This window comes from Glandiceps talaboti, chromosome 12, assembly GCF_964340395.1.
Source record: "Glandiceps talaboti chromosome 12, keGlaTala1.1, whole genome shotgun sequence".
In the NCBI taxonomy this organism is placed as follows: Eukaryota; Metazoa; Hemichordata; class Enteropneusta; family Spengelidae; genus Glandiceps; species Glandiceps talaboti.
The window spans coordinates 10,799,829-11,045,097 of record NC_135560.1 but is presented as its reverse complement, the minus strand read 5'-3'; the positions used below and the strand labels follow the sequence as shown (position 1 = coordinate 11,045,097).

Sequence of the window (245,269 nt, the reverse complement as noted above, 5' to 3'; positions counted from 1 at the left end):
ACATATCTTGGCCTACCTGAACTAACTTTCGTCAGGCAGAGCAAAACGTCGTGTTTGTAGTTGTGGCTGCGTATGTGCAACGTTTGAGCTTCTCGTCTCTTGTCACACACAAGCTATTCTTTAGTCCTAGCTCCTACTGGAATTTTAGGGTAGACAAGCTTATCTACCAATTAGCTAGGTTCCCTCTCCGTTGAGGGCGCCCTAATGGATTGCCCCATTAACTATATAGGGACGGTTTTCAGTGGAGCTGGAGGGCAGAAAATTCACTCCCAAACGCTAGATGGGCGCACTCCCGATATTGTTGGGACCGAATTCAACATCTCCAAAATATTATCTCTAATATCTTCCCCAACTATTCCAGTTTTACTCCAGTAAGAACTACTGTGACTTCTCTCCTCACATCACACCTGGCAAATAATTAACTATACTGTTGTTGACATAATCTGATATTACGGTACCTAGCCCTAACCCTAACCCTATCCCTAACCGATGTGGCAGCAGTGGGATGCTAAATTCCCCCAAATGCAAAATTAGACAATATAATGAGTCAAACTGTCGTTTTCTAATGGCCCTCCCCTGAGAACTGATTTGTAAAAAGTGAGCCCCCTCTAATGCCCCACCCCCTGTAATTACTGAAGGCTCCCTAAAAATACACCCCACACTAAAAGCTTTAAAGGGAAATCCCTGTGATCTCCCTATATCGATCACCCCCTGGTTGATTGGCAATTCAACCAACACTTGATAAACATTAAAGATAAGTAATTGTGTATTAACAAAGTAATGTTAGTATGAATATGTGACAAATAGCTTCTATATTTTTAATACTAAACGGTTTGGGTTTTGCACGTGTCAAACACTATGTCAACATCTTGACAGATTCAGGGTGGATTTCTACGGTTGATTTTTTTTTCGACAGTACAACATGTTTGCTTCCTCCTCCTACAAGTAAACAAACCAAGGTGACCTGACCTCTAAAAGTCAACATGTTGACACCCAGGACAGCACTAACAATTCCTCGTAGATATCTCCCCCCCCCCCCCCAACTACTTTATTTCTTTGTGAGTAATGGATTAAAGAGGTTATATCAATTTTTGACCCAGAAGGTCAAGGTCAAGTTTAATTACAATGATATACCTGATAATATGCTCGCAAAGTTCAGAAAAAATGTGGTAAGTGTACCAAAAGGAATTTGTGTTCTTTGAAAGAGCTAATGAGTCATTATAAGTAGGCAATATCTTTAGAGTGCAAGCTTCAAATTTGAAGGTTCAAACATCGATCATTGATGGTGACACAAAAGCAATCGTGTTATAAATCTTATTATAAATGTTCCTTTTATTTCAATGAGTCTTTTGCATACTCAATCATTTTATGTAATTAGGATATATAGTAAGAATGCATGCTTCAAATTTCATATAAATGGGTAAGTACATTTATTGAATGAAATCGTTTAATTAATCAATACTTATATTGGTGATAACAAAACGCACATGTCCTATGAAGTTGGTTGTTGCAATGATTAATTCTAATGAATCATTTGCATCATTGATGATTTTAGTGAGCAATATCTTACAAATACAATCTTCACATTTCATATACATTTCATATGTGTGCATTGATGATACATGTCCTGCAAGGATAGTTAATCAGAATGGTAAGAGAAACAACAGAAAACGTCATTGGAGAAATATATACCAGCAACTGACGTGATATAGGTTACCAATGGAGTCAAGTACAAAAAAAACTGATTAAAATCTGATATGGTGAATACGGTCTATTTCTTTATGTATTCGATTAGTGTTGATTGTTTTCGATTTTATCGCTATGGGAATGACCGCCTTCTTCCCACAAAATCGAAAACAAATGATAATAAACAAATGAAGCTGCTGAGATAAATAAAGACATAGAGCCGCATCCGATTTTAATCAGATTGGTACAGAACTTGACTTTGGTATACTTCTCATAGACAAGTACACATTTCACCCATAATTAACTTCACTTCATATATTCTAACTTTAGTCAGTACGGGTTTTTTTGTAGCTAGTCCTCAGCCCATACTAGACCAACACAGAAATGATAACATACTTAGATTGATTTAATGAATTTCAAACTGCAGTGGAAAGTCTGCGAAGCTGTACTATTTAGATGCAGGGACCGTAGCTGTTGTAAGCACTACACACGTTTTGTTATTGGAATCTGTGTTCAGTTTTTCACCTTCAATTGATCCTCAGTAATAACATTTGATCACGTGTCTGTAGGGGTTTTCCTGAAGTCGATGTGCACCGATCCTTCGTTTTCTTGATATTGAGTTCAGATAATCATATCCTTACCTTAACTTTACAGAAATACTGTAAGCGATATTATTATACAAATCTGCGATTGCCTAATCATCAGAACATTTGACTAGTGAAGTTATGTCAGTGCTTGACCCTTAGTCTCAGACGTTTTGGGCGCTCTTGATCTTATCACATTTTCCTCAACCGAAAGGGATGATGGACGCCCCCCCCCCCTTCCCGGCGACGTATTTTACAGTCTCGAACCATGATTATCTGAACGACATACAAGACAGCCCCTCCCTGGATTTGCGTTTTTAAAAATGCAGGGAAAACAAACAAATATTGAAATGATTCCTCACCTGAAGATGGAAAAAATAGAAAGAGACACTATAAAGAATCGAAATTTGAGGTTAGCTGACAACTCCAAAAATATCTCGAATAATGAATAGGTGCATTATAGAGCTCAGTTGTATTATCTGCTCAGATAAACACTGTTTTCAGTTGATAAGACTAAGTTCTTGAAAATATCTTGGTAAAACACCCCGTTTAGATTATGAACCACGTGCACTAGCTGACTGTTACCTAGTTCGTTAGTCGTTCAGCCCATGCATGTTGATGCTCTAGTTAAAATGCAAGAGTTCCAGTAGTTATATAATTATGTAATTTTCCATTTGGGACGAATGGCTGTGAAACCTGTATACGAGAAACTCATATTTGGAAGTACAATGCAATACCCATTCCTTCCACAATTGCGATATTATCCATCTTCATAACTTAGATACAGGTACACGTAATTTGACAAATATCAAAGAGCCTTCTGTATAAAGAATGCTCCCATCTGCACTTTTCAGTCTGCTGCTCAATTTCACTTTCCTTTCTCCATCTTCCTCAATTTCTGCCTCCATCAATATAGCTGTCTGTAGAGGAATCGCCCTGCAAAACAATATCAATATGCATAATTACAGATTTGATAATATCGTGAATGCCTCTAATAATAAGGTATATATGTACATGTGTATATACCATTATAACACAAGAGTTGAAATTCAAGTAGTCTTCATTGTGATGCTACTGAAAGATGATTTTGTTTAAATTCTGATGTCACTTGGAATATTATTGTTTTAGGATAGTCTGGTTGTCAATCATTGTTCTATGTGGTAAAGGCACGTGTGAATCATGTGCGTATTTTTCGATATAGAAATGTGTGTGTGTGTGTGTGTGTGTGTGTGTGTGTGTGTGTGTGTGTAAGTGTGTCATACGTGGTATTAATCTGATTGGAAATAGGAACATGGCACTCACTCACAGAACAAAATTATATATATATATATATATATATATATATATATATATATATATATATATATAGTTTTGGTAGTACTGGAACTCTTTCTTGGGTGTAACTCGGAGTTTCACGCATATTGCGATCATCAGACACTCTGATGATCGCAATATGCGTGAAACTCCGAGTTACACCCAAGAAAGAGTTCCAGTACTACCAAAACTATTACGCTCTGCCACTGCGGTATAGAGCACTGTCTTAGCAGATTGATACTCACCGAGTTATATATATATATATATATATATATATATATATATATATATATATATATATATATATATATATCGGGTATATGAGTTACTCAACACCCCTGCTATGGAAATCGAGTGGTCCAAAGAAACACTTTTTTTCTTCTTTTTTTTCGGCCCACGATCCGATGTTAATTATATCCGAAAAATTTCTAAAAAACATTTTTTTAATTTAAAACAATATTTTGACTTTCAATTATAAATAATCCTTTTTAAAACAATTTTGGTTTGACGAAAAATAAATCAAAATAAAGCCTGTAAAACAACAATAATCTCAAATGAATGAAAACTTGTTTGAACTAAATAATGTTAACATGGTGTGGATGCCATCGAAACACTGGTTAAAATTAGTCCGTAATTGCGAAAAATACAAAATACTACTGCTAGAATAAGAATATTACCTTAAACCATACAAAACAGGCTGGTAAACCCAAAAATGTCTGTTATCCTTTTGAAAGGAACAGGAGCAAGCTTTCACGTGGTAAAATTTGGAGGTATTTTAAAGAACCTCGATTTTAGTCATCGAGGGTCATTATATTCTAAAGCACAGAAGCGAACAAATTTATAGTGAAGACAAGTAAATAATGATGAGCTATATCTCCACAGTAGTACTGGTGGTAATATCAATTTCAGCAAAACAAGAAAATGAATAGGTTTAGTAGTTTTAAACTTTATTCACTTGAGAATTTTTATTTATTTTATTATTATTTATTAGACTTTATTTAATCTCGATAGACTGTTGAGCCAGTGGCTCTTCTCACACAGTGGTTAGAAACGATCATATTAATACATGCTGACCCTGAACTTGAATTTTGAACTTTCATTTACCATACCTTTTGTAGTAAACATTCATGACTGCTGTGACTACCAATCCTTCAGAAACATAAAGTACCAAATTTCCTGCCAAATAATCTATCATTGTAGCAATAGCTCCCCCATGCGCATGTCTGTGTGAAAAGTGAGGGTTTGAACAAAGTACATATAGTATTAATCCATTTGTTGAAAGGAGCCGGTAACATTATTGAGACCTCAGACCACGTGTGGGCTGAGACCTATTCAAACTGTCACTCCTCATGTAGTGACTGGTAGTGACAAAGCCCCTTAGGTCCGACTCGTGTTTTCCTCTGCTGGACGTAGAAAATATTGGGGAATACTGCTAAAATAATATATATACCTCGCGCAAGCAATGATATTTCGACTTGTACTGACAATTCAATAACGTCATGACAAAGATGACTAAGCCGCTTATTTTCATTTGTAACACATCTGGATAGTAAATTTTGACTTGTGGCAATCACTGAATTTTTCTCCAAATGTATAACTATGTACTCTCAGGTATTCTGACCAAAAAGGGCATATTTTGCTGTTAATTATGCATCAAAATATAATACATAAACACTATAAGGATGTGATAGAGAGAAACCCAAGTTACCATGTTATCATGAAACTAAACTGTTACCATGTTTTATATCTTTAAAGGGGAATGTAAATCATTCTTGGAGCAATTGTATTGATTGAAAGTAGTATTGAGTGCTTCCTGCAAATACCTTGAGTCGTACCTTAGACCACTCAATATAGAAAACAGATATGCAACGCAGCTCTTTCTATTGTACCTCAGACCACTATATATAGTAGAAAATTTTATAGTGGTCTGATGTTCAATAGAAATCTCTGTGCTGCGTGGTCTGAGGCTATACTTACCCGGGAGGTCCCTGTGCCAGCGGTCCAAACTGGCAAACTCCAACCGCTTTGCATTCTTTCTTATTGCCAAAACATGCTGATTCCAGGATTTGTCCCGGTCTTCCAATGCTTGGTGATTTAGAGAATATATTTGACTTGATTGGAAGTTTCTCCCATTGGCCTGAGTCAGTTAGCTTACTCAAATCTTCATATAACTGTAAGCTGTCTGGTAGCCATCCTTCATTGAGAACGTTCATGACGTCAGGGTCTTGGATTGCTCGTTCACTTTTCTGATTGACAAAATAAGGCATCATATCATTTTGAAATACAAACAAACACACACACACACACACACACACACACACACACACACACACACACACGTACGTACGTACATACGTACGTACACACACATACATACATACTGTCTACATACATACATACATACATACATACACACACACACACACACACACACACACATACATACATACATACATACATACATACATACATACATACATACATACATATATACATACATATATATATATATATATACTATGTATGTATGTATGTATGTATGTATGTATGTATGTATGTCCTCATCAGATTTCTATTATACACTAGGTATGACCCAATCTGATTAAAATCCGATGTGGTGAAAGCGTCTAAATGCTGTATTTACCTCTATTTCCATCTTTTTGTGTCGTTTGTTTTCGTACCGAGTGATCGCAAAGTGAAGGCGGCGATCACTCGGAACAAAACAAATGTCACAACGCGATGGAAATAGAGGTAAATAAAGACATCTAGTCGCTTTCACCACATCGGATTTTAATCTGATTGGGTATGACCATGAAGTTCTCTAACATATCAATGACTTATACTATACATGCATTATTAATGCCCCTATACCAATGTTACAGACCCATGTTTATGTGACATGGGAAACTCGTTTAAAACTTACATTTACGTTAGCTTTACAAAGCTTGGAAATATTACTTCAAAGACTATGAATAACCTAAACAAATTGACACAAAGAGGATACAACAAACGTTATGAGAATAGGGAGACATCTCCAAAATTGGACACCAACTCAAGGTATTCCTCTTAGTCTTTTAAAACAACATACATAGTCCCAACAGCAAAGCGTCTACGCATTAAGAAAACATTGGGAACTGCTAGAAAATAATGTAACCTTGAACTAACTCTACCTGACCAAACCAATCATAGCACAGAAAAGAACGAAACAAAAATCTCAAAGACATACTTGTCACAACTAAACTGAAGTCCTCTGCCTCTAAAAAGCCAGGCTGAAAATAGCCTTGCTGATCATAATGTGATTGAAATACTAGCATCTCTGCTTGATAAACAATATTTAATTTTAAGCCAAACAAATGACGTTATACATGTTAGACATAACTGCGACTGATGAAGGACCCCATCAGCCGGTCCGAAACGTCTTAAAAGAAGGTTCAACTTCACTAGGTATCGACCAGGGGACGTATCGCCAATGTCTTCCCTGAACCTACCCTAATACCAGGGTCAATAACCTTGACAAACCGGTCACTTGTCTAACTGACCTTTAAATCAATTTATTATAATACCAATTTAACAAAATAATCAAGTTTGAACCAGCTTTGGCAAATGCTTCTACTTATTAACAAACTTGAATTAACAACCCTATGTATGGTTATATGGTAAACGCAATGCCATACACTTATTTAATATTGATGATGTTCGGAGTCCCCTTCCCTTTATTACCGCCCAAATTTAGGTGATTTCAGCACATCACGACAATTTTTTTTTTACTTTCTGACTGTTTGAACAATTTTTTGTTTCTCAAGCTATTATGGGATCAAATTATTGTTTTCCTCCTTCACCTGCCGACATTTTTTTTTCTCAAATCCCCCCCCCCCCCAATCAAATGGTTCTCCGCTTATAGTGAGACAAGAATCAAGGGTGGCTCCAAGGCTCTTTGCCTGACACTGGGCAGAAATCAACGTACGCATCACCAATACAAAATTGATTGTGCGCCATTGTAAACAGGGTCATAATTCCCAGACAAAAATAACAAATTCTGTTTTATCGTAAAGGAAATTTGAAGACGTCCAAGCTCTGACATCGGAAATACATTATTCAAGATTTCTAACCATATCATCCATCGTAATTTGCACTAGGAAAGACATGTACAAATTGGAGTCATCGGCGTAGACATTGTATTTACAACCATGACTAGCAACTTAATCGCCCAAAGGAGATCTAGATGTATGAACATGTACATGAACAAAATCGGGCCAAGGACCAAGCCTTGAGGTACACCATCAAGCGGATGAGTTTATGAGTCCTGTGAGACTCACCGTGACTTCTCTCCTTACATCACACCTGACAATTACAATTACATTAGCTCTAATATCTTACCCAACTGTCCCCGTTTTACTCCTGTAAGACTCACTGTGACTTCTCTTCTCTCCTATTAACATCACACCTGACAAATAATTAACTACACAGTTGTTGACAAAGTCTGATATGAGGTACCTAACCTTAACTCTAACCTTAACCCTAACCATATCCCTAACCTTTGTAGCAGCAGTGGGATGCCAAATTCCCCCAAAATGCAAAATTAGGCATATATAATGAGTCAAAGTGTCATTTTCTAATGGCTCTCCCCTGAGAACTGGTTTGTAAAAAGTGAACTCCCTCTAATTCCCCAACCCCTGTAATTACTGAAGGCTCCCTAAAAATACACCCCACCCTAAAGGCTTTAAAGGGAAATCGCTGCGATCTCCCTATATAAACCACCCCCTGGTTGATTGGCAATTCAACCAACACTTGATAAACATTAAAGATAAGTAATTGTGTATTAACAAAGTAATGTTAGCATGAATATGTGACAAATAGCTTCTATATTTTTAATAGTAAACGGTTTTGCACATGTCAAACACTGTGTCAACATCTTGACAGATTCAGGGTGTATTTTTATGGTGTGATTTTTTTGGACAGTATAACATGTTTGCTTCCTCCTCCTAAGTAAACAACCCAAGGTGACCTAATCACTAAAAGTCAACAGGTTGACACCCAGGATAGCACTAACAATTCCTCGTAGAAATCCCCCTCTTCCCCCCCCCCCAACTACTTTATTTCTTTGTGGGTAATGGATTAAAGAGGTTCTATCAATTTTGGACCCAGGTCAAGGTCAAGTTTAATTATTATGCTATCAAAAGTGTTGTACCTGATAAAGGCATTTTCATAAACGTTGGGTTTTGTCATGATATACAGGTTCCCCACCACTGTCTGAGGTTCATTATTTTACATCATCTACATTATGCATGATTTCAGCGAAACATTAATTTGAACTTCAGCCTTATGTCGGGATTTTCACTGTGGACCTCAAAGGAGTCACTAGTAATGCATATGCAATAGGTGGACAGTGAATATTCATAGCGTTTTCCGGGAAGATAATAAGCAGTCTCCGCATTTTGCCATATGAAAGCTTGTTTCTACTTCTTTTGAAGTAAAAGAAGTTTGGGGGTTCACTGGACTTGCTCAAGTCTCTGGGATTTTTTAATTCTTTATTTGGATATTTTTGTAAACCACACAAGTGAAGTCTTTTATGTGAAATGATAACCTGTACTGATGGAGTGATTTGCGAAACAGTTGGGAGAACATGAATAGCCATGAGACTACTAGTAAATAGTAGTAACTGGGATTTTTTTGGACATTTGGACTTACAAAACTAAAAATGAACAACTCAAAACATTTGAAGATAATGAGACCAAAAGAAATCTCCCAAGGGACATGTGCAAGAAAAGAACATCTTTTCAAGGAAATCAACAATCATTTATTTCATCAAAATATAGGTGGCCCTATTGGAATTGCATATGTATGGTGTGGTAAACTTGCTTGCATTGGTTGCTTTAAAAAGGGGCTGTTTGGTTCTTAACATCACACATGAGTTTTGCAAAACAGCACTTCAACTGGCAATCATTTTGGTAGTTACCAAATGCGGTAGATTCTGATATACTGGTAGATGAAAAGAATCACATGACATCTTAAAAAGTTTGGGCTTATTCTTATTAATCTCAATTCTGTCTTCACAATATACACTCACATCACAGAAGAGCATCCAAAGCAATATTGTTACTGGTACTTTTATTTGTTATTTTATGTATTTATTCATTCACTGAAACATTAAATATTATGAAGCATTAAATAATATGTACATACATATGCACAAAACGAAAATTCTTGGTTTAAAACTGAAAAATTCACAATTTCTTTTTTTTATATGTTTAATTTTGACATTGAGGAAGGGTTCTTTGAAATATGTTTAAAATATTTAGAATAATACAAACACTTGCACTCAGTGTCCTCCTGAGAAAGTCATTAGATGTGGTAATTTGGGAAATATCAAAGGAATAATGTAAGGTAGAACAGATTCTACTGTTGCTATGATGTCATCAAGTCAGACCATGACATCATCAAGTCGGATCATGACATCATCAAGTCGGATCATGACTTCATCTAGTTGGATCATGACTTCATCAAGTTGGACCATGACATCATAAAGTCAGGCCTAACATCATCAAGTCAGACCATGACATCAAGTCAGAGTCAGACCATGACATCATCAAGTCAGACCATGACATCATCAAGGCAGAGTCAGACCATGACATCATCATGTCAGAGTCAGACCATGACATCATCAAGTCAGACCATGACATCATCAAGGCAGAGTCAGACCATGACATCATCAAGTCAGAGTCAGACCATGATATCAAGTCAGAGTCAGACCATAACATCATCAAGTCAGAGTCAGACCATGATATCAAGTCAGAGTTAGACCATGGCATCATCAAGTCAGACCATGACATCATCAAGTCAGACCATGACATCATCAAGGCAGAGTCAGACCATGACATCATCAAGTCAGACCATGACATCATCAAGTCAGAGTCAGACCATGACATCATCAAGGCAGAGTCAGACCACGATGTCATCAAGTTGCACTATATACTCTGTATAACCTTGCAACATGAGGGACCCCAAATTTACCTCAGTCTACTCAAAGCAATTGTTGACTTGACATATGATATCAAAGACTATCAACATTGAATTCGCATCAAAATTTTAAAACATATTGCTGGCAATTTGAGCCAAAATATTTTGTATATAGTTTCTATTGTATAGTATGTCAATGCAGTTAATTGCTCCTTAACATACCTGAAATGGAATCAAAGCAGATTTCTTGCAAAATTCATAATTGGTAATAATAGCACACTCCAAACCTTGTCTAAATTTGCATTGCAATTACTTAATTTTATATGAAAATAATACAAATTAATCAACAGCTGATACCAAAGAAAATCTCTATTTTTTATACTTAGAGGCATCAATTTCAATAAATAGTAGAGAGCCTTCTGCATGAAGCATTTCACCATCTGCACTTTTTATCTTGCTTTTCAGTCTTGCTTTCCTTCCTTCTACATCTTCAACTTCTGCCTCTATCAATAATGCTGTCTGTAGGGGTGTTGGACTGAAACAAAAAGGATAGTAACATGAATTAAACCCTTATATTAAGCAGATCAAAATCTAATTTATTAAGTTATGTAAAACTTTACTTAGGAATTACATTATCAAGTCAACCATGACATCAAGGTGGACCATGACATTAAGTCAGACCATGACATTAAGTCAGACCATGATGCCATGTTAGTTCAATTTTGTCCAAAGCTAGCCTGGAATCCATGCAAATAGGGGCTTTGAATTTGTTATTGCCCAGGTGGGGAAATCAAAATTGAAATCCCCAATCACCTGGCTACTAGGCTAGTTCAGAGCTAACTAGTTTAGAAGACTCATTGTTTCGGTGGTGCTCGGAGTTTAAACTTGTAACAAGTTTAAACTCCTAGCACCACCAAAATTGAAGTTGTAATCACTATTTATTCATTGATTGATTGCAAATTATCTATGTTGTCATATTTTTGTTCTATATGATATGTACATTTTGTTTTGCTTTGACTTCTGGCAAATAAATTTAGTAGTAGTAGTAGTAGTAGTAGTAGTAGTAGTAGTAGTAGTAGTAGGTAGTGGTGGTGGTGGTAGTAGTAGTATCATCATCATTAGGTTATTGTTTATATCACGACCTATACAATCCTTGAATATGAATTACCCTTTGCATTGCATCTTGACTTTTTTTAATCTATCTTCACCACTACTCAAGGACTTTAGAAATATAAACAGTCTCTGTTATTTGTACAAAATAACTTGACTTAAAAGCCTACATTATGATTATTGACTGGTACATGAAAAAGAATATGGTGCCATTTAGATTAGGATTAAAATATGTGAGTGTGTGAAAAACTGTTGTCAGACAAACCTTTCAAATTTTTTTTTTTGCCAATCACAGATACTTCGTTGTATTTATGAAAAAGTTGGTCTTGAACAAATAATGATCCAAGTTAATCCATTTGGCTCTGAGTATGATAGTAGTAATCCTAAACCATGGATTCAAACATTGGGGTAACGGGTTTTAAACAGTTCTTATGTTGCGTTTCCCATAATTTATTACCTTCTCATACTTTAATGCCTTCAGTGTACTTGTAGGTTGATCTAACATGTTATGTAAGAAATGTTTAGCTTAGTGCACATTCCCTAATTTTGAAGTGTAAGTCACCTTTCATCTTTCTACATGTTTATGATTGTCTCTGAGTTATAAGTGTCAAGCTTACGGAGTCTATTTGTGAAAAACATATCTTACAGTAAGTTAAAGAAGTAGTTAGATTTCAAATTTCAAGGCAGCTTAACATGCTGAAGCTTTGCATGCTACGATCAAAAATGAGTATGATGCTCTGCATGCCTACACATATGAACTCAAGGGATGTTATTATCTCTGGATACCTTATCCATCAACTGTACTGTAGAAAAGCATTTCATATAATGTAATTATAAGAGATAATTGGTAAAAACAGTCCCTAAAGTCAATATCTAAAACAGACATTTTCAGCAATTGACTCTATTTCAATGTATGCATGATCACTGTGAAACGCTTAGAGGAATAGAACATCAACAATTCAATTCCTCTATTGATATTGTAGATTATTGTAATATATAGCAACAGAATGGAGAAGTGTATATACCAATTACCATACCTTCTGTAATTAATATTCATGTTTGCAGTAACTCTTATCCCCTCAACTGCGTAATGTAACAAAACACCTGCTGAAGCATCTATCAAAGTGGCAATGGCTCCACCATGTGCAAGTCTGTGAATCAATAGTGAAAATTAGAACAAATTAAATTCATGTAACTTGTGTTTATGGTAGTAGGTAGCATACATATACACTTATCAATGTTCTTTGGTGCAACCTCAACTAAAAGACCATATGTCTAATTTAAATAAGGACATTGTTATTGAAAAGCAAGTCTTTTTTGTTCAAAGATATAGCCCCCAAAACTAACATATGGTGTCTAAAATATGGTTCTACAATTTATTGGCAACCTCAACATCATACACATTGCAATGTCTACTTGTAACTTTAAGTGATGATTGGCTCAAGCAATGCAGGAAGCATTGGTTCCCATGACTTTTCTGGGTCATCTAAGCATTGAGAAATACAGCAAAGAAAAAAATCAGCCCCACATTTTTACCTCCACCCCCAGGGGCTTAGACCACACATATCACTCACAATCAAACAGTATGACACTTAAAAAAGAAGGTTGATGTGGGGCGAGTTGAACATGGGTCAAGTTGATGTGGGATGAGTTGAAATTGGGGCAAAGTGATTGTATTAATCAACATTCATTCTCATATTTGTGCAACGTTTGAATGAAACTTGTTTGTACATATCAGAGAAATGACTGCTCCCCCACCTCCAATGACAAAATTGCTAGGGTTGTACTTACCCTGGAGGTCCTTCTGCCATTGGTCCAAACTGGCAAACTCCAACCAATTTACATTCCTTCTTATTGGCAAAAAATGAATATTCCAGGATTTGACCTGGTCTTCCAACACTTGGTGTTCTAGAGAACAAAGCCTTACTTATTCTCCCTTGTGAATAGCTTGGAAGTCTTTTCCAGTCACCTGATTCAGTTAGCTTACTGAGTTTTTCAAATAACTGTACACTTTCTGGTAGCCATCCTTTATTGGGAAGTCCCATGTCTTCTTGCTCTTTGGCTGCAGTTTCATTTTTCTGTAGGATGATTAAGCAAATGATTAAGCAAATATAATCTTGTAGGATGATTAAGCAAATATGATCTTGAGACTTAATTCTGTATCATGGCTCAATTTGTGCATATTTATTGAAAATTCATACCATTACTGGTACTTCTATACAAATGATATACAAGCATGGTTAGCTTTCTGTGAAATTGGGGTTGGGGTTGGGGAATGGGAGGGAGTGAAAATTAATTCTATTTTAATAGGTCTCCTTATATTCAATTCTTCAGTTTGCAGGTTCTTTCTTCACCCTTTTTAAAGATACATGTATCTCTAGGGCCATAGATTAGATGCTTCCAGGCCTCATTACTGGTATATCAGTATCTGACCTGAATTGCTTTGACCAGAGTTCTCTAAATCCAAATGTGTATCACTTATATTAAAGCTGCCTTCAATTTCATCTGTATATATGCATTGTTTGCTTCACAAGAACATCACAATGGCATTGTAATTAAACACATCAATCCGTGTTCTTGCATCATTATATGTAACAAATAAGAATGATACACGTATGTGATGTGTTACAACTATTTTCATATGACTAAGCGATATCACAGTATCAGGATTTCGATTGGACTGTTGTACCACAGTCAAAGGTACAACCCGGTGGCCTACCATTCAGTCACTCAATATAACATAACACACTTTATAGAGGGATGTGTAATACAATATCGCGTCTAGCGTCTATGGTTTGTATGGAGAACTAAAATATATTACTGATACATAGCATAGTAGCTATGTAAATGGGTCGGTACAAAACACAGGTACAGGCCAGGTATCGACTGAATATATTTCTTGGGGATTCACATTCAGATCCAAACATGTGTGAATCCGAGATTTTTGTATTAGTTGTCAGGTTATTTTTTTCCGCAATTCACCATCAGTTATCTTTGTTTTCACAATCACCACGCAATTAGTGTCTTCTGTTTTAGGAATTACATCTGCAAAGATAAATAACGATCTAGCAGGTGACTCTGTTTCACGACTGGAAATCTGTCACCCTAACTCAGAGGGTAAATCTTTGGCAGTTTGCAAAAATTGATAGAAACACTGTGAAAATCAATTGCCTCCATACATCTTAATATTTTGTTGAAATGTCATGTTTATATAAACGCGTTGAATATGAAACAAGTCAAAAGTTATTCAGTGGGCAATATATGTATAGCAATTGTCATAAGAATTTTAACAAGTGAAACATTGTGTAATAATAGGAATGTTTCAGAGTTAGCCTTGTATTAAATCTGTTTTATATGAATGTTCAAAATTACACTTTTAATATAATATTATATTGATACATATATGTAGTGTTGGTTACCCAGACTCTTGCCACTGAGGGCTCCATCCCCAGCAGGTAAGAGTCTGGGTATAGCCGAGACTAACATATATGTTGCATCAAAGGTCAATGAAAGTTGGCACAAAAAATCAGGTTGGGTGATGGGTACATTCTATGCTTTGTAATTGTGGGTTTCTATCATTGTGCGCATCTACTATTTATATTTACTTCTTTTGTATGCAATGTAACAAATAGGCTTTGATTTCTACTTGTCTACTACTGTGATGTGAGATGTTGGATCATGTCAAGCACACATGGGTAAACCATGAGTCTGGAATTTGTGTATAATTATGTGTAAATACTGTAATATTTTTAGGTGGGTGTTGTCACTTGTATAGTAAGTGTAGGTTCCATCCAAGCAGCTAGGCTTAGTGAAGGTACTCAGTGTATTTGGTGTGCTCTTTCCCGCTGGAGACCCACTCACATCAGCCCATAAGATACCCTGAGAGTCTCTCAGTTCACAACTACCACACATCTAAACATACATGCTCCATGTGAGCAGTAATTAAAAAATTTATTTACCGCTAAAATTTGGTAATTAATGGTTGTCAAGAGAGATATAGTTTGGGGGGGGGGGGGTTCAGAATATTGATCATAGCTGCTTACGACAGAATGTAAACATATTCGAGTACTTACATTGTTAAATTAGCCTTTATAAAAGATTCGTTAGTGGTCTGAGTAAAAGAGAAGGTGAAATTATATATTGCAAATAAAAACAGATGACGGTTCTTTGGATCCGAATGTGAATGTGAATCCCCCCCCCCCCAAAAAAAAATATGCAGGCTTTACCTGACCTGACCTGACCTGTACCTGTGTTTTGTACCGACCGTATGTAAATAGAGTACCTCTGCCATTCCAGGTAGGTGTGTGGACTGGTGATTCACAGGAGTTTGAAGTATGTCTTTGCTGCCGCTGTGTCTCCCCGACCCCAGGAAAGCCGGTGTACTATTACGCAAGAAATGTGCGGTTTTAAATGTCGAGCTATGTCGACTTCGAAAGGTGCAGTTCTCTATCAGTAGTATACTTCGAAAACTACGCAATATAAACATTATCGGCATGAAACAGATGCTTTATCTTGTCCCTGCATGTCAAACACTTATAGTACATTGACACAACAGTAGTCAGTTAGTTTCGGTTCCCCGTTCGATGAAACGACCCCGACCACCGAGCATGTATGCCCATGACCAGTCCACTACAATGAAGGGATGTCTTTTTTTTCGAAAATACCTCTAGTGTAACTATTTATATCCATGTATTATGACTGTCTTCAGAAGATCACTTAAATTCGTGAAAAAGGAGTTTTTCACCGTAAAAGTGATTGAATCTGTATAACAGAGACGTTCAAATTAACTGTGTGGTTAGTGCATTCCCCTTCTAAAAATAACCCTCCAATTTTAACCCCTTCTACATCCGGTAAATGTCGCTGCGAGGTCATAAGATGCTCAGTCACCTGTTTCCTTTCGACTTCGATTGAACGCAAGCACAGCTCGCTGGCAAACAGAACATATTTTGATCCCATCATCAGTCATCATTTTGTGTTCTCCGTTTTAGAGAACAAACAGTCAGTATGCAGGTTGTAATCACCAAAGTGTTGGCATTATGTGCAATGTTGGTTTTGAACTTGTTGTTCGGTTTATTGCCATTTAAATTTGTAACCCTTGGCAGGAATTCGGAAAACAGGGAACGACTGATGAAACGAGTGCTGAGTTTTCTCAGCTGTTATGCTGGCGGTGTGTTCCTTGCAACGTGCCTACTGGATCTTTTACCGACAGTTCGAGACAACTTGAGTTTAGTGTTCGATCAGCTGCAAGTTTACACAGCGTTTCCGATCACCGAGTTTATTATGGCAGTCGGTTTATTTTTTATAGTTATTGTTGAACAGACAGTTCTCACTTGTCAAGAACGTGGTACGAATCACGAAGAAGGTGTCACAAAACCGTTACTAGAAGGGAGTTATGGAAGCGGTAGAAGTCATGGTTCTATTAACAATAGAGGAAATGATGACCAGTTCGGAGACCAAAGGGACCATTATATACATGAGCCCGAAGGACACACAGGTCATGGCCATGCCCATGGTCACAGCCATGGCCAACCAGAAACTCATTCACACGATGACCCACATGCTCACTCAAGACTTAGATCATATATCCTTCTGATGGCACTTTCGATACACTCTGTCTTTGAAGGACTGGCTGTAGGACTACAAGGTGATAACGAAGACGTGATAGAAATCTTCACAGCTCTTATTATACACAAATGTCTTCTAGCTTTTAGCTTGGGAACGAATCTCGTTCAGAGTAGACTCACCAAAGGAGCAGTTTTCCGCAGCATCCTTTGCTTTGCTGTTGCAGCACCTATTGGCATTGGTATGGGAATCGCAGTGATGGCGACTGCCTCAGATTTCACCAGCAGTCTAGTGAACGGTGTTTTGCAGGGACTGGCAACGGGTACTTTCTTGTATGTAACATTCTTTGAAGTACTGCCACATGAAATGAACACACCAAGTGATAGACTTCTTAAAGTGCTATGTATTATTTTAGGATTCTCAACCATCTGTGGACTTTTGTTTCTGCATAGTAATGTTATTAGACCAACATGTTACAGATCAGCTGAACCTGTGTAAAGAATTTGTATCCCAGAATATAAACAAATATATTACCTACTCAGACAATCGTATTATAAAATAACATCATACTACCTTTTGTAGTAGTAACATTTCAGATGCAGAAGCTATTGTGACTTTATGCATGTATTCAAGTCCATCATCTAGCATTACTGTTCTGCATATTTTAATTACTCTATTTATCATAAACATGTATTTTATGAATTGGTAAGGAAATTTTTGTCATGTTACATTTGTTCAAAGTATCCATGTTATAAAGCCATAACTGCAAGATATTATATGTAGTCATTACCAAGCCCATAGTATATAAAATATTTTGCATATATGTGGTTTGTTTTGCCATGGTTATGGTTATCACTTGTCTACAAACACTGATGTACTTTATAGTATAAAAGTCAAAATATTGCCAAAACATCAAATTCATTATTTCTGGTATTAGTCGGATGTAGTAAGGCTGTTAATATTACTGGAACATTATTACTATAAGTTATGGCAATAAGCAGAAGTAATAGCACTTTTACAAAAAATATTCATATTAAGTCAGCCCAACCTCATTATAAAAATGAGCAAGTCTAGTTTAGAAGAGGCCTTCTGTATATGTACACTAGGATGAAAAACTATAGTTACTGAATACATGGGAAGTACTTCCATGCTGAATACTAGTATATATCATATAAATAACCTGTTTTATTATGCAAATACCTTTTCCTTTGTTTTCCTATATTTCAGTCCTGGAGAGGTCACTACTGAAAATTAATTTATAAAGTGAAACTTTATGAGATAATAAACCTGTTTCATAAAGCCATACACAGTGTGCCCTCAAACAGAAAACAAAATTATTGATATGGTCAAAATGGTCTCTGATCTACTCCATACTTTACAATACCAAGCACATAAAAAGCATTAAAGCAGGTAAATCTACCTGAGTTCTCCAGATATTTTAGCAGCATTCCCAAATAAACATATTATATAAGGTATAGGAACCACAAAGTTTACCTGAACAAAAAAACTGTGTACAATAGAACTCTGGTTTTATGTAACATCAGTAGTTTTGTTAATAACCTTACAAGTACCATGTACTTTAAACTGTAGCCATTGTATGCACAGTTACACCTTTGAGGCTGGTTAAATCTGTTTGGTTTTTTTAATATTGTATTTTATGGGTTATGTTTTTCTTTGCATTTACATATGTTCATAGTTGTGTGTTGAACAAATTACTTACTTTATATAAGATTTAGTACATACATGTACATGTATGTGTATTTCACAAATATTTACATGTAAAAAAGTATGTAACTGCTGTCAGCAGTACAGTGTTTCCATTATGATATTATAGAAAATTTAATAGTTTAAATAGAAACCATAAAATTATGTAAATGTTGTCCAATTTAAGTCACAGTAAATAGAATTAATGACTTCAGAGAACTCCCATGGAGACTATTTATTGTATTTCTAAATACAGTAATTTTCCTATCTAGAAGTGTCTGATTTTTATCAAAATTATCAGTAATAAGCTGAAAATGCAACTAAATGTGGGTCACCATGGTAACATACATATTATGGTACATAACATTGAATCAGAGCTAAACAGATAAGAGTACATCTCAAAGTTCTGACAAAACCATAAGCTGATTTTGAGAGGAAAATGAAATTGGTTTTCAAGTATGGTACTTTTAAAATACATTTTCTACCAATACTTGGCAATACTAGCACTGAGGTCATGCCCATGCAACAACTAGTTATGACTTAGTCTGGAATCTTAGACTTCGAAATATGTAAGTGTAATTTCTGTTCAAATCGCTCTCACTAACCACCCTCAAGAATGAATCTTTAAAGTCTGCTTAGAATACAAGCAGCCTTGTTTTTTACAATTTGGATGAGTTGACATGAAAAATTATACAATACAGTATAAATGCCAGGCTAGTACAATAACACCAGACTATACTAATATAGTACTAGTAATAGTGAGTCATTGCAGCATGAGGGACAATGCACAAAATTATTGAGAAACATGACATTGATAAACAAAAACATAAATGCCAGTCATAAACAATATAAAGGGGCGTTGAACAGAACAATAGAATAGGGTACCAGTGTACTTAATGATAAGGTCTATAGTATAACACAAGTAGTATGGAGTTTACAATGAACTTTCACCCCTAGTAATCAAATACATGTACACTGCTAGTCTGAAAGATTCACCATTAAGAATACTCACTGTTACTCACTTACTAACACACAATCACTTAAATGAGTGACAAATGACAAATTTGTATGTCTATGAGTAAATCAAAACACAATTTTTAAGTTATTTTGATGTCTAGTTTTCTGAACAACAAAGTTATGGAGGTAGTTACAGGCTATATGATATATGTCATTCAATGGCCAGTGATTCAGGAAATATTTATTTTATTCAGTGTGACTTTATGTGATTGGGTTTACTCATATCATTTTAAAATTTAAATATATTGAAATGGAAATAATTTCAGTTTTTTGAAAGTTATATTTATTTATTATGATCATCATTATGATGGAAATATGTAACAACTTGAACATTAGTCTGTAAGATATGATGTGTTGTGCCACCATGTATCAGGCTACTACTTCAGAGAATGATTTGGGTTAAACGATACAATTACAACAATATCTTGCATCTACTTTGATAGCTTGGTTCTTGGTCATTTGACTTTCTGACATTGCATTGGGAATCAAACTGCTATTACTGAAGTTCTAAGTTCTAAATTAATTATTTTCTTTTCACATTCTACTACATTGATAAAGCAGTATGAAAGGCTATCTTTTCCAATGCACATACAGCTAAAATGATGTTGGTTTGGTGTTTCACTCATGGGACATTACATTTTACAACTCTAGACTAACAATAACAGAGACACAACACACACAACAGGATCCTTTACCCAATCACATTGAACAATTGTTTATTTTCTAACAGATAATCAACATAGATGGCATTAGAAGTGTCTGAGTGTATTTAAAAAAATGTCATGTTACATTGCTATTCTTTTACAATGCAGTAAATACTAGATTGACAGATCAGCCATTGTGGAAGCAGTCTGCTCACCCTTTCCCCAAATATTAGGGCAGGCTGATAAGCCTGGACCGATGAGTCATTACGGTCTAAGTAAAAGAGGTTTCTAAGGAAAACATTACACATTGACTTGATGTTTGGTTGCAACTGTTTATTTTCTAACTGATAATCAACATAGATGGCATTAGAAGTGTCTGAGTGTATTTAAAAAAATGTCATGTTACATAAGTGAAACACCAAACCAAATCATTTTAGCTGTAATTTAGACTGCCTAAAACGTTTGGCTCCAATGCACATGTATAGTGTTTGCAGTCCCTTCATCAACTGGTGAATGGAAAGCTGATACACAGTCCCTCTGATACAAAATCAGAGCCCATGCCTACCAACAGACCACGATAAGCTTTTAAATCAACTGAATTACTGTACATTTTATATCGTCAATTTATTCACTTCAGGGTCAGGGGTCATCTTGCTCATTGAAAGTTGTGAATTTCAAACCACTCCAGGAAAATCATTGAAAATGTAGCTCATGACAAGAACAAATTTCAATGATCTGCCAAGCTGGAACTGAACATTTTTAGTCCATCTGTCCGTCCGTCCGTCCGTGCATCCGTGCGTCCGTCCGTCCGTCCACAGCTGTTTCTTGGAGATGCCTGGACCAATTTTTTTCAAACTTGGTACAGGGGCAACATACTATGCCGTACATATGCACGTCAATTTGTTTTATGATACGATCCAATATGGCCGCCTAGCAACCATTTTGTTTGCGAATTTTCCCTGTCTAGAGCCCTAACTCAGACATGCTTTAACAGATCTCATTCAAAGTTGGTATTAGGACAGTGTTATATGACATACATGTTCATATTCATTGTTGTCATGATACGATCCAATATGGCCGCCTAGCAGCCATTTTGTTTGTGAATTTTCATGTCCAAAGCCATAACTCAGACATGCTTGAACAGATCTCATTCAAAGTTGGTATTAGGACAGTGTTCTATGACATACATGTGCATATCCATTTTCATTGTGATACGATCCAATATGGCTGCCTGGTAGCCATTTTGTTTGGGAATTTTCATGTCCAAAGCCATAACTCAGACATGCTTGAACAGATCTCATTCAAAGTTGGTATTAGGACAGTGTTCTATGACATACATGTGTATATCCATTTCGTCGTGATACGATCCAATATGGCTGCCTGGCAGCCATTTTGTTTGTGAATTTTCCATGTCCAAAGCCATAACTCAGACATGCTTAAACAGATCTCATTCAAAGTTGGTATTAGGACAGTGTTCTATGACATACATGTGCATATCCATTTTCGTTGTGATACGATCCAATATGGCTGCCTGGCAGCCATTTTGTTTGCAAATTTTCATGTCCAAAGCCATAACTCAGACATGCTTGAACAGATCTCATTTAAAGTTGGTATTAGGACAGTGTTCTATGACATACATGTGCATATCCATTTTCGTCGTGATACGATCCAATATGGCTGCCTGGCAGCCATTTTGTTTGTGAATTTTCCATGTCCAAAGCCATAACTCAGACTTCATTTTCATCGTGATATGATCCCCCATACCCAACCAATCCTTTATTGTTGGAGGCATATTCCATGTCCAACAAGCACACACAACATATCTAAGTCTGTTTGTTTTAGGTTCACAAATGTTGCGTGATCAGAGTAGTGATAATTCCTTAAAACCCAATTATAGCGGGGACTATGTCATTCTCAATGACTTGTTACTTACTACATGATATATTAACTATTTGTCATAGTATTGAATGTAATTTTTGTTTCAAGCACAACTTAAAAAATTTTACCTAAAATTTACAATGACACACTTCAGTCTTTGTCAACAGATTGACCCACTATTCAGTACACATGACCTTGGTGGATATGTGAGCCTAATAAGGGGTCAACACAGATGGATTTCCATTTGAACTCTTTGTCATTATGAGTTATATGGTAGGTAAGATGCGTTAAAAAGATAGTCTCAGTGACATTAGTTGATCCTTGAGTTCCTCAAAAAAATCTGAAATTTAAGTTCGATATATGAACCCATGGCAAAAGTGATGGAATTCTGTTAAAGAGTTGAGGGTGGGTGGATTTGCTAAGATTGAAAGTTTTCTCGTCTCAAAATTTAGGTCGTAAACTGAGATAACAAGTGTGGTCACCTCTGTCAATGTAGCACAGTTCAAAGCAAAAAAAAAACATTGAGAGTGGTGAAGTTACTCCTCAAATGTGACAATAGTAAGTTGTCACATGGTTTGCCTTACAGTCGGAGTATTGCATTGTTCTGTCAACTTTTACGACTTTCAATACATATGATATAGCTTGTTATTTACGATGATTTGTAGCAACTTAGACCTTTTTGCCATTACTGGTGTATGATTTCTATTGATGTACAGACTTCTTTGAGATGTTTGCAATGGTGTATTCAGAGTGTCAATGGCAATTTTACTCTTGTTAGTCTGTGCTAAGACTTAAAATAATTGTGTGGTTCCAGTTACGCTCAATTTTAGAATAGCTAATATGTGGGGTAGGTAGATGGGGGGGGGGGGGGGGGGGTGTTCTTTTGGATTTTTTTTCTTTTGTGAGTGTCTTGTTCAGCTAGTAGTATTATGTTTTCCATTGTTTTCCATATGGTCTCTGTGTTATTGGTTTCTTCTCATCAGATGTACAGCCATTACAGATTGCAAGAACAGTTTTACATTGTCTTTTTTAAGCTGATGTCAGCTTCTACATCCACTATTTCTTGCCAGACTTCACAATTTTTGCATATTTAGTTTACTTTTTCTCAAATACTTGAAAAAAAGTTTAGGGTCAGCAGTGAAAAACTAGGTGGGGGTCAGATACCTGGAACCAAACAATTTTTTTAAAGGCCTAACAGCAAGTGAAATGTTTCGTACTCGGCTATGAATTTTTTATAGAAAATGGTGCTTCAAATTCACAAACCATTCATATCAGTAATATTTTAAACAAATGTTTATTATGATATAGTGATTACATCGCATATAAATCTTCTGTATTTTGTTATTTGCTGGTAAATGAGGATTTAAATTTCAAGTCTTCTGCACTTAAAAGTATATTGTATATATGTTGCATCTACATAAATATATAGCTTTCTCTCTCTAGCCGTGAATAGAACCTATCCTTTCATCAGTGCAGTTCAAGAGTTAATAAAAGGTTTTACATTATTAAAAATTGTGTTTGTGTGAGAGTTAATCACATATTTAACCTTTTTTTCAGGATGCTATGCTTCAGGTAAGGATTGTAACACTAACTTGAAGGTATTTGAAAAATATTAAGCAATTGACACTTCTCCTAAATGTAATATTTGTATATGTAAATTTAACTATTTATTTTTAGTGTTCTTTTATATAATCAACAAGAGCTTAGGCTATTTGTTGACAAATACAAGTAATCTGGCACTTTATTCACATCATCTACCCACAGACACAGTGTAAACACAACCATCAATGACAAGTAAACATAATTCAGAAAGGAAAATTTTAAGGAAAAGTAGTGAAAATTTACAGCTATTTGGGATGTTTTAATAAGGTTCTCTGCAGATCAAAATTATAGGAAGGTGGTAAAATATGATGGCTAAATAGGCAGGGCAAGTAGTGTTTGGAACTACAAGACCTTCAACATGGGTGACGACGCATACACATCAAACCAAGTCTTTCTGATTTGCTGTCCTTGTATGTTATTTTCAAAACCCACATATAAATACTCCTCATCAATGATAAGACAATACTAACCTTGAATAACATGTGATTTGAAATTCTCTCATTAACATATTAATAAACAAATGCATTGTTTATTCAATTTTTACAAGTTCTCTATAAATAATCAACTACGCATGAAAAATGATTACCTTATTAATTCAGAACAGTGAGAAATAAATTTATCTGGGAGATACATGCTATTGTTTGGGATGAATATGAAAAAAATATATATATCACTATATTTGAATAATATACTAAATTACCATGTCATCAGTTTTCAATTTTGTTCTTTATTGTGTGAAAATTATAATTGTATTGTTATAATTATAAGTGGTGTAGATTTCAATAGTCCTGATATTGCCAGGGTATTTTTTCACTCATTTATCTTTTAATAATCTTTATTACGAAACTGACAATTCAGATAACAATGTATAATCATGTGATGTTTGTCTAAGTGTTAATTAAAATATGTAAATATTAGTTTATTTTCATAATTGCTTTCTCATTAATTCATTATCCTACTTTTTTAATTAAAAAAATGTTTTTAATTATAATTTCATTCACTGTGTAGAATTCTCATTGCCTCGCCCAAAGATGAGGATGGCTGTCAGTCATCCAAATATATTAGAAGTATCTGATATGTTAATGCGCTGTTTGTTGATGAAATTAAATTTCATCAGAAAAAAAATGAATTTGAAATTTAATATTTTTCATCGATATCATATTTCTATTATCAGATTTATAACACCTTTATTATACTGTACCTTCAGCGGATAAAGTATGGTAAACAACAAGAAGAATACTAACAACAACAAATGTACCATTACAACAGTAACAATACAAGAAATTCTCTAAAAAAAAAAAATTAAACAAATTATAACTTTTCAACAATTTACATACAGCATGATGATTCCTCATAACGTTAATAAAAGAAAAGAAAATATATATCAAGATGTATTCAATACATAATTGTTTTCCATTAGTAGGACTGAATTTCTATGGAGGACTGAATATATATGATAATGTGTTAATTATTAATAAACAATGGTTACTATATCTCATTACATATTTATCCTGCTATGCAATGTAATATTCATCTGTCAGACCGAGGAAAAATAAGAATTATTTTCATGACTATACTTTACATTTACATGTATGTAGGAATTATAGCTCACAGATTCCAATCGTGTATTTTCATCATTACGTTTACTTAGTTTTGAATTCTATGTTGTCGTTCTTCACAATACATGTCAGACAATATAATGTTCTTGTGAATACTAAGTAGGATAATCCAATGAGATAATTACTAGGACAGCCAAGATGATACAGTATTTACATATACTGGCATAACGCATATACAGCCTCTTGTCAGCAATGCTAGCTGACACTTTCCCGGCATTTTCATTTCATTGTACACTCACAGGATAGAAGTTTCTTTAACCCATTTGAATATAATTATTACAAGTAATTGAATAATTTGAGATGGAAGTTACATTGGTTGGCCTGAATTTTGTGTATTTGGAAACTGTACATATATTTCCTGAAGTTCTGATTGATTTTGCTTTAGCCTAGAATATAGTTGTGTGGTGATTTTCGACTCTTGCCATTCCTGTAACGGTATTTCTGTACCATGGAAAAGGTAAGGAAAAGGTGAGAAAATGTTGCTGTGTTCAAGCTACATGATATGCCATAGTCTACTACGACCCATCTGATTTAAAATTCAGTTTTACATTAGTATAGTAGGTATATGGGTATATGAACATCAGATGGTTTCATGTTATGAGAACATTTATGAAGTCAGATATTGCTCAATTAAAATACACCAAGCTGGCAGAACAATATTTTCCACATATTAATTAAATACCCCCCCCCCCCCCATTTCAATTTGAATGTTTGATTAACATATGAGTTTGTATGCATTGTGTGTTTAATGGTAGCAAATTACTTGACCCATTTACTGTTTTAATCATTTTTTTTTTATTTCTGTTCAATATCTAAATATTGCAGTATCCAGTTCTAGAAATAAGAAGCAGAAACTCACACATATGAAGTAATATCAGATAATTTTAATCACAAAATGAGTCACTGTATGCTTATCACAGGCTGTAAATACTGACGTCATAAAAAGTAAGCTATAAAAGTGATCTTTGACCTTAGAATAACCTTCGATTGTTTGCGACAGAAATGGAATCAAAATATGCATTTGTTTCATGATTTACATCACACATATACTAGTAATCTAAGACAATCTATACATGACACGTCAACTATCAAGGAATATCTCAAAACTACATACATTTGTTTTTAGACTACTATGTACATAGGATACTTTTTCCTGTACAGTCACAGAAAATATGTGTGTGACATAAGGGCCTCGTAACTGGGTTAAAGGACAGGTAATGACAAATTTCTTATACGACAAGTATTTTCTGGCTGAATTATGAAAAATTTAGGGCATAATATATCTGCTCAGGGTTACTGTATAATTGAGGAAAACAATGGCAACCTTGAACATTTTGACTAGTATTTTCAGCAACAAAGAACAACTGACGTAAAAGCATCTTGACATGACATATAGACTGTTAACAGTCATTCATGCCTTTTTTGCTACGTTTCATCTAAATTGTAGCCTCGCTTCGTAGCACTGAATACTAATGCGTACTGATAGGGACTGCGATTGCCGAAGGCACGAACTGTGAGTGCCACAGTACGCGGTTATAGCATTGCTCCGGATCGGAGCGAGGCAACGACTTTAGTTTTAGATAAAACGTAGCAAAAAGACACAAACAACTGTCGACAGTCTATTAACATATAGAGTGTTTCCTATTTGAATGTTTACAGCTTAGTCTATGTATGGTATAATGGCTCATAAATATTCATTTTAGTATTGCTTTTGCCCTCTCGTGTTTGCTCAATGTAAGGTTTCTATTGGCAAGATCATTCGTTAAAAGTCTCAGGTTGTGTCTTAAAATGTCCTGACGAGCGCGACTTCATATCTTCATGGTATACATAATAAGGTCCTGGTTGATTAATAAATATCTTGCCATCACCAATTCATCACATATCTTGGATTCAATTCACTACTTTCTAGCACCACTTTATTTGTGTTAATCGTTCTTTTTGTCCCCAACTGGCTCAGCTGTATTTACCCCTCCATTCGCATCGCCATTAGCTGAAATTTTTTCCTGTAAAATAAGTAGATGAATAAGCTTTGATATTATGATATGATAGATGATAAAAATTAAAGAGTGCCTAGTATCCAGTACAAAAATGGCGATAGGCGATAGGCATGAAAATGTCCTGAGAATCGAATATTTCCAACATGTGAAACTGACAAAAAAATATGCGAAATTGAGCCAACATGCAAAATGTATTACTGCAATCTATGTTCACCCCTGCACACTATACAAACCAGATATATGCTGGAGTCGCACTTTATTCCTAACTCTAACCAAACATGAACTTCTCACTTTGAATTCATTATTTGCGTTATTCTTTCATATTTTTTATTACCTAACAGAGAAGCATATGGCTCATGTGTATTATAAATGTCAACACTTTTATGATGCCGTATGCCATGACATGATGCCACTTCTGGAGTTCTATTGTCTCATTCTCTTGATTTCCAACAGCTTTGTCCTTATGTACAAGGCCATAAAGATGAACTCATGGTGAAGTGTCTAGAACTAGATATGGTTCCAGACTAAGCATATTCACTTGTTACCAGATCAAAAACACTGCATATCGTCTAAATGCTGTGTTTTTTTAGTGACGAATATTGTCGTTGGTGGCGCCATGCCCAACTTCTACCTACAATACAATAGCACACTACACAACATTGATTTCTTTATGCCCGAACTGTAACTGTACTAACGAGCCAAAATTTTAAGCACGAAAGCGAACACAGTTTGACTACCTGTACATTTCCTAACCGAAATGGTGGCTGAAACGATAACGTAACATTATTACGTTAAATAATGCATATCACGATGACGCACGTACCTTTTCCAAAATTTCTGAATCTGTTGTTTTCGTTGTTGCCGTCCCAGGATCTTTGCCTTCATTCACAGCTTTGTTTGGTTTCCACCATTTATCTATGTGTCGTTGGAAATATTTGTGCCATACCCATATAAAGAACGGCACAACCGCGTAGAGGATACATGGGATACAAACCATGGTTTGCTGTTGATACAGGATACAGGCAGGACAGTCTGTCTACTCTTCGATTGTTATCCCAAGATTACCCAAGGTTGTTGGAGTGAATCATATTCAGATTCTGTTGTATTTGGATTCGTTATCTGTGTGCTAATTCTCCCTCCACTCTCTCCTTTGGAAGTACAGCGGCCAATAATATTCTCAAAGTTAGCTAGATGTGCTTTGATATGGCGAAAATATACTGTGCATTCGTCTCATATTTGTTTTCCCATGTACGAATTTTTGTGAGTCACCTGTAAACAGATTTTCATCAGAAAACAGCTGAATAAGAATATGAATACGTCGACAACTTCAGCTGCAGCTTGACATGTAGTCGTTTCTGATTGGTTAATATTATTGAAATCCAAAATGGCGCTGTGGCAAGTGCAGTCTGTAGCTTTCTTTGCAACTTTTTGCATGTTAACTTACCACATAGTGGCACAAAATGCTGACGAGCTCTTAGAAGAACACTTTGACGTCAAGCCAGGTGGTCAGGTGATAACAGTGCAGCAGAAAATGGTAACTATATGCTTCAGTAATTGAACTCAACATCGTACCTACTATATTCATAACTGGTGCAAGTTTAAAACAGAATCAAAACACAATAATAAATGTACGAGGAAAGTACTACTACTCTGAGCAGTCCCCTCCCCAGGGGGGCCGGGGAGGGGGAGAGAAAGTTTTCCTTACACGACAGTGAACAAAACAAATACTTGAAAATACCAAATTACTCAACATTACAGCAATAGATTTTGTAACATATTGATATGCGACTGACAAGGGAGTTTGTATTGCAATGTTTTCGAATGTTTTCCAACCTTATGTCTCATGTGACTAGATTAGAAATTCTAATACAACAAAAATGAGATGAAAATATTTTTGGGGAAAAAGACATTCTTAAAGTGGCCATATGGATGAAGATTGGGTATTTATTTTGGATTTTTCATTTATAAAACAATGTTATGGCTTCCTACTTGAAAAATCAATGTGAAACAACATTGTCTAAGTCTGTGTTTGTCAAAAAGCCAAAAAATCTGTTTAAAAAATGTTTGTTATTGTAAGTACAATAACAAACATTTTACACATTTATTATGCTTTTGCAATTCATTGAACTACAAGGACTTGGCATATGTTGTTTCACATTGATTTTTCAAGTAGGAAGCCATGATAAAATTGTTTCATAAATTAAAAATCCAAAATAATAACCCCAATCCTCATCCATATGGCCACTTTAAAGTTTCAATAAAATTGACCAAAAAGAACTTTAGATTTATCCTCTTGAAAGTTAATAAAACATTTTACACAGCACACAGCTAAAAAAAAACGCCTAATTACTTGGTATAACTAAGTATTGATATTTATGTAGGCTTTAAAATGTTGACCTAAAATCCATTGTGTATCTAACTAAGTATATCATTTTTTAGCTCCAAATATAAATTAAAAGTGTTGATAATGGCCTCATTTGATTTTTAAATTATATTTTTAGAAGTACTCTATCTATGCCTGTTGATATGTACAAATTCATGTACATTTCATTACTTGAAAAACAAAAACAAATGAATACAACTTTTATGAGGTAAAAACACCATCTGTCTCTGTACTATACCTTCATAGACATCAGATAAGGTTGAGAATAGATTCACTGCCATGAATTATTCAGTGACATTGATAAAATATACACTACCCCTACCCTTAAACATGTATTAGTTATACTGGTATATGTATATTTGATTCTTGGATTATAATTTATATTACATAGATAGGCACAAAGCTACAAGTGTAGTGTTGTCATGTGTGTAACTAACAAACAATTTGTTGATGATAGATAAATGGTGCCTGTTTCTGTTTCCAACTTTCATCAGTTTTAATGTTAGTTGGTTATTTCAGCATTGTAGTTCAAGTAATTATCATATAATAATTATAAATTACATCAAACTTCAAACTCATATTTTGTTTGACATAGTGTTGAGTAACCACCCGAGGACCAGCTGTAAACATCTTGAGAAAACTTAAAACCTTACTTGCTAGGTGTGGCATCACATTGTGTAGCAACGTTTACACCAAGATATTTGTAGTCTAAACTATGCTTCTAATGTCATTGTTTTGTGTCAACAACATTTAACTGCTACCATTGAATGTGAGAACTTATTTATTTCTTGAAATGAATTTTTTTTAAAACAAAGTAACTCACATTTTGTTGAAACATTTTTTTATTTCACCCACAGGACTCATTTTCATGTATATTTACATATGCAGCCCAGGGAGGAACACATGAGGTAAAATACATCAAATATAATATTTCATTTTTGATTTCCGTGTGTCATCTCCGGGGGTGAGGGTGGGGGGGATGTCGTCTAACCCCTATCCCGAGGTAGGAACAACCTTGAACCGTGGTTTTAGAGTGTTACTTACCCATTCTATTTCTAACATTGATTGTACCAATAGAGTAGAATGTCTCACATTTTGATATTTTTGCCATCAATATTTTGTCATAGGTTTCACATCTTGATGTAAAGGGAAAGAGGATTTGTGTATTTTAAATCTACCAAAGTTAATCAACCCAATATATATTACTATTATGTCAGTCAGTTATACATTTTGTTATTTTATACAGAGCCATTATTGATGTTAACAATTTCTTTCTCATTATGGATTAATTCATAAGATTTTCAGGTCATGAATGAAATTCTGCCCTCATGTCATATGTGTTTCTGATGTTACCGTAATCTAGTAATCATGGGTAATTATTTCTGTCGTGTCACATGTATAAACCGGTTCACTTGTAGGAATGGGTAATGACGATATCAGGCAGTCCAGATAAAAGTTCCTATTCATGTACAGTAGAGAGGCCAGGTGGCAGGTCATACCTCTTCTTTCAACAATTCAAATTGAAAATCAAAGGAGCAAAATTAGAAGAAGCTGCAGCATTTGTAAGTACAGGTTGTTGTTTATATAAATATAGACATCACATCAGAAAAATTGACTGCTGTACTCAATGTTCAAAAGCAGAATTGAGATTTGTCCCATCAGGTTATTGCCATCAGTTGATTTAATTTTTTTTGTATTAATACTTTATAACAACCAAGTAATGCTTTGTTTGGATTAAATGTCTGTCTTTTCACTAAGTGACAAGCACTTGTCATGTTGCCTTTTAATATTTACTGTATGTATAATTGGCCTATTATAAAGTAATGTACTTTTTTGACAAAAGTTAGAATTTCACTATTTATTGTTTTTACATAGGGTGATGCTGACACACCTCTTAGGCCAGAAGAGTTTTCGATAGTTAAAAATACAGGTGAGTTGGTTTTATATACTGAAACATATCAACTAAGAAACAGTCAAAATTGAACAAATGGAAGATATCATTTCACTTGTTTGGGATACTAGACAATAGGCTTTTCCACCATTTGCTATGGTGGTGCTGTACATCCTGTATGTGTGTGTGTTACTCAGTTAATCATAGAGCACTGCTGCTTTCCTTGATGTCTGAACAATACGTAAATTATCCCTGATATACACTTCTACAGAATACCAAGGGACAAACCTCTTAAGAAACAGTACTATGAGGTGATGATACCCCAATTTCAGCAAGGGTGCTGTATTCTCAATTTCCTGTTAGTCATCTGGAATGGTCTATTCGTGGTACCTAAAATGCCATTTTACCTCATGCTAGAGGGTTAAAATAAGAAAGTCAACTTATTCTCACAAGCACCTATAGTAATACATGGAACAACCAAAAATATCAAAATGATTGTTATTTCTATGACTGTCCTTTAATATGTAACTAACTGTGATCACGATTTCATTGGCAGCATATGGTTTGTCCATATGGACAGTAAATGAATGTGTAACTTAATGATTCGTTTTCCTTTGTTTACAGTGAAGTATAATGAAGAAAAGTTCAGATCACAACTCACCAAGATAATGGTATTTGGCTTGACATCCAAAAAGACAGAACTTTAGCTAAATATGAACTTTACTATCTGAGAATAGTCTATAAGGTATGCCATGACGTGGCGCCCTCACACATCGGTCAACCCCGTCCATGACACGACATATCTTACAGTCTATAAAGAGAATTATTCAAATAATTATATCAGTTATGAAGAAATTATTTTTTATGCTCATACAAACAAAAATTTATTTATTCATACTGTTTATGTATTATCTTGGATAACCTTTTTATTTTCTAAAAAATAATGAGTGAATAAATCTGTTTGAAATTTGTATGGGTATAACAAAACCAGTGCCTGTAAATGTATCACATTTGTTAATTTAGTGAGACCATAATACAGTACTTCATGATATTTTTATTGGTCTGTATTTTGTTTTAGTCATGTGGTCTGGTATGTTTAAACTTCAGAGGCTATTTGTTGTAATGGTTTATCTGGGTATTGCAATATTGTTTATGGCCAAGATCTCATCCAGTCAGGAGATCCTTCAAATTGAATTGAATTGAATTTTTATTCAACCATATTTAACATTTCTGAAGGATGAGACTCTGAGGCTAAAAAATAGTTACACATTAAATAGTTCAGTCTAACCACATACATTTCACAATGCTAATAACATGGTAAAAATACAACAGAAACATGGAATAGTTACCAAAAAACTATGCATACGCCATAGATTTTATGTTCCCCAAGAACAATTCAAATAGATAAAAACAGGCTTCCCACGGACCACTCATTACAAATATAAACAACACCACACCCCTGCCGACAAGCAGGCTCTGTATGTACACACGTGTCACCACAGGCAACTAGACACACAGACTCAAATTCTCGCTAATTTATAGTATATACACGCAATTGTCAAAATCTGAGCATGCACAGTGATGATATTCGATAGCTTCTTTGACGTGTTTGTGCCTGTGTATCAATCAGTTGGGGGGTTGGGTGCTAATCATTCATTGTAAATGTGTGGTCTGTTGAAGTGTGGTTCATATTTATCAAAACCATCTATGGAAACATAAATTGTGTATCATATGCACAGTCTTTCAGCGATCATCCCATGTTTCTGCTGTATGTGACTGCTACAGGGTCTTGATGGCATAAAGGTCCAACATGATGAAAAGAATCACAGTCATACTGTATAGAAATAGAATAGACAAAAATTACAATTACTGGGGATATGGTTCATTGGTGCTATATTTTTTTAGTGACCATGATGATGAGTCATGGAAGACATTATACTACACATGAACATTTGCATGTTATAAACTTCAAGGACTATGGTTTAATCCAAGTCATTAATGTTATCTTATCAATGGGGCACCATAAGGAGTACATTAGATCATTCTTTTGTTCAGGACCAACCTTTTTTATAGCTCTACCAGACAATTGCTTTTCACATCTAAATTTCAATTCTCATCCAAAGTGGACCTTTTTAAGCAATAAAATTAGGATTGATCACATCAGTAGGTACAAAACTGACCATATACCTGGTCTATCATTTACCTGGTGTCAATGAAATATATACAGGACTGGCAAGTATGGTATTTGACCTGCAGATGTAGACAAAAATTTAAGAAAGAAACTATATATACCCAAAATAGGCAGTTACCCATGACATAATAAACTCGGTAGGATGCTTTCTACAATTATTTTTTATTTGGTAATTGTGGTTTCTTTGTTTTATGTAGACATAATATTTGTATATGTATACAGAGCAAACACCACACTTTCATATCCTTGCCAGCCCTGTATATACGTATCTGTAACAGCTTCAGTAATACTAATAGCCATATTTGTATATTGCTGAGGAGTCCGTATTTAGACTCCCTAACTTGTAAGTATCTCAGTTGACTGACTGATAACTTGAAATGTTCGACGAATAAAATCAATTAAGCTTGTTGTCAAACTTCTATTTACTACATAGCAACGAGTGGGTAGTCTTTCTTTCTACTTGTTAAGTCCTTACCATCCACATATCATATGTCATAAAAGTATTTGTCATATCAACTCTTGGGGGGAACTAGTTTTATCATCAGTAAATGTTTGTGTTGATTTCAACACTTGTGAAATTGCTTGACCAAAATCCTTAGCCTGAAATTTCCTTCCCTTTGTTCAGTTTTTATCAACACCTGCAATGCCTGATCATGTATACTATAAGGTATCCAAATATGTCGAGAGGGTTGTAATCAGTCTGTGTGTGTGTGTGTGTGTGTTTGTATCTGTGAGAGTATGAGAGATCAAGTCGATATCTAATGCCCATATTTATTGTTTCGTTTACAACAAGAGTACTCAAAATGTTGCTTAAAGTTAAACCTGGTGAAACACAAACCTCGGCCTTCTATCGTGCACGTGACCTGACGTTTAAAATTACACCACCAACGTTAGTAAATTTTGATACTTTCGTTATGAGATGTGCCCAGCAGCTAGAGTGTTTGACGATTCTCGAGAGCGAGATATGACTGATGAGACAGCACAATATGCTGTATTGTATTCGTTAACATAAATCTGAGTTGACACGCTGTACTTTATTTGGTTAAATATGCACAAAGGGGTTTTGAAACTGCACATTGTGTCGATAGAATCGAACTTGAATTTATTGGTGAACATTCCTGAGTGTCACAATGAATTACATTTACATCATGTACACATAACAGTTGTACCATTTGTTAGACATGATTTAGTGTTGTTTGGTCCTTGGGATGGAATTTATTTCAATCTAAAAGTACACCTGCCAAATACCATAAAGTTACAGACTGATGTTACGCACTTTAATAGATCAGACTTCTAATAAATAAATGGATGGAAACAAGAAGGCAATCTGTGATTTATTCTATAGCAGTACTAGTAGTACCACTAATACAAATTCCTGTTCATTTGTAGACGTTTACAGACGAGGGCGATTTCAGAAAAAGCCGATCTGATTGCTTTTATTGCTGAGATCGTACTCTTCTGCGCACAGACTGATTCATTTGCGAGGTTAGATTAAAACGTCTTCAGTCCAAAAGAAGCCACTTACAATAAAAAATGACGTTTCAGCATTGATCCTTTAATCAGAGCTAAGTATGTAGCAAAAGCATATCATGAATTAGAGGTTTGTTCGAGGAAGCCAGTATAAAAGATACTTTTTAGTGACGTACTCTGGTACTGGCGAGATATATTGCTTGTGTTGCAAAGGTAACACACTTATATGTTGTAAACACGTTACAATGTAAATGAGTAATGAGATTTGAGGATGAAGCCAATCTAATCTGAATGCATGGCTTAGCACATTTACGTGATGTGGAACGGAATTCATCCATCAATCCCCAGGGTTGTAGGTAAGACTAGTAGATATACATATCACGCTACAGTTAGACAGCGATCGTGCGCATCAAATTGAGAATACTGCTCTTAGATTATCAGCTGCATGCAGTGAATATGTACCGTGATAAAGCGATCTTGTCACGTTATAAAAACTGATGCTTGCTGTGTTACAAGTAGTTCACGCAACAATTGCAAGTCTATATTGATAAACGATACTTGCATACAAAAAGGGGATCATGCAATCAAGAATTATGAATTGGATGACAATCTTTGGAATCTTTCGATCTTTTTAAAACGATTTATTCTGTAAGCGAAACGATATTTTTAGCATATACCTTAAATTCTTATTTTTGGTGCACGAGGCATACATGTATGATCCGTTGTGGTCAACCATATCAACATTTGTATATAAAATAGTCGAAAATTGTAGCTATTGTGACTTTGAGGTAGACATATAGATAGTCTATCACAAAGACTTGTTTTGCAGTCTATCTGCAGTATAACCATTGCCTGGCGTCATAACTCTATATAACATCCCTAATATAGCGTGATAAGTAAACTCAATTTCTTTTCAAATAACTCTGATGGGTGTTACCCTCACAGTAATTTGCATCGGAAAAGCAAACTTTGAGGAAATGTGTATCAATTGAAATCAGAATAACTTGTTTTCCCCCATACAGTGATCTGCTAGGGAGAGGAATATTACAATGTAAGAATGTACTTGACGTATAAAGTTGTCCCTGACTTCTAACGAACTTGAACCACGTGTACGTATTTGAGCTTGAACTAGTGTGCGCATATAGAGGAAGTTGATAGAGATATTAACGTTTGTCCTGAAAAGGGATAATCAGAAAATTCAATTTACAATATCCCAAATTACAATATGGGTTTTTCTGTATAAATATACTTTAAACGTAAAAATGAAATACACACATTTTATATTCGTAGTATATTCGGTGTATGTAATTGTCCCCTGCCTTAGGCCAACGTATACTGAACCACAGACAATTAAGAAGGCTATACTTGTCTGTGACTGAACAATATACTAGTAAGTGAGCAAGTCACACGAGTCTAGTGTGTGTGTATATGCATGACGAACATCTACCACGGTAATAGTGCAGAGAGAGTTCAGAACACCACATTATGTCTAGATCTTCTAGCATATTGTGCCTTAGACCAAGGTCGTAAATAGTGATCTGAGCATACATACAATAATAGGGAACGCTAGTTTCATAGTGATTTACAATAATAGTCTTTCTACGAAAGCCTTGTAGGGAAGTGTGAACCGTGAAGTGTGAAGTGTGAAGTGTGAAGTATCACAGACAAGTAAGATATACTTGTAATTGTGTGTGGAAGTATGAAGTGTGAAGTGTGAAGTATCACAGACAAGATTTACTTATCAGTGGAAGTATGAAGTATGAAGTGTGAAGTCCTCAATTGTCTTTCGTTTCTTTCTGTTTTGTAACAGTGCATTTTTGGGGGATGAAAGTGATATCAGATACTGAAAGTTACACAAACTATTCGCTTTCCGCATTCTCGCAACCCAGAGCTCGAGTACAAATTTTCTGCTGACGCAACCACAGACAAAGAAGATATTAAAGAGGTTGGGGTTTACGATGATGGCTTTGCGTAGAATCAGAGTTTTCCGTTTCATTTATATTATCGATTATATCCCCAGATTGAACAAAATAAATCCTCATATTGCAAGCATTGCATCGAAAACTATGTTCTTTACTGTTTAAAGAAAGTATCTAGTCAAACTTATTATGTTTTAAACAAAAGGATGTGCTAATGAAACGCCAAAAATTATAAGCATGTAAGCAAAGAAATCGTTCATACCAGATATCAAATGAAGCATCAATTAACAAGCACATGGAACGTGCTTGTCTCAGGCTATCAACAGCAAAACAGTCGGTAGTCGGTCAAAACAGTCGGTCATTTTAAAAAGAAAATGTGCGCATCTCATAAGTTTATATGCAAGCAACATTTTCGCTTTAATTCCCCCCCTCCGATTCACTCTGGGATCGATTCAGAACGGCTATAGTATAGCAACGCGAGGCTATAAATCTATCAGTGTCCATGTCCTTCGTTTCAGGCCAAGCATGTAGACGTAAAATTCAGAGACACACTATATAGTGTAGTGTTTATATGGAATCTAAAGGTTAAGATGTTGACTGAGTGTTCTTTATACGAAATTACCATGTCAGATTCACAAAGGTCTGTGTTTTATCATCTCATCATCGAGTAAGCCCGTTTGTCAACGATGAGAATATGGCAATTACATATGCGTAGGATGAGTGCTGACTGATAGCGTGGTACGAATGTCTGTATCTCATAAGCTAGTAGGAGAGCAACATGTAATTGTTGTTCTGGGTGTTTACTAATAACGATCGATCCATTAGAATTACGCAAAAATCATTGAAACTCAAGTATAAAGACTTGGTATTTTACTTAATATGTCCATTCCGGTGAACAAAGTACGAGAGCAGGTGAAAGCATACTAAGACTTGCGATAATCGACCCCATTTACGTGTCTGTTTTTGTTTGTGCACCTGTCATTGTCACTTATCCTTAAAAATCTAGGACGATGGACAAATGAACACAAGACATACACTACAAGTTACAATATCCCCCTTCTCCCCCACACTGTACTCTCTCTCTCTCTCTCTCTCTCTCTCTCTCTCTCTCTCTCTCTCTCTCTCTCTCTCTCTCTCTCTCTCTCTCCCTCTCTCTCCCCCCCTCTCTCTCTCTCCCTCTCTCTCCCCCCTCTCTCTCTCCCCCCTCTCTCTCCCTCCTCTCTCTCTCTCTCTCTCTCTCTCTCTCTCTCTCTCTCTCTCTCTCTCTCTCTCTCTCTCTCTCTCTCTCTCTCTCTCTCTCTCTCTCTCTCTCTCTCACAATAATGATAAACTCTGTTCTCACAATAATTGTAATTGTAAGCTCTGTTCTACCAGTAGGATAGATGATAATGTCATAATATATAGTCTGTATTTATTGATTATCATTACGGTTGATAATTAGGCGTCATTATGTTAAGTTTTCTGTTGACATTGGGCTTTATGTCCTTGATCAATATTTCTCTTTCGTATTTGAGTATCCATTCTTTAGAATGTATTTGATGTCATAAGATTATGTTTTCCATAATTTAAATGGCGTCTTTTGAAATTACTGCATGTATGAACTATTTTTCGTTCAATATTTGCAACACATATCCGAGATTCTTTTGCAGTTGTTGAATGTTTCTATTCCTCGTGTTTATATATATAGAAAATATGAAAGAAATTAGAAATTTAGAAGAAAATTCATGTCTAGATGATAGCTCAATTTGCTTGAAACACGCAGGTTTGAAAGTTGATATAATTTACTATAATTATATATGATGTAGGGATGGAGCCATATTGAAAAAAAATGCCACTGTTAGAAATGGCTGCCGCAACCGAGACTGTATTTGAGCCATGGGTCAACGATCTCATTAGGGAACTCGATAAAAATATGTTATACGAGATTCTAACCGCCCTATAGAATTATTGAACATATAGCTTAACCTTCATCTTAAGTGGCCGTGTGCCACGCCCTCTTTCTTGCTCCGAGAGTATAGTGTGTATATATATTTGCATAGCACACGACAAAATGGCGACTTCCACATCAAATTTTGTGTCGTTGTGAAAAAAACAACTAAATTCGACTAATATGGTCGTTCATCTCAGATCTCTGGACTATTTGTCGCTAATCTGAAGTGGTTCATCACCATGGAAAACACATCTCAGACAGATTTTGATGACGAAAACGGCGAAGAAATAGTGAACCTGAACAGACCGCTAAGTATGCTAATTCGCACCCATTGATTCACATGCAAATAATTCGTCTAGGAATTTTTTGTTTATACCTGTATTTATAATAGAATAGTCCTGCGGAATAGCTATTTCTGACAGTTCGAGGCACCTAGCTTTTCAACAGATGAATATTACATATTTTTAGCTGCGAGCCGAACCGAACAGCTAGGGAGTGAGTACGAGTGTGGTGATCGGAGTGGTAACGTACAAGTTGGTATTTACAAACAACACACATGTCGTGAAGGTTGAAGTGAAAAAGTGCATCGGTGTCGATTTGAATTCGATGGAAGTATTGAAGACCGTGGATGAAAACGTTGCTGTTCATTTAACGGGTATCGATTTGCGTTGTGTGTGCTATTAGATAAACTGTGCAACTGTGTGCATCGTTGATAACCGTACGTCCGTCCTCATCCAGTGTCATCCCAAATATCACCTGCTGCACCACTCTTCATCCTCGTTGATACTAACATCCCAAACCATTCCATCCCTAACCCGTGCTTGCCTTGATGTAGATATTTTGTTACCATTAGTCTTATTTTCTGTTAACCATGGAAAGCATTGTGTTTGGTAAGCCAATATGCATTTTTTTCAATTTTTTATTTTTTATTAATTATGATTATTACCATAATCATATTTTTTTCATGAGCAATTCTGTACCTGTTTGGAATGAACCATATTAACCCCATAATAACTCCAAAGTAATGATATATGCGTAGTAACTGCTTATATACATGTATAGTATTTATACATGTAACATATTGGTATAACTGGTCACAGACTGCAATCTGCTACCCTTTATAGTTCAGTTCAGTTATTATTATTTATATCAGTTTTTTGTTTTTGCTCTATCCAGGGCATCTGCTTACCACCCAGTATTTAGACCTTTAACCCACTTGCTGCAACTTTTAATACATGTGATTGTTGGTCAAAATATTTATTTGCTCCATCAGATGAAATAGCATAACTATAAAATGTTTAGCACTGCTTTGCAAAACTGCAGTATCAATTTCATTGACATGTACACATGCTAGTAACTTAATCTTAGAATGTCAATTTAAAGTATCAAATTAGGTGGCTCAGATTGCACTGAAGAAAGAGAGAGTTTGAGAGAGTTTATTGTCACCGTAATGTTACAGTGACACTTACACAATTCAATTATTTACTTCCCAATATATGTCTTCATTCAGCTGAGGAAAACACAAGTGACTTAAGGGGCCTTGTAACTCAACGTCAAAGATGCATATTGGCAAACCTTTGTAAACTAAAAGTCAGAGATGAGTACTGGAAACAGTCCTATCTCATGGGTATGTTCCAGCTGAAAGAAGAAAAATATTGGGGAGAATAAAAGATGTACTCATGCACCTTCTTAAAAAATGTGAAATGGGGATAGTATGAGAATTTGGAACATTTTGATTCATATTTCAAGTACCGTGTATTCAATGATGTTAATGTGAGCCGTCATGACGTAGAATGACAGTTTTATATATAGTTATTGTCCTTTTCAAATGTGGCTTGCATGGGTTTTGATAAGCCTGAAATAGATAGGTTACACTACAGATGTAATCTCTTTTATAAATGAACTTTGATATATACATATGTATATTTAACTGAAATAAGCTACATTATTTTGAGTCTGTCTGTGAAATTGTGAGGTATATGTATCACTTATACCTCAAGTATTAAATATCACAAACTGATTGAAAGCAGTATGTGATAATAGAGTGATTTTCAAATTCGTATTTGTGATATTTAAAAAAAAAATTAATTCCATATTTCATAGTCTAGTCAAAAACAAATCGATACAGTAGAATTGTAATATTTGAATCATTGAAGACTTTATGAAATTATTTGAGTAGTTCTTATATAATCGTACATTTTCTTAGTATGGAATAATGAATTTTTAGTTAATAATCATAATGGGCGGTTTTAATATTCATAAATTTATCATTTTTAATAATAACAACGTTTGAAATATACATGCCTTGGTTAAGTGAATTCAATACTCCCATTCTGTAGTTCACAAACAATTGACATAATAGATTTTCAATATTTGATTCAAATTTATAAATATGTTTTCAAAAACGAATTATGATTATCATATGTTTCTTTGGTTAGACTAAGCAGTAATAGCAGACAGGCAAATTTTGAAATTCATATTTTTATTCATAGATTTTTGTCATACTGTCCTTGGTTAGCAAAATTTAGTAATGTGAGATTAAATATCAAATTATCAAAGTATAAGGGACTAGAATAACAACAGTAATTTTTTGAATACTTTGCAAACATTATCAGAGAATAACTCATGTCGTTATTATGCCCCCTTTTTTTAGCATTACCCCTTCTCTTCTGCTGCTGATGAAGATAGTATTTTCTTTGTGTAGAAACAGTTCAAAGTGCATGATAATGAAATGATTGTGATTGGTAGGGTGTGGTGTGCGGAGAAGAATGTATTCTATCGAGCTGCTGCTGGTTACAACCTGACACCCTTTGAATACTACATAGATCTAATTGAGGCCATCAATGCCAGCTGACTTGTTACATATCTATTCTTGCATTCATACAGCTAAGATTACTGGTAGTTATATGTAATACTATTTCATTAGGACTGTACTTCACAAGGACATTTACACAGTGACAGACCCCCAAATAATGTGAATAGATGATGAGATAGTCATGACTTATGACAGTCAGGAAATAGAAGGGTAGATGGTTGGATGGATGGATGGATGGATGGATGGATGGCGGCTGGATGGATGGATGGATGGATGGATGGATGGATGGATGGATGGATGGATGGATGGATGGATGGATGGATGGATGGATGGATGGATGGATGGCTGGCTGGCAGCTGGATGGATGGATGGATGGATGGATGGATGGATGGATGGATGGATGGATGGATGGATGGGTGGATGGATGGGTGGATGGATGGAGGGATGAATGGATGGATGGATGGCTGGTTGGCGGAATGAATGGATGGATGGATGGATGGATGGATGGATGGATGGATGGATGGTTGGCTGGCTGGCTGGTTGGCAGCTGGGTGGGTGGGTGGATGGGTGAATGGATGGATGGATGGATGGAGGGATAGATGGATAGTCTAGATAGATAGATAATAGATAGATATATAGCTAGATAATATATATAGATAGATAGACAGATAGATGGATATAGAGACATGTATAGACAGATAGATATATAGACATGTATAGATAGAGAGAGAAAGAGTATTCTTAAAGAGACAGACACACACAGGCCGATAAACACTATCAGGTAAATAGATGAATAAACAATTAGACACAGTTGGAAATATAGATAGCTGATATAGATTGACAGATAGATAACCATATAGATATATTGATAGATAAATGAATAAACAGGTGGGTGGATGGATGAAGGGACGGGAAGATTTGTATATTGATGAATGGATGAAGAAAATACAGTAGAATTAATAACATAACATGTAAAAATACACACAGACATTTTATCTAAGACTACACCTTTATTAATCCAATAAACAGGTCCATTAGTTTACTGACTGACACAAATATAGTGAATAGCTTCAACACATATATTTGCATAGTTAATGATATGCATTATGCAAATGTCATGAAAGAGCGTAGAAATGATATCTATAGTATAACTATAAGGTCATTTTATTGAGGGTGTTAATCCTGACCCTCTCCTCAAAAATGGATAAACAATATGTAACATGTCAGTCATAATACTGCAATGTATAATTCATAGGTATGAAATTACACATTTTAGAAGATGACCTTTAGTCTCATGAAGAACGAAAAGAGAGAATAAAATAAACATGTTTTGGAATGGGCATCACATATTGCAGCTGTCGAGGGAGGTGTTCCAGGGATAGTTACTGGCTTTGAAGTGGTATATTTAGAACTAGCTACATGCACTACATGTAAAACAGCTGTTACTTGTCCTAGCTGATATCTCATCAACATTATCAAGTTACAGAGTGATTGTGACAATTATCAATTGTGTTCATGCATAGTAATTCAAATTAATATGCAAAATATTTAGCTTAAGACATGATACAGCTTATAGTTAATTGAAAACATTGTTGAATTTACCAAAGGTTACATTTCTGAGACTACCCTTATATTTTATGAATGCATGATAAATATAGTCAGAATACATCCCCAACGTATGCTCTTTCATTTTAATTCTAATATTTCGTTTAATACAATTTTCACCTTCTTTGGTTCTTTGGTTTTTACCAGCGTGCTCGTTATTTGAGTACAGGGTTATTTGCTGAGAGTTAACTAGACAGATTCACAGCACATAAAGATTCATGCATAACAGATAAGATAAATTATGTATGTTTCAGTATAAAATGATTAATATTGGGTTCTGATATCATATACTATCTATATGATGAATAAAATATGTAATATGATACATGGTAGGGAATCAGGCCAATTTCATTTCATTATTATTTCATATTCTTTCGTAAGTTCATTGATTATGGTTAATGGCAATACACGTGAAAATTGAAGAATAGTACTAATAACAGTTGTCATTATTAGTGCAGTTTATTCATTTTTTGTTCATCGTTGAATTGTCATTCCACCATTACATTATGCTGATAGGGATATATTTCGTAAGTGTGCATCATTTTCTACATGGTGACATTTTATTCAATGAGACACAGTTCAAGTTATGTGATACATAATTTTTGCATAGTGATGAGTGATTTGCATATTTGTGAGTTATATTTAGGAAATAGGAGATACTAGTTGCATGTCACTAAAGGAGGTCAAAGGTTATACATGTAATAAATGTACCAGAAAGCAGAACTCTTAAGTGACATATATGTGATTAGTATGTGCTAGAAGTTAACTGAGAAGTCAAAGGCTGAAGTATGTGCATATATCAAAATTTGTGCATAGATGCAGGGCTGGACTGGTGGCCATTCATAGGTCTGAATGACCACCATCTTATAAAGTTGGTAGTGTAGATATAATATTTAGTAAGCAATTCTATGTGTCCTGGACAACTGCAAGCCCTGAGATTTACAGCCAATAATGGCAACATACAGTAACAGAGTGTCCTCATTGTCTTGACAATAGTGACAAAGTGACTCAGTTGTCATGACAACAGTGTCAAAGTGAAATGCAAATCATGCAAATGGGATAATTGCTCTCAAAGTGCTTTTGCTATAAATAACATATAATTATTATAAAAGGGATTTTTTGAATTCTGTTATAATTTTTATTTGATGATAGTATACATGCAGTTAAAATAATAATATATTTTGCTTGTAATTTTTGCACAAACTTAAATATCTAAAAAAAAGTCCTTGATAGTGAATAAACCTATCTATCAATATTTAGATTCCAAATGACCCCTCAACTGTGTCGTATTTCCACATTCCAAAAGACTCTTCAACTTTGTCCTAATTTTGTTCAATTTCAAATGAATCATTTCTCATGTCAGAAGATAACCAATATTTGTTTTTCGCGATCATCAACTCTTTGCTTTCATTCTGACCGTGACTCATTCTTATCTAAATTATACTTGATTATTTTTTGTTTTTTAGCAAAAATATTTGGTAAAAAGTTTGCTAAAGCAAGTAAAGCTGTAGCTAGTAAAATATGGCAGGAGACGGCACCAACCAAAGACTGCGACTTGGTGATGACATTCCCAGGAAAGACAGATGACGAGACATTGATGTGGGTATTGGCAAGACTTAGAGCTAGATCACCAGAAATCAGTGCTCATGTACGACACCATACCAATGCGGGCGTTTATGGATTTTATCTTACCGCCAGTTTTGAAAAGTAAGTTGTTATACAACTGTTTTTACATAACAAGTTCATTACCATAGCAATGTGGATGTGTTTGGCTTTTATCTTATCCCAGTAATAATACGTTCTTGTAAGTTTTACCACGACCAAGGGTTCGTAATACTTACGAGTAACGTTTTGTCAAGCAGTAAAGCCAGCAAACTGACAGTTTGTCAAAGCCTGTCGACCTGAACAGGTAAAACGTTACTCGTAAATAATAAGAACCCTTGGTCACAGTATGAGAATGTATTATTACTATGTTTTACCATAGACAGTCGAGAAGAAACACTTTCAGTCTATGGTTTTACCGACCTGATGAACATGTTTATATAAAGGATATCTTACCCCAGTTTTGGAAAGTAAGTTATTTTACAACAGCCCTTGTCTCAGTGATGACTACAAAATTATGTGTTGATTTATCTTACCATCAGTTTTGAAAAATAAGTTTATGCAACCATGGCAACCATTCCTACATAACTAGTTCATGGATTGTACTGTTGAGTTTGCTGGTCAGCCATCAGAATTTCACATACAATCATGACAATATCTTACATGACTGTCAAATAACAATCAATTATTCATCTTCATCGTGAAAACTTTGTTACAAAAGAGGTAGGAAAATTTTTTAAATTGTACAATTTGTAACAAGTGTTGACATAAAAGGAGCAATTGACTGGTAGCGCATTAAAAATCATGGAACGTTATAAGAGTTTTGACATCTCGTTTTAGCTGTATTAGTATGATATTTAGTTTCAGTGTATACCTTCAATGGCATTACATATAAAAACATCTTCTGGCAGTAGCACAGTTGATATGACAACAATACTATCTTTGACATTTGAATATACCTGTAAGCGTATATTTGTTTCCGTCTGTTGCAAGTGATGTTTATGTATGCTTCAGTAAGTAGAATTGTATGGCTTCCTTTTATATGCATCAATAATTAACCACCAAAACCTTACAAACTCAGCAAATGTCCTTTTAAAATGTGTCTCGATATGACCAGGGCTGGCAAAAAACAACTGGCTACTCCACAATTTCTTGCTGGCTACTTTTACCCTAATTTGTGTTTTAAAATTCTTTGTTTAACTACTAGATATCCAATGTTGGGCAGATTCGTTGGCCTAGGAAGTACTGCCTACTTTTCCAATTTTATCTGCTACTTGTAAAATTTAGATACATCTCTTTTTCAGCTTACTCAAAGGTGCTGAGGAACTTGACATCAGGAAGAAGGTGAAAGAGGAGTATGGCGGAGGTTTAAAAGAATTTAGTTGTGAGGAAGAAAGTATCTATGAAGACATAGAAAACCCTGCAGTCTTCTTTACTTCAGAGGTAAGGCAGTACAAGAGTAAAACTGAACTCAGCCATTTCTTAACATAGTGATTACTAGTGTATGTTTTTGTCTTGATCGTGTTTGGGCAGCAATCAAGCCAAAAATGTAAACATGTATAAGGATGTATCAAGAAAAAGTGAAGGTACACGTACTGAGATTGAATTTATCAAATAACTGATATTATACAATCAAAATCAGAAAACTAGAAATAAACTGTCGTCTGGCTCCACAAAAATTAACATTCCTACATGTTATTATATTGTAATACAAAGATTGAAGTAAATGATCAAAAATGTACTTCAGCTTGGTAGATCAAATGACTTACAAAGGTTATAACACACAAGAAATTCAAAGTTTTTAGCACTGGGCTTTCGATCTGTAGTAGTGGTGAAATGTTGAGAAACCCCAGAGTTCTTCAATGTGTATTGACTTTGAAGTCTATACTTTCTTCTTATATGATGTGCATGTAACATAATTGTATCCCCAATGAACCTTGAACTTGATTCCCTGTGGACTACACAAATTAATAAATACAACCTCCGAAACACACCTGCTCATCGGGCATGACGATCCAATTCACTTGATGAGTGATCAGAACCAATTAGCTTAATTGTAAATATCCCATTAATTTGACCCTAAATCCAGTGACAGCTAGATTGGACAGCAATTTAATGAGTCAAACTCGTTATTTTTGTTTCAAATAAAGATGTCGTAGATATCAGTATTTTACACAATCAGAACTTACTATTTTATTATCGCTACCAGGAAACTTGTGATTATTTGAACTGATGTATGAATAGCTACAGTAGATTTCATCTTAGCTTGCAAATGCTATTAAATGATGTATCAAGATCAGTCAGACTGATCACAAGGTTTCATGTTGGAGATAGACACAATAAAGATTTCACAGAAACAAACATATTCTCAATGGTAGACACTCAAGAGTTGTGAAACAAATTATCATTGTCAGTAACTGCGTGACATTACATGTAAAAACTGTAAACTTCAAAACTCTGTCCTGTCAATGCGTTTGTGTATCAGAACTGAATGGAATGATCTGAAGAGTGACTTAGTTACAGAAGTATGTGGCTAGACATTGCTTAAATGAGACTGTGTAATTGTATGCTGTGTAAGCAGACATTCAATTACTGCATAAACATGTACATGTACTTATAATAATATTGAGACTGTGTCTGTGACTGCATTAAAACAGACTAAGTGTTCCCACAGGGGCTTATTTGTACTGCACTAGTTGCACAGTGACTACTAATTCTACTGCATATATATTATTGTAACTGTAAAATTTCCATCTGAGGCCCGAGATATCAAGTAAATTCCCCTCACGTTTGAAATTGCCTAAGATTTAGAAAATGCCTTAAAGGTAAATAGAGAACAAGGATAGAAAAAGATTTATTCATTTTTTGTCTTCCTTGGTTAAAATTAACTTATAAAATTCCAATTTTTCATTCGTGCACCTTCATTTTTTTTCAGCTCTGTCCCTAAGGATTGCATTGCTAACAAACTGCCACACAACAACCATTTGTTCATTTATGCAACCTTACACTCATAGAGGGTATATACTAGTCAAAGCTGTATACCTCATACATTTAGAGATATCACAAGATTGTCAAATTTTTACAAAATTAAATTATACTTTATTTTTGTCACGTCACAGGAACGCCAAGAGATTGTCTTGTTCATGTTGAATAATCTACGAGCTGAAGAAGGGGACACATTAGGCAAAGTGAAATTTGTTGAAGGCCAGCCAATAAGTGAGTTAGGAACTAATGATCACAGTGTATTTGTTAAGGTTTGGGAACCATGGTAACTGAAGAGAAATCTGGTAAAACTTGCATAGATTTTGATAAACCGTGAATAATTTTGATGGGGAACCCCTTTGTAGATTTTACCTACTACGTACAGACTGTCGTGATGTGTATGACATTATCTTTCCATAACTATGCCCAATTGTATGATATTTCCTGTTTCTTGTTGCCATGGTTTCCAAACCTTAGCAAAAACACTTCTTTTTACAAAGATTTTTAACTGGTGTTGGTACTTTGCAAGTTGCAGAAAAAATGAACTTGCAGTATAATGTTTTTCAGTATTCCAGCTATCTGTTCAACCAATGCAGTGCATATGTTTACTAAACTATTCATTAGAAGGCCAGTACAGATACCATCGTACAAAAATGCATACTGCATCTAAAAGATAGTTTGAAAAAAAGGTCAACAACATCTGTGGATACAATATACCATTGTATACCCACCAATAACTGCTGCAAGTATTTAACCCTACCAGTTGCAAGATAGTATTACCTTCATACATACGAATTCAATATATGCAATCAGGGCTTGAAATTAACAGTAGTCCCATGGCCACAGACCGCAGGCTACCAATTCTTGTCATGGGACTAACATAATTTGCAGCCGATAACCCACTCAGGCTACCATTGATTATGCAATGATTTAAAGGAATGAAAATTTATGGACATGAAAGTATTTTAATATCACACATATTACCAATAGAGAAACCATGTTTTCAGTTCAGGAATATAGGACTATCGGTCACTATCCTTGGGCTACCATTTTCTGAAATTGGTAGCCCGCTAAGACTACCAAAGAAAAAAGTTAATTTCAAGCCCTGATTATGTAATAGAAAACACTACTTGAGTTGTATTATATGACCAGAAAGACAACAACAACAAATGTATAACTGAACGACATGTAGATCAATATTGGGCATACAGTTGATATTTATAGTATTACCCACAATGCAATGTAACCTAGTAGTACCTGTATTTTGCAACATTCTAAAATTAAATGATGAATACCGACATATAAATATTTATCTTGCCATTTTATAGTTATATATTATTCCCTAATATTTTTCCCTTCATTCAGCTGAGTAAATTCTGAATGACATAAGGGGTCTTGTTTGACTCGTAGCAACAAAGTCTGTATTTATTTTACGGTTGAATGATGAAACATATTTGAGGAAATTAATAGAATTAGACCTGTACAAGCTTAGGTAATGAAATATAAAGAAAAATAATGGTGATATTAAACATTTGGGCAAATATTCAATCATCTCCAAACCAATGACAGACATGTGCTGTGATGTAGAACAATATAACATAAATCCTGTATTATGTGCTTGAATGCATACAACTTCGCTTGTGTGTAGTGTCAATTTTAAAGTATTACATAAATAACTATTAATCATATGATATGTTACCTGAGTGATTTCAGACGTACTCTCCAGTTATGTCAAAATGATAATCTTTGGTGTTATTTTTGTCATATTGTTCAGTTCCTAAGCTTGTATCAAAGGGAGTCATTCAGCATGTGTTTCCATTACACGAAAATGATAAACTAGCAAGTCTCAGAAAAACCTGGGTGAAAGCAGTTTTGAAAAAACAACCTATAGGTAAGTATAATATACACATATTTATTGGATAATTATCTATAGATATATTATGCATTGGTGAATAATGTCTCTAGATGAAGCAACTATAGATAAATCTGCTATAATAGTAATGATAATAATAGAAATTTATATAGCGGCTAATATCCACAGAGACAGTGATCAGAGCCGCTTATAGATACAAGATATCAAAATACATTATTAAATTGAGAAATTAAAACGATGTCTGGTATTCCCTTACATCAAATACAAATGAAATACAGTATGCAGAAAAGTAAGATAGTAAAAAATGTTGTACATGCAGGCTTATGTTCTAAAGACAAATAACAGTCTACATATTAAACACCTGAATGAAAACAATTAAAAGATACACTGGTATAAATGACTATAAAAAGGTGACATTGTGAATCTGATAAACAGTTGAAAACTCTGGAAACTAAATAGCAAGCGATTATATTGACATGATATAAGTGACTATTTTGGTGTAAAGATAGTCATATATTGTGCAGGGTTAGGTCATTGTACAGTTGCCCCAGTTTTATCTGAAATAAATTAATGAAATATATTAATATAAATTGGTTTATTTATTTATTTATTTATTTATTATTTACTTACTTACTTACTTATTTATTTATTTATTTATTTATTTATTGCATCCCTTTTGGATCCAGGGGCTCACTAAGTAATATGTTAGGAGTAGCACTGGTAGTAAAATTGAATACATACATTACTAAAAATTAGAAAAAAATATGACTTTTAAATCAGGTACAGAAACGAAAAAAAGACCTCCAAAAAACCCCAGGTATAAACTGGGAAAGAGAACAAAAAACAAACAATCAATTCTTCAAATGTTAGTATTCAAAACCTCTCATCAGTGTCCCTTCTAAGTCAATTTGACGTACCACTGACGCACACAATTTCTAGTGACGCACCAAAATTTCGTGTTCCCATATCTCTTCCTATGTGGTGACCATTGTGCCTTCGAAGCCAATTTCTAGTGATGCACCAAAATTTGGTGTTCCTCTATCTCTTACTGTGTGATGACTCACAAGAAATCCCAGTTTTTCTCATTTTGACTCACAACAGCAAAATTTTGGCTATCATTAAAGCGAACACTGCCTCTGATGTGAATAAGCCTCAGGTCTTGCATTGGACTGAGATACTGCTAACTGAGTGTGTCTTTGTCAGATATACAAATTGTAAATTTAATCTGTTGTCATTTGATTTATATCAAGCATAATTGATCATTAGTGTTTAATTTATAAATTGATAATTAGAGTATAAATTGATTAGATATCCTAGTTGTCATTACACTCGTGAATATTATATTAATGGCAAATTAATTTCAAATTAAATTGCGTTTTCATGACTTAGAAATTTGTCCTTCACATAATAGAATGTAATAATGTTTATGTAATAGAAGAAGGAAGATAAATCCGGGGAATTAAATGTTACTGATAAAATTGAAAACTGAATCAGAATGTAGCATCTGTCACAGTGAATTATATTATTAAAAATTATGTGTAAATACTGATGGTAGAAAAAAACACTGTCATCAGTGTATGTATTTTGTTGCCAAACTTATTTGAGTTTATTTTGCTGAAATAATGTATGCACCAATATAAATCTGTATGAGAATCGAATTACTGTAACCGTCAATTAAAACCATAGATAGCAATGACAGATATTTTTTCAAATCAAGAAATATACTCCTAAAGGTTGTACAGCTATAGGTACACTGGAGTCAAAAATTGTTTTATTTCCAAAACAAAATACAGCTGTGATGTAAAAAACTGTCTTTCTGCAAAAAATGTTTGGATGCCAAAATAAATAAGTTTACTGCAGTGTAACTATATTGAATGTGAAAACACTACTGAGAGAAATTATCAGCACCAGAACAGATATGAGAATCACATTTCTTATTTCTTGAAACATTTTAAAAAATGTTTCTGTGTTTTCTTTTCAGATGACATTTGTGACTACTTTGGTGTAAAGATAGCTATGTACTTTGCATGGCTTGGTCACTATACAGTTGCCTTAGTCCTACCAGCATTTTTTGGTCTCTTTTTGTGGTTTTTCACTGAAGATGACGATGTGAGTTTTAAGTCAAATGTCATTATAGTACTTTATTGCATTGGAGAAAACCATTGATTATGTAAAATTGAAAATTAATCAAAAAATTAATGTTACCTGAACTTTTTGACTGCACACTTCATTCTTTGTCAGTAGATTGACATTAGTGATTTAAAGACACAAACACATGTTGGTAGTGACCCTGAGATGATAGTGCACAGCTTTGTGGCTGCAGCTCCGTGTAAATTAACTGAAAACTTGAAACGCATATTTCTGTTTGCACTGGACATGAGTGACATAAAAGTATAAAATCACTCTCTAAGAATCACATATCGTGAAGTGACTTTGATGTTGCCTGTAAATAATTATGACACTTGTATACATGTACATGCAAAAAAGTATAGCCTGTACCATAAGTAGAGGGAAAGATTTGCAGTCACTGTGCATCAATGTAAGCAGCAAGGTGGTGCAAAGACTTAAACGTGCAGTCGAAAATTTCAGGTAACATCGAATGTTTGTCTTTTGTGCATCTTCAATCTTGTATGGGCTACTCTGTACCTTGAGGCATAACATAAAAGTACACCGTAGGCACTCCACATTGGTGTAAGCAATAGCAATGCGGTGCTTCCACAACTGAAAACCTTTCAGTTATAGCATCGAAAGCCAGGGTCAAGAAATTTTTAACATTTAAAAAAAAAAATCATTATTCAAAATTTCAAACAGCCTTGGTATGCATATTAACTACACCTATGTTTTGAATATTACAAACTCTCTAGAAATATCTGATTGTATTTTATTTTGTAGGTTAGCCAAGATCGAATGTTTGTCATCTTTGCACTGTTCAATGTTGTATGGGCCACTCTCTACCTTGAAGCCTGGAAACGTAAAAGTGCAGAGTTGGCCTACAAGTGGGGAACTTTAGATACCAAAGATGAATTAATAGATGAACCAAGACCATTATTCACTGTAAGGGACTATCTCTTGTCTTCTTATCGATGTTAACATTCATTGTAGGATATTTATGCTGATGATGAAAATTGAAAAAAAAATGATCTCAGTATAAGGCCAAAGAAAAAAATTGTGTGGTTCTGATAACGCCCAATTTCAAAACAGGGTGGGTAGGTAGGGAATTTTTTATTTTTTTTATTTATTTTATTTTATTTTTTTTCTTTATTTATTTTTTTCGGTCTGGTTCAGGTTGTTATGTAGAGGTCAACAGAGATTTTTCATTGCTGTGTTCACACTTTCCATGTGATTTGCAGGAGCTACACTGTATTTTGCCATGTTGTTTTGTTCACAAGCCAAATCTCTCTGTCATTAAATCTCACTATTTTTCTCATGACTTTGCAAAATTTAAAAAAATTTCATTATTTTTGTCAGATTACCTTTTAAAAAAAGTTAGGTTCGGTATTGAAAAATATGTTGGGTCAGGTTATCAGAACCAAACAATTATTTATTTATTTTTGCCTAAGGGTAGTTTATACTGTAGATCAGTGCATGTACATATAGTGATAATGGATGTCATTGTGTTATATGCATGTATGTATCTGTATAGAAGGTATTATATTTTGTATTTGTTTAAAGGTTATAAATGTAAATATCACCCACATTTTCTATTGTTATTGTAGCACACATGTTCAAATCAAACTAAGGGTAATCACTAATGGCACTAACTGATGTCAGCAGAATGCTAGAGTCAGTGAGACAGTCCTTGGATGTGTTAGAATTTCTCAAGTCAGTGGGCATCGTTACAATATTTACATAGTATGCACACCTCAGAAATGAAAATCTGTTACAGTAACATTGTTCAAGAAAACTTACACCCATGGGTCAGCATACAAGAATTTTGAAACAGAAGTGAAAATCATCTCAGAATTTAGCCATTGTAGAATCCAATATGGCCACCAAATACCTTGTTAATGCTAGTATGGGATAATAAAGATTGTTGATTTCTTTGAAAACAAGATGGTGGACCCCCAAATTGGAAATCAGTCCCTGAGGCATATTCTGCCCTTAAAAATTACTCTAAGCATGCACATTTTGGAAAGTCATGTGTATTTACTGTCATTCCTTTGATATGCCATGAACCATAAAGATAAGTGAATTTTTCAAATATGATAAATTAGAAACATATTAGTTGTCAGAAATAATTTTATTTTGAATTTTGATATGCCAAGTGACTTTATAAGGTGTACTAAAACTCAGATAGCTGCCCTCTACAACGTCACTGGGTTTGGTCAACTTCATCTTGTGATTTCAATTGACAGGGACCACTTCGTATAAGTGACATAACAGGTCGACCTGAGCCATACTTTCCTCCCTGGAAACGTAACATGTATCGATATTGTGTTACTTTACCTGTGATGTTGTTATGTGTTGGTGTTGTCATCTGCTCTATGTTAGCCTGCTTTGAGTTGCAAGAATACATCAATAAGTTGGTAGCATCTGGGGATCTACCAGGGTATGTACAGATTTTTTTTTTCATTTCTAAATTTAAGTTTTTTGCAAACTTGAAACTAGAACATCAGTAATGCTGATTATACCATTATTACCATTATAGGTAATATTTGATCAGATGCACTGTAAATGAAGATGAAAGCTAGTCAGTGTTTTCATAGTTTTATGGACCATCCTTAACTTTTTATTTTCATGAATAAGTAGTGAAGATGTCATAAAGTGGTTCTGTGGGTGAGAAGTTTTATTTATTTTCGATTTTTAATTGATATTTAAAAACAACTTTTAATTTACTATATTTTTCAACTTTAAACAATAATTTGTAACAACTTAGATAAAGTCTGTGTTTATGTAAACACAGTAAATTCCAGAAAACTAAAAAAGTATGAAATCAAAAATCTGTTATTGTACCTTAGACCAGGTACATAGTGTCTATGATTGTATGTACTACCCAAAGTGATTTTCAAACAAATTGATTGAAACACAAGCACTCGCTTGTAAAAGTAAACTCAAGTAATCAAACTATTTGATATGCATTGTGATGTTTCAATACACAGGGAAGCATGTCCAGACTGGACTCATCTGATGAAGTGTAAAAAAAAACCCAGATGGATGCTTACCAAAAAACAAGATGTAACTTTCCATAAAAAGTGACCACCAGTCATTACCACAGACAAAATAGGCATCTATGCATGTCTGCTGTGAGAAATGTTTACTAAAAGAAACTGTATTTGTGTAGTTAGTTGAAATGTTAGTGGTAATGAGATTTGTCACAATTTAACACCTACTGGCGCCTCAAAAGGTTGTTAACCTTTGATAGATATTATATTTAGGATGGACTTTCCAATTAAAATATTATTATATATTAAGCTATAACCTTATTTTTATTGGCGTTCAGTTAGAATATTTTCGACCAAAAATTCAACATTTGTGTTCAATTTTTAGGGCATCATTTATATAGATTGTTATTGTAATAACAGATATTGCAACAATATTTGAATGCTGAAGTTATTGAGTATTATTTCAAAACATAAGTCAGATTCAGATATCTATTAGGGATGTACATAGAACTGTTTCTCTGTTTTGAAGTTCATTTGATCTTATCTTTGTTATGGATTCATATTATTTTGTATCACTTCTGAATGATCTGATTATTTTGACATGTCTCAGTCTGTATTTCTTTGTGTAATGTTTTATATCATTATCTTTACGTTCTTTTTTTATCTTTTCTACAGGTCTTCTTTTATTCCGCTATTTTCTCTGTTTGCATGGTATGATTCGCGGTTTATTTCTCTTCTTATTTAATCTATCATTTCTGAAACATGAAGTCTTCCTCCGTATCATATCTTGTATTGAGTTTAGAGTACTTTTTTAGTGAACAGGTTACGTACAGTGGTTCTCTCGGCAATATGACGGGGGCATGACTAGATGATTGTTTCGCTAACAAAGATAGTTGGTGAATTTGCTGCCTTTTTTTGCTGGTAAGCTGCATGTCAAGTAGGTATATGGTATTGAAGGAACATAGTACAAAGACGTTAGACCGTTTATTTAATGTTCGTTCAATGACATGTGCTTGCTGGATGGCTTCTCTGCTTGTTTGTGTGGTGGTGTGCTTTGAAAGGGGTAACCTATACAATAACAGGGTTTAAGGTAGACAGACCAGATAGACTTAGATTTCGCAAATTTTACAACAAACCGTCTCAAATTAAAAAACCCTGAGTGCTGGTAGATGACACCTTAATCAACTGTAATTTCACATAATCTTTGCAATGTACCAATTTCTTGAAATAGATAATAAAACTTGAGAAAAAATTCTTTCGATGAAATATTTGTATGTCATTGGTTGATGTTCCAATTTACCAGGTGGATGAAACAGTTACCAAAGATATTGTTGGCTGTTATAGTTGGTATCCTGGATGACGTATATAAGAAGGTTGCCTATTGGTTGAATGACTTGGAGAACTATAGAACCGAAGAAACTTATGAAAACCATCTTATTATCAAACTCAGTGTGGTGAGTGTGTCTAGAATTGTCAGTGATACGGTTCCATGGAGCCTGGCACCCATTCAACTTTTTACGAGGACGCATTAGTCCTAAATATTTTTCTACCAAGGAAAATACGAGTGATCTAATTGTTTTTTGTCACTACAAGTCACTAGTCGAGTAGTGACAAAACCCTCAGATCACGAGTATTTTCCAGATGAATGAAAAAATATATTGGAGAATAACATAATTATACCAGTGCCAGTAATATCATAGAAAAATCACAGGAAGTTATGGCAATTTTGAATGTTTTGATGTCCATTTCAAACACAGCAGAACCAATGATGTAGACATGCGTTGTTGTGACATAGATGCGCGTTGTCGTGATGTAGAACAACCAGGATATAAATTCCATATTTTTTTTGTTCAACTTGGCTTGTGCATGGTATAATGATCATTGTGTGGTGGAAAAGTAAAAATGTTTTAAAACTATTTTTTTTTTTGCAGGGTCAATTCATGAATTCATTTATGGCACTCTTCTACATTGCATTTTATTTGCAAGATATGATGCGCTTAAGACAGGTAATGTTACATGCTATGTTTCTTATAATACAGTGGTCAGAACAAAGCCTCAAGTCATTGTACAACCACAGGGAAAATGACGAATAATCAATTTTGTTTTCGTGATTTTCCAGATTTCTAATATTATTTTCTCTATATTTCAAATTTCAAAAGTTTTAAATATTGTTTCCTCTCACTCTATTTTTCTAATTTCCTACTTTATCACTGTCTTCTCAGAGTTTACCAACTTTACATTAATTAGTAGATTACTAATCCTAGAACAAACTCACAGGCTATTGATTATGCGTCCTTTTCCCTGTGGTACAACTTACCTTGGATGAATGAAACTTATTACAAACAGGGAAAGTAAACAAGTGAATTGGATAATAACACTTGGCACAGCATTTTGGAAGTACAGAGACTTTTACTGCAAACCATGGTTTGATATTAACAGTGTTGTGTGTACATGAAATGCCAGGGGAACTTCAAATTTGTTTATGAATGTGAACTATTATGTAAAGTGGCCATAAAACTGTTTATTATCAAATGATGGAATGTAATACAAGTGTCTGTACTTCCAACATGCTGTGCCAAATGTTATAAATCCAATTCAGTTGTTTACTTTCCCTGTTTGTAACAGGTTCCGTTTGTCCACGGTCTGTTGTTGGCAGTTGTAGTATTTCTCTGTCAACATCAAAATGCATTTTTCAAATAAAACTTTCAACTCAAAGAGTCAAGAGAAATTTTTAAAGCAACTCCTAACTTTTTTGCTTCATTAACGTCATCAGGGCAACTATCAAAATGTATGTTTGACTCCATTTTATGGGGTCTTTATGCTATTTTTTGTTGAGTCTTGTTTGTGTTGAAAATGTGCTACACTTCTACTGGAAATTTTGCAATCCTCCTAATTAGCTGAATTACCTGACTTCTACTTTTAATACCATTTAATCTCAAGTCAACAAATTGTAAATTTCTGGTATGTTTTATCACTCGGATACTAGTATCATGCATGTGTCAGCAATTACAGCAACGTACGAAAGTCAAAACTACAAAAGTAAATTGTCGTGTTCTTGGGATTTTAATAACAGATTTTATTTTCAATTTTAGCAATTAGCCGCTCTACTGATAACACGTCAAGTGGTTGGAAATTTCAAAGAATCTTTACTGCCTTATTTGTTGGAAAGGTACAAAACTATCAAGATGACGTACAAACTAGCTGCTGAAGAAATCCCTGATGACGACAATGGAGATAAAGATGCTGCTGCAAAGGATGATGGTAAGTTTGAAGTTGTATGAATGAGGTAGCTTAATGCTGCAAAGGATGGTGGTAAGTTTGAAGCTGTCTGAATGAGGTAGTTTAATGCTGCAAAGGATGATGGTAAGTTTGAAGTGATATGAATGGGGTAGCTGAAGGTGTGAAGGATGATGGTATGTAGGGGTGGACATTATTTGTAGTAGATTAATGCTGCCCAGTCTTAATTTCAAATGAAGTTAAAACTTGAACAGAAATGCAATCACAACCAGAATATCAAATTCTTCTGTTCCAAGTACATGTACTTGTGTCAAATATAGAATTATCATTATGTTAATTAGACTGTGTTGCTCCACCCTCAGTGGTCTTGATCTTTCCAACCGACTGAAGGCGCCCTGACACAGTGTACCTACAGATAATATGTAAATGTGATATTTTGAGGCAGCCCACATACCAAGTCAAAGACTTACCATGACATACATGAAGCAGTTTACACTATATGAAACTTGTAACTTTATAGGTGAATTATTTGTATAATTTTAAACAGGAAAATCATCAACGCTACAAGAAGCTAAAGACAAGAAGGATGGGACTGGTTCTCAGCAATTAACACAGGCTGAAGTTGAAGGTGCAATGAAGAAGTATGAAGTAAGTAATACAACTCTCTTTCTTCTCATGTGTAAGAGGACATGCTTGTAACATTTTGTAAAGGGGAACACCACTCCAGGAAATAAAGTCATTTTCTTTAAAACTTTATTTTCTCTTGAGTCATTTAGCTACTTTTTATCACTTACATTACATGCGATTACCAAGAAAAAAACAAGTTAAAACTTGTGTCTCATTCATCGTTCATTGTATTTCCTTTCCATGGACACACATTGTCTCACGGGAGTCACAGACATGCATATATATACAATACCACACATAAACATTCATGATTGTCTTATTTGAAGGTACATATGGTAGATGTAAGCACTTAGGATTTATGAATATTCATGTTCTGCTATCGTACATGCATGTCTATTGACACATCGAATAATGAATGAAGAACAAGTTTCCATTTGGTAAACATCAGCAATAGCGCATAACACAATATTTCCCATAGTTGTAGTTATACTATACACTATTTGAACATAAATATCAGATGTGATACGAATGTTAATAAATAAATAAATTTATGGTATGATTTTATCAAAATGTCATTCCTACAATTGTCATAGATGTCAAAAATATGACAAACGTTTGAGTTTCGGAAATTATCAGTTGCCATGGTGATGTATGTATTACCATTGGTAATTATACAATATGCTAATGTCAACTGCCTTTGACAAATTCTTTTGTCTCTTTGACATGGAAAATCTGGATGATAAGTTGTTGAGTCACGTAACTCTTGCATTGGTCTTTGCTCTGTGTTCTTAGACTAGGAGACTGATTTTACAGACTTATCTAGTAACCTTTCTAGCTGTTACAAATTGTAACATCTTTTATCAGTGAATTGAGTGTGGTATTACCGGTATGTAAGGTTAATATATTTCAGTGATCACTGTACACCATATGGCACACATCATAGATGAATTGTGCATGGTTTATTCATAAACAGACTCAAATCAGGTTGCTACCCTCACATTGCTGATTGCATCACCATAGCAACTGATACTGATTGACTGAGATCCTTATACGAAATTTGAACACTTGTACTGGTTTCATCTTCTACTTCTAAGTTCTTGAATTTTAAAACACTCGTTGAAAGACATTGAAAAATACAATTTTCCCCTACACAAGGGAATTTCTGGAAAAAGGAATTTTATTCTCTAATTGTGTCGCCATAGATAAAATGTTGAAGATTTCCATCATGGGGAAAAAGGACATTCAGCCATGGCAATGTCTGTATTGCATTAACTGACTAGACTACAGTAGTTCCTGACAAATGAGATGAAAACTCATGACTATTTGTGCCTTGTTCACCCAGACATACAGACAAAGGGTCTTTGCTCAAATGCATATTACTACAAGACAGATTGAAATGAATTATCTCTTCCATATAATCATATTTAATTGGTACCTGATAGGATCGACAAGATTACTTTTTTGTCATATGCAATTTGTATGCTAGGATTGTTAGAAAGTATAGGTTGCACCTATCTAATTAAAATACAATGTAGTGTACTCGGTGCTATTTCTTTTTGGCTGTTACATTTACTGTCATTTGGGTTTTTGTGAGTGCCCGTTACCTACATTTGGCACAACAATATAGGTTTTCTTGAACCCAATTTTGTACTTACGAGTAGCCAACCAGAATCCGTCTTACAATATAACACTCAACATTCGAAATTGAAAGAAAGAGATCAAACCATTAAAAAATAATGATAACATTGCTGTCTGTGCTCTATACTCGAGCTCTTTTTCGAACAGAACGCTCTGAAGTACTGTACCCATATGTTTTGGCACATTACGTGTTTTCATTCATTGAGTAAATTCACTCAGTGTTCTCATGTGACTCAGCAAAACCTATGGTATTGTTTCAGATGTAGGTAACAGCCATTCACGAAAGAACAAACGACATTAAACGTAAGAGCTAAAAAGAAATCGTGCCAAGTACACTACATGAGATTTTAATCAGATTGAGGTTGCACCAATATAGGTGTGCTAGGGGGTACTGATAATAATTGTAACACTTGTTTGAGCACTTGTTGCAAGAGAGTGCTATCAAAGAACAATTATGCAGTGTTCAATTTATCTTTGTCATTGTAGGGTACCTTTGAAGACTATCTGGAGATGTTGATACAGTTTGGTTATGTTGTTCTCTTCTCATCTGCATTTCCTATGGCTGGCATATGTGCCTTGGCTAACAACGTTGTGGAGATCCGTAGTGATGCATTCAAGCTATGCTGGGGAATGCAGCGTCCATTTGGTCAGAGAGTTGAAGACATTGGGAGATGGCAGGTAAGACTTAGTATACAAATAAAGTTACTAGATTCTCATTAAGTTACATATATTGATAGAGTCTATGTAAAACAGATTTATTGCAGGTCATAATCATTCTTTTAATAAAAATAGTTTTCTATTTTGATGATTTTACCAGAAAAATAGTTTAATATTTTGATTATTTTACCAGATAGACATCCTAATTACACATGTTACAGTAATTTTTAAGTTATATTCCTCCTCATATAGATGTCCAGGAGGTATGTAATAAAACATGATAGCCTCCAATATGGGTGTCCTTGCCTTAGAATAAGGAGGTTATCTGCTCCCCTTATGTTAGGTGGAATAACAATCTGATTAAAATCTGATGTGGTGAAAGCAGCTAAATGCTTTATTTACCTCTATTTCCATCGTTTTGTGTCGTTTGTTTTTGTTGCGAGTGATTGCCACCTTCATGATCACTCGGAACAAAAACAAACGACACAAAACGATGGAAATAGAAAAGCATTCACCACATCAGATTTTAATCAGATTGGTGGAATAACCATATGAACCTCAACTGCAAACACCTATATTAGTAAAGTAATAAGATTGTTTTCCCCTGACCAATCAAAAAATTAATAATTTTGTCATGGCATTTTGTATATTCCAAACAAAATGTGCCAAAGTCAACAAAAAAGGAAGTCATATTGAATATATTTTACTTCAAAATGGCTGCCAGTTAAACCTGCACTAGCTGCAACTGGGATAATTTTTCATGTAGTAACCAAATATATATTCACTAAAAATTGGTCACTTACTTATAAAAAGACATTGTGTCTGTTAATTAGTGGTCAATATTATCTGTAGGTAGTGTAGTGACAAGTTTCAATCTTGAGTGAAAGCTTGGTTTTGAATTTATCACAATGTCAAAACTGTACTAGTTGTAACTGTAGTTACTGCATCTGTTTTCGATCGGACAACCGCAATATATTCACTGAAAAGTGTTAAAATACCAATAATTAGACATTGTACATGTTGATCAGTGGTTGATCTTATCCATTAGTATTGCAATAACAGGTTTAAAACAAGATCGCCGTTGAGGGCACGGATTTTTGAGTGCGGACCCAAAATTCAATTTAATTTGATTCATCATGTCTACAGCTACAAAAAATATGTTCACTCAATTTGAGAATATTTTGCAATGTCAAGTCTATTGGAATCTTGTTATTACTTTCTCCCTGTAGGATTGTATGGAATTAATGGGTGTGATTGCTGTCGTTGTGAACTGTTCCCTATTGGGTGTCTTTGGCCATGTTCAGCGATGGTTTCCAGATATCACTGTTGCTGGCGTTGTGTTGTTTGTTGTTGGTGTGGAGGTAAGCAAATACATGAATTTACAGATAAAGGGGAAAAAAATGCAAAATTTCCTAGTCGGGCAAAGTGTGAAAGTTTCATTAGGAATGTCATAGGTCTTCAAATCATTCAACAATTTGAATGGCATAGTTTGAACAGAGAGGGCGCTCACCTTATTAATGAAGCATTGCTCTTTGTAAAAACTTAATATGCACGGAACGAGACAGTAACTTAGCATCCCTAAGTCATAGTCTATTCTTACCAGAAACATGAAGTTATTATATGCTTTCAGAAATAAAATGAAACTCTCTTCTTTTTAGTCAGAAAATTGGGCAAAATTCATAATCTTTTTAGCTCCGCTGTCAGCGAAAGCTGAAAGCGTAGCTTTAGGTATAGGTGGGTATTGAGGTATAGAGAGTAGAGTGAATCATAGGTGTCCGTCAAACTTTTATATTTTTACTATCTACTCCGGAAGTGACAGTCGGAATTCTTCGATATTTGGTGTGCATGTTCCCTGGGGGGAGGCTATTCAGATTTGTTCATGCCAAGTTGATCTGTGCCATTTTCAATTTTTTATGATTTTTTTTCATAAAATGTCATTTTCATCAACTCCTTGAAAACCTCTTATTAGATTGCTTTGATATCTGGCGTGTTGATGCACAGGGGGTAGCTTACTCAGATTTGTTAATTTCAAGTCAGCACATCCTCATTTTTATTTTTTATGATTTTTTTTTTGTAATTTGAAAAAAAAATGAATATGTTAATGAGCATAATGACCGACGCCATATTGGAAATCAGTCGACGAGACTTTAAGTAAACTGCCACTTTTCAAAAGACACTATTGACGTCAAACAAGCAATGTAATATGTGCTATAGTCATAATTCTACGCATTGGGTGCCCAAATGACAAGCGTTTGTTCGAAACAGGGTTGTAATCTTCAAATCCAATTCTGCACCCTTCTACATAATCAGCCAGTCTGCAACATCCTCATTTGCATACTCTATCCTGATTCGACCAGAAGCTGAAGGTGACCTCATTTGACCGAGCGATTTTCCACAGCAAGTATCTTGAGTATCAACACAGGACGTTCTTGGTACTCACTAAAATCACACTTCAGACCCACTATAAAAGTGTGATGTTTTCAGATAACATGTAACTTGTGGTTAATTCTATATTGTCGTGCAATTTGGAATGACAGTGAACCAGAATTCAGACAACTTGCGTAAGGAAGGGCATGCCAGGCATGCGGTTGAAGTTATTTATGGCCGACAGTTCACATGTAAAGTTAAACGACATGAACGTGTCTTGCCTTTCCAAAATGCAAATATTTGGCAAGTAAAAATAATTAAAATAATTACAACTTTAATTTGGCTTCAGACTTTGCATTATGTTTTGCGTATCTTTCCCCGTTTTACATGTAAATCCGAAAAGGTTCTCTCTCATCATGTCGTCAGTGTCAGTGATCATACCGCGCGGGGCTGCTTTGAGTACGAGCGAAGTGAGGCATGTTGAGGTATTTTGTTGAGAATTATAAATATTGCGAAATGTCAAGTACAAGGTTTAAATACAATGGAATGATGAAAAAAATGGCAGAGTCTGCTGACAGGTGCCGGTCACAAGAAACACTGTGAATTAAAATATCAGACGATGTATGTATTAATCGCCGACAATCCACCCGTATGCACGAGGGACTAACCCGGAAGCAAGTCGTTGTCAGCCATACGTTACAGTGGTAACATCGTCCGAGAAATCGCTGCGTTCAGAGTGTCATTATTCACAGAATTGTTGTTTTCGAGTGAAAACCCGTCTTGAATTGTATAACTCTAACAAATGAAGACATGTCAAGTTATATTTTGAAAGTTGTATCGCTAGTTTGAGACGATTTTCTCACGTACTATAGTACTATCGAGGCTTACTTGGAAGTAGTAGGACCTTACTCCAGTTCATCGGGAAGTTTAGCCAGTCTGATAATTCTTTCTGGTTTAGTTTACAACACTTTTGATCACGCAGATTTTGTTGTTGTGATGAAAAGAAATTTAAAAAAAGATCATTTCAACCATTTCGTTGTGTTTTCTTTGTGAAAGGTAACCGAACATGAACGAGTGTTACCACTGTAACGTATGGCTGAGAATGACTCTCTTCCGGGTACTTGAGATTGTCGCCGTACGGAAACTAAGATGGCGATTAATACATTTCTTCCCTATATATATCTACCACAACTAGTACAAGTTGAATGTTGTTGACTTTGTAAATTTGTTAGAAAATTGAAATTCAAATTGCCTCAAAATTATTTTAGATCCCTAGTTTATTTCATTCATCATTAAAATTTTCCAGGGTTACAGCTGTAAGACACTGGAATTATTTATAGCCAACCTCAAAATCCTCTTTTTTTCTTTTTCTTGTGTGCATTTCCCAGTCATTTTTTTCTGAGATTTCGTGCAATTTTTCATAACAGTAGATTTTTGTCATAAAATGGTGACTATGGTATAAAAGTACAATACATTACCAACTTTTGTGTAAAATGTGTTTTATAGTGAGACATCATATGAAACCACTAACCACTTTATTGCATCGCTAAAACAAAACTGCATAGTGAAGAGCTGAAGACCTGAACCACTTCTACATGTCACCAAAATAAAAAATTAAATTAAAAAAAAAACAGCGGAGCTATTCTGACCGATAGGTCGCTTGTTTAATTTCATATTTATTAAACTTTCAGTTCACATATATTTGAAATTACTTTGAAATAACATCTAGTGTTTTGATTGTTGATTGATTTCTGTATATCTCTTTTTTTTCAGCATGGTATTTTGGCATTGAAATTTGCCATTGCCTATGCAATCCCAGACGTACCACACTGGGTATCAGTTGAAATGGCTAAGTTAGAGTTTACACGAAGAGCTACTCTCAGAGTAAGTCTATGCATACACTACTGATAAGGTGTAAACCTTTCTTTGTAACTGCACAATAGGCTTTGACACCAAAAATTGCTGTGTCCACCATGGGAGGAAACAGAAGTTTTTGCTACTATCTATGAAGTGTGGACACTGTCAAGTACCAATCCTAAAAATATTCAATGAAAGGAATTGATGGCGGGGGTTCATAAAAAAAATTGTGGTGTGAATATGGGGGGGGGGGGGGGGGGGGGCTTGAAACGGTACATATAAAATCTGTGTAACTGGGGGGGGGGGGGTGTCGAGCTAGGAAAGTTTTGGGGTTCATTTCAGGGAGGGCGGGAGCCATGAAATTATTTGAGATCATGAGGGGGAGGGCCTGTGGAAAATTCTTTGACAAAAATAATTTTTCTCCACAGCAGCCCCCCCCCCCCCCCCCATCATATCAGTCAACCAAGTTGAGTTTCTGAATTCCACAGAAGAAAACATTGCAAGCAGATTTTGCCAATCTGAGCAGGGAGGTATTATCTGTCTAAAATTACCCAATACTTCATTTTTGGTTTAGTGAGTTAATTTGGAAAGAAAAGAAACATTCAAACGAATAAAAAAAGGTTAAACTCTAATATGATTAATTTTGATTGCAGAAATTGGAAAAAGGCTCGGCTAAGAGTAGCAAAGGAGATCAAGGCAAGAAAGATGACATCTCACCAACTTCCAAAACATGGGACACCAAGGACATATTGATGAAGTCGGCTGAAGCCAAGAAGACAGAGTAGATAGCATTACTGATCAGTTTATTTGGACGTAAAATACTGGAATATTTCAAATTATTACTTTTCAATCATATTTGGTAATCAGTTATATGTATAGAATATACTCAAACTATCAACGTTACTAATTTTTACTCATGGGTTTAAAATGTGCAATATGATGTTAATTAAATAAATATTCAAGATTTTAATTAGACTATTAGCTATCATTTAATGATAATTGAATTGTAAATTAAAAAGCGGAGAAGATGAGTTGTTTTTAGTGATTATGTTGGATGGTTGAAGGGATATTGATCATAGTTTGCAAAAAAGACTTTAACTGACAATTTGTACTTCTATTGGTGCTGCAACTTATTCTAGTTCATGTTTCATCAGAGACTTCTTTCTACTATGTAGTGTAAAAAATGTAGGGGTACAAATTCTAGTTTTTTCAATCAAAACTTTACAATTACCAATGACGATGGCTCTTACATGTATATGTATGATTAGCCAATGATAGCGGCTCTAACATGTGTATGTAAGTTTAGCCAGTGATAGTGGCTATTACATGTATATGTCAGATTAGCCAATGATAGTGGCTGTTACATGTATATGTAAGATTAGCCAATGATAATGGCTCTTACATGTGTATGTAAGATTAGCCAATGATAGTGGCTATTACATGTATATGTAAGATTAGCCAATGATAGTGGCTATTACATTGATATGTAAGCTTGCAGCCAATGGTAGTTGCTCTTACAGCTTTCTTTATGGATAAGATGATCCAATGACAGTTCCTCTTACAAGCAATATTTATGGGTAAAATTAGCCAATTATAGTGGCTCTTGTAGGAATATTTTAGGGTAAGCTTTAACAATGAGCCAATGATCATAACTCTTACAGTAATATTCAGTGGTAAAATTAACCAATGATAACATCTCTTACAGCAATATTAATTGGTAAAATAAGCCAATGATAATGGTTCTTACTGCTACATTATGGGTAATATCTCAAACCACTATAAGGATGGTCATATTATGTTATGGGTAATATTAGCCAATTATTATGGCTTTTTCAGCAATATTTCTTGGAATTATTTACAACATAATATTTGGGGCAATATCTTCCTGCAAGGTGATTTTGTACTTTTACAAGCTTTTTTCAGATTATAACTTTTTTGAAATTTCAACTGGTTTGAAGATTTCAGAAATGTACAATTTGAGTATTGAAATTGACACAAGTCATAGTTAAGTCATGAAATCTCTGACAAGTATTGACCATCGTACATGTAGTTTGCCAGAGAGACAAATTACGGTTTGATGTATTTAGAGTATAGTTGCTCATATTTATGTCTTTTATACAAATATTTATCTGTATTTATTGTTGCCAATATCGCTACCTGCAAATGGCATTATTAGGTTATGAAAATCACAATTCTTTCAAATGTGAAATGGAGTAATAATTGGTAATTTTAAATGTTAATATTTCACTTGTCATGTGGCTGCTTTTTTTTTACATTTCTTGGTGTACATTTCAGGGATAATTTATTAACATTGGCAACTTTTCCATATCTATTACATATTGTATCATAATCAAGTTGACCATCTTTTAATGTTGTTATGATGGCGAAGGGGAATATATAAGAATTTTGATGTAATTTTTTTGGTGACATGATGTTTAAATTTCAGTCATTTTCTGGTAACTATGGTGATTACTCTTTCAAGAAGCTATGTTCTTTTTAAACTTCTTGTAGGCTGAATGTGTAAGAATTCACTAAATATTCTTTGATAATTGTAAACATAGTTTTCTGTTATCTACATCAAATCAGAATAATTCAATAATAAATCATGATTTCAAGAAAACTCGAGAGAAATTATGAAATTATCAGTTTTAAACAAACACTGTGTTTTAGATTGTATTGTTCTTCTTTTTACAAATTGTGTCAAATTTGTGATTCAGTTGACTAAGTCAAATCCAATTCAGTGACATCATAGAGTATAAAAATAAGTTTATTGTGATCATGTGTGCTGCAGTGCCATTGGTGTTTTTTTTTAATATGGAGTTTTAACGTGTACAAAGAACTCTGTGTAAAACTGTTCGTTGTAAAGAAAATTATCATGGCGTATATGGAGGTACCTATGAAGATCTCACTTTTCTGGTTTTATTCTTCAGAACTCACTGATTTGAACCACACACTGACAAAATGGCTACATTCCTGTTGAAATAAAAAGATTCAGTGCCTATTCTGTTAAAAAATACTTGTATGCTAACATTCTGGCAAACACACTGACTACATAGTTCATAGATAAACAGACCACTGCATTTATCAAATTGACGCTATTGTTTGCTGGGTTTCATCGTTACTATTCAAGTTATCATTCCATTGTTTTATATCAGCATATTATGGGGAATAAAGGAATAGATTCATTTCCAGTTGTACATTTGTATGTCTTTGGTTTATCTGTGGTGTCAGTGTGTGTTTGTCTGTGCCATTGGTTTATCTGTGGTGTCAGTGTGTGTTTGTCTGTGTCATGGTTTATCTGGGGTGTCAGTCTGTGCCATTGGTTTATCTGTTAGTGTGTTTAATTGTGTGTCATTGGTTTATCTGTGGTGTCAGTGTGTGTTTGTCTGTGCCATTGGTTTATCTGTGGTGTCAGTGTGTGTTTGTCTGTGTCATTAGTTTATCTGTGGTGCCAGTGTGTGTTTGTCTGTACCATTGGTTTATCTGTGGTGTCAGTGTGTGTTTGTCTGTGTCACTGGTTTATCTGTGGTGCCAATGTGTGTTTGTCTGTGTCATTGGTTTATCTGTGGTGTCAGTGTGTGTTTGTCTGTGCCATTGGTTTATCTATGGTGTCAGTGTGTGTTTGTCTGTGTCATTGGTTTATCTGTGGTGCCAATGTGTGTTTGTCTGTGCCATTGGTTTATCTATGGTGTCAGTGTGTGTTTGTCTGTGCCATTGGTTTATCCGTGGTGTCAGTGTGTGTTTGTCTGTGCCATTGGTTTATCCGTGGTGTCAGTGTGTGTTTGTCTGTGTCATTGGTTTATCTGTGGTGTCAGTATGTGTTTGTATGTATGTGTCATTGGTTTATCTGTGGTCAGTGTGTGTTTGTCTGTACCATTGGTTTATCTGTGGTGTCAGTGTGTGTTTGTCTGTTCCATTGGTTTATCTGTGGTGTCAGTGTATGGTTGTCTGTACCATTGGTTTATCTGTGGTGTCAGTGTATGGTTGTCTGTACCATTGGTTTATCTGTGGTGTCAGTGTGTGTTTGTCTGTGTCATTGGTTTATCTGTGGTGTCAGTGTGTGTTTGTCTGTGACATTGGTTTATCTGTGGTGTCAGTGTCAGTGTGTGTTTGTCTGTGTCATTGGTTTATCTGTGGTCAGTGTGTGTCTATACCATTGGTTTATCTGTGGTGTCAGTGTATGGTTGTCTGTGTCATTGGTTTATCTGTGGTGTCAGTGTGTGCCTGTACCATTTGTTTATCTGTGGTCAGTGTGTGTCTATACCATTTGTTTATCTGTGGTGTTCATGTAGGGTCTATGGTTTATCTGTGGTGTCAGTGTGTGTTTGTCATTGCTTTATCTACAGTGTTAGTGTGTGTCATTGGTTTATCAGTGATGTCAGCATGTGTTTGACCATAGACCCTACTACATGAGTGCCATTGGTTTATCTGTAGTATCAGTGTGTGTATATTTGTGTCATTGGTTTATCTATGGTGTAAGTGGTTTATCTGGTGTCTGTGCTTGTATTTTTGTCATCGCCTTATCTATGGTGTCTGTGTCATTAGTTTATCTATGGTGTCAGGGAGTGTATGTTTGACTGTGCCATTGGTTTATCTATGTGTCAGTGTGTGTAACCACAGTCCCCTGATCACATAAAGGGACTGTGGTGTAACAGTCTAGTTCTGCATGGTACTATTTGCATTCAAACTTTGTACAAAGATAAATCATGGTGTGTATGTGGGTGTAGGTGTTGACAGGATCTGAGTGTGTCTGTCTGAAAATATGCAAACATAGGTTTAAGAAATGAGTTCCACTTGGCTATATAAACCATTCAAACTTTGCAGAAAGGTGAGTCATGTTTACATGCAAGTGATGTTTTCCATTATTTTATTGTACAACTTTACAGTGCGTCTGAGAAATCAATATTTGCAACAAGTCCATTTTCAAGTGTCTAGCACATGTACATAAATATAATTCTCAATTGCCTGTTTAGGACATGCCAAGCCAAAAGTTCAAGAGGTAAAACATCTGCGATGGAACAATGTGAAGTATAGCAAATGTAATGGACAAAGATCAGGAAAAGCAGACCTCAATTTGTATGACTTGTATTCTCTAGAAAATCACAGCAACACCTAAACTCACAGGAACATCATGCTTGTGTATCTTCAATCAGGGACTTCATAAAATACATATGTTCTCTATCAGTGTTTTCATTTTTCAGTCTAGACACATTGCTATTACTACATAGCCAAGTCCAAGTAGCTTCACTTGAACTAAAAGGACCTTTGCTGATCTTAACTTTGTCCCCCTACCTCTCAACTTGGGCTTTTAGCAAACTGACTTCAGTATTTTTAAGTTAATGAAGAATCAGCTAGAAAACAGTCACAAATTTTTATTGTATTTAGATCTATTGTTTTGACTGTCAGATGAAAGTCAGTAGCTTCCCCATGTGATGTGAACCATAATGAATCAGCACTGATAGACTGGATCAGCCAATCATGAAGGGAAACTTTTACTGATTGATGCAGTCATAATCACAAGTAGTATCTAAGTAGATTGGGTGGTTGCTAAGTGAAATAATAATCTACATTAACATTTGAAGTACAATGTGCCTTTGGGATGAATTTCACTGAAAATCACATTTCTTAAAATCCCTCCAAACTTTGCCATGTGGAAGCTTACTTTATATGGTCCTTTTGAAAGATTAAAATAAATTTGGGGTCCACCATCTTGTTTTCATGGAAATCGACAATCTTTTATTTTCTAATAAAGTGGTTACACAGTATTTGGCGGCCATATTGGAATATAAAATTTTGATAACATTTTGACCTTGATTTCAAAGATTTGTATGGTGACCACTGGTTTTTTTTTCTTGATTTTAACTGAGAATGGCTTGAAAATTTCTTGAACAAAGTAACAGCAAAAGTTGAATTCTGAGGTGCACTTCACATCAAATACTGAACCATTGAATGTTTTTTGAAGTGTATGTAGGACAGTCAAGATCTGCAGCATAGCAAAGCTTACATAGAGCTACATTACATCAGACAATGAGAAAGTTACCTGCACATATGTATACATATACTCCAAAGTTTTGTTGCAATATACAGACAAAGACCCAACAAATGTGGTAGACTCAAGTTTAAGTTTAAGTTTAATATCTAGAGACAATGACTAAAATACTTGGTGCTTTTCTAATTCTTAAAATATTTCTTAAAATAAGTTGCATTTATTTTGTTATTTACAAAGAGTGATTACTTGCACGTGAACATTTACAGGTTTATCAAGTTAAAATGTTGAGTAATTCCTATCATCAACTATATATGGACGCAATCTTTTAGCACACGGTATGGTTATCTTGAAAATGATGAAGTCTGACCTTTAAACATAATCTGAACATGTACCCACGTAGTCTATCTCGCATACGACAAGCATATTGACAGGTTTGTATGCATGTACACCTTTCCTTTTCCAGTTATTGAGAGTTACACTGAATTCTTATTTCCCATAAATACAGTACAAATAGCAATAGATAATGTTAAAATAGTCTAAAAGATACAGAAAGTTCTACATAACAAATGACTAAGAAGTTAATTTTAAAAATCTTGAAATTTTCATGGAAACAGATAATAATCAAATATATCTTCAAGTTCAACGTTTTAATTTTTTCATATGACATCTTTCATGTGCTAAGAGTTGATCTCTGCGATAGAATGTGAATCCACACATACTGCAATGATGTTGTCGTTTTCCGTCATGGCACAGCGTATGCCGTTTGAGATTGTACGGATTGGTGAAATAAATACCGCACATGTTACACTTGTATGGCGTTTCTTTCTGGTGAGTGTATCTGTGTCCCTTTAGATGTGAACTCCTGGAGAATGTTCTATTACAGATATCACATCTGAACGGTTTCAGACCGGAATGTACTTTCTGATGTTGTTTTAGATTTCCAATCTTCCTAAACGACTCTCCACATTCAGGGCAAATATGTGGTCTATTACTGTTATCTTGGTGGTTTGTTTCTTCATGCCTGTCAAGTTGCTGTTTTGAGTCAAACACTTTGTTACAGTACACACACTGATACACAATACCCGGTGTGATTACCTCAATGGGCTGAGCTGTTATATACTCAGAGTCTTCACTAACTTGTGCCCTGGGGTCTGTCAAACTAGGATCACTGACTTGTGTCCTGGGGTCTGTCATATTAGGATCATTGACTTGTGTCGTGGGGTCTGTCAAACTAGGATCACTGACTTGTGTCCTTGGGTCTGGCATACCAGGGTCACCAATTTGTATTCTGGGGTCTGTCATTCTGTCCCCACTATTCACTTGTGCTAAGTGGTTAGACAGTTTATCAGCGTAGTCATCGCTATCAATAGGTATCCTTTGGTCTATACCTCTCTCTATCGCTGATTCCTGTTCTTGATCACTAAGACCACGACTATTGTCATTTACAATGTTTTGATACTGGGAAGGTTTACGATCTTCCATCAAGAAAGAATCATTCGTGTTCTCATAGTTGTCACTGTTGCTTCTCTGATATTGACATGCCATATATTGGACTTCATGTTTGACATTAAAACCGATATCAGTGCCAATCTCACATTCATTGAGGGTAGCTTCACCTTCCTTTCCGAAAGCATCTTTCAGGGATTGACTTTGATCTACAAACGCATTGTTTGGAGAATGGCTTCGATCTCCAAAGGCATCCTTTGAGGAATGATTTTGACCTCCACAAGTATCCTTACGAGAGTGGTTTTGAATTCCAAAGACATCTTTCATGAGAGTATCTGCATCCTGAAAAGTCTCAGGACCTTCAGCAGGTCTGTTCATATCATCATCATGTTGTGTATGGCTATTCACCTCATATGTATTCCTATTTCTTTGTGTCACCACATTGTTAACATTGTCATTTGCCGGGTTTACGTTGACTGCAACAGAGTTGGAATGTATTGCGTTGTGTTGTTGAGTTGAAATAATATGTAAAGGGCATCCACTTTCACCATCGACACGTGCTGAGCGTTTCCAAGCAAAGTTGACACTTTGATATTCTTGAATAAGTTCTGGACTTCCGTAATACTGAGACTTGTAGGCTTCTCCATTTGGATCATCAATTCGTATAAAAATCTTGCAACCAGTCATCAAAGTAAAGGCATGGCTCTGCAAATTAAAAGATTGGAAGAGTTATTATTAGTGATCACAGTTTGGGTGGTTTGGAGGTAGAGGGGTTAGTCCTTGAGGGTAGTGGGCTTTCTCACCCCTTTGTCTGCAGGCAAAACATCTGAATAGGTATGTGCCAATGTAATGATGTCCATGGTTCTTAGATGCACTAAATACAATGTATGTAGTACATATGCAATTATGGTGTACAGGATGGGATAAGGATGCAGCCAGAGTAAGGCTTGTGGAATTTGATTTGCCCTTTCCATGTATATATTATTCTTGATCTGTTTATTTGGATTTTAATGATTGATTGTCAAAATATAGGTTTTTGATACAATGATAGTTGTGTTGCCTATCTCACGCGCAATGCACCTTGGAACCGACAAATCAACCATGCCATCCCATGGTTCATTTACTATGCTCAGACTGATCGACTGATGAATTTTGACTCGAGTCAATGACTATATTTGGTATTGTTCGCTGAAAACGGAATTCTTCATGTGTTTTAACTCTACATACATACTCTGTAGTACAGGAATACTATCTTTGTTGATACACCGTTAAAATAAATACATATAAATCAGAACTACCGTACACTACATGAAAAAAAATTAATGTTGGCAATATATACACGTACCTGTTGGAATAGAGCTTTCTTCATCAAATCCTTAGCAAGAACCATGACCTGTCTTTGTGAATTGAAACAATGCAGCAATATGCAAATAAATACTTGTTTGTCTTTTCAGTTGTCCACTTTTAAGTTTTAGCTCATCATATCACGCATAGCAACTTCGGAATACCAAAAATTAGGCAAAATATGAGCGAGTTGTTACGATTCAGAACAGTAGACGGCTTTGTAAATAGCGCCCGCTGTGTTCGTAAAAAGTAAAGAATAGCGACCTAAGGTCATTGCGCATGCCTTTTACGCTTTGATTGGCGTTTGTGGTTTCACGTGTCTTGGCAATAAGTATTTTGTTTCGTTCATACGTTTCGTCAATATTGTCCAGTTTGATACTGGAAACGTTACCTTAAAACCATGGTAAGTATTTGTCATTATTGTATGTACCTTTTTTACGTTTCAGATCACCAGATTTCAAGTAGTGTATGTAGAAAATTGCACGACGAATCACAACCACAGCTTTGAATGATGACACTTTAAAAATGGATTGGTAGTCAAATGTAAAATTGCACAATACTACAATAGTCAATCTATTATAGTTCATCTATGTATTCTCAAGAGTCAAAGAGTACACAATGTTTTGGATACTTTGCTAAATTATGATGAGTTCTGTTTGAACCAGTGGATGGCATACATATGCTAAAAACTGCAGTATTAAATTGTATTTTAGCAAACGTTCATCTTAAACTTAAACTTTAAAGTATTGAACATTTGATGTGATATGGTCTCGAGTGTCATGTCCCTGGCCCCCTGAGTGTCCAATGCTTGTTAATGGCTCTCTCTCTCTCTCTCTGTCATGTGAGTTTGGTAATACAGTGTACCCAATGTCATAGATGTACAGACTCTGGAGATACTGAGTCTCAATATTTAACAAAATCCACTGTGCTTGTTATTTCACAGCCACAAAATGAACATATTGAGTTACATAGGAAGAGACATGGCTATCGATTGGATTACCATGAAAGAAAGTAGGTCATATGATGTATTGAATTCGTGGTTCTCTGTTACAAATGCAGGTTTCAAGTTTATAGTTTGATTTATCATTTCTTGTGATGTTTACATAGTTCATGATGTGATACGGAAATCATAAAATATTTGTTGGTTTTGCATGTTGAAAATTAAATTTCTTGATTCAATAATACACAATTATTAGACTACAATGCCCTGTGTCCAGTTATATACAAGCCAATATATTCAATTATACACCACAGTGTCCTGTGACCAGTTTTGATGACATTTCATAATTGATGATTGATATTCATGTTCATGTGTGGGCAGAAAATGTCAACAACAGTGATGGAAACACAGAAAGCGATCGAGGAGACAAGAAATGTGTTTGTGACATGCAAACAGACAGTGGTCAGCAACCGCTCAGAAATGGTCGAGTCCCAATAAAAAGTCCTTGGTAAAAATCTCAAGAGATATTAGAGACTCTATGTAGTACAACATTGTCATTTTACATCTACAAACTATGTCATCTTTTTCATGAAAATATGTGACATCATCATTCACCAATCTTGATTTTGTTTGTTTCTTCTAGGAGGAAAAAGGAAAGCAGAGAGCCACATGAAAGGGCTAAAAAGGCCAAAATGCTAACGGGTATAAAGTAAGTTTTTATTACTTTCTTTTACACGATCACATCCATCAGTCAGCTGTTAGCAAGCTGTGGAGAAGAAACTGTCTATGTTACAACTGCATATAACATGGTTTCTGATTATTGGTGATGCCAAAGGGTTGAGGGAGGTCATTCTGATCAAGAAAGTACAATTATTGATTTTGATGAGATTGACTGTCATTTTCTCCAAATAAAATTTAGTAATCAGTGGATTTTGTAATTCTTTTACAGGGCTAAGCTGTACAACAAGAAACGTCATGCAGAGAAAGTACAGATGAAGAAAACGTAAGTGGAAACATTCGTGCTCTGAACAATGCCGAAATTTGATATCTGAAGTGACTTTTAAACAAAAGGTCACATTGAAACTTTATAGAGTGAAGTTTGTGTACACTTTGCAATAGGTGTGCACCTAGTGCAATGTGGTGAAGTGGTTGAAAGGTATTGGAACACAACTTAAATGATTGATTATGCCAAAATAAATCTATGTGAACACGAACTTACTTTCGCTGATAAATCTGAATAACCTTAAGTAAGCTAATGAAGGTAAGTTTACAGCATACATTTACTCACAGAAGTGATGTAGCTCTTAAGTACACTGAAATGTTTTCATCCCAAAAAATGACACCCACCCTACCTCAACACCTGCCATCTTGATTTTGCAGAATAAAAATGCATGAAGAAAGAAAGAGTAAAAAGAGAAAGAATGATGAAGTACCAGAAGGTGCAGTCCCGGCCTATTTATTAGACAGAGAAGGACAGTCCAGGGCTAAAGTACTCTCAAATATGATCAAACAGAAAAGGAAAGAGAAAGCTGGCAAATGGGAAGTACCGTTACCAAAAGTCAGAGCTCAGGCTGATGCTGAAGTTTTCAAAGTTGTGAAAACAGGCAAATCAAGGCGTAAGTAACACACTGAGTGCTTTAAATTTTGATGCCATTTACCACTCTTGTTATTTCTTGAGGGGGACTGTTTTATATCTCACATAATGTAATAATGGCCATACGCATAGAAAGGAAGACATGCTTGTATTTCAACAGCAGTGTCATGGTACATTTGATGTATATCATGGTGTACAGACTTTCTGATTGATGATGATATGATTTTAGAGGCTGTTTAAAATAGCCCAGTATCAAAATGTATGTATATTATACCTATATATGGTTTGCATTTGAATCTGCATACAGTATGGAGTATATATAACAATTTTTTAACACAATGATGTGAGAGGCTTCCCTCTGAGGGCTTATGACTCTAAGTCAGAATCCCACCTGGTGTGCAACGACTCGACTGCACTGCTCTTGAGAGAGACAGAGGGGAGGCAGTATAGAGGGCGTTTTCATGTGTAATTTTATACAAGTGCAAAGATTAAACTGTAAGGCCAGTGTCAGATTAAGAATAAAATTTTGATGAAAACTGTTGTCTAGTAGAGCTATAGAAAGAGTTAGTCATGAACGGAAGAAAAGAATGACCTCATCTATGGTTGATGACTTTAGTGATATGATAGTACTGAGCCAAGACAGTCTATAAGATCCAGGCATTGTTTCACCTTATATAATATGCTAGTGAGTGGTTACATAAACAGATCAACGGCTGGACCTTTCTGACTATGAACCAAGACTGGGGGATTCAAACAATGGCACGTAAGGTCTGGACAGCTTCCCATAATTTGGTTACCATGAGTTTTACAGCTTACATATTTTGATTTGTTTATCAGTTTTGCATCTATGGTAGGCCACCAGTCAGTATGTTAAAAAAAAACATTTTATAATAAAAATTCATCATACCTGTAAAGTTGCTAACAACACATTTTCTTCCCTCATTGCTATTCACCAGGGAAAGCATGGAAGAGAATGGTTACCAAGGTTACATACGTTGGAGAAGGATTCACAAGAAAACCACCAAAATATGAAAGATTCATCAGACCAATGGTAAATATGGATAGTGTATTAGCTAAGTTGTGTTTAAAGGTTCAATTTTGTTAATTGAAACAGGGGAAGTAATATCCATCATTCCATCAGCCTCAGCTGGGCTTCACTTCCAGAGATCCTGCAAATATCTAAAGTACCCAAAACACTGGATCATGGGGAAACATATTATTGCTTAGGTTGTTGTTTTCCTAACGAACGCATCACATGAATCCTGCTACTACAAATGTAGCAATATATGCTTTATACTAGAAGATAACCAAAGGGTGGTCACGGAACCAGAAATTCGGTAGTAAATCCACTGTATGCAAATTAACATTTTCACCTGCGTGAGGTATTTAAACTAGAGGTCATAGCCATTGTCATTCCCCCCCCCCCCCTCCCCTTCTTAGCCAATCAACATACTGCTATCGATGGCTACATCACCAGGTTTCACGTAATCATATTTGCATATAGAGTGGTTTGCTATATCTAGTCCATAGACAAGGAAAACAACAATCTAAGAAATACTTCATGCCCCTATGCATTGGATCATTAATAATGAAGTGTACAGATACAGACAGGATAGTAATGGTAATCTTGTTTGGTATAATATAGCCATTCCTGTAAAAATTAAAACTTATGAGAGTGAAGTGTCTGATGACTGATATGTATGTTCCATTGTTTATTATATAGGGTCTTAGATTCAAGAAGGCACATGTCACACATCCTGAACTAAAAGCTACGTTTTATTTACCAATTATTGGAGTAAAGAAAAACCCAAATTCCCCTTTATATACATCACTTGGAGTTATAACTAAAGGAACAATTATTGAGGTAAGAAAACACGAACATTCAATTCTTAGAAAACAATATTTTTTGACAGATATAGGTAGTTGAATGGCTTCAGATTGCAGATACGAATATGAGTATGAGTATGAGTATGAATATGAATATGAATACTAATACTAATATGAGATATGTGATACAGGTTTGCCAGAAAGCTATTTAGAAATTCACAATGTGTGCTACACAGAATGAAGAGACAGCAACAACACCCTATTGTACCACATACTCAACTCTAAATCAGCTAGAAAACAAAACAGACAAGTGGGTATTACTGCTCCACTCCTTGCAGACATTTGATTCTTGATAGATTGTGAAAAAAACGAAATCGGGTTGATGTCCCTGACTGTCTTTGCTAGCTATACAAGTTTGTTTCTAATCAAGTACAGTAAAGCTATTCTAATAAACCTTGTTTACTTCTCATTCCTCTCAAGGTCAACGTCAGTGAACTTGGTCTTGTTACCCAGGGTGGCAAGGTCATATGGGGTAAGTGTACTACATACATATTCACGCAAACATACTGTCAAAGACTTGATTCTCATTTTCAATGAAGTTTCATCAATTTCACCTTTGTGTCTTTCCAGGCACAATGAAATCATATCTTTCTAATATTCTTCACAACTTCAAAATTGTGGAATAAAGAAAGGTTGATCCTGGCATGTCAGCTCTTTATCAACATCTTTGGATGGAGGACATTTTATCTTGTTTAGTTTTCACTTTCATTGGATTTTTGCCATTACAAATGAAAATAATTTTCAGGAAAACAATCAGCTACTTTTCCTTTTGAAAAGAATTTCAAATTACATCATGGAGTAAAAAGTAATGTTCTTCCGAGACACGTATGACAAATAGCCCATTGTAGTACAACCCCTGGTGATGCTGACGAGATGTCAGCAAACGTTTGGGATTTGCTTCCAAGAAGTTTTTTGACTCTGTGAGTAGAAGTATTCATTGTAAATGTTGCTCAAGCATTTACGGTCAGACTTACAACTTGAAGCCAGTACTGTAGTTTTAATTTGTCGTCCTGTTTTTTCTCTCCGTAGGAAAATATGCACAAGTAACAAATCACCCAGAAAATGACGGTTGTATAAATTCTATATTACTGGTGTAAAGTGTCGGCTGAATTGTATCCACCATCCTGTAAACTTTCATCAAGAGAATTTGACATTACATAAACTATGAGTACTGGATTTCAATCATCAAAGAGATTGTACTCATTCAGAAGAAAGTATGCAATGTCACTCTGAAATAGAAAAAAACTGTTTTTATTGACAAAAAAAATATATTTATCTTTGAAATTTGCAGAATATGAAATCTGATTACATACATGTGTAGCCTTTTACATTCATGAAATGTCTTGTTTTACTTTAATGTACCGGTACTCAGACAAAGTTCTGGCAATGCACCCCATTTGAGAGGCTGCATTTGAGCCAGGTTTGAGTAAATATGGCCTGTGCATGTCTGAGATATTGCTGGACACACATGCTGCACGTATAAATGAACAGATGAATGGAACCTTTCCCTATAGCTACTCTGAGCAGTGCCTCTCAGGAAAAATCAAAGTGAGATTTGATAGCCAGTTTAAAACTTTCAGCTCTCTTGTGCTACCGTTACAGAAATTTCACTTTCACGAAATGTGTGTCACTTTGTAAACATTTTCAAATCTTGTCACGATGTATTCATCTACATATTGTAAAGACAGGAAAGTGGGCCAGCCAGGTCCGAAATAAATAAAAAATCCATGAAAACAACACATGATGTAGTGGGTTTTGTTTTGCATGAGGTGCAGAATGTGCATGTTGCTTGAAACAAAAGTAAACTATGCATTAAGAATATATTGATGCCGACAGCAATGTGTCGTTCTGTGACACTAATAACAATGTCCAGTATGATGGCATTTTTAGTAGTAGATCCAAAGAGATTCATTACCATGGTTTCATGATATAAATACAGGTTGTTTTATCAGTAGGTTAGCAAATCTTCACATATATACTTCCTGCTGCCTATCGTATGATGTAGATCTGTACTGTCAATCGCTGACAATATTGTAGCTTTAACAATTTCTAGCTTACCCTAAAACTCGAAGTATTTTTGTGGCTAGTGTGATCCAGAGTTTCCAGTTAGTCCAGACTTACTTGTACCTAAGGTAAGATTTGTCTTGAACATACAGGAAATGCAACTATTGCTTTTCAACAAGTTATGTCTGATTTGCCACAAACGTTTCTCACAATTCAGTTTCAAAAAACAACAACCTGGAATCAAGTTTGAAATATAACTTTATTTCCTCTGCAAGTAAAAAATGAACTTTACAAAATAAATATAAAGGTACCTTGAATGTTGATATCCTTACTGAACATAGGTCTTCAAAGAATGTCAAATTGACAAAGGACACAAAGTGCTGTCAGTAAGGGATGGATGTGAATAGTTTTATTGTATGTTTGTGTCATTCCAGGCTGAATGAAGTGTTTGGGAATATGACAATTGTACATTGTATAAACTAATTGTGATAAGATGTAAAAACATGGAATTTGTGAATGTATACTTTCTAGTGCAACAAAATTGTTGACATGTACACGTTATTATAGTGGCCGTATGGATGAGAAAGAGGTATTTATTTTCATTGACAAAATAAGCTTTACTGTTTTTTCTATTTGAAACTTTTCTTTCCAGTACTACAAAATTGATGACATGTACACATGTTGTTATGATTCATGGCTACATTTTAGTACTACAAAACATGTGCATGTGATGACTTCTTTCTAGTAATACAAAATTGATGACATGTACACGTGTTGTTATAATTGATGGCTACATTCCAGTGCTACAAAACATGTCCATGTGATGGTACTACAAAACCGATGACATGTACACATGTTGTCTTGTTGGCTTCTTTCAAGTACTACAAAACTGTGACATGTAAACATTTTGTTATGATGGCTTAAATCCAGCACCACAAAACTGTTACACTTTTTAAATGTTGATGGATTCAAAGTGCAAATGACCTTCCACCCACTAACATGTGGGTTATATGATTCTTCCTGGATTCAAGTGATAACATCAGCTACAGAGAATGCATTTTATTCTCACATTTGTCTGCACAAAAATTGTTAACCAGTTTCTCAATTAGTGCTTGTTCCACATACATGTACCAGGCCAACAAAATAAAGGCCAACTATAGAGTTATTCAGCAATAAATATTTGTTCATTTTACATCTTTGATATTAGACGGGCAAAACCTCCATTTGTTGGCCACTACATGTGGTACACTAAATCTTCAGGGTGAACAGCTTGAGTAAAAAGTGGTCAACAAGGGATTGTTCTCAACAATCATCAATATCAATGTCTTTTAGTGTATAATTAGACTGTAAAATGCTGTCACTTGGTGGCGCTCTACATGTTCAGCTTACAAAGTGAGGTAGTGAAATATGTGGAGTGTCACCAAGTCACTGTATTTTGCAGTCTGGTGTTTTATTTGCTGTGTTTAATTTACAAAATCTGAGGCAATCTTTTGCAATGATATGACCATAATACTGTTACCTCAGTTCCCTACCTGCAGTGCAATGCTTTGCAACCTTTGTACTTTTAGACTCAAGTACCCGAAGCTGCCTGTCACATTTGCAATAATCTGAAATGACAAGTCAGATTGGTCTGGACACAGAACTTTATCTGTAACCAATCAGTAACTGGCTTTCATATGAGATACATGACTCTCAAATGTCTCTGGATGTTATGAAATGGTAGAGGTCAGAGGTCATCACCATTGTTTCTAATTGGTAGATTTTTAATCTACTCCTTCAGTGACAGATTTAAAACCGACTGGTTATATTGTCCAACGTATACTGATGATCAAGATTGTTAATGTTAGCATTACTAACAAGTAATTGGGAGATTTTCTACGCTCCACAAAGTCCAAGAAATCAGCATATGAAAGCACTGTTACTAGTAAATAATAACAAACTAGTCTTATGATCAGCGCAATTGAAAAGTATCATGTTGAAGTTTTCATGTGCCGTGATACTCTTATTTAGCTGATCAATTTCAACCTTTGACCTTCTTTGATCATCCAGTGCAGTTCATTCAACGATGACTTCTCAGAGACAGGAATGATGAACTCAATGACACTTAGTCATTTTTTCAAAAGATGTAGAGAGAACCATCTGCCGGTGTGATGTAACCCACTCCAACTAGAATGGCATCTACTATTGTCCATACACCAAGTCCACCAAAACTAAAAAGTTTTCCAAGTCCTTCTCTCCAGTATCCAAGATAAAACCTATCCACACCAAAACCTCCAAGGGTGATACTGTTAGAATGAAACAAAACAAACAATCCAATTATAGCAATGTCAGAAGGGCATTTTCTGTCCTTAGCACCAATTGGGGGTTATATGATTGATCCATGTCTGTTTGTGCAAACTTTAGAGAGCTTTATGTCTGACAACTACATTTCAATTTCAATCAAACCTGGCACAAATATGTATATGCATTCATTATAATATTCAAAATTAAAGTTTTGATTTTACTGTATGCCTAGAACCCATTATTATAAGTGACATGTCAATGTAGTCAATACTGGTATGCTTATATAAAAGGTGGCAGTGGTAAAGCCAGACACATGATGACAATATAGTGAACACATATTGCCTGGCCTATATTCGGGCTATAGCACCCGTTTATTACACCCGAGGGACTGTGAGTTACCAGAATCACATGCTATTTCCCGAGGGCTTCGGCCTTCGGCCTCAGGAAATAGCATGTGATCTGGTAACTCACAGTCCCTCAGGTATAATAAACGGGTGCCATAGCCCGAATATAGGCCAGGCAATATGTGTTTTATAATATACCTCATGCTGTGAACTCGCGGTGGCAGACGACATGATCAGAAGCTGCCATTTTGGCCTGCTGTGAACTCGCGGTGGTCACGTGACCATGTAATAGTTGATGGAACTATTTCCCTAGGGAAATAGTCATTCTATTTTCCTATCACGTGACTGATTCTAGCGAATCATGGCACAGCATTATCACTAGGTATATTATAATGTAAACTATTACATGTCAACAGTTACAAACTTGTACGTTATTTGATGGTATTCTTGGTCTTACCTTAAAATAAGAGCTGTTGTGTATCTGTACCCAGATGTCCAATTACAATAGGTAGTTTTGAAGAACGTTCTCCTCCCTGTAAATTATAAAACAAATATTTTGTTGATCTCAAACTGTCTACCTTATCATCATTCTTGAGTAATCTATCTGCTTCTTCCTCTCGTCCTTCCAACAATACAAATCCCACTACAAACCCAACATATCCTTTCTAAACATGTGAACTTTCAAGACTTGTAATTGCTGATTTTTTGTCAAAATTGACTTTGATATTTTGTTGATCAATAAATATGCAAGTATAAGTTCATACAGGTACATAATTTTACTACCCAATAGTGACTATAGTGTTTACTTTACAGTCAGAAGTACAAAAATACAATTGCTGCATTGCAATGAGTCATTGATACCTATGGGTACAAGCCACATAGTTGTTACTATTATATATTGGTCGTTACCATAGAAACCATCATATTTGTAAACTCATTGGATATTTACCTAAACATAATATTTCTTCATTGATTGTACAGTTCACCTTTACAGTTTGTCTTGGACTTGCATTCACTTTACAATTTGATGAAGGAGTACATCTATGCTCCCAGGATGCACTTTGATAGCAGTATCTACATTTGAAATGATTCTCAAACGTCCTCTCTCCCTGCAGCACAAAAATAAATAACTGGATGAATGGGTGAATATAGATGGATGGATGGATGGATGGATGGATGGAGGGATGGAGGGGTGAATGGATGGATGGATGGATGGATGGATGGATGGAGGGATGGATGGAGGGATGGATGGATGGATGGATGGATGGATGGATGGATAGATGGATGGATGGAAGGAAGGAGGGAGGGAGGGATGGATGGATTGAGAGCAAGAGATATAGATATAGAGATAGATATACAGAAGACAGACAGACATACAGACAGACAGGCAGACAGACAGACAGACAGACAGACAGACAGACAGACAGACAGACAAAATGTCATAAAACTAAAATTACTAGAATATCAATCACAAATTCAATGTGACTACTGTCAATTAGCATTTGATATTTGCATTATACACAGGGTCACTGAGACAGATATTGCTCTCTTTGTATGCTTGGGTCCAATTTATCTTACTATTCTACTTATGCGAGTGTCCCATTTCATTACGATGTCAGCAACAGTTAGTCTTGTAGTAAGTGTTGCAACCTCAGATCTGTACTCAGAAGGTTAGAAGACAAAAACTGAAGGATGGTAATACCAAGCCCATGGCATATCACCTTTGGTGCTGTGTCTAGTAGATAGACTAAGGTTAACTTTGAGTTCTACGGTCCTGTATTTATTCTATGTTCATTTCAATAATCAAATGATAAATCACACAGATGCAAGTTATAATTGCTGATGTATGTAACAACATGGCCTGCAGTAAGGGTATGAGCTTGGAAATCCAACAAGTCACTTTTGATAGTACTACTTACAGTGCAATTAATATTTTCTTTAGCTGTACACATCACTTTAGTCATTTCACCATACACACATGATGTATTAAAATCACATTGTATACAGCTGCCACCTAATGCTGAGCATTCAGTTAAACTTGGACACATTTCAAGATAATCGTCAGATTCTTGATGTGATTTTTGTTTCTCTGATGGGTTGTTATTGCTATTGTGGAGAGTGTCATCCTCTGGTTGCTGTCTCAGCTTTGGTACACCAACATCCCCTTCATGGTTTGCTGAACAATAAAAAGAATAATGTTAAAGGCTCATGATTCAGTCCACAGTTCTTGCATAAGTACTATCCTATCACAAATGAGTCCATTTCTAATAAATTATACATGTGCCGGTATAATTATATTACGCCCACTATGTTTCTTCATTCAGCCGGAAAATACCCGCGACCGTAGAGGATTTTGTCACTTCTCGTTTTCGACTCGAAATGACAAGGACCCTTAGGTCACTCGAATTTTCCTTGGCTGAACGAAGAAAAATATTGGCTAATAATATCTATTTTAGTAAGTGTATATTGTGCAAGACGTATGGTGTACGCCTCAAGGCATCAAACAGTTATGTGCACGTACTATGTTGGAAATTTGTGACTCGCGTCAACTCAATAGTTTCGCTCATCTCCAGTTTATAAAATGAAGTTCGATCACCTGGATCGTGTTGTTGTTGTTTGACAGTGTTCAGAAATCCCCAAGTTTACGAAGACGTATGAGTAAGACTATACTTACTATTGGCTACACAGAATGTTTCTTTACTGCACGTTGAAATTAAATAAAGTATACATGAAAGAACAATTTCTATTTTCCATAATCCAGCCCACGGACTTCGACGAAGTTCCATAGCTAGCTAGCTAGTTGTCGTATCGTCGTCTCTGCAAACCCGGAAGTTATTTACGCAGATTTCATCAGCTATATATTCGTATTTGTAGGTAAGATTCAATATTGGATTCGACTCTGTCTAGCGACACTCTCTACAAGGAACGCCGTGAAGATTATTAGCTACAATATGTAAACTTAAATACAGATAAACAGCTATAGCTCACAGCACTGATATCTCTAATTTGAGCGTTTACATATATATATTAACATCCAGTAATACTTCATCCGTAATAACGCGAATACATATGAATGTGAATCGGATGCTTAGGTCTACACGAAAGTCATTCTGCAACATACTGCAACAACATGGCGTCATCCAGAAAGAAGAAAGGTGATCGGGACAACTTGCTGAAAGAAGAGGATGTTTTGCAGGCAGTAGTCTTAGCCGACAGCTTCAATGTTAGATTTGCACCCATAACACTGGAACGACCTAGGGTAAATTGAAAAATACTCTGTTTTCTTGAATATGAATATAACGATCTATGATGAAATACATGTGGCAAGGAGCCGTGTACGTGTGAATATCGACAATGATAAATGAAAAGTCTGATGACAGAGGTACTAAAAATAAACGGAGTGTCTGGTGACAAGCGCTTGTCAGCAGCATATTGTTCTCGTGACAAGCGCCGAGCGTACATGTGTACTACAGCCTGGTCGACGTCAACATGTGCGCTAGTACTGACCCGTACCTTTGACACAATTAAGGCCCGGAATGGAGTTATACCGTCACCGTGTCGTTTTCCTGTAGTAGTTTCAAGTTTCCCACCCCAGCTTTAATAGTACTTGAGATTTAATGTTTATTTCACGATTCGGCGTTTAACTTGCGCGGCCGGTGAGCTGTCGTCAGCTGTATGTCATTACTTTGAGGCCATCACTGCACATGGGATAAAACAAGTAAAAAAGACCACGCAACACCACAAAAACTATGCGCATTTTACCTGTCCTTCACAATAATGAATGTTATTGATGCAACAAACTTTAGTTGTTTTAGATTAATTACCTTTACTGTTTACACGTTGCACGTAGTACTACATCACATACGCGGCCATGGCCATGGAGCATATAGGCGGTGAAGTGTACATGTAATGTGTGTACGCGGCGGACTTCGCGGTTGTTGGAAAAAACAGGAGCTATCACACGTAAATTAACAGTTTTAAGAACTGATGGTGTTTGATAAAGTGCAATCAATTTCAAGGGTAATAAGAACGTTTTACACTTGACGCCAAAACACATCATAATGGGTGTCAAAGGTCACGCTTGTCAGCAGCATATTGTTCTAGTGACAAGCGCTTGTCAGCAGACTCGGCCAAAAATAAAAATAGGACAATTGGTGAAAAGGGGATAATATTTTAGTTTAGATGGAAACTATAAGTAAGTTATCACACCATAATACCGACAGTATGGTACAGTGTGTAACAGTCAAACCAAACAACAACAAATGCTACAAGTACAACCATAAACCCCAGAGACTAGAGACGTAGAGTGAACTCCAGGGTGTGTGAACTAAGTAAAGAAACCTGAAGTATCAAAAAGATGAAACTTAAAAAAGAAGAAGAAAAAAAATGAAAAAAAAAGTGGAGGGTTATAGGTATGAAATATATTTGAAGAGGTCAATGATACCATTAAGGTAAACTGTTATTTTTTTGTAGGCATTGCTACCATTGGTGAATTGTTCCTTACTGGATTACACACTAGAGTTTTTGACAGCTGCTGGTGTCCAAGAAATCTTTGTCTATTGTACAGCCCATGCTGACCAGATTAAAAACCATCTGAAGTAAGTAATGCAATGTTTTTCTGGCTTGCTAGATGTATAAAATGTATTGAAATTAAATGCTCTGAAATATTACATCACCTTGAGCGAAACTTCCCCAAAGTATGCAGCTGTGTTACAACACCATTGGCAATATTAGTGGAAAAGTTTTGGGCTGCAGAAATGCAAAAGAACAGTTTTTTTTCAAGATATTTGTAATAGTGCCACATTTGGTTTGTAAACATCCTCAAGGCATTTCTGACAGAGACAGCTGTACAGTATAATTCCCCTTTGGTCAATTTATTTCAGCACAAATTCAATTCTTATGACACCAAAATGCCGAAACGCTCTGTAAAAGATAATATGAATCATATGATGAGATTGCATTTGGGATTCTGACTCTTATTTCTGTTTCTTCTAGGAATTCCAAGTGGCAATGTGAACAAAGTCCTTATAAAGTTGTGACAATTGTTTCTGAAGATTGTCGTACTCTTGGAGATGCCCTAAGAGACATTGACAACAAATCTCTACTCAGATCAGATTTTGTTCTTGTTAACGGTGATATTGTATCTAATATGCATTTGCAGAAAGTTGTTGCTGAACACAAGTAAGTACAAACAAGGCAGCAAAGTTTCTGAAATTTCCAGATAACATACACGTTTTGCCACTTAGGGTAGTGAAAAGTTCTTGTAAGATACACATGATGCAATCCTGTAAGATACTTTTTGCCACTAAGTTCAGTGTAAATTTCTTGTAGGATACACTTTTTGCCACCTAGGGTAGTGTAAATTCCCTGTAGCTGTAAGATATACTTTCTGCAGCCTAAGTTAGCGACTGTGAGATATACTTTCACCTCTTAGGTTAGTGAAAATGAATGAGATACAGGATGCATGATAGTTTAATAATGTCACACAGTTTAGAAAAGAAAACTTGGAAAAAATGATTTGATTTTATAGCTTGCATTCTTTCAGGATAAACAAACACTGGAATGATATAAGATGTGAAAGTGTGAGAATTACAGGAAAGTGGTAGATTTATATGAGATTGACTTGTTTCAGTACCACTATTAAGATATGGGAAGGAAGAAAGTGTGAATATATGTAGGGAGAGGACACCAGTGTGAACAGAGTTGAGAGTGCTTTTATAGACTTCATAGACAGCGTGAACACTTTCACTTTTATCAAAACTATATCAAACAGGGCCAGGAGACAAAAAGACAAAAATTCATCTGTAATGACTCTTGTATTGAAAGAAGCATCACCAGGACATAGGACAAGATGTCCAGAAGACGAATTCATGGTTGCCATGGATACAACTACAAAGCGAGTGTTCCATTGCCAGAAAGTGAACAATGCTAGGAAAGTTTCATTATCAACGGTGAGTTGGTTGGCGGATTTAATATTGATGTTGGCAGAGTTCATAGGTTGATTCAGTGTTGTTTTTATAGAGTGTTGATTCTATGTATTGTGTTTAGTGTGCTTACATATATTTGATTTTTACCTCCCATAAGGGGAGGTTATGTTATACTTGTGTGTGTGTGTCTGTCTGTCTGTCTGTCTGTCTGTCTGTCTGTCTGTCTGTCTGACTGACTGTCTGTCTGTCTACCTGTGGACATGATATCTGAAAAACTACTACATCGATTCTAATGAAATCTGTTAAGCATGTCCTGTTCTGAAAGTGTTTCTTAAACTCAATTTTAAAGGGTGTCTCTATTAGAATTCTAGGTTGTTGTTTTTCGATAGTGCCTTTGCAGGCTCATATTTTTTTGACAATGACAATAACTTGTGTTCATGATTTCATCTACAAATATGGTTTGTTTCAAAACAAATGATAACATACGGATGATGTTTCATTTCCGTCTTTCACAGAGTTTGTTTCAGGACAATGATAATTTGATAACATACAACTTATGTTTCATTTCTGTCTTTCACAGAGTTTGTTTCAGGACAATGACAACATACAACTTCGCTATGATCTCCTGGACTGTCACATCAGTATCTGTTCAACACAAGTACCACAATTATTCACAGACAACTTTGACTACCAGACAAAACATGACTTTGTACATGGTATCCTTGTCAATGAAGAGGTAGGTGTTGTCATGGTGATGAGTCAAATGTAAATAACAAAGTGTACCATTTATAGTAAATATTTAATCTTCAAAACTGTTGTAATGTAGCTGTAACTTTTTTCAGTTTATTTTGTTCATTTTGTCCAATTACAGTCCCTCCAATAAAAAATGAAACCAAACCCCTACTTGAAATGGTACAATCCTTCTAATACACTATGTTCTGGTTGCCCACCTTACAACCATTCTCAAAAGAAGTTTTACAAGAGGGTATACCAGTCAAGGAAATATGAATGCTAAATCACATGGCTGTAAATGAAGCAGTGAACAAAATGTGACTAAAATAGCTGAGTTCTCTACAATTAATATGTTATCTGGAAGAAAGTTAGCAGAATGTTTTGCAGATTAAAATATTCCAGCAACTTTTGACATTAAACATTGAGAACTTATGATTTTTTTCAAGGTTAGACTACTCAACTATCATGGCCTTTTTTGGTTTAAAGCCTTCTTCTACTCCTGAACAGCACTCCTAGTGGCGACACTATGCAATCTTTTGTCTTTCTGACAACCAGAAAATTGCATAGTACTCTATATATAGAAATAAATCAAAATTAAAAACTACAGGTACAACAGAAACAAGCGTTTGCTATTGTATCAATAACTGGTCACCATGTGTTTAGAGGTAACTCAAGACACATGGTTGGCAAAGTGATATTTGATTGACAGATTTTTGGCATTCTTCTTAGTAATATTTCACAAATGTACTGTCGGTCGTTTTGAAACTTATTTATTTTATTTGAATATTTCATTATCTCTGTAGATCATGGGAAATCAAATACACATGTACGTCTTAGATGATGAATATGCAGCTAGGGTTTCTAATCTTTATATGTATCATGCAGTAAGGTATGTAAATAATTCTACCCAGAGCAGTGTGCCCTCTGCCAATTTGACGTGCCACTGACGCACACACTTTCTAGTGACGCACCAAAATTTGGTGTTCCCCTCTCTCTTACTTACATGGTGACTCACAAGAAATGCCAGTTTTTCTCATTTTGACTCGCAACAACAAAATTTATGTGCAGATGTGTGTAAAATTTATGTGTGAAAAAAGTTGTCATACAGACCTATAGAAAAAGTTGGTCCAGAACAAAAGAATAATCCTATGTAATCCTTATGGCTTCACGGATAAGATAACACTCAAAAACCTGAAACTGAATCGTGGGCCTTTCAGTGCTTTGAATTGCTTATCATGTCTTTGCCAACTTCAACTGAGGATTAAAATTTTGTTGTGTGAAACAGTTGTTTGGCTGAGCTGTACAAAATCTTGGTCTCGAACAAAAGAATGATCCTATGTAATCCTTATGTGCTCCAACGATTAGCTCACACATACACTAATATGATGACCCAGGATTGAAACATAGCCTTTCAAGTAACTGGTCTGTGATATTGTATATTTCAGTAAAGATATTATACATCGATGGAGTTACCCTCTAGTTCCTGATAATATAGTTAGTATGACTGATAGCAGTAGTTTTACATTACTTCGTCACAACACCTATCTATCTAAGGATATCACCTTAGCCAGGTAAGTCTTTTGCTTCTTGTTTTAGCAGAAAGTTACTCTTTACCATAAAATTCCTTTAAAAAAAGTCTGTTTGTAAATCTCTTTTCAATTCAACCTCGATGGACTAAAAAAACCTGTGAAATTTTTATGCACACTTTCCCAAACTCTAGGTGTAGCTTTTATTGTGGAATTTTATGGTAAGATTTTACATCAGGGAATCGTGCATTTTAATCCAATGGTGTTGTTGGGGATGTGAATTAAAACTTTTTTGATCTTTAAATTTTACCAAAACTTTGAGATAACATTGTTTTGTGATGGATAAGTCGAATAATCATGTCACATGTATCATGTCTTCATTTAAATTACAGTAAGTGATGTATCTTTCTGTTTCCATACAGGGGTTGTATTTTGAAGGAGGATGTAGTAGTTGGCCAGGGAACATGTATAGGTACTAATACAGTTATTAGTAAATCAGTGATTGGCAGGAACTGTCAGATAGGTAAGTTCTTGTATGTTTTGTTTAAGTCAAATAAAAAATCAGATCATCTCATTTTTTTCCATTTTTTTTTTTTTTTTTTTGAGGGGGGGAGGGATGGTGATTGGAGGGAGGGAGTGTTTCAGTGTAGTTGGTTGCATTTTAATGATGTCTTATGTTTCATTATTGCAGGTGAAAATGTCAAATTAGAGAATGCGTATATATGGGATAACGTAACCATAGAGTCAGGATCAGTTCTACAGATGTGTATAGTGTGTGACAGAGCTATTATAAAGTCTAATGTAATAGTACAACCAAACTGTATCATCTCTTATGATGTAAGTGTATTTGAACTCTCTTTCTACCTCTCTGTCTGTGTCTCCCTTTTCTTTGCCAATCCTTATTTCCTCTATTGTTTCACATTGTCTCTCTGTCTGTGTCTGTGTGTCTCTCTGTTTGTTTGTTTGTTTGTCTGTCTGTCTGTCTGTCTGTCTCTGTCCATCTGTGTATGTCTGTCTGTCTGTCTGTCTGTCTGTCTGTCTGTCTGGTTGTATCTGTTTGTCTGTCTATCTGTCTGTCTATCTAGTTGCTATCTCACTGTCTCTCTTCCAGTGCTTGGTCTGCCATTTTGTCTGTTTGTCTTGCTGGCACCTGTGTCTGTCTGTTTGTCTTCTTATTTGAGTTTCTCTCTTGTTGTAAAAGTTTAAACCATTTGTTGGTTTTCTACTATGACAGAACCCCATGACACATTAGAGCCAGTGTAGTATACTCAGTGCATTTGCATAAGTGCTTGCAGTGCAGTGTCCTTTTTACCAGTATTCCAATATATAAACACTCTAGAAGTTCTTCTGGACAATGTGAACATGTGTTAAATAGAGAATTCTTCTCCTTCAGAAAATAGTCTCCATTGACTAAATGAGGACACTGTTCATTTGAAAGAATCCCTGTATAATCTATGCAAATTAGGTATCCTGAAATCAGCCTTTTATAGACATAATGTCATTCTGTTTCTTACTCTGTAACTAGGTGGTTGTAGGTCCTGACATTACTCTCTCACCATCTACAATGTTGACCAATCAAATACAAAAGACATCAAGTAAAATTGATGAATTTGCAGAGGATGATGGGAAAGATGATGACACACAGGAAATGGATGTCCCCCAGGGTGAGTGTATTTATTGCCACGGTAACCAGGAATGGAGACCGTATGATGGTGACATTTGTTACCATAATGGACGGCTGGCATCAACTTGACTGATGATATTTCGATGTTACTCTCCAATATGTTTATTCAACTGTCAAAAATACAAGTGACATATTGAAGGGGTGTTGTTTGACTTATAGTGAATTATGCCTATAATGTAAAAGTGAAGGAAAATTTGGGGAGTGCTGTAATTATACCTGTGTAAGCTTGATTCAAGGAAAAAATGGCAAAATGGCAATTCTGAACAATTTGACTCATATAGCACCACAGAACCAATGACATGTTGTGTGTTGTGGTAATGTAGAACAACCAGGGTACACAAAACAACACAATGTCTCTAACTGTCTAAGCATTACTCTTGCCCAAAAAGTGACAGATTTTTGTCTTTTCCTTTCGTACATAGCCTATGACACTGACACAGTTGGGAAAGAGGGCAAAGGTTATATTTGGAACCCCCAAGATGATGAAGATGAAGAAGAAGAAGAAGATCTGATCAAAGAGTTATGGAGTAAGTATAGTATATTATCATTGAAGTTTTTGGTCCTAAATCATAATGTGTAATTTTGACATTCTCAGTAAATAACATAATCAGGAATACTCAACAGGCAGCTATGACTATATATATGCAATCATTAAAAAAAATGATGTAGGGAAATAGATGTATGTGTGGAAATTTAATTTGTAATGTTCTGGAGTATATAGTTGAAACATGATTTATGTAGTGGTAAGAATACCTTGTCATGTTTGGTATTTCATATCAAAATATGATTGTGATCTGTCATTGGAGATTAGATTCCTTCTTTTGACTTACTAGTCTTGTATGATGTGTAAGATCTTCCAGATTTGAAATAGACTCATTTCATATATGGAATCATGATGGGTTTAAGTGGCCGTCTCAAAATGTGTCAGTTGCAGGTCCGAACCCCATAACTGTCATTTGTTTCTGAATGGCTAAAGTCCTTGATCAAGTTTTGAACCACGAATTCAGTCAACTCAGCTGTATAATTAGGGACCTGGTAGGATATAGGTTGCAATGTGAATGATTTAATCCTATGCGCTTATAGAGGCTGCAATGGATTGTATGCTTCCCAGGGAGTTGAGGAAGTATAAAGGGCCGTTGTGCCACTATAGATCCATGCCAGGGGTAATAATTGTAAAGTGATTTGAGCACAGAGTGGGAAAGTGCTATATAAAAACTAACATTATTATCATTATTATTATTATTATTATTATATGAAAATGACTATTTCCCACAGCAGTGTTCCCCTATAATGAGAAAGTATAATATTTGATGAATGAAATTGTTGATGTCTAGGTCTAACACTTGACACAAAGAACAATGAAGACATAGAAGACAGTAGCAGTGATGAATCCCTTGCATCTGACCTTTCACCTTCTTCGTCACCCCCACCAGATGATACAAAAAGTAAGTCTTAGTACACCTTTACATGATCTTCGTTAAAGTGTTGGTAGATATAAAGCCAGCAAACAGACAGCTTGACAAAATGTATTGGCCTTAACAGGTGAGACGTTACTAGTAAGTAATCAAAATCCTTGATCTTAGAACTACAGTATATGTTTTACCGACCTGAGAAGCGTTTTCAAGGACAGTTCAGTGCCAGTTTCCTAACAATAAATTTGATATTTTTATTTTGAAGTGTTTTACAACGAAGTGTTGGACAGTCTACAGAGAGGTATAGAGGAGAATATCAAGTGTGATAACTTAATACTAGAAGTAAATTCATCAAAATATGCATACAATATATCAATGAAAGAACTGAATATACTTCTGCTCAAGGCTATACTAGAGATACCAGCCTTAAAGTCTAGAACTGTTCTACAACCTACACAGTATCTTGCCAGTCTCAAACCGGTAAGTACAATTCTAGTTTATTCACCCTAAAATGATTGATTTTTGCTAATTTTACAGCTTTTGTACTTTTGTGGGAATGGAAATTAGTCATTCATGCAATGTTCCATCTAAAAAACAACAATGCATCATAAAACGGGAGATGGGGTTTATTGGCTAGGCAGGGAATTCATTGGGAGTTTGGTGATTCATGGGAGAGAGAGGAGGGATTCGTGGGAAGGAGGTAGATTCATATGGGAGATGGGAGTTCTTAGGGATGGAGATAGGAGATTTACGGGGCAGGTGAGGTTTTTGTGGGAAGGAGGTGGATTTATAGGGGATATAGGGAATTCAAAGGGTGGGGGTGGGGGGTTCACGATGTGTTTCCCTAATATATCATAATTACTGGGAATATTTGAGTCATTTAATTTTTATAGACGTACATATTGCACATTTCTAAAGTAAATAGTTCTTCAAATGTAATTGAGTTTATATCAACATACATGTCAAATAACAATATAATAAGATTTTGATAATGAGCTGCATATTCGTTAAATTTCTATAGTGATGTCATTTCTTTGTCCATCCCTCTAGATTTATATGCTTCATATTGACTTGAATCAATAAAATGCTTCTTTTCATAATGGTAAATGTAATGTTCAGAAATAACTCTGGAAATAACATATTCATTTTTATAATCTGTAGTTGCTGGTTAGACTGGCTGCAGTCTTACAAAATTACATGAAGAGTGCTGAATCACAGTTAGACTGTCTAACAGCATTGGAGGTAAGTAATATCAAACAGTCATATCTAGACTGACAACATTTGAGATAGAAAATGTTTAAAAAATCATGGATAGTACATGTGTTGAATTCTTGTGTGTGTGTGTGTGTTTGCATTTCTCTAATATAATATATTACAAATTACAGTTTTGATAACTTATTGTGAGATGATTTATCAATAGATTATTACAAGTAGCTGTTTTCTATACTTTGACTACAGGAGTACAGTGCAAATCATGGCAATTTTGCACCCATTCTAATGAAAGTAATGCATTTGATGTACGATGAGTTAGAGGTACTGTCAGAAGCAGTCATTATGAAATGGTATAAAAGTGGTGGATTATCTGATGATGCTAACACTAGGAGAAAACATCAAGAAACAAGGGCACAGGTAAAACACAACATTTGATGACAAAATCAAAAGCCATGCGCTGGATGTAATTATAAGCCTCCCCTCTCCTTGTGGGCACAGCCTGAATGTGGGGCAGGGGCTGCTATTGCAATGAATTCTGTCAACCTATCTGTCCATGCATGTGTCCATCCATGTTTGGATGGATGTAGTTTTGTGAATGAGTTTAGTAAATATGAATTTGTGTTCTGTCAGTAGTACCATTTCTGTTCTATTTTAGTGGTATGTGTTCTTCCCAAATCCATATAATTACAACATAGTTACATCTATGTTAAAATTGTACCGGAACTGTAATTCTATGAAAATTATATATTCACATAGCAATCATTCTTTGTAGTATTCTGATTGTATCAACATACTAAGCATTGCCTTGGTAGAGAACTGACTTTGAGCTCCTAAACCTGTCTAAAAATAAGATGAAGTCTCTAAGGTAATCAAGACTACATTTACTTTGTTTTGTCAATAGGTGGCGCCCTTCATCAAATGGCTTGAGGAAGCAGAAGAGGAGAGTGAAGATGAAAGTGATTAACATTGTGTATTTCAATAGAGATAGAGTTATACTCTCGGGAGCACAAATCATGCACACACCAAGCTCTAAATCTGATCAGTCAGTTACTATTGACTGTTTTCAATCATGGCTGAGAAAACCATGCCAAAAAGTTCACTTCAATACCATATAGTTCTAAAGATCTCACAGCCTCGTTATGGTTTTCCTTGATGCCATCAACTCAGCTCATCTGTGGATGTCCTCTCCTTTTCCCTTCAACCATTCTTCCATTACCTTTTCCAGACTGCTTACTACCCTGGTCACATTTCTCCGTTTCACTACCAACCCCTCGAGACACCAGACAGGTTTTATTGTATTCAAAATGTCAATACTTCATCTTCTGGCAGTCCATTGCACTTGCACTTGCACCAGCACCACAGTTGATATGAATCGAGCAGTTTACAAATTACAATGATACCATGTCATTCCAGTTTTCACTTATCTAAAAGCTGATGACCCCTAAATATGGTATTTATTGCAAATCTGTTACATATCAGTTGCTTAGGGTAACTTCCAGTCAATGTTTAGTAGTAGAAAAGGGGCTTCCATGCTGCAAGACTGTTCAGTTTAATATACATGTACACTGTTGGTGCTGACTTAAGTTACAGTCAAATAAATATATTAATATCTGACAACATATGACATGTTTCTGCATAGTTTATGTATATATGTGTGTATGCATGTTTGTGTCAATAAACCTCAATATAGAATCTAAGCCAGAGATATCAGTCTGTGAAAATAGTATGAACAGTGTGTTGTTTGAAGTGCACACTCAGTGATTGGCCTGAACAGTCATTCACTTTGCTAACCATGTAATTTACCGTTCTCACAAGCCAGAGTACATTTTTCCACTGACACAGCGAAATATGAAGTGCCATAAAGAGGCTAGTGGAATACAATGATGGTAATTGACATGAAACAGGGTTGAATTCTAGTATATTCAGTTCATCAAATTGAGTCTCAAAATTGTTAAATGAAATTAAAATTCTTTTACTATGGATGTGATAAAAACTTATTTAAAGAGGAACACCACTGCAGTTAAGAAAGCCGCATTTTCATAAACCTTTGGTTCTGATGAGTCATTTCATGTGAGAAATACATTGAAACTTGTTCCTCATTCATTGTTCAGTGGAAGTGCCTGTCATAGATAGGCATCATCTCATGTGAATCAGCAGACGTGTGTAATAGCAGAACATAAATATTCATTCCTAAGTGCTTATTACCTTCAAATAAAACAAACCGTAACATTCAGAACGAGATAATTATTCATCTCACACCTACTCATCCTTATAACTTATCAGCATTCACACACGTTCACACTAAATAACAATAAATGATTTCTTTCATGTATACATGTCAGTGGATATTTATTTATTTTCATCAATATATGTTATAGAGACACAATTATGTATATAATATAAGTACAATAGTTGGTCAATGTTTTCATGGAATAAATCAAGAATTAAAAAAAAGTCCTCTCACTTCAGACATCTAATATAGAGTTGGTGGGTTGAACTCAATCTGATTAGAATATGATGTAGTAATATGGTGAAGTTGCTTTTATTTACTTCGTTTATTGTTGGTTGTGTCAGAAGTACAGGTGAATAAAGCAATCGAGCTAGCCACCATATTGCTACATATGTTAATCAGATTGGTTTGAACTGTAACAAATTAAGAATAATGCATTGGAATACGTTTTATGTCAATCACTACACATTTCAGCACACTCACTAAACATGGTTAGATATATGTCAGATCCTCAGATTCCTGTCACATGTTTCTACACATGTCAGTACACACTCTAAACAGTCAGATCTGTTCATCAGATCCTGTCAGACATTACTACACATTTCAGTACATTCCCAACAATACAATGCATCAGATCCCATAAACTTTAACTGCATGCATCAGATCCCATGAACTGTTACTACATGCATCAGATCCCATAAACTGTTACTACATACATCAGATCCGCATTTCTTCACAGATTAGATCCCTTTATACACAAGAAATTTGAAGTGGTTGACATGGCAACACCTGAAAATACTTCTAGCTACTTACATTGACAATTAAAGATACACAAGAACATTACACAAACAACTAAAATACAACATTAACAAGTCGTATATATATATCCAAATATTGTAATAATTCCTACACTAATATTAAAATACAATACCAAAAATAAGATTAGTTAAAAAGACTTTAGATAGTAAATCTAGACGACGTTATTGCAAGGAAGGAAGGTTAACTATGATTTACATGTAAAATATACCCCTAGAGATAATGTAGTTGTATAATAATGGTAGTTTGAGTTGAAAGTGTAATAAAACCTGGCGTTTCATACTGATGAAGCAAAGGTAGGCACACACCCTACAACAATCAACACGATGACAAATGCAGAGATGGTATTTCATCTAAGAATTCTCATACAGTACTTTGAAATTAAGTCTAATTTGATCTCGTGTTTTAGTATTTGGCACTAACTTTAACGGCAGATGCTACTGCTCATGAAGTGTTTTGGTTTCAGAAATACATGATTGTTTACACTATGTGTTTACACTTACTTGTCAACATTAGTATTCTCTCATAATTTTTTTTTGAAATCAAGCGCACTATATAAAGGAAATTGGTGAATTGCCATTACAGAGACTGTCTTGATTATAATATCAGCCGATATCCAATTTAAATGTAGTCTGATAGGGCTGCAGCACATCATTTCTTATCTCTTTGTGTTTGTCAAATATGGTCTTCTCTACTTTAATAATGCTGTAGTTGGAAGTCAAATAAATTGTATGTAAATGTACTCTCGGTTACCCAGAATCTCTAACCCCAGCATGAGTGTCTGTGGCATTACAACGCCACGGATTGGAACAAGATGACTGTGCAGAGAGGCTGATCCACGACATGACCTGTGTAGTGAAATCACACAGTAGCAACTCTTACTAAGAGTATTACAGGTAATCTTCTACCAAACATGATTTTCAAAAAGTTTATATCATTTTGTTAAACATATACAAATGAAAATTCAGAATTATTTTCATCCAATCGGGGGGCTGTCACAGACCTCAACAGCTGCCATGTTCCTTGACCTCTGTAATGGTGCGAGTCATCAGTGGTCAAAGTGCAGGGTAACCGAGACTAATTTAAATGCAGCAGCCTTCAAGTACTTCACTGACTTATAAACTAGGCCTTCATTGCAAGCACTCTCTCCACTCACAACCTGCAAACTCAGTATTTAAATACCAGTACAAAATGTATCAATTTCACCTGTTGACATTTGAAGGTATATGTACATTTCTGTATACAGCCAACTAAGTCATCTGATCTGGGTAACTTAACACTATCAATATAATGTAGATATCATGTGACTTAATTAATTAACATAATATACATCATGTGACCTAATCAACATAATACAGACATCATGTGACTATGTATGGTATCCATGATGAATACTAACTTTGAATTACTGAATTCACAGGCCAAGTGGCAAGAAATGTTTGCCAGGTTGACCGACTGACTAACCAGCCATCCTATGAAGACCACACCAAAGTACTTATACATGACAAACTATACTAACTGCTGCATTATAAATTCAAAGTGTACAACTCTTGATTCGTTGCTATTGTCTCCGGAATACAAAAAACATGAACTCTACATATTCATCATAAGGTGAAATGTGACCATTGAAACGGAGACCAATTTCATCTCAGACAAGGGAGGTGCCGTGTACAATAACTACACAATAAATAAATAAATACAAAAATACAGTAATACCTATTAAAAATATCGCTTGTAACAATGAACGTTAACTGAATCCATTCCTGTGACGAGTTTGTAATAATTGACCAAGAACAATAAATGATAACACTTAAAGAGAAATTCTGGAAAACACTAACTGGCCGAGGTCAGATTTGGATAAATATTTAGGTGTGAAAGTCTGGCAGACTTATCGGAAAAGTTGGTCCAGAACAAAAGAATGATCCTATGTAATCGTTGTGGCTCCACTGATAAGATAACACTAATATGAGAGCCTGGGATTGAAACACTGGCCTTTAAAAAGTAACAGTGTGCATATACAACACTGGGGTGTCTGATACTAGCAAATTTCAAAAACATGATGCCAAAAGTATTTTTCATCAAATGAATATTATCCCGGTCAAATACCTGTGACAAAGGAATAGCTATGTTGTCTATCTGTCTGTTGTCGTTTACTTAAAATAGCCAGTACAGTTGTGTCAAAGGTCAAGCTAATTTGCATATTACACAAATTCGGATTCGTTGGGATTAAAAGCACACAATAATAATCTGTTATGATTTAAAATGATAAAAAGAATAAAATCTCTGACCCACATGTAAATTGGCTGGGGTTCTACTATCTATATCAAATTATGAAATGTGTACACATCTACGACAGGTATCAGTGTAATGTCCTGAGATTACGATGACAAAGGAAGTGGAATAGATAATAAAATTTGACAAATAATAATATAATTTTGGAAGATTTGATAAAATGTTAAAAATGTATATTACTTTTTTTAAGTACTTTATTTATAATAAAGTCAAAACATTATGTTTAACCCCCCCCCCCATCTCCTCCTCCTCCTCCCTAAATACAGGATAAAAGCATTAAGTTATTTTCCAATAGTATGTGAGTATATTCTACCAATAAATGTAAAATTTGATAGCAGTTCCAACCAGTTTTGAGCAAAGATTAAAGAATATAATATGTGATAACACTGACACCAAATTTTGATGACATATTCAAGAAATGTGGAATTTGTATCATTGTCTCTGACTGGAAACTACACCTGGTGTTTACACTGAGGAAGGTGAGGTAAGAATTACCAACGTTCATAGTCTCTCACGGTTGTATTCGTAGTTCTCAAGGTCGTGTATTTTAATGGTAGTATTTTAAAGCTGCACTGGCTGCAACCGGAATGCTTTTTAAAAAAAAAAAAATTTTTGTTAGGTACAGTAACTTACTCTTAATATTGCATACCCTGGGCAGTATCGTATCACCTGTGCATAAATGTATTTTTGTAGCTGTATACATGATTAATCAGATCAAATTGATTTTCAGGTTCGCACCCAAAAATCAGCGACCTCAATGGCAATCATGATTTTGACCTGTTTCTGTACTATTTATGGTTAATATCTACCACTGATTAACATGTACAATATCTAATCATTGGTATTTTGACAATTTTCAATGAATTGTATTGTGGTTGTCTGATCAAAAAATGATACTACAGTTACAACCAGTACAGTTTTAACATGGCAACAGATTCAAAACCGAGCTTTTGTTCAAGATTTAAACTTGCCACTACACCACCTACGGATAATATTGACCACTAATTAACTGATACAATGTCTTTTTTTAAGTTATTGACTACTTTTTAGTGTATATGTTTTTGGATACTTGATGGAAAAAAAAAGTGTCCCAGTTGCAGCTAGTGCAGGTCTAAGTAAGACACACTTGTTTTTTTACATGGCTGAAGAACAATAGCCCACTGAATGTCACAAACAAAAGGCAGGAGACAAGTGACATTTTGGGTGAGAGATGTTAAGAGTATCGACCATGGCAAAACTGAAGGGCACTGGATACAATGTATGTGTTGTTGTGTACGTCAGCCTCTTTTGTAACCCAAACAAACTGAAGAAGACGACCGACATTCGGGTTAGGGATGTTATTATGCTGACATCCTTATTATAGCCTTTTAATTGAATTTCTTGTTATGTGGAAAGGTGTATCCAGTGTTCTTCAGGTTTAGCATTCATTTCCTGTAGGCACTGTCCATTACTTGTCTGGAGGTGGAGATATAGGTACTTTATTATTGCCTGCGATAGTCCTTCCTATAACTTGTACATTGAACCCAATCTGTACCAGTTGTTCTGCATCCAGGATTCCTCTGCCATCAAAAGCAAAGGCTGGTTTCAGCATGTTGTCATAGATTCTCCTGTAGTCATAGCCCTGATAAATCAAACATAAACAACATGTGTTACTGTATTTACAATGACAGATCTAATACAACCTAATTTGCATAGAGAGAGGTCAAAGTTGAATTCATTCTATGGCCAATCACTGTACAGAGATCAAAGTTGACTCCATCAATGACCAATTTCTTGTGATGTCACAATTTATTCATGATGTACCATTATAGACAGTCATGTATTGCATGTACACTCTGCTATTCCACCCACAACTATGTAACATGCCCCTAACAGGTCTCCATAGGGTAGCGAGTTTGATCCCGGTGTATGATTTCTTGAAAATAAAACACTCAGATTTGCAATTCACAGACCCTGTAGTTCATACCGTGGTCTATGAATATTACAATGTATATGTGGAGTGTGTACCTAAGCCTGTTTTTTAACCAAAAGAAACTGAAGAACACAACTACAATTTGGATTAGGGATGTTACAATACAGGCTATGCTGACTATTATTTGTATTACTACATAAATGTGAAAAGCTAAAAGAGTGTTGTAGATGGGACAAACTGCAAGTTAAAAACTCACCTTGAATTCCTCCCATTCTGTGCATATCACCAATGCATGTGCAGCATAGAGGGCTTCATATGGATCACTGGCAATGGTTACAAGACGTTCAACTACAGATACACACAATAAAAAGTTAAACAACACCAAAATCAGTGATGAAATGATAGAAGCATTTTCTGAACAAATACTTCGCAAATTTTGGAGTTTTGAAAAATTCTCAAAGTTTTTTAACATGAACAAGTCTACTACCTGCACAAGATGCAGCTGTATTTTTAAAGTCACAGGATACCAAATTCTTTGCAAAACTTTGCGGTATGCTACATAATCTGTTGTGTAGTGTGAGTTCTGTTATACTATAAACTCAGTTTGTACAACTCCATATTAATTTACCTCGTTCAGGATCTTCTGATATTGTGGGATGTGTGAGATCACTGATTATCTGCTCACGACTGACTTGTGGGTCATATATAACAAGCTGTGCACCTTCATCCATCAAATATTTACTAACATAGATACTGGAAGACTCTCTATAAAATAAAAAAATTACAAGATGAATATATTGTTAGATGCTGAATTTAGCAAGCTGTAACTATCAACGTCATAGTATCTACTTACCTATGCACTGACATAGTCCACACTGATATGACATCAAAGAAATTAACTTGTGTAAAATTTAGTACAGTAGAAATTTGGTTAGTTGCTTGCTAGTAGTTTCAGCAAGTAGTGGGCCCTCTAGTGGCCATTGTTATGTAATCTTTGTTTAAGGTCATGACCTTTGCTCCCATGATGCTTTGTTCTCTTCTACCCAGTCAAGCTATGATCCCTTTCCTCGACCACAAGTTTCAGCCTATCCAATTCATTCACTATTTCTACACTTAATGTCAAATCACAGCCATCGAAAAAATTATTATGAATATACTCTGAATTATTGCTTTAAAACATTAATTAGGCTAGTTGCTCAGATTTGTACAGATTGCAAAATTGAAGTAAGTGTATATGCTCAGTATGGAATGCTACCTTTTGTGTCAAGTTTGTATGAAATTGACTGTGCATGTTAGAAATACAGATGCAAACAGATGGTTGAACAAAATGGAAGGAGAACCCCGTTTTGGTTTTGCCGACTGGAGCTAAAAGCATCTTAGAGATAATAGCAGCATAGACAGGAGGGTGCACATGTGCACATATTAGTTGCTGCCTGGTCTGGAAATACCAGTCCAATGTATTTGTAACATTGAATGCTGCGGCTGCTTTTTTATCATCTTTAAAAATGAACTATAATACTAGTGAGATATGGTCGAGTATTACCTGGTGTCGGCTGTATTTTTCTTGAATGAAAATCCGAGAATACCAATTCTTTTGTCTGTCACTGTGTTGAATAGACAACTGATAATCCTTGTTGCAAACCTTCTTCTCTGGAAATCATTCATATCAATCACCTGTTTTTAACACAAACAGCATTGATAATTATACATTACATGCTCAGAATATATGGCCACACTAGAAACAAAGAAACACCTCTCTCTCTTCCTCTTTGTCTGTCTGTCTGTCTGTCTGTCTGTCTGTCTGTCTGTCTGTCTCTCTCTCTCTCTCTCTCTCTCTCTCTCTCTCTCTCTCTCTCTCATAACCTTAAAATAAAACAATCATAAATATTGATGTTCTGCTATTGCATGTCTGTTGACTCCCATGAGAATACATAACATGCCCATGACAAGGGTGTACACTGAACAATGGATGAGGAAGATGTTTTAGGCAATTGGTGTAATGTAAAGGACTCTCCAGAATCCAATTTTATGAAAACGTCTTTATTTTCTGGTAGAGTATTCCCCTTAATACCAACCTGCTGCCAATACATTGCCACTTCTGGTAAATTGAGTGCTTCACATAAGTAAACCAAATTGAGGACATCTTTCTGAAAACAGCTACCTCCAAATCCTGTGACAACATAAACAAATGGAACAGTGAATTTATTTCACATTTTGTAATGATTTGCATAAATATGGCATCTACTTATTAGAACCTGTGTCAATAATTACTTTGTTATATTGGCTGTAACACTACCATATTGAAGGTAGCAGGCAATAAACAAAGTCATACTGTAGATTATTAATTACATTTATGTAAATGTGGGTCAAAGGTGAAATAACATGCTGTAGCTCAAGGAAGAAATTACAAAAGATACTAAATTCTCTACTTGATGAATGTTGTCAAGTTGTGAAATATGATGAATTAGGTCTTGATAATGTGACACTGTTTAATATGGATGGTAGGTTGGTGGCCAAACTCTCTGGCAACCATGAAAAGACACAAGTGTGTGGAAATTGTGTTCTTGAATTGGACTATGGTCCCATGGAAGACTCTCACTCGAGTGTCTTGAAGTGGAGCATAGTTTAAGAAAAGACCTGTAAGTGTCTTGAACTGACATATGATCCCAGAAAAGACCTACATGTCTTGAATCGGACAATGGTCCCAGAAAAAATTATCTTCAAATAGAGTTTTGTCTACTAATCAGTATTACTAAAAGTACAGCTGACCTAGACTGGCTTGAAGGAATCTTGGACCCAGTCTGTTATCTGTACCAATAGCATGTGCCACCTCACTAACATCAGCACCTGTGGCTTCACACACTGCACTCATTGCATTGATACTAGAGATACGCTGAGCTAAGAACGCATTGGCTGCCTGCAAAATACAAATACGGTATTAAAAAATTAGCATCTTACATACGCAAATCATACGCATGGAAGGACGGATGCACGGAACCCAATATATAAGTCCCTTCTGGGCGGTGCCTGTTGGGGACTAATAAATTTTTACCATCTTTTGCCATTTGGAGGATGTTTAATATCAAATATGCTTAATTTTGATTTCCTCAGACAAAGTTTTTGCCACATTTTTCGAGTCATTATATAATTTGACTTGCATAATTTGTAGTCTAACAGATTCCCAAATCAGTTAATCCACATGTGTGCACCATTCTACAAAGCTACATGGACTCACAGAATCAACAGCTGTCAAAAAGACTCTTATGCAGATAACTAAGAATGATTTCAGCATGGATTATAGTGATCGCTGCTCTATGTACGTAGGTGTTTACTCACAAGTAAAATGGACCTAATTCTGTTCCCTCTGCACATGTAGCTAACACCGGGATTACAACTTTTAAAACATTACACAATTTCATCTGGTAAGCAGAATGACAGTACTCTTACAAGGGTCAGGGTAACCAAGACTAGATTATTTGAGGTCATATGTAAATACATTTCCCACAATACATCATTCAAGATGGCAGGTTTGTAAATCCCCATAGTGGTCATCTATGAACTTCATGAATATTCATGCTTAAGACTATTCAGACTGACCCACACATCTCAAAGGCTGATGAGAACTGAGCACAATGAAATATTCTTACCAGTTTAGACAGCTCTGAAGACCAAGTATTTGTTTTGATGATTTTATTTTTTGGAATCCAGTGTTCATAAATACTGGCTAGAGCATCAATAGCTGTGAATCCATCATCCGTCTGTTCACCACCTATCAACACACGGTCTGGATTTTGTAAATCTTGTATTGCCGAGCCTTCTGCCAAAAATTCTGGATTTGAAAGGACCTGCAAAACAATATACTAGTTTATTATGCGACTATTTTGATGTCAAGAACATGAAAATACATTATATGATTATATTTGGGGAATTTTACAAAACTGTCAATCAGAAATGTTTTGAAAAATAGCTAAATTTTTCACTTTTATTTTTGTGGTTTATTTTTATGATTTACATAATTTATACTTTTATGCTTTTATCGATGGTTTTAGTCTTTTAATTATCATGATTTAAAGCTGTAAATTTTTGCTAGAAGTTCTTGTTAATTTTTGTCAGTTCAAAAATGTGACCCTTCTAAATTCCCTATCTACTGGTAAGTGATGGTACTTATATGTACATTATGTTGATGTCCGACTGGAAACAGTCACAAAAAAGATACTGACGAACGGCTAGTTTATCAACAAAGAGTACATTTGTGGGATACTGGACATGATCACTAACCGGTCACACTTATTTGGTTCGTAAATAAGTCCAAAACATGAACGAAATCCAAATATGAAAGAAATGAAAATACTTCTAGTTACAGTACAGTACAATTTTCCTAAACAATAAACGCATCAAACTATGGCATGACTATATTTTCCACAAATATTTCAGAGTATTGTTTTAATCTTAAAAGGTCATGGTATCTTTTGACTGCAGACGGGTTATTTTCATACCTGAAATTTGATCCCTTGTTTTTTGTTAGCCTTCAGTATCCTTTGTATACTTTCAGCAGCTCTGACCGGTACAGTACTTTTTTCTACGACAATCTTACTTCCATTATCAACCACTTCTGCTATTCTTCTAGCTGCAGCTTCAATGTACTTTAAATCAGCTGCTCGGCCCTAAAAAAAAAGCAGTTAAAAAGTTTAGAATCGTGCAAGTGTTTGGAGTAGATTCTATCTATTTTTACTCAACTGCATGACCCTGAAGAGTGACCAAAAAAAATCTTGAATCACAATCATGTTCTCTGTCTATATGGAACACTTTTGAAGTTCTCAGCAGTGTTTTTGTTAAGGTGGTATTAAAGTAGGTAAAATTCTACTTGAGTTCTGAAGGTATTTTAATGGGGTGCCCAACCCACATTTTGGTCAAAATAAATGAAAACCTTACCAGATTTCTGCCCCTATACTGTTGTTCACTATTTGCAGTCTCAGGGGAGGGGGGGATAGTTATTATTTAATAGCCCTGGGGTAATACTTGTGTTGTTACATTAAAAAAAAGTCCCTAGGGTAATAAACATTCTTGAGTTTGTGAGTTGTTTACAGCTTAGCTTATTTTACCATTTTCAGTAATTCTACAACCCATAACACCAGTAAATATATTCAACCCATAAGACCAAAGTAAAGTGTTTTCTGTTGTACCACAATTGTTTATAACATCCATATTAAGACTAAGTGTAGAAGTAGACTGTTTCATTTGCTAATTGACAACATTAGAAAGGCCACATGCTAGGTTTGTAAATGAATCAACTGAAAGAGTAAACTTTTACACATGATATGAATGCTACAAACAAGTGTAGCACACAGAGACAGTGTTCTACTTCAGTGTTACTCATTGTACATTTAGACTATACAACTATAATATACTATGTTATCATAATATTGCTGTGATATAAAAATACTAATATTATGAATCTAAAGATGATAGAATAACATTGAGTGAAATTGTATGAAATATCATATGTTCTTTTTTATAGCTGATATATCTATATAGTAACAATCATGTTTACTTTAAATGCACCTGTTCTCCAGAGAGTTCCAGGCATCAACAATTATTACCCCTATCACAGGGACCAGGAGGGATAAACAGCTTGTTTTTCATGATTCCCAAATTTCTCATATTTATTTTCTTGTTTTCTCAGACTCTACATCCGATTTTCTCTATGGACTAAGGTACTAATAGGAATAGAGTTTGAAGGTAGATTTCGTAGCAAATTTGAAACATGTGCCTCCCTTTCCTCCTACTATTTGTCAGATCAGTGAATGTTTACGCTGGAAGGGAAATGTGTTCAGTTGGCAAATAGTCTGCAAGTTTGTTCTATGATTAGTTGTGCACTAATTAACTGATGTCTTTGCAGAACAACGCACGTTCACACTTCAGAATTTTGCAGTTCAACACATTATGGCTTAATTTTTGGTGACAATTACTGCATGACGGGCTGTGTTTCGTGGTTGTTGTATTAGCCGAAAGGATTCCTGCATACAACATAAGTCTTTTTCTAACCTTTTTCAAATTCTTGGGAATATTTCCAATTTTCATATCCATATCAAATTTCATTTTTTCAACTGCGGTCATGTACGTATCACTCTGTGACTGAACGGATTTTTGCATACCACTTCTGAGTGACTGGACAGATTTTTGCAATGAACCCCGAAATCACTGCACTGTTGTTTACCCTCATGTGACAAAGCTATAGTATCTTCGTTTGTCAGCGAACATGACCACTTCCTCTTGGTGGAAACTGTTATTGTTGTTTTGGTCATGGTGGGTTGATTGACAAAATGGGAATTCGCTCTAACATGCAGTTGCTCAACATTATTAGAAGAGTTCACCTTCATAGCATTACTTACTGCTCAATTGTCAGACTCACTTGATGACTTGATTGCATCCTGCTTTATGGGGGTATGCAACTTTGATGACTCACGTAGAAGTAGTCGTTTATAACCCGGGGGGATTTTAAGTACAAAGTCTTGGATGTCTTCAGACGTTAATCATGAAGTAGCTCGCATACTCGTGTAACCAGCCTTTTTTAGAGCCTCGACGTAGTTTAGAAGTTCCAAATCAATGTTTTCAAGGGAAGCCATGTTTCCAATTGTTTCTCCCTTGTTGATGTTCTAGTCTGGTAACCCCTACGCACCGAAATTCTAGCGTCAGACACTGTGCGTGCTTTTATCTTTTTGATATACTGACTCCAACTTTTCTGTTTCGCACATCAATGTTTTTGCATGGCAGGTTGATGTTTTCATTTAAAAATTAAGTGACATCTACTGATAAGTAGAGGAAACAAGTGCTGGTGGTGGTATCATTTATTTTGCCCTTGGAACACGTCCACAATTTCCACAGAAAGAAATCCAGAAAATCGTGTAAAAAAAAGAAGCTTTTTATCCCTCCTGACCCCTGTGCCTCTATATATAATCTATACATCAGTAACTCTGTGTGCATGTAGGATATAAGTATGTGTTATCCTATTAGGGTTGAATAAATGATATCAATAGTATTAATATTACACAGCTGTAGCTGTCATTATATTATACATGTATAGACACTATGTCATCGTATTGTAATCCTTCAGTCAAGCACTCATAATAGTTAATACACATAACACATAACCTGTTGCATCTCTATTAAAAATGTCTATCCTGTTAACTGAATAGTTTCACTATATTACAACCACTGACATCAGACTGTTGAGGAATGGAATTTGTTACAACAAGGGAAAATAAAGAAATTAAATTGGATCAATAACTCTTGGCACAGCATGTTGGAACAGCAGAGACTTATATTACATTCCATCATTTGATAAGAACAGTTGTATGGCCTCTTTACATAATAGTTCACGTTCACACACAAATTTGAAGTTCCCCTGGCAATTCATGTACACAGTAAAGAGGCCATAAAATTGTTCTTATCAAACCATGGTTTGTAATACAAGTCTCTGCTGTTCCAACATGCTGTGCCAAATGTTAATAATCCAATTCATCTGTTTACTTTCCCTGGTTGTAACAGGTTCTGTCCATTGATGGTCTGATGTCTGTGGTTGTATCAGTCATCTGCTTCCTTCTACTCAATCAACCCAGGACAGATTTCCTGTCATCTGTAACTGACACCAACAAATTTTGATAGTGATTTGACCATATACCTGCTCTCTCTATTAATAACTATTACAATGCAAAATTCACACGATTAAGTTCTATCACATTGATTTACTTTGCGATTAAATCATGAATATTTGTCAAAATTACTGGTACAAGTTACAAAATGTACATTTTAAATAATGATAGAAACCATTTGCCTGTGTCAATACCACACTATCCCTTCTGTTCATACAGCAGAACCACCCAAATTCTTATCAATTCATCCAATCTCCCCCATTCTCTACATCCCTTCTATTAATTCATATATTCATCAGTACTGCCCACATTCAACTCACATCATACCCCACCCCCTCTGTTCAAATAGAAGTTTCACCCACCCTACCCACCACAACTGCCTGTTTAGTACTGTAGTCATGACTACATCACTGTCTACATCCAAATTTTCATAAATGCACAAGATCAATTTGATGTTTCTCTGAAATCGCAAATAATTGTAGGTGATGTACAATCATGAAATGACTCTCCAGAACCCATGTTAAATATGAAATGTCTCTATTTCCTGAAGTGGCATATCCCCCTTTAAACCATCCAAATACCAGTGTCACTAAACCTTATTCCCTCTCAGAATATTCAACTACCAGTATCTGTACATGTACTAGCCTAATTTCAAATAAGTCACCAAGCTCCTCATCTCTACTATTCCAACAATACAAGTACCATCAACATTGCAATGTCACTCCACCCCAAGGCCTGTTTTCAAATATTAGTGTTAAAGAGTGCTAAACCATATTTTTCATGGCCTCATCCACACATTTCAGTAGCAACTAAATAAACACATAATTTTCATCTGAATCTGTTTGTTCGTAATTTAATTTCAGAACACCAATCAGTCTCCTAAACTCACATCTTACTACACTGTATCAAATTACAATTAAAATTCACTTAGTGTCCATAAAGAGTTTCCCTACCACCTCCACTAATAATGTCAACAGGACGACATTTTTCTCCAGAAATACATTTTGTTGCTCTTTTATGTTGCAATGTATTGTCTATAAATGCCACACCTTTCTGACCACCATATTGCTAGTAGACATATGGTGGTCAGCAAGGTGTGACATTTTTATTCTACGTTATTAGAACAATATGGTTTTCATTGCAGACAAACTACAAAACACATACTATACAAGCACTAGTAATACATTATGTATATGAGCAACCCTTTCATATCAGCTCATATTTTTCAAAAATTTGTTATTTCCAGCTGTGCAGTATATATTTTTTTAAACAATATAAATACTGGTAATTCATGTAGGTATGTGACATGTGCTACCACCCCCCATTTTTTTGCATCATTATTTAAGTATACATGTACATTTAAGTTCATGTATATAACATTGTAAAATGACGACACTTATTACCAACATTCTCTGTTCATATTTGTCAAACTACCAGCTACATTTCACTCAACAAAGAATGATTATATTGACTTTACCTTGCCCAAGCCAAAGGTTTTAGTTGGAGTGTTGACGGAGATAAAAATGAGATCAGCCTGTTGAATAGCAGATTCCACATCAGTAGAAAAATGTAAATTTTTATGTCGACACTTAAATACCACATCTTGTAAACCAGGCTGCAGAAGTAAGAAAAGAAAACACAGGATTTCAACAGGATTCAAAGAAAAAACATAAAATTCCATCAATTAAATACTTTATTTGCCGTCCATTAAATTCCACAAACCTGCCAGGCAAACAGACAGACAGGGCAAAAAAACAAACAGAAAAAAACCAACAATGTTAGCATGTCATGTAAAATTCATTTCTCTGTTGATTCATTATCTGTTTGTATCTAAATCTACTACATTGTTCACTGGTGACAAATAAATTTAAAAATCCAAATTTTGATTGTCTTAAAATAGATATTTGAAGGGTCTTTCCATTTACAACAGTGTCACTGTGAAATACAGTCTTGTACTGAAATTTTGAGCAAAAACGAAATGTGTTTGCTTTTTCTAAATCTACCAACAAACCTACCTGCATATGAATGGAAAATAATTTAATTGATGCATTGGTGCCTTTCATAAAAGGAATTCAATACATACAACTTTAGAGTAACAAATTTATTGACATTTCTTGAAATCCTACAGCTAATGTTGGTTCTAAGGCACATTTCATACAGTTTTTTTTGGTAGAGCTGCAGAAAACTTAGTCCGGAACAAAAGACTAAAAGCGTCAGTCCCATTCAATTGTAATGGCTCCACAGACAAGATTGATACAAGTATGAGAATCACATACAGACAGAGGCAAAGGTGATAAATATGATCATTTACAGAATTGCAAGTCTATTTTCTTTTCTTTTTCCATTGAAACATTATGTGGTCTTTACTTTCTGTATTTAGAATGCATAAAATGAGCCTGTCTGTATATACACTTGTACATGTAACTCCCAAGCTCTCAAATATCAGCATACCCAAAATGATACCACAATGAAATAGATATCAAAGTTCTTAAAATGTCTGCAAACTTTGACAGGTGAAGGCTTGTTCCTGATCCTTTTGAAACAGTAAAAGAACTATGGGAGTTCACCATCTTGTTTTCAAGGAAATCGACCAATCTTTTATTTTACTATAGAGTTGACAATATACTGTGAACCCTGATTTTTTTTTTGATGATTTTAACTGAAAATATGTTTGAGTTCTCTTACTAGTGCAAAGCAAAGGGTACATGTACTCAAAGAACAGAGAGTTGATTTACCTCATAGATTGGTATATGGTCCGAATTCCATGCAGCTATCCGACTTTCACTTAGATCTACCACTGTAACTTGAATTTGAGGACAATTTAATGCTATAACACTACACGTTGGTCCTCCTACATACCCAGCTCCAATACAACATATCCTATGTATCGTCATCTTCAAATTGGTCTCAATACGCAAACACTGAAACAAATCAAAATATATACATACAAACATTTTCAAATAAAGTAACTAGGTGATATAGCAGGAGTGATTTTCTTAGTACTTACTCTATGAAATGGAAGAATACTCATATCTCAGAGACTTGTCTTGGTGTTACCACAGACAAGGAATACATTTTTTCCTTGTCTGTGGTATTACTACCTCAATATGCTCTCTACATCAAACCAAGGCTTGTGTCCTCGGATGCACATAAATCTGTACTGAAATGAGTGGACGTTACCATCAACAGCTCAGTTCTGCTGAATCTAAGTGAATAGGTATACCTACATTTGTAAGGTGTTATCATGGCCCCCACATATGCCTTAAAATTGGGAGGGTACATGTAGATGTACAAGGACACGACAATCCACTAACTTACAAGTTTAAACTATTTGTAGTAGAACTGTTGGTGGTAATTCAAATTCAAAACAGACTTCTGTGCTTTAAAACCTTGGGCAACAACCTTGACTCTGTGGTTTCTTGTTGAGATAGTAACCAAGACAAATCTCTCGTGTTTTGGACAGTGAGTCAAATATATCCTGAGGAAATTCCCAAACCTTAGCCGAAAACTGAGAACGTGACCTCATCATGTTCATGGACAAACTGTCAACATGTACAGTTGTACAACACTATACATACATGTCTACGTGGTCAACTCAATTTGTAGACACATCTATATGGTTTTGTTCTACAGAAATGAAGTATACTTATTTACATATATTTACATATAATTATATAATTGGGGATTCCAAGCCATACAGTTGGCAGCCAATCAACAATTTTCCTGTTCCAATTGAATTTGCAATTTACTTGTTGTAATATGTTCTCATCAGGAAATTATATCAGATATGATAATTAAGTTCATTATGTCACAAAGTACAATGGAAATTAACAATTTAAAAAAAAAACCCACATATTTCGAAAAACAATTGACATTCAATTATGTACACCAGAGTTCAACTTTTTGAGAGTTAGTGTATTGATTCACACCTATATAATCAGATAAACTAGATGTATACTATAGATATAGAGTGGATATTATGCCCCCAAGGTCTCGAATAAGTAGTTTTCCTATTCAAAGTTTTGAATTACACATTTGTCAGACCAGTGTATTATCCAGCTTGTAGACAGTATGGAACTCGCGTCTGTCCCTAGGGAAGGAAAGGGATATTGCCATTCCGTCCGGTCCGTTTGCGAGCAGGACTACTGGTGTGCAATGCCACGGTGTCGATTTACAAAGTTATATACACAGTGTCTATGTAACAGTGTAAGCAAGACCCATTCTCATCGACGTAGACATATGCTAGGCTAGGTGAGGGAGTACATTGTCATTGGGAAACAAACGTGTAGACGGGATGTAGTTGTACTTGTAGGCGGAGTGTCTGGAACATGACCCATGTAGCCTATTGTATTGTAGGGGAGCCTCCATGATGACACATGGCAATATTTGTGTACGTATGGGTGTAACTGGTTACTTGCTCTGGGTGTGTACGCTGCGGGGTTTTGACACGTCTTCTCCCATCCAGACGCAGACGCGTCGATCGAACTCCTGCCCAGAGCTAAACTTAATCGTGTCCCCACCCCATGGGTGCATGCAATACACAATCACGCACAGTAACACCACCCTTGGGAGTAAAACGTTTACAAATATTACCTCTTCCGAATGGTCTTACCGGCGAAGAAATCGCTAAGTTACACAACAAAATGTGTTCACCAAATCTTTTTTGTAGTTTCGGGTTTATCAATTTAATGAAAAGATCAGTGACTTTGAATGGAAACAAGTTAGACGAACATGTGTATGCGATACTTACGAATCCAACGATGAAACTGTTTTTAACGTTGGGTTAAGTTGGGCACGCTAGTTGAGTCCACCCTTCTACGATCTGTGTGTCTACGCGTATGCGAGCTACTCTACCGGAAGTCCATTCAAAATGTTTATACACAGATCGACGTCACATAATTTCCAAGTTTTACATATTCATTACATGAGAAGAAAGGAGTGGATCCATGGAATCCGCGGCGTCTGAGATTCCCGCAGCGTTTGAACATGAGTCGATTGAGGGCTCCCTCCAAATTCGATCAGCTGACATGGCTGACTGATCATGCTGACGAATCGGTCATCCCAGGTCGGGGGTCATACAACAAGCATGATCGACGACATCGATGGAGGAAGCATGGAGGCATACTCGAAGTAAAAGGAGAAAAAGAAGGTATTCGTTTATAAATAACACCGTCGAGAATACTTTATTGAGATTATATAGCTTTCTACTAGGCTTCAGACAGAAGTTTAGTGCATGAGATCCCTGATCCTGGCATCATGATCAGAAATCTGAGATTGCAACTCAGTAGCGTGGATGTATTTGTAGAAATTGTACATCTTTGGGTGTTTAGTGTACTTTTGTTACAAGTTAGAAAACATGGACAGCGATATCTGTATAACATGTAGTGGGATAAATGTCCAGCAACTTGAATAACAATCCAATGTAAATATCTTGTGCAACTGAACAATAGAGGTATACGTCCATGACTAAACCATGGTAAAATACACTTCAATAATTTTTGTAAAAAATATTTCCGTGGTGATATTGATATTAGAATTTTGCATACTGTTTGTGTGCCTAAAAAAGCTTGTTCATTGCTAAAAGTACTGCACCAACTGTGCTCATGGGCTTTTTTTATGTTGTTTGTTTACAGAGACTATTAAAGCTCAAGACCAGAAAACAAAGATTTCAACATGATAGCTGTTAGAAGACTTTCAGGGAGGTTCCTATCAAGATTCACTTGCCAATCTCAGATATTAGTCCGAGACACTAGTTCTGTGAAAGACTCCTCATCTTTGGAGAAATCAAACCTTGGAAAACAACCAAGTAATTACAACAAGCAGGAGACAAATAAATCAAAAACAGTAAATGTGCATAGTAGAAGCGAGTCTGAAAAACCCAACTCCAGGATATTGGTGGACTATTTGGTAGGAGCTGACAATGAAGGCGATGGATTTGACCCCAAAATGGCCCCTAGGGGCTTCTATGCAGATGCACCCAACAGGACTGCTCATATCACTACCAAACAGTGGAATAGCATGGATAACGAAGCCTCTCTTCAAGTTCAGCAATGTTTGAATAAACTAAGCATTATAAAAGATAATGTGATGGTTGATGAAATTGTTGAAGCATTTCGTCTCATAAGTCAACTGGGAAAAGTCTACTGTGCACAACTTGCATGGGACAAAGGATTCCACATGCTTTGTGAGTATGCCATGGAATTTTGTACACAGTTTACAAATGAACAACTCGTGGATGTGATAGTTGCTTTGACTGGTGTTAGGATTTCTCCAAATCATCCAATGTTAGCAGCCCTTGAACAAGAGTGCATAAAGATAGCACATCACTGGGATACCAGGACTCAGCTTCAAGTGTCAGATGCATGGCGTGTCATAGGTCGAAGTGTATCAATGTATAACAACCTGGTCCTCCAATACATTGAAAAGAACTGGACTGCTTTGAATAAACATGAACTTGTACAATTACTGTATATCATTGGTGAACATCGTTCTTCTAACCCCAGCTTGATGAGTAAGCTAGAAACATTACTCATGAAATATGTATATGAGTTTACAGTCAAAGAAATTGCTATTGTATGTTTGGGATTTTACAAGTCTAAATTTGCAATAAGAAGCAGTACTGTACTGCAAAGCTTCGGTGACCATGTCAGTAAAAACATTCACCACATAGACTCTTTTAGTCTAGTCAGCATACTAAAGGCATTCAGATACTGTCATTTTAGACACAGGGCATTGTTTGATGGTGTAGCACACGCTGTGACTCCAAAAATCAGTACGATGTCATCCATTGCTGCAATGCATGTAGGTTTAACCTATGCATCCTTGCATTTATTCAACCAACCTTTGCTAGATGCCATAGCTGTGAATGCTGTAGACAAAGTTGATCAGTGCCGAAGCAAAGACATTGCTAAGTATCTATGGACGTTCTGTTCTCTTAACTATCAACCTTGCAATGCAGATGACTTCTTCAGCGTGATGATTGATCAAATCTTCCTGAAGAGGAGAGAATTCATGAGTCACCCCGAACATTTTTTATCTTGTCTTGTCTCACTGGCTTACATCAATAGATACCAGTATGATTTGATCAATTTTGCGCTTGGTCCTACATTCAGACAAAGCATAGCAGGTAAATAACAAATTAATTTCTGTTACTCATTTGATGATAGAAGGTATTGTCTACAATTTGAGTAAAAGTGGAGGTCTATGGTTAGAGGAAGATTGCTCATAATCAGCGTTTAAATTATTAAGTCTCCATGATATTAGTCTGTAAGGTACACCTTGACGGGGCGCCCTCACACATCAGTCAACCCCTCCAGGTGAGAGGGTGCCGGTGAGAGCAGAACGGCACGACATATCTGACAGTCTACAATGGTATCTGATTATTTCTGATTGATTGATTGATTGATTGATTGATTGATTGATTGATTGATTAACTGATTGATTGAATGATTGATTGATTGATTGATTAAACTCCATTATGCCAGAGCCTCCCAATATTAGGAAACTTCTATTGTCTATGGTTCAACTGTCAAAATGGGTACCTGGTAGGACATGACAACCAAGTGACTTACATGTAGTCAGAATCCTCTGCGTTTCATTGCAGGAGATATTTTATCCTTCACAGGTAGTCAAAAGCCAATATCACATTATTATTAAAATGGAGGTGTAAGGGAGGGGGTGGGGGATGGTGGGGGGTCAGTGTGCCTTCTAAGCCAGTTTGATATGTGCAACTGATGCACACAATTTGTACAATGTTCATTCTAGGATGTCATGATTAGGGGTCACTTGGGGGCCCTTCCATGGAAAATGAGGGGGCATTTCATTGTCTAAATGGAATTTCATTTCATATTACAGAGCAGTCTAGTTTTGAATTGAGTCGTAATTTGTTTGTATTGGATTCAAGTGTTGGGATAGAGTGTCCTGACTATACTGGTAACAGACTACCTCAGGTAAGCGCTTTTAAGAAATGCTTCCTATTTCTGGCAGTGAGAGAGCAGCCAAGTTCTTTTTAGTACTCTTTTCATACTTTGTGTTGTACATACAGACATACATTAAACATTTAAAGGTAGAGATGGAGGTCCATTGGCAAATTTTGGTCATTGATTAATTTTATGTAGTCCATTTCCACACAGCATGCAAAAAGCTATGTGTCAAGATCAGTGAGACTGATCACAAGCTTTTATGTTGAGATGGACACAATAAAGATGATACACAGCCATTGTCTTACACAGTGTCTGCTCCTTATTATAATGATGTAAACAGTAGCAGCATGCATACTAATGTACTACTCCTGTTAACATTACAGTAGACACTTGGTAGACTTGGTAGAATTGTTCATTGTTCATGTTGAGGACAGTCTGCCCTAGTCTCTTTATCTCTCTCTATATACATTTATATATACACCCTGTCTATGAACTGTATGGAGCTACTACCAATTCATTGAAACATATACTGACTTATCAACCAAGTTATAACTGTGAAAATGTAAAGCTAAAACATTTTAAAACAGGCGAGAATGGTACATCCTAGACACAGGTAGTGATCTACAGTGACCACACAGACCAGACAATCACATTCATAGTGAGGGGTCAATCTCTCTGCTATCTGTATTGTGTTTTTCAAATGTTGATGATGTCTGAGTCAGAGGCACCCTGCAAGGACGTCACCAAATTTTGATAAAATGTGGTTGTTTCAGGGCAGGCTAAGAAATTTCAAAAGCATAAAGGACCAGGAACTGGCTTTTATATGGCAAATTTTGGATATATTTTAAGAAGTTTGATTCTCGGGGAAATTGATTCTGATTAATACCAGCTTCTTCTTTTTAGGAGTAATAATAATTTTTGACATCTTTATCATCATCTAGGGGTTCATTAATAATCTACCCCCCAGAGTTTTTGGAAATGTTAACCATGAGCTGAAATTTCGACAAGAAATGGCAGAGTTGACAGCATTGGTACAGGAAATGTGTGGCGGTACTCAGTTTTTTAGATGTAACTTTATCCTACCACACATTACTACACTAGGTAAGTAAAGTCAAAATTTTACATACTTTACAAAATATTCTGTATTTTCCTATAATTTTGGAGAATATATTATTAGAGAGATTAAGCAGAGCTTACAAGAACAAGATGAGAATGACAATGTCATCGTTTTGTGCCATGCGTCATCAAAATGTGCAGACATAAGACGTTCGATTCTCATCAGCAAACCTTTTTTGATGAGAATCCAGCAAGTTTCTCGTAAGTCAATGCGAGAGCACATTTTGGTGTAATTACCCTCCTGTTTACCATCAAATTTCACCAAGCATTGATTCAAGATATACTTTAGCTAATTTGTAAAGATCTAAGTGGAATTACACCGTGATCTGCTAAAAATGTACACTTTAAATACCTATAGTACAAAATACCATCCTGTGATTGTCGCCGTCTCCACTGTCAACATTCAATTTCAGGTAGCGTTTTGAAAGTGTTGCTTTAATTATTTTTGCCATAATGAGAATGAGATACAGATGAAAAATCATTTGTCGTCTCGTTCTAATAAGCTCTACTTAATCTCTCTATTCATGGTTCCAGGAATCATTCAGACAGTGCAATACATGTATAGCATTCCAATTACTGTTCCAAAGTAACTATATTGTACTGTTCTATAATTTTGTTCCTAAAGTGAAGAATTGATGTACAACGTGACAACCAATCACTAGTCGTGTCATACAACCTTCCATAATTTTGTTGAAATCAGATGAAAACAAGATGTATTTAGAACAATCTACAGTTATCAGAAAATGTATTGACAGTTGAAGTTTATTTTATACAAAAAGTGTCAAAATTCAATTCAATTTTATGTATAAATCTACCAACACATCAATGGGACATCATTTCAGAAGTGTTAATGTGCAGTAAATGTTATCCTTGTAGGGACTTTGAAACTACATTTTTTGTATTTATAATGGTGTACTTGTACAGCCATGTTGAAATTCTGACACTTGCCATTGTGGTAAGTCAAAGGCCACACAGGAATTCTAAAACTAGCCACAGTGGTGTGTAAAGGCAACCATATTGAGATTCTGGTGCTTGCCATTGTCGTGAGCCAAAGGCCATGACACAGGAATCCTTAAACTAGCCACAGTGGTATGTAAAGGCAGCCATATTGAGACTCTGATGCTGCCATTGTCGTCGTCAAGGCCACCACACAGGAATTCTAAAAGTAGCCACAGTGGTATGTAAAGGCAGCCATATTGAGACTCTGACTCTTACCATGTATTGCCATATAGTGTACGAGTTATTGTTGTTGATATTCTTATTACAGATATTGAAATGCATCTGGATAATAATGGGATGTGGCTGCCTATTAAAAGGACTATTGTAACAGCTGATGTACAAACCAAGAAGAAATCTTTATATCCAATGCCGGGAGTTGCTCTACAGCTAGACACAGACTTGCTGAATAAACTTACTGGTAATAAATATACAGAGACTGGTACTACCCAGGTAGAGAAGGATAAACACTATCAGAAGTGAGTATATGTACATACATGTCTCCTTACCAGATAAAATAAAATGAACTCGTAAAAAGCCAAATACATGATTTATATTGTGTTTAGGCGAAGTATATCTTTGTGAAAGCAAGATGTAACAGACTTATCTGTCAATTTAATATGTTAACTCAAAGATGCATGTAGCTCACATTTTTTGCAAATGCATTCAACACATTAGTAAGTGTAAGAAATTACATGAAAACAAGGCAGGAGTACTCATAGCATGATAAATACCTGACTTTGTGTTCTCTAACAAAAAATAAACATCCAGTGAATATAACCTCAACACTTTCATGTCAATGTAAAGTCACTGAGGTTAAAGGTCACGGAAGTCAAAGAAAATATTTTTTTGTATAATCAAATTTGTGATGTAATTTTACCGTACTTTCCATCATCATCATAGTAATCTTGATGGGCATGAAATGAGCTTATGATAGAACTGTCACTGTCATCAGAGATACAAATTTTTTTTTGTCATCTGGAACAAAAAATTGATATAAAATTATTTTATCATACTATAGGATAATCATCGTTATCACTAGTAGAAACCATCATAGATATGAAAGTGAAGAGCTCCTTGGACTCCAGGTCATGAAAAAAAGACAGTTACGTCGTCAAGGTTACAAATTAGTGGAGGTAAGAATTTACATTTCAGTCACTACATTTCAGTCAGTCCATCAGTCTGCAAAATTAAAGACTGCCTTAACATGTCAAAAATGTTGATACATAACATCAAGAGTCCCTAACTTTTTAGTAACTATGGCAACAAATTATTAAAACCGATGACTAAATCTCTGAAATATGGTAACCCATTGTTGAATACAACCATAGAGTTGTTATCGTCCAATTTTCAAGACTTTCAGACCATGCTGACATTCAGCTTGTCTAATTCTTGTCCCAAAATGTAAGAGAACATCCGAGCGATGAAAAAATTAATTTCACCATTACTGGGTCATGTACATGTTTCCATCAGAAAATTCACGATATTGGTGATATTAACTTGGGGTGGCTTCAAATTCTGGAGTAAATGGTTAAATTGCCTTCAAAATTGCTTATCAAGCATGGGAGCAGTGTCTGCCAAGCATCAAAGATAGCACTTGTAAAGATTGGTGGTCACATAATGACATGTATAGCACCTCAACAGCTAAAACAACCTGAGTGATGGATTTGAACCCAAGTCACAGGTTCAAGATTTTTCAACAAAGAGACATCCTTAGCAGGGCTTGAAATTAACTTTTTTCTTTGGTAGTCCTAGTGGGCTACCAATTTCAGAAAATGGTAGCCCAAGGATAGTGACCAATAGTCTTATATTCCTGAAATGAAATCAGAGTTACTCTGTTGGAATGTGCTTTATTGAAATACTTTCTGTATCAGTAAAGCTTACATCCTTTCAATCATCACATGATGGTTAAACCACTTGCCTCTTACCACTGCAGTTGGGGTTCAAACCCATTAAGGGTTTGATTAAATTTACCACACTATAAGTTAGAAGAGTGTCGTTCAGTTTGACTATACCGAACAACGCAGGTTTTCCCAGATACTCCAGTTTCCTCCTGTATTAACACTGAACCCATGAGGGATGGCACTGAATGACTACTTGGGAGACAAATGTTTATATACTTAAAGAACTATCCAGTATAAATTTTTTTTTAAATTTAATTTATTTCAGATCACTCACTTTGAATGGTTTGAGGCTCAGAAACAGAACAAAGAAGATTGCATACTGTGGCTGAAGAAGAAACTACAGAATCCAGCATAGTATAGCTGATGAGAAAATCGACATGTGTGGCAAAAGACCACTTGTACTCAATATGCTATAAAGTGGGTTATTATTGGAGCGTCAACAATTGTAAAATGTGGCTGGAGAAGAGGCTACAGAATCAACATTGTCAAAATGATGACGACAAGATGAGAACACAATGTGTTGTTCAGATATTACAATGCCGGTTTATGTTAGGGAGCCAACCGTATTCATGTCCACATTAAAACCTAGCCCCAGTGTCAGCCCTCGGGTTTAATACAAAATTTGTATCAATTGTGATTAGACTGTTCATGTTCACATTCTGTAGGTTGTATTTCGGGTAATGTGAATTTAAACTTTAGCTCTGAACTTATGTCTGTTTATTTAACTGACAGTTTTTGCACCTGAATATTAAAATCAGCATGAAAAATTAAGTAACCTTCGCTAGTAAATTCTCAGGAACTACAAGATGGTTATAAGATGTGAATCAACACATTACTGCATGCATGCACAATGTTGTCAAAAACTGTTATCTGCCAAAGTGTACAAAGTTCTGGTCAGTGTTATTTGATTCGTTGTACTAAGGTCCCATATATCAATGATCTGCGTAGTCTGTCCGGTATGCCGTGACAGGGCGCCCTCATGCATCGACCAACCCCTTTCAGTGCTAGCTTATAGGCATGACATGGTATGTAGTGTTCTACAGACTATCACTTGCAAAGACTGGGAAAATTGGCTAATAAATACTGTGAACACATTTATTATAGTGCACAAAAATTTCAGTGAAAAGACTAAATTTCTACGTCTGTGAGAGACTGACAGTATAAAATCATGAAGGGGGCTGAGAACATGGCAATTGTGTAGTGAAGCTGGAAAAGGGCTTGTTACCATGGCATCGAATAAAAAGAAGATAGATAGAATGAAAAGGAGAGGCAGAGAAACATGAAGAAGGGGATTTTTTTTTTAATTTTAAATTGACCGACCAACCCATAGTTGGCATTAAAAAGTAATGAGAAACATTTTTTAAGGGTCACGCTTATGCTATGTTTATTAAAAATCTTTTCTTGTATAATGCCAACAAATTGTAAACAAATATTGCTTTGTTTATTTACAGACTCAATATACTATGTTTTCCAATTTCTTGTTGTATAGTAACTTTCTATCATTTTGTGTGATTCTGAGGTAAAATAACAGAACGCCATGACAAGTGAGTGCCAGCGCTGCGCAGCGCCCTGGGTTAGTGCGAGAATATTTGTCTCTGCTGTCATATTTTCATGAGCAAAGCAAGTGAAAGTGCAGCAGAAAACACCGCACACTTGAGTGCAAATATTCAGAGTACTTATACTGGTACTTGTGCATCGTGGCTTTCTGTTTTTATGTTTATCCAAAACTGCAAATTTCGAGAAAGAAATGTAACATGTTTACACGATTTTGTGTAATAATAATAGCATTTGTAATACTGTGCTATATATCCTATAAAAGTTCATAGGCACTGAACATTACATGGACTAATAATTTGCATACAGGCATTCATTAATGTTTTCAATATGGCATCGCAGTGTAAATATGTATGGGCACTGATGTCAGTAATCGGTGGTATAAATCAATTACTATCTTCTCTTTCTCCTGTACTTGAGAGATGAACTATTATTTGTATAATCAGCTATAAGTCACTACTGTGACAGAACCCCATGACACACGAGTGCAGGTGTGGCATACTCAGTGTATTTGCACGAGTGCTTGCAGTGTTCTCTGCACCTGTACTTTCATGAGCATACATGTAGCGAGTGAAAGTGCAGCCGAAAACACTACAAGCATGATTGCAAATACCCCTGAATACCCACACTGGAACTCGTGTGGCATGGGGTTCTGTTATTATTATGTACATATGTACATGTACATGTATTTCTAAAATGGCAAATTTCCATAAAAATTATACGGTCACATGATTTTGTGTGTAGCAAATGATTGCGTCCTCATTTGCATATCATTAGCATGCAGGTATGCAATAATGTTTTCAGTATTGCACTGCAGTGAAAATACCACTAGTACCAGTGCAAGTTATCTCTTGTACATATGTAATACTAGTTGGTTTCTCAGGTTGTTGCAGTCTTTGTGCTGTGCAAGCACTACTGATATGTCTACTTCTGTCATTGCTTGTATGACAATATAGTGTGAGGACTTGGATTCTGGCTACCTCTGAAGTTTCTCCTTGTTACTGTTTGACTTGAAGCAGTATGGTCTCTCAGTTAAATAAATGGTTCTGTACATCTTGCTGATGTCTATAATTCAAGTCACTGTACATCAAGACACACTTCAGTCTAACATTTGGATCCTTGATAAACACGAATGCAGTGATTTCCAGCATCAGCTACAAACACCTTCGTCAGCATCTCATTCTCAACGACGACAATACCACACGGCCACTGTAGCTTATCACTCTCATCATCAACACGACAGATCAGTTTCCCATCACTTGAGAACATCTGTACACAGTGATTACTGGTGATGAAGATATTATCGGACTTGTCAACGGCGACACCTCTTGGAGTGTTGAACGGATCATCCTTCTCACCAAACTGCATCAAGAAATTTCCATCGGAATCCAGGAGCTGTACACGTTGGTTTCCTGTATCGCATACAAGTAGTTGGCCTTTGTTATTAGTTGTTATACACCATATGTCGTCGAACTGACCAGGTTCTTTACTTCGTTGATGGCTTCCTATTATCTTCTCGACACTGCCATTAGACGAGATCACCTTTATCGTATTACAATCTGCAACAAAGACCTTACCGCTTTCATCAACACATATACCCTTTGGATTCAAAATCTGACTATTACCAAATGAAGCGATATGTTTGTATGGTTGGTCGCAAGACGAGGTTGTAGACACTGTAGCAGCAGTCGTCTCTGTAGCAGCAGTCGTCTCTGTAGCAACAGAATCTACAATATCAATGATATGGATATTCTTGTTGTTAGCATCAGTTATTGCAACTCTCTTGCTATCTAAGGCTGCAACATCTACTGGGTCAAAACGACGTGATAGGTTCTCCAGTTCAAAGTGGTTCTTATAGTCGCCATTCCCTTCCAGAATCTGAACCCGGTTGTTAAATCGGTCTGCAACCACAACAGCACCCTCTGGAGTTACCGTCAATCCATGTGGACTTGCCATTTCACCATTACCTTTGCCACTGCGTCCGATTGTTTCCACCAATGAGAAGCTTACAGTATCACTACTTGACGATGGTGATTGTTGCTTTGCGGTTCTTGGTGTCAGAAACGATAACATCATGGTTTTATGCAGTGCTCCTATTGGTTCACAGTGAAGTAGTGTCTCCAATTGACTGTTTCTTGCAAATTCAAGGCAGACACCAGAGCTCGAAGTAGATTTTGCAAACTTTTCATCAAGCATCTCTCTAATCGTATCTGTTGCAGGTCCTGATACTGCTAGGAAATCCACTTCATTTTCTTCTTTCAAAACCCGTGAAGTGAAATCGATACATCGTGACAAATCTGACAAGACGTTCTCGGAATGATTCATGTGTGACTTGATTAATTCTTTGTCTGCTCGGTGCTTGCTGTTTAGTTCCTCCAGTAATGCAGTTTCTTTTTCATGGATTAAGTCAATAATCTTCTTGACTTGACCTTTCAACTCTTCAGCAGCTCTTTCTCTGTCTTGATCCAACTGCTCATTGAGAGTACTTAAAGTGTGACGAAACTTTTCTATGGCCGGTTTCCTTTTCTTCATCTTTTTTATTCCTTTGCGTAGTTTTTCTCTTTCTTTCTCGTTAGCTTCTTTAATCTCGAAGATTTTGTGTGTCGTTTCCTGTTTGTTGGTGAGGTGGTCTTTCTCTTTACAAACTCTACAAATAGTCATTTTACAGGTGCTACAGAAGTACTTCAACTTTTTCCTTGAATGTACCTTGCAGTATTCAGTCATCAACTGCTCCTTTGAGGAGTGACACATGAAAAGCTTGGCAATATCATCCAAAACTTCCACTTTATGATACTTAGTTTTGTCCCCCTTTTTATGTTTTTTGTTGCACACGTTACACATCATATTTTTGCAGTTTCTACAGAATCGTTCGGCGACATTGGGTTCCGTTGTATCTGGACATTGATAACATGCTAGTAGGCCATCTGAAGTCAGACGCAGACAACTTTTAGCCATAATGTCGGAAAATTCCAGTAGATCTTTTAAGAGGTTGTTATCAGGTAGATCTTGTAGACTCTGACTGGACAGGTGATGCTGACTCCGGCACTGACGGCATTTGATTGTACTGCCCTCTGGTGTCAGCAGTTGGGATATGCAATGTTGACAGTAGGAGTGGGAACATGGCAACCGTTTTGGATCAGAGAACATCTGAGAACAGACCGGACAGATCAAAAAAGCTGGTATACTAGTTCTCATCTCACTGGAAGCCATCATTCACCTGAAATGTGTATTTGAAAAGAAAGTCTTATAAAACAAGAAGTAAATTGAGAAGGCATATCTTTCTTATCTGAAATTTTATCAAAACAAAGTAGATAAGCTTCATTTTTTTTTTTTTAAAAAAACATCAGTAGTTGGCAGTTACGTCATGTCATTTCCCCAATTTGTTATCATGGCTCCCAACATTAGCATATACTCTGATTTATGACATTATTTTAGCTCATGGTGGTGTCAGTAACCTTGGGATAATCTCAGACCACTAAAGATAGTGGTCTGAGGTATAATCCATTGGGGTTCCCCCATAGTCATTTTACTCGAGTTCCCAAACAGAAGTATAATATTACAGGAAACTGTGCCACTTTTATCACTTTACCCTTTCTATTACCAGGTTTCTGGGCCTCAACCTTAGCAAAGGGCTGCTATGATTAAAGGAACTGTCTAGTCAGGCATATAATTATTTTAGCCTAGAATCCATGCAAACAAGGATTTTGAGTTTGTTGAGATGGGAAATGAACTTGGCTAATAATTACTTATGCCTTGAATTGGTTACTGCTGTCAATTTACGTATGATATGAGGTGATAAAATATCACCTCGGTAACTTACTTAACTCATAGACAGTGGAGAAGCCATTGGTAATGCTTAACTTTGAAATCTTGGAAGTTATAAAGAAGCTCTACTGCACTTGACATGTGTTTTGGCCATTTCGGGAATTTCCTGCATGAGTCTATTGGAAAACCTCTGTTTAATATAATCTCGTTGTCTTGACAACGGAAAACAGTGCCAAGACCAAAGATTAGGGTATTCATGATGTCACCACCAGACGTTTTCACATTAATCTCTTGCAGGAAATAAAAAAAAATAGCAAGACATAATTTGTAAGTGCAGTGGGGCTTCTTTATAACATTTCAAAGTTGAAGTCAGAGTGAATTTGCTAGTGTGATAGAGAGGGCATCAGAGACTATTCATTGCACCAATGAAAGCCAAAAAAAGACCAGTCCCTTACTACAACAACAAAAATTATACACTTTACATATAGGAGTGGTGTACTTATTCTCATATAATACATGTATATATGTTTGTTCAATCTCTACATACCAGGTGGTTGAAATGACAGTTGACCTTGGATAATGAGGGGAGGGGGGGGGGGCACTGAAGGGCAAACATCCATTCTATTCGTGGGTATTATCTACAAAAATAGTCTAACCCATTTTCATTTGAAAGTAAAGGAAATAATAAAAATGACACGTGCACCACCGTACTTTCCAATGACATAACTGTGATAAACCATGCGCTACTTCCATGAATATAAACTAAGATCCATAATATATATGTCAGAAATCTTAGTTCATAAAAACCAAAACTCAAAAATGACACAGAGATAGCTTCATTAGTGTTAACTACGTGCAATGATAAATTGTTATAATTTATTAAGACATATCTGACTTGGTTGTCTAAGTCTGGATTGGAAATACATTTTCTAATTCTGCTGAACATATATACTGCCTCGGGAGAACGATAAAAAATAGTCCGAATAGATTTCTTTCTCGATACGGATGTGGTATAATGAATTCTGAAGAGCTGAAACCAGGTTTCCACTGAATTCTGTAGTTGGTTATTTTGTGTAGGATTTTATTTTCACTGCGATGTGATACTGAAAGCGTGAACGTCATTTTTAACAATACGGAAGTACGGGCATAGGGCAAAAATATTAACTCTCTGAAATTAAAAAGTTCTCCGAAGACTTGACATCAGAGTTATTTAGATTAATTAAAAAAAAGAAAAACAATCATGGTCAGTGTTTTATAAGGTGAACAAACTGTCCAAAGTTCAACTGAACGAATCAATTCAATGAGTTCTAGATGATAAGGACATGTACAGACACTGCTAACTCGGTACCTACTAGTTTAACGGTGCTTGTATTGTAAACTGTAACTCACATACCTTTAGACACAGCAAAGTTTGCGACGATAACGTTCGATTTGGACAGCAAGTGCGAAGTTACTTCAAAGTTTCTGTGTTCACGCTTTTCTATAAATGTCACACACACTCGTGACTATATATTCAAAGGTAATATAGCCAAAATTGCTTGGGACACCCCCACCCACACGTGATTTGTTTGGTACGTAATGGGAAAACCCGGAAGATTAGTAAAAAAAATATTTTTGTTTCATAAAATTGACGCATGATGGCGCTATTTCTTGCACCTACTAACGGTTTGACTATATATCGCTCTAGACATAGACCCTCCACCCTCCACTGGGTGGAGGGTCTATGCTCTAGACGAATACGTAAACATGTAATACGAAGGAAGATACAAACAACTATTAAAATGTAATAAATTTAATAAGAGAGAATATTAGTTGAACAACTAGCCAACGATATTATGGTAAACATTATATCAAAATTGAGCAAAAGGAGAATGAATGTTGCGACGAGAATGAGTCAGCTTAGAGTTTCATCAAAACATCATTGTACCCGTGACGCCGGGCCGTGACAACTTATGATACATCCGTGCTTTTACAAACAGAAATGAAAATATTGTTTTTCCCCTCCGAATAAGGGAAATGCCAGTTCATTAAGTAGCCTACATTGCAAAATACAAGCCTTGATATTTCACATTTCACCGCACTGCTTGTATTACCTTTGTAAATTAATTTCACGTTTCATTTTACATGTAATGATCGGTTGACCCTATGTAAATTTCGATTGTTTGGTACCAGATTTGGAATGTAACAAAAGTGCTATGAAAAATGACGATTTTGCTGGAATAAGTTTGGTGGTCCTAGATAAAGTGCGTTAGTAAAGTACGTTGGTATCGAAGACATGTTGAAAAAGTACGTCCCGTATGCGTACAATAAACTTTCAAAAATGTCTCCACTTTTAAAAAAATGTTGACACTAATTTACAAAATTTGTTTTATGTTATGAATACAGTATACAGTGCAATTGAATAAATAGTTCACTGGAAAACTGCAATTTCGTGCAGGTATTTTTGGCGGGAAAAGTGAAGTGGCAATGAAAAGGTGAGTCGATTGAACCTTGCCAAATTTCTACTTTTTAGTAAAGGACACACTTTTTTAAACAGTCAGTCCACTAGTCAATGTAGTATTTTGCTTTCTTGATAATCTTCTTGACTGAGGCAAAAGAACATTTTGAACAAATTTTGTGTAACCGGATATGTAGACCTAAGTCAAAGGGACACGTAATATTGCTTAGATTGCTGCTTTCCTAAGAAAACATCACGAATCATGCTACTACAAATGTATCAATTTATGCTCTATATACGTGTTCTTTCCTTAGAGGTAGGGGAAATGTATTCAAGTCAAAACGTTGTCATATTTAGACTCTAGACAAGGAAAACAACAATCTAAGAAATACTACACGCCCCTATGGTCTAAGTTACATATGAAGAGTATCAACTAGGCTTTTTCGGATGGTCAGACAGTCACAGAAATGATAGCATACCGTATACGCTAACGTTCAAATGAGCAAAAGATATATACAAGCTAATAAGGTGAGTTTATAGTGAAAAACTGATGAAACTATAGTCGACATATGATGTGCGTGATAAATGGTCTATAGTTGTATTCATTGATATTATCAACTACACAAACTACTTGCCTATTCTTTCAATACACAATTCGATATAGACATTGCATAGTAAGTAATTCCCCATCCTATGATGCAGACTGTAAGATACGTCACACCACCGTTCTTCTGCGTTATTCGGCCTTCTCTTTTTTGACCGATGAGGGAGCCCCAACACGACGAATAACTTGTAACCTTCAAGTGTATTAACCATGTGAAGTATTGTCGAGTTGTCAATTGTCGAACTTTCAAAGTAAACAATCTTAAAAAATTACAAAGTATGCCCATTATTGCCCGATTTGCTTGTAGTTTATTTCCACTCCTTAAATAATTGCAAACTGATATAAAATGTACATTGGATAACAATGTATTCAAGACATTTAGCACAACAAACAAAAATAAATCCTAAATGAAGAGTAAATTGATGAATGGTATTCTATCATACGTGAAGCAATCCTCTCTTCAATGATTTTGAATCATGGTAATTAAAAGAAGTTGTTTCTGTGACATGCCTCAACAATGGAACCAGTACGTTGTTATCAACCCATTTAATAAATACATGTATACATGTACACCATTAAATGAAGGGCACACTACGTTGATTACAATCCAAATAATGTAATCCTAGCACAGGGAGCCCAGGAACCATGTTACAAACAAACAAACACACAAACAAACAAACAAATAAACCAAACAACTGTGCATGAGTAAATGGAGTATCATTTTAAACTCATGGAAAACTGTCTATATACATACTTTCCCATTTTGTGCTCAAAGCACTTTACAATTATTACTCCTGGCACAGATCTATAGTGGCACAACAGCCCTTTATACTTCCTCAACTCTCTGGGGAGCATTCAATCCATTGCAGCCTATATAAGTGCACATGATTAAAGCATTCACATTGCAACCTCTATCCTACCAGGTCCCCAATTATATAGCTGGGTTGACTAATGATGCACAGACATGGTTCAAATCTAGTCCAAGGACTTTAGCCACTCAGAAAAAAAACGGCTGCGATGGGGCTCAAACCTGCAACCTGCAGAGATTCCAAGCCGGCCACACTAACCATTCACCCATCATGACTCCACTTATACAGGCTGGTCATACTTCTGTAAACAATACACTAATTACAATCACAAAATATCAAGTCATGGTCAGACTAAAAAAAAATATCTTGGAGGGAGCAACGCAGTGGTAAACCTATACATGAGTTGTCTAAATTTAGTTTATTGTAACTGAGAACGGTTGGAGCTTTCTCGAATAAAGTAACAGCAAAATATGTTTGTTTCTGAGATGTACACTAAATTAATCCAAAGAGTACTATCTCAACCTATCTCAATATCATGATGTAAGAAATCAGAATGGAAAATGTAGAAGGTATATGATTATATTAACGAAGATGTGTTGTACCCATGTCATAAAAGAGTGGTTCTAAGATCCCTATCTTTTTTCAAAAATGACATGTTGGTAACTTACCACCGATAAACCAATAGTGGTTGATAAGGTTATATTGAAAGGAATTGAGAACTGTAAATGTAATAATTTTAACTCAAAAAAGGTCTTGAATATAGTCTTGCAAGGTATCTACCTCTGTTAGTCAACAAAATCCTCTTGCAACAAAAATTGAAAAGTTGAAGAGTACTGAACATCAAAAGTTTACATCATAGCAGATTGAATCTGCAAAACTTAAAATTCATTAAAGGGTAACACTACCCTGGGGAATAAAGGTATTTTGATAAACTTTTGGTTCTGGAGAGTCATTTCATGATTTCACATCACGTAAATTTTGCACATGTGACAAAAAACACCAAATTGACACTCTATTGTTCTAACACTGTTTCACTGTTGCATCATGGGACTTAGCAGACATGAATATGTATTAGATGACAAATACATGCATGAATATTTATCTAAAGGTAATAAGCACTTAGGAGTCATGGATATGTATTGTTCATCTAATGCATATTCATATCTGCCAAGTTCCATAAGGCAACAACACAGGACCACTGCGAAAACAATAAAAGTGAAAGCGAGTTTCAATTTGGCGTTTTTTGGTAATCGCACAAAATTTTTGCGATGTGAGGTCATGAAATGACTCTGTAGACTCTTGAGCCCAAAGTTAGTGAAAATACCAAATTTATTTCCTGGAGTGGTGTTCCCCTTTAAATTGTTTGCTTCTAATAATTATTTTCAGCAGTTCTCTGATAATGACTGTTTTCTGTGAAGACTAATCTATCAGCAACATTTATAAGACATTAAAAAGTATAGTAACATGATATTTCTGTTTTTACAACAAATCCACCCAATCTTAAAGAAAGTTTTTCCCAAACATTAAGTATTGTTACATAAATGTATTAACAGAGTGCTTGTTTGTGTACACTCATACCACTGGTATTAGCATTGGCACTGCAATGACTCTTGTTGTAAGTTTTTCACCTACATATAAAGGCATTGTTACATAATGTACGTCATAAGAATAATTACTTATATCAGTGCACACTCATACTATTGGTATCGACACTGCAGTGCAAAAAACACAATCGTGCGCTTCATGATGTATGAGTGCTTAAAAAAATTATACATGCAATACATGAGAACAAAAACATCTGGTGTCTCTTTACCGCCATTTTGTACTCATTTATTGCAGATTCATACAGATAAGTATAAACGTTATCCTTTGGATAGAGAGTTAATAAACCATCTTTACAACGTCATAGGTTTATCATTGATGGTATTTGTTCATTTGTACTTTTTAGTGAATACTTTTATTTATTACAGAATAATTTTTGTATTTAACAATCAACATCAAGTGTTCAACCTTCCAAGTATGAAGATGCTGTTTCTCTTCTCTCTGTACAGGTAACACCAATACTGGAGTCATCTCCAGAGTTGCTAAGTCAAGCCCCTATGCATCAATATCCATATTATTGCTGTCATCAGCGGCAGCCATATTTGTTTTCTGATTGGTTTCTAATAATGCTGCATAGGAGCGTGTTGCTAAGCACGGTCTAACACTGATAGTACTATAAGTAGACTTTCTTGCGTAGTGTAACCAACGGAGCCGGTACCTGTTTAAATTTATCGTCGCCCATCTCAGCAACACCACCAGACACTTCTTCATTCACTTTAACCATAATACTCATTAGATCATACTTGTCATGGTACCGTTCAATACAGTGAGTTAACATTGAAATAAACCACGATCCTTGTGTCTTGCTTCTGTACGACACAAAACCTGGTGCAGTGGCATAACCAAGAAGGAAGTCAGCTTCATTAGGTACAGAGTACGCCGCTCTAGGCTCGGGACCATCTGTTGCCCAGACACCATCCTGATGTACTATACCCTGGCACGCTTGCATAAAGAAGAGTTTGGGTTTACCATTCAGAGATCGACATCGGGTTCCTTTGACGCAACTTGTTAGGTCACTAATATCTAACGCTACGCCATCACTTCCATACACTTTGTCTTTGGCTCCATGACTCAATATACAGCATACAAAACAACTATACATTGAATGGTCTGCTCTTCCTTCATCTTCCATAAGACGTAACATTGCAGTAGAAGTCAAATTCATCTTTACTTTCACCTTGAAGCCCAGTTTCACAAAAAGCTTGTACAATTTGTCTGTAAATGGAAAAATAAAGTATTTCATTCAAATTACAGCAGACAATATCATCTGGCTAGGCTAACCTTCAGGTAATTTAGTAAAAACTTTTAACAAATAGAAAGAGAAAGTATACGCAAGCTATCATAAACCTGGAATATTTTGTTAAAGACTTATTTTCGCTTATTCACAGGAAAACAAACATGTAAAGTAAGTAGTAACTAAAAGACCTTCTTGTACATGAACACAATAATGTACCATTCTGGTACTTAGTAAAATTTAGTTTTTGAGAACTAGCTGAAGACTACAAAATCGCAAAATTTCCTAGTGGCAAAAATATCTAGGTTCACAGTATCTTGTATGCATTCTCATAACAGAAACAGAATCCTGGGTGAATTTCCACTTGTACTACATCACAACAATGTGCATTTACATCATCAATTCTATGGAGCTTCACATTACATCAAAATATTACAAATTGCAACCATTTCCAACATATTTTCTTAAGCTTGCATGGGTATAATTAGATCATTCTTCAACACTTTTCTGCATTCACCAGAATGAGATAACCGTTTTCTCTCTTCAGTCGAAGATGAGGAGAAACGAGGTCCCTTCTGTCGTACATTATTCCTTGCCCAAACAAAGACGAATATTGGGTATTAACATCTTATAGGGGTAGGCTCCATATATGATGGTCTTACTGGAGTATGCCACTCCAGGAAATCAAGGCATTTTCATAAATTTATGAATTTATACATGCTAAGAAACATACATGTTGTGTTATATGAAGCATTGACCTTACACGTGTAGGGTCTATGTTTGAAGGTAATAAACACTTAGGAGTCATGAATATTCATGTTCATATGAATATCTGCTGACTCCAACAAGACAAAATGAGGAACAAGTTTCAACTAAGGGACGATGGCAAAATGTCACATAAGCTCAATAAGCAATTTTTGTTGTTTAGTGGGGGAGGGGGTCTGGCATTAATGCAATTGCTGACCTTCATTTTCACACTTCTAACCAAATTTCGATGGAAAACTTTCAGTCTTTCAATGATAACAGCTAGTATTTACTACTGAGATATTGATAACTTGATAAAAAAATATTTCTAATGTGAAATGTGGTGCTGGATTTCTGGTAGTCTTTTTATGTGTTTACACTCATGCTTGTACATTAAATTGATCATAGTGGTGTAACCGCTATTGTTTTTATCGTGGTTTACATCATATATAAATGATTGATGTCACACTTGTGAATGTTCATTTAGGGAGAGGGGGAGGGGGTTTTGACCTAAATGAACGATGTTCGTTTGTTGAGCCTGTGCGACATTGTGCGATCATCCCTAAGTGTTTCTTGGTAATCACACATAATGTATGCGATGTAAAAATTATGAAATGACTTACTAGTTACTTAATATGCTTATTTCCTGCAGTAGCATCCCTACACTGTGAGAGGAGTCGATCGATGTGTGAGGGCGCCCTGTCCCGCCATACTACAGTCCCCATTACACTTATTTCTAACTTAGAGTAAAGACTACCGGTACTTACTCATATCAACAGTACTGCCGTGTCTATCTTTAAGCTCTTTGCTTTCTTTGATACTGGTATCCTTGTTAAATTTCTCTATGTTAAAGATGACACATATTCCTAACGGTTGAGTGTTCATCGGATAGCGAGGCATGTCATCAAAGGTCATCATCACCTGTTCTTGTCTAGCACTTGCTGGTGCCATGACCTGTGCAGGTCTATGTGTCGCCGCTGCTGCAAGTTATCAAGAGAGAAACAATACTGAATAAAGTGGCAGCCTAAAAATGATGACAAAAATACATTTTTTAAACTATCAAATGAAACTAACTACTCACAGTCAAAAAAAAAAATTATTTCATAACTATAAACTCAGAGAACATTCATTCTTACATCTTTTAACCTGTTATAATTCACCAACATTGAAATTGTCATATGGATGAGAATTGGGGTATTTTGGATTTTTTACTGTATAAAACATTTTTATCATGGCTTCCTACTTAAGAAATCAATGTGAAGCAGCATAGACCAAGACCTTGTTTGTAACTCAATACAGTGCAAAAAGGTAACATATGTGTAAAAAGTTTGTTATTGTACGTACGATAACAAACATTTGACATATTTATTAATCTTCTGCAATTTATTGAGTTACAAACAAGGACTTGGCATATCTTGTTTCAGATTTATTTTTCAAGTAGGAAGCCATGATAAAATTGTTTTATAAATGAAAAAGCCAATCCTCACCAATATGACCACCTCAAAATATGGATTACGTAATACTTTGATGTTTGAAAATTATTGTCATGAGTGATAGTAACTATAACATTCAGCTTTATGCTACATGAATATATGAGTACAAAAATGGCTTAAACATTAAATCAACTTGTTTTTCGTACCTCGGTGGGCTTCTCTTATCAAGTTTGATTCAAGTTATAATTATAAGAAATCAAATTTCACATAAATGTAAAACATTGCCATGCCATATCTGTAAAACTGCCCAAAAAATATCACCAAATATCAAATATTATCTGTTGCAATATATGTGCAAGAATGCACATTAATTTGATTACTATATCCTAACCTGGCTGATTGGGTTGCTGGGTAGTACTGGTAAACTGTGGCTGGTATTGGTGAGGTTGCTGGCTAGTACCGGTAAACTGTGGTTGGTATTGGTTAGGTTGCTGGCTAGTACCGGTAAACTGTGGTTGGTATTGGTTAGGTTGCTGGCTAGTACTGGTAAACTGTGGTTGGTATTGGTGAGGTTGCTGGGTAGCACTGCCATAGTGTTCCTGTGATGAAACTGGCGCCCAGGCTGTCTTAGACTGTGATGGAGGCACTGCATATGGGGGTTCTTGTGATGGATTCTGGTATGGCATAGCTGTCATATGTGGTGCTGTTACACCCACCATTTCTTCAGTTTCCATAGGTTGGTAAGCAACTGCGGCATCTGCATTCAAAGCAGACCTTATCCTAGCTGAAATCGAAAATTCAAATATTCATATTGTTAATATTATAATATGTATACTTGGCTTTCTTCTGATCAAATCATTAGATCTTAGACTAAAATGTTAAACATATCAAAAAAATCAACAGTGAATTTTCGGAAGGGGAGGAGACATTTAATTTCCACATTTGTGACATTTTTTTTTACCAAAATTTTTTACTTTAATAACTTTTTCACAATGGTTGTCTATTTTCTGGAACCATTTACCCATGTGTGTGGTTGTGTGTGTTTGTGTGTGTGTGTGTGTGTGTGTGTGTGTGTGCGTGCGCGTGCGTGCGTGCGTGCGTGCGTGCGTGCGTGTGTACGTGTGCGTGTGTGTGTGTGTGCTTATTTCTTATGCATGACTTAAGCCCTAAATTCTTGGCAAGTTTGTATTCAAAATCTGATTGTTTTGACCCTAATAATTATCAGTAAACACCATACATGGTAGACTGTTTGGTAGAGACTTATACGTAAATGTGTCCAAGGAGAATGCCAAACCAGAAAATAAAACTATTTTTGTAAAGTTTGCTTTCTGAAGAGTCACACAAAATGATTCTGTATCACACATCATTTGTGATGGCCAAGAAACAGTGAATTGAAACTTGTTCCTCATTCATTGTTCAGTGGCAGTTCTTGCTAGTGACACATTGTCTGTAGGATTCAGCAGGCATACATATTTAATAGCTGACATTCATGATTGTTTTAATTTGAAAATAAAAAGCACCTACAACTTATGAATATTCATGTTCTGCTTTTGCATATGCTTATCTGCTTACTCCCATGAGCCAATGCATGTCCATGACAAGAAACTACAACAGCACCATGATAAAAGACAGGACACATTTATTTACCGTTGTAATGTTGTATTTTCTTTTTGATTTCATCATTTCCAAGTGATTCCATCATTTCTTCCATCAAACTCATGTCGTCTGCACTGATTTGATCATTTTGTTCCAATGTTGCTAGTAAGGATGCAGGGTCTTCGATCTGCTGTAGTCTGCTTTTACTGATAATTCCGTGACAGTCGAACTTCATGGAAGCCAGATCCTCGGTGGTGAGATGTTGACAAATATCCATCAACAACAATCTGGGTTAGTAGAAGAAATTTTGTAAAGTACAGCTCAGTGTAGAATTTTGAATGGTATCACATGACCTTGTTTGACTTGAAGCCTGTGTCACATCAGCTGATTTGAAAGCATATATCACATGACCCTGTTTGAAGCCTATGTCATATCATCTGATTTGAAAGCATATATCACATGACCCTGTTTAATCAGCTGAGTTGAAAGTATTAAATGATAGCCTTCAAAATTTGATAATTAAAACTAATTCCCTGTTGAATGTGTGACACTTGAAATGAAATACAAAATTCTATAAATCAAGTCGTTCACCTGTATGGAGAGAATTGAGGTCCTGGTCTGCCACCAGATTGTAGTTTTGCCTGGACTTCCTTAGATGTACCCAGTCCAAGTTTCTTAATCAGATCAATCCGTTGTATCCTGTCCAATAATTCTGCTAGAAAGAGGAGTTTGTCTCCCGGACCAAGAAATCCTCGGTACTCTAATTCTTGAAAGACATCTCGAGGTTTCTGCGCCTTTTCCATTTTGCCAACAGGAATCAAGTCTCGACACAAGAACTTTAACAAGTTCAGATCTCGTGTCATCATATTCTCATCAACAGTTTTAAGTATTTTCCTGTATTTGAAATCCATGATTGCCGTTAAATCGCCAGTTGGTATGTTTCTGCAAAAATAGAAAGGAAAATAAGTTGTACTTTTAAGTAGCAAAATAAAAAAGTTAAAACTTTGGAATTCTACACATTATATTTTAGAGAAAGGAAATTAAGGGAGGGTCACTTTTTAGCACAACAAAATTTTTATAATGAGTCATTTGCATATTTTACAAGATTTACATTAAGAATTGTGTACTATATGTAAAGTAGAATTTTGTATTCTGATAATGTGTGTTGTGTCATATATTAAATCAAACATGTTTTATCCATACAGTATAGGCATTCAGTTTACATCTGGTTAAATGTTAGCTCTGTCACTTTTACTGGAGGCATTCAGTTTACATCATGTTCATTAATGTTTACTGAGTAATTTATCAAACACACAAAACCTACCAAACCTTTGGAATCTGGTCCATCAGTCTTGCTAATTAGCTACTTCTGAACTTTAGAACATGCATACACATGTATCTGCACTATGGGGTTAGGTTAACATTGCCAAAACTGAAGGACTGATCTTGGAACAAAACTAAAACTTAAACTTATTTGTACAAGCATGTGGTATTCTCCCGGGTACACTGAAGCAACGAATGCTTGGTAGATATTCATATTCTGTATGTAGTAGATGTTGAACCTTTGATAATTTTTGAAAGTCTTTAGCAGTTTGTCCTTCTAGTTTTACACAGCACTACAGAGTTATATGTTAGTTTGCAGATTCTATAAATAGCTGATATTCCTCAGATGATTTAGATGATGCTTTAAGATAGTTAGGCAGCAGATCATAGAGGCCAGTGTTAGCATTATTGAGAATTGGCATGAAGAAATGGTTGAATTGTTTTGAACACTGGAACTACCAGAATTTTAAATTTCCCATATGCATACAATACAACATAATAATAACGTTTTATTATACGCATATATACATAGTAAATATTAAAGTGTCTTGTGACATTTCTATAATGTTAGATTTATTGGTTCCACTGTTAAGTGGAATCGTACAAATTAAAGTTTCAATAATCTGTAACGTTACCAATACCTGTGATAACGTTACCATTCTTTGAACATTACAAATGAGAGTACTGCGTTAATTTTTTACTGTCCAGGAATGTGGTACATATAAAATGATGGCTTGTTGTATTTACTGTACATTATGTTTGATGAATATAATAAATGGTTGCTCATCTACCTTAAGTTGTCATTTCCAAGACCCACCGACCAAAATGTTCACCGACTTCCTTGTTGACAGTAACCTATACGATAATTAGCGCCCCCTTCAGGTGACCTTAGTGAACAAATTGAGTAGAAGCGTAAAAACAAAAGCAGAATATTATGCTGCCGCGCCGCGGATCTAGTATGCCAAAATCGCTTGCTCGTTAGTCCTCACAGACCGGAGCTCTGTTCGAGTGCGTCATCACTTATATGCGCAGTATATACGGACCCCAAGTTTGTTTGGTTTTTTAAGATCAGATTGCAAATGCGAAATTATTGTGACTATCTGTATGACTGGTTGTTCGACAAAACACAGTGCAGGGGTTAACACACATCACGGTAAAGAATGCTAGGTAGATAGTGCAGTAAAACTCAGATTTTTAGTGGTCTGAACGTAAAATGAAACCAAAACCATGCATAGTTGCACGTTGTAAAACAACTCATCGCGTACGTCGAACCCACACAGTTTAATCACGAATTAAATGTTCGCGTCCCTATCCATCAACATGGCGTTCTATGTCGTTCTTTTGTGTCTCAGAAAAAAAAGACAGACGTTGTTAATTTTTTCCCCACTATTTTTGCACTCTTCTTGACATTAAATGCTTTCCCCAATTCTATACACGATAAATTCACTAAACCTTTTTTTTTTGCAAACAAGCTCGTCGCACATCGCAAAACACTGTTCTCATTTTTTAAATGCGATTGACATGCTTTTGTATCTGGCATGGCTATCAAACAAAGTCTTTCCAAAAAAAATCATCCAAGCGCAGTCATTCCCAGTGAGGGCGCCCTACATTCTCAAGTGTCGTTTCAATCATTGAGATAACTTACCGTAACGTGGATGAAAATCAATATTTTGAATAACCCTTAAAAAGTGCATGTTTATTGAATAGTTTGTTTAAATATTTGGAAAGCTACATGAATCAACAGAACATAAGATGACACCATAGATAGAAACACTCATCGCCAGACAATGTTCTAGAAAATTCACTTCGTTATTTGCAAATTTACTTAGTACAAATAATGAAAGCAGTTGTAGAACTGAGTAAACTGTTATTAGTTAGGAAGTTGAGAAGTCCAAAAATCTATGTAGGTTAAAAAAATAATGATTTTTTTTAGTTTTTCCAGAGAACCCCTTACCCGCTTCAAATCATAACCTTTGTTTTTGTACCTGGTTTGTATGTTATTTTGTTTTCACTAAACAATTTTCTCCTATCATTCCTACGGATAATGCGTACAATCACAGACAAGTATAGATGTGTTAGTTATCTGTGGTATAATGTGCCTACTCTCTGGAGATCTCCAGGTGCTAACATTACCCATGGCACGGATCTATTACGGCACAACGTCCAATTATATACTTCATCAATGTGCAACTCAAGTTTGATTGGTTATCAACTATGATAGATTTTTTTCGACATTTAATTTTTATGATTTTTTTTAATTTGATTTTTTAGCATATGAAACCTTTGGATTTGATGAATCTAAAATAGATTTTCTCGAATGGAAACTTATTTTGACCTGCCACCGATTGCAAAATGACGACGACGAGTCAAGCGTGTAGATGTCAGATGTCTGAGATGTAACTTTCAGTTTATTGCTGTTACATTGCATATACACCACGTAAAAAAAATTGTACGCAACATGTGTAAAGCTTAGTGTCACGCGTTGCGTTATCGATATGTAAAATGTGACGCGTTCCGGTATGAATATATGACCTAAAATAGTTGCCATGAATCCTAGACCCTACACGTACGAAAGGGCCCCGGGTCTATGTAGACCTGGTAATTGAATGAAAAGAAAAGTGAAACTCACTCACGACTCAACGGAATTACTATCCCACAAAAAATAGATGAATAAATAATTAATTAATTAATTAATTAATTAATAATTGATTTTAATCAATTTATTAATTAAACTAACTAACTAATTAACCAATAAATAATTAAATTGTATATTCGTCCACCGTGTTTCCTATACCACCGTGATTATCTTTTCATAAACCATGCATTCGGTATTAAAGTTGGACATGACAAAATGCATCGTCGCAAACCATAGCCTCATGCACCGTTCAAGACGGACCTTAAGTTGCTTCAGCTGGAATATGTGCACGGCTTGCGCATGCGAGAATGGACAAAGTGTTTCCTTGGCTGGACTGAACTCTCAGTTGTCAAACTAGATGGAAGGAAAATTAAAAAAACAACAACAACGACATGACAATATTTTATTATTGTCAGGCACGTTTGAAAAATGCTAAAGATTTTCGTTGTTATGGCCTAAGTATGAGTCATACAGGAGCGTAACTGCAATAATTGTAGGGTTTGTTTTAAAGTTTGACTTAGTTTGTTTTTATTCTTCTGTTTTTGAGCTTTTTTCATTCTGTGGTTCGTTTTCCAATTTAACTAATTTTTTTTTTAAAAAGCCACAACAACAAACAATCCCCAAAACAGAAAAAAAACTTAACTACAACCACAAGGAACGTACGTTCCAATTGTTGCAGCTAACAAGAGTGTAACTAAGTTCAATAATAGAAATAGAACGCGATGACCCCATGACACACATTTCCATCTTTTATATTAAAAAAAAGTTAGATAAGAAGATATTGAGAAGGCGCAATAATCGGCCAGCATGTCAACTATAGTAGCCTGGAATCCATGCGGATTAGGATTTTAAATTATGCTTTCAAATTTAAATCCAAATCCACATGGATTCCAGAGTAAATCTGTAGTTGGAGTTGGGGGAGGGGGGGGGGAGGGGATACAAAATAACTACTTTAACTCTCCAACTTAGAGCTGTCCAACCCGATTATAGTTAATACCGTCTCTAGTTTTGAGGAGTGTCTGAATATTCGCGGCTTTCTTTTATCAATTCATTCATTAAGTTTTATATTTATTCATTATCATCGTTTTCTTTGATCCATTGTATTTGCAGATCACCTGAAATTAACCTTTAAAAACCGTGAGGGAAAGAAAGGTAGTTAATTTCCTCCGATTTCTAATTAATCAAACATTTTGCTTGATTTACCATCTTATCTGCCCACACAGACTGATTTGATCTCCCAAGTGAGTGTTTACAATCCATAGTTCTTCCATATCAAATTTACACCAGTACGTGCATAAGCTCCCGACCGGCGAGACCAGAGACCTAATTATAAACGGAGCATGCGTAGTTGTAACTTCCGGGATGAGCCTACAACAATATTCTGAACTGTCGACTGAGATCGAGAAAAGAAGAGAGAGTGATTCCATCGTGCCCCGATCTCGCAGCTTTTGCGGCGGATCTGTGGCAACTTTCGCCGGTTTGCGCGATGATGGGCAAATTGAAAGACTTTCGCATCGTTTTAGATAATAACAAGACGGTGTATTCATCCGGAGAACATGTATCAGGCGTCTGTATTGTCGACCTCAGGAGCGACATCAAGCTTCGAGGAATACGAATGTATATGCGGGGACTTGCAAAGGTAAACGTTACATTATGTTAAAATGGCAGGGCGTCTTACGGATAAGGGTTTTGTAGAGCGATTTAAGCTATTTGTATCTGGAATCCGGATTTCCGACCTTTTTGTTCACTTAAGCTTGCCGAAGGGAACAGTTTCGTACACACTTTATACCATATCTCTGTTTATTGATCAGAGACGGGAATGTTGTAAGTTACGTCATGTGCGAGTTACATCATTGTGACTGTCGCGCCGCTCGTCAAGACTCCTCGTCGACATAGATGAGAGTTGATCGATGCCCGCTAAATTTGCACCCCATGGCAAGTTTAGACGGCGTACAATAATACATAAATGTTGTCCGATTTATTTGCTTTGATTTGCAGCTAAAACAAGACACATTCACATGGACAGCTTGGTTGTCTAGAAATTATGTCAGAAAATTGTAGCAGAGCAGTATAAGAATATTATGAAGTCACAAGTCGTAACTTAAGAGTTTGCAAAAGTGCAAAACTCCTGAGTTACAACTGTGACTTCCTATATTTCCTCAGATAAAGTCAAGATACATACATGCATACATACATACATACATACATACATACATACATACATACATACATACATACATACATACATACATACATACATACACACATACACACATACATACATACATACATACATACATACATACATACATACATACATACGTACGTACGTACATACATACGTACGTACATACATACATACATACATACATACATACATACATACACACACATCGTGCTAGTGACAGGCGTGATCTTTGACACGCATCGATTACATGTTTCAGTGTCAAATACATGTTCTTATTACCCTTGAAATTGATTGACCAAACATATTGTGTGTGTGTGTGTGTGTGTGTGTGTGTCTGCATGTGCATACATACACATGTGTATGCTGATAATGCATGTATACGTTTGTAATTGTAACATGGAATGCAAAAAAAAATCCCACTGTATTAGAAACAGATACAACTGCCCTGCTGGAACAGTTCTGAATTTACTAAATGTATTACTCCAAGGATTTACTTAGTCAAGTGGACGAATACAAAAATTACCAAATGAAACTGGGAAATGTTGGCAATAGTTGTAGGAAAACTAAGCGGGGCATTGTGGCAACAAACCATGGCATAGTGACATAAACAAATGTACCAAGTAATGACAATCCACCATGCAGATAATATCGTGAGTTCTACCCACTAACATATGTAGTACATGTATTTCAAAGCTCTAAATAGAATGAGAATACACTACACATGTATATATTCAGAATACTTGCAGAACTACATACATGTCAAGTCTACAATGACCCCCCCCCCCCCACCATTTATCATGCTGGGAATGTAGGATGGAAACATTTGCATAACAAAACATTCATTCATATGCAAATTAACCATGGCACATTGGTAAACACCTGGGGAGGACACATATATGTCTATTATAAACCTCATACAAATGTCATTTTTGGTGTGAGACTGGGGATGAGATGGCTAGTGGACAAGCAAAAGTATCGCGATCGTCTGAGCATCTCATATACCATTGTATTGTGCAGTCTCTTTACTCTGTAAACGACTGTAAGAAATAATCCTATACTATAACCACAATTCACATCATAGGTTGAAAACTATTAGAGTCTAATGATAACATATGCCATATTATATATAAGAGGGATTATATACTAAATACATTTAGATTATGTACAGTATTCCACACAAATGAAATTGGTACACATTGTATACTGAACGCAACACTAACTGGGAGTACGGTATGTGTAACCAGCTGCAGGTTTCCTTGGTGATCAAGATTGTGTAATATGCTAGATGGAGTAAGCAGATTTAGAATTACATGAACACAATTTGAATTACTAGGTACACTACATGTATGAATTCCCCTATGGAGTAGTCAGGTACTAGGGAGGTACTTTGACAAGATTAGTCATGTGTCATTTAGCACTGATATTAAGTTTATTTTGATCTGTTAAAGAATGGAGGATGAATTTCTTTGTTTTAAAAGATATCACGTTACAAACATATATTGGTATTAAATAATCACATACAAGGGGTCTTTTCTGGTCCTAATAGAGTTGTGGGTTCCATGATCCAATGATTTCTTGGAAACAATGGAATATAATTAACATATAGTGATGTGGTTCCTTTGTTATGTAAATTACATTGGCACCATCATTGTTTTCTGAGAAGAACATTTTGTTGAAATATAATATTTTAGTTTTGTCCTGCTTATTTCTTTACCAGCACATGTCTCAATCAATCAATTCTGATTCACATTTCAACTGTTCAGTTTCTATGATGAAATTCTTTGAATGATTCTACAGCCCTTTTCTATGAGCAGTTAAAAGATTGCGGCAAATGTCTTACAGTGTGAATCACACTAGTAGAATGTAAGTTTGTAACATGTACATGTACAAATGTACCTTTGTATTCAAAGTATAATTGTCGTTGATTTTGGATAAAATATCATTGAGGATTCCAGAAATGACATAGATAACAAAATATACCTGTTTATCAATTTGGAGCATCAGGTTTGAAATGTTTGTCAGCACTTCAATCTGCCTACATGTACTTCAGGCCAAGGATCACACACATATGATAGAAGGGATAGAGACAACAGGATGCACCTTTTAGTTAGAATTGTCAGTGATTTCAGTGATGTCAGTGATTGTTAGCCTGGAGGGGACTACTATGTTTGTGTTTGCGAGCATGTGTCCGTCCGTTTATGGCTGCCATATTTGTCATAAGATTCAGATCGTAATTTACTAAGTTTGAATGTTGGGGTGGGGGGGGGGGGGGGGGTTGCCATATTTGTCATTAGATTCAGATCGTAATTTACTAAGTTTGAATGTGGGGGACTATGTCCTCGACAAAGACTTGTGAAAATATGTCATTGGTGATTGCAAGAACCATTCAGATAGCAAAATATACCAGTATTGTGGAACATCAAATTTGAATCAATACAGATATTGCCATCCAACAAATGTTCAGACCTTGATTACACAATTGTGTGATTTTGTCAGAGTGGTGTGTTCTTACTAATATCATCAAAACTAATAACAAAATCCGCAGTGATTAGATTTTCATTGTTATACATTAAACCTCCATATTATAAAGAGAGAATTAGTCCATTGCTCTGTGATCATACTTTGCACTCTTTACTTTAGTACGAAAGAAGAAGTGAAAATACTTATTTGATAACACCAGATATCTTGTATTACACAATATAAGTGTTTCGTGTTTTATTCATGTAATTTCAGTAAAGTGGATGCCACCCATAACGTCAACTAAATCATGAGTTATCAAATTTTTACAGTTGTAAACAAAGTATTAGATATCACGTAAGCTTTCCAACAAAATATTTAATATAGATATGTAAATATTGATAGTCAATAAGACAAAATACAGAGTCCTTTTTTGCACTCCTTATCAAAACTTTGGATGAGGATCTTGAACTTGAACATGAAATGTTTGGAATATTATGTTAACTCATATAATTTAATGCTGTGAACAAAAGTATGGAATTTCAGTCTGCCATTAGTCAAGTAATACGTGTAGTTACTGATTCTTGGGTCTAAGATGGGTAATATTGATATACATATATACATTTGCACCAGTGTTCTCCCCAGGATGGATTGCCAGGATGGGGCTAATTTGCATATTAATTTACATATAAATAGCATGGTAATTTACATATTGGTTTGTATAGTGATCAACATATAATAAACTTGTCTTCGACATTGGAACCAACTCTGACATGTTTATTTTAACACTTTACTTTTGTCATGTCTATGGCATAGCCAATTTACTAGTACTTCCTAATTCACCATGCCAGTGTCACCATTACAGTGAGTGCACTGTGCTGTGAAGTCTATAGGAAAGTCTGAAGTCAGTGAAAGTCATTATCCTAGCACAAAAATCTGTGCTACCCCCACTGGGCAAAGGGTAAACAATGCATGTCAGTAGTAAGCCATCACAAATTGATGGAGCAGTTGCAATTGTTTAGTTCCTTTTACTCATTAACCGAACTCCACCTCTCCAGGTTGAAACTAAAATCCTGTGGGGATGCAATAACACCATTACGTTTAAATGAAGGCAGTCGGGGGTAGTACCAATTGTTGTGCTAGAATAATGATGTTCCCTATGTGTGAGTGGAGATGATCGTAGTAATCGTATGGGAACTACATGTCAACTACATGTAGTAGTGTAGTGTAGTGTAGTGTAGAAGAGCAAATATATCATCACTCTAGTTATAGTAAAGAGAGCCATGATAGTGGAATACAAACAAAACTATTTCTGAAAAGTTAATAACATGACAGGCAGGGTTTTCAAATACTGAATATGATATGTCGATACATCATTCCAAAGATGCTAAAAGTAGTGATTTATTTTTATTTGCCATGGTATTAATGCTGGTTATAATACCAAATTAGCTTTTAGAATTGTCTAGTGTAGATATGTAAGCTGTATACTGTTACTGGTAGTTGTCACCTTGTTGTGTTGAAAATACTGAATTAAGAAGTCCAGCTGTAACATTTTAAAGCTGCACGAGCAGTAACTGGGAATTTTGTTTATCAAGTAACCAAAGATGTATTCGCTAAAAATTAATCAATTCCTTATGAAAAGACACTGTTTCTGTTAATTAGTGGTCAATATTATCCGTAGGTGGTATAGTGACAAGTTCAAATCTTTTTTGATCAAACAACAACAATTTATTCACTGAGGTGTTAAAATACCAATAATTAGATATTGCACATGTTAATCAGTGGTCAGTCCTGATATTAGTATTGCAATAACAAGTTGAAATCATGATCGTCGTTGAGGGCGCTGATTTTTGGGTACAGACCCAAAAATCAATTTGATTTGAATTATCATGTATACAGCTACAAAAATTATGTTCATCCATTGGTGATTCAATACTGTTCAAGGTATTCTATTTTACGAGTAAGTTAGTGTATCTAATAACAAAAAAAAAAAACATTTTCAAAAAACTTGTTCAGTTGCAGATAATGCAGCTTTAAAGGGTATAGTCTAGCTCCACACGTTTTTCAGTGATTTGTTTCATATATTTGGAATTACATAATGTTATCCTATACTTCCATATTTCAAGTATATATAAATATAATTGTCAATAATCAGGAAAACATCACTTTCATCTTTGTGTTTGTAAATATTGAAATATCTAAATTTGCATAATATGTAGTTTTAATATGTAGTTTGACTTTGTACAGCAAACATGTCAATCTCTTTCAAACTAGTGTTTGTGTATAAACAAATTTGCATAATGCAGTTTTGATTTGTACAGTATGACTTTGTACAGCAAACATGGCAATCTGTTTCAAATGTGTGTTTGTGTATACCCAAGTATCCAAATTTGCATAATATGTAGTTTGACTTTGTACAGCAAACATGGCAATCTGTTTCAAATGTGTGTTTGTGTATACCCAAGTATCCAAATTTGCATAATATGTAGTTTTGATATGTAGTTTGACTTTGTACAGCAAACATGGCAATCTGTTTCAAATATGTTTTTGCAATTTTAATATGTAAATTTGTCATGTGCAGTTTCTACAGAAAACAGGGTAAAAGTGTTTTATATACAGGTATTCAAATATCTAAATTGCATCATACATGTATGTACATTTGATGTGCAGTTTGTACTCCATACATGATGTTTCAAGTGTGTATGTGTACAATGTATATGCAAATATATGATTTGCATAATATGTAGTACTATTTGTACATGTACAGTAACCATGACAATCTGTTTCAAGTGTGTGTATGTGTACATTGTGCTTTAAATGATTTATATGCTCATTAGTACTGAATTGTAATATAAGAACTCCTATCTTTTGAATTGGAAATGAATTGGCAATTGCAATGATGAGTTTGAAATTTAATGTAGGCATTGACCTGTGTACATGAATGAAATATGTATATACTGGGGACATTACTAGTATACGTGACATTGTGTGTGAAGTCAGTTAATTTAATGTTAATTTAAATGCAAATTGGGGAGTTCAACTTTTCTATACCTTTGATACAAAATGTACAATGTATGTTACTGTTAGACTAAGGCGCAACATCATAAACCAAAGGCCTCTTTACGGCATTGTACGAAACATACATGCCAATTTCCTTGCTTCAGCAGAAGTATGTGCTCTGGCTTGAGAGAATACGTATCATAACTAGCATTATATTTTCAGACTCTGTTTTTGGAGGTTTACATATTTTTGTTTATAATTTGGCTTTATTTTTTTGGTAATGTATAAAATGTAAATTGACGAAAAGTCAAAATCAGATATTGTACTGGCTTTAATATACATTTTCATGTATAAAATCATACTGCTCTTCTGTGTATGGGCGTCTGATACTAAGAGAATATATGGATATTTCCGAAAGGCAAAATGTGAGCTACAAACTTCTATTTGTTGTCGTAATTGTGCATGTATTTATGTTCTGTAACTCAGCACAACACACAGCAAGAGAAAATTGTTGTAAAAACCTGTACAGTAGACAAGTGATAAGTGATGATAAGGTGGGAAAAAAAACGTGTGTTGCTGATAACATGGCCTCGGAAAATAGTGTACAATGTAGGTCGGTCGGGATTTTATTTTATTTTATTTTATCTTTTTAATTGTTTTCATTTTTCAAAATATTGCTTCGACCCAAAAACAAATGAAATGTCGGTCAGAATATCCCTTCTGTGATAGTTGGATGAAATATGTACAGGCAGCACTGGGGAAAGAAAACAGACATACATGAAGGTCAAAAAGACAAAGAATTTCTTATCATTTTGTTTTAAATGTTTAAAAATATGTTTAGGATCGGTGGCTTAAACTAGGGTCAGTTGGGTTATCAGAAACTCACAATTTTTTTCTCCATTGCAAAAGCTGGCCAACAACAGTAACTGGTGGCAACAAGACTTTCAAACTGACTTGCAAAAGACACTTTCTGTATATATAGAATAATAACGCAACAGTCTTTCTAGGGGAAAATTGGCACTGCAGTGAAAGAATTCAACCCGTAGAACAAATTGAATATGCAATCTGAGCCTGTCAAGAAAATTACCATCAAAAGGGTCATTGAAATAAAATCATAACGGTGTCAATACTCGGTCAATTTAAATGTCTCTTCGTACTTTGAATATTTTATAATTGTCAGATTTTCAAAGACTGGCTGACAGCATTGCAATTAGGAAAAAATATATATAATGCCGTCATGGAAATGTCAGTATAGCATTTAAGATTATATACAGCTTTCAACCAATTTATTTCAATTATTTAAAGCATAAATTGAAATGATAGGATATTGAGGTTTGCGTTGCATGATTTGAATATGCAGAGTTCGCGTTTAATTATTCATCAAGTATTGGGATTAATTTGGTTAATACTGTGGACAACTCATTAAAGTTGCACAACCTGAGTTTATCAACTTTTTCAACAAGTGAAAAATTCTTACATAAATTCCCAGTTAAACTCTTCTAGTATTAATGTTAATGTCAATGCATGCCTTCTATGACATTACAATTGCCATCTGGTTTTGTTAGAACAGTTGATTGTGTGGTAAGGGTTACCTCCACATTTTTTAATATGTATAAAAAATTATGTCATATATTTTATGAGTCATAAATTACAACATGTACTACCCGATTTGAGTTCAGTCAATTGCAAGTGATTGTAAAGTATGCTTCAGTATGTATAATGTTACAAATGCATTTTTTAGAGTTGCTGCAAAAATTACGCTCAAACAAGTATAAACTCAGCTTGTGCCCCTTTAAAGTTTTCTGTTGCAGTATTTTCTAACAAAAGAATAATGATCAAATTTAAAAAAAAAAATTATGTTGACTATTATTTAATTTTAACCATTTTGAAAAAAATGTAACATATTGGGATTAATTTTACTGATGGAAAACTCAGTTATGTTTTCTGGTGCAAAGCTTCTAAAAACTTGATGAATTTTGATGAAGTTTTTGAAAATGGAAGCATATTGTGTAACCATAACAATAAGCATTAACTTGGCTACTGAAGAGTTCCTTGAAGTTTGTTGGTGCCTTCTGAAAACTTTGATGAATTTTGATCGAATTATTGAAATTTTTTTAATGAAAAGTTAAACAGATTGTGTAACTACATTGTATAGTATGGCGCAGTAATTTGGCAACTGGAGAATTCCTTGAAGTTTTCTGTTGCAGGACTGTCTAAAAATGTGGACTGACGAAATTTGATCAAAGTTTTGACATTTTTTTTTTGTAACCGAAGTATGACCCATTCTTGGCCAGGTCATTACAACATAGGGGTGTAATAAAGGCTGTATGTAGTAATAGGCAATGAATAGTTTGCTCACATTAGCATGGTAACACCACCCGTTAACAAGTTTATCAATCCCTTGTGAGATTGAACACAGAGAGATTCTCTGTTGATCTATTCACCGAAGAATATAGCTGACATATTCAAAACTGTTATGAAACAATTTCAAAGAGCATGATTTCATAATCATGTATATTTTAATTATTAATTAAGTATTAATATTGTATAAATGTACAAGATCAAATTTTTACTACCGGCTATCCATCAACCATTCTGTTTAAAATCGGTAATTAACCATGGCAACACAAAAGCAACTGTCTGAATGAATTGTGATGGAAGTGTTCTAGAAAGAGAAATTTCAGAATTATTACCAAGATCCTTAGCAACCATAATAATACCATAGCAACTGCACCTGGGTTGCTGTTGTAGCTTCTCAGATGATAACGATGTGAAATTGATTGAGTTTTAAATGTCCTTGGGGTTGTAAATCCATTCATGCTAATTTTAATGAAAATGTAATTTGTACAACAGTCTTAACCACACAATATGTATTTACATAATGGTCACATATCAACAATACTAGCGTTAGAATAACTAGATATTGTTCCCCAGTATTTTTCTTGGTTCAGCCACGGAAAATATGATTTGTGACCTAATGAGCCTTGGGAACTATGAACAGCGAAACAACCCTTAGGCCACAAGCTTTTTCCGGCTTAATGAAGAAAACATATTGGAGAATGGTATAATTATACATCCTCAAGTAAAATTGATGAAACCCAAGGAAAACATTAAATGGCAATTTGGAATATTGATTAGTATTTTGAGCATCACAGAACCAATTGTAGTGATGTAGATATATTAACCCATACTTCTTGTTTGAATGTGTTTAATCTCATTGTATAAAATCATATGATATGGTATCAGGAGCTTCATTTCACACCTGTTCATGTACACTTTGTTATCATCACGTACATGCATACAATACCAGATTTCTGTCTTGGTGTATTTCGAAAATCCTTATTACGAAAGAAAATCTTACAAATTGAAAGGGACTTTCAGAAAGGAAATCCCGCTTTTCCTGGCGTGTCACGTAGGCTGAAATAGCAGGAAATTGTTATTATTCAAGGAAATTGGTTGAGGATGCACTAGATGCCATTTCATCAGCTTTGCTGTATTTCTACTGCAAGGAGAATACACACATCATGCAAACTGTGATATTAGTATGATGATGTAACATCCCTTGGAAACCATAACTGTTGACCTCATATCAGGTAAATGGTTTTTATCATGGCCAGGGGGTCTTTAAGAGATGTGAAGACTTGAGAATTGAATTTCAAAAGGGGAATGAACTCCCCAAGATAGTCATTAATGGTTACTCAATATTTCAGGTCAAACAGAGGTCAGATTGTTGTGGATAGCTAGTGGTATACATGCAAGGTTTGGAATGTAATTGACTCCGCAGTATCACCTCAGGAAGCAAAATTCGCTTTAACAGTTGATAGATTAAACTTAAACACCCACCTTCCATTTAGTGAAAATTTTGTAAAAAACAGTTTTGACAATCAAAAAGAAACTAGCTATTTTTGTGTCTTCTTTTACTTTTTAGTCATCAGTTTTTTGTTGTTTGTTTGAGTTCCAAAATGAATGTGAGATTTAAAAAACATGAAGTACTGTACATGTAGGCCCAACGTTCTTCCATTTTGTTAATACATTGTATGTGTACATGTATGACATGTATGTACCCACAGACAAAGATATTGTGTGTGACGTACATGTACCTTAGAATTTGGCAAGTGTCCTAAATCCCAATGTTTGTGTATCATATTCTCATACTTGTGTTGTCCTATCAGTGTACTCAGAAAGGTTATATCTCATCATTGTTATGTTCTGGACTAACTTTCCAATAGTTCTGCATACCAGACGGTTACTTTCACACCAAAAAATGTAATCGTAACCTGACATGGGCATTGAAGTTATGTTCAGTATTTAGTATTTTATCAAAATATATATAGAATGATGGAAATGATTAATACATATCTTTTTCAATAAGAAGAATGGTAACCAAGTGTTAATACTTTTCCTTTAAAGGCCCATGTTTCAATCCCAGGTTCTCACATTAGTGCTATTTTATCAGTTGTGCCGTAACATAACTTAAGGATTAGATACGATCATTCTTATGTTCAAGACCAACTCTCTCAGTAGGTTTGCCAGACAACTGTACTTCCCAGCGTAATTTGAATCCAGTCTGACAGCGGCCTTTATACATTGTACACCAAAGTGCAACTGACTTGTAACAAAATATAATTCATATCATAGGACCTAAATTAGAAATTTAAGCCAATGTCTGGTATTTTCAGCACTCTGCCATGACCACCTAGTGCTTAGCTACTTAGAACTTTAAAAAAAATTGGCATCAAAATCTGATTCGGCTAAAAAATGATCATATAGAAACAGTACAGTCTTTTTTCAGTGTGACTGTTGCTGAGCGCTCAATTGTGAGTGAGTGCTGAGTGGAGGTGACTGAGCACTAAGGTGTTGAAAAGTCAACTCAAGTCAATGTCTTTGAAATGAGAGGATAAAGTGCTTGAAGCTTTACTTCACATGATATAGATGGTGATTGTAACCTAAATCCCCGACATATACTATTAATAGGTTGGTTGACTTTTAAATGTAAACTGCCTGTGATTTTTCATGCTGAAAAAAGTGATTGAAATGGCATCGTTTATATAGCTCATGAAGACTGTTATGCTGAGGGGGATTTAATCATGGGTGTAAAAACGCAAAAACCTACATATTAGCCACAAATTACATGTCTTAAAGGGATGGAACGACCCTCTTACATGTACATGTGAATAACTTGAGATACAATTATGGGATTTTTTTCTCATTATCATTTGATTTGGTTAACTATTTAAAAAAAGTTTCAAGCTATTTACAATTTTAAAGAAAGTTATTTTTGAAACATGTACAAAGTTTACCCACTGATGATCATGTATATCTGTGGAGTTTGTATGTTTGTAATGCTAGCATTGATATTATAATGCCAAAGATATATGTAATGTTACCAACCATATCACTACAATCGATAGTCTCAGTTACCCAGACTCTCACGCTGGCGGCTCTGCCTATGAGATCTCCCCAAACGAGAATATGGGAAAATGAGAACCGCACAGGAAGTAGTTTCTGGAGCAGTGCATCATGGGAGTACTTCACATCAAACATTGCAGGCTGAACGATTTTGGTACCTTCGTTACAGATTATCACATCCTAGCGACTATAATATATATTAATTACAACAAACAGGCCTCGTAAACCCATATGCTTGGAAGAAATATACTGTGTGACTTCATTCACGGGGTAGTTGGAACGTGGTTTTCCCAGACTCTTGTTTGGGAGGTCTCATAGGCAGAGCCTCCAGTGGCAAGAGTCTGGGTAACCGAGACTATACAAATGACAAATGACCATGTACTATGACTTGTGTTGACTTAAACTGCTATCATTTCATCAATATCCCATAATACTTGTAGATAGGTATCTGGTATCATGGTTAGCCAGCACCTATAGGATTAAATTTACATAAAATATATGTAAATAACGTGTAAATTACCACATCACATAGTGTAACACGAAATGTATATTTACATACTGATTCATTTGAATAACAAAAGTCTGACTAGTTGTCATGATTGAAGGGATTCCATGCTGTCGACCAGGCTATTGGGTGAAAATTTTCAATTTTCAAGCCCAATGTTTTGCAAAGAGCTATGTATCCCAATGTTGGCCTGATGCTAGCCCAGTGAGGAACTGATTCTTGCACATGTTCCATCTTCAAAAGACAATTTACTACAAAACTGATATATTGTACACTGTAGGTTAACTTTACTTCAAAGCTCTACTAGACATGCAGGGAATTATGAGTCGATACATATGAGAGATTGGTGTAGACATTAGAGTAGGTTTCGGCTTGTTTGATATGAAAGCAGTAACATAAATACTTGGGATCAAACAAAACAGCTGGCAATTTCACATCATTCATTTCAAGTGAGCTGACTGTATCATGGTCTTGACTTGACACTAGATGTTGCAGCAGGTATTATTAGTATATACATGTAGGATATTACAACAAGCCTTGTCAGCGTTATTATCAAAGCACTTTCTAAACCACTCGGGGTGTTATGCTTGCAAGCTGTTGGTTAATTGTCATGGCAACGTGGTATTACATGTATGGCAGTTACAAGTTATACAGTATGAATATTTATCATTAAAGGTAACTCTGACGCAATGACCCAGGATTAAAACATTGTACAGAACCATTTGAACGAAAAAATACACCAAAAAAATCATAAAGTTACAGACTATACCCCTTTAATGTGCTGCTGAGAAGATTTGAACATCTGTTCATGATTCATATTTGGTATAAAAAGGAACCATATCACAGTGAAACTAAGCTTCAGATTTCTGTGAGTAGAAGGACTGTCTTGTAGATATCAATTACTGTTATAGTAACTATTTCCTGTTATTGCAGGAAATCCAAATTTAAACCAAAAAATTAACCTCCATATTCTGGAGTTTACAAAATAAACAACATTGTCCTTGTGAATTGCAGTTGTATATAAAAACTGTTTTACTCATGTAGTGCAGGAGTTAAAATTTAAAATAAGACAAACCTATACATGAGAGATTGATTTGTTGTTTTAGCTCATGGTCATACATGGGTTCAGTTGAAGATTTGTAGCAGAAAAGTGTATGGATTGGACATACCAAGGTTATTCTGGCAATTTATTGTGACATTTTAAAACCTGGCCAATTCATTAGTCTCTGAATGGTGTACAATCAGTATAGAAGTAGTTTGATAGCACAAAATATAATGTGAACCGATAATTAGTCTGTAACCTTGGCTTGTAGTCATAGTATAAATGTATCTCTTCAATTGTAAGGTACTTTCATCGAAACATAATGTGCGATGTGCAGTACAAAAATAAGCTGTATTTGGTGAATGCTTGAGAATGGCGAGGGGTCAGGTCGGGGTGAGGGTGTGAGAATCTGGTAAACCATGCAAAGCCATATAGATTTACATTCATTTAAACACAATTTTCATTCAAACTCCAGTATCAAAAATCACAAAAGAGTTCCCAAATCATTTTACCAAGGTTCCAAAACAAAATTATGGAATACAAAATGTAATTTCTCCCGCTCTGTCACTGAGGCTCTCGAACATTAAAAATACATGGGTTTTCACACTTACTGCTGATAACCAGTTGTGAATTTCACAAATTCTAGGACTTGTACAATCATTAATACATTGTATATTGTATCTGCTGTATGATATTCATCCATCTTTTCATCACATGCAATTATCACCTTGTCATATTACATGCAAACATAATACCCATAGGACCAAGTAATTTATGTATACATGTATACTATATTACATACATACATACATACATGCATGCATGCATGCATGCATGCATGCATGCATGCATGCATGCATACATACATACATACATACATACATACATACATACATACATACATACATACATACATACATACATACATACATACATACATACATACACACATACATACATACATACACACACACACACATACATACATACATACATACATACATACATACACATACATACATACATACATACATACATACATACATGCATGCATGCATACATACATACATACATACATACATACATACATACATACATACATACATACATACATACATACATACATACAATATATTTTGTTCATTCATGTATGTATGATTAAAATGCTCAAAGCAGAATTAATATGTATTATCTGTGTACATGTCTTACATGTGTAGGTCGTGATGCCTCAAGCACTAATGCGAAAAAGTTTATGTTGTGTTCCACTGGCAACTCAGAGTTTATCAAAATTATCGACATAGATGATAATGATTCGTAGCATAAGTTTTAATAAATGTATTGTTTGAATTGAATATTGAATAGCATGCAGTGTGTTTGTTAAGGGTAGTAAGCAGGTCAAATCTACCAGAGTTCGATCATTTTAATACCAGGGATCTCCATTAAAATTTGGTATAATGTATTGTCAAGTATGCCCAGTTTTACCATATTACCCCTTTCTGGTACCGGGTTCTCCAACCTTAGCAAAGACACTGACATGTTGTCAATTCCACTCCTTCCCCAAATAGTACCTGAAAAATTACTTTTGCCCATAATAGTGTTAACACATCATCCTGCCTATAAGAAAAAAAAATTTTTAAAAATATTCTCAATATATTTATGATAAGTTCGTGACAGTGTTATTGATGAAAAATTTACCAGTCAAGCTTTTGTTGCTATGACGTTTAAGATCACCATGGCAACCAAATACATGACATACAGTTTGGTACACACTGCACAATGAATAATTTTCTCTCCTTGAGGCTTTTATGGTAGTTTTATTGTGGTTTATGTATGTATGTATGAGTGTGTGGGTGTGTATGCATGTGTAATGTGTATTTGTATATGTTTGTATGTGTGCATGTACCAAGGAAAAGTGTGAGATTTGAAGTGACATTTTCTTCCCATTGATTTATGCATCAATACACAAGTATGTACATTTGGAATATTGAACTGGTACAGGAAATGTTGCACATATATCTTTTACTTAGACTCAGTGGGAATGGATGAAACGAGATCACTCTAATGTGATAAGAGAGATAACTGGAACTTTATGTGTGTGCGTAAATTTCAAGAGAATAATAAGACACAGCACAGCTACATGTATGAATCATGGTAAGATTCATATGATGGATGTTAATCGTACCAATGATCTTACATACACAAATTGCATATATTTCATTTGTCAGTCGTACCAAACTAGTTACAACTAGTGAAAAAACACCGGTGCCTTTGCTTGCTCATGTTAAGGAGGCATGAGACAAGTTCCATGCAAAGACATACAATGTAGTTAGCAGTCAGTAACTTATCAAAGCATAAACAACACATTAGCCAGGATCCCATAAGTCTGTCTACTGATTAGAATGCTACACATTGTAATGATCATGTAGGACTGTTGCTGTTACTATAAAACTTCCACAGATGTATACATGTATAAACAAACTTATAAGAACACTGCATGAATGTACATCATTGGCACCCACTGTTGTCTTTGTATCAGTGGTACATGTATTGTTGTTTTTTCATAATATTGACCTTGCCAAAAAGTATTTTGAAGCTGAAGGAAAAATATTTGTGGCATTAAACTTGTCAATACCTGTATGTATACACATATATGTGTACATATACAGGGATGGTGATTATGTGAAATCAATTTTTTTTTTGCAAAACAGCATACAGTACATGTATAATCTTCAGTATACATTGTACCATGAAGAAGGATGTCAGCCTTGTCAGTTGACAATACCTGTAAGATTGGCAATGCTAGATGGGTAGCACATGTAAGATAAAAAAAAACAGTAAACATAACATACACAAGGATTACAGAGAAACAACAACTTATAGTTACTTAATAGGGACGATAGCACAATGTCACACAAGCTTAGCGAACATCGTCCGTTTAGGACAACAAACCTTCCCCATAAACAGATGTTCACAGGTGCGACATCGACATGTTTATATATGATGTAAACCATGTTGTTGTCATACCACTATGATCGGTACAGTATAAAAAAATTATGGTAAACATGAATTTCCAACCTTTTATATGAAATTGTTTACTGAGATGATTTTAAACACATCAAAATACTACTGGAAACCCAACACTGTAGTTCATATTAGAAGTAAATTTTTATCAACTTATCTTGTTGAGCTTGTGTGACATTGTGCGATTGTCCCTTATTTCTAGTGTTTGATTTTCTGCAAACTCAGCAAAGTAACATTTCCAGGATTTCATCTTACACACAATGTACATGTATTTCTTACACACACTCATACACAGAAAAGAATGTTGATCTAATGATTGCCAACTACTGTACATGTATAAATGTATGTTGTAAATGTTTAGACTATCAGTTATTCCATACTCTTGAAACAAGGGAAGTACACAGCTGTGTTCACATACATGTAGTCTAGTTCCTATACAGATGTACACTATCATTGCGATTTACACCTCCACTCATGTGGTTTAGTTAGAATCTACGTTGGCATCCAGACTATGTTCACATGACCCTTTTCTATCAAGAGTACCTACATGTATAGCTAGTCTAGTATCTGTGTGTGCTGCGATCATCTCCACTGTATAGTCAAATGGATTTTCTCAAATTCTAGCACAGCATTCTGTTCTTACCACCAACATCACCAGTTAAATGCTAATTGGAGTATTGATATACATAAACGTGGTGATGTTATTGCATCCTCAAGTGACTTACTTTCAAACTAGAGGTTGAGTTTGTAGTAAACTGAACAAAGTAACCAATTACAACCACCTGTCAGTGTGTGACATTCTCGCAAACCAGAGCTATTATTTCTACCACTACATTTCCAGTGGGAGGCTCGTTAAGAACGTTGCCGTAAAACAGGCCGTGGTTTGCGACGATGGTGTGTGGTAGATTATTACTGACATGCATTGTTCATCCTTTCTCTAGCAGGAGATTTTGTAGATTTTGTACATTTTCAGTAGAATTTGTCCATTTGACTAACATTGAGGGGGGGGGGAGAGAGAGAGAGAGAGAGAGAGAGAGAGAGAGAGAGAGAGAGAGAGAGAGAGAGAGAGAGAGAGAGAGAGAGAGAGAGAGAGAGAGAGAGAGAGAGAGAGAGAGAGAGAGAGAGAGAGAGAGAGAGAGAGAGAGAGAGGGGGGGGGGGGAGGGGGGGAGAGAGAAAGACAGACACAGACAGACAGATTGTAGAAAATGATCACGTATAGTAACTAGACTCATGTATCACAGTGGTCAATAACACTGCTTATTATAGTTATATTATTATTGTTGAATTTGCAGCGTATACAATGTTCATGGTCATTCTAAGACTTTTCATCGAATACTTTGTTGCTATTTCGACTTTTGATCATCTCATAAGCTAGTAATAACCTTACTTAGCTGAATTAGATACAAATGTATGATATGATGAATATATCAAATACACCAGGATTTTTGTCATGATAAACTCACGACATGACAAATTAGTCTAACCGTAAATGTTAAGGCGTAATTAAACATTATCAATCAACTACTGTTATTTATGAATGTCAAAACTTTGTCATAAATTATACAAATGGTAAACTGATTGATTGTTCAAGTCACAATGAATGGTTTGACATTTACTCTTGAATATTTTGTGTGTAGTAGAATGACAATTTATCAAGATGTAACAGGTATGTGAGAAATTACAAGCAAAATATTCTATGGTTCAACTTTAGTATGTGAGATATAATTTTTGATATGATATATGATTTGATTCACTGTAATATGATTTGATATATTCATATCGTGGATACAGTGATATTAAAATGATATTTTTGCTTATGAAAGTACAGGTAAAGGTTGACAGTTATTGATTTATGGCTTTGTCAGCCCTGTCAGGATTATAATTTGACAAAGTGTCATGTTGTGGATTATAACTTGTAACATTGTGAGCTGGTATTAACATTAATATAACCTGTGTGAGGTTTTATTCGTATGAAGGTAACATCCACAAAAATAGTACAGGGAATCCAGCATGAGCGTTCAGTTTTGAAAGAGGTGATGCCAAGTTCAGGTACATGTAGATAGGCCACAAGGTTTTCTGTTATAAAAATAAAGCTGTTAAAATAAAGTTTAGATTGACCTGTCACTGTGAAAGTGTTGTATTATGTGGTCTATTCAAAGTTAGGTGTTTGAATGTGCAATCCCTTAAGTCTCCTTCATGTCTATTTTAATAGCAGTACATATACACGCTGTTACTGATTACATCATTAACCAAATATGGAATAGACATTTTGGAAGCAGTGTTTTAACTATGCTAACTTTGGCAAATCTTATGTCCAGTTTCCCTGAACTTGATAGCTCGTGTAATCAAAACTGCATGCTCGTGCTGAGTTCTCTGTATCATGATGACAAGTTCAAGATATGAAACAGGTCCAACTTTTTCCTATGTCAACAGTTACAGTACACTGCAGTATGCACTGCAGAAATAAGTCCTAAACTTCTGATGTTATGTTGCTCAGTAAAACTCAAACCCATTCTCAGTTGCAATCAAGAACGAAAGTTATGGCCGACCTAGTCTAGTCCCTGATGGCCCGTATTCTGTACTGTGTTATCTTCATACTATTCCTTCTAGTCAATCCCGTTACTCAAAGCGTTAATTGTAGTTCAACCCCATGGTGGGCGAAGTGCAAATGGCACATGTCAGTAGTAATCCATCACAAATTGACAGGCTGTTGTCATCACTCATTAATATTCATTAGGTACAGCTGTTTCAGTTTTGACTATGAAATGCAAATGTCCAACCAGGACTCCACCTCCAGTCTGTTTAAACTAAAATCATAGGGACAAGATGACGTCATCATGTTTATATGAACACCGGAGGGGGAAGCACAGAATTCTGTGCAAGAGTAACGGGATTGACTAGACGGAATAGTATGAAGACAACATAGTACGGAATATTTTTGAACAGAGAACGACGTGATTTTAAAATTTCTCCATTGCTATATTTCAAAATGGCCACCAAACATTGTGTCAACTCATTGTCTGAACAATTTTTGTTAGCTGACACTGATTCTAAGCATTTCAATATGTGCTATCATGATACTCCAAAACATACACAGAATGATTACAATTGAAATCAGCTCAGTATTTTTAAACATAAGGACAGTCGGAAGTTGAATATCAAATGTCGCAACCCAAGTGTTGTTATAGATAAAGCTGACAGACTCCACAATGCATTGATTTTCTCTAACAAGGGCTTCTTGATATAGAGCCGGCAATCATTGTCAAGATATTGAGCCAGGAGGAATCAATATCACGCAGCTGTAGTTGAAATAAAATCTGTCTCAACCTCTCTAATAAGGAAACACAGGTTGCTCCAATTTGTGCTCCGAGATTGATGTATTTGTGTTTCGTTTTTTGGTTTCTATGGTAACTTCATATTTGTTGGTACTAATGATTGTCACTACTTCTGATGTTTTATAGCATGTAGATGGAATTTGCATCACATTGGAAAATGTGGAACTTAATGACATTGTATATTTATTTGTTTTGTAACTGTACACTCCATCTTTCAATAAAAGTGGTAATGAAAAGAGACAAACATCCAGCCTTCGTTTGCAATACGTGCGTACGAGGTACAAAATATAGCTGTGAAATTAGCATATCCATTGAAACTGCTCTGTCAACACATTTACATGTACATGTTGTATGATATTTCTTAGGATTCATAAATGTGAAATGTTATCACAGCAGGTATACAAACTGATGATTGTAGCAACGACAGCCAACAATTTTTGAGACGTGACAGAAATGTAAATTCATACACATGATATACTACACATTAGCCAGCATGACAGGGGGATTCAGACATGACTTTTTGTGAGGAACTTTCCAAAATTTTGCAAAAAAAAAAAATTTTGAATTGAAAGTGATAACTTGTTACACAGTGTTAATTCATTATTTCTTAGTAATGGAGGCTTGTAGTACTGAGTAAGAAATGTTCCTTTAATACATGTACATTATGCGAGTATGTACAAAATGTACCATAGTTACTTACATGTATACTAATATTCAAAGGGTCTTCTCTCCCAAAATGTCATCATGTTAGAAGCATTATTTTTATAAGAAACAGAAGAAATTGTGAATAAAACCTAAAAAGTGTAGATGTATCATACATTTTTATATTGGAACTCATCTGATCATTGATAATTCTCAACATAGACTAATTCCTCTATTTCACACTCTGTATTTTGACTACATGTAGATCACATTGATGTAGTTTTTGGCCACAAGGGAAAGTACACGGTACATTGATTAATTTGTTGATATGTATGCCATGTTAACATTGTGTCTTCTCATTCTACACACTACATACATATATTGTACATGTATATAGAAAAGCCCTACAGCTATATCCTTTATTTCATTTCTTCTACCTACAAGCTTTCAATAAAATACTCATTTCACTTCAAAGATTAGATTATCGCCATTCCCATTTCACAAATTGCTACTAGATCGTTGCGTTCCTGCATTTAGGGTACAAGCACTCATAGTTGTAATGAAGTTTAAACATACTAGTGTGATGACATGGAGATGACTAGTAGAAGGGTTACAAAATGTAGTTGTGAACTCATTATTACAACAAGTACACCATATGCTTCCTTCATTGATAACAACAGGTCAGATATGTGACAATGTTTTGGGGTACACATCTCGGTTTTGAATACATTTTATAATTGTCAAAAGTTTCATGTAATTGTCTGTTTGCTTAGTTTTCTTTCGTGATGGATAGTCTTGCAAATTTGATAATATTGAGCAGCAGTACATGTAGTCATTGCTGTTTGTTTGTGTGTCGTTCGTTTGTACATGTCTCCATGCCCTAGCTATTTGTTTCACAAATCGAGTGCAAACATTTCATATAGGAGACATCTGGGCAGGACTTTGTTTCAGGACCTAATTATTGATAACTTGGGCTGATTACCATTCATTTTGTCATAAGCTTTCAAAATTGACATCTTGGCATCTATGATACATGTATACAAGCTTGTGAATTTTCTGTGGCCATGCAATTATCAAATGTTACTGAATTGTAGCATGACAATTCTACCTTCTCAACATTTGATGTGTTTGTTAGTCTGATGGTATGTTACGGAGGAACACTCAGATATATCTTTATATTTGCTGTATCAAATTTAAAATGTCAACCAGTATTTACAGCAACTGGCATATCAAGCATATGCTTGTTCAATGTTTACGATATATTAATATTAACTTATTAAGTATCTAATTTGCATAAATTAAAGCTTGTGCAAAATATGTATTTGTACAGCAACTGGCATATGTTGCTTCAATGTTTATGATATATGAATATTAAGTATCTAATTTGCATAAATTAAAGCTTGTGCAAAATATGTATTCGTACAGCAACTTGCATATGTTGCTTCAATGTTTATGATATATGAATATTAAGTATCTAATTTGCATAAATTATAACTGGTGCAAAACATGTACATGTAGTTGGTTGATGAAATAGTCTTCAAGGCATCATTTTTGAATGTAGATGGAATAATGCCTCAATTAGTTTGTGTTCAGTGTTTTTATTTGTTTGATAAAACGTTTCACCACATTGAATGTGTTGTTGTTTGCAGGTACATTGGACAGAACAAAGAGGAATAAGTTCTACTGGAGCATACACACAAAAATATATTGCAGAGGAAGAGTACTTTTACATGCAACAAACACTTTTTGGCCGAGGTATTATATCACTTGCCTGAAGAACCAACCAATGTTTGTGAATTGTTATCTAGATAGATATTGTATTAAATTTACAGGCAAAAAGGACAGTCGCAATAAACTTGCAAGAATATTTCTGTTTATGGTTTTATTTTAGTTCTTTTATTTAACCCTATAGTGGGTGGGGGACAGGATTCAAAGTATTACCATGATTATTAAGTTTGCATTTAAAGTGGCCTGCACAGGGTTCTCCACGATTTTAAGAAATAAAGAGGCAGCCTAATTTATGTATTAATTTACATATAATTAACATATTTCTTCAGCTCTTATCAATAGAGAGTGGCCACCACATGGATTAGAATTGCATATTTATTTTGGAATTTTTTAATTTATAAAACATCTTTACTATGGTTTTCTACACGAAAACACAATGTGAAAGAATATACCGAGTCCTTGTTTGTAACTCAATAAATTGCAGAAGATTTATAAATATGTAAAATGGTTGTTATCATACATGCAATAAAAAACTTTTTAAAAATTTCTTAGGTTTTTTGCAATGTATTGAGTTACAAACACCGATTTGGTCTTTGTTGTTTCACATTGATTTTTCAAGTAGGAAGCCATGATAAAATGCTTCATAAATTAAATAACCGAAATAAATACCCAATTCTCATCCATATGGTGGCTTTAATAGTGAACCATAATTTAAGAAGTGAAAACTAAAATGAGATTTATGCACATAAAACTCTTAAAGTATAGAAGGCCTTTTCCAACAATAGTAGGTGGTAATGTCTGTCAGAGAAGATCAGATTTATAACACACAAATAAGTCATACAAGATAGCATAGGTACAATTCTTGAAATGGTCCAATTTCCAAATTTTTATTTGTTTGCTCGTACAACAGTTTGTTTAATACCAAAAACCAGTAAGTTGACAATTTTGTCAAGACGACAAATCAAGCAAAATAAAATGATTAATGAAATAAAGTATGCTTGATATAAACTTAATATAAAGGATCAATATTAAAAGTAAAGAATCAATGAAAATTTAATATTTGATTATATTTTATCGAGAGTATATAATTTGAATGTATTATTATTTTCCCCTACTAAAGTATTTTATTAGGAATGAACCAAAGCATTAGCTAGCGGCCATCTTAATATTTTAAATTACAGAATTTATTTACAAAATTCAAAAATTAATGAAGAGTGATTAACAAAAGTAGATATGACTCTTCCAATATTATGCAAATTGTATGCACACCATATGCAAATGATATGTTAATTTATTAGGTAAATTTCCATAGATGCTTGGCCTCAAGTTTGTGGAGAAAACTGCAAAAGAATAAAAATATAAGTACTTAAGAAAGTAGTGCAGATGTCATGAAAATCTTTGGAATTGTGACTATATATAAAAATAGCACTGCTTGGTTATAAAGGGGAATGGCCTCATAGAATGTTTTTCACAGACTCAGGAATTCACAGGACTCTCACATTTAGGTATCAACAATATTTTGTTAAAATGTATGCCAAGAGCTACGTGAATTTGTTACTTTGCAGTAAATGTCAAACATTTTATTTTCATTCCATAAACGTTAGATGTTTGAATCGTTAAAAACATCTGTGGTTACGATAAAAAGGGTCGACTTTCACTGGAAATTTCTAAAATATGTGAGTGTAAGTCCTTTCTGCCACTTGTGGTTTTAAAATACTACAAGAATGTCACCACACCACAAGGGCGTACACATACAGGCCTCTAGTATAACTTGTATTTATTGAAGTTAGTCCTCTAAAAAAAAGTGTTTTCTTAGCTCTCACACATTCATCAGTTTAGAAATTTTATTTTTAGATGTTGCAAATATCAGGAAGAATTCACAAAGATTGGTGGTTTTTCAGTCAAATGTATTCCACTTTTCCTTCGTGTTTATTTCTACTGTTTGTTTTTAAAGGTCCATTGGAGTGAGTCACGAGGTGGTGGATATCAAACAGGATCCTATACAAAACATTATGTTGCTGAGGAAGAATATTTTTGCGTCAAGCAAATGCTGCTTGGAAGAGGTATATTTCGATTTCAAAAAAAAAAAAAAAAATCCCCCTAGGTTTGTTAAAAAAAACATCATTAATTGACCACTACTTATCAGATTAAATAATTGTAAATTGATGTCAATTTGTAAGAAAGAGGAATCTAGGGGATCACACCTCATTATTGACTATGTACTGATATCAATCTTCCTCCTGACTCACTCAGCATGTTGATATCCTGCATTTTGTGTATTTAAATGTAGAATTGGTAGTTATAGTGGTATGTACGTACATGTACATATGTAGAAATCTTAGTTATTAACATTACTTATTACATATGTCATTGTTTCCCTATTTCATTGTATTAACTGACTGTAAATAATATTTTTTCATTAGATATAGAATTGTTGTAAAATTTACATACAAAAAAATTATTGTTTGTCAAAATAATATTATCCAGAACTGTCACTGGAATTAGTCTAGATGTCATCCATTGGGTTTGAATTTGAAGATCTGTTTACCTTAAGTGTATAGAACGGTGAGAAATCATGAACCAAAAGTTGTTCATGCAAATGAGTAAACCCTCAACTAAAACAAAGCAGCATTCTGATCTGACAAATGTACCATATTTGGACATTATTTAGCTGCCTCCCAATCAACCCTAACTTATCATTAGGCAGAATTTAGTGATTGATTAACAAAGATATGATGTTAATGATTGTTTGGGTGGCTTTGTTTGAATTTGAAATTTCACACTTCAGTACCTCATTGAGATATACATGTGTGACACTGAGCTGTGTGGTGTAAAGAGATCTTCAGATTCAAACCCAATGGATAGCCTACTAGACTAGGTGGACACTGGTATCACACCATACATTACTCTTAAACTGAAAGATTCAGCATTGTTGGCACTTCTGTTAAAGGAGCACAAGCTGAGTTTGTATATGTTTTTGGGGTGTGATTGTTTCTGTACATTAAAAGGTACACACAGTATATTACTGATGTATACTTAGCCACCACTTGCAATTGACTGAACTCAAACCTGATATTAGGATATAGCCCATAAACGATCTGATGACATAATTTATTATATGTACCAAAAAAATGTACATGAACTCCCTACTATGCAATCAACAGTTCTAAGAATGCTAGAATACAAATTGTAATGTCATAGAAAGTATATACTAGAGTAAATAAACATTTTTTTTAGTAGGTATTTCCATGTAAGAAAAAAAAAGCTTGTAAACTCAACTTGTGCCATTTTAAAGTTTAGCTGTCACCCGACATACATGAAGTGCAGTTTGCTTATTGAAGTATCATCATGATGCAGGCTCTTACCATTCATACAAAGTTTGCATAATGTCAGAGTTCACTTTAGTCTGTAAGGTATGTCGTGACGGGGCGCCCTCACACATTGGTCAAGGAGGCCGGTGAGGGCAGAACGACATGATGTATCTTACAGTCTAGGATCACTTAGGGAGAAATCATTTCATTAATCATATAAATTTCTACACCAACAGTTTTGTTTGAGTGTCCCTTGTTACTGGGTAGGTTTTCGTAGCATGGGACCCCAATGTGTTCATGTGAATCAGACAAAATGCTTGAATTATTTTTGTTTGGGATGAGCGTTTAAAGAGTGTACATATTGACAAATTTTTCCGTCAACTTTTCTATGTGACGATGAACTTTGAGGCTTGACTTCCTGTCAGACAATTTCATGTAGATATGTTATCTGAAGACTTAGCAAGCAAAATTCACATTTTTGTTGATTTTTGTGTCCAAGGAGTATTTCACCAAGTCAGTGTCAAAGGAAACTGTTTTATCGTGTGATTATTGCACTCAATATTATAGACAATGTTATATTGATAACCCAACCGAATACCGAATTGACCGATTACCTAAAACAGCAAATGACATTTCATAGCGTACAGAGAAATTACTTTGCTATGAAATGCTGTGTGAGGTATAAGACTGATAGCAAAAATGGCAAAAAAATAGCAAAAAAAAAAAAGGTCCTAGAATAATTTCGTAATTTCCTATACATTCATCCATAATATAATGAGCTCCACTTGAATACTTGGAGAAGTCTAATAGATTTTTAATGAACATGTACTTTACTGAAAGAGGAATGCGAGGGAGAAAAGCTATTTAGTAGAAAATTAATCTCACAGAGTAATTTTATCATATTACTTCACGTATGCCACATGCAATTATGGAGAAAGATATACTTGAAATTTTCTCTCATATATTTACACAGGTATAGTCATGCCCATAAGTAAATACTTGTCGTTTACAAGTCACCATTTGACCAGACATTGTTCTACTTATGAGTGAGTGTTCATAGCACTGTTACACTAGGTGATCATCAGACGTTTTGCAATATATAATCACTAATCTGTGTACTCAGTCAATTAATTTTAGTATATATACGAGTTCAAACAGGTAAGGTTTCGTGTGGGGCAAGGTTTACATGTGACGTGGCAGTATGAATGACAACACAAGGAACACAAGCCATCGAGGTCAATGTCAGATTAGGGTTAAAATTTGGGTTATCGGAGAACAGTTGTCTGACAGCAAACAAAAGATTGATCCTATCAAGTCCTTATGGCTCCACTGATAAATGTAGCGTTAAAGGGAGAACCTGGGATGGAATCATGGGCCTTTAAAGATCAGGTGACAGTCTTGAGAATTTGCAAATATAACACACACACAGGAAGTTTCAACCACACATTTCTGGTAATACATGGCTTTTTTTGAAAATGAGTTAAAAAAATTATTTTGTCAAGAACTTATTCTAAACGATCATGAAAATGCCTTAATTTCAAACAACCTCTTAGAATATTAAATAAAGATCTGCTTTACAGTGGTGTAAATTGGGTATCTCTGAACTTGTGAAGGAAACTGAAAATAACTAGATTTCACACTTTCAAATACTATATGATCCTCCCCACACAAACATATGTTGTAATACATCACTTAGATTTATGAATAGTACCGTAGTATTGTTAATGTATTGGGTATGCTGTATGTCCCAATGGACACATCTTATTTACACATGACATGCTATAAATCACAAGTAAAGTATCCTGCCTGTTGTGCTATGGAAAACAATATGCAATAGAAACTTGGGTTTAGAACATCAATAGAAGCACTTGCTGCGGGTCTGAAAATGTGATTGTCAGCAGTATAGACTGTAAATAGTTCAGCAAGATGGTCCTGTCATTGTCTAGATGTACATGTAAAATTGTCCCGGGCATGATCCTTGATATACTAATTTGGGTTTTGAAATATGATTTTTAGCACAACTAAACTGAGGTTTAGTTTATACATGTAGTGCTTTAGACATTGAGAAGTGTCTGTCTCTCTCTCTGTGTCTCTGTGTCTCTCTCTCTCTCTGTCTCTGTCTCTCACTGTCTGTCTCTCTGTCTCTCTCTCTGTCTCTCTCTCTCTGTCTCTCTCTCTCTCCCTCTCTCTCTCTCTCTCTCTCTCTCTCTCTCTCTCTCTCTCTCTCTCTCTCTCTCTCTCTCTCTCTCTCTCTCTCTCTCTCTCTCTCTCTCTCCATGTGAATGTGGGTAATCATCCCACATGTTAGTCATGTAAAGTTGAAAAACCACCAGATCAATTGGCTGTGATTATTTGATGGTGATTTTCCTTACAAGAGTGAGTTTATATCTATATGGGTAATTGTTCAATCAAAATGATCTCTCTAATGAGTGTGTGATTTGAATAAAAATGATTGGAGGGGGGGGGGGGGGGGGTTCACACTCAAAACAATTGGTAAATGTTCTGAAACTGAATAGATGATTCTAGGGATGTATAGATGAAGAATTGTTCAAGACATAATGACCCATGGTTGATATGCAAATTAAGGTGAAAAGAATATGATTTTCAATCGAAAGATTGAGACATAAACTCAAATATTTTGGGTGCATTTGGATCTACAAAATACAAGAGTTGGTCAGCAGGCCTAAACTTAAATTTCAGAGTGGATCTTTTACATTTGATTTGGATGCATGACTTCATATTTAGATGTAATTTCTAAGTTACAAAATCTTCTAATTTATCTACGTGACTGATATGTAGTAAGCAAAACAGGAAAAAATGAGTCTGCAGCAATCATATTAACGCACCCAAAAATAAGTGTTTGATGACCATGGGAAGTATGATTATTTTATTTTTAGTCAGATATGCTACAAATTCATTGATGCAGTTTGAATCATGGTTATAATGAAATCCAGTGATGCCCTAGTAACCTTTTACTGTTTTAAAAGACAAATAGGCTTATTTTACATGTTCCCTCAACCTTATTAAATATTGACTTTACTAGTTTGTGGTTAATGTCCCGAAATAAAAATACGTCGTTTCAATTCTGAAAATACCTGACCAGACCATACCTCTATTTGCTTTCATTGAATAGCAATTCCAAGGAAGGTATTAATATTTTACAGGTTTGACCTAATCTTGAATGTCAATGGCTTTCAATAGAGACAGTTTCATTTGTATTCATTCAAAAATATTGACTCAGAGGTATATTAAAAATAAAAGTCAAAATTAATTCAAACAGTCTGATGAGTACGTTACAGCAATATTTTCGTCTAACATCACGATACTGGATAATTTCTTGGTGAAGTCATTATGCAAATACATGGGCGGATTTTTAGTAAAGGACAACCTTTGGTATTTACAAAATTGTTAGTACTTATATTGTAACATATTTAGATGAAGTATTAAAGTAGTAATTCAGATAAGCGCATCATAATTTTTCACGTATTTTCATTCACTGGATTATTGTATTGGCATGGTTTTACATACCATAGTCGAATATACATGATTGAGATAGCTGTGAAGAAAAACTCTAAAAGCTATACATGCCAAAAATCTTGTATGAGCAGAACAACATATTTTCACAAAAGGGTTATTTGTTCAAATGTTTGAAGTTAATTATTTATTTATTTATTTATTTATTTATTTATTTATTTATTTATTTATTGAGCTTTGGTATCAGACAGGCAGTCTACACAGATGATGAACACAAATGTGGGCCCCAAAACAAATGTATAAACGTAACAAAAGAAGTCAGTATGAAACTAACGTTAGAAAAATGCTTTCAATAAAACCGTCACTATAGGTTTCGTAGTGAAGTGAATTTATGAGAAAATATACATACAAGTTATTATTTGAAAATCAAAATATGAAAGTGCTTTGTCTTCGTCATCTATAATCATTAAGATAAAGGTATAACTCTGAATTAAGAGACACAGGATATCATTTATCATTCCTTATATACACCTGTACTGTATATAGGGCAAAGTAATTGTATCTGCACTGGTAGCACATTGCATTAACCTCAAAAACTTGACCATGACATACAAACAGCATCCATTAATCAAACAGCAGCCTGCTCATGTGTACAAACAATAATTCATTTTTGCTTTATTGGCCTATAAATTTGGATTCTATAATAGTTGTCATGGCTACACTGCAGGACCCACAATATAAAAAACAGCCTGTAGGACCCACAACATTAAAACAGCCTGTAGGACTCACAACATAGAAACAGCCTGTAGGAACCACAACATTAAAACAGTCTCTAGGACCCACAATATAAAAACAGCCTGTAGGAACCACAACATAGAAACAGCCTGTAGTACCCACAACATTAAAACAGTCTCTAGGACCCACAATATAAAAACAGCCTGTAGGAACCACAACATTAAAACTGCTTTTAGAATCCACAACATTAAAACAGCCTGTATGACCCACAATATGAAAACAGCCTGAAGGACCCACAATATGAAAAATAGCCTATAGGACCCACAATATAAAAACAGCCTGTAGGACCCACAACATTAAAACAGCCTGTATGACCCACAATATGAAAAATAGCCTATAGGACCCACAACATTAAAACAGCCTGTAGGACCCACAACATTAAAACAGCCTGTATGACCCACAATATGAAAACAGCCTGTAGGACCCACAATATGAAAACAGCCTGAAGGACCCACAATATGAAAAATAGCCTATAGGACCCACAACATTAAAACAGCCTGTAGGACCCACAACATTAAAACAGCATGTATGACCACAACATAAAAACAGCCTGTAGGAACCACAACATTAAAACTGCCATTAGAATCCACAACATTAAAACAGCCTGTAGGACCACAATATAGATACAGCCTGTAGGACCCACAACATTAAAACAGCCTGTAGGACCCACAACATAAAAAACAGTCTGAAGGACCCACAACATTAAAACAGCCTGTAGGACCCACAACATTAAAACAGCCTGTAGGAACCACAACATTAAAACAGCCTGTAGGACCCACAACATTAAAACAGCCTGTAGGACTCACAACATTAAAACAGCCTGTAGGACCCACAATATGAAAACAGCCTGTAGGACCCACAACATTAAAACAGCCTGTAGGACCCACAATATAAAAACAGCCTGTATGACCCACCAGATAAAGACATCACTTGTAAATTATCACAGTGGGCTAAAACACTAATGCATTGTTGCAAAATTCTGTATTTCTTTATACACAAGCATGGATAATATTATATATTTACTGCCCCAATATAGATGTCTGCCCCTGAGATACATGTATGATAGTAAACCACCCGACAGGAGGAGAGCATGCATGGCATAACCGCTAGATTTTAAGGAGCAAACACCCATATTTGGGGATTGTAATATTTTTATGCTGTCCGAACATTTATAATGATAAGGAATGTATGATATGCATAAAGATTTTACAAAGAGTGAGATTGGGGTAAATGTGATGTCATCACCACAGGTTTTCCCATAAATCCTTGTAGGAAATTCCCAAAATGGTGGAACACATTGCAGTTAGGACTTCAATATTTCAAAGGTGAATAAGTTTACATCGTAATACCGAGGTGCTGTTTTATCACCCAAAATCATATGTAAGTTGGTAGTAGTAGTAGTAGTCAATGCAAGTGTACTAAATGCAGAAATAAGCTTGATTGGACTCTTCCTTGCGAAGTATTGTCATCTGAGAAAAGAGCTTACAAAGTCAGTTCGTACCACTTTAACTCTAGTTTGTGTAATTTGATGTCTTTAATTCCAGATGAAAATGAAGAAGGTGTTAATTCCACCTTAAGGTCTGGTAGGCATGAATTGCCATTTCGATTTCAAATACCAATCGGGTGAGTGAACACAATCACATTATTTTTTGTGACACCTTCACACTTCTCTGCCGTTCTGTCACTTAAATTAACATCCACACAGTTTCGATTTAAAAAGCTTCAAATCTATGAATGCTTGAAGATTTTCAGTAGGGTTTCGCTCAGTATTGCATTCTGCAGTGGTTTTACCATCAGTAAGCTTCAGTGAAGAATCTCGATAGAATATTTGATATATGGTTTCCTGATTCATATTTCATAACATATGCAAGCAGTTCTCCTGGTACGTTTGCGTAGTTTCCTGGAACCCTATTGAATACCACTCATTGTAAATAGTGGCTATCAAATTTTAAGTACCCTGAAAGGTGAACAGTATGACATTTTTGTAATATTCCTAGAAACTTCTCAATAAAATCATGAAATAATCAGTATCTTGAAATTACAAAATTAAATTAGGGTTTTTTGGATTTTTTGAATTCATTTTAGAATGAAATATAATTGTTTTCACTGGAATCAAAATTTGCATTAGTGTCAATATCTGTATGTTACGGGACAATCGCACAATGTCACACAAGCTCAATAAACGAACTTAGGACAAAACCTCCTCCCTCTAAGTGAATGTTCACAAGTGTGACATGGACACATTTATATGATGTTAACCATGGTGAAAATTGTAGCAGTCACACCACTACTATACAATCGATGCAATGTAAAAACATGATGGTAAACACATTAAAATTCTACTGAAAACCAAGCACCATATGTCACATTAGAAGAACATTTTAATCAACTTATCAACATCTCAGTAGTAATACAGAACCTGTAATTGTGTCATTGAAGGCGCAGAAATTTTCAAAATTTGGTTAGAAATGCGAAAATTAAGTTTAGCAATGGCATTGATTTCCCCCCCCCCTCCCCCCTTGTGTGACATTGTGCAAGCGTCGCTAACATAAACAGGCTTACCTCAAAAATTAATATGGATACTATGAAAATTTTTGAACAAATTAAAATTATTTGCTGATGTCTCGTCATCATCAGGGATGTTCGACCCTGGGCAGCCTGTTGTCACGTGTCTCACTCAAAATACATGAAACAAGTTGAACAATAGACTGAACCAGTCAATGCCGCCCTACTGTTGACTCGGTCTAATTACATCAACATCCAGTGACAGCTTATATCAACATGTCACTATAATAATTTTAGTTTGTATTAGTGTTAGCTTGTAGATAATCTTTTGTGCCATTGTTGTAAGTGAAATATAATGAACACCGAATTCCATTTGATGATTTCCTAGGAGAGTTGCGACTTCCTTTGAAGGGAAATATGGCCGTGTGAGATACTGGTTGAAAGCTGAAATTGACAAACCATGGGCATTTAATAGTCGGACAAAGAAGGCGTTTACTGTCATAGATCACATTGATATTAACACACCGTCATTATTGGTAAGTCTGTTTATAAATCATCACTGTTCTCTGTCATTGTGATGATATATGATAAATAATAGCTGCTATTATGTATTAGACCTCACAAAAAAAATTGCGTGGTTCCGATTATGCTCAAGTTTACAATACTTGGGGTAGGTAGATTTTTTTATTATATTTTTTATATATTTTTTTTTCGTATGTGAGTGTCTAGTTCAGGTAGTTCTGTTTTCTGTTGTTTTCCGTATAGTCTCTGTGTTATTGGTTTCTTCTCATGAGATGTACAGCTATTACAGATTGGAAGACCAGTTTTATAATGTTGTTAAGTTGATTTCAGTTTTTGCATCTACTATTTCATGCAAGACTTCACAATTTTTGCAATTTTATTATTTTTTTCTTCGAATACATAAAAAAGTGTTTCGGGTTGGTGTGAAAAACTAGATGGAGTCAGGTACCCAGAACCAAAACAATATTTTGCTTAGGCCTAAGTTATATATAGAATATTTGTATAAATTAGGACTTCGTTTTAAGAATTAGTTTGTAGGTTTATCTAGTATCTAGTAGTTAGTGGTTTTAGTGTCACTGGTCCTGATCCAAACATTAACATCTTGAATATTTGTACTGTATTGAGGACGAGTATCATTTCTTAGCAATTTGTCCGTTCTACAAGGATCTTCGTTAAGAAATGTTACCAAGGTGGTTTTGTTAGCACAACTGAACTTGTTCAGTAGTGCTATAGGGATCGCCCGGCGTCTGTCTGTCTGTGTGTGTGTGTGTGTGGATGTGTGTGTGTGTGTGTGTGTGTAAACAACTTAAAGTCAAAAACCGCTGAACCGATTGCCACGATATTTGGTGGGTCCATTACTTTGGGTGTCTAGTTGGGAAATTGTTCAAATCAAAATGATCGCATCACAGGTGTGTGATTTGGGTCAAAAAATGTGATTTTTGGTCAAAAAACTTAAACTCAGAAACTTCTGGGCAGATTGGTGCGAAATTCGGTGGGAACATTCTTAAGGGGGTGTAAAGTAAGATTTGTTCATGACGGGATGATTCCATCAGTGATATGCAAATTAGGGCTAAAAATGTGTCTTTTTGGTTAAAAATCTATAATTCTAAAACTACTGAGCAGATTGGGCTGAAATTTAATGGGAATGTATCTAGGGATGTATGGACGAAGAAATATTAAGCATACCATGATTCCATGAGTGATATGCAAATTAGGTGTAAAAATGTTCATTTTTGGTCAAAAACTTATATCTCAAAAAGTACTTGGTCAATTAGTCAGAAACTTGGCGAGATGTTTCTGAAACTGTTATTCTGCAGATTTTCTTAAAAACATTTTGACAAAATTGGCCCTAGCGACCATGACCACGCCCTTTAGCAACAACCAAATGGCAGTATATTTTGGTCAAATAACAACATCATCTGGTAAGCAAGTGAGTAAACATTCAAAAAATGTATGCAAATACCCTAGCAACCATGACCACGCCCATAGCAACAGCCAAACGGTGGTGTATTTCACAAAGATAACAACAGGGTTTAATAGATAATTGAATAAACATCCAAAAAATGTATGTAAATTTGCATAGCAACAAGACCACGCCCATAACAACAGCCAAATAATCACGTATATTGCAAAGATAACAACTGGAATAGAAAGACAGACGAATAAACATTCAAAAAATGTATGCAAATACCCTAGTAACCATGACCATGCCCATAGCAACAGTCAAACGGTGGTGTATTTCACAAAGATAACAACAAGGGTTTAATAGACAATTGAATAAACATTCAAAAAATGTATGTAAATTTTCCTAACAACATGACCACGCCCATAGCAACAGCCAAATGATAGCATTTATCGTAAAGATAGCAACATGGTTGGATAGGCAACTGGATAGTTATTCAGCAAATAAACACCTATTGTTAGCATAGACTAGCATATGGATAAACATTTTTAAAAACTACAGTTGTGCTACAACGCCGTTGGCGGTATTTTTTAAACCCTTCCTATGATAAGTTCATTTCACTTTTGAATTCAGATAATATAACTAATCTAATAATTTAGCTTCATTTATTCATTTTGCAATGAAAAATAGAGAGGAATTTCCCTCTATGAACTGAAACGTTTGTATTATTGTTTGCTCTTTGGGCCTGTGGCGTTATTGTTCTGAAATAAACTGATTGATTGATTGATTGATTGATTGATTGATTGATTGATTGATTGATTGATTGATTGATTGATTGATTGATTGATTGAACATCTTGAATATATAGCAAACCTTAAAATTGTACGCACAGTTTCAGTAGATGTGGTAATCTGTAAGATACGCCATGCTATCAGCCAGCCTTCACAAAAGCCTGACAGTGATAGGGCTAAACAACACATATACCATACAGTCTATAGATGTAGATGCAATTCTCCAGTTCATGCATTCTTGATGAATTTTCTTTTCATGTGTTTTTATTATTCAGTAGTACAAAGAGATTTGATTGCACCTCAAAAATAATATTATCTTGTTTATACCATTCAACTATAAATGTTATTGAGGCCAACATATAAACTGAAAACAATTCATGTATACATAGTCTCAAACATCTTGCTATAAATACATCTCACGTTTCAATATTAGACTCCTGTAGGAGGTGATAAAGAGAAGACAGTATGTTGTTGGTTTTGTACCTCAGGTCCAATTACTATGAGTGCAAGAACAGATAGGAAAGGATACTGTCCAGGTATGTACATCTTTTATCAGGATCTTAGTAGGGGGTGAGGGAAGCGGTAAATTGTAGACAGGGTGTGCCAAACATCTACATCTATCAATTTCTCAATGTTTTTTTTTCTGCAAAAAAGGGATCCATGACTAAGGTACATTGATTAATTGATTGATTGGTTGGATCGATCGATTGATTGACTGATTGGTACAGCAAATTACCTATTTCTAATGACTTTTTTTTCTATGAAAAAGATCCCGTGACTAAGTATACATGAACACTGTAGACCCATAACTAAGGATATTTCTACTGGCCATTGGGACACTAGACAAGGTTTTTACCTTGAACATGATCACCTACCTTGACAATTACAATGGTAGATGTTATAGTTTGGCAGGGACAATTTTTTTAATTTTTAAAGCCAGTTTGATCTTTTAATCAATAAGGTTTTGAGACATTCCTTGAATGTGGAATAGGTCTACAGTGTAATTAACCCCACATTTAGGAAATTTTTGGACAAAAAAAAAATGGATTCGTGTTGGGGGATTTTTGTGAAAGTGTGACCCGGTCAATATTGGTGACACATCCCCATTCACCTTCCTATAGAAAATTTTAATACGCATTTCATCTTTTGCAGGAGAATCAATTGCAATAACTGCTGAATTTGAAAATTACTCACAGCGAAGAATCACTCCCAAAGCATCACTTTATCAGCGGACAGTGTTTTATGCTGGAGGAAAGTCCCGGTCTGTGCGCAACAGTGTGGCAAATGTTCAGGGGGAGGCAATACCTGCTGGTAGAATTGCCAGGTGGGAGAGTAAGCTGTTGAAAATACCAGCTGTCACTCCCTCGTTGGTAAATTGTGGAATCATCAAAGTTGAATACATTTTAACAGTAAGTAAAGGGTATCAGGAATGTAAACTTGACATGGTCAAAATTTGTAATGTCACTGATTGATGTATTACAGTAATGAAATTACAGCATGAAAGAAAGCAGACAGCGCCCTCTCTCAGCTGAACCTCAGACTATCTCTTATTATGGAAAGATCATTATAGATAGAAATAGATGTGATTGATAGTGATAGAACACTATCGTGTAGTTGAGTTGTATGAAATGTGCAAGCCACATTCATCATATCTATGTAATATTTTGAGTCATATTATCATCATCAATGTAATAATAAGGTTGATGAAATTGGTACATATATTAATTATGCAAATTAACCAAGTCATATGCAAGTTACTTCACATGCATCCATCATATTCATAACATGAGCTATGATATAACTATTCCATTTTTTCATCCACTTTTGTTTTCAGATATATTTAGACATCTCTGGTGCTATGAATCTGTATCTACATTTACCGATAGTTGTAGGTACCGTACCACTAAGAGCCCCACCATATAGTCAGTGTGATCCCCTGGCAGCACTAGGTGATGTATACTTACATCTAGCTACAAGGAGAGGAATGATAGCACCATTACCAGTAACACCAATCCTTCCACCTCTCAATGAAGGTAAACTATCAGTACAGTAATTGTCATGTTATTCCCATTATCAGATAAATATGAGCAAATTTTCACCTGTGTGACGTCAAACTGGACTGATCAAAAACCCAAATCACCCCTGTTGTACCGAACTTTTCTCTCTCTGGACTGTTCAAAATGAAGCTTGCTTCTGCCATTGTATGGTACGATCACATTTTCGTACTAAACTGAGCACTTTCAAAACTGGTAAATGCATGACTTTACTTTACGTACATCTTTCAGTATGAGTCTGATTTTGACTTGCCACTCATGCAGTCAGCATACCAGCAAGAAGAGACTGTGTAAACTGCTGGAACTTTCCACTAGGATCACATGAAGTCTACTGGACCAATCAGAATCAGCCACATTGTCTGATCACGCATTAATATCATGCAACCTAAGGTAACTCATAGATCAGATACTGAGGGCATATGTCAATTCCATGACAGTAATATCTATGTTGGTATGTTGTTTGCAGCACCTCCAAGTTATGCAGAGTGTGTTTTTGGTGCCACTGATATCAGAGATAGCGAAGATAATCAGTATACAGTTGGAGATACTATGTTTACGCCAATGTACACTTATGTACATGATTACAGATTCTTGCCTCAAATACCACCTCCTGAATATTCAAGGGTAAGTTGATACCCTCCTCCTTTATAATAGTATTCTTTGATGGTTGACCTCATCTCTGTAGTATTCAATGGCAGTTGACCCCCATCTCTGTAATATTCAATGGCAGTTGACCGCCACTTATATAGTATATTTAAAGGTAAGGGTAGTTGACCTCCACCTCTGTAGTATTCCATGTCAGCTGACCTCCACTTCTATAGTATTCAATAGTAGGTTGAACTTCACCTGTATAGTATTCGTTGGCAAATGACCTTCATCTCTATTTTACTCAATGGCAGTTGACCTCCATTTCTATAGTATTCAGTGGTAGTTGACCTCCACTTCCAATAGTATTTAAGGGTAAGTTGAACTCCACCTATATAGTATTCAGTGGCAGTTGACCTTCAACCTATAGTATTCAGTGGCAGTTGACCTCCACTTTGAATAGTATTCAAGGGTAAGTTGAACTTCACCTGTATAGTATTAAGTGGCAATTGACCTTCATCTCTATGTATTCAGTGGCAGTTGACCTCCACCTCCATAGTATTCAGTGGCAGTTGACCTCCACTTCCAATAGTATTCAGGGTAAGGTGAACTCCCACCTGTATAGTATTCAGTGGCAGTTGACCTCCACCTCCATAGTATTCAGTGGCAGTTGACCGTCATCTCTATAGTATTCAGTGGCCGTTGACATCCACTTCTGTATTCCATGGCAATTGCCCTCTATATCCATAATATTCAGTGGCGACTGACCATTACATTTATATTCATTGGTGACTAAGATATAACAATTTTAAACTGAATTTTTTGTGTCAAATTTTTTTTCTCATTTTGTTATTGACAGGAGGATCCTAATCAGATTTCCATAGAAACGCAGACAGACAATAACCAACAGGCCACTTCATGAGGGTAGCTGAAAATTGGTAGTGTTTTACAATAATGGGACCAGATGTAGTGTCGAGTAGTATCTGAGTTCATCTTTTCTAATGTAGATGGAATGATCCTGTACGGCCAACTTCTTTACCGCTATCTTTCCAGTTGAACCAGGCATGATTTTATGAACTTGGAATTGTAAAATCACTTCATGTGTGCTGTACTTGAACTGATGTCCAAACCACAGTGAAAGGTCAGAGTTGAAAGGTCAAATACAGGTCACCAATAGCAGATTGTGTCTTCACAATCTGCATAGTCTTAACTGTCTGCTAGAGAGCTTTAAAAAAAAAGCAAGAAACTATCTTTTTGATAGTTAAGACAGTTCTTTAGTAGAAGTATCTACAGAAATGGTCTCAAATTTTTATACTTAATGTGAAAATAGTGACTTTTTCATCTAAATTCTGATCAAGGGGTGGTTAGTTAATTGACAGAAATGAATGGGTATAAATGTCAGCTTCTTATCGCCATTACTTGCGACTCTTTGAATGAAGTCATTTTACAGTCTTTGTGTGGCTGTAATATTGTCAGACGTTATTTATGAAGTAGAAGGTCAGTCTGTCCAAGCCTTCCCACACAGACTATCATCAACCAAAAGTTATGTTGTAAATGACAAGATTTCAAATTGTATGGCTTTGGGCTTGAGTGTGTGAATTAAGGTTTAATTCATTTTGAAAATTCAATCAGAACTTAAACTTTGACCATGTTCACAATTTCTCACTCGGTTTTTCTGCATCCGTAAAAAATGCATCAATTGTGAAAAGCTGGTTGTGTGAAAATATCAAGATTATAAATCTAAGATAATGGACACCTTACGATACCAAATTATGTCATGATTATTAAATCCGCTGCATATTTCAAGAATTTTTTTTTTTGATACATCCACAGATTCTTTTACTCTGTGATGAAAAATTTACGTTGTCTTTGAAGGTCACAGGGTTATGAGGTCAAAGTTGAAATTAAAAGTTTCAAGTGTCCTTAAATGTATTGTGGGCAGCTATATATAGCTCAAACTTGCCGGTACTTCAAAAAGTAAAACCGTCAGTAGAAAAATGCAATGATGTCACTAGGACTTATCAACAATTGACTTCAAAATTAATGAAAATACAATCTCGTTATGGAAAGAATTCAGAAGTGGAAAATTTATGATGGATTTGGAAGCTTGAAATTTATTTTTTTAATTTTTTTTATTGTGGTACATTTTGTCACATTTGTGCTATAGAGTGGTATATCTATGGTTAAGTGTGTCCTTGTCGTAGTAATCATTTATTGCCAAATTATTACACCCTCCATTTGGAAATATAGTAAAATACAACAAAATGCACTCATTGAACGTTCGATTGTATACATATTATAGAATCTGAGTAATGATGACTGCAAATAAAAAGGAATTTGAATTCAAATCAAACTTTTTGAGAAAGCCTGCTGAGGTCCAATAAAGTTAGTTGGACAAATTCAAGCAGCTTTTGGACTCCTTAACTGTTTTTGAAAATGAACACTTGAATTATTCTTTAAAAAATGTGGTCACGGTAAGCATCATATTAACTCTGTCTGACTGAGTTGGATTTTCAAGGAGTGAAAGATCTTCATGTTATAGAGATATCTTTTTTAATTATGCTGGCATGCAAGAGAGTACTGCTGAGACAAGACTAAAGACTTTTTCAAACACTAGAGGGCAGCAGACACATGAAATCATGAAACTCCAAACATGACTTGATGGTAATGATGTAACTAGTGATGCCTTAATGAAGTCATTGTTGTTATAGACTACTGCATTCAATTTTGAGAGAGATACTAAATGCTTAAATCAATAAGAATACGATGCTAATATTTTTAATGAATCTGTGATTAAAATTTTAGCACTAACTCAGATTTCAGAATCACCTAAAATATCAAGGATATGTACTTCAAATTTCAGAAAGCAGTATTATTTTGTGTCAGTGTGTGTGATAAAGTTTGGGAAACTCAGTGACAGAATCGGGATAATCAGATAAAACTTGCATAGATTCCTATACTTTGCATATGAGTTTGGTTTGGAACTATGGTAAACAGCCTGGGGAACCAGTGTTTTTGCTAAGGTTTGGAACCATGGTAACAGAGGAGAGAGAAAATCTGGTAAAATTGCCATGCATCATAATTGTGGTGGGGAACCCAGGTAAAATGATAGGGGGCCTCAGGTAGATTTTTACCTGCTTACTGCTCTTAACAAAAAAACTGGAAACGCTTACAGATTTTACCTCCTTACTTCCCTTAAAAGAAACACAGTCAGTTCATACATCCTCTAAGCCTTAATTCAGGCCAGAAGAATGAAACTCTTTTTTTTTTTTTAATCTCAGTTCCCCCATGCTACTTATTACTATGGCTATCACTCGGACATCAATTCACGTAATGTTCCTAATTTATAAAATATTGTATAAAAAAGTCATATTTGTGGTACTTAATATTCATTGTATACAATTTGCATGTATTTTATCATTATGTTATTTACTTTCTTTCCACTGCATTGATTTGTGTTGCACAGTAGTGGTTGGATTTTGAGTGTTTTTACCGAGTAATTGTCCACCTTCCTGTATTTTAATCAAATAAGTAAAATGGGTCCGCAATTTCCATCGAAAAATATTTTCTTTTTGGTATCTTGGATCAGTAAACTTAATGTGATTTGTAGCAATGCTTTATTTGATCATTATCACTGACAAAAGTTAAAACAATATAGAAAGTTGTAGTTGAACTGTAAAGAGATAAAAAAGTTTCTCGTTTGATGTTTTATTTGGAAGGAATTGAAGACAGGTATTCCCTTTTTTGATGATAGTTGGAATGTACACCTTTGCTGCTATAAAAGAAAGTGTAAGTTAGGGAGGCTTTCTGTGCAGCTTTCAGAAAGGGGAAGTTAGGGAGTCATTCTGGCGACATTTAAAGAGTATGTTAGGGAGTCATTCAATGCCCCAGTCAGAAAGGAATAAGTTAGAGGTCACTCTGTGCAACTGTAAGAAAGAAGGGAGTCATTCTGTGTAGCTATCTGAATGAAGTAAGTTAGGGAGTCAGTCAGTGCAGCTGTCAGAAATGAGTAAGTTAGAGAGTCATTCTGTTCAACTATCTGAAAGGAATAAGTTAAGGGGAATTCAGTGCAACTGATTGAAAGGAATGGAAGTTATAGAATGACTTTAAACAAGAATTAGAATGGGGTAAGTTAAGGAATTATGGGCTGCCAGTCCAAGCATAGTTGTAGTAAATTTGCCACAATCCGTAACATTGAATTCATTTTTGAAAAGCTACTTAAATTTCCCACACCGTGTGGAGATGTGTTTTAAATGACAGAAACTCTCTTGTGTCACGCATAGATGTTATATTATTTGTCTTTCATCTCCACAGACGTGATGGCTGTAAAGTATTTAGCATATCGAAATAACAGTTCAGCATCGTGTTATTTGCTTCACTAAGAACCAAGCATGCTTTGCGAATGGATAAATTTAAGTGACTGTCCACACCACTCTTATGAACTTTAACAGTTTAGGTTTGTAAGTCGAGACTGTGTCATTAAATAAAGGTAGTAGTGATCAACTTTTTAATACTTAAAATGTAGAGAGTAAAGAAAGATATTTAAAAAAACTGCTCCACTCAATTTTGCTGTTTAACCAAAATGAGTTTTGTATGAAGAAAAAATCCTGTTATTACAGATAAAATTGAACAATAAAGCAACCAATTGATAAGGGTTTTGGGTTATTTAGGACCAAAAAGACAATGTTTGTTATGATAGGATACACATTGCACCTAAAACTGAAATCTTGCATTTGCTTTGCAGTATTTTATAAAAAAGTGAAAATATCGAGGGGGGGTTCAATTAAAACCAAGAACTTTGATAAATTACTGACTGGCTCAAACTAGATACTTAATAAGTGTTTTAATAGCACAGCACAATTGGAAGCCTTGGTTGCTGTAACAGTAACTGTTGTTTTTTTCAGAAAATGTGTTTGTATTTTGACGTGTTTTTATGTTGTTGTAGTTGATGACAGCATCGCTCAAATTTAATATCAGTCAAATTTGTCCGGATCATTGTTGTTTACACACAGACATCAAGCCAGTGTACACAATACCATCAACAACTACCACTCATGTAGTTCATGCCATTTGAAGGATTTTGCCCGTTTCCAGTAAAAAGTATTTTTCAACATGCAAAAAAAAATTATTTTTTAAAAAAAAGCCCCAAATGACATGCTACTGGAGCTTTCATGTAGTATTTCTACATTTTCTGTTTTTGCTCAATCCTGAGTCAAAGGTCAGGGTTCAAAGGGTAAAAACAATGTTTAATTTTATATCTACTAATGAATTAATACTGTTTTACTTTTATCAATTTTGTGATCATGTTCACATAATTTCATTACATAATCAGCACATAAAAAATAAATTGACACTTAACGAATATTTACCCAAAGTGGGAACATCTTGCTTGCCTTGTTTAACTTTCACAGATTTAAAGTAATATATGTATACAGTTATTATTTTGATGGATGGAGTATTTGCCATCAATCAACAAAGTCTTTATTCTGCATATTTCTGTGCAGTCTTTCGTGCAATACCTTTATATGTCTATCCAGAGTCTGGAGGCTTTGTTTTGTTAGTATTATAGGGTTCAATTAATTCTCTTGTGTAGTTCTATTGTGATTTGAACAAAATAAGCTATGAAAATTTTATACATGTGACTTTATTTGAAGACTGCAAAGAGAGGTAGTGTGGTGTTTGAAAAGCACCATGGTCATTTTGCATCATCTTCATATGTGTTTTTGCAGCATCATAGCTCTGGCTGTCCTTAAAGTGGCCATATGGATGAGGATTGGGTATTAATTTTGAATTTATGAAACAATTTTGTCATGGCTGCCTACTTGAAAAATCAATGTGACACAACACTGTGTTTGTAACTGCAGTTTATTGAGTTGCAAACAAGGACTTGGCATATATTGTTTCACATTGATTTTTTCAAGTAGGAAGCCACTTTTTGTGGAAAATACAAATAAAATATGGAGACAGATTATAACACACAACGAGGAGTGCAAAGATTTTTAGCATTGAGCTTTCAATCTGTCTCTGTCTCGATCCTCACCAGAATGACAAATTCCACAGTTACAACTGACCACTAGATGGCAGTATGATCAACTGATTGTAGATGTTAGGTAGTTTTAATATGTTTGATCTTGGATTGTAGTGTCTGATGTTGATAGCCACCTAGTGGTCAGCTGTAACTATGGAATTTGTCATTCTGATGAAGATTGTCAACCAAGACAGATCAAAAGCTCAATGCTAAAAAAACACTTTCAAAACAGCTTGTGTGTCATACTTACCTGTGCAAGTAATTTGATCTACCACGCTGACTGTTGTAACAGAGTTTGATTTCTGATAGACATGAAATTCAAGTTTCGTACTAACAATTTCCATTCTTGTGAGCTGCAAATTAAACTTGTACATGATCTCTAATTGGGTTTAACCATACCACGATGACCATACTCGAACAAATTTGTAATATCTGAAACATCGACAAGCCATTAACTCTTTCACCTAGTTCTGCCATTATGATCCTAGGTTTATCAATATTCATATATGTAAATTAATGGTGATCACATGTTTTGTATGATAACCCAATCACAAGCCTTTGATTGTTCACTGTATAGTCTCCTGCAAAAAACTATAAATAATCTACAATAATTTCAATTACACCTTTCAAATTATTGCCTATTGTGTTCTTTTTACCATACAAGACTTGCCAAGCTCTAAAACCTGTTTCTGGACTCAAACGACAAACTCTTTAGCTTGAGTGATTTATGTTTTTTTTCTTAAATAATTGTAATCAGATCTACTCTCATTTATTTATTTATGTTTAATATCTATTTATTAACAGATAATGTCATATTTTTGTCTAACTTTAGTTTGCCCATAGATCTAGTCTTTAAAAAAAAATCTTCTTTGGTGGTACCGGCCATGGTATGCATACACAGCCATTGATATATGTTACATTGTATCGTATCAATGTTTCCTTTCTATGATTTTTTTTTTCGTAAGTTATTTGTATGGAAAGTGTCTGATGTAAATTGAGCAGTGTGTGTTTTTATGATGATTGTGTGAGAATTTTCACAGAGAGCAAGATTTGTAAAAAAATATCTCTTTTGAAATAAAGTACACAGGTTGTGATACGATTATGTTTGTATTTAGTATGACTGGATAATAGTGATGCAGGCAGGTATGTGTCTCTGTTTCTCTGTGTCTGTAGGTGTTCATTGGGAACTTTGCACCCCTGTAACATTCACATATCTATTCTGTGCACATAGCTGTACCAACACAGTGGAGCCAGGGGAAGGGCTGTACCAGCTATGTGTAAACTATCCCTGTAACAGCTCTCTGGCCATAGCCATGCACCAACTAAGTCAACATTGCTGTAACAGCAGTATTTCCCACAGCCATGTGTCAACTGTGCAAGTCGGATATGAACAAAAGGGTTGCTACAGGGCAATATTCCACCATAGCTGTTACATGTATGTGCACAACTGTGTGCTAGGTGTGCAGTACACAGCTATGGTACTTGGATGTGCAAAACAATCCTGGCACAGAGGCGGTATTCAACATCTATGCAACAGCCATATTTTTCTCACAAACATGTACCAGGGCCGTACATGTACCGGGGTTGTGAGGCACACAGTTGGTACATAGCTGTGTTCTTCCTAGTGCTAGTGATGTACAAAGTTCCCTGTGTATGTATGTATGTATGTATGTATGTTTGTGTGTCTATGTTTCTGTCACTATGTCTTTCTGTGTCTCTAAGTGTATGTATGTGTGTGTGTGTCTGTCAGATGTTTCTAGCAATCCTTTTGTTCATATCTGACTAGCATTGCTCACACACATACACACACACACACACATACATACATACATACATACATACATACATACATACATACATACATACATACAATGATACATACATACATACATACATACATACATACATACATACATACATACATACATACATACATACATACATACATACATACATACATACATACATACATACATACATACATACATACATACATACATACATACATACATACATACATACATCAGACATACATCAGACAGATTCTATTGCAACAGTTTGTCCAAATGATTTTGTCAATGGCATGTGCAGTTTGTTATGCAAAGTACTTTCAACTTTGCATTGTTTATTTCATAATTCAGAAGATAAGTAATCAATTTCTATAGATATACGTTAAGTCTGTGATAAATTTAATATCTCAACAAATATTTGGAGTGAATTTTGTGATCCGATACTTTTTGCTAGTATATAATAAATGTGTCACTTTACGGAATGTAGGGCAATGCAGACATAGTAGTAGTATTTCATGTCGAAGTGCTTAGAGAGGACATAATGACAACTGGTTTGTAATGTAGTGCGTTTATATACACGAGCGTGAGGGAATGCGACGGCATGTAAATGGAATGAAGTAGTGAAAACCAAGAGATAGCCTATTATACCACCCCCAGGTATAGTGGTTTATTGCACCAATAATTTCAAATTCGCGCCTCGACACTTTTTTTCACGAGTTAATATCGTTAGTGTGGAGTGGAAATAAAGTCCAGTGTATGAGTTCTACTAGCATGTTGGTTCTTTTCATACCATTTACAAACTAAAAAGGTACGCGCAGGTAAAGCACTTGTACAGGGAGGGAGGGGGGGGGGTAGTCGTCCCGATACCCATCCAAGAAATATGAAATATTAAACTATGGAAGATTGGTGAGGGCTGCGAACTGCGACCTCCGAGTTACAAAACTGCAACTTGCGACATGCGGGTTGGAAAACTGCTACCTGTAACTTGTTAGCCTCGATTTCGCTGTCCTCACCGGTCGCGGTCTTCCATAAATAACAGGACACTTCCATCTCGATACTTAAAATGGACAATTATTTCAATGATTATTATATTCCTATGAAATTCTACAATTACTGTTGAGGAAAAGTTGCGGGAGGGCAAGACCTACCCAGAGCTAGCGAGAAGACAAGAATAAACTTCAATGTGGTCAATGAGAGCTAGATTTGATCCATTCAGTGCAGTTGAAAGATTTCATCAAGGTGGTCACGCGTCGTGTTCTACAGATGAAAGTATTATGGAAGTAACTTGCTCTCATACAGCATGAGTACGGGGACATTTGTATCGATGACATTCTACAAACATTTATCGTTGCGGGCGCTCCACAACGACGAACCTTTCCACATTCAACACGTACGGTTGTACAGTTTAACAGGTGCAGACAATAAAGCTGTTGGTGCAAAAAGCTGTTCTTACACGATTTGTCAGTATGAGGGGATTTTCTTTGTATTGGTCAGTGGGAAGGGAAACATCCAGTGTCTCAGTGGACAAATCTTGTATATCAGCTGAGTGGGTAAGGGGAGAAGGAAAAGGTTATTTTGGTAATGGCAAATCAGGCTTGCACAATGTTTGAGCGTTATTTAGATTAATGAGTGGAATGTGATAAAATATAATAACTTGAGCGATTTGTTGATATTTTTATGACGTTAGATTAATCTAATGGCGAATATGAATATCTGTTTGGAAGATAACACGAAGCTAAATGGTGGGGAGGGGACAGTAGGGGAATATGGCGATATAGGGAGACGGGAAAGGGACACGGACACATATTTATGAATAGTGAGCACGTGGACCCAATGAGAGAGCATGTCATAATATGTTGTCATATACGGATACATACGAACAGTTTTCTACTTCCAATATAACTAAAATCTGTGTCGTCAACAAATGTCTGCAACTCGGTGCTTCTTTTTGGGTGTTTTGGTTGTTTTGGCTTGTTGGAATGATTTCAGAAAATTGACTCGTTGACTGCATCTATGTTAATCTAAATACCTACGTTCATATCTTGGCAAGAGGTATTTTCAGTACTCGTATGTATGTATGTATGTATGTATGTATGTATGTATGTATGTATGTATGTATGTATGTATGTATGTATGTATGTATGTATGTATGTATGTGTGTGTGTGTATGTGTGTGTGTGTGTGTGTGTGTGTGTGTGTGTGTGTGTGTGTGTGTGTTTGAATTGTCAACCATTCAAAGTAAAGCTGTCTCAGTTGTACTTTGTAATCACTGATGATTTTTTTTCAAATGTAATTCGTTCAAAAATATCGTTTTGCCATCAAGTACATTTGAAAGAAATTTATCCAACTTTTTTATGGCAAGACGTTCAAACAATTTGTGACACGTATATTAAGTTATTTCATCCATAAATTTAACTTTCCGGCGAAAATTTAAAATCACGAATGATATTTGTGTAATTCACAATTTGCATTGCATGATATATATCCTCCTTTTCCTGACTACCAGCTGCAACAACAAAAGATGTTCAAGTCGGCATTACACCTCAATTACATAAATAAGAGACGCCAGGAAACTATGTCTTTGAACTTTGTCTGTAGATAATAAATGCATTATGGTATAATTAAACTCATAAGTTACGCTCTGTTGTGATATATGCACACAATACGACACTCGGAGTGCTCTACTTTCGATACTAAATGTCTCTAACGAAATGCAAGGTTTAGTACGTTGCAAGATTACCAAGCCGGAAAAAAACGGGTCAGAATCAACCCTTGTGGACGTATATACGTTTACAAGACACTACACATTTGCTGTAAGCACAAACAACGTACACTTGATTGGACATGGTGAACAAAACTTTCGACATAGAAAATATGTCTATATCGAAATACAAGGCTTTGTAGATCTTTGCACGTTGCAAGAATTCCTCGCCGGAAAAATGGAAGAATAAAATTAACTGCTATTAAAATGGAAATGAAATTTACTGTTGGTTCTCCTCGTGTATAATGGGCATTACTTTCGAACAATGAACAGACAAATAAATTGCCACGTGCCTTGTTTTTACAATCATCAAAAAACTCATTATCCACGTGTACGCTACTATTATTCAAAGATAGGTAGAAATATTTGTTTTGCTGCTATCAATGGCAATGTATTTACAAATTTACAACGTTCGTTTGAAGTACTAATGATTGTAGGTCGGGTAACAGCTGGGTGACCGGTGACTGGATCTACGTGGATGTTAGTCAGGAAACTGTTAAAAAGCCAGTATTCCTGACGTGGAAATCATTTTTCCCGAGACTTTTGTCAGGAATTAGTTCTTTTTTTTAAGGCCAGCACGCTGTGTATGTACATACTTTAAGGTGAGTGGCAGTGACCCCCGTATACTTCCAGTAAAGTGTAATTATTCAGTTTACTAATTTAAAAACCATCTTATGCTAGGTTTGTCGCTTTTCTGCTTTCAAGAAAACGTGTTCAAAGTAAACCGCAATTATACCACTATTATACCGAAATCGTATTTTGATCAAAATATTCAACATGAACGACACCTAAAGCGCGCGAACATTTTTTCACGGGGTGAATATGAACATACATGATGACGACATCCTCGAAGTGTGGACCATTTTGACGTGGAGTTTTAGTAAAATATCTGTTTTAAATTTTTTTTAAAGTGTTTGTAATCGTAATGGTTTTGTTTTAGATTGAATTGTTAGCAAATTGTCTAAAGCGTAAGTCCTATAACAACTGTTCCACAGGAAGAGAGGGTTATTTAATAACCTTCTTCCCATTAGTTTTTAGATCGCACAGGGAGAGTATACACACTTGAACTGAAGCCTTTTTCTACAGAATATACAAAATATCATGAAATAATTACTCACCTGATGATGCCTACTGAATGGGTATGTGTGTGGGTGGGCTTGATTGAAATTACTGTCAATCTCTTTTAATAGCCTCAGGACTTATAGAGTTATAATATAGTTGAATTTTCTGAAATAACATAGTTGAATATTAATCCCACAACATAAAAACAATTTTCTTTAAAATTTCATAAATATTGTCCAAATATCCAAATATGGACATATTATGCATGAACATGTATAAGTTTTTCAGCGTTTAAATTGTATCATTGTTTGTTCGTTTGTCAGGTTGCGATGAATTTACGATTGGTGTGTATCTTGGCCATTGCTGTCTGCAACTTAGTCTACGTGAATGCCGCCAAAACCTCTGACAAGAACAAATCAAAAGTTCGTAAAAATGACCGCGATAAGAGCAAAGATCTCCTTGTAACGAAGAAGGCTTGGTTAGACATAGAAGTTGATGACGATTATCTAGGAAGAATTACTATAGGCCTGTTTTGCGAAACTGTGCCGATAACATGTCAAAATTTCGCGGCTCTTGCCCGTGGAAACTGGAGGAATGACGTAAGTGCCTGTCTCGTTCTTCTCTACTATATTGTTGCCGTTCAAATATTTCACTTTATTAGAGTTTACACTTTAAACGGAAACACAGGCGAGGCTGGTTTTATCTTTAAAATGCATTTCTGTCGCCGAGAGGCCAAGAAAAGCCATTTTTCACGAATTATAATGATGTTGAGCACACTGTGACTTTTGACAAATCTTTGACCTTGGTTGTAGAAAAACGAGGTATCCTTGCAAGGTAGTCGCATGCAACGTACACATAATCTATAGTTAGTATAATTCGCTGTAATTAGATTAATTCGTTTAATTGTAATTCGGTAAACCATACGTTGTTCTCAAACAACACAAAACTTGTTTGTGATGTCTTAATAGGCTGTACTACGAATACCAGATAACATTATGTATTCAATTTAATGAGGGGTCACGACTTCCTGGTTTCGAGCAATGGCGTTCGTAGCACAAACAAGTAAAAATAGACACAAATCGATAGCAAACGTCCACATAATTCAGATGTAAAATCAAATAAACCTAGATATAAACAGACAGACGGACACACAGACAGACAGACAGACAGACAGACAGACAGACAGACAGACAGACAGACAGACAATTAGACAGGCAGACAGCCAAATAGACACACAAACAAACAGACAGACACACACAGACAGACACAGACAGACACACACACACAGACAGACAGACAGACAGACACACACACGCCACCATCACCACCACCACTGCCATCACCATCACCATCATCACCACCACCATTTCAACCATACTATAGTCTTTCCTTACGGAACGTATTGATACATTTTATCTTAGCACAGTGAACATAAGTCAACATATCAATCGCAAAAGTTCTAGATGATCAAAATTTAATACTCATAATTGTTAAATGCAGGTTTTAATATACGGTATAAGATTAATATGAATAAATTATTATGGTTTACAATAATCAAAATGTCAAAAAGAAAAAAACAACGCATTCATTAGATACATTACAAATACAATGAGTAACACTGAAGTAAAGCTCTTTCTCTATGTGCTACACTCCTTTATGGTATTCATATCAAGTGCTAAAGTATACAGTTTCAATTGGTTTATTTACAAGCCTAGCATGTGGCCTTTGTAATGTGGTCAATTAGCAAATGAAACAGTGTACGTTTACACTTGATATGGATGCTGTTATAAACAATTGTGGTACACACAGAAAATGCTTTACTTTGGTGTTATGGTTTGTACAACTCGACTGCACATACATGTGAACATATTACATGTACTTGCCAAAGGCAGAGTCGATGATAGAAAACTGCCCATGGCCATATACTTTTCGAATGTGTTAATATATCTCATCCAACTCAAACGAATTATCAAAGCAATAAAATCAGACTCGTCGATTTGTAAGTAAATTACAAGCAAATAACAACAGGTAGTTCAAAGCTTCATACATTATATACGACTATTTTAACAACATGTTATTAATTCATACAGTTAATTAGATGTTGGCTATGACCATATCATGAACGGCTTCAACAAAGTGACAGACGACATCAAAAAAGGATAGTGATATGGAAATCAGTCAGTCAGTCAGTCAGTCAGTCAGTCAGTCAGTCAGTCAGTCAGTCAAACAAACAAACAAACAAACAAACAAACAAACAAACAAACAAACAAACAAACAAACAAACAAACAAACAAACAAACAAACAATCAAGAAGAAGAAAGATTCAGCTGTAGTTGTGGTAAGTTTATTTCCAACCGGAGCTATCAGCAGAGGTGACATTTTTGACCTCGTTCCGAACATATATTATTTAGTGTCATGCATACACTCCATTATTTTTCAATTTGACGACAGAAATATCTACATTCAGGGTTACAAGACTTGACCTCAGAAAAAAAAAACCGATTCAGTTAAAACTAAGATAGTTTTTTATCAGATGAGAACTAAAATGTTTTAGTCCCCTCCCCATCTATCCCCTCACTAAAGTAATTAATTCATTATCCAACATTACACAATTTACCTCACCTCTAAGACAATTCACAATTGACCAATTACAAAAAAATATGAACACGTGCGCCAAAATGTACAGTCAATAAAAATATCTGCATTTGCTACAGAAGTAATTTCAATCAAATGAACTTTAAATGTTGCGAAAGACAAAATAGGACGATGTCATATATTAGTGTGTACACATCTAAAATATATTACACTACCAGGAGTAAAAAATATTCTTACAACTTGTAAATGTTTTTCAAAACAAAATGCAGTTGTTCGATAGGACAGCATAGATGTATATACTCAAGACGAAATATAGGTTCGTTTGAACAACGTGTCCTGCAATTATCGGATTAAGTCCGCGGCTCTTGGATCAATTCTGACATTTTTCCTCGTTTTTTTGAAAAGCGACAATGGCAGGAGAAGGAATCATATTCACTATTCTTATACTTACAGGAAAACTTTGGCTACAAAAACTCCTTAATTCATCGCGTGGTTCAAGATTTCGTGATTCAAGGTGGAGATATCACTGTTGGAGATGGAACAGGGGGTAGGTACACAGTTGTTATAGTTTGGATCCGTGTATAGGCTCTGAACAGTGGTTTGGTTAAATTTTGGTTCTCCCTGTCATTGCCAGTAGGAATCTGGAATTAATATTCATTTACACTTTATACATATACACAGACAGATGAACCCACTCGCTCTCACACGCAGATATTACACACACACACACACACACACACACACACACACACACACACACACACACACACACACACACAAACACACATACATACACACACACACCTACCTACCTACCTACCTACCTACCCACACACACACACACACACACACACACACACACACACACACACACATACATACATACATACATACATACATACATACATACATACATACATACATACATACATACACGTCAGTTATGCTTTCAAAACACAGGTACTGTTTATCATTCCGTTCTTCAAAATAATTTTCGTACATAACTAATATGGTAAAATTGATAACGAAACATGCTTAAGTTACGGTGACATATCTTCAACTGATCAGCAATATGATATGATATGATATGGTATGATATGGTATGGTATGATATGGTATGGTATGGTATGGTATGGTATGGTATGGTGTGATATGATATGAAATGGTATGGTATGATATGATATGGTATGGTATGGTATGAAATGGTATGATATGGTATGGTATGATATGATATGATATGATATGATATGATATGATATGGTATGGTATGATATGATATGATATGATATGATATGATATGATATGATATGGTATGGTATGATATGATATGATATGATATGATATGATATGGTATGGTATGGTATGATATGATATGATATGCTATGATATGGTATGATATGATATGATATGATATGGTATGGTATGATATGATATGATATGATATGATATGATATGATATGATATGGTATGATATGCTATGATATGGTATGGTATGATATGATATGATATGATATGATATGATATGATATGATATGATATGATATGATATGATATGCTATGATATGGTATGGTATGATATGATATGCTATGATATGGTATGATATGATATGATATGATATGATATGATATGATATGATATGATATGATATGGTATGGTATGGTATGATATGATATGCTATGGTATGGTATGATATGATATGCTATGATATGGTATGATATGATATGATATGATATGATATGGTATGGTATGGTATGATATGATATGATATGATATGATATGATATGATATGATATGATATGCTATGGTATGGTATGGTATGATATGATATGCTATGATATGATATGGTATGGTATGGTATGGTATGGTATGGTATGGTATGGTATGGTATGGTATGCTATGGTATGGTATGGTATGATATGATATGATATGATATGATATGATATGATATGATATGATATGATATGATATGATATGATATGATATGATATGATATGCTATGATATGCTATGATATGCTATGGTATGGTATGATATGATATGCTATGGTATGGTATGATATGATATGCTATGATATGGTATGGTATGATATGATATGATATGATATGATATGATATGATATGATATGATATGATATGATATGATATGATATGATATGATATGATATGATATGCTATGATATGGTATGATATGATATGCTATGATATGGTATGATAAGATATGCTATGATATGCTATGATATGCTATGATATGATATGATATGATATGATATGATATGATATGAGATGTAATGTAATGTAATGTAATATAATGTAGTATAGAATAACATAACATAACATAACATAACATAACATAACATGATATGATATGATATGATATGATATGATATGATATGATATGATATGATATGATATGATATGATATGATATGATATGATATGATATGATATAATATAATATAATATAATATAATATAATATAATATAATATAATATAATATAATATAATATAATATAATATAATATAATAAACTATTTCCATGGTACACGTGAATTGAACCATCCATGGATTTGTGGTCATTTTAGAACGGTTATTAATACAGAAGGAAAACTAATAGTAATAACAATCTTAAAGCTTATTGTTCACATCTCATCCTTTTCTGACAGGAAAATCTATTTACGGACCAACATTTGCAGATGAAAATTTTTATTTGAGTCACAAAGGGCCCGGTTGGGTTTCTATGGCAAACTCTGGAACAGACACAAATAATTCCCAGTTCTTTATCACCATGAATAAAGCAAGGTGGTTGGATGACAAACACGTAGTCTTTGGCAAAGTTTTGGAAGGCATGGTAGGTCACTGTAATTCTATCAACATTGATCAACAAATGGAAAAAAAAACAGTAGTAGACAGACAGACAGACATACAGACAGACAGACAGACAGACAGACAGACAGACAGACAGACAGACAGACAGACAGACAGACAGACAGACAGACAGACAGTTAGACGGACAGTTAGATAGACAGACAGACAGACAGACAGTTAGATAGATAGATAGATAGATAGATAGATAGATAGATAGATAGATAGATAGATAGATAGATAGATAGATAGATAGATAGATAGATAGATAGATAGATAGATAGATAGATAGATAGATAGATAGATAGATAGATAGATAGATAGATAGATAGATAGATAGATAGATAGATAGATAGATAGATAGATAGATAGATAGTTAGTGGAAAAAGGAAGGAGAAAGATATATCTGGAGATCGAGAATTGAGTGCATATATAGATTGGAGCTTAAGGGAGGGTGGGTTGGTGGGTGGGTAGGCTGGGGTATTGATTATGTGGCCAACAAGATATTCATAGCATTCTTTACAATACAAAAATTGTGAAAATTTGACTGTATAGTCAACAGGAAAGCACGATACTATGAGATAAAAATAATTTAATAAAGTAATTAGTGATATTTTTGTCGATCCAAACAATGGTCTGAACAAGATTAAACGTGCACCTTATTTTAGAAGACATACATACGGAGTCGTCACGAACACAAATCGCAGACACTCGACAACATTTATTTGACTAATTTGATATGCTTCTCGTCCGGACTATCAAAATCTATCTATCAAAGGCTATCGTTTTGGTCGTTCGAGTTTCTTGTTTGATAAAAACAGAGTTTGTTTTACAATAATGTAACAACAAATCTTTGTTGTTCTGATTATTACATTAGTGAAAAAAGGGAATACATTGTCAAGTAGTGTATTATCACATTGAGAGTCATAATCACGAAAGTAGGGTCTATGATGAATACTATATATCAACTTGTTATTTATTTATTTATTTGTTTATTTATTTATTTATTTATATTTTTATTTATTTATTTGAAGGACGTTGTCAACAAAATAGGTGATTTGGACGTTAACGAATACGCCTATCCAAAGAAAATTGTGAGAATTTCTGATTGTGGAGTAGAGCACGTGAAGGAACCATTTATGTTGGAAGGAGATGGTGATGAAAAGTGAGTATTGAAAGAGGGTACACTTTTCTTCATACATTACATGCACCAAGGCTTTAAAACATATATCTTTTAATACACGTGTATACACATGCACACATTTAGACACAGAATACACACATAGTATACATACATACATACATACATACATACATACATACATACATACATACATACATACATTCACACACATACACGCATACATACATACATACATACATACATACATACATACATACATACATACATACATACATACATACATACACACACTTCCCCTGAGTTACATTATTCATATACATTTAAACTTTATATTTTACAGGAGCAGCAACACAGCAACAGATTCAAAGAAACAGTAGGGAGTGCTACCTTTCTAATATGTGATGACGTCATGATGTTCGTATTTTGACACCTTGAAATAAATAAGTAGAATACATTTAAAGACAGATCCATAAGATAGTCGATACTTTACAACTTGAAGATGTTACATATGTGTGTGTGCGTGTGTGTGTGTGTGTGTGTGTGTGTGTGTGTGTGTGTGTGTGTGTGTGTGTGTGTGTGTGTGTGTGTGTGTGTGTGTGTGTGTAATCCTCCATACACACACAGACAACGAGATACACCTGTATATAATTGATATATAAATACTGGGTTATATAGAGGTGAATCAATGACCGGAAGAGTTTCTTCATTTTTATTAATGAAAACAGTGCGGAAAATGATGTACATGTATTTTATAACGCATTAAGATTGCTTACTTTCATTTTGAGGAGGATAAGGGACCGGTCAGTTTCTTCGGCCTGGGGGGGGGGGCGGGGGGGGGGGCGGTGGATTGGTAGGGGAGTCACCCTGTTTTTGAAATTGGCAGTAGGGGGGGTCATGCTGTTTTGAAAATTGTGGATAGGGGGGGGGGTCATTGTGTTTTAAATTGTGATGGAAGAAAAAAATCCTTTCCACAATGGCATATAGCCTTGTCTGAAATGTGGTACATGTCAATATTTATTCTTGTCCCTGTTTCTTAAATGAATTCTTTAATATTACTTATTAGTTCAAACATAACTATACATATACATATACATGTATTACCTAGCTACCACACTAGTTACAGAACATGTCATGTAAATGCTTGGCTGTTTCACAATCAATGCTTCACTTATATTGCAGTTTGGGGCAAAAGTGAACTTGTGACTTGAAGGTTTCGTAATGGCAATTTTCATAGATAGTTTATAAATGAAGTTAATCTAAATTGTTCTACTCGTCATGTTATTGACACTACAAATCACCACATCTCATCAGATTCCAGTTTCTATTATACACTAGGTATGACCACCTAAAGTTCTCTAACATACCGGTGACTTTATTATACATATATTAATGCCCCATTACTAATGTTACATGTCTATTTTATGTGATATAGGAAACTCATTTAAAACGTACATTTAGGTTAGCTTTTCGAAGCTTGGAAATATTACCTCAAAGGTTATGAATAACCTAAACATTGCCTTAGTAGCTCAAGCAAAAAACTCCATATCTGCCAGGGGGAAAACCCCAAGGACTTCCTCACCCCCAGAGGTCACGCATGCATTCAACCAACAATCAGATGCACCAACAATCTTTTTACTGTCATAATGGTATTAAACTTTTCTTAAATATTTTCACCCTATTCTAATTTGAGATGATATTGTCTTTTCAAGATGTGAAATGTTTGCCAAGATAGTCTAAAATTGCCTTAATCTCCAAATCTCCCCTACCAATGATACTACCATTAGATGTGCTGACCTACATGTATATAATGATGCCATTTAACTTTTTAAGAACATATTTCAACCCTTAGTGTAAGTTATAAAGAATAGTTTCTGATACTTGCTGTCTTGTAAAGCATGGATTAAGTTATTGCTTGAAGGGTATAAATAGCGTAAATATTGGCTATAAGAGTAAAAATCCTTCAGGGCTTCTAGAGGGAGACCCTCTCAGACCCCCCGCATGAGGTGGACATATCCCAGTCTCAAGCTCTTCCCCTCTTACTGTCAAGATGCTATCAAAGTATATTTCAAAAGTATTTCAACCCTATGTAGTTGTTTTTTACATGTTGGTGTTGTCTTGTAAGGCTTGGAAATTATTGTCTGAAAGGGTCTGAATAGTCTCAAAATTGACTTTTCAGGGAAAAAACCTCCAGGGCTTCTAGGGGGAGACCCCCTAGGACCCCCCATGAGGTGTACACATCCCAGTCTCAAGATCTCTCCCCTACCTCTTACTGTCAAGATCCTATCAAACTATTTTTCAAAAATATTTCAACCTTATGTAGTTGCTTTTTACATGTTGGTGCTGTCTTGTAAAGCTTGGAAATTATTTTCTAAAAATGTCTAAATAGTCTCAAAATTGATGAGACCCCCTAGGACCCCCCATGACAGCTGTACATATTCCCTTCTCAAGCTTTCCCCCTACCTTTCACTGTCAAGATGCTATTAAACTCCTTTTCAAATATATTTAACCTTCAAAGTGACGTATAACTGGCTTTGTGATTGTCTTAATTTATAATTAATATAATAACAGATGTTAGGGTGACCCTATATTTTTTTATGTTTCTCATTACTTTTTCATGGCAAATATCGGTCGGTCGGTCGGTCGATTTAAAAAAAAAAAAATAATCATCTTCATTATTCTCTGCCTCTCCTTTCCTCCTATCTTTTGTTATTGGATTCCTGGTAACAAGCCCTTTCCCAGTTTCTCTACCTATACAGTTCTCAGCGCCCCCCCCCTAACGTCATGAAAGAAATGCTCTGTTCGTGAACAAGTGTCGTCATTGCTGCCATGACTGTAGCTGACGTCGACAGTCTGGACACTTGTTTATTCTTGCCATAGAGGGCAACATATTAAGGGCGATCAAAAATCGAAATATTTTTATTTTTATTTTAATTGATGTCGGAACTGAGTCAGTCGGGTAATGAGAAACAGAAGAAAAATAGTGTCACGTTTATGTCTACACTCCAGATCTGTTACCTTTGCTGTAACCAATTTGCAAAAAAAAAAAACTGAATCTAAAAATAAAAGGGTACCGGATCCTACTCAGACAAATATATGTTTTTGATTTGATTTGCCAGCCGTGAGTCAATCATAACGTCTTGTGAAAAATACCACACAAGACTTTACTATATAGCTACACCAATAAATACAGCAATGGAGAGAATAGCGTTGACTTTACCTGTTCGTGGTAAATAGGAATAAACAATGTTTCATGTCAAGGCGTCATTGGTTCAATATCTGGTACGAGCAAAGTCATCAGAGATTCATTGATGCGTTGAAAAAAAAAACGATTTGACGTTTAGTTTATGATAAAGATTTAGACAATTTACAAAGGAAACCATACACAGGTACACACGTGAGATAGGGTTGTGCATATAGCTGTGCCAGCATTAAAGGAGCCACAGTGGCTACAAAGCTATGTGTAAAATATCACTGTAATAGCTCTGGTATGCACACAGCTGATACCTAGATTTGACTGGTGTGTACATGTAACTGGTATACCAGCGTCCATGTAAAATGGGTGTCACAAATAGCAATGCAGTAGCAATGCATTCTTTATGGTATGTAAGGGTACCTAAAACATTAAACTGAGACCATGAACTGAGAATCTCAGTTTGCAAAAAAAATAGCCATCTGAGACCAATCTCTCAGAAGGAAAAAAATAGCTATCTAAGACCAGTCTCAGTTTGCCTGTCCCAATCCGTCTACCCGAGAACAGGCTCAGTTTACAAGAAATCGTGATCGAAATCTGTTGGGACCACTGTGAACACTGAAGGCTTTACCAAAGATTGTAAAATCAATAAATATTACAGTAGGATAGATGTATCCCTAATACATCCATGCTAGTAGCAAAATTAAGTACTCGTACACTACACAAAGCACAGACTGATAAAACTATCCATGAACAATCTGTAACTCTATACATGGATGCACATCCATGCTCTGTACCCCAGTAACAACCTAACATGTTGGTTTGTTGTGTTCTTTCTCAGCCATCTAGACAGACTTTTTTGCAATCAGGCTGTGATGAGGTAGTCTCAGATCGTGATTTTTTTTTGAAAACTCGGAATTGGTCTCAGCTAGACGTGTTTGTTTTTGCCATCTACTTTTTGTAAACTGAGACTCTCAGTTTCTATGGTAACGTTTTAGGTACCCTTACATACCACCACGAGGGATGGAAAAACACAATGCTATATATTACACTACACAAACACAAAATCCGATCCATCATATCATCAATAACATGGTCCTTGTACGTGTACCGTGGACGAGAAGTACAATGTGTTGCCGCTGAAATTTGGGTAAAGTCTGACCTACTTGTAGGACAAAGTATAGGTCATGAATCCTGACCAATGATAGATAACTTGCAAGCCCAGTATCTTGAATAGTGCATTATGGGAAACACGGTATCACACTATTAATAGTGATGCATTAATCTGATTCGCTATTGTTAATACATTGTATATGTCACATCATTTGTAACAACCAGTAAAACTAAAGACTTAGTTACCCACACCCTTCTGTAAGAACCCTCCTTCAGATTAGTTAATTTTTACCATAACAACAAATAATCTCTCATTCCTTTTGTATCTGAGCATGCGTAGTTTGGTTATATTTGTAGTAGTTTTTTTTTCTGCCAATACCAATTTCTTTATGTAGCTTGAGAAAGCTATCATGAGATATAGCAACAAACAAAAAATACACAAGAAACAGAGTGGCTTTAAATGAATGTATTTATGTCGAAAGTAAACAATATATACTCATTTAATTTTTGATTTTTAATTTTGTTAATATTAACAAAAACTAACAACAGCAATAATAATAATGATGATGACAATGATTAAAATAATAGCAAAAGAAGGCAAATTAATATAGTCGAAACATAAACCTCAATTTCAACATGACAAACCTAACGAACTGCACAGTTTGTATAATGAATATAGGCCGTTCCTTTGGAATTGGAAATATTTAATAATCAATTAAGCATATTTCACAGACTTTGTATTCACAAACGAATTTCACTGGTTTGTATTCACACACCGAACATATTTGCCAGTGTTACTTCCTTGTGCAATATTCTTTTGATGTGGGCTAGTTAGCTGTCATCGGCAAACCATTTATAGCAGTAAGTCTACAGAGTCCTTTTAGGCCCACTACATCATTCAAAAATCAAAGTAGAAATTAAACTTATTCTCAAAGACTACATCACAACACTAAACGTTTGTCAGTGATGAGCTGCGCATGCGTGCAATCGATTACAAATTGCAATATGGAAGCCTTCAATAATTACAAGGGGCGGTGGAAATCAGGCCCAGTCTGTGTTGTAAAATGTGACCCTCCCCCGGTTCCGTCGTGCTAAAAAGTGGCCCTCCCTTATTCCCCCTTTTCCAAAACATGACCCTCTCAATGGGTTAAATGTTGTCAGACATGGAAAAGGACACAAGTCTAAGAATCAATAGTAGGACTTGATCCTATCTCTGCCACCGCACGATAGTTTTATAAAAGCTATTTCCCACCATTATCAAGACATGGAATTTGTGTTAAGGCACTGCATCAATTCCCGTGTTTGCATATAATTGGCTAAATAGAAGGCCAGAACTCCCAACGACTAGATGGGCATGAAAACTCTCGACATAGTGTCGGAACCGGGGGTCAACATTTCCATTACCGTACACAATATTTCACCCAGGTTTTCCTATTTTACTCCTGTGAGATCCTCTCTTCTCCTCTCATCAGAACTGATAACTGATTTGCTGCATGGAATCGATGGCAGCAGTGGGATGCCAAATTCACGAAATACGGCAAAGTTAGTCATCAGAATGCGTCAAAGTAAAATGTAACCCTCCCCTAATCCAATTTTCTAAAATATGGCCCTTCCTGGGAACAGATTTGTAAACCCCCCCCCCTCATTCCCCTAGCCCCCTTGTAATTACTAAAGGTTCCCTGGTAGTGGCATTAGAATTTCAACAGCAACAAAAATAAGACTGTGCATGATCATTCACGTCTACAAAGTTTATATAAAGTTTTGCATTATACTCTTTCAGAATTTAGAACAGCATGGTCTGTTACCTTATAGTTTTTAGTGGTTATTTTAATTTCCTGTTGACATTCCCTTCTATCATTCTGACTACCACAATATATTGGCTCATATGTCAGCAAAATATTCAGCTATAATTATATAATGATTGTATGACATAATATTTTGGTTACTAAAGAATTCTTAACATATCAGTGTTGATGACCAAACCTCTCTGAGTGGGTTTAGCCATCTGTATCACATCGTCGACACATATTTTGCTTCAAAATTAGCTTTAGTGAGTGCATTACGTACATAACACTGGATTTAGTGAAAGGTGAGTGCTCAGTTATAGATAGACTGGTTGTCATTCTGATGTATTTATTCATTTTTTTTATTGGTTTGCCAATATAAAGAATGAAATCTTGTGTGACTGCGAAATCTCGCGTGATTGCGATGAACATGATGTTACACAATCACACGAGGTCTCGCTGTCACACGATCAGAAAAAATATATAGAGAGCAGAATGACGACTTTACCACGTCAAAGTGACAGAGTATATATGGTACTTAACTACCGCCCACTTATAATTTCATGAGATTGCACTCTGAAAATGTCAAAAATAAAACCAGGAGAGGTTCATACTTGTTCGCCCTTCTATAAAAGGACACTATGTCTATTTTCATACAGCAGTGAGAAAAAAAAAACTGATAACATTGAAATTTTTGAGCTATTGAATATTCATGATTGCGTATCTCTGTCACATATATATATATATGATTCGGTAAAAAATGCCAGCATTTAATAATTAAATCAAAATTAAATCATGCAATATCATATAAGCAAAAGCCAACACAACAGAACCTTTGTTTTCCCTTTTCTGAAAGATGATATTTTAAAATAAAAACGTATATTTTAATACACAAAAAAACCTTTAGCACTGCTTCAGTTAAAGTGGACACCTCTCCGAAAAATGAAGTAAACTTTGGGTTGTAGAGAGTCATTTTATGATTTTACATCACTTACATTACCCAGATTGCCTAGAAATTCAAACTTTAAGTGAAAATTATTGGCTGTCCATTGTTTAATGGCAGCCCTGATTAGCATTGTGTCGCACTTTGTCTCATGAGGCAAGCCTCGTCAATATGGAATGGTTGAACACTGCATATTCATGAGTATGGAACATATGTACATTGAATATTCATGAGTGTGGAACAAATGCTGAATCAATTCATGCATGGAAATTATGTAAATGTACTAGGCAACACAATGTAACATGTGTTACATATGCATGAATATGCAGTGTTCAACCATTGAACATTTATGAGGCTAGCCCTATGAGACAATTTGCAACCGGTATTAATGACGGCTGCCACTAAAGCATGGACGGCCAATAACTTTCACTTCCTATTTCTCGGCAATCGCGTGTAATGTAAGTAAAGTAAAATCAGAAAATGACTCTACAACCAAAGTTTACAAAAATTCCTTTATTTCCTGGAGCAGCGTTCCCCTTTCAAAGTAAAATAAATTCTTTGCGCATTTGGTTTAAAATGTACGAGGGTGTAATGGAACAAAACATAAATTGTGTAGGCTTAGCGGTGTTCAAGTACAGTTATTAGGTAACTTCAATAGGCCCTTCCACATTCACAGGCAACTGTTACAGTCTTGTCATTTTCCTGCCACTCTTCATCTACACGCTTTAGAATTTTGATCGTGATCCGTACAGGGTGGCAGGTGAAATGACCGTAGTAGCAGTCGGACTGTTCGCACTCGGTAACCTTCATGAAGCGAGGCAGAGTATCGTGCCCTTGATGTTCCCACGTCAATCTGCTACCGCACGTCCACGGCAATGGTTCTTCTAGATCTGGAAGTGGTATGCGGTTTGGGCGTTTCTCTCTATTCATAAGGTCAGTGGTGTTTCCATTTTCGTAGTCGAATGGACGTTTAAGAGCTCGGGAGAGAAACGTCGCCACCGTACTGTTGTCGGAAACCTTGTGCTGCTTGTGGTGGCCTGTTTTGTCGTTTTTCTTGACACGTTTTTCTTTTAGTATACCAGTTTCTTCTTTTTCGAAGGCTACTAGCAGTGGATAGAATGAAGTTATACGAACTTTCATTTGTTTCTCGTCGCTGGAGCTAGGATAAGTTCTTGTCTCTGCAACATTCCCATGATTCGCAGCATCGAGAAGTTGTGCGAGTTTCTTCAATCCTTCGCCAACACTTGGTTGTTTTATGACGGTGACGTCATCAGACGTGAAGGACCTCTCCCGTTGTTCGTCATCGTGGGCATCATCAACCGTCACCACGCATTCAATCAATACTAACACCATAAGTGCAGCCTGAAGGACAAGCAAATGGAAGTCGAGAAATGAGAATAGTGTTCACGCATGGAAAATTATTAAATACGGTGATGAAATATAAATTGGTATTCCAAAGTATAACCTATCCTGCTAAGTAAATATTAACTGCCCTTAGTTCATTATCGGCCCATATACATTAATGGTGTCCTATAAGTCAAGCAATTCAATAGTTCCCGATTTAGATCGTTTTTATTGCTTATTTATCAGTGATTTAGTCACTGTCATTGTAATATAACGAGGTAATAGGGGCAATTTCGTCAATTCAATTTATTCTTAGATTGATACACTGCAATGGTTCAGATATCAGACACTCAATTATAACAGTATTTCACTCCAACGTTATTGACATTTGATCATTTCCGCTATCAACAAGTACGTGTGAAAGATGTTCACAATCATCGCAGCAGAGGCAAGAAACACTTGTATTTAGCATTGAAATGGGTTCTTTTTCCCCTCACGTTCCATTTTCTCACCCTCTGAACAAACATACGATTTTTTTTATGTGCCATTGCGCAGATGTTTTACATTCAAACTTTATATTATCAAATTGATTTTTTCAAACTATTATTTTTACATTCAAACGTTTATATTATTCTTTCACACTATTATTTTACTATTCAAAATGTTATATTATCAAGTTGATTTTCTTTCAAATTTTGTACTTCCAACATGCTGTGCTAAGTGTTATTAATCAAATTCACGTGTTTACTTTTCTTGTTTGTAACAGGTTCCGTTCGTCAACGGTCTGATGTCGACAGTTGTAACGACACTTCTAGTAACTTTATTTATGTAACCATTTATGTAAATAAGATTTGAAAATGGAAAGGTACAGGGCCATGATTTGTAGGACAAATGCGCTTACTGATCATCATGTAAGCACCAATATATGAAATTTGAAGCTTGCTGTTCTACGATATTGCCCAATTACTAGAGAGTATTTATTATGCCCATGCCGCAATAAAATAAAAGGCTACATGTTAAATCCAGAATTATAATGTGTATCAAATTATATGCAGAGTGAAGTTTGCATTCTTAAACTGTTGCATAATTATGAAAAGCATTATTTATGCAAATTACCATTAATATGCATAGTTATTAGTATATTACCACAACCATAACCGTTCTTGAGATTTACAAATGGAAGATTTGTATCAGGTGTCATGAGAAGTGACACAATGATTTTTGAGATAGCGTACGGTCCATAGAATTTGAGACACTCAAATAAAATGTCATTACCCGGCCACCCCTTCGTACAGGCGGTAAAAATGACGGGATAGGACGTAGTTGTCACTTTTGATGTAAGAGTTTATTTTTGTGCGTGGGTTGTCGGTGGCCGAATGATCAAATCACTTGCCTCTTATACCACTGAAGTCGGGGTTGGAGCCCTCGTCTTGTTTGATTAAATTTGCCACGTATTAACTAAAGAGTGTCGTTCAGTTTGACCCTACTGAAGAACGCAGGTTTCCCTGGGCACTCCGCCTCTTTCCTGTACTAATACTGCACCAATGGGTCACGGCCCTCACTGGATTTCTTTGGGGACAAGCTCTTATATGCTTCAGCACTATCCAGTATTTAGACTATTATAAGATTATTATGTTAATATAATTACACATTGAAACACACGGAGACACCTTCGCTTTGGTCTAAGATTACACATTCTGACTATTATGTCTTCGTAATTCAACGAGATTCAATTTGGAAATCAAGAATAACGTATTAGTATCTGTTAAAAGTGCGACCCCATGCCTGTTGAAAGCATTTTACGTTTTAGACCATCCGCGATCTGTGGGGGAAAGTGGTGTCGCTAAGGACAAACTAATTCCCGTTTGCCCCAAAATGTGTCCTTTGAAATCTATCTCTTAACCTGGCATGGAGACTCTTATACGAAGTCTTACTGTAAATTCAAAGAGTCTTTGGTTTTTCCCCTGAATAAGTACGACATTGCAAGTGTATTATTGAAGTGGATTACTAAGTAGATGAGCAATTTTTTGTGTGATGCTAACACATAGTAGATATCCCATAAAACGAATTGAGGAATTCTGTCCTTAAAATTCTCCTGTTACACAACTATTACAGCTGTTTTTGTTATTTTTTTAAAAATCCAACACCCAAGCTTTTTATTTAATTTTCAATACCTATGATTTTCCATGACAGTCTACTTTTTTTTTGCATTTTTTTCGCTTTCCTTGTTGATTTCAAGACTTCAAGTTTTCTACGGCAGTGTTAATCATTGATTTGTGATCCAAGATTTTCATAATGTACTGCGTTTATAAAGAGGGTTTTGAAGAGTCAAATATCTGATTTGCGTCACTATCAGTTGAAGTGCGAAGAGGCTCGAAAGTGCCTGTCACGAACAAACTCGCTTATTGTGTAGGCGTTTAGCAAATGCCAGAGTACCGTAAATACAACTAACGCAAACAGGGGGCGTTCACCAGAAGACTGTATGTCACATTCGTACTCATGATCAAAGCCGATCATTTTGCAAGTAGAGGTTGTCATTTTACTTGCTAAGACAAGAACACTTTTACTGTTTAACACAACAGAATTGTATTTTAGAGGAATGAATTCTGTTTATATTACTTCAGCTAGCAAGACCGCCCTCCGGTCCTGTGTTCAACAGTAAAAGTGTTGTTATCTATCCAGTAAAACAACAGCGTCAACTTGCCAAATGTTCACAGTTTTCTGGTGAACGCTCCCTGTTTGCGCTGCAAGATAACCTGTTGATTGAATGATGGAAAAGTTGATAGCACTCCTTCTTTCAAGGATCACATGCTACTATATAATACTGCCTATGAACTAAAAAAGATCAACCTTTTGCTTATAAAATGTATTTCAGGTATAGTCAGCATATACGTAAGTTTAGTAAAAGCTCCTTTCTTAATTTACAGTTGTAGAAATGTGAAGTTTTGAGTAAGTTGGGAGATATTCTTTGATTTTACGAAAGGGTACTTTCTGTTCTGTGTACATGGTGTTTGCGACGGTTGATGGCATACGCCAATTAAACCCGCTTGTGGAGAATGGTACGTATTGTAAATCTTCTCTATTGGTAGAATCATTATTATTATGACATACATGCACACAGCTACCATGCTTGCAGTACTTTTTGCTGATGTGTGTTTTTACGCACACGCCCTATGAAACCTCTCGACATCCACCCAAAATATTCGGCGGTTGCTACATGCAGTTAATCACTTAAGCTTAACTCATATTGTTTTCATAATAGCATTTTATTTGTGATAAATTTCAGTAGATCGTAAATTCCTTTGTTTTTGTGGTGAAACGAATGAAACGCGTTAGTCATTTACCGCGTGTGGCCATATCATGTATCTTTACGTATTGTACACAGAGTGAAAAGTCCGGATATATATACTACGAGGCTTCACCAAATGGCAAGTTTTTAAGTTAATTTTCTTTATATTTAGTATATAAGACCGGGGGCAAATGTTTCCGTATTTCTGTTCCTTAAACGCATACTTCGACAACATTTTACTCAAATGTTATAATTTGTCAACGGGTGCTGGTATCAATCTGTTGCTGTAGCTGACTGGGTGTACGTTGTTAATAGAGACACCATGAACAGGCCGAGGATACGCTTCTTTTTTTTAACATCGCGCGGGAAAACGCTGTTTCTATTGTACATCCAAAATGTCGTGCCGACATACCATAGTAGCGATAGAATTCGTCAAAACAAGAAATTGAGGTTTGTAATTTTTTTTGAAAAGACAGAAAGTGAGATGCAAAACTTACCCACAATATTCTGTTAACTCCTTCTTGTAAATACATAGACATCTTTGGGTTCGTTTGCTCGTCGTCGAATAGATCACGACTTGAATAGCCCTAGTGGTTGACGATTTAAAACCAACTGGATATGGTGACGAAAAATCTGATCGCTTTAAGAAGTGAACTTGACAATAATGCATCAGTAATGAGGCCGAGAAACTCTTTGATTGGTTACTTACAACTACAATTGCTCCTCCCTCGCATTTTTAATCATTAAATGTCGTGTGATTCGTTGATTATTCGGTATCGTAAATAGACATGAATATTAACGTAAAGGGGCACAAGCTGAGTTTAGGCTGGGGTCAGAATTTACGGCAGCGGGGGGGGGGGGGGGGGGCTGGTGTGAAATTGGTGGGCCATGAACAAATTAAAGGGTTCAAATGGGGCCATCAACATTCTGATGATTTGAAAGCCCCCCCCCCCCGAAATATTTTGCTCATGATTTCAACCAAATTAAACCTCAGGAGCGGTCGCTTATCGAATAAATAAAAAAAATTTCCCGAGGCTTCGCCGCAATACCTTCTAACACCTAATATTCAGTGATGAGTTGGTGACAGCCTTGCGAATATATTTGTGTGTGTCTTCCTCTGTCTGTCTGTCTGTCTGTCTGTCTGTCTGTCTGTCTGTCTGTCTGTCTGTCTGTCTGTCTGTCTCCCCTCCCTCTCTCTCTTTAATCAAGGTTTATGTAAGTATTTTTACTAAATGTGTAAAATATTTTATGAACTCTGCCTGTGCCACTTTAACTTAATGCTAATACTAGAGAGAGAGAGAGAGAGAGAGAGAGAGAGAGAGAGAGAGAGAGAGAGAGAGAGAGAGACAGAGACAGAGACAGAGACAGAGACAGACACAGAGACAGACACAGAGAGACAGAGACAGGGAGACAGACAAACAAAGACAGAGACAGACAGACAGACAGACAGACAGACAGACAGACAGACAGACAGACAGACAGACAGAGACAGACAGACAGAGAGAGAGAGAGAGGGGGGGGGGTGATCGTCGGACAGATTAAAGCATAATGTCCAAGTGAATCTCTCTATTCGTACCTAATTAATTTCACACGTTCAATCACAGACCCCACGCTGCTTTCCGTTTTATCTATTTTTGAATGTTAAAAAATAGTACGGATGTTATCTACAGCATTGGGTTACATATGTCTTAGGGCAAGGTTGCAAGAAGCAAGAGGCGTAGCGCATTGCTCGATGTATCCTTGCACCTAAGATAAGGGACCGGACAGAATTTACGGCAGGGGGGGGAGGGCCTGGGGAGAAATTATCTCTGAATAGGTTTTTTTCCTGGCTCCCCCATCCACTGTGACCAAAATTTCACAGCCCCCCCCTTTCAAAAGTATAAAAATTTCATGCCCCCCCCCCCAAAAAAAAAAAAGAAAAAGAAAAAAGTGCATAATATCCTGCCCTCTACAATAACTAAAAAGAGTACAAATTTTTTTGTTACTGTAGCACAACTGTAATATTTCTTTTGGTACTACTATTATGTTACTATTTCAGCCTAAACAACTTAGTAGTTGTAGAGGAAGTTTTTTAGAAAACAAAACAAAATAAAACATTTTGACCATACATGTAATCATACACATGTGGTATAATCTTGTTTATTTCCCAACTAGACACCATAAGTAGTCATCACTTAATACCAAGGCATTTGATGTGGTGGTTTTAACTGTCATTCACCTATACATACACAGAAACACAGACACAGAGTAAACACACATTCACATGCGTGATTTGTGAAAAACTGTAGTGGGGACATTTGTGGGGAGTATCTAAGGACATCACATCACATCACCTACATAGTGTATTCAAATATCTATTTATACTCATAACACAATAACTATCTAATGTCAGACATTTGTGATGTCATGAAGTGCTAGCAAACTAAGGATTTTATGCACACTGAGGTCTGACAAGAAAAGTAAGAAGAAGGAAAGAGAAAAGAACAATTAGTCAAGCAAAAAGACTGTTGCAAAAAGACTGTTGTTAACTGTTTTTAGTGAGCAACTTGTGGATAAGGTTGTAGGAAAATACGGCCAGAAGGCAACTACCAAAGTTAGTGCAAAGTCACTGATGAAAAAACACTTAACACCACGCAGACATCTAAATGCTTTACAATATTTAGTACAGATAGATGCATTTGATGATGCTGAGGAGGGAAATAGTTTAATTTCACTGGTTTTAGATAGAAAGAAAGACAAGTCTTGCCTCACATCTTCAGACTCTAGTGAGTCTGAGAGTGAAACTCAAGAACAGTGTCAAGGAAAGAAATAAAACACCTATCTAAATTAATCTGGCCAGACGTTTCTGTATTTACATTTTTCACCAAAAGGTCACTTTTTAATCACATAAATTACAGGCCCTATGCTATATATATATATATATATATATATATATATATATATATATATATATATATATATATATATATATATATATATATATATATATATATATATATATATATATATATATATATATATGTATATATATATATATATATATATATATATACATTGTATATATATATACATTGTATATATATATATATATATATATATATATATATATATATACAATGTATATATATATATATATATATAGCATAGGACCTGTAATTTATGTAATTTATATAAGTCTTAGAGTAATTCAGGGTGTATCAAATTAATCTTGAGTAGTGTTTTTATGCTTCACTAAATAGGTACATACAAATGTACACACTTCCATTTTAATACATAAATGAAAGTGTAGACATTCAATATTAAAGGCGATATCTCATGCAATGCTACATTTTCTAACATATTAATTTTTTTCAATGGCAAAATATTTCACGCCCCCCCCCCTTTCAAACCATGAGAATTTTCATGGCCCCCCTTCAAGCCTCCCATTTCTTTCATGCCCCCCCCCCAATTTCTCCCCAGCCCCCCCCCCCCCCTGCCGTAAATTCTGTCCGGTCCCTAACCAAATATGCAAGGCTTCAATATTTTTCATGACATGTCTCCACAGATATTTTCATACCAGAAATTTCTTTAAAAAGAGAATAAAAATGACTTTGCGTCTTCGAATGAGGAAGAAACACATCTGATGTAGGACCACCCTCGGAGTACCAAATCCGTCATGTAAAAAATATCAGCAATTCAGGTGATAGTACAGTGATCATGCAGTATGCTGAATCAGCTGTTCGCCGTGGAAAGGCAAAAGATAACATGAAGGAAATGATACATGATAAATATCTGAAGAATGGCCAGGCACACAAGTGTAAGAAGACTCTTGTATCATTGCTTTTAGATCAACGGCATGGAGAAATACATCTTTATTTAGTGTTTTCTGACACAATACTAAACAATGCTCACTTATGGAGTCAAAAACTTTATGAAATATGCGCCAGCTAGGGAGTCAAACAAAAATGGCGAACTCCATGGTGTCCCTCAAATTTCCTGAACAACCAGGACGATTTCGCATAGAAGGGATAGACTTTACGAAAAATGTGGACCACCTTCGAAGTTTAGTCGCAAGCAAGCTTTCTCTTTCAGCTTCTGAATTCGGTAAGAGTGTAGCTTACTCTTCCGTGTGCGGCTTTTGTCTAATATTGTAATAGCATTACCGATGACCTTGCGTTGTGATTTGTTCAGCTGATCAAATGAAAACATTTGATCCGATAGTTGTGGATCTGTTTCAGTGTGTAGCTATTTTAGTGTGGACTTTGGAACATTCTAGAAAAACGACTACTGTAACAGTATTTTTCATTCATTTGATTAATTTGATAATGAGAAAGCTGGGTAGCAAAATACATATGGTTATCAATAATCAAGACTAATTAACGTTACACACTATTTACACTCCTAGATCCTACTACTACCCCTTCGGAGTGTACTCCCGTCCCCTTCGCTGTGGTTTGTCCCGGGAATGGGGGACTGCGTATCAATCAGATGAGCGTGGTTTTTTTTTTATAGTACAAAGATTGTATGAAAGCTTCCCAAATCAAACCCCTAAGAATTAAGAATACGCTATTCTATCTTCAGTGATTGTTTTATGATTCGGCAATTTTTCATTCAATCTTTGTTAATTAACAGGTGATAAGGGTGCAGAGTGCATTCTCTCATATCACTTTCTCTGACACGTGTATATATTTATTTTTTGGAGTGTCTAGTGACTGGTGCCTGTCACCAGCATGATGTACAGGTGACAGGGCCGAGATTTTTACGGCATCAATTTGATGTGTATTGCCTATGAAAAACACACACTGGTAAATTACTAACCTTTGAAAATGATTGCCTTAGTACTCTGAATCCACAGAACTTTCAAAAGATGTCTAAATTGTGACTGAGCAAGCGTGAAATGATGTGGGGAATGGTTACATGTCGCTGGCCGTAGTCCTGCTTGCAAACGGTGTATGAGTCTAGATTACTGAGATGACGTAGGGAACAGTTCCGGGGTAGGACCAACTCGGCCCATTGCCAACTCGTCCCATCGCCAACTCGGCCCATGTGATTGCCAACTCGGCCCATTCACATGCCAACTCGGCCCACGCACGTCAAGACGAAAATGTTTGTGTCATTTAAAGCCAAGGTCTTGAGTCGATGACGTGATAATATCAAATACTAGTAATATTCATATAATCAGAGAAAATATCCTTTGCTCCAAGCACCGACATCGGTATACTACTACTACTTGTAAAGACACTATGGATTGACATACTAGTACATATACAATGTAGATCGCATGAATTTACTGAAGGACTAAATATCTATAGTCAAGTTGGCAGAGAGTGGGCCGAGTTGGCATAGAGTGGGCCGAGTTGGTGGGCCGAGTTGGCAGACGGTGGGCCGAGTTGGAAATGGGCCGAGTTGGACGTGCACCAACAGTTCCATATCGTTGGCGGATACAAATATTTGTATTTTTTCGACCTTCCTAAACCAGTTGTTCTATATCACTTTCTAACATTGTTTTTGTTGTTGTAGTGATTCAGTTTGCTTCATCGTACATTGTGCATGTACTAGATTCATGTCGTATATCACAACACTTTGAGAACTACATGTCTATGTGTGACATTGCACACGGATCATGTCCTACATTCATGCTGCCATGACTTTAGCATGTACGAAATAATGTACAATACATGTACATGTGCGTACACGATGCAAGTCATGGTTGTTGGGAAAAACACGAACTGTCACACCTAAATTAACAGTTTTGTGGATTGAATATGTTTGGTCAATCAATTTCAAGGGTAGGAATGTGTATTTGACACCGAAACACGTCATGCCATGTCAAAGGTCAAACGTGTCACCAGCACATCATGCAAGTGACAGGCTCCTGCATGCCGTGCTGGTGACAGGCGCCTGTCAGCAGACTCGGCCTTTATTTTTATATCCTTTGTTAGCTTTACCAGTGTGAATCAATGTCATCGTTATAATGTGTGCATTCATGAAAGTTTAAGGGATAACATTTAATGACATAAATAACATTTCAATGATTTTAAAATCAGTTATAATAGTTGGGGTGACTTCTTTTGACTTGTCAAAGTATTTCTCTTTTGCAAAGTTTACATACCAGTACTTATGGTTTGTATATCATTGAATGTAGAAAATCCTTCATTTGGTCGATGGTGTGTTTGTTTCATCAGATCTAATTTATTGTGGGAGGTGTATGAGAGATAAGAACACACTTCAAAGTTATGGAGTCACACCAGGAGTGGTAGTCCATGCTTTGAGAAAAAAAGACCCCGAAGTTGGTATGGAAGCTGGTAAGTGAACCCTGGCAATGTTACACAAAATCAAGTATAGCATACTTAAGAACCAAATATATGAGTGGTGTGCTCAGGTAGAAAGCACCCCAAGGACAAATTTCATCTGAAAATAACAGCAATCCAAATCGCTCCATACTTTACCTTATGAAAGCTTGTCCCTGGTCCTTTTGATTTGCATGGTGACTCCCATTTTTTTCTTGACTTTAACTGACAATTGGGTTGGAGTTTCTTGGATAAAGAAACAGCGAAAGTTTAAATTATAATTTTCGAGCACATACTATATGTAAATGATGAGTATATATATATATTCTGCCTGTATTCTGGTTGTGTGCGTATGCGTATATGTGTGTGTGTGTGTGTCTATCTGTCTGTCTGTCTGTCTGTCTCTGTGTCTGTCTGTCTTTGTCTGTCTGTCTGTCTGTCTGTCTGTCTGTAATGTGTTTTGATGCAAAATTTGCTGCTATGTGAATGTTATTCTATTTACAAAAGAAATGCCATTTTTAGTGAGGGTTTTGAGTTTGCTGCCATTTACCTATGAAATAGTTTGATTTTAATTTTCTACAACTACCTTTAATATCATAACATTTGGATATTTTCAGAACCAATGGATGAAGCAGGAATTCAACAATTACTGACTGCACTCCATTCTGCAATTATGAATCCCACACAAAGACAAATGGTAAGTCAGTCTCCACTTTCACAAACTTAGCAGACAAGAAAGGTCAGGGGTCAAGCCCAGGTTTTTTGCTCTAATGTTATCTTATCAGTTGTATCATAAAAAATGATTACACATCTGGAACAACTTTTTCTATAGCTCAGCCAGGCAACTGTTTTTCACACTTAAATTGTGATCTTAAAGTTCAGTTTAGTGAGCAATTTTACATCTCATTTATCTAAGGATTTGATATCACCAGTAAAGGATTTCTTATCTTGAGATCGTGAGAGAGGTACTAAATGTCAAAATAGAATAGAAAGGGTGACTCACTTGATGCATGCCTGTAGTAATGTGTGTGTAGTGTGTGGAGTTGAAGTCATGGTGTTGGTCTAAAATGATCACTATTTTTATGATGTGCCAAGTTGGTAAAACTCTTTCAGGTAAAAAGTGTTAACTCACCTCTTCATGAGACCTGAAATGTCATCTGGCTCAACAAATGTCTTATCACTGCTACATTTTATCATCTGGCTCAACAAAAATATTTCTCTTGGTAAGATTTTTGTTGAGCCAGTCCTCTAGTAGAGAGGCTTGTCCCTTTCAAATAACTGCAAACACAAAATGATAATGATGTAGTGCCTTCACCCATTGCGGTCAAGGCACTTAAAAATTATCACCCCTGGCACAGACCTGTAGTGGAACAGCCTGTTCGTTATACTTACTCAACTTCCTGGGGAGCATACGATCCATCACAGCCTCCACAAGCAGTGTAGGATTAAAGCATTCAGATTGCAATCTCTATCCAACCAGGTACCCAGTTATACAACTGAGTTGACTGGGGCACGGTCATGGTTCAAATCTTGCCCATGAACTTTAGTCATTCAGAAGGAAATGGCAATGGCAAGGCTTGAACCTGTAACCGTGAGATTCCAAGTCAGCCACTCTGACCATTTGACCGCTATGGATCAACAGTATAAAATAAAAATAATTTATTTGAAGTAATTACTGGTAAGAATATGCTATATATGAAGTTTGCATTCTATTTGACAAATGTTTTATTATGTGTTTTTTCAGGTGCTAAAGATTCTTACCAATAGAGATATGTTAGATAATGTGATTGCTGCAACTCCATGTTTACAGACTGACCCTGAGGCCTTAGGTATTATACCCAATCATCTTACTTCTTATGCATTAATGTATATGTGTTTTATTTAAGATGACAACCGTATTTTAATATTTCTTTATCAGCCATATGATTAGAATAATAGTGGGGTGCACACTAAACGTACACATCTCCTCAACTTTTCCCATTTCTCTCCCTACTGTGAACCTTAGAGAAAACCCTGATTACACATTCTGGCGTGAGGTAGTTCAAGCATACTGATTTTTTTATTTTAATTTTGCATTCTGTGTTGTTAGGTTCCATTAGTTTGTGCCTACTGTTCATAATTTGTTATGTCAAGGAATTTCAGGAAAACAAAAGATTGTACAGATTGACCACTAGGGAGGGGCACTGCTTGACTGCAGCTTTTGGCCCGAAGTGTGGAACACAATCATTCAATACTGACTGTACTTAGCATATTTTGAAAATCATCATTTTGCAATGTTTCATGGCAAATGTTAATATCATTCTTGGTTAATTCAAATAATTCTGCTTCTTCTGTTTGTGATCGTTTACACTGTATAAACTCACACAATTTGTTAAAACCCATTTCACTGACTGTTTCATACATAGCCATGCACTTGGCATAAACATAGACGTTGTTGTGGAGAGATCTCTGTCCAACATAATCTGTGGTATACCTGATGAAAGTTTAATCCTTGTTTTCCCTCATATAGGGGATCCTCCTGACATGCTTCTTTTGAAAAAGTGAGAAACTGTAGTATTGCATATCCAACAGAAGTTACTTTTACCATTCTTAGTAGTCTAGTTCCCGACGGTGACGTTGACTTCGTACTTTCACCGCCTAGTCAAGCCCATGACTCTCGCACAGAATTATGTGCTCCCCCCAACAGCGTTAATATAAACACAATGATGTCATCGCATCCCCATGTGATTTTAGTTTAAACAGACTGGAGGTGGAGTCCTGGTTGGACATTTGCATATCATATCAGTTCTAGAAACATGAGAAAGGTCAAAACCGTTTGAGCGATAACGACAGCCTGTCAATTTGTGATGGATTACTACTGACATGCACTTCGCTCACTTTGGGGTCGAACCACAATTAATGCCTTGAGTCACAGGCTTTTCTAGACAGTGAAAGTATGAAGTCAATGTCACTGTCATGAACTAGACTACATTTTTAGTTGATTTTTAATACTCAACTACAATCGTGAAATTTGTTTGTGACAGATTTCTCCACTGATGTTTAATTTTTTTTTTCCATTCATTGTCACCAGTTGCCCAAAAATATGAAAGTTTTCATTCAATCTTTTTATGGTTTTCTTTTCATCGTCAGCTATGCTACAAGATCCAGAACTTCTTATTCAATTAGCGGACCCTAAGATGGTACAAAAGTAAGTTGTTCATGTCAGAATTTAGACAAACATTATCATCTGTTAAGGAACATATGTTGAAAAAATGAAAGACATCATAAAGTTGCTAATCAGATTTTTAGCTGAAGCTGGGACAAAGTAATCAGTTCATTTATTTTGTAACCCCATCGCAATCATTACTGGCAGCATCTTTGAAATAGTATGTTCTTATCAAGACATACTTTACTTGTCAATAAACCAAATACTACGTTCTAATAAAAGACACAATTTCTTTGTTGCTTGTTATCATTTTTGTAAGAGATAGTTGAACATCAAATTTTGGTGATCACAGGGAATTGTTATGCATCAGTGGTGTGTCAAATTGGCTTTAGAAGACACACTGGTCACCACATAGTGATTAGGGATATGAGAGGGGAGAGACATATGAGAGAAATTATTGCCCCAAAATACTGAGCAGTTCCACACACGACCGATTGAAAGATTACTATGAAAAGTAAATTCATGCACATGCACAGTACATGGCTTACTCCTACATTAACATACTAAAACAATGATGTCATACCAAAAAGGTCAACACTGAGGTCATCCCTAAACAGAGGGAAATTACACTAAATAACACATTTAGACCCAATTAGGGATATGGGAACATCGTATTTTGCCATGTTAAATACAAGGCGTGGCCGAGAACTGCCGAGAACATTAATTGGCTTAACAGAGGGTGTACTGGCTGCTATTCTTGTTCTGTTCAAGATTCTATCAAAACATTTTTGAATATACATTCATAGAATTGTGAAGAGTTCACCCATCCCTTGCACAAGCAGCACTTTATCTCGCCCCAGATCTCTGTCTATCTATATTTACTTGTTTTACTAACTTTGGGTTGATTTCATTGACAGAATTGTGAAAGTTCACCCATCCCTTGGACAAGCAGCACTTCATCTAGCCGCGGCTGTCAATGAAGAGAGTGCAAATCAAAGAACAGGAGGAGGTAGTCACAGTGCTGATTCTTCTCTATTTAGTCCTGATCATGGTAATTCTGGGCTTGTAACTGGTTCTTTTAGTCTCTGTCTCTTCATTTCTATCAAGGAATGTTTTCCCTAGCCTGATAGATTTATCTGTGTTGCTGGCACTCCTGTTAAACCATTTTGCTAAACACAAGTGACTAAAAGGAATGTATGCCACCATGAATCTTTCAGTCTGTGTTCTCCTAGAGTAAGGTGCTAAGGGATGATAATTTCTGAATGTCCCCCTCTGTGAAATGAAATTTAAAATTTCAAGAAACTTAGGATTGGGTCAAACTAAATGGAAAACTGTCACTGGACTCCAGGGATATAATTTTATTTTCTTATTGACAAAAGTGTACCTGTATATGGGGGACACTCCCCTCAAGACACTGTGGCAGGTACTCCCTGATGACAGACACTCCCCTCCAGACTATATGACAGACACTCCCCTCCAGACTATATGGCAGATACTCCCCTCCAAACTCTATGGAGGGCACACCCCTCCAGACTCTATGACAGGCACTTCCCTTCAGACTATGGAAGACACTCCTCTCCAGACTATATGACAGACACTCCTCTCCAGACTATATGACAGACACTCCCCTTCAGAATCTATGGAGGGCACTCCCCTCCAGAGGCTTTGGATGACATTCCCTTCCAAACCCTATGGCAGGCAGTATGGGTAGTGACTGGTTTTGAAGCTGTTTTGTGAAAGTATTCTTAGGAAGAACACTAAATTAATATCTTCTCATCTACACGATGTTCTATATATGGACATAAGTGTGAGTGCATGATGTGGAAATCTATTGCCCTACTCTCAATACCTCCTTTGCCTTAGTGTCACACAGTGACAAGGCTAGACTCTAAGATATATTTTGTCGTTCTGCCCTCACTGACCCCCTCTCCCTGGGAGGGGTTGACCGATGTGTGAGGGTGCCCTGTCATGGCATACCTTACAGACTATGACAAGTCTAGATGTTCAATAACGTTAGATAATTTGTTTTGTTTTTTATCAGCTTCAATATTTGGTAGTTTCTCAGATGATGAAATGGAGACAGCAGAAGTTGTAAGTTTCCTGTATGTTTATATAGTATGAAAGTGAAGATTGTAAGAACATCAAGTATCTATCTACATGTAACCTGTTTCATATGTATTGTCACTCTGTCTCTGTCTGTGTCGTGTGTATTTGTGTGTGTGTGTGTGTGTGTGAGAGAGAGAGAGAGAGAGAGAGAGTGTGTGTGTGTGTGTGTGTGTGTGTGTGTGTGTATGTGTGTGTGGAGAGCGAGACAGTGAGAGAGAGAGAGAGAGAGAGAGAGAGAGAGAGAGAGAGAGAGAGAGAGAGAGAGAGAGAGAGAGAGAAATGTAATGGTGGTAAGCTACTAAAGTATCATGCCATGAGACAACGTCATCACACATCACACATAAATGTATGCATTTTCTCCACAGACTCCTGGAACTTCAAGAACTGCAAGCCAACAAGCAGCCCCTACACAGTCCATCACATCAGCTCAGCTAGCTGCAGCACTGGCATCAGCAGGTGTGGGAACATCACAAGGTACTGCAAGCAGTAACCCGAACAGAAGCAGTAGTTCCACGTCTAGTACGAATCAAAATATCATCACTGCTGATATTTTTAGCCAAGCCATGGCCCAGGCTTTAGCCAGTACAAGTCAAAGTTCAGGTCAGAGTTCAGGTGCAACATCATCAGGAACACCAACAGCAGCAACAGGAAGATCGCCAGAACTTCAAGTAAGTAATGTCAGAATTTACATTTTCTGCAGTAACAGCATACATACAAACATGACTTGAATCCTTGACTAGTTTTGCAGCTCAATGAGCTTTTTTTTCAAGAGGCTTAATTCAATTGAGTTCCAAATTAAACCTATATTGATGTTTCACCGATAGTTAAAGTAGTAGTACATCTCCAAGGTAGTTTTAATATAACCACAGACAATAACCATAGATATAACAGTACACTTTCAGGGCAAACGTCATATTTTGCCCAAGGTGAAAGCTTGAGTTAAGAGAGCTAAGCCTCATCATCTGACTTATGCCCTAAATACCCCTAGTGCCATCTTTAATTAGCCATATCCTATCCCTGTAACTATGCCTATTTATACCCAATTTCCTCTCCCCTCTACCCTAACTGCCCAACCACATTACCCCCCCCCCCTGTTGTCATCCTACCTACCCCAAACTCAACTTCTCTTCACTACCCCTGTTTTATCCGCTATCTCCCGTCCCCTTAACTATCTCGTCCTATCCTGTACCCATTTTCCTAATTACACCTATTTCATTCCCCTCCCCCCACTTCCCCCCCCTCCACTTCCCCTAGTCCATTCCCTAACTCAGGGTTCGTACGGTCCTGAAAAACCCTGGAAAACCCTGGAATTTCAAACCCTCCCTGGAAAACCCTGGAAAACCCTGGAAAATGTGCCCTACCCCTGGAAAACCCTGGAAAATGATCATGACCAATCGATCAATTAATATTGACGATCGTCATGTCTGTGCTCGAGCCACCCATTCATATGATTCTGAATCTCGTAAATGTAAATTGTCGAAAATATTTTCAAAGTCTTTCGCCACGGTGGTGAATCAAAATTCACGCCGATTAGACCCAGACAGTCAAACGATCGTTCCACGAGACACTTTGCCCCACAGACCGTGCCTATGCGTAGTTGAATGGGCACCGCAGTGTTTGTTTCGATCTTGCGTATATTGCTACTCCATCTCCCAGTCGTCATTTCAGGGACATGATATTGTAACAGTCCTGGCCAGGGGTAACAGTGGGTCTGTTAACAAGATTATCGTAACATTGTAGCGAGTATCAAAGCATCATCAACCACGAATAGAAATTGTTACAAGTTCGGCGCACGAGTCGACGTACTACTACTACTAGAAACTCAGGCATGGCAATACTACGGCCTAGGGAAGTGCAGTTGAATTTCCGGGTTGTGGAAGTACGGTTTTGACTTTTATGTCGTCGATAAATGGGTATTTGTGTTACATGTTCTAAAAGAATAAACTACTGTTTTATGTTTTCGGTACAGTAACATTCGTCAATGGTCAAGTTGAGTTGAGAAATCACGATGTTCCGCAACTCGTGGCATCAGGACATAAACATCGAGACGCAAGCGGTGAATGTATTCAGTTATTCATAGCTCGAAATTTCGTAACGTAAATGACGTTTTCATTCAAAATTTTGAAGAAAAAAATTATTTATTTTTCTGTATATGTCTGAATTAGACTGACGAATGCTGCGACTCAACCTAGTCTTGCTGCTAGACGTTCGGGCTTTCTTTCGATGCTATAACTATAAGCGAACGAAGTTCGCATGTGAGGGCCTGCCATCCTCGATAGCGTTGATCGGCTGTGTGTCGTATTTTATCGGAAGAACATCCGAGGGCTAGCTGATAGACTACGACTCAACCTTACAACTCAACGATCAGTGTACCAGCTTGACGAAACGGCTACTTAGGGGAGAACCATTTGATTTCGGGGGGGGGGGGTATGGAGGAAGTAGGTACGGGAGCAATTTTTTTTCCAGTCAGAGTGACAGCAATTTTTTCTTTCTACTGTCAGTCCTGCATCATTTTTTTTTTCAAATGGAGTAGCAGTGCAAATTTTTTTTTTAATTAGTCATTACTTTAGTGTCAACACCCTGGAAAATGGCCAAAATCAATATGAATACCCCTGGAAAACTGACGAAAAACCCCTGGAAAGTCCTGGAATTTTGTTTTGCTTTAAGTGTACGAACCCTGCTAACTGTACCCACTCAATCCCCTACCCCATCTCTTATCTCATCCTGCATAGAAGACATTATGTTATGCCACGTCACTAGATAAACCAGTGCAGTGTTTCACTTGTGCCAGTGTTATAGTGACTCTGTTATTCTTTTTTCCAGACTCAATTGCAGCAGCTTAGAGACATGGGTATAACTGATGACCAAAGAAGTATACGTGCATTGCAAGCCACTGGTGGTGATGTCCAAGCTGCACTTGATCTCATCTTTGAAGGACATATGTGACAAGAAAGAATTGCACTAGTATGGGGTCACTTTGTACCCTGTTTTAATATATATACAACAAATGCTCCTGGCATAAGAGCAATTGGAACAGCAGGTAGACTGTCAGGAAGAGGTGTTAACTTATAATATTGACTGGTTAAGATCACTTAATACATTTCAATGTCTGAATTTCACGGCATGATGTTGTGTAACTCCTATGACAGCAGACAGTAAAATTTGTGTTTCAGACATTGACCATTGGGACATTGGTGAACGTTAAAATCAGTTTTGTATAAATTGATATTTCATATGGAAAATAGCAAGGACATTAAAAGACGACATAGTGTTGGCATTGACTTCATTATCCCATTATCTGTATTTATAATTTCTGCCAATTTTTTTTTATTGTATTAATTATATGTTGTGTTTTTTACCATTTTAACTGTCTTTCAATTCTTTAAGACTCATACTCATTGTTAACACCCCAGTAGCTATAGCTGGAAGTACCCCCCCCCCCCCACACACACACACATACACACACATATACCAATAGGGATCGGTAGTCAATTCTATAAACATTATTTTAAAATATGCAAATGTCCTTAGCAACAAGACCACGCCCATGGCAACAGGTAAACGGTGTCATATAATGGCAATAGAGTGAAGGGAAGGCAAATGAATAAATATTCTACAAACAAGACCACGCCCATAGCAACAGTTAAAGGAGGGTGTATATTGCAGATATAACACAATGGGTGGGTAGGCATGTAAATGAATCTTCAAAAAAAAATGTATGCAAATATGTCTCGCAACAAGAACACATAGTCACAATAGAAAATTATAGTTTGCACTCAACAGTGTGCTATGTGCATTTACCACAGAGGAAACAGCTCTCCGACTTCTCGACACTGAGGGCGTAGTTCAAACATGGCGACCTCCATGGAGAATGTGGAAAGCACGGCGGCAGAATCAACGAGTGATACAGCACGTCAACCGAGTGGTGATCAGAAACCAACCTGTCTAATCGTCCTTGGAATGGCAGGGTCAGGTAAAACTACGTTAGTTCAAAGATTGATTGCTCATTTACACGCCAAGCAACAACCTCCTTACGTTATCAACCTCGACCCCGCTGTTCATGAAGTACCTTTCCCAGCCAATATTGATGTCAGAGATACAGTCAACTACAAGGAAGTTATGAAGCAGTACGGACTGGGTCCAAATGGTGGGATCATGACGTCATTGAATCTGTTTGCCACCAGATTTGACCAGGTCATGTCATTTTTAGAGAAAAGGAGTACAGAGTGCAAGTATGTAGTTTTGGACACTCCGGGTCAGATTGAGGTCTTCACGTGGTCTGCATCGGGCGCAATCATCTCAGAAACATTGGCATCTTCGTTGCCGACTGTCGTGGTGTATGTGATGGACACACCAAGAAGTGTTAACCCAGTGACGTTTATGTCAAATATGTTATATGCTTGCAGTATTCTCTACAAATACCGACTACCGTTTGTTGTTGTAATGAACAAGACAGACATTATAGACAATGGCTTTGCTATAGAATGGATGAGAGACTTTGAAGCATTTCAGGAAGCCCTAGAAAGTGAAACGTCATACACATCAAACTTAACCCGGTCAATGAGTCTGGTATTAGATGAATTCTACCAACATCTAAGAGCAGTTGGTGTGTCCGCTGTAACGGGTGAAGGCATTCCAGAATTCTTTGAAAAAATTGACGAAGCCGTCCAAGAATATGAAACAGAATATAAACCTGAATACGAAAGACTGAAGAAGGAAAAACTAGAAGCAGAAGAGAGGAAACAGAAAGAACAACTTGATAGATTAAAACAGGACATTGGTAAAGGGGAGAAGGTTGGAATTCAAGAGGGAGTCCTTACAGAAAAAGAAACAACTGCTCATGTGCCTAAGACACGGCTTGTGATTGGTCCAGGGGGAGATGATGATGATGATGAGGAGGAGGCTAGTAGGATGGATGATGATGAGGAGGAAGAAAGGAAGGAGTATGAGTCCTTTAAACGATTTCTTACAAGACAAGGAAAAGATGAGGGACAGCAAACACCAGGAAATGACTCATAATGTAAAGACGCCACTTAGAAGTCAGACTTTTTGACACGTCTATTGTATTATAACTGTACCATGCCATTTTGCTTTTCTGCAATGTGTTACTTTGTAGCCATCTCTTGATCTCTCACTGTCAGCGTCTCTGTATGGTGTTTTAATTAAGATAACATGGATCGAAGATATAACATAGAAAATGTTTATATGCATACTAGTATTCTACTGTGACTAAAAGATATGGTTGTATGAAATAAAACAAATGCATAGCATAGATGTACATGTATGTATGTATGTATGTATGTATGTGTGTGTGTATGTATGTATGTATGTATGTATGTATGTATGTATGTATGTATGTATGTATGTATGATGTATGTACATACGTATGTGTGTGAATGTGTGTATGCACATGCGCATCACATTGTACAGATATGTAGTACCCGGTATGTATGTGTATGTGTATATGTATGCATACATACATATGAAAACAAATGTACAGCCTCACACACACACACACACATTATATATAACGGTGAATAGAAATAATCATATCTTTGACCACCTGCTTTGTCCCATTCAAGCCATTGTTGACCAAAACACCAAATATGTAGGGCTACATATTCCAATTTTAGTTACCAATTGAAAGTGCACACATCATGATCAATATACAACTACACACCATAGCCATGTACACATCAATATACAACTACACACCATAGCCGTGTACACATCAATATACAACTACAGACCATAGCCATGTACACATCAATATACATCTACACACCATAGCCATGTACACATCAATATACAACTACACACCATAGCCATGTACACATCAATATACATCTACACACCATAGCCATGTACACATCAATATACAACTACACACCATAGCCATGTACACATCAATATACAACTACACACCATAGCCATGTACACATCAATATACAACTACACACCATAGCCATGTACACATCAATATACAACTACACACCATAGCCATGTACACATCAATATACAACTCCACACCATAGCCATGTACACATCAATATACAACTACACACCATAGCCATGTACACATCAATATACAACTACACACCATAGCCATGTACACATCAATATACAACTACACACCATAGCCATGTACACATCAATATACAACTACACACCATAGCCATGTACACATCAATATACAACTCCACACCATAGCCATGTACACATCAATATACAACTACACACCATAGCCATGTACACATCAATATACAACTACACACCATAGCCATGTACACATCAATATACAACTACATACCATAGAAATGTAGTAAGTTTCAAGTTTATTACAAATTGATCGACAAATTACATTGGTTGTGAAGTTAACATCTACAATCTTAACTACATCTTATCTGACAGCGAAGATTTTTAAAAATTTCTGTCTTGCAAATTAGCATGCAAATTGGCATAAAGTTTCTACCCCTTTAGACTAGACTGGATTAGTAAAGATAATGGTAGAATACTCAATGTTTTACAAGCAAAGTTACATCATCTCTTGCTAATTCTTTCTTGTGTACGCAATCAGTGAACTAGGACACACAGTTTTTTGGTCTACAAATGACGGCATTTTTCCTAAGGGCAGTAAGTTGGTAAAATCTACCGAGGGGTTCCCATGTCATTTTACCTGGTTCCCAAACAAACTCACTATACGACTCTATGGGGAAACACTGCCATTTTTACCCCTTTTTGGTTACCTGGGTTCCCCAACCATAGCAAAAACACTGTCAATGTGTTGACGACCCACTAACAAAGTACATTGACATTGGCAAGTCGTAATGTGTGAAGACAACCTGTTTTGGATACCAATACAGTTCTGGTATATTATAGAGGTTATGTATGTGGCATAGCTCATTACTGATGTCTCATTTTCTACTTTGTCAGTCTATTACAAAAGTGCATGCACACTAAATCTAAAATTCTTTCCACTTCGAAATGACAAAATTTCAATTTTTCATGCTTGTTTCTTTTTTTTTGGTCTTGTTTGGTAAATAAATTCAGATTATTGATATAAAAGTGATGGACTTTAACAAATTCTAGTTTATGGAATGAAAACTTTAATATTGACAACTTCTGGGTATATTTCTTTTATCTGAATTGTTTACTGTTACAACTAGTATTTAGGCAAAACACTGAAAAAATCAACAGCATAGAAAATAAATCATACTTAGGCAAGTTAAATGGATAATATTGCTGCAGCTCATGTGGAATGATCGTAAATGCAAAATATCTCAGGACTGGGGGTGCTACTGAGAAGAATAATTGACAGGATAGGGGTGCTTGTGACAACAATTGTCAGGATAGAAGTGCTTGTGAGAAGAACAATTCAAAAGATAGAGGTGCTAGTGAGAAGAACCACAAGATAGGGGTGATTGTAAGAAGAACAAGTGATGGGATAGGGGTGCTAGTGAGAAGAAAATTTTACAGGATAGAGGTGCTAGTACCATCAAAGACTAATGACATGTACTTCAGCTAATCAAAGGATTTGGGATAGAACTGTTTAAAGGTGCATAAGCTCAGTTTACAATGGTGTGGATTCTTGGGCGCAATCTTTGCTACAATTTCAAACAGTACTTGCTTCCTAAAATATACTTGACCACCACTTGCAATTGACTGAAGTCAAGCTGGTATTACAATTTAACTCATAATCGAACCGAACCGATGATGTAATTTATCATGTGTATGAAAAAATATTGCGTATATTTCCCCTATGCAATCAACCGTTCTAACAAAGTCAGAACACAAATCGTAATGTCATAGAAGACATGCATAGACATTAACATTATACTAGAAGTTTAATCAAGGTTTTATGTAATTGTTTTCACTTTGAGTAAAAAAACTTGCAAACTCAGCCTGTGCCACTTGAAAATAATTTTTTTTCATATATTTTGCAATTGACAAAAATTACAAGTGAAGATAAAACTACTGTGGCATTAATGAAAGTATCTCAATATTGATCCAAATACATAACATCGGACTGTGATGCAAAACTCTATCTTCATGTTTAGAACATATTTCAAAGACTACATTCCAGTGCGTGACATGTCCTACCATTTTTCAAAATGGTAGACTCCCAATTTACTTCATAATCTACTCTAATTACTATGCATAATTCTCCTAGATTGTCACAATTTACCATTTTATTCATTTCTCTAAAACATGTGCTAACATATACTACAAGATTCTCGTTAAAAAACTGGATTGTTAATGAAAATTTTCCTCATGATGGATGTAAAATGTGGTTGAGTTAGTCTAGTCTGTACAAAGTTCATTTTCATTAGACACGACACATGACGTGGTAACAATTCTACCACAACATATATACAACATGAATCATATCTCCATCATTTTCCTTTCGAAAATTCATTTCATATTTTCAAACTTTTACTGCTTAACAAAAGACAAAAAAGGACTGAAAATAAGTCCATGTAGACAAAAATCTAGATAGTCATTCAGTAATGATAAACTCAAAACATGTGTTTGTCCTGCTAAAATTCTTTTCAGAAACGTGCCTACATTTCTGAATTTTAACTCGAATTTTTTTTTTATAACATACACTTGTTATTTTCACACTTACGATACATATTTTTCAAACTATAAACCAGACTATACTTAATAACTAAATCTTTAACATCTCTTCCCATTTTTAATGGCTATATATTCTTATTATCAAAAGGGCTGTTTATCACATTTAAATTTCTTTGGTTTTGGCGGGAAAGCTGACTTCACGACTGGTGCGACTTGTATTGACATTTTCATAATTTCAAAATTTTGACATTCAATGCACACATGCTCTCTACACCATCTGGTGTTAGATAACAGTTCTCCATAAAAAAAAAAACCAACAGTTTTACAAGTAATTTTTACTTTAAATGGTCACTGGTCAGTTAGTTCTGTTTGTAATAACATGCACTAATCATTATTTTACAATGATTTCAAACTTGAAAAGTTTCATTTCTCTGGTTTTTGCCTGTACTTTGGTAATAATTTCTTTACAAAAATAAACCACTCCATTGTGCAAATAATTATCATATCGACTTACACTTTCCATAAAAAAAATAACTGAAAAGTATCACTTTTGAGACACAAAATATGTAACGAAAAAAAGTGGTGAAGAAACATCACTTCATTGGAAGAGGGAGGTGAGAGTGGTGGAGGGGTAACTCAAAATAAAGTGTGTCATGTATTTACTCATTGTTAACAAAAAATACACCAAAAAATTTTACGTCTGGGACTATTTGTACGAAATACTACTTTGAATATACACCAAAAGATGATGTTCTTATATGTACAGAAACAAGAATCATGTCATTATCAAGTACATATAAACATGGTACAAAAATAAAACTTGTTATGATAAAATGTCCATGGTTGAAAAATAAGTTGACAAATATCAACATTTGACATTTGAAATGACATTTCAGGAATAAGCCTTACAAAAAAAGCTGGCTTGCCGTCACACTATAGAAGTCCTTAAAGTGACAGATGACTGCAACACTCTGCGGTCTTCACCTTAGAAGTTCTCAAAGTGATGAATGAATGCAGCACCCTCAGTCTTGTTGAGATCTGCACAGGCACTCTCTACACCACGTGTCATAGTTGGAGGTCCACAGCTAAACACACCAATCTTGGACACCTAGTAAAGTAGCAAATAACAAACATTAAAATTACACAATCTGTACAGGTTAACACAATGAAATCAATGCCTTTTAAAGTTCATACACACAGATATTGCAAATTTAATCAGGTACAAAGGTAATTTTTATATACCTCATATTCCAGTTACGCCTTTAAAAAAATTTCTGTGGTTCTGATTATGTTCAATTTTAGAATAGGTTGGGTAGGTAGAATTTTTTTTTTTTTAAATTTTTTTTCATATGTGAGTGCCTAGTTCAGGTAGTTATGTTTTCCGTTGTTTTCCATATAGTCTCTGTGTTATTGGTTTCTTCTCATCAGATGTAAAACCATTACAGATTGGAAGAACAGTTTTATATTGTCTTATTAAGATGATGTCAGTTTCTGCATCTACTATTTCTCGCGAGACTTCAAAATTTTTGTCATTTTATTTTATTTTTTCTCGAATACGTGAAAAAAAGGTTTAGGGTTGGCAGTGATAAACTAGGTGAGGTTGGGTAACCGAAACCAAACAAATTTTTTTGGGCCTTATAGATAAAAAAAATATGTACAAAGATATTGCAGACTTAGGATGTGTTTACATGACGAAGTTTTCAAGTAAAAATGCCAAAAACTAAAAATATTATTTTCATTTCAATGCAGTTTCATGTGTGTACTCTAGACTGATAATGTTTTTTGACTGTTTACAGGAAAATACTGAAGATGGAATAATTTGAAAATTATGCTGTTGTACATGTGCAAACATAATGTGTTTAATATGTGTGTGTTAGTTTTAGTATGTCAGGGATGGTGTCATTCTTGAGGTCAAATAATTGTGCATTTTTGAATTGTTGCAAAGCTCATTCATTGTGAAACGTTGTCACTCAGACTGTATTCTCCAGATCTCACACAACCTCATAAAATTAGTCTTCAAAGTATCATTTGAGTGATCGACTCACCGAAGGATGTTCCTGTTGTAACGAGTTGAGGAACGTGGAGAATGTAGGACGACCAAAGTGAGTGATGGAACGTAGACCAGTAAACAATGATCGGTTGGAGATCTTCTGGAAATGTCGCTCACAGATGTACTAATGAAAAAAAAAAAGTCAGAAATTAGGATCATATTGTCAAGATTATTATGTGGATTTCAATTTGCTTCAGAAAAATTATCCTCTGTACATGCTACTTTGAATACTTGCCCAAAGAAATAAAACGACTAACATACTTAAGATAGGACACAAAATACTTGGTGCACTTAAACTTGGCAAAATACTGTAAAAATCATGTATGATGCAATATTTGCTTAGTCACCATCTCATTAGCACACTGACAAGACATTTCACAATTAATCCAATCAGAATCAAGTATGCTAATTAGGTTGTTTTTGACTGATCTGACTGGCTGATACAAAACAAGACATGCATATTTTTACAGTTCATCCAATCAGAATCAAGTATATTAACTAGGGTGTATTTGATTGGTGCAGAAACATCACATGACATGACTCACCAACATGGTTGTTCTGAGATCAAATCTCTGATAGAACTGGGTGATGAATATATGAACAGACACCATGTCACTGCTGTCGTTGTCCTCAACTTCACGAATAATATCAGTCAACCACTCATAGTGTTTCTGTGTACGTGTCACCCAAATGAAGTAAACCTGAAACATTGCAAGTTGAAATTGATCAAAATACAGAAAAAATATATATTTATTGGTGGGAAAGTTACAACAATAATCATATATTATATTATACCAGTATATTGATGGTGCAAATCGAGAGATCTGATTGGTCTAAACATCAAACTAGCATGTCTAAAATGTGCGATAATGCACGGTTGGCATGCGTCCAAATTTTGATTTCACTGTTCGTCTACTAACTTTGCTTTGCTTGAAATATAGCTTTGTTTTCCTACACCATTCACCATATCACCATTCTGACTATTTCAGAAAGTGTCAATGCAGGGCTTACCATTCAAATAATGACTATATCCAACCATACAAAAAGAAGCCTCTTGCATAAAACATTGGCTACTAACAAATATTTCATTTTAACGATGTAATTTCTAATGCATAGGGATGCATAAGTAAACCCCTTTTCTCTTCTACAATTTCTTTGGGAGGGAGATAGAATTGATCTTATATATCTAAGTGTACAGAAAAAGCAGTGAGCCAGTGTTTGAACAATCAACTTGAAGTTACAAATTGTTCTGCTCGGACTATTTTGAAGTTAAGGTAATATAAATTTCCATCAAGCATTATTATCAAATCATGTCATATGAATTTTTCAAAATCATAATAAATATTGCTCTTAATTTAGTGTGTACATTACATAACATCACAATAATTGAAATTCATTCCAGATTTTGAAACGTTTCTACGGTAACACTATGATTTCTACGTACCTTCTTGCAAGTAAAGGTGGCATTTATTCGAGATTTGTGGACTATATCTTTGAGAATGGAAGCAAACGGAGTGACACCGATACCACCACCAACCAGTACAGCCACTTCATAACGATACCAATCTTGATGTCCCTCTCCAAATGGTCCATCTAAATACAGCTGCAGATCAAGGAAATAGTTGGGTACAGAATGATAACTAAGATTACAGCAACCTCAAGAGGAATATATACATGTTTTACAAGATATTTCAATGTTTTTCCTGTCACCGTGGTACAAAACAGTCAATAATAAATGCTGAAACTAGATCATTGTAGAATGAAAATAAATGTACTTATGGGTATGAATGTTATTTGCGGATTTCATATTTTACCTTGCAAAAATTAATAAAACTAGCAAAGTTCACAGCTACTAATGGTTACTTAAAGAAATATGTACACTTCCAAAAAAAATTTTTTTAGAGGAGATATGTACCTTTCCCATCGTAAAAGTAAAGTTTAGCATACCTTAGGGTATGGATGTTCTCTAATAATGGTTGGATCGTATGTTGATCGTATGTTCATTGTCCAGGGGCCAACAGCACGGATATGGAGCATAAGATTCTCTTCATTTGGTGCTGAAGTCAGTGTAAATGGATGGTATTCACTCTCTCCGAGTACAAGGCAAGCAATTCGAACCCACTGTCCTGATTTATATTCAAATCCGATGGGTCTCTTAAACTCCAAGAATGTGACCTCTGAAAGAATAAATAAAGTAGAATATCAATGTGGGTGAAAATTTGTAATTTTTTTTCTCCTAAAATTGCAGGTATTAATGCAAAATTGCCACGGAAATAAACTGATTAAAGGTTTGCTCTTATTTTGCTCAATGTCAAACCCATTCTCTGTAAAAATCAAGAAAAAGGTCTGATTTTTTAAAAATAGAGGTCACAATATCATCAAAATGAAGGCATTTTAGAATCCAATATGGCCGCCAAATATTATGTTAATGCCATGGGAAAATAAAAAGATTGTCGATTATTTTGCAGCAAGACGATAGACCCAAAAAATATTTGAAAAGGACCGAAAGCAAGCTTTCATATGGCAAAGTTTAAACAGTAATTTTCAATGAAGGCAAATTCTAAATTATGAGAATATTAAATTCAGTTTTTAATCATTCATCAGTCAAGTTAAAAGTAAATTTTTTTCAGAAATATCACCTATATATAAAGTATGTACACTTCAAGTTTTTTTTAGAGGATATATATAATCATCTTTCCCATCATAAAAGTAAAGTTTAGCATACCTTAGGATAAGATGTTCTCTAAATAATGGATGGATCGTACGTACATTGCCCCTTAAACTTTCAAATTTGATCCAGATACATGAACACAAAGATAAGGACATTAGTTCTGTTTGTTTTAAGCTAAAATGGAGCATTTATTTTGTACAAATGACACAAAATTGTAAACTTATATTCTATATTTTGGCGGGAAAGTAATTCCATACGATAAATTCATAAACTCACCAGATGGCAAGAGTTCAGCTTTCACAACACTGATCTCAGCTTTCTTACGACTGATGCTGATAAGTTTATCAAATGTGAACAAGACAGCAGGTCCAATGAAGAAAGTATAGAAAATTGGAAATTGTACGAGTCGTCCACATCCATGCAGAACCATCAAGATGTAGAGAGCGACATACAGCTGATGTGTGTTCCAGAACCACTTGAAGACATGGCGACGTGCATATTGCGTTGCAAAGATGTACATAACAACCACAATTAGCAACAGTGCAACACCAGTTAAACCTAGCAAAAAATAGAGGCGTACAGAATCAAAAATATTATTCTGTTAGGACTTTCTAAACTGCTAGAATACCTTGGTAAATCTTGTGTGTTTCACCCTATCATTTTTCAAATTCTACTTCTTTATTGATTGAAAATGATACAGGAAGTTTGATTGGCTTCTGATAAGCTTTGTATCATACTTGGGAGTTCATTCTCCAATCAAAACAGTTCTTTCATAATCACTCATGTAATGCTGTATGGAATAAAATATATTTATACACAAAAATAAAATATATTTATGCAAAAAACTGTACCTGTGACAGTCTCCCAGCACCAATAATGGAATTTAGGTAGTTCATGTGATCTGTGAAAATATATGAAAATGTACGTCAGTATATTTATATCGATTAAACCAACACAAATCAAACATTAAAAATTAAAGGTCAAGTCGGATTAGGATCAAGTGTTTGATGTGAAAAATTAGTCTTTGAGAACTAGCTGAAGACTATAAAAATGCAAAAATTTTCTAGTGATTAAAATATCTAGGTTTATAGTACACAGATTACTCGAGTAGTTTGTACAATGGTTGGAGAATTAATAATGGAGTTACAATTATCTATCCTACTGGACTTGCTTTTGTTTTGAGTGAGAAGAATTTCATGCCCAATCCTGGGCACTTTTACAGGTCGGCTGATTATCTGGTGATATGTGACTTTTGTGTAATGGAGTTGATTGTCATGTGATACCAGGTAATGGTTGGTGAGTTATTTATTTCGCCAGTAATTACACTGCATAATTATTATTAACATTTTTCTGTGGCCACTTCATACACACTTTCTAAAATAAGCTGTTGTTTTTTCCTTTGTCTACTGTGGTACATCAGTCTTTACTGCAACAGTTAGTCGTCAATTATGCTGTTTCATTGTTTCTATATCCCTGATGAAGTATGAATCAATCTGAATTCTGGTCGGATGTTTAAAATGGCACAGGCTGAGTTTATAAGCTTTCTACTCAAGTGAAAATACTTCAAAAATACTTCAATTAAGCTATTCTAGTATAGCCTTCCATGACATTACAGTTTGTATTCTGGCATTGTTAGAACTGTAGACAGCATAGTAGGGAGTTCATGTACATATAATAAATTATGTCATCAGATTGTTTGTAAGCTATATCCTACCTATTACCAGCTCTTAGTTCAGTTAATTGCAAGTGATGGCTATTATTAAAGTATACATCAGTAAGTAGAATATTGTGTGAACCTTGTAATATGTAGGAACAATCTCACCCAAAAATATACAAACCTAGCTTGTGCCCCTTTAATATATATTTTTGCTCTCATTTATTGTTTAGATCCAATATTAGCCATGACAAATGTATTATTGCACCCGTCTTTCTTACCTGTGTTTGAATTCTCGGAACAGACAAGTCAGATCATTTGCCGTTTGAGAGGATACATGGTAAAAGTTGATTGAGTGACCAATAGTATGCATCACTAGAAAACAAAGTTTTGAAAAAAATTAAAAATCTTAAAATAATACATACAGCTATGTAGGAGGAAATTTGAAACCATACTGTCTGAAACGGAGGAAGTCTGAAATGAATATTCACTTATTTTTAAAGCAAAACTATTTTAACTAAGCTGATCTGTTTGTTATCGGTCTCCATTCTAAATTCAGCTACTCAAGATGTAACAAAACTAAAAATATCTACATATCCTGAATTGGGGAAGACCTGGAAATATATATGCTTTCCTAATTGCCACAGTTGAATAAATCCTTGGAGGTCTCACTTCCCATTTGAGTTATTTAAAGATAATCATTTTGAATCACAAAGAACTACATGGAGTTCGACTATTATGTGTATTCATTGTTCAAGAGTGATAATGGCATATCCTTTTCTTAAGAAATGTCAGCAGCTATTTTGGGTTCCAGGACAAACGCCCCATGGACAAACGCCCCTGTAGGTCAAATGCCCCCCAGACAAACGGCCCCGGTAGGACTGTCATTGACATTGCCTACGAATAGATCTTGAGATTTAAAAAAATCCAGATTTTGGGAGTACACTTAAAATATGGTTTTATCACTTTTATTGTATAACAGATGAATAGTCAGAAGATGTTCAAAAAATGTAGAATTCGACCAAATAAGGCATGCTTTCATTTTAACACTTTTATTGTAATATTATTGTAATACATTTGTCCTGTTACCCTATTTTGGGGATACAAGATACACAACTTGCTACATAATTACTTCATAAGAATGTATTCATAATGCTCTTCAGTTTGAAAGTTAATGAGCTGGGTGGGAGGGGGAGGGCATTTGGGTGGGAGGGAGGGCTTTTATGATCTATATAGCAACTTGTACACTTACCTGTAAAGAAAAGAGCAGCCATGGCTATAATCTTATGAAATGTAATGGCAGCATCAAACGGAATGAACCGACTCATGAAAGTCTCACGTAAGAACGTAATGGTGTTTCGGCACATCGTGACGAGTAGGGATGCGTAGGTAAACATCATGGCGCTGGCTGCTCCACGCGTCACTGTTACACCATAACCGGCGATTCTACGTAGTCCAGCATGTTCACGTTCTACGGAGTAGTCTGTATAGAAATAGTGGAAGAAACAATGTAAATGATAATACTGACAATTAGATGATATTCCCCAATATTTTTCTTCGTTCAGCCAGAGTGACCTAAGGGGCTTGTCACTACGAGTCGCTGGACTCGTAGTGACAACCCTTAGGTCATGAGTACCGGTATTCTCCGGCTGAATTAAGAAATATATTAGAGAATAACATAATTATACCACCGCCAGTGATATCAAAGAAAAATCGGGGAAACTAATGGCAATTTTGAATGTTTTGAGCAATATTTCGACCACAGCAGAACCAGTGATGTAGACAATGTGTTGCCATGACATAGACGCACATTGTCATGATGTAGAATGACCAGCATATATAGTCCATATTTTTGGCTTATGCATGGTTTAAAATGTTCTTTTTAGTCTTAGTATGAACTTTTAACAGTGATACCAAATTAATACAGTCTGGAAGTGGTTCTTCAGCTAAAGGCTTTATATGTGTTACGTAAAGTGACCATATGATATGGATGAGGATCATTGATCAAAGTCTGTGTCTTAAGCTCAATATATTGCAAAAAGTTTTTAAAATGTGTAAAACGTTTGTCATCGTACGTACAATAACAAAGATTTTACATATTTATCTTCTGCATCTTACTGAGTTACAAATATATAAGGACTTGGCATATGTTGTTTCACATTAATTTTGCAAGTAGGAAGCCATGATAAAATTGTTCTATTTCAACGAATTCAACCTGTTACTGTACTTCAATCGACCACAAATTAACATGATACAATGTCTAATTATTCGTATTTTAACTATTTTCAGTGAATATATTGTTGGTTGTCCGATCAAAAAAATAATATTCCAATTACATTTAGAGCAGCTTTAAATAAAGTTGAAATAAATGTATCATTCAAGTATATTTCTGGTGCCCCTGGAGATATCAGGTAGGCATTTTCAAATCATACCTGAACACAACTTAACCCATACTCACAGTATGCTCTCTCTACAAAGATTCCAAGTAAAACCAACATGTACAGGGTCAACCAGAAGATATGAAGACGATAATTCTCGATGTATCGCTTGAAGGCATTGAACTTTTTCAGAATTGGATTGTCACTCTCTTCTTTCTTCTGCTTTGTCTCAATTCGTACAGATTTAGCTCTTTTACGTTTTAACACCGCTTCATCTTCAGGTCGGCTGTACAAATGAAGTACGGAGGAAAAACACAAAACAGATTGTTATAGTTTTGATGACAATCATGACATTGTCATTGTCATCATCATCATCATCATCATCATCATCATCATCATCATCATCATCATCATCATCATCATCATCATCATCATCATCATCACTGACCATCATACGTTGTTGTGATGTAGAACAATCAGGGTATATAATCCATATTTTCTGTTCAAACACAATAACTTGGCTTGCATATATAAATGTTTATTGCCATCATTATTTGCATTATTTAAAATGCTCCTTGATTACGTTTTGCATGGAATAAGTTCAAAATCTGACTGGGTTGCACCCAATGGTGTGGATACAATTTACATGATAACTCAAGTATGACTAGTATCATGTCTCACACAAAACACGACTCATTTATAGAAGGAAGTAGATCCCGAGTGAAGAGGAGATTGTAATAATTTACCTAAAGTTATCATACTAAATTTACTAAAACCATACCTGTATGCTCGGATCAATGTCTTTCTAGCTCTGGTTGGTGCATTCTCTCTGTTGATAACAGTGGCTCCTCTGTCTATTGCTGCTTGCTGTTTTTGTTTCTGGGCTTCGATCGGCAAAGTACCAGCACCTGAACAAAACAAGCAAGACATTCAACATTAATCCAATCTGTTTGAGAGTTTGAGATAGTTTGAGAGAGAGAGAGAGAGAGAGAGAGAGAGAGAGAGAGAGAGAGAGAGAGAGAGAGAGAGAGAGAGAGAGAGAGAGAGAGAGAGAGAGAGAGAGGGAGAGAGAGAGAGATAGAGAGAGAGAGGGAGAGGGAGAGAGAGAGAGAAAGAGAGAGAGAGAGAGAGAGAGAGAGGGAGAGAGAGAGAGAGAGAGAGAGAGGGGGAGAGAGGTGTGTGTGCATGTGAATTGATACATTTGTATAAAATAATAACATTTCACTTTTTATATGAACACATTGCAATATTTCTTATCATAGCTGCGGCAGTTAATTTTGAGTGACAAGCAAAGTCTATAATATAATATAATATAATATAATATAATATAATATAATATAATATAATATAATATAATATAATATAATATAATATAATATAATATAATATAATATAATATAATATAATATAATATGATATGATATGTACTCTCCATGAACGAAACATAGTTGATCAAATTTGAAAACTAATAATGTCTATATCAAACAGATTAAGTTGTGTAATTAAACAGTGATGTCTCCTCTCAGGGCAGTTTACAACAATTAAATCCCTGTTAACTTGCTGCCTGGCAACTCCTATCATAAAACATGTCTTTAACTAATTTTTGTGGTTTCTTAACTTGGCTATCAAAGTATATGTATGGTCTGGTTACAACATAACAAGATAATAATTGGGAGCACTTTTTAAATGAATACACACATTTCAAGTAGAGCAACAGACAACATCTTAGAAGAAATAAACTATGAAGATTCTGACAGTAAAGAAAAATGTAAAGATGTGACTTTGTACTACAAAATATAAAATACCACAGATTCTATTAGTTATCTTCATAGAAACATAAAAATAGCACTGATTACAAAACATCACGTGGTCATTGACTTATGGTATCACATTTCTTGTCACAGCTGCTGTACAAAAAGTTGTTGACTTACCGGTGAAGTTCAGTTGGGCAGTAGCTAATTCATGTTTGTGTCCAGACGTAGCCATGATAGTATCAAAATCTTCAAATGTCAAATCTTGTTTGCCTTGAAAGCCGGCTTGTGCAAACATACTGTCCACCAGTTCATCCAATTTCTCAGTCTCCAATTGGGCGCTGACTATGTCCAAGAAAGACCTAAATAAAATAATGTAAACGATATTATTTATGTGATGTTGGAAATACAGAAGTACAACACACAGTTCACCCTATACTTTACTACCACTGTGTCACAGTGGTATGTAACATTTTCAACTACATAAAGTTTGTTGTTTTAAACAGGTACCCTTTAGTCGGGCATCTCAAAAATAAAATAATGCACTCAAAACTAATTTTAATGTGTGTCTATCTTGATTTGACTATAACATAATTCATTAATATAATATAAATTTTCCAATGACACTGCAATGATATTGTATTCACAATAACGATATAATATTGTCGACACTGATCTTTCCCCTGTTGTATTCACAATCCCACCATAAAGACTGAATATTGTCAACACTAATCTTTCCACTGTTGTATTCACAATCCCACCATGTAGACTTACTTTATCATCTTCTTAAACTCCTCTCTACTCATTCTACCACTGTGGTCCAAATCATACATATCGAAGAACAGTTTAAGTCTGGCCTCTGGGTCACCTGCCAAAGTCAAACAGAGACAGTTACAGCCTCAGGTACAAATGTGAGTATACGCAGTTGAATGAAAATCCTTGAAGAAGAGGAAACCCCCTTCACGATAATTACAATGTAATCAGAATGTAAACTATTATGGCACTTTCCCATAACATGATTTGACGCAATTACCCCTGGTACAGTCCTATAATGGCACAACTACACTCCCCTAACTCGCTGGGGAGATTCCACTCTATTCATAAGCAAGTATGAAATTTTTCACATAACAATCCCTAGCCAGCTCTCAGGTCTCCATTTTATACAGCCAGGTTGACTGGGACATAATCAGGGTTTAAATCTTGCTGAAGGGCTTTATAGCCATTCAGAAACAAATTGGCAGTTGTTTGACTAGAATCGGCAACTTGGAGATTCTGAGTTAGCCACTCTTAAAGGTCATGACTCCATCTCAGTACACAAACTTGAAGGTTTGCCAAGTTGTACATTCTATTTTTTGATTTTAATACATCTCAGCAGACAAAACAAACAACGGTTTTGTCAAAGGTCTTTATACATTTGCTACACATAGGTGGATTTGTCAATTTTTGACTGCACAATTACTTCTAAGAAGCAAGTTGATTAAGTTGAATTGATATTTATAAAAAAGAAACTTTATGCAGAGACTGAATACAAAACATAGATCACAAAATGTTTGAAAAATATGATATCAGTTCAATTTGTTATAACTCTTGTAATTCAGCCTTCAGTTTCCTACGATACGATGGGCGCAAACTAAATCTACTGTTCTCCAATGTGGTATACTAATAGTGATTCCTCTGTTGTGTAACTGTAATCACCCTGTGATCAAAATAATGTAAACATCGGAAGTCCAAAAAAAGTACACTGTGGCAAGTTCATGGAACTCTCAATAAAACTCTGTGACTGCCTCAATCCCTACTGAGATTATAATTAAACTAACGTCCATTCAATAGATTTTCACTGTTGTATCAACATGTTGCAACAATAGTTTTAGTTTGTGTGAACACTCTGAGTGATATCACGTATTGTTAGACCGAATACTAGTATACTCTCAAGGAAAGGAAAAAAGGAAAAAGGAAAAAATATGTAAGGAAAAAATATTTAAATTTTTTTTTTTTTATTATAAGAATGTTAATAACACACATCTTACCTTTGGAAAAGATAACCAACATGTCCAAGAATTCACGGAAGGAGATATACCCATTCTGATCTTTGTCGACCAAATCAAACATCTTCTCGATGAAGACAGAGTTTGGTTTGAGAGACAGGGCTTCAGCAAACTCTACCTTAGTCAGTTCACATGTCAGAATATCTTTCGCCTCTTTACTGCTCACTTTACTGGAAATATCCTCACGAACAACATCCAAATTGAAGGCCTGAAAATGATGAAAATTAGATAATTAAATAATCATAAAGTTGAGAAATTAAAAGGTTTTTATCGAGAGGGGGGGGGGGGGGGATGAGGCCAATGCTGTCAACCCCAAACCCCATTGTAGACCCATTTGACCAAAAACCAATACCCCAGTTTAGACCATTCAAATTTTTAGAAGCCTTCTCACACAAAAAATATGAGCATAATGTGATGAATTGTGCTAAGCAAGACCTAATGAGACCATTCCAAAGGAGTCTTTTTTGCACCAGTATTTATTATGACTACGGAGAAGATTTACCCCTTAAAGACCATAAGGGAGCGATCAGTTTTTACGGCCGGGGGTGGGCCGGTGACTTTTTGTTCATGTTGGACTTAAAAGTAGTTACACCCCCCCTGCAATTCATCCACAAAAAATTAAATTTGTGTTCTGAACTATTTTAACAAACATACCTGTGCAAACGCTACTCTGAAGAATCTCTCCAGAATCAGCTGACGGTGAGTCTTTGTGATGGCATGTTTCAAAATGATGTCTTGTTTGATTTCAGCGCGTTTACTACCAATACCAATTTCATTACTACCCAGGAATGTCTGTAACTCTGCAATGAATTTATCTCTACGATCTGTAGTATCAAATCTCAGAACCTGTGACAGAAAAACAAAAGATACGATAATAATTAATACACTTAATCTATTTCATTGTTAAACGTCAATTTCGATAAATAACATGTAGATTTCATTAGTTTGATAGTTTCAAGAAAAAATAAAATAGCTGAGTACAGTTTCAATGTCAATTAGTGTCACTCCACAAGCTCCACTTTAGGTTGTCGTTCCTAATACGTCCCCAAACCAACAACTACAGATTGAAGTTATTTACCACTTCGGAAGCCCTCTTGTGGTGGTCAAATTATTGAAAGAACAGTCAACTTTTCATCAAATATGAAACATGTACGACTTACCAGATCATACTCCTTGTCAACTCTCACTAACACCATCTTGCGTCCTTTATCAGGAGTCACTTCCAGCTCAAT

The 245,269-nt window shown here is 35.5% G+C and overlaps 17 protein-coding genes and 1 long non-coding RNA gene across 23 annotated transcripts in view; 10 read left to right on the top strand and 8 right to left on the bottom strand.

The window, feature by feature from the left end:
• Positions 1-3,040: 3,040 nt before the first annotated feature.
• LOC144442911 (acyl-coenzyme A thioesterase THEM4-like) lies at positions 3,041-5,851 on the bottom strand. The gene is made up of 2 exons (XM_078132286.1): positions 5,562-5,851; positions 3,041-3,206 (listed from the first exon to the last, which is right to left on the bottom strand). Exons 1-2 carry the CDS (start codon positions 5,849-5,851, stop codon positions 3,041-3,043), a joined length of 456 nt encoding a protein of 151 aa, XP_077988412.1.
• Positions 5,852-10,540: 4,689 nt separating this feature from the next.
• Positions 10,541-16,161, bottom strand: LOC144443857 (acyl-coenzyme A thioesterase THEM4-like). The gene is made up of 4 exons (XM_078133431.1): positions 15,934-16,161; positions 13,443-13,729; positions 12,689-12,802; positions 10,541-11,076 (listed from the first exon to the last, which is right to left on the bottom strand). Exons 1-4 carry the CDS (start codon positions 16,144-16,146, stop codon positions 10,911-10,913), a joined length of 780 nt encoding a protein of 259 aa, XP_077989557.1. The 5' UTR covers positions 16,147-16,161; the 3' UTR covers positions 10,541-10,910.
• A 418-nt stretch (positions 16,162-16,579) lies between these two features.
• On the top strand, positions 16,580-18,005 carry LOC144443740 (zinc transporter ZIP1-like). The gene has a single exon (XM_078133282.1). The coding sequence runs from the start codon at positions 16,656-16,658 to the stop codon at positions 17,709-17,711; it is 1,056 nt and encodes a 351-aa protein (XP_077989408.1). The 5' UTR covers positions 16,580-16,655; the 3' UTR covers positions 17,712-18,005.
• An 8,577-nt stretch (positions 18,006-26,582) lies between these two features.
• Positions 26,583-28,726, bottom strand: LOC144443570 (uncharacterized). The gene is made up of 2 exons (XR_013481697.1): positions 28,498-28,726; positions 26,583-27,680 (listed from the first exon to the last, which is right to left on the bottom strand). It is a non-coding gene; the product is annotated as an uncharacterized LOC144443570 (long non-coding RNA).
• A 344-nt stretch (positions 28,727-29,070) lies between these two features.
• LOC144443717 (myeloid-derived growth factor-like) lies at positions 29,071-32,935 on the top strand. Its single transcript, XM_078133257.1, has 5 exons — positions 29,071-29,208; positions 30,915-30,965; positions 31,476-31,619; positions 31,933-31,987; positions 32,573-32,935. The coding sequence occupies exons 1-5, from the start codon at positions 29,107-29,109 to the stop codon at positions 32,653-32,655; spliced, it is 435 nt and encodes a 144-aa protein (XP_077989383.1). The 5' UTR covers positions 29,071-29,106; the 3' UTR covers positions 32,656-32,935.
• Positions 32,936-39,581: 6,646 nt separating this feature from the next.
• On the top strand, positions 39,582-69,011 carry LOC144443247 (anoctamin-8-like). Of its 4 annotated transcripts, none has more exons than XM_078132668.1 (17): positions 39,582-39,770; positions 45,345-45,585; positions 46,785-46,923; positions 48,600-48,696; positions 50,237-50,353; positions 52,317-52,444; positions 53,228-53,389; positions 54,691-54,884; positions 56,113-56,148; positions 56,741-56,891; positions 57,369-57,443; positions 58,530-58,698; positions 59,222-59,322; positions 61,426-61,617; positions 62,826-62,957; positions 65,737-65,847; positions 66,474-69,011. In XM_078132668.1, exons 1-17 carry the CDS (start codon positions 39,698-39,700, stop codon positions 66,603-66,605), a joined length of 2,250 nt encoding a protein of 749 aa, XP_077988794.1. In that variant the 5' UTR covers positions 39,582-39,697; the 3' UTR covers positions 66,606-69,011. The 4 variants fall into 4 exon arrangements, with proteins under 4 accessions (XP_077988794.1, XP_077988797.1, XP_077988796.1 ...); XM_078132670.1 differs by lacking the exon at positions 39,582-39,770 and adding an exon at positions 39,946-40,113; XM_078132672.1 differs by lacking the exon at positions 39,582-39,770 and adding an exon at positions 39,946-40,348.
• A 5,879-nt stretch (positions 69,012-74,890) lies between these two features.
• On the top strand, positions 74,891-80,742 carry LOC144443336 (ribosome biogenesis protein NSA2 homolog). Its single transcript, XM_078132793.1, has 9 exons — positions 74,891-75,002; positions 75,543-75,610; positions 76,183-76,248; positions 76,489-76,542; positions 76,920-77,155; positions 78,090-78,184; positions 78,857-78,997; positions 79,441-79,492; positions 80,050-80,742. The coding sequence occupies exons 1-9, from the start codon at positions 75,000-75,002 to the stop codon at positions 80,115-80,117; spliced, it is 783 nt and encodes a 260-aa protein (XP_077988919.1). The 5' UTR covers positions 74,891-74,999; the 3' UTR covers positions 80,118-80,742.
• Positions 80,743-83,140: 2,398 nt separating this feature from the next.
• Positions 83,141-85,640, bottom strand: LOC144442910 (TM2 domain-containing protein almondex-like). Its single transcript, XM_078132285.1, has 4 exons — positions 85,571-85,640; positions 84,601-84,760; positions 84,109-84,184; positions 83,141-83,309 (listed from the first exon to the last, which is right to left on the bottom strand). The coding sequence occupies exons 1-4, from the start codon at positions 85,613-85,615 to the stop codon at positions 83,141-83,143; spliced, it is 450 nt and encodes a 149-aa protein (XP_077988411.1). The 5' UTR covers positions 85,616-85,640.
• A 1,141-nt stretch (positions 85,641-86,781) lies between these two features.
• LOC144443544 (translation initiation factor eIF2B subunit epsilon-like) lies at positions 86,782-97,742 on the top strand. The gene is made up of 16 exons (XM_078133069.1): positions 86,782-86,910; positions 88,125-88,249; positions 88,647-88,832; positions 89,425-89,602; positions 90,159-90,314; positions 91,114-91,199; positions 91,756-91,881; positions 92,259-92,359; positions 92,528-92,673; positions 93,362-93,500; positions 93,943-94,047; positions 94,855-94,965; positions 95,198-95,412; positions 96,094-96,174; positions 96,391-96,561; positions 97,046-97,742. Exons 1-16 carry the CDS (start codon positions 86,782-86,784, stop codon positions 97,106-97,108), a joined length of 2,118 nt encoding a protein of 705 aa, XP_077989195.1. The 3' UTR covers positions 97,109-97,742.
• Positions 97,743-98,486: 744 nt separating this feature from the next.
• On the bottom strand, positions 98,487-115,923 carry LOC144443223 (UDP-glucose 6-dehydrogenase-like). The gene is made up of 11 exons (XM_078132638.1): positions 115,797-115,923; positions 113,782-113,967; positions 112,524-112,661; positions 107,891-108,058; positions 107,042-107,239; positions 106,164-106,311; positions 105,470-105,564; positions 104,938-105,068; positions 104,023-104,159; positions 103,651-103,742; positions 98,487-103,103 (listed from the first exon to the last, which is right to left on the bottom strand). The coding sequence occupies exons 2-11, from the start codon at positions 113,938-113,940 to the stop codon at positions 102,930-102,932; spliced, it is 1,440 nt and encodes a 479-aa protein (XP_077988764.1). The 5' UTR covers positions 113,941-113,967; positions 115,797-115,923; the 3' UTR covers positions 98,487-102,929.
• A 796-nt stretch (positions 115,924-116,719) lies between these two features.
• On the top strand, positions 116,720-124,395 carry LOC144442909 (FAST kinase domain-containing protein 5, mitochondrial-like). Its single transcript, XM_078132284.1, has 6 exons — positions 116,720-118,172; positions 118,901-118,995; positions 119,910-120,069; positions 121,352-121,559; positions 122,102-122,216; positions 123,250-124,395. Exons 1-6 carry the CDS (start codon positions 116,720-116,722, stop codon positions 123,337-123,339), a joined length of 2,121 nt encoding a protein of 706 aa, XP_077988410.1. The 3' UTR covers positions 123,340-124,395.
• On the bottom strand, positions 123,196-129,872 carry LOC144443262 (tripartite motif-containing protein 2-like). Its single transcript, XM_078132692.1, has 2 exons — positions 129,697-129,872; positions 123,196-127,755 (listed from the first exon to the last, which is right to left on the bottom strand). Exon 2 carries the CDS (start codon positions 127,749-127,751, stop codon positions 125,643-125,645), a length of 2,109 nt encoding a protein of 702 aa, XP_077988818.1. The 5' UTR covers positions 127,752-127,755; positions 129,697-129,872; the 3' UTR covers positions 123,196-125,642.
• Positions 129,873-131,866: 1,994 nt separating this feature from the next.
• On the bottom strand, positions 131,867-140,977 carry LOC144443504 (caspase-8-like). The gene is made up of 6 exons (XM_078133000.1): positions 140,877-140,977; positions 139,354-139,704; positions 138,814-139,049; positions 137,558-137,950; positions 136,501-136,713; positions 131,867-134,970 (listed from the first exon to the last, which is right to left on the bottom strand). Exons 2-6 carry the CDS (start codon positions 139,671-139,673, stop codon positions 134,369-134,371), a joined length of 1,764 nt encoding a protein of 587 aa, XP_077989126.1. The 5' UTR covers positions 139,674-139,704; positions 140,877-140,977; the 3' UTR covers positions 131,867-134,368.
• A 3,143-nt stretch (positions 140,978-144,120) lies between these two features.
• LOC144443563 (arrestin domain-containing protein 3-like) lies at positions 144,121-184,104 on the top strand. Its single transcript, XM_078133094.1, has 9 exons — positions 144,121-144,359; positions 165,970-166,075; positions 175,173-175,251; positions 176,522-176,669; positions 179,282-179,384; positions 180,001-180,257; positions 180,683-180,881; positions 181,369-181,526; positions 182,347-184,104. The coding sequence occupies exons 1-9, from the start codon at positions 144,207-144,209 to the stop codon at positions 182,407-182,409; spliced, it is 1,266 nt and encodes a 421-aa protein (XP_077989220.1). The 5' UTR covers positions 144,121-144,206; the 3' UTR covers positions 182,410-184,104.
• Positions 184,105-193,190: 9,086 nt separating this feature from the next.
• On the top strand, positions 193,191-200,105 carry LOC144442908 (peptidyl-prolyl cis-trans isomerase B-like). The gene is made up of 6 exons (XM_078132283.1): positions 193,191-193,205; positions 193,452-193,727; positions 196,177-196,270; positions 198,386-198,570; positions 199,619-199,749; positions 200,069-200,105. Exons 1-6 carry the CDS (start codon positions 193,191-193,193, stop codon positions 200,103-200,105), a joined length of 738 nt encoding a protein of 245 aa, XP_077988409.1.
• Positions 200,106-215,335: 15,230 nt separating this feature from the next.
• Positions 215,336-226,224, top strand: LOC144443718 (ubiquitin-like protein 7). Of its 3 annotated transcripts, none has more exons than XM_078133260.1 (9): positions 215,336-215,474; positions 217,556-217,675; positions 218,278-218,357; positions 219,405-219,489; positions 220,790-220,847; positions 221,723-221,814; positions 222,847-222,893; positions 223,277-223,579; positions 225,735-226,224. In XM_078133260.1, exons 1-9 carry the CDS (start codon positions 215,336-215,338, stop codon positions 225,855-225,857), a joined length of 1,047 nt encoding a protein of 348 aa, XP_077989386.1. In that variant the 3' UTR covers positions 225,858-226,224. The 3 variants fall into 3 exon arrangements, with proteins under 3 accessions (XP_077989386.1, XP_077989385.1, XP_077989384.1); XM_078133259.1 differs by having other exon boundaries at positions 215,343-215,474; positions 222,847-222,896; XM_078133258.1 differs by having other exon boundaries at positions 215,343-215,474; positions 221,723-221,856; positions 222,847-222,896.
• Positions 226,225-226,675: 451 nt separating this feature from the next.
• LOC144443561 (GPN-loop GTPase 1-like) lies at positions 226,676-228,096 on the top strand. Its single transcript, XM_078133092.1, has one exon. It carries the CDS (start codon positions 226,764-226,766, stop codon positions 227,928-227,930), a length of 1,167 nt encoding a protein of 388 aa, XP_077989218.1. The 5' UTR covers positions 226,676-226,763; the 3' UTR covers positions 227,931-228,096.
• A 1,139-nt stretch (positions 228,097-229,235) lies between these two features.
• Positions 229,236-245,269, bottom strand: part of LOC144443562 (dual oxidase 2-like) — a 35,342-nt gene continuing 19,308 nt past the window's right edge. Inside the window, exons 16-31 of the mRNA XM_078133093.1 lie at positions 245,198-245,269; positions 244,692-244,883; positions 244,020-244,245; positions 242,767-242,860; positions 242,173-242,354; positions 241,023-241,149; positions 240,322-240,527; positions 239,116-239,346; positions 238,145-238,238; positions 237,061-237,110; positions 236,486-236,767; positions 235,486-235,715; positions 234,983-235,141; positions 234,084-234,239; positions 233,534-233,662; positions 229,236-232,596 (exon numbers count right to left, since the gene is read on the bottom strand). The exon at positions 245,198-245,269 is cut by the window's right edge and continues 131 nt beyond it. Coding sequence (XP_077989219.1) covers positions 232,474-232,596; positions 233,534-233,662; positions 234,084-234,239; positions 234,983-235,141; positions 235,486-235,715; positions 236,486-236,767; positions 237,061-237,110; positions 238,145-238,238; positions 239,116-239,346; positions 240,322-240,527; positions 241,023-241,149; positions 242,173-242,354; positions 242,767-242,860; positions 244,020-244,245; positions 244,692-244,883; positions 245,198-245,269 — 2,553 coding nt within the window. The 3' untranslated portion in view covers positions 229,236-232,473. The remainder of the gene's footprint in view (positions 232,597-233,533; positions 233,663-234,083; positions 234,240-234,982; positions 235,142-235,485; positions 235,716-236,485; positions 236,768-237,060; positions 237,111-238,144; positions 238,239-239,115; positions 239,347-240,321; positions 240,528-241,022; positions 241,150-242,172; positions 242,355-242,766; positions 242,861-244,019; positions 244,246-244,691; positions 244,884-245,197) is intronic.

Bases quoted from the DNA above. Each gene is read 5' to 3' on its own strand.
- LOC144442911 (XM_078132286.1), bottom strand. From the start codon at position 5,851: ATGCCTTATTTTGTCAATCAGAAAAGTGAACGAGCAATCCAAGACCCT. The intron at 3,207-5,561 runs GTAAGTATAGCC...ATTGTTTTGCAG, and splicing joins CTGGCACAGGGACCTCCCGG to GGCGATTCCTCTACAGACAG.
- LOC144443857 (XM_078133431.1), bottom strand. From the start codon at position 16,146: ATGCCGATAATGTTTATATTGCGTAGTTTTCGAAGTATACTACTGATA. The intron at 12,803-13,442 runs GTAAGTACAACC...ATTGATTCACAG, and splicing joins ATGGCAGAAGGACCTCCAGG to ACTTGCACATGGTGGAGCCA. The intron at 11,077-12,688 runs GTATGGTAATTG...TTTTTGTTTCAG, and splicing joins ATGAATATTAATTACAGAAG to TCCAACACCCCTACAGACAG.
- LOC144443740 (XM_078133282.1), top strand. From the start codon at position 16,656: ATGCAGGTTGTAATCACCAAAGTGTTGGCATTATGTGCAATGTTGGTT.
- LOC144443717 (XM_078133257.1), top strand. From the start codon at position 29,107: ATGTTAACTTACCACATAGTGGCACAAAATGCTGACGAGCTCTTAGAA. The intron at 29,209-30,914 runs GTAACTATATGC...TTTCACCCACAG, and splicing joins TAACAGTGCAGCAGAAAATG to GACTCATTTTCATGTATATT. The intron at 31,620-31,932 runs GTAAGTACAGGT...GTTTTTACATAG, and splicing joins TAGAAGAAGCTGCAGCATTT to GGTGATGCTGACACACCTCT.
- LOC144443247 (XM_078132668.1), top strand. From the start codon at position 39,698: ATGGAAAACACATCTCAGACAGATTTTGATGACGAAAACGGCGAAGAA. The intron at 39,771-45,344 runs GTATGCTAATTC...TTTGTTTTTTAG, and splicing joins GAACCTGAACAGACCGCTAA to CAAAAATATTTGGTAAAAAG. The intron at 65,848-66,473 runs GTAAGTCTATGC...TTTTGATTGCAG, and splicing joins CACGAAGAGCTACTCTCAGA to AAATTGGAAAAAGGCTCGGC.
- LOC144443336 (XM_078132793.1), top strand. The intron at 76,249-76,488 runs GTAAGTTTTTAT...ATTCTTTTACAG, and splicing joins AAAATGCTAACGGGTATAAA to GGCTAAGCTGTACAACAAGA. The intron at 78,185-78,856 runs GTAAATATGGAT...TTTATTATATAG, and splicing joins AAAGATTCATCAGACCAATG to GGTCTTAGATTCAAGAAGGC.
- LOC144442910 (XM_078132285.1), bottom strand. From the start codon at position 85,615: ATGACTAAAGTGATGTGTACAGCTAAAGAAAATATTAATTGCACT. The intron at 84,185-84,600 runs GTAAATATCCAA...TATAATTTACAG, and splicing joins TGAAGAAATATTATGTTTAG to GGAGGAGAACGTTCTTCAAA. The intron at 83,310-84,108 runs GTAAGACCAAGA...TCATTCTAACAG, and splicing joins ACAACAGCTCTTATTTTAAG to TATCACCCTTGGAGGTTTTG.
- LOC144443544 (XM_078133069.1), top strand. From the start codon at position 86,782: ATGGCGTCATCCAGAAAGAAGAAAGGTGATCGGGACAACTTGCTGAAA. The intron at 88,250-88,646 runs GTAAGTAATGCA...TGTTTCTTCTAG, and splicing joins CAGATTAAAAACCATCTGAA to GAATTCCAAGTGGCAATGTG. The intron at 94,048-94,854 runs GTAAGTATAGTA...GTTGATGTCTAG, and splicing joins TCTGATCAAAGAGTTATGGA to GTCTAACACTTGACACAAAG.
- LOC144443223 (XM_078132638.1), bottom strand. From the start codon at position 113,940: ATGACGATACATAGGATATGTTGTATTGGAGCTGGGTATGTAGGAGGA. The intron at 103,743-104,022 runs GTAAATTAATAT...GTGTATCTGTAG, and splicing joins ATCAGAAGATCCTGAACGAG to TTGAACGTCTTGTAACCATT. The intron at 103,104-103,650 runs GTGAGTTTTTAA...TTGATTTATCAG, and splicing joins CAGAATGGGAGGAATTCAAG to GGCTATGACTACAGGAGAAT.
- LOC144442909 (XM_078132284.1), top strand. From the start codon at position 116,720: ATGATAGCTGTTAGAAGACTTTCAGGGAGGTTCCTATCAAGATTCACT. The intron at 121,560-122,101 runs GTGAGTATATGT...ATCATACTATAG, and splicing joins AAGGATAAACACTATCAGAA to GATAATCATCGTTATCACTA. The intron at 122,217-123,249 runs GTAAGAATTTAC...AATTTATTTCAG, and splicing joins AAGGTTACAAATTAGTGGAG to ATCACTCACTTTGAATGGTT.
- LOC144443262 (XM_078132692.1), bottom strand. From the start codon at position 127,751: ATGATGGCTTCCAGTGAGATGAGAACTAGTATACCAGCTTTTTTGATC.
- LOC144443504 (XM_078133000.1), bottom strand. From the start codon at position 139,673: ATGGATTTCAAATACAGGAAAATACTTAAAACTGTTGATGAGAATATG. The intron at 136,714-137,557 runs GTTAGGATATAG...GATAACTTGCAG, and splicing joins CCAGCAACCCAATCAGCCAG to CAGCGGCGACACATAGACCT. The intron at 134,971-136,500 runs GTAAGTACCGGT...TTCCATTTACAG, and splicing joins CGGCAGTACTGTTGATATGA to ACAAATTGTACAAGCTTTTT.
- LOC144443563 (XM_078133094.1), top strand. From the start codon at position 144,207: ATGATGGGCAAATTGAAAGACTTTCGCATCGTTTTAGATAATAACAAG. The intron at 180,882-181,368 runs GTAAACTATCAG...TGTTGTTTGCAG, and splicing joins CCTTCCACCTCTCAATGAAG to CACCTCCAAGTTATGCAGAG. The intron at 181,527-182,346 runs GTAAGTTGATAC...TGTTATTGACAG, and splicing joins CACCTCCTGAATATTCAAGG to GAGGATCCTAATCAGATTTC.
- LOC144442908 (XM_078132283.1), top strand. The intron at 196,271-198,385 runs GTAGGTACACAG...CTTTTCTGACAG, and splicing joins TGTTGGAGATGGAACAGGGG to GAAAATCTATTTACGGACCA. The intron at 199,750-200,068 runs GTGAGTATTGAA...TATATTTTACAG, and splicing joins GAAGGAGATGGTGATGAAAA to GAGCAGCAACACAGCAACAG.
- LOC144443718 (XM_078133258.1), top strand. From the start codon at position 215,348: ATGGTGTCCCTCAAATTTCCTGAACAACCAGGACGATTTCGCATAGAA. The intron at 215,475-217,555 runs GTAAGAGTGTAG...TTGTTTCATCAG, and splicing joins TCTTTCAGCTTCTGAATTCG to ATCTAATTTATTGTGGGAGG. The intron at 223,580-225,734 runs GTAAGTAATGTC...TCTTTTTTCCAG, and splicing joins GAAGATCGCCAGAACTTCAA to ACTCAATTGCAGCAGCTTAG.
- LOC144443561 (XM_078133092.1), top strand. From the start codon at position 226,764: ATGGCGACCTCCATGGAGAATGTGGAAAGCACGGCGGCAGAATCAACG.